This window comes from Tenrec ecaudatus, chromosome 16, assembly GCF_050624435.1.
Source record: "Tenrec ecaudatus isolate mTenEca1 chromosome 16, mTenEca1.hap1, whole genome shotgun sequence".
Lineage (NCBI taxonomy): Eukaryota > Metazoa > Chordata > Mammalia > Afrosoricida > Tenrecidae > Tenrec > Tenrec ecaudatus.
The window spans coordinates 78,441,546-78,727,001 of NC_134545.1; the positions used below are offsets into that span (position 1 = coordinate 78,441,546).

At 47.3% G+C, this 285,456-nt stretch overlaps 5 protein-coding genes and 2 pseudogenes across 13 annotated transcripts; 4 read left to right on the forward strand and 3 right to left on the reverse strand.

Moving 5' to 3' along the window:
• Positions 1 to 4,763: 4,763 nt before the first annotated feature.
• MYOF (myoferlin) lies at positions 4,764 to 172,335 on the reverse strand. Of its 2 annotated transcripts, XM_075534852.1 has the most exons (55): positions 171,844 to 172,335; positions 146,234 to 146,289; positions 139,766 to 139,857; positions 125,136 to 125,244; positions 123,505 to 123,592; positions 111,882 to 112,048; positions 110,873 to 111,001; positions 102,836 to 102,898; positions 102,700 to 102,750; positions 101,445 to 101,475; positions 100,851 to 100,966; positions 100,063 to 100,189; positions 98,086 to 98,189; positions 95,780 to 95,848; positions 95,632 to 95,675; positions 94,401 to 94,483; positions 93,153 to 93,191; positions 92,279 to 92,403; positions 89,031 to 89,147; positions 81,579 to 81,756; positions 80,151 to 80,275; positions 74,289 to 74,395; positions 70,267 to 70,453; positions 68,690 to 68,845; positions 65,475 to 65,606; positions 61,813 to 61,976; positions 59,244 to 59,358; positions 57,387 to 57,492; positions 54,946 to 55,091; positions 53,376 to 53,549; positions 52,243 to 52,351; positions 50,380 to 50,457; positions 47,305 to 47,486; positions 46,891 to 47,049; positions 46,665 to 46,763; positions 45,217 to 45,378; positions 44,131 to 44,296; positions 39,484 to 39,560; positions 37,320 to 37,376; positions 35,995 to 36,006; positions 34,064 to 34,162; positions 32,435 to 32,560; positions 27,608 to 27,763; positions 27,077 to 27,168; positions 23,598 to 23,768; positions 22,725 to 22,873; positions 20,900 to 21,039; positions 17,776 to 17,864; positions 17,589 to 17,684; positions 13,644 to 13,785; positions 12,177 to 12,276; positions 10,249 to 10,439; positions 8,884 to 8,993; positions 8,393 to 8,540; positions 4,764 to 5,353 (listed from the first exon to the last, which is right to left on the reverse strand). In XM_075534852.1, the coding sequence occupies exons 1-55, from the start codon at positions 171,929 to 171,931 to the stop codon at positions 5,315 to 5,317; spliced, it is 6,237 nt and encodes a 2,078-aa protein (XP_075390967.1). In that variant the 5' UTR covers positions 171,932 to 172,335; the 3' UTR covers positions 4,764 to 5,314. The 2 variants fall into 2 exon arrangements, with proteins under 2 accessions (XP_075390967.1, XP_075390968.1); XM_075534853.1 differs by lacking the exon at positions 37,320 to 37,376 and having other exon boundaries at positions 171,844 to 172,334.
• Positions 105,084 to 105,496, forward strand: LOC142429549 (thymosin beta-4-like; annotated as a pseudogene).
• LOC142429086 (translationally-controlled tumor protein-like) lies at positions 127,360 to 128,205 on the forward strand. The gene has a single exon (XM_075534069.1). The coding sequence runs from the start codon at positions 127,469 to 127,471 to the stop codon at positions 127,985 to 127,987; it is 519 nt and encodes a 172-aa protein (XP_075390184.1). The 5' UTR covers positions 127,360 to 127,468; the 3' UTR covers positions 127,988 to 128,205.
• Positions 172,336 to 191,404: 19,069 nt separating the features above from the next.
• CEP55 (centrosomal protein 55) lies at positions 191,405 to 215,995 on the forward strand. 8 transcript variants are annotated; one of them, XM_075533954.1, is made up of 12 exons: positions 191,405 to 191,669; positions 195,542 to 195,741; positions 196,540 to 196,574; positions 197,127 to 197,256; positions 198,077 to 198,271; positions 201,515 to 201,790; positions 202,275 to 202,343; positions 207,756 to 207,906; positions 209,300 to 209,613; positions 211,493 to 211,564; positions 212,229 to 212,354; positions 214,904 to 215,995. In XM_075533954.1, the coding sequence occupies exons 4-12, from the start codon at positions 197,254 to 197,256 to the stop codon at positions 215,099 to 215,101; spliced, it is 1,404 nt and encodes a 467-aa protein (XP_075390069.1). In that variant the 5' UTR covers positions 191,405 to 191,669; positions 195,542 to 195,741; positions 196,540 to 196,574; positions 197,127 to 197,253; the 3' UTR covers positions 215,102 to 215,995. The 8 variants fall into 8 exon arrangements, with proteins under 8 accessions (XP_075390069.1, XP_075390073.1, XP_075390072.1 ...); XM_075533958.1 differs by lacking the exon at positions 197,127 to 197,256 and having other exon boundaries at positions 195,542 to 195,778; XM_075533957.1 differs by lacking the exon at positions 197,127 to 197,256.
• Positions 215,996 to 224,535: 8,540 nt separating this feature from the next.
• LOC142428992 (ubiquitin-ribosomal protein eL40 fusion protein pseudogene) lies at positions 224,536 to 225,072 on the reverse strand (annotated as a pseudogene).
• Positions 225,073 to 241,091: 16,019 nt separating this feature from the next.
• Positions 241,092 to 263,659, forward strand: FFAR4 (free fatty acid receptor 4). The gene is made up of 3 exons (XM_075534805.1): positions 241,092 to 241,670; positions 251,412 to 251,540; positions 263,270 to 263,659. The coding sequence occupies exons 1-3, from the start codon at positions 241,092 to 241,094 to the stop codon at positions 263,657 to 263,659; spliced, it is 1,098 nt and encodes a 365-aa protein (XP_075390920.1).
• A 7,485-nt stretch (positions 263,660 to 271,144) lies between these two features.
• Positions 271,145 to 284,981, reverse strand: RBP4 (retinol binding protein 4). Its single transcript, XM_075534088.1, has 6 exons — positions 284,896 to 284,981; positions 284,679 to 284,795; positions 284,428 to 284,564; positions 284,142 to 284,248; positions 273,248 to 273,460; positions 271,145 to 271,458 (listed from the first exon to the last, which is right to left on the reverse strand). The coding sequence occupies exons 2-6, from the start codon at positions 284,787 to 284,789 to the stop codon at positions 271,421 to 271,423; spliced, it is 606 nt and encodes a 201-aa protein (XP_075390203.1). The 5' UTR covers positions 284,790 to 284,795; positions 284,896 to 284,981; the 3' UTR covers positions 271,145 to 271,420.
• Positions 284,982 to 285,456: the final 475 nt, after the last annotated feature.

Below are 285,456 nucleotides of genomic sequence, written 5' to 3' on the forward strand. Positions count from 1 at the left end.
TAGACAATTCTCACCCCATCTAGATGACAATGATGACGTTAGCTAACATAGCATTCCTGCTCATTCGGTCCCAAACACTGTCCTAAGCATGTGTGCATACTTTAAAGCAATTTATCCTCACAAGACTCCCCATCTTAGCCAAAAATGCATCTTCCTGGGTCCATGCGTGGATGAAGCCTCTGGTGAATCCCCTTGCCTCCTGGTTGAGGGACTTGAATAGCCCTGTTGTCAGACAGATAGCTTTGTAAGTCAATCATAGCAGACGTCTCAAATTTACTGCCATTGAATTCATGCTGACGCCTAGTGACCCTGCAGGACAGGGTAGAACTGTCCCTGCGAGTTTCTGAGACTGTAACTCTTTTTTATTTTAATCATTTTATTGGGGGCTCCTACAATTCTTATCACAATCCATCCATCCACTGTGTCAAGAACATATGTACATTTGTTGCCATCATCATTTTCAAAACATTTGCCTTCTACTTGAGCTCTTAATATCTGCTGCTCATTTTCCCCCTCCCTCCCCATTCCCCCCCTCCATGAACCCTTCATCATTCGTATATTATTATTTTGTCATATGTTAGACGGTGACTCTATACAGGAGTAGAAAGCAATTTTTCCCCATAGGAGTGGCTGGTGGTGTTTTCCCACTGCTGCCCTTGTGCGAACAGAACACGGGGAAAATGTATGCTTTGAAGATCAGGACAGGTGTGTCAGGGTTGTGTCTTCTCACCATACTTATTTCGTCTATAAGCTGGTCTATTTGAAGAAGAACTCTGAGTCGGGATCAGAGGAAGGCTTATGAACAACCCGTGATATGCAAGTGACACAACCTTGCTTTTTGAAATCAAGGAAGCCTTGAAGCATTCGCTGACGATCCAAGGTTTTCCGTCTTCGGTATTGATCGCAACTCAGTGTAAAGAAAAGAAAATTCCTCTACACGGGACCCATCGACAACATCATGATAAACAGAGAGAGGATGAAAGTTGTCAATGATTTTGCCCTGCTTGAATCTGGTAGAAGCTGGCAGAAAGAGGTCTATATTAGTGCCCATTTCAAAGAAAGGTGACCCAACAGAAATCAGTCACGAAATCAAAGGGCACATTGCCAGGGCAAATGTGCTGCCCAAGACTCCATTAGATGCTGAAGGGTCAGGGGCCCTGTCACTGTGAGGACTAAGGTGTGCCTGACCCAAGCCACGGTATCTTCCATCGCTTCACATGCTTGTGGAAACGGAACATTGAACAAGGAAGGCTGAAGAACAATCAATGCGCTGGATGACGGTGCTGGCGAAGAATACCGGAAACACCGCGGACGGCCAGAGAGCAAACAAATCTGTCCTTGGAATTCAGGATGACAGACATGTTGTCAAGAGAGCCCAGTCCCTGGAGAAAGACCTCCTGCTTGGTAAAGTGGCAGGGCAGGGACAAAGAGGACAACCAGGCACGAGCTGGAGTGGCACAGTGGCGGCCGCAAGGGGTTGAAACATAACAACTGCAAGGATTGCACAGGACTGGGCAGTGATTCTTTCCGCGGTACCATGGGTCACTATGAGCTGGAACCATTACCATGGTACCGAAGCACAACCGGGAGTCAGAATAGACTTGACAGCCAGGAGAATCTTCATGGACAGGTCTTTCCCCCGGAGCTGTTGGTGGTACCTTTGGATTGGCAGCCAAGCACTTACCCATTGAACCACCAGGACTCTGGGCAGAGACTAAGGCTGGGACAGACTAGCTCGTTTGATCGATTGCTGAATTTTATATACCAGGAAACCGAGGCCCAGAGGGGAGCTGCCCAAAGTCACAGCATTGTGTTCTGACAGAGCTGGGGTGAGCGCACAGGCTTCCCGACGCATGACATCCCTTGGCCGGCGCTCTTACCTCTAAAGTAGCATTCCATCCATTCATCTCATTTATCCTATTAACCCCAAGCAAAACCTCATCTGAGAGGCTGCTGGGCTGCAGCGGGATCCAGCTGGATTCTCCCGGTCTATCTCAGGATAATTGCTGCACCAGGGCCTTGCTGAAATATGACGGGGAAGGATTATGGGTTTGGCTCTAGGATTTTGTGAAAGCACATGGAAGAAGCACATTAATATTGGTCAAGGATTGAAAGGACTCTTTGAGAAGCTGAGATAAATTTTGCTGAAATGAAGTTGTCCTGAGAAGCATTCAATTTACTGTGAGGGAGTTGCTAAAAAAGGAAAAAAAGTGATTTGTTAAAAAGTGTTTTTAGAGAATAAAAGCCTGAAGACTGAATTTCCTACAAGCGTGTCCTGCTGACTAATGAGTTACTGTCTGTGCATACTGCGGGCCTGTGTTTCTCATTAGGTTCTCCTATTTGTTAGGTTTCCCAGTTAGTCCTAATTACACGTTTTTCCTGTGTCTTTTTTTTTTTTAACTTCATGAACTCTGGTATTTCGTTTTGCGGATGTATATCCAGGGAAGCGTAGGCCCCCTTCGATCTTCTTTCAGCCCCATTATATTGAACCTGAGAAAGACCGGAGTTTCCATCCCAGCTGAGCAGACACAGGAGCGGGTGCTCGCTCCGCTGGTCGACAACACTGACTGTGTTCGGAACGAATTCCCATCCAGCCGACTACCAGCGAAAACAACAGAAGCCATATTCTTCTGAATGGCATTCCCATCTGCCTTCAGCTGCGAGAGACAGAAGGTCCAGGGGACTGAATGTATTGCTCTCATCAAGAAATCCATTAAGCATGAGCGATTTAAACTGGAGCAGGGTTTCAAACTTTCAAATCACGGTCAATTCTGGTTGTCCGTATGGTAGTCAAGTTGCATCTGTGAAAGTTCTCTCTGTCTGTCTCCCGGAGTGGAACAGACAGTCTCTCAAAAGCGCCTCCATCTCCCACTTTTGCTTGTAACAGCATCTGCAAGATGGCAGTGAACCTCAACAACCCCAGTCTTCGGACCCAAAATTCTCGAATGTGGGGGAGTGGGCGTGCTTCGCAGGCAAAGAGCTGCCACGCAGGCAGCACCAGGAAAACCACACTGAGCCACTTTCTTCTGCTCCTTCTCCAAAATAGTTTTCAGAAATCTGTCCATCCTTTAACTAGCTCTTGAAAGCAACCGAGCTACAGGTTTACTGTAACATCTACAGTAGCCTTAAAACGAGAAGGGAAGGGCGATCAATGAAATCCAATGTTAGCCCGTCAGGGTTTTCAGTTCTCTGTCACACCCACGGTGTGGAGGAAGGTTTATTTTTCTCATAGAAACTAGCACCTGCTAGGATCGGTAAGGCAGACGAGTTACTTAATTCCCAGCGAGGCGACCACCTGACTGGACTGTGATCAGTTCCAGCTTTGCGCTATCATTTATAGGTGACCAGGAGGCGGACCACCTCAAATAAGGGGCCATTCTCTTGTGACAAGATGGTGTTTTCCTGGGGGGGGGATGGAAGGGAGCATCCCACCCAGAAAACCCAGCTCAGTACGCTGTAGGGGATTGTTAGATTCCTAATAGTCATGTGCTGTCCTTTACTCAGACGACAAGTGTGGGTTCCACTTTGAGATGCTGGAGGCAAATAAAGCCAATACATCCCCGCCCCCAGCATTCATTGATCCTCTCCGTACTATCTCTTGAGTGAGGCACTATTGGAGAGCGCACGATAGGAGAGTGGAGTTCACTGAAAACAAGGCTAATACTCAGCCTATACAGACTGACATGACTGTTGCAGTCCTTGTGGTCTTTAAAAAATAATTAATAGCCTTTCTGATAGGTTGCCATATCTTTTCTGATTGGTTGGTGTCAATACTCAAGAGTAGAAGGACGGGGCCAAAGGGCACAACCATTTTACAGGTTCTTAAGGTGTCCTTCTTCAGAAAGGCTGGAAGGATCACTTTGGGGCTCAAGATGCATCAAGGAAATAGTGACCTTTGAACCCAAGACTTGAGCGATGGGTGGAGTCCTGCCACAGCAGGGCGGGTGGAGGTATATGAACAGAGTCCTAGGGAGGTGTGTTACAAGGGGTATGAGGGGCATTTCCATTTAGTCCGAACAGGGTGATTCACTCTTTTTGTGTATCGAGATAGTTTGAACGCTAGGACTTGGGGAAGAACATTTAAGGGAATCAGAATATTCTAAAAATGGATTCAAAACATGAAATGAGTCCACAGTAATGCCAAGACAATCGCCATTGCAATATAATTTCTTGTTCCCTCCCTTTTCATGTTTGATTTATGAAATGTCACCATTGTCTCTTATCCATGAATAGACATTGTTCTCACATATTCTAGGAAGTACACATACTGACGGTTCAGCATGAAGCCATCCGATGCTGCCCGTCACTAGGTCCCTTGACCGCCTCAGTTCTGTGTTCCTCTTGACAGAGGCCCCAATGGCGATGCAGCATCATAGTACAGTGAGTGGAGGCCTTTGGGTGTGGGAGCCAGACTGCTGGTCAAATTCCAGTTCTGCACCAATGGTATTGGCTGTGCCACTTTAGGCCAGTTACCTCTTTATACCTCATCCACCTCAAGTGTAAACTGGGGGCAATAATGTTTATGTTTATAGACTTATGTAGAACATTAACGGAGCTAGCTCTGTGCACACCCTCAGTACTTTTGTATGTATTAGCTTTATGATTGTACCAACAGCAGGTAGACCCACAGGTAAAATTTAGCAGCAACCACACAAGGCATTTATAGCCAAGCGATACACAGTGACATCCATCCACGCAGACTCAGGGAATTAGCAACTGCCTCCTTCCCAACTATTTCCACAACTACAACAAATGCCCAGGTATCAAAGTTGAAGCATTTTTTATTGTGGTTCACTCCAGAGGTTAAACCCTCTCATGAAGTTTATCCTTATAAAATACAATGATGGGTGTAGGCATAAATAATAATGACCCTCAGTCTTCTGCTTTTATACCGCACTGTCCTTTGGGTTGGCTACAAAGAAGCAAAGTAGGAAGTCAACATGCGGAGCGCTTCAAGTCCATATCAGCGGTTCCAGAAATGATTGAATTATATGCTAACAACACACACACAGATGTTCCACACGTGGGACCAGCCACCTTGAAAAGGTTCTGAAAAATAGGGTTGAAACTTTAGAAAATACAGAGCTTTTAATATTCCAAAATAAACCCCCCAAAGCAATAATAAAAGGAAAATGCGGCTTGTCAGCCCAGCTTGGCAGGACTGGGCTCTATGAGAGCTGACGGGCCCGGCTGAAGGAGTGTCATGTGCCACGTGTCCGCGTCTCAGACGCAAACAACATCACACTGGATTGGGGCCCATGGATGAGGGCGTCCGTCACTGCGGGGTGACTCTGGAGAGGAGCCTTTGCTTTTCTTACGCATTCGGTCTCACAATCTTCATCGACAAGTAATTCTGAAGAGAAAACAGAAACAGGGATGAAATGATGTGCTTTAGTTGGAGTTCCTCCACCTGGGCACTACTGACTTTTGGCATCAGATCATTGTTTGTTGGCCTGGGCACTGCAGGATGTCCAATCACCTCCCCTTGCAGTGTGACAATAAAAGATGTCTGCAATAAGAGCTGTAAGAGCCCCCAATAAAATGATCTTAAAACAAAACAATGCAAAATGTCGGCAGACATCCCCAAATGCCCCCTGGGGCTCAGAATCAACCCCAGTTGAGAACTGTAATCAACAGACTCTAAACGGTGAAAAAAACAATATGAAGAGTTTTTAAATGTTCGAGGCAAATTGCACTGCCTTTAGCTAGAAAGGATCAAGTCTGGCATGCTTTTAAAAATGGACGTGATGGACAGTCAGATGGACGTGATGGACAGTCTGGAGGAGAAAACAATGAGACCGACAGAGGAGAGGGGCGGGGGGGAGGCGGGAAAGGAAGTGGTGTTCACAAGCCCAGGGACAAGGGAACAACAAGTGATCCAAATCGGTGGTGAGGAGGGTGTAGGAGGGTGTAGGAGGCGTGATCAAGGGTAATGTAGCCAAGAGGAATTCCTGAAACCCAAATGAAGACTGAACATGATAGTGGGAGAGGAGGAAAGTCAAAGGAAATACAGGGAAAGAGCTAGGAGACAAAGGGCATTTATAGAGGTCTAAATAAAGACATGTACATATGTAAACATAATTATATATGAGGATGGGGATATAGACCTATGTGCATATATTTATAGGCTTAATATTAGGGTAGCAGATGGTCATTGGCCTTCCACACAAGTACTCACTCAATGAATGAATACTTTGTTCTATGAAACTGGCTTTCTATGATGCTCACCTTCCCAATGCAATCGCTGAAGACAAAGCAGGTACATAAGCAAATGTGGTGAAGAAAACTGATGGTGTCTGGCTATCAAAAGAAATAGCATCTTGGGTCTTAAAGGCTTGAAGGTAAACAAGCGACCATCTAGTACAGAAGCAACAAAGCCCACATGGAAGAAGCACACCTGCCTGTGCAATCATGAGGTGTCAAAGGGATGAGATATCAGGCATCATCAGAACAAAAAAATCATATTGTGAATGAAGGGGGGAGTGCAGAATGGAGACCCAAAGCCCATTTGTAGACCACTGGACATCCTCTTACAGAAGGGTCACGGGGAGGAGATGAGTCAGTCAGGATGCGATGTAGCAACGATGAAACATACAACTTTCCTCTAGTTCCTAAATACTTCCTCCCCAGCCACTATCACGATCCCAATTCTACCTCACAAATCAGGCTAGACCAGAGGATGTACACTGGTGCAGACAGGAACTGGAAACACAGGGAATCCCCAAGACAGATGATCCCTTCAGGACCAGTGGTGAAAGTGGCAGTACTGAAAGGGTAGAGGGAGGGTGGGTTGGAAAGGGGGAACCAATTACAAGGATCTACATATAACCTCCTCCCTGGGGGATGGACAACAGAAAAATGGGTGAAGGGAGATGTCAGACAGTGTAAGATATGACAAAATAATTTACAAATTATCAAGGGTTCATGAGGGAGGGGGGAGCAGGCAGGGAGGGGATAAAATGATAAGCTGATGCCAGGGGCTTAAGTGGTGAGTAAATGTTTTGAGAATGATGAGGGCAATGAATATACCAATGTGCTCTACACAATTGATGTATATATGGATTGTGATAAGAGTTGTATGAGCCCCTAATAAAATGATTTAAAACAAAACAAAAAGATGGAAGCATCCTGGGCGAGAAGTAAGCTCTTCGGCGGCTCTCTGTGGGTCAGCAGGAGACAGCCTGCACTGTTCGGAACGTGAACTGGAGTAAGAGTCACTGCGCGTCTACTGAGCTGGCGGTGCCATCACCTTGCTTCTGCCCAGGGCTTCCTCGGCCTGGATGATCCCGTCTCCCCTGGCAAACCGAGCTGGAACGTCCCCTCCTGGGTACTACCCTCATCAGCAATGGCCTCACTTGATCGTCTCTGTAATAGCCTGCCTCTCATACTACTGTCCTTGTCATCTATCTCTTTGTCCCCGGCCTCTGAGCTCCTGGGGACCGAAGTCATGCTTTGGTCCCTGCTATCTAACCTTCCACCCATGGCCACCCCCATGCCCCCTTCTGTTTTCTGCCATTGAGTCTTCTGGTTCATGGTGACCCCATGTCTGTCAGAGCAGAACTATGGGATTTTCAATGGCTGATTGTTCAGAAGAAGCTCTCCAGTTCTCTCTTCTGAGGTCCCTTTGCGTGGACTCAAACCTCCAACCTCTCAGTACCTAGCGGAGTGTGCTCACTGAACCACCTCAGGGCTCCTCTGAGTCACTAGCTCCTAGCCATCGAGTGAAGACTCAATCAATGTACTCCTTGAAGGGAGGGATTCCAATGCTACTTCTGGGCAGACAGGCAAATCTCCCACTTGGATTCCCATTAATGTTGGGGATGAATAAGAGCAATTGAAGGAGCAGGTGGGTGTCACTTAGACCTTAAGAAGTGGGTACAATTTTGATAGCAAAAACACAGGGAAGAGAATGGCATTGGCAAAGGCATCCTGGTGAGAACGGCAACAGGTGTTTGAGGGAGCAACAGGCTAGTTTGGGTGGAGTACGTCGTCTGCATAGACCTCTAAATGGGTGCCGATTTGGTGCGGAGGCCTGAACACCAGGGCATGGCGTTAGCATGCAGGATGGTTTGGGACAAGGTCTGAGGACGGCAAGATCGATGGGAAAGGTAGCCTAAAATGTGGACAAAGGTTGATAAAAGTCTGGGTCGTTTCTCTTCCAATCCATGGAACCAAAGTTCCTTCCAGATCATCAAATCCACATGCAACTCGTGAAACACCTGGGACGCAGTTTAGCTGGGCAGGTGTATTACTTTTAATGTTCCAAAGGCCTAAGCATCTCGACCCCTCAACACGACAAGAGCATTCTGCTGGAGGGCACTAAAGATAAATGACAAGCTGGACAACCGACCACAAGGCGCAAGCGAGCCGAGCCATGAGACTGAGAGCCTACCGGTAAGGAGTACAGGAGCACGGCCAGGAAGAGCAGCAGGATCAGCAGGACCAGCAGGCCGATGATGACCCACTTGAATCGCCGCCACACGATGAACTTCATGGTCTTACACGGGTTGGTGAACCAAAGGAAGGAGGTCTCTGGCCGACTGCATTGTAAAGAAAGAATAGTACTTTTCTATCTCGGAGGGGAGCACATAATTTATCTCAGAGCATACCACAGTTCAAAGAATAATTCATAGCATTCGTAAGGTCAAGAAAAACATGATTCTCTGTAGCTGGCTGAGAAAGGCACCATGGAAAAGAAGAGTCGTTAAAGGGAGTCCATTCACCCACCTCTCCACCTCCTGCCTCCCGCTATTACGAACAAAATTAAAAGGCCAACAGCTAATCCACTCCATTAAACCAATTGGAGGTGGGGGTGTGGAGGTGGCTTGCAGACTGCAGGTGTCTGGGGAGCAGGCAAGGTGGAGAACAAAGAAGGTCTCTCACTTTGGTAGGTCTAGCTTGGGGTTCATGTTGGGTTCATCCCGTCCCTTCCCGGCTGGCCTCTCGTCGGCCTCCTTCTCATTGAGGATTTCCAACGTCATCTCCACTTTCCCCTTCAGTAAAGCAGAACAGGTTAAACACATGACATCACGTTTCACAAATATTTTTATTTCAACCCAAGGAGTATTCCCTGAGCAATGATTTTTACTCTTGTAAAACAATCCTTAGATTGCCTAAAATTGTCCCCAGGAGATTTGATCACATTTCCTCTTCCATGTGTTTCTGAACAGGCTCCGGGTGGGAAACGGGGAGGACAAATTGCTTTCCCCTCCTCCCTGCTCTGGCTCTTCGCCTCCTGCGTCCCTTCCATTCCGCCCTTCTCACATCAATCTCCTGGCCTTCTCACACACCTTCCTTTGTGACTGTACGTCCTGGCGTCCCGGTTCACCAGAATCGCGCTACAAACGCCACCTAGTATTTACTGATTGTGAACATCAGGTCTAAGAGCAGGGGGGCTTATCTCTTCACGCTAAACATTGTACCCCATACGGTGTGCTGCTAATCCTGGTACATTCGCCAAAATGAATGAGTGAATGCTGCTGCCATGTCTCCTGGTTCATGAGTGACATGCTAGGCACTCCTGTGAGGCTGCTGTACAGGTAATCTCATGGAAACCCTATAAGAACACTGAGGCCGTAAGAGGTGTGCATTGGTTACAACCAACCCACTGAAGTGCACACTTCAAATGGGCTCAACGTACTGGTTGTCCAACGTACCTCAACATTGCTTTGAAAAATGAGATTACGTGTGGAAGGCACTTTGTGTCTTACCTGGCTCATAACTAGTGATTAAAATTTTTCACAATTTTTAGCAATACATAATGACTTAGATCGTCTTTTGTGACACGCTATGATAACTCATACTATTGCTTCTACATGAAAATAGCTCCTAAGTCAGCCAAACTTGCTTGTGAATTATGACCTTTTTGTTTACAGATGTGAATGCTCACTGCCTTGTTGCCACTTCTTTCTTTTTTTTTAAATAAGCGAGTACACCTCCAATTGGAAGGTCCTTTGTTTCTGTACTGAATTGTATTGGAAACTCGTCCTAAGTCAAACCAGGGTGAGGAAGGGTCCTAAATAAATACAGTGCAATCACTTCACGTCCTAGTTTTTGAACGAGTCTAACCTTCTTAAGCACTTTCCCCAGCTTGAGACATACACTAGCGCCTAACATCTCTGGTGATCCCAGGTACAAACCATCCCCACCGAATCGACACGTCTTTCATTGATCTGGTTTAGTCTACTGATCAAGGGCAGCACCTAAATGATCAAAGGAATGAATGATCCCCAACCAACAAGCACTCACAGCCATCACTCGATAGCCATCTTTATCTGCGTAACATGGCCACCATCCTCGCATGGACTTCTGCTCAAAGAGCGAGGCGGTCTTAACTTTGAGGGGGTCCATGGCTTTGAGATCCGGAATCATGTCCAAATGGCATTTCTCGGATGATTTTGCGGGAATGATGGTGCGATGCAAATCAAGCTCCAGGAAACCTAGTCAAGAGAACAACAGAAACCTTCAGTAAGCTTCAAAGGGATCAGTCATCCGTCATTCGTGACCAGATTGTTCCTGTTGAAGGACAAGCAGACAGTGATTTTGACCAGGTGACAGGTGAGGTGGTGGACGTGTAAAGTCCTTTCCAGATAGGATGGACCATAGCAGAGGAAACATCTGTCCACTGCTCAGCATCTGCCAGAGAAGTATATGTTCTCTTTCTCAAAGACAGGAGCATAAACACAGTTGTTCTATAAGCTCAAAGTACTTAAACCTCTATAGACAGAGTCTCCACTCAACTGAAGGCCCTTGGGTTTGAAATCTGCTCAGGTTGGTGAGCAACGACGCAGAAAAGAGAGGTCGCTTGGCTTTGGACAAAGACAGCTGGTTCTTGGAACACTGGGAAGCTCCAAATGCCTCCAAGTAGCACTTAGAGTAAACTTGGGGAAGAGGGGCTTGCAAAGGAACCAAAAACCAAACTCGCCGCCATCAAGCCAATGCTGACTCCTAGAAGCGCCCCTGTGGGTTTCCGAGACTGCAAGACTGTTTAGGGGAGTAGAAAGTTCAGTCTTTCTCCCAAGGAGCTGCTGGTGGTTTCAAAGGGCTGATCATGCAGATCCCAGCCCACCACATGACCCCTATGTCACTAGGGCTCCTTTACAAAGGAATATAACTGGCCAGATGGCAAGGTCTCACCAGGAACCGGGAAGTCCAGCTTAGGGTTCCTGCAGAGGCATGTCTTGTCTGTCTTGTTAGGGGCCATAAACTCTTTAGGACCCCTTTTTAAATTCATTTTATTGGGGCCCTTGCAGTTATTACCACAATCCATACGTCCATCCATTGTGACAAACATATCTGTATGTATGCCATCATCATTTTCAAAATATTTTCTTTCTACCTAGCCCTTGGTATGAGCTCATTTCCCCCCTCTCCCACCCTATCTCACAAACCCTTGATAATTTATAAATTATTTTTTCATGTCTTACACTGACCAATGTCTACCTTCATCTATTTTTATTTTGCGTCCAACCCCATGGGAGAGGTTATATGTAGATCATTGTGATTGGTTCCTCCTTTCTTCCCCCACCTTCCTCTTCCCCTCCTGGTATCACTACTTTCACTACTCATCCTGAGGGGTTTATCTGTCTTGGATTCCCTGTGTTGTGAGCTCTTTAAAAAAAAATCATTTTATTGGGGGGCTCTTACAGCTCTTACCACACACACATATATATATTCATTATGTTGAGCACATTTGTACATATGCTGCCATCATCATTTTCAAAACATTTTCCTTCTACTTTCTACTTGAGCTCTTGGTATCCTCATTTATTATTTTTTTCAGACCTCTTTTTGTCAGGACTGTCTTTTGGGTGTGAGGCATCACAGGAGCCTTGTCTTAAGAAGATGCTCATTGTGATATGGGATCGAGACTATGGACCACTGGGAGGAGAATTTGGTCTTTGACCACGACAGCAAAGAAGAAGGGTGAGGCTGGTGGTAAACTCCCTTTGTCGGGCTCAGAAAATGGCCAAGGCCCAGGGACAGGGTGCTATTCACTGTGCCTGCTTCTCAGATGGCTAGAGGCAGGAGGGGGGGGCACACTGTCAGGCCCTCCTGGCAGTAGGTGTGATCGCCAGAAATGAACAACAAGCTTATGAGATTCAAATAACTGAATCCAAGTTTCCATTGCTTTCGTGAATTCTCACTGCAAGTCCTTAGAGAACTGTAAGTCTTACCCAAGTAGTCATCCAGAGAAAACTTGTCGTTGTCCCATATCTGAATGATCAGGCGGGGTGGCATCCGAAATTCAGTTTGGTCAAGATTCCAGAAATGCTCCTAAATCAACAAGAGGACACAGACAGGTCAAATGGTCCCGGTTCCTGCACCCGGAGACCCTCCCCTTCAGTCCCCTGACACCCAACACCAACGCATACGGACTTTTCTCTAATTTCCAGCCCCTGGGTGTCCCCTCCCTTTGTTCCCAGCCTAGCAACCCAGGTGTATCTAGGGCAAGCGGGCTGCCCAGGAAATCTCCCGGCCACCAGCTGAGTGACAAAAAGGATGTCCCAGGCAATTTCAAACACAAGGTTTCCTGCCATGTTCCTATCAGTGTGAATTCCTGCTGCCTCAGCCCCTGGTTGGGGAGTGATTTAATTTGCCCCCTGAGGGCTACTAGCACAGGATTTGATTATCTTGCCAAAGCCAGGTTGTTCTGTGCTCACCCACAACATCACCTGCTGGGTGTCACCTCTGCTCCGGAGACTGCTCACCCCACACAGATGCCCGCATGGAAGGAGCCTCCCGGGGTCCTCGCCCAGCACACTGTCCCTTTGCACGGGGGCAGAGGAGACGGGGCCCAGGTTCCTCTCTTTTCGCCATGCAGATTCTAAATGGCCTGGCAATTGGAACTTGAAAAACAGCACTGCCTTTTATCTGCTTGTGGTCCACTAAGACCCCCCTCCCCAATCAGCTCCCTTCCCATAAAGATTCATGGAGGAAGGACTGGGTCAAGTGTCTTCCAAGTTCTCATTTGGGTTCCTGCCTCTGCTCAGACAGTAGTAGCCAAGAATAACACCTCCTCCCTGGCCCAATTACATCTCTGGACCCAGCAGAAAGAGAATTCCCCCAGTGCACCATGAATTTGGAGAACTGTTAGATCAGCGGTTCTCAGCCTGTGGGGCGCGACCCCTATGGGGGTCGAGTGACCCTTTCACAGGGGTGAGCCTGAGTCATCACAGTAGCAAAATGACAGTGATGAAGCAGCAACGAAAATCATTTTATGGTGGGGGGGGCGGTGTCACCGCCACACGAGGAACTGTATGAAAGGGTTACGGCACGAGGAAGGTTCAGAACCTCTGGGCTAATTCGTCCAACGGTTCTGCCTGTTCGTGGGAAGAAATTGGTTTCTCCACCGCAGAACAAGCATCCTCCTATTGATACCAGACCCCACTTCTCTTGACCAGATCCTCCTCTGCTACCAAGGAGACTAGCATTCCATAGACGTGCTAAGTACCCAGAGAGCTGTCAGAGCAGCCGGACCCTGGGGGAGTATCTGCACCTCTGTGGGTCTCGGGTTCCCCATCTGCACCAAGAGGGAGCTGCAGCCCATGACCTCTGAGGTCTTGAGAGCCGCTGACATTCTGAGTTTCTGAGGCCCCGGAGACTCGGGACATCCATTCCGACGGGCGTATTCCGAAGCTCACTTTTTTCGCAACAAGGCAGAGTTGTTCGGCTGGGAGGTAGTCAAAGGGGAAAACGAATCTCCAGTTAAAATTCCCTTCACCATCCAAGGACCTGTAGTGGACATCTGTTTTCTGTTTGTTTTCTTCATTGCCAGGAATCCAGCTGAAAAGCAGAAGAAAACAGATCGAGCCTCCTGTGATTGACAAGTCCTCTAGCTGCACAATTGTGCCATGATTAGAGGGGAGGGCGGGAGGATATGAATGCTCTGTTCTTGGGCAGGGTCCAGTTATCTACAGAGCTGAGGGTGATTTATGATTGGGGGTGGGGAGGGGGACTCCGCTGCATCCAACACAGGTTTTAGCCAAATCAAATATAATTCCTCTAAAACCGAAGCAGGAAATCCTTTAGACTCCCGTTAGCAGGGATAAAGATGAAATTTTCTGGGAAACATCAACAAGGTCACTTCTATTTTGGGTACAGTGAAGTTTGCTGGCTATGAGGTTAGGCTCCATAACCATAACTCATTAGCTCCTGTCACCACCAGAGATAGGCTCAAGGAACGTGCATTCGCTCCAAACGTCAGCGTCTCCTTCCTCCGAGTTTTCTTAAACAAACAAGAAAGGAATGAATCAACTAAGCTGACAGCTTCCTCTTCTTTATTATTCTTAACCCCACTGTGATTGGATTAATGAGACTAGCCAGGGAGAGTTCATTTCAGCCAACAGTTTACAAGTTAAGATCCAAAAAGTTAACCTTCCAAAAACAGTTTTTAAAAAAATGCTCCCTTTTACTTGAGCCTGGCACAGAGGAGACACTAAAATAAATACCAGTTGAGGGAAAGAATCAATGAACACGCTGGGAAGGAAGTGACTGTCATATCTGTCTGCTACTAGGAACACTGCTTCAGAACATTGGATTCCAAATGGGAGGCTGGCAGAGTGGCAGAGTGCGTGGATCTCTGCCTTGCCTGCACATCAGGAGCGCCTGGAGAGCTTTGAAGAACATTGATGCCTGGGCCCCCCAGATGGTGAGTCTTGGTAGGAGGCAGACTGACTGGGAACTTGCCCGTGAGGCCAAATCGATCAAGTGAGAAGAATGCTAGATGCCCCCTCACGCGGGCAACGTGAGGACAGGATCAGAGATCATGGCTTAGAAGTGAGGAAACTTAGCAGGCATCATTTAAATCTCCCCTGCGATTTTCATTTTATAGAAGAGCAAACTGCCGAGGCTCAGAAAGGATGTGTAACATTCACGAGGTCACACAGTCAAGACCCCACAGACTCACGCATTGATCCCAGGACAGGCTTGACTCTGAAGTCCATTCTGTTACTCTGCCTCAGCAGATCATGGAGATCAGAGCTAATAAGGGTCCTGGTGGCATAGTGGTTACTCATTGGCTTGTTAACTGCAAAGTCAGCAGTTTGAAACCACCAGCTACTCTGCTGGAGAAAGATGAGGCTTTCTGTTCCCATCAAGAGTTACAGCTCACAGGGGAGTTCTACCCTGTCCTACAGGGTCTCTTCAGGTTGGGACTGACTTGATGACACAGAGACCATTAGACTTGTATTTGGGGTTAGTCAATGAACTAACGAAATTAGTCACATGTCTTTTGACTATGAAGTCTTTGAGCGAACTCCATGGAGACAGCTCACACTCCCTTGGCTATAACCTCTTGGCCTTCCTTCCCTGAGCCAGCCTCAGAAGGTAACACTGTCTGTCACCAGGAGAAATAGTTCATGCTTTAATTTTACAACAAGTTTAAAAACTACTCGGTTCTCAGTTGGACTCATGGTAGCCCTGTAAATAACAGAACAAAGCATCGCTAAGCACGGCGCCATTTTTATGATCATGGCTGTGTGTGCGTGTATTACCAAGGCTATCGTGTCCAACCAAAGTAACTGAATTTTGATGCAAATAATTCACACAGTATATGAATTTTGCAAGCCACATGCCCCCTCACGTGTAAGCTTCCTGCGGATACTATGCATGTTGTTATATGTGTGTGTATACAAGATTTATGTGGGTGCACAGTTCCCCCCAAATCTGGTACTCTAGGTAAAAGATGCATTTTGTACATGTCTTCATAGCTTTCTATGAACACACACATGTGAGGTACTAGGCATGCCATGTATACATTATGCATCTTGCCACACATGGTATTCAGATGTCAATTTCAAATATTACATGGACTTTGAACTGTGCTTTATTTATTTGTATCTATTTTGATCAGAGGAGTTTTTACAGTCCAGTATTTACTTGAGTTTGTTTCCTTGATTAAAAAAAAAAAGCTTATGATCGTCAAATCAATTTGCATATATATAATTAGCTGGGATTAGTTTTCCTCAGGGAACGATAATAAGATGCTAAAGTGAGAAAGGATAATGAAGAACTTGATGAAACATTCCCTGTTTCTAGCGAACCTACATGAGGGTAATTATATTTTTCGCAAAAGTTTTGATTGAGGGTCACGTGGGCGCATGAGTGACACTTCGTTCTCCCTTTAGGAGCGCATGTTGGTTCTCAACAAGTCTCCACTCGGACTTCTCAAGGAACCACACTCAGCCCGGCCCTTGGGAATCGTCCGAAGACGAGCTAATCCTCAAATGGGGTTATTGTGCGCCAGGCACTGTCCTAAATCCTCTGAGTCCCCGAATCCTCCGGGCACCCTAGGACACGCAGCGTATCTAGCCTTCTCTGTCCCGTGGAGGAAGGCGCGCAGGGAATGTAAGAGCGCTGACAGCAGCAGATTTCAACCCAGGCCGTTTGGCTCCACAGTCGGGACTCTTTATCAAGACGGGGCATTGATTAAGGCATGGCATCATCTACACAGTCTGGGTTATTTGGAACTGAATTATGCAAAGAGCAGAGTATTGAATGAATATAACATTTGCATGTCGACTGCAAACACTCGGTATTTGTTGGTGGAATGAGTGATTTTTTAAAAAAAATCTGCTAACACTGTCTCTTTTCCATGGACTTTAGCCCCTGGTAATAAGGGGGTATCGATAAAAAGAAATTCTGAAGAAAGTGTTCTAAAACTGATGGTGGCAATGATGTACAACTTCTTGATAGGATTGAATTATTGCATTGTGTGATATGTGGATTAATGCCAATAATACTGTTGAGAAAAGAAATTCCGAAAGCTGTCCTTGTGTTCCTAAGACTACTTACTCAAGGTATCAAAAAAAAAGAATAACAATAAGCGGCATGACCCCAAAGTCTCAGAGATAACAAATCTGATGAATAAAAAGTAGAAATCTCATTTTGTTAAAAGAGAAAGACATCCTTGTGTGTTTCCATTCTTATGGTTCTTAGAAACGTCCACTAATAAATAAGATCCAGACAGACTTTTCTTCCTCCTCCTTCCCTCTTTGTCTCCCAGGAGTTTCCTAAACGACTGCACTAACAACAAGGGGAAAAATAAAAAATAAAAGGGGGTGGGGAGGAAGGGCACCAAATGATCAAGAATCTTACCATTTTGATACTGAAAATTCAACTCAATGAAGGTATTAGGGATTGAATTGTGTCTCCCCAAAAGAGATGTTGAAATCCTCACCCCAAACTGTGGAGGTGACCTTATAGGGAAATCGGGTCTTGGAAACTGCTAGCGGTTAACATGAGAGCCTCCTGGGGTAAGGTAGCTCCGAATCCAAAATGACTGGTGTTCTTATAAGATCTGAATCCAAAATGCTTGACTCAGAGGGAAGGCGGTAGAGACCGGAGTGATGCCCTACAAGCCAATGAGCACCCAGTTTTGCCAACAACCACCAGGAGCCAGGACAGGTTTATTCTCTGAGAACCTTCAAAGAGTGCCCTGCCCTGCCAGTCTTCCCAGCTATGAAACAATGGAGAGTTGGAAGCGACTCTGTTTCCGCTCCTTTGTTCCTGCAGCTCAAGGAAACAAACACACAGCCAGGGATTCTGTTTCCTCTGGGTTGTCAAGAGCTCGTGCACGATCACCTTACCCTTTGACGTAGATGTCACTCATTTCCTCTCCCGTGATGCTTTTCTCATCCAAGACAACGTCCTTGGTGTTCCAGATGATCACGCGCAGGTAGTATCTAAAAGAAACACACGTTGAAGTTACCTTTTCCTCTAGTTCTGTACCAAGTGGGCAGCTTAACCGAGCAGGTGTCCAAATGAAGTACTCACTTCTTGGCTTTTCGGGGTGTGATGTTGAAAGGCGGTCCCGGCGGCCCCAGACTCTTGGGGAAAACATCCACCCACATCTGAAGTTTTCCCTACATGAGTCAGAAATGAAGCTCTATTAGGGGCGGTAGAGATGACAGTTTTCTTTTGCATTTCTTGGATGCGACCATTTCTTTGGACTGCTTGATTTCTTAGTCCACGTGGAGGACGAGCTAATGGAGGAGAAGAGCAGACCGAGATTCATCTGGGGCCTCCTGGGCCCTTGAGTCTGCCCATTGCCTGCTCTCCCTTGGGGAGTTCTGAGGGCTGCCTGTGTCCCACCTGAATCCGGTTCGTAAAATGAAGGGTTTCCATCACGAACAGTCCCTCACACTTGCCTGGGCAGGCTCACGCATTCCTCTGGCAACAACTCCCAGTTGAGCCTTTCACGTTTCACGACAGTCCTCACGCTGTCATTCTATCCATCATCATGTTGCCTCCTTGTCGGCTGTATCCCTTTAGGGACACCCAAGGGTGTCTCTACCTGCCCCAAGATGGGACGTCAAAATCCTGTAAAATGCTATTTAAGTGTTCAAAATAAAAATGGAGACTACAGCACTTTCACAGGAGTCCCCAAAGAGGAGCCCAAGCACCGTCAAGAATGTCACTGTCCCCCAAAGGCCAGGCTTCCCTGTCACTGGCTCACCGGGGCCTGCACTCAGGTAGGAGGTCTGCACACTGTGGGGCGATGGGTCCAATGGCGCTCCCCTAGGAGATGCCGGGGTTGGGTTGTATGCGAGGGCCAGGACACTGCTCAGTGATGCCAAAATGACTGTCTAGGACATTTTTGTGCCATGTTTCACCAGAAATGTATCATTTTAAAATAAAAATATTATTCTAGGTAGTTATGACAAAAACATTTTTTCATAACCCCTGCTTCTATGTTTCCATTTAACTACAAGGCTAAAGCCAAGTGGCTTCTTGGACTCTCGAGTCTGAGCTGGCGCTATCACCCAAACACAATGGGGTTTCGACTCACATGGTCTTGTCTTCCTGCGACTACTTCGGTGGCTGCCAGTGGTTTTGTTCGTGTTTTGTTTTTTCTAACAATTTGATTAGCACTCGATCCACATGTCATTCAACAGTTCAACCATATCAAGAAGGTTGTACAATTATCACCACATTCAGTTCTAGAACATTTTCTTCTTCCTTGTACTCATTGTTATTCAGGTGAATTATTTTTCCTAATTGTGACAAAAATATACCCCACACGACGCAGTGTTTGCACTGTCGTTGACTTCAAATGAGCTGGTGGTGTAGCTGCTGTACTGTGTGGGGGATATCGGTGGACCGATGGCAATGGCCTTTCTGTGAAGGAAATCTTCATGACAGGAAAAGAAAGCGGCACGGAGGAAATTTCTTCTGCTCAGTGATGACTAATGTCGCTCAATGTGAGAAGGTTTTACAAAAACAATTGTGTTGGTATTTGTGAAATGAAGAAACATTACAGCTGAGTATTTGACCCCTCTGGTTACTCGGTGCTTCTTATTCTATGATTCAGACATGACTGGCAACAGACATGACTAAGGACTGTGTCTGGTCTAGGAGGGGAGGAGGCCCACGTATGGGGGTGACGCCATCAGCTCCTGCATAGGGAGACACCCACCGTAGTGACGCTCTGGATGGAAGCTTGGACGGAGACTTGTGGGGCCCCCCCAGCTCTCTCACTGCCACAGACCAGCCCCATCCATCTGACTGGAATGTTCCTTAGGACAGCGTAGGAATGCCTTTAAAAAGCTAAATCAACCATGTGGACCAATTTATGTTCCCCAAACTGGTGCTGGATGTTCTTTAGCCTCTGTCTTTATGACAGAAACAGACTAGCTTCGAGAAGGTTGCCAAAGAAACCCCTAGACTGGCATCCTAGAGCATCCGCATCTAAGGGAGTGAATGGGGAGCTCCTGGAAAGAAATCCATTCGACTGTGAGCTGACTTTCTTCCAATGAATCTCTTGGGTTTATGGCTCTACAATACATCGAGCATACTGAAGAACCATAGGCGCCTAGTGTCATCTGAGACCGAGCCACAGTCTGTGTCCAATGCTGTGACGGGGCCGGTGGAGCCCTAAGGAGAAATCATTCTTACTTAACTATTTCTGGAGACCTATTCCACAGAGGTGTGGGAGGGGAGCGAGAAGGAGAAACGGGCTCTTTGGAAGAAGGAAGAAGGCCACGAAATGGAATGGATGAAACATATGGAACAGGGACAAAAAAAGCAAGTGACAAAATAATCCAGAAAACGCAGGCTCCTCATGGTCATTTTGGGCAGATGTATCTGTCCACGGTTTGGCAAATGTATCATGTCCATATGGTCAGTGGCTGCAATCTGTCCATGTACTAATTGTTCTTAAAAGTGTAATCTCCTAGTGCCTTGCATCAGGACCACTCAACATTCTTGTTCAAATCCCTATTCCTGGCTCCACCTCAGCGGTATTGCATGTGAATCGCTGAGGGTCAGGCCTGGGAATCCTCATGATAACCGGCATCCATGTTGGAGATTTTGAGGGTTCTGACCCGTGCTCACTGTTGCCCTGCTTCCCTCGCTCTGTAGGGTCAGATGACATCTTCGCACCCAAGGGAGGCTAGACCCTGTCCTCTCGACTACAGCAGAGTGGTCCAGTGGAGGGCAATGGAGCCTTGTTAGGCCAACCAGACCCACCCATGTTTGGAGGTCAAGGGCGTATATTATAATTTAACCGTGATCAGGAGCTGTCCGGCCTCTTCTGATGCACGGGAAGGTGACCTTAGCACAAGGGCAGACTGAAATATGAAGGGGCTTCAGAAAAGTTCATGTAAAAAATGAAGTGAAAGAGAATGGTATTTTTTGCAGGGACTTTTGTGAATATACTCATATATTCACAGAGGCCTTGGTTCAAGTTTGTTCTATGACCCAGACATGAGTTAACTTTACCTATATATATGGAGAGAGAGAGGGAGGGAGATTTACAATCCATCCTCCTTTGTGCTGAAGCTCATTTGAGCTGTGTTTCTCCACTGAGCAGTCAGAGTACCCAAATAACAGGAAAGAGGCAAACTGTGCCAACGGCTGCTGCAGCCCCAGGGGGATCAGAGCTGGGTCTCCACTTTACCTGAGCAATGCTGGGCTGGAAGGTGCTGTGTAAAGTCCTTGTTTCCACGTGTTCGGGGACCAGCCCCTGAGTCCGGAGGACGTGGAGGGCAAGGCGCTCCTCAGGGGCCCCCAGGTGGCGGTGCAGAATTTTATTGGCCTCTGGAACGGAAGTGGAATGGAAAGGTGTTAACATGGGTGGACGTCCGGGGGCTGGCCAGCTGGGTTGCTCTGAGCTGGGGAGAGGAACGGCCTGCCTGTGGTATCATCAACACCAGCTAACATGGCAGGCCTCACCAAGGAGATGCAGTGCCAGCCGCCACGTTAGGGGTGAGTTAATGCGAGGCTAACCGTTTTTAAGTTGAGAATTTTGTACAGCTGCCAAATGATATCATAAAGATCCAAATGGCTCTGGGCAGAAAAACAGTTTGCCACCCCCATGGTAGCACTTCCTCCCAGACTTTGCAAAGAGAATAGGCAAGGTCAATGTGCAAACTCCTGACTCAGGAAGGAGCTGATAGCAACGGTCCCTGATGAGCGGCCCTTGCCCCATTCAGGGTCACCCCAACTTCTAAGTCAGATCTGCCTGTACAGACCTCGAGGTGGTAGTTGGATTGGCCCTGTGGCCAAGTTCATCTGGAGGGTAATGTGCGAGGGAGCGATGTGTGTCATTTCCACGCCAGGCCCACACAGCCTTGCAGATAGACTCCCCTCTGCACCTATATCTCCTGCCCCCTCCCTGTGGAAGAGCTCAGTAACCTGGAAAGTCTGGGCTGCAGAATGTCAGAACTGAAGATAGACGCACTGCCTGGAGGAGGGCCGCTGGCTGGGGGCTGACTTGCTTTGAATGTGTGGGGATAAAGGTATAGTGTTAAGTCATTGAAACTTGGAAGTTGGATTGCTTCTGTGGCATTTTCAGGCCACAGCTTCCACATGCTCAGACACCCCTCCCCTGGAGACGTGGGGTCCGCACCCTCTCCCTTTGACTCTGGGGACAAACTGATCAGTAAAATACCGAGAAAGCCCTGTCATTGTGGAGCTAGCTGTCTGTGTGTTGAGATGGCTTATTTTATCAATTACTGCTTGAGAGAGGATGGGACCCAGACTCTGACATGCACCCGATGTGAGCCCAGGAGGCTCTCTGAGCCACCCCCGGCATTTGGAAGTCTTTGCAGAGAAGGCTTAATGTGGAAGGGAAAGTCTTGCCTCCTCTATGAACAGTTCTGAGTTAATTATACACTACCCAGGTATTACAATGACCTCCTAGTTAGTGCATTAGGAGTATTTTGTGTTCAAAGCTTACATGCCTCTGACCCAAAAAGGTCAAGCAAAATAGAAGAAAGACAAGAAAATGTGTTCACGTTGACACTTGACAAGATAGCTGACCTCTACTATATTGTGGCTTTTGTTAGATAGGGTTATGAGTATAGAGTCTCATCAAATATAATTAGGGTAGTGGGCCTGTCCACCCCGCTCCCGAAAACAATCTCAGTATTAGAAACGGGCGACAAGGCTCTGTCTTGGAAGAAACACAGCCCGAATACTCATTGGGAACATGGATCGTGAGACTTTACCTCACCTATTTTGTATGTAGTGTTAGGACAGACCAGTCCCTGGAGAAGGATATCAGTGCTTGGTAAAGAGGAGGGTTTGCGATAAGGAGGAAGACCCTGCATGAGAGGGATTGACTCAGTGTCCACAAGAAGCTCAAACATGGTTGAGACTGCAAGGCTGTACAGGACCTGGCAGGATTTTGTTCTGTCACTGAGAGCCAGAATGGCCTGGATGGCGCCCAACACCAACAACATGCTGTGTAGCCACCTTGTAAACCATAGCAAGATACTCACCAAATTCATCTAAACTGTAATCTCGTCCTCCATATCTGATTCTACTTCCATCTTCAGAAAGGATGGGTGGTGGGAAGGCTTTGAATTTGGCTACATTTTGAAGTAACTGTGTTGGTTTCAACTGATCTCGCCAGGTGTTAATTCCAGAACTGCGAATAGCATCACATATCCCAGAGTTACTGCTGAATACATAAGGTTGGCCTACACACACACACACACACACACACACACACACACACACACGTTCCTTTATAACAAGGGGACAGGGAATGCGATCTACATTTTGACGTTTGCCTAGAAATCCATTTCTGAATCCTAAGATCTACACCTTACGTGGTCTCAGTCAAGTTTTCAAATGTTGGGTCCTCAGTCTCCTCCTCTGTACAAATAAAGAACTCCCCTGGGATCACTGTATTCCTAAGAGGTGAACTCATAAACTTGGACTGCACGCTGATTAATTATAAATCATAAACTCGGATGACGTCAGGAGAGACACCTTGTAGCTCTCATGGAAGGAGGGACATCATGACATGTCATTTTGGGCTTGGGGAAAGGTAGATCCCTGCTTTCCTAAGTCCCTCAGTTCCTGATATCACAAACCAAGGTCTCCCAGAGCTGCTGCCTCCCCTGCTGGCTGGGCACCACACTGCTGCGAGGGCCACCATTCCCACAGACGACGACAGGAGTGTGTCCCTAGAGATGGGCAACTCAAGGGACTTGATTCTCCCTAAGGTGGTCTTTCTACTAGAATCAGTCCGGTCCTACTAAAAGGATCAGCCATCCAGTGCAGACAGGCTCTGAGGTAGAGAGCCAAAACTTTCCCAGTGTTAATTCAACTGAACCTCAGTCCGACTCATGGCCAGAGCAACTTACACACAATACTGCTCCGGTAAACCGCAGTGGGACCCAAAGCGGGAAAGGAATCGATTTTCCAGATCAATAGTTGTCTCTCCCACTTTTTCGTCCCGGGTAAAGGTGTCATAGTCATAGACCGAAATTTTCAAGTCTTTTTCTTGCGGTAAATAGCAGTTCAGTTCGTACATTCTAAAGAAACAAACGGGAGGTTAGACTCTCCAGGCTGTAGCCAGGCGCCTGGAAAAACCAGCACTCTGTACCAAGAAGCCCAAGCGATAGCTCTGGCCATTGAAGGCGAACTCCTGACTAAGATAACCAGGGCGGGTGATGGCAGGGAGGGTACTTTATAAAAAGTGAATACTATCAAGAGTGAATAAATAATGAATTATAGTGATAAGAACAATATAAGTGCATGAGCTAGAGGGTTCGGGGGGAAAACATGGGCTTAATACCTGGGTTCAATTCCCAGCTCCTGTTGCTTATTAGCTGTGGGACCCTAGACCTGTGGTTTCATCTCTCTGTTCTCAGTCTTCTCATCTGTAAAATGGTGATGCTAATACCTACCAAACAGCTCTATAGGTCAAATGTCCAAGTGTACGGAGCCCTGGTAGTGCAGTGGTTAGAACACTCCGCTGTGATCTGAAAGGCCATGGGCTCAAACCCACCAGCTGCTCCAACAGAGAACGAAGTGGCAGTCTGCTTTAAGCCTTGGCAGCCTTATGTGGAAGTTCCACTCTGACCTACCAGGTCAGTATAACTTGATGCCAATGAGTGATGAAGAAAAGCAACGAGAGCATCTGGCACCAGATGCCAGAGGCCAAGAAGCCAGAAGGCACTGGCCCAGGGGAGGGGTGCCAGGCAGGGATTGGCCCAGGCCAGCCTGACAGCATCGCTTCCTCCCACGTTGGCTGGATCAAGCCTTTTCCTGCCACTGAAGTAGGCTTGGGCTTGGCTCCCCCAACGATTCAGACAGGGGCGCCTTTCTCCTTTCAAAGCTGGCTTTCTTGCTCCCCCGTGCCCCGCACATGAGCCCTCCTGCCTGCCCTGCGTGCTATTTCCTGTCTAGACCTCAGGGCTGCAGCAGCGGACAGACCGGAATTGAGAAAAAAAAAAAGCAAAAACAAAAAACCAATCCCATTGCTGGCCGAGGGATTCTCACGCTGGCCTCGGCACGTGGCTCGGCGGTGGGGTCCAAGGCAGACACACGCATGCACGCACACACACACGCATGCACGCAGGTGTGGACTCAGGTATGCATGCGTCTGCTTGTCCGTGGGGCCTGAGCATGTGTGAGGTCTGTGTGCAGCGCGCTTCCTGGGGTGAGGAGATGGAGGCGAGACTAGGGGGTGGATCCGTCTGCCCAGGCTTTACCGCTGTGTGCGCACGTGAGAGACAGAAGGCATGAGATCAAAACAAGTAAAACGAAAACAGACTAGCTGGATGAGACCGGAGGAGAACAGGCAAGATGTTAGGTGAGATGCAAAAATATAGTCACCACAGCAGACGAGCACACAGTGTACCCCCCCACTAAGGGGGGAATCCCAGAAAGAAGAGACTCCTCAAGTGGGTTGTGCAGGGAGCCTTTTTTCTACGGATGATGGCCTGGCCACGAGTCTGCAGCACTCCCGATGGTGCTGGAAAAGTATGGGCTTAGAGCTGGGACTTTCCACCCAAATCTCCCCTCTGCCACATCTGAGCTGGGGGGGGGGGGCAGAGCTTGCAGCCCCATCGCCCTCACCTGTAAAGGGGGCAGCCGCTCCCTGCGCTGTGGGTCATGGATCTGACTGCTAGAGAAGAGAAACACTGACAAGGCCTTGAACCTCAAAGTCACTGGAGATAAATGACCCGAGTCTGAGTCCTGACTGACTCTCCCCTCTTGATACCTTACCCTCCCGATGCCTCAGTTTCCTCAGTAATAAACTGAGGACCTTAAGACCACCTAAGAAATGCAGATACTTTAGGGCTTAGCACAGTGCCAGGCACACGGTAAACTCACTTCCATGTCACTGATTCTGACTCATGGCCATCCTGTAGAGCAGGGCAGACCTGCCTCGGTGGGTTTCTGAGACTGTAACTCTTTGTGGAGTAGACAGCCTCTTTTGTCTACCATGGTTTTGAACGGCTGGCCTTGGGGTGAGAAGCCCAACAGATGGCACCATGCCGCCAGGGCTCCCGAGTCCATGGTGGCTACTCAGCACAGGTCAGTTATTGTGAAGCGAGGAAGCCGTTTTCAGCTGATAAACTGCTGGTTACACAGATGCATTTGCTACTCTTGGGAAAGGCTGCGATAAAATATAAACAACGGACCAGAAGCAAGTCGAACGTTCTAATGATGAACAACCATGCTATTCCTCCAATCTCAGGGACACGTGGTGAAGGCTTGAATCAATATCTAAACTTAGAAAGAAAGAGATGGCAGATGACAGATGAAAAAGGACATTTTGACCCCATCATCTTCGGTCCCCCTCTCAATTCTGACAAGGTCAATACATCCGCTGGGTCACAGTGTCCCAGAAAAGTTTTTTGAGAAAACAAGAGCGCTGGCTGGGGTCAGGATGTGAAGAGGCAGCATTTCACTACCGTTGAGTCATTTAACCTTTCCTGCTTGTCTAGATCCCCTCCAGCTCCTCTCACTGACTCCTAGGCCTATACTGGAGGCCTGGGCTGGTGCCATTAACACATGCAGCTGCTGATCAAAAGGTTGGAGTTTCAAGTCCAGCCAAAGGCCTCTTGGAAGACAATCTTGACCATCTACCTCCAAAACCAACAGCCACTGAAAACTACCGAGCACAGTTCAACTCTGACTCATGGAGTTTATGGAAAGTCAAAATTCCTCTGCCACAGAGTCAATTCTGACTCACAGCGGCCCCTGTAGGACAGAGTAGAGCTGCCGCTGTGGGTTTCCATGACTAACTCTTTATAGGAGTAGACAGCCTTGTCTTTCTCCTGTGGAGCAGCTGGTGGTTTTGAATGCTAACTTTGTGGTCAGCAGGACAATGTGCAGCCCACGAAGCCACCTCAATTCAATGGCACTGGTTAGACGTGTCCTACCCTGCCTCTGCCCACCTCGGTGGCTGGCTCTGGACAAATCTCCCCTCCGTAAAGTGTCTACTGTGACTTGGATTTCTTTTCTTCGTGGCTCTTTCGCCTCCCGGGAATCTTTGTGCATTTACACGCTACTGCCCTGACGAGAAGATCTCTCCTCCGTGGCCCAGCAGATTTGGGACATAGAACAGAGCCTGGCCCATAGCACATCCATAATACACATTCAGCAGATAAAGTGAGTGAGAGGTTAAAAAAACCAAACCTTTCCAAGGGGTGGTGGGGAGGCAAAAAGAGAAGCTGATACCAAGGGCCCAAAAGAAAGTAATTATTTAGAAAATAATGAGGGCAACATAGGTTCAAATAGGATTGATACATTTGATGGGTGAATTGTTATAAGAGCCCAAATAAAATGATATTTTAATAATAATAACCTTTTAAGAAATCGTCATTACCTTCCGAAAACTGGGTTGAGAGTGTTGGGGACGTAGTGGTCCCGATCTTCAATGACTTTTCTGCCCACTGTTATTTTTATGTAGGGATCACACTGTGGAAGGGGAAAAGAGATGGGGTGTTATGCCATCTTGGGGTGCAAGCTGTGTGTCTCCACACCCACTCCCAGGAGGCTGCTGTGTGTGGGGCACACTGAGGGCCTTCAGAGGTGGGGTGAAGGGCGGTGGTAGGGAGGTGGCCTGGCTTCACCGTGACTGGCTGGGTGACTTGGACAAATTTCCTCTGGGGTCACTTTGGCAACGTGAGAAGGATGAAGGCGAGGCCCCTCTAGCTCTTGGTGAAATCCCCACAGGGACAATCATCCTGAAGACAGACTTGTGCTCAAATATCGTCCCGCCTGTGCTCCCCAGCCACCCCGCCCCTACCCCCTAAGTGAGATAACAGACGCCCAGAAAGAAAGAAGATGACAATGCTGGTCGCTGATGACTGTAATTATCTTGCTACGGGACAAGGCCCCACACCCAAACTCTTACCAGGCCATTGTTGTCCTGGGGTTGGAGCTCTAAGCCTCGAACAATGTAAATCCTAACTGTGCATTCCTGCGGGACGCTGTCAGGTAATTCCCGAAACTGCCGGGGCGGAGCAGGCACGCTGGGGTCATCTGGCAGCGGGTAGACACGGAAGGAGCCCTAAGACAGAGACACATGGTGAACTTGCAGGCTCCCGGGACACTCAGGGACAGCCAGCGGGGTCGTGGGATGGGGTGAGGGCGGGCTGCCTTCGTGAAGGGGACAATCGATGTCCGACGTGGTGTCATCCCAGCAGGGCAAGTCAAGTGCCCGGAAGGAAATGATGAAGGGCACACGGGAGAGAAAGGGTGGGGTGGAAGCAGGGAAGTCAGCGGTGGAGGTGGCCCGGACCGGTCATGTGGTAGAGCTGGTGTGCTCCTGCATCTCTCTTTCTCTCCTGCATATCTTTTGAAAGGAGGAACAAAGGAATTTTCAAAAGCCATCAAAGTACCAAAGGTGATTGTGCTGCTTGCGGCACCCCTCCTTAAAGCCCCAGGCCCACTCCTGTTCATCTCTCTGCCCTCAATGGAAAGGAATCACTCCCCACCCCCCACCCCCAAAACCCCTTGACTGCCTGGTGTGGGTGTGTCTCCCTGGCTCTGACCTAGCCCTGAACTCCCGTCTGTTGTAGTAATGTGCTCTGTGCCATCCTGCCTAGTCACGTCTCCTTCACTAGACTGTGAGCTGTGTTCATCACTCAGGGACGGGCATCGAGGAGTCGGGGCATAATGAACATTTCCGGCCTGGGTGAGGGGCCATGCATGTGACCTCCAAACCTGCTTCAGCTCCGGGACAGCTTCCCTGTTACTGTGGATGGGTGATAGCAACCCTGTGGGACGCTGTAACCTCTGTGGGAAAGGAGCCCTGGTGGTCAATGGTTTTGAGCTGGGCTGCCAACTTCAGGGTCAGCAGTTTGAAACCACCGGCTGCTCCTCTGGAGAAAAACGAGGCTTTCAACTCTTGCTCAGAAAGAGACACAATCTTGTGAAACCACAAGGGCAGTTCTACCCTGTACTACAAGGTCTTGTGTTGGAATCGTCTCGATGGCAGTGAGTGGATCGCTAAGTCTTTCTCCTGCGGAGTGGCTGGGTGGGCTGGAACTGCCAACCTTTTAAGTTAGCTGGGGAGTGCTTAACAATGGTGCCATCAGGACTCCTTACACGTGGGACTTCGGTCCAGTTATATTCATTCAGTCAACCAGCATGAGTTAAGCTGTGGCGTGGTGCTGTCAGGTAACACTGGACTGCTAATCGTAAGGTCTGCAGTTCAAACTCACCAGCCACTCTTAAGGGGAAAGATGAGGCCATCTGATGCCCCTAAAGATTTACTGGCTTGGAAACCCTATAAAGGGTGGATATGAATCCGCCTGCTGAGAGGACAGTCAAGCCTGTCTTGATGAAAAGTCCAGCAAACATGTTCCTTAGAGGCAAGGATGTCTTCTGTACTTGGGACGTGCTATCAGAAGAGACCAGTGAAAAAGAGAAAGTCCCTGGAATGGTGGACGGCCACCGTAGCTGCAACAAGGGACTCAAATCTAAAAAGCAGTGTGAGGCTGGCGCAGGACCAGGCAGGGCTCCGTTCCCTTGTGCAGGGCCGCTGTGAGTCAGAAGGGGCTCCACGGCACCTAGCAACAGCAGCACATCGGCATCCGCTCCGTGGGGCTGGGTTTGATTCCGATCGGGTGTGTGCCAGCTCTTGGGGACACCGACGTGAACTAAGGCACCCAGTGTAGCACAGGGCTGTTAACTCATATGACTGTCTGGCCATCTTTGGTTATTTGGTGAGAGGCACAGGACCCCAGAAGATGTGGAGCTGGGCTGCGAACCCCAGAGTCGGCAGTGAAAACCCATCAGCTTCTCGGAGGGGGAGAAAGACAAAGCAGCAGATACGTGCAGGCTCAGAAACCCCCGGGAGCAGCGCTTCTCTGTCCTCGTGGGTCACCATGAGTTGGGATTGACTTGACAGCAGGGGGTGGTGATGAGGAGGCTTCTGAGGCCACTCATAACTAACTCTCTGCTGGTTAGCAAGGTCTGCTGCAGGTGAAATCTCAGGACACGTAGCTATTGTCATCTCAGCATGTGCCCAGACCTGTGGGAGCCTAGAGAGAGAGTGAGTCAATCTGCCTGAAGCCACCGGGGGACACTTCACAAAGGCGGAGACATTTGAGCTGGCCCTTACAGAATGGAAAGGGTTCTAAAGGGGGAAGGAGGGGCACCCAGGGCCAAAGAAGAACCTGTCCCAAGGCTCTGACTTGTGAGAGCACAGGGCGTGTTTGGGACTTGGCAGCAGGGCAGGGTGTGTGAGGGCAGGGCAGCCAGGGAGGCAGGGAGCCTGTGAAAGGCCGGCTCTGCTTTTGGAAGGAGTTGAGGCTTGACCCTGTGGGAACTCCAGTGGTGTCCTGATCCAGTCAGGAAACATGGCCGGTTTGCGTGCTGCGTGAAGGATGGACTGCAGTGAGGAGAGGAGGAGGACAGGGACAATTCATTGGGAAGCCGTTGCAATGACCTTGCGGAAAGCCCGTGAGGGGAGAGTGGGCCAAGCGAGGAGGGACGGGATCACGGAGGTGGACTCTCTAGGATGCAGGGCTGGCTGGCCTGAGCAAGGGAGAAGGAAATCGGGAGAATGGCTTTGAGTGTGTGGGTTGCCCTGGCCCTTTCTCCATGTTTGCCCCTCTGAGCATCTGTCCAATGTCGAAGGACATCGGCTCCCCAGAGAAACCCCGTCTGGTCCCCTAGAGGAGATCACAACTCTCACCACACCTTGTACTTTTCTGTCATCGCATGTACTAGTTTGCTATCTTATATTGCTGTGATTCTGGCTGGCTACTGCCACCGAGTCGCTGCTGACTCATTGCAACCTTATAGAACGGAGTCTAACTAGCTCCGTGAGTTTCCAAGACTGTCCCTCTTTATGGGAGTAGAAAGCCCGAAGGAGAGGCTGCTGGTGTCGAACTGCCGGCCTTGAATTCGTGAGCATGGTACTATGGGGGCTTCTATTACTAGAGACGGCTTCCACACTTCATCTGTCGGGTGTTCTGGGGGTAGCTTGCATGTTGCTGGGACACTGGAAATGACAGCCCTTGCATTTCCCATACTAACTGTCCCTGGTGGGCAGCTTTCAGTGTGGCATCGCCAGACTAAGACAGGCAGGAAGCAACGCTAACGACCTCCTTCTTGCACCCCACGAACAATGTTATGGATCCTAACAGAATACTGTCGGACACAAGGCTGGGAGATGAGTCCAAGCTTAACAATAGTCTGAGGCCGGGGCAGGACTGGGCAAGGCTTGCTTCTGCTCCACATGACGTCACCATGAGTTGGCAACTAACAAGTGACTAATTCATGACCACAAGCTCTCAGAGGGAGGGCAGAAACAGGGTCTATTTTTTTTTCTAATCACATCTTTAGATTTAATGCAGGTCCTGGCCCAGGGGCATTGAGGGAAAAACTGCTTAGTGAAGAAATGAACGCATACAGAAGCGAGTCTATGGCTGAGTGGGTAAGGCGCCCAGGGAGAATAGAAACAAAGGATGTGGGAAGGCGCGCCGGTGCCAGTGCAGGGGGTCTCCGTCTGGGACCCGCGGAGTCTGACGGGCTCAAGAGGCATTCAAAAGCTGAGGTGCAAAAGGCTGATTCTCTCTGTGGCTTTGGCAAATGACTTGTCCTCTCTAGGCTGTTTGTTTCATTGGTAAACTAAGGAAAAGCGGCTAGACAATCGGTGATCCATGCTCAGCTGGGCAATTCTATATCCTTATTTCCGCCGCTTTGAAGTCTCCTATTGAAGGCTTCCATGTTTGGACATTTTTGCTGTTGTGTGCTATCGGGCTGAGTCAGATGTACAGTGACCCTATCGGATAGGGTAGACGTTTCCCCTCGGGGTTTCGGGCTTGGAATATTTCCAGAAACAGGTGGACAGGTCAGATCTCTCCTCCCAGAGGACTGCTGGTGAAGTTGGAACCAGCGGCCTTGGTTACAGCCAAATCCTTAACTACTGGCCACCACGGCTCCTTGTTTGGAAACTGCCGGTGAGCACGCATCATCATGAAGGGCTTGGCGTTGCTCAAGGCTGCTGTCTCATTCCTGATCACTGAAGGGAAAGCGGAGTGAAGGGGGCTCTGCCGGTGTCCCAGGCAAGGGTTCTTACTGGGACCGCTGACCACCTAAAAGAAGGCATTCTTGTCACTCTGGAGATTGCTGGCAGAGAGTCTCGGTGGAGAAGATTAAGTACCACTCTCCAAGGACTCATCCAGGAGCCCTGGTGGCATCGTGGGTTACAAGTTGGGCTGCTAACCTCAAGTTCAGCAGTTCGAACTCACCAGCCTCTCTGCAGGAGAAAGATGAAGCTTTCTACTCTCTTAAAGACGGACAGCCGTGGAACCTACGGGAGCTCTTCTACTCCATCGCACATGGTCTCTGGGAGTCAAATAGATGCAATGGCAGGAGTGCAGTTGGAGTGGACAGCCCATCCAAGGAGCCTTGGTGGTGCACTGGGTTAAGTGATGGGCTGCGACCCACAAGGTCCTTGGGAGAAAGACGAAGAGGCTGCCTGCGCCTGTAAGTATGTACAGTCTCAGAACCCCAAGGAAGAGCTCTACGCTGCCCTATCCAGTCCCTATGAGTTGGGGTCAACTCAATCGTTTCAGGGTTACAGACTCATCAGTTTTACATATTTCTGAGCCAAGAGCTAAAACCGCTTGGTCCTCTACCTAAAAGACATGGATGCTTGTGATCCTAGGTACATCCAGAAAATAAATATGAACCATCAATGGGAAAACCAGCATCTTTTACTCACCTTAAACTCTCCAACCACAGAAGGATCATCGCTCTCGTCTGATTTGCCGCGGTACAGCTTGAACGTATCGGAGAAGTCCGTCAGGCCCTCAAATTCCATGACCTTCTCTAGTTCACAGGCGTAGATCTGAAAACAAGCACCAGAACATGACTCTCTCGTCCACACAAAGGCACACAGTCTACCGTCAAAAATGTAGAGGCTGACAACAACCAACGTTCCCAAGGATGTGGGTGGCGCAGCGGAGACTCTCATGCTGCCCACCTGTAAAATGAGACATACAACCCACTTTGGGGGGAAAGTTACATGTCTTCATCATTAAATATTTCTCTATTCTGTCATCTAGAGATTCCATGCCTAGCTATTTCCCCAAGGGAAATGAGGACATGCCTGCTTGGTACAAAAAGGTCCATAGACTCTTCATCAAGAAGATGAGTAAGAGAGCATCACATTGTGGGCCAGCACACAAGGGACAAGCACTCAACATTAAAAGGTTTTGATGTCGTTTGGACTGGTGCACACAGTAACACACTGACTCCCAGGATTCCTGTGCTCTGCTAAGGATTCCAGGCACCACAAGATGCATACTGCATGGTTCCATTTCTATGAAGTACGAAAAGAGGCAACGTCACTCAACAAGGGGAGAACTCAGCTACGTGGTTGCACTGGAGAGGAAAGAAGCATGGTGCGGGATTGCCTCGAAAGGAGCACCAGGGGTCTCTGTGGTGAGGGATCTGCATCTTGTTTTGAGGGATGCTGTGTACAATACGCGAAACTCATTGACGCTATCACTTCACTGTTTGTAAAGCATACCTTGAAAAAGAACTGGAGGAAGAAGAAAGGGAGAGGAGGGGGAAGACAATGAGAGGAAGGGTGGGAGAGAGGAAGACAAGTTGCAGTGACCCACGATCCCAGTGTGATCATTTTTCTGTTAGTGGCGGCTGTGCATGCTGACGTTCCTGAAGATGTATTGAGATAATACGACAATAAGATGAAAGGGTGTCATCCTGCCCTCCCATTGTGGCGGGGAAAATGAATTTAAGGGCTAGGTGTTTTTCATTTTAAAGCATTTTCTCTATAGATTGTTCTCATGAGTCGGCACCTCCTGGACCATTAGAACACTAATCGCACCAACAGGAAGCTAACCGCCAGCCTGCTTAGGTCTGTGTCTCATAGTCTCCTGACACATATGGTCCAAGGTTGGAATGCGGCATCCACGTAACAGCGTCCACTTTTCAGCGAGTGAAACCGATCCCAATGTACAAGGCAGCAGGAGGACCTTTGAGGAATGGAGCGTGCTGTCCCACAGAGTCCCATGACTTGTTGGTCTCCTCGAGTCCAACTGGGCAGTTTGGGAGATATTTTTTGTGGGCCAACCTGTGACCAGCCCTCTGCCAGATGTCCCAAGCCCCAAGTGGCAGACAAGTAGTCAAAATTTGGGAGGGGGTCTCAGGCTCCTGGACTCATGGCACAACCACAACCCACTACAAGAGGGCTCTTCAGGAGCCGGGGATCTTGTGGCTCCCTCCACATCAGTCACCGCTCTGGGACCTTTCATCTTCTCCTTGGCTCTGCCGTAGCCAGGATTAATGAGTGGTGATCCCCCGCCCACAGCAACAGAGCCCCCAGTACCTTGAGTTTGGAATAGCCTTTTTGAAGATATTGTCCACATTTTTCATGTTCCCCTGTGGAAGCATAAAATTTACTCCACCAGTCCACGATTTCTTCCTCCTAAGCACATGCCAAAATGGGGGGAGGGGAGACAAAAACCATTTTAACGATGACCTGGAATCTCAATCTATGAAGAAAAGCCATGCAGAATAGGTAGCAGAAACAGGTACTTCTAAGCCTGTAACAGAAACAGGTGTGATTAGAAGATGTTTATTTCCAAAAACAGAAGACAGAATATTTGAGATTCTTCTGCCCATAAGCTGGAGGTGAATGATCATCTTTAACCTTAACCAATGAATTGTAACCAATGAAACATCCCTATGGTTACACTAGAGCAACAGTTCTCAACCTGTGGGTGGAGACCCCTTTGGGAGTCGAATGACCCTTTCACAGGGGTTGCCCGATTCATAACAGTAGCAACATTACAGTTATGAAGTAGCAACGAAAATCATTTTATGGTTGGGGGCCAGCAGAACATGAGGAACTGTATGAAAGGGTGGCGGCCTGAGGAAGGTGGAGGAACACTGCACTCAATGACTTTCTAACAACCTACTGTCACCATCATGGAAGCACTGGTTATTTAGTGGGTTCCACATTGGGCTGCTACCCAAAAGGTCAGCAGTTCAAACCTATCAGCTGTCCTTTGGGGGAAAGATGAGGTTTTCTGCGCCAGTGAAGTTTTATAACTTTGGAAACCCAAAGGGGCAGTTTTAGTTTTACTCTGTCCTATAGTGTTGCATTGAGTCAGAATTGAATTGGTGGCAGTGAGTTCAATTTGGCTTTTGAGGTTGACACAGTCTGTTAATTTGTCTGTTCAATCTCAGAAATCTACAAGGGCAGTTCTAATCTCTCCTTTAAGTTACCATGAATCAGAATCGACTTGATGTCAGTAAGATGGTTTTAGTTTTTTGGTCATACCAACATCACTAAGCTAAGGATTGGAGAGAATTGGTCAAGTTCAAATTCCATCCCTTACATGAGAAGCCTTAATTGCTCGAGCAAGTTGTTTGACATTTCTGAGCATGGACTGGAGTATAAATAGCACTTGCTTCCATCCTTCTCTGAAGATTGATTTGAAGGCCAAATACATCATCCGGAGAAGGAGTTTTGAAAACTGTAAAATGTGATGCAAAAGCAGGAAAGCATTGCTGCCAGAGATTCTGATTCGGTCAACTCGGGGGAGAGCGACCATTTGATACATTTTCAAAGCTGCTCGGCTGATTCCCAAGGGGCCAACCTCCACGGAAAACCTACGGTTTGGACAAGTGGTTCTTAGTTGGCAGAAGGACCAGCAAGCCAGTCACTTGAGGTTTCTATAACTACAAAGGATCTCCTCTTAGATTTCTCATAGGAGCAAGATCTTCATCAGACCCACTATGGGTTATAGTAATCTATCTGGGCAACGAGACCCAAAATACAGACCTATACTATAACTTCCAACTGGGTTGGGAGATGGAGAGACCCTCTTTTTTATTTACACACACATACACTGACAGTCCCTGCCACTGAGTCAATTCTGACTCATAATGACCCTCTAGGACAGGGTAGACTGCTACTGTGGGTTTCTGAAACTCTTAACTCTTTATGGGAGTAGAAAGCCTCATTTTTCTTCCAAGGAGTGGCTGCTGATTTAGAACTGCTGACCTTGTGGTGAGCAGCCCAACTTGTAATCATTATGCCACTAGGGCTCCTTTAAGTTATGAGAATGGCACAGGACCAGTCAATGTTTCATGGAACCAGCTCACTGGCACCTAACAACAACATGCACACAGTCACTTCCTTCCCCCTTAAGACAATACCCCACAGCTGAATCTATATTTTTCTTGATGTATAGGCATGAATTAATGAATGAACATGGAATTTAAACCCAGAAGAATATAGACAATAGTTACCTTTTCTGTCAGCTGCTCATGCATTTGAATGGGAAGGATGAGAAGAAACCATGTAACAGGCCACGTGGATATGGGAATCCCACAAGCATCGGGTTTAAAGAAAGAGAGAGAATAAATTAGATTTCATGTAGGCATTTATAGTATGGCTATTTTATGGATTGTCTAAATTATTCAATTCATGATAATCTCTTCATTAAATACAACTTATTGGTTGCATCCCTGAAAATATACAAAAGAATTACACACAGTACTAGAGGGAAAAGCTTGGAGGCAGCCACCTCTATCCCATCATTTCAGTAGCATTAAACAGTCTTACTATTGGCCAATGCCATTGTCGCACAAGGGGGGAGGAGCTAGCTCCTAAAGAATACCCCAACTTGACCTTCTTTATATGGAGCACCATATAAATAAATGCCCAGCTGTCCGAAATGCTCTAGCATGAAGTTTTTCACTCGCTAAATCCTGATGCTTGATTTTTTTTTTTCCGTGAAGAATTCATTCCGGATATCAGGGACATCTGGGCGAGTGAAGAACTGGCATTGCAGGGTTTCCTCTTTGCACCTGCTAGGACACCACCTAAGGCTGTCTTCGGTAACAGTTTCAAGAAATGCTACCGAGAGCCTCCTTCTGAGCTCCTCATTCAAGTTTCTGTAGAACGTGGGGCGAGAACACCTCAGCTATGAACTAATTCTGCATTTACTGTGTTGAATGCCCAAGTTTCTCCTGCCAGGATTTTCTGGATCTGGGCTTTTGTTTCTCCCGCCCACCAGGAACTGCCAAGAGAGGCAGAGAGACAGAGAGATTTACCAGTTCTTTCTATTAGACTCATACCAAAGCGAGATTAAGGGTTAAATCATCGCAGCTGAATCAAGATTTTGGAGAGAAGGCTTGTACATGGAAAGCATGCTCCCGCTCTGAATTCAGATAGCATCTAGCCTATTCACATTTATTCTCAATCACTCACAATCATTTTAAAGAAAGAAAACGTTCATGATTTCCAAAGCATTATTCAAAACAAGTGTCTGAGTTTTAAGTTTAGGGCTAATTTGGGAGAAGTTATTCATGTGTGTCTGTCTGCTCCTTAGTTCAAAACGGAAGCGTTTTGCTCCGAGTTTATCCCCGGTGAACTTGCAGTGGCTATAAAACCAGTAATCGGTACCGAAGATTCTTCCCCGTGGGCTTAGCAATCATATTTGTTTAAAGATCACCCGTCACTCCAAAATCTGCTAATAGAAAGAATCCGAAAGGAGGACTGAAAGGCTCCCCCACGGCCCCCAGAGTCCCAGGCAGCAGCCTCATGCATTTTTCTTTTCACACATACATACATGCACTGTTGTTGGAGAAGCCATTTTGCTGAGTGCCGTAGACATGCTGCTTAAGCACTGGAAGTGGAAGGTAATTGTTGAAACGGCCACGTCATCATGTCCAGGTTATCCGGCTAGCACTTACCAATTTGCCCCAAACCTTTATTTCTCATTGTTCTTGTAGTGTGCCAAGTCCGTTGGTTAAACACCCCCAAGCACATCACAGGGGCATGTTGCAGGTTTCACCCAAAGCCACAGCCACCAGTCCCAGCCCCTAGCAGGACCACGGTTAGTTTCGACTGCTCCTTGATGTCATCAAGGTACGATGCAGGAGTTGAGTTAGTGATCAACCTGTACATGTCAATGACTCGGCCTTGGCCAGCTGTGATTGACCCCCTCAAAGCTCAACGTCGCCCATTGGGGTTTGCAGAGTTGCCCACCCAGACAATAAAATGGAATTGCTATTTTTTTTTAAGAGGCGGTTTCAATGAACCTCTCTTATCAACCCAGCCTACCTCAACTCAGTACCATTGATGGGACACGGGGAGTGGCTCATGACTCATCACGGTGGGTTGCGATGTGAAATTCTAGTGGCGCCTTCTGAACCTGAACCAGGTGCTGCCACCATAGCCTGGTCATCTTAACAGGCATTTGAGAAAAGAAGGGAAATCCTGGCAGATCGGTTTTCTTCTTCTTCTGAATGCCCCATGTATGCAGCAGGCAAAGAGTAAGAATGGAGTGACAGCGAGAGGTGGTAAAATTGGAGGCCGGTGATAAAGCAGAGTGTCCAACTCCCTTTTCCTAGAGCAGTTGTGAAACGTTGTAACCAGGGCCCCAAGTATAATGTACTCCATTTCTCCATAGCTGCATCTTTCCTGCTGGGAACACTGAGGGGAGTTTACAAAGGGGTAGCATCGTTGGGCCGTGCGAGACTGCAGTTTGTGACTGGAGGATCCCGGGGTGGGCTCAAGTGCCGTGCTGGCAGTGGAGGGCACATTTAACCCGGTCCGATGGCCAGCGAGTTTAATGCGGTGAGAACGAAGTGGGTTCTTTTTGCGCAAGGCTCTGTTTATCGACATAATGTAATAAAGTGCAATCCTGTGCATTTGGGGACTCGTTGACACAAGAAACTGTGCTGTGAAATCCCATCACAGATGCCAACGGCAACACCAAGATATTTGCTGTTCTCTCTTTTCCTGGGATGAGACCCCCCCTCCCCTTTTTCTTCCTGTAGAGTTGGCTTGGATGGTTCCAACATAGGAACGCCAGTGAGCACTTCTATCCATTGATTCACTTCAAAACCACAGTGAGTTCTAATGTGGGCCGTCCCCCAATACTGATAGGGGAGAACTGCCCCCGTGGGTTCTGTGACTGAAATCATTGTGGGAGTGGGCAGCCTCTGCTTTCTCCCTGAGAGCAGTTAGTGGATTGGAACTGCTTGGAACCCACTATGCCACCAGGCTCCACAGACATCAACACTTCACGTAAGGAAAACCATCAGTGGGCTGCACGCAACCCTGTTGTCCTGTTCTGAATGGGGCAGTGGCATAAATGTGCTCCCTGAATTTCTCTTTCTAGCAAATCATATAGCATCTGGACCAGTGGTTCTCAACCTTCCTCATGCCACGACCCTTTCATAGAGTTCCTCATGTGGTGGTATCCCCCCCCCCCCAAAAAAAACATAAAATTATTTTCGTTGCTACTTCATCACTGTCACTTTGCAACTGTTATGAATCAGGCAACCACTGTGAAAGGGTCGTTCAACCCCCAACGGGGTTGTGACCCACAGGTTGAGAACCTCCGCCCTAGACTGCCCAGAGGAGTGGTTCCCAGACCAGCTTGCACATGAGAATTCCCGTGTGTGTGTGTGTGTGTGTGTGTGTGCGCACGCGTGCGTAGGTGTAAATATATTGGTGCCTAGGTCTCCCTCCGTCTTTGGGGGTGGCAGGGTGGGTAGGGGTGGCCTTGGCCTGAGTATTGTTTTAGTGTCCTCCCATGATTCTGATTCCCAGTGGGGAATGAGGACTCAGTCAGCCCTGTCACCATGACTACCAATGAGCGAAAGATCTCCATTCTTTACCATGTCCTTGACAAACGGGTTGGGTTACTACCATTGTCTAATGCAGTGACTGGTGGTTTGCCTCCATCACCAAGTGCTTAGGCATTATGAGCCAATGAGGCCTACCTTAGAAGCCAGCAGGGGCTTAGTGTCCTCCATTTCAATGACGACTTCCCGGCAAGGTGGGGCGGACATAAGGGAGGCTGCGGGAAAAACAATTCCATCATCTAAATCCAGGGTGGCACATTTGACTCCGCGTTCAAGCGTAAGAGCCACTGCATGAATGGTGGGGCTTTCTGAATGCAGAGGATCCCAAATTGCAGAAAAGGACCCAGTCATTGATCGCATTTCCCCAAACATAATAGGAGTTTAGATATGGTCTGGAGCAGTGGTTCTCAACCTGTGGGCCAAGTCGAACAACTGTTTCACAGAGGCCGCCTGATTCCTAACAGTAGTAAAATGACAGTTATGAAGTAGTAACGAAACTGATGTCATGGTTGGTGGGTCTCCACAACATGAGGAACTGTGTGCAAGGGCCGCGGCATGAGGAAGGTTGAGAACCCCTGCTCTAGAGTATTATGTGACCCATTGTTCTTAGCTTTGGCAGACCTTCATGGGCCACTGCTCTTTGGTTTGGGGGGTGTGGCATCCAGTAAACAACAAAGTCAGACAAAGCCCTCTGCCACCAGCCCCACTCGGACAGAGCTGATAGCACCCCGGGGTTCCCGAGGCTGTAAGTCTTCTCACAGAAGCAGATGGCTTCATCCTTCTCCAAGGAACAGCTGAGGGTTTCGAACTGTCCACCTTAACTCACTGGGCCACCAGGGCACCATGCCTGTCCCTTGGAAGTGCTCACCAAGTGTGGTTCGTCAATTGTAACATTACCTACCAGGGGGCATCAAAACGTTTGTGGAAATGGGATGAAAAGATAATAGAATTTTGTGTGTGAATGTTCTGAAGATCCCTTGTAGGTTTAAAAAAGGGGGGAGAAATGGGGAGAGGGAGAGGAAGAGAGAGACTATAGCTAAAGGAGCCTTCTTTTCTAGGCATCTGTTCCCAAGACACACATACACCCCCCCTCCCCACACACACACACAGAACCAAAAAGGTGTGCAGGGGGAATAGTTGCCTAGTTCCGGTCCAAAGTTGCATGAACTCACTCAGTGTCTGTTCTCTCATGTGTGCCAAGGAAGGAGGCCCGGGCTTGGGCTGCAGGTATAGAATCCCTAGACCTTTTTATGGCTCAAGATTTGGAGGTAAGAGCAATGGCTCAGGAGCTGTCCTAGACTCAACTGGAGGGGGTGGGATGGCGGTTGAGACAGGGGTGAGGATGACAGGAGGGGTCTTCCCTATATTGAAGGGGACCGCAGGCAGTCAGATATTCTGGAGACCAGAACTCAGGCAGGACCAAGTTTGCCAAGCCAAGAGGATTTCCTGCCCCACCCACCAAGCAACAGACATATAAGACTACGAGAGTGGAGGGAAGAAATATTATAAAACACCTACCTAGTAGTGCCTATTGGGCCCTTACACCGTGCAAGTCTCCAGCAATCTCCTGATTTAAAGTGTTTTGTTTTTGGTTTGTTTTGTTTTGCTTTCAAGTGTTTTTAAAATGAGGAAAGATATCACTTGGAGGGCTAGAGGGCTGACCCAAGTCCTAACATTTTTGACTGACTCTCATGTACGGCTAAAGAAGACTGAAAAAGAATTGATGAATTTGAATTTAGATATCAGCAAATGATATTAGAAACACCGTGGAGCACCCAAAGCACGAGCAGTCTGTCTTGGAAGTACAGTCTGAATGTGTCTTACGAGTGAGGATGGTGGGACTTCATCTCCCTACCGAGGTCATGCTATTCGGAGGGGCCGTCCTGAGAAGGACCTCATACTCCGTAAAGTAGAGGGTCCGTGAGAGGAGAGAGGCTCTTACAAAGACACATAACAATGACAATGCTGGCTTTGTGGCTGGTGCAGGACTGAACAGTGCTCCGTTCTGACATTCCTAGGGCTTGCTGCGAATTGTGACGGGTACCTCACCCGGGAAAACCATGTGCTAAGCATCTTATTTGCAGCATCTCATTGGTCCAATAAAACTCCATTGCTGCCAACCCGATTCAGACTCACAGTCATCCAGTAGGACAGAGTGGAGCTGCCCCACGGGGTTTCCAAGGCTGTAAATCTTTACAGAAGCAGACAGTCACCATTTTCTCCCAAAGAGCAGCCTGTGGGTTCGAATCCCCAACCTCTGGGTCAGCAGCACGAGCTTCACCTCGGTGCCATTGGGGCTTCTCACTGCTTGGCCTCCCCCCACCCTGCCACCCGGTGACCCCATAAAGGATGCATCTTCTGCTCATTTGACACATGGATCAGCAGACCAACTGAGGCTCAGAGAAAGCAAGGCACTTTCCCAGGTGAAAACATTGTGCTGGAAGTGGAAGTGAGTTGCCTGGGTCTGTCTGAACCCCAAGCTTGGGTTTTAGGCATCACCTCTGAGCCCGGGGCAGAGAAGATGCTCAAAACCTGTGAAGCGAACCAATCAGGGGACACTGGGGAGGCAGACTTTTAAGGTGCGTCGAAGCTATGCAGTTGTTGTGAGAAGTAGTTTTAGATCCCACTGGGCACCCCAGATCTACCAGCCATCCCCAGATAAGCTCCCCTCTAGCTCGTGACAACTGCAGGAACCCAGAACCCCATGTCAGAGCAGCAGGGGTGTGTCCACACGGCGCCAGGCAAGCTCACGCTTAGCTCAGCCCTTTTCCACCTCGTCATCTGCATGTCAGCAGTCTCGGGAACAGGAGGGAAAAGTGACTCTGGGTCCTTTCAGGATCAGGCTAACCCCGGTCTGTGCCCCAGCTCTTCCCCTAGCACCAGCTTTAAGACAGTGCCAGACTGATCTATAATAACCTGGGGAACAAGACGTCCTGGGCACATTGGCGATGTGCTTGGTTGCTAACCGAAAGGCTGATGGACAACTCAACCCTAACAATCGTGAGGATGGCGCGGGAGCGGGCACTGCTTCTTTCGGTGGCTCACGGGACTGTTACGGGTCCGAATGGATTTGAGGACACCTAGCAGCAACAACAAGGTAAGGACAGGCCCTGTTCTATAGCTTGCTTATGAGTTGGTCTGCTAACCACAAGGTCAGCAGTTCAAAACTCCAAGTCACTCTAAAGGAGCGAGATGAGGTTTTCTATTCCCCTAAAGAGTCACCACCATGGAAACCCTCGGGGGGCAGTTCTACCCTGGCCCCTAGGCTTGCCATGAGGCAGAATCAATTCCAGGGCAGTGAGTTTGGATTTTTAGGCAAGTCATTTAAATTCATGAGGTAGTCTTTTTGTCTTCTAGGGAAACTCTTTCAAACCACACCCCCACAGTGTTGTGAAGAACGAGTGAGGGAGGACAACAGACAGAAGTAACTCTTCCCCCACAGAACTTGTGAATGCCGTCGTCTGTCCTCTTGCCTTTTCTACTGGACGACTGCCTGCCTGGTAGCCGTGAGACCACCTTGTTCGGTACTCGCACCTCAATGTCTGGTGCAGAATCGGCACCTAAGTGCTCGAGTACCCCTGAGCTACTGGCTGCATTGTGACCCAGTGACTTCATCCCCATCAATCATGTGGGAAGAGCGCCCTCTGTCTTTCCAGGCTGTTAGTTGACAGGCAAATGGGGGAAATTCACATGTTCAGAAGAGAAGTCTTACCCTAACTTAGGAGAAGGAGAGGCCCGGAGGTTAATATGACAAACAAACAACAAATAAGCAAATTCACTGCCCTATCAAGCCGATTCCAACTCATGGAAGGCCTATAGGAAGAGGTAGAACTTTCCCTGTGGGTTGCCAAGTCTCTTGATAGTAGAAAGCCTCATCTATCCCCTGAGGAGCTGCTGGTGGTTTCGAACTACTGACCTCGACGTTAGCAGCCCAACGCACAACCACTACACCACTGCTGCTCCTTTCAGAGGTTAGTAGCTCTCTTCAAAACAAGACTGGTATTCAAATCTAGTTTGGCCGCTAACTATATTACCTTAAAAACCAGCTGCTACCCGGAAAGGGCCCCTTTAGAAGGTCCTGAACAGACACAGGGGAACATGTAGAGCAAAACACAAAATCACTACAAAGAAAGTAAAGCAAGAAGACCAGGCTTATTTCCAAGACAAGAGACCCCTCGGGCCTGGAAATGAGCTTACCCCCATGGCTCCATCTTTAGCCAAACAAGAGACAGTTCTAGAAGGAGAGCAGTCACGCTAGGGGCGTCCACACTCCTTCGAATCGTTCACCGTTGAGATGGAAAGGGAGGGGCCTACTCAAGGTCAAAGTTCAGAAGGGTTAGGAAGAAAGGAGGAATGGAAACCAGCAACACAGGGAGGAAGTGGGCCAAGGGATGTAATATTGTGGGGACTGCACCCGATGACCCAGGGTTACACGGTGCTGCATGGAGAATGGATCTGTTTCCGGTTCACAGTCAAACGTCCAGCAGGATCCCGACTCAGGGTCACACGCCTGTGTGGCTCAGAGTAGGGTTCTCAGGGTGTGTGTTGCCACGTCCTTCTCCCCAGGGCCTTTTGGGTGGTCTCGAACCCCCCTACCTTTGGTCAGAAGCCCAGTGCCTTCCCCATTTTCACCACCCGGGGACTGCAGGGAGGTAGCTACAGTATCTACCACAAAGCAAACTCTTTCCTGAGTAAGGCATCTTGACTCTGAAAAGACTTGTCAGGGTGAAGTCAGATCATGCACGACCCTCTCCCCCATGTCGTTCTCTGGGCTTTGCGGTTTACCTTTGAGCCTGGGGACAATGTCCTCCTTGGTTGCGTAGGGGTCACAGCGAAAGCGGTCCAGGTGGTCAATAGTGCACTGGCCAACGACAGGCTTCCGCCCAAACTGCCTGTGGTCGATGACCTTGATCACCAGGGGTGGCATGTACAACTCCTCCTTGGGCAGGAACTGCGGACCACAGAGGCAGCTGTCATTTCTCTTTCCGACACCCGCCGAGGGTAGCTCGGCCAATAAATGCCCCAAAGGGACCCACTCAGACCCTTCTGCAGAGCCGAGGGACTCCGGTAGGCTCAGTAACACAAGCAGCGTGGTGGCTGAGAGTGTGAGCTATGAAGCTAGACCCCTGGGCTCCCGTCCCGGCTCTGCCATCTGGGCTACACGGCTTAGGGACCCCTTTGACCCTCCTGTGCCTCCGTACCTCGGGCTAGCTTTTGTGGTTTTGTGGCATCCTGACCTGAATGTGTCATTTCCCCTCTCTAGGCCTCAGTTTTCCCCTCTGTCACACGACAGGTTAAAGGAGATGGCCCTGGTGCTCAAGGCCTGCTGGAGGCACCACGTGCAGGAAAATGACAGGGGGGCTCAGGCAGGGAGGGGGCGGGGAGAGCAAAAGGTTCTGGACCTTCCGTCCCTTCCTGGGGAAGAGATGCCCTCTGTGGGTCCCTGGGCAGATATTTCTCCCCAGTCAGCAGTTTCTCCCTGGAGGGAGGAGCCAGGGATCTGGGCTGTGTCCACAGGGTCTCCTGATTGGGAGTTCATATTCTGTCCTCAAGGGGCTGGCCACGAAAAAGTCTGGAACGGATCACAGAGTCGATGGAAAGTTTGCTGGGGGCAACAATGATTGCTCTGTCATGGGGCCTGGTTGAGGTTTTAAGAAGCCATGACGACGGCGTGAGAGTCGAAAGGGGAGATGTCATTGACACACTGAATGCAAGGACGTAGTCATTCTAATTGCTATTGGATGTGGGAAATGTATGCACTGTACCTCTGTCCGTGCACACGTGTGTGTGTGCGTGTGCGTGCATGTGGTACACCTAAATCCATGTTTCGACTAAAATGCACATGGACATCAGGGAGTCTGGATACTGTACCACTTTCATGAAGAGGACAGAACTGGGAAAGTTGGGCGTCTTCTTCAGGTTTTTGATCACCACGGATTCCACCCTTTCTCCTCCACACTCCACCACCAGACTGGGGGACGTGATGGAAGCCATCTGGAAGTTCTTCATGTTTCTCAAGCCCCAAGCTAGAATCTAAGAAAGCAATGTATAGAGAAGGGGAAGAACTCCAGCATGTTCTACAGGAAAACTATGTCTTCAAACCCGGTCACTGCTTTAAGGTGGGCTTGGGCGGATTTGCCTCGCAGCCCGTGGACCGTTGTCCTGGAAAGGCCGTGGGTCATCCTTTCCGTCTCCTGCCTGAGCTGCTCTAAGCCAGAGTTGCTCAAAGTGTAGAATGCAAATCCCGGCCGGGCCATGGAATCGTGGTCTGAGCTCTGGCAAATTATTTCCCTCCCTCCCACCTAGGTCTCTTCTAACCCGTTGCCCTCCAGGACTCTGGACAACCTCCAGCCTCTCTCAGCAGTTGAGTGCATTCACAATTTTCCTTCCCCAGGATCCTAACTGAAGGTTGTCGGTTCCCGTGCACCCAGAGGCACCTCCAAAGAAAGGTCTGGCTGTGAAAACCGTATAGAGCACATTCCAACTCCGACACACACAACCCCAAAGCCCTCTGCTATCAAGTCAGTTCCGCCTCATAACGCACTATAGGACAGGGTAGAACTGCCCCCCTGGGTTTCCATAAGCCTTTACAGGAGCAGAACACATCCTTCCCTCTGGGAGCAGCTGGCGGGTTTGAACTGCTGACTTTGTGGTTAACAGCCCAACTCGTCACCCGCTTTGCCACCAGGGCTCCTATAGCACAGAGAGAGAGGGTAACCATAAGTAGGAATTGACTTCACGGCCAACCAATGGGCAAGTCTCCTCTCGAAGCAGGGCTGATGGGCTGATCTACCACAGGATTCAGTGTAAGCTTCCTCACATGTGGTCTGGCAGTGCCCTCACTTCAGAATGATCGCCGCTGACCTCCGGGCATCGTGAGAATGGAAATCTTGAACAATCAATCACAGACCTGATGGGGTCCACCTACCCATCTGGTTAGCTCCATCAGCCAGACTCTGCTCAGGTACTTTCTTCCCACCCTCCACCTCTCTCAAGTCCCTCTCCTCTCTGCTCAGACAGACGCTGTTCTGTGAACCCATCCTCCCTCCCTCAGCTCTCTGAGCAGTCCCCCAAACTCAGGAATCTGCAGGTTCCCAGCCAACGAACACTCTAGATTCTCCCTAATGCTGAACCGGACCTCTCCTGGCTGCTGCCCCATGCCTTCGACTTTGAGGAATAGCTCAAATTTGGGACCAATTTACAGGAAGTTGTAAGTAGCAAGAAACTATGCGGCAGTGTCCCATTTCTGATGCCAACAATCCCACCGCTTGGTAGCCACCTCCCTCTGATTCCACAAAGGCAGGTCAAAGGCAGCATACCTCGATCGCAGTGAGCTGAACCACGGGTCGGATCCCCTGGGGGACCATGTACAGATTCGGGGCCCTCTGGGAGGGAAGAATGGGAAGGTTGGAGCCATCCTAGGAAACAAACATGGGGAGACGCCAGTGACTCCCTTTTATCCAGGCAGACTGGGCCTGGAATTATAAACCAGTGCTTCCAGCAGATGAGCTGCAGGAATGGACGAGGGAGACGTCTGCAGTTTACCTTGTCTCTCAGAATCAACTCTGCAGTTACAAGGACGTCCCCACAGGCCTTGTCACCGTTCATCACGGGGTGCCAGAGCAGTTTGGGCGTGATGTCCATTTCTGAGTTTAATTTCACCAGAGGAGAGAAAATACTCCTTCCCAAAAATTCATCTTTACCCTGGAAAAAACAACCAGTCCTTCCCATTCACCAACCAACATCCCTTGGCCTACCCAGCCCCCGTGTGTCTCGGGAAAGGGTAGTGACAGTGATGCTACCACAGGACAAAATATTGTCAGTGTCATTAAATGGCACACGTGGAGACGGCTCTATTGGCAAATGTTTGGGCGCATATGTTTTGACAATAATAATGATCATAATAAATCGCCATGGTCCTCCCTGCCCCCAAGCCATCTAAAAATATAAATTACTTACCACTTGGTCATTGTCGAACAGTTCCATGGTCACCTTGGGGGGGTTCTGCAGGATGGTGTGGGGCTCCCCGTAGATTTCAATCCCATCAAAGATAACCGTCTGGTCCCACGTGGGATTCAAGGTGGAGTGGATGATCTCAGTTGTTTTGCTTCGATGGAGGAAGGAGATGTGAGCGTAAGGATCTAAAATAGGAATGGAGAAAGGAGAGTTAATAGGGAGCCCGAGTGCATCTCCCGTGGACCACGCATTCAACCACGTGGCCAAGGACCCTCACCATCCACCTGTGAAATAAAGGTCCAGTAAGGCCCCAAGGTGTACCAAGCACCCCCCCCCCCTCTGCAGAAGAGGTCCCATGCAGCCTTCTGAGCCCAGAGCGGCACTTGTGGTAGGAGAGCAGGCTCTTTGGACAGACAAGCTTGGATTCCAATCCCACCCACCACATGACCTTGGAAAATACCTAACCCTTCTAAGCAGTGGCTTCCTTCTCCACACAAAGATAGTAATATTACCTGCATCACAGAGTTAGGAGAATCACCTTTCCTCTAGTTCCTAAATGCTTCCTCCACCCACACTATCATGATCCCAATTCTCCCTTACAAATCTGGATAGACCAGAGGATGTACACTGGTACAAATAGGAACTGGAAACACAGCGAATTCAGAGCGGATGATCCCTTGGGTGGGGTAGAAAGGGGGAACCGATTACAAGGATCTACATATAACCTCTTCCCTGGGGGATGGACAACAGAAAAATGGGTGAAGGGAGACGTCGGACAGTACAAGATATGACAAAATAATAATTTCTAAATTATCAAGGGCTCATGAGGGAGTGGGTAGCGGGGATGGAGGGGGGAAAATGAGGAGCTGATGCCAGGGGCTTAGGTGGAGAGAGCAAAATGTTTTGAGAATGATGAGGGCAATGAATGTACAAATGTGCTTTACACAATTGATGTATGTATGGATTGTGATAAGAGTTGTATGAGCCCCTAATAAAATGATTTTAAAAATGGAAAGGAGAGAGCCCATCGTACAGGGAATATTTGATACATGCTAATGATCAGTATGGTTGCTAATGTCGATGGTAATCCATGTAGTCAAGGAATAGTCCTCAAAGGCCAGGTCTCCAGGGCATATATGCCCATGGGTTGACAGTCCATGGTAGCAGAAGGTTTTGTTCCACTCCACTTGAGAATACAGTGACTATAGTCATGTGTTCTAGAAAACAATTTGTGTTCTAAATCATCACAAAACACCTTTGCAGTTTACCAATGCGGGGGACTGAGTTAACTGGGCAGGACTCCAAAGTCTAACCTGAATCGTTGCACAAGTCAAAGGGGTGTTTGGTTTTATCACTGTGACTGACATACAAATGCAACCCTTTGCTTTTCCTCCACTGATACCTCTGTTTCCATCTAGGGGCTCTGACGGTGTAGTGGTTATGCCCGGAACTGCTAACCTCAAGGTCAGCAGTTTGAAATCACCAGTCATCCCTTGGGGGACAGACTGGGCTTTCTACTCCAGTGAAGAGTTATAGTCTGGGAAACCCACAGGGGGCTGTTCTACGCTGTCCTAGTGGGTTGCTATTAGGAGGTGGAACCAATTCGATGACAGTGAGCTTTGAGTTAAGGTTTCAAACTGTAAGGAATGTGCTTCGAGTTTGATGAAACTTTAAATCACTGGTGCTGGTGGAATCTAGCTTTGACTTTCAGTGATGGAGTGCCCTCTGGTGGAAAATACTTGAAGCTGTCCTTTTTAAAAACAACATTCTAAGGACGGGGGAACCTTGGTGGGGTAGAGGCTTATATGCTTCGGGTTGCAATGGCAAGGCCAACGTTTGAAACCATCAGCCAGTCCGCAGGCGAAAGATGGGGCTTGCTACTCCAGTAAAGAGTTACAGTCTCAGGAACCAGGGGCTGTTCAACTGTCTTGCAGGCTCTCCAGGAGTTGGCATCAACAGGATGGTCATGAGTTTGAGGGGTTTTGAGTCATATGATAGGGGCAGAATCCCTGAGTGGTATTAAATGGTTACTAGGATCAGCTGCTAACCCCAACGTTTGGAGGTTCAAGTCCCCCAGAGGCAATGCAAAAGAAAGCCCTCCCCCCTACGGAGCTCTGTTCCACTCAGGCATACATGGATCTCCGTGAGTCGGACTCAAGGCCACAGCAAATGGCTTCCCTTCTATGATAGGGTTACCCGTGAACCCACTCTAATTTATAAAGCAAACAACCACAATAAAACCAACCCCAAACTCCCAACCATTCACAAATGTTGACTGGTTGATGTTCATATTAGAACCCACTTCACCCTTGCCGCAAACACACTCGGGTAGACGGCCATGGCTTTAAGAGCGGCTTCTCTAAGGGCTGAGGAAGCTCTCATGAGCCTCAGGTCCTGGCGTGTAAGGCTCCCCCCACACAGCCCAGGAAGCCCCTGTGCCATCTATGGTCTCAGAAACAAGAGCTGAAATCTCCTGACAGGTGGATGCCCCCACACTTACTCCACCCCTGCTACAACCTGCTTTGAGGCAGCCCAAGGGCAGGAAAAGACAGACAGGGAGGGCTGATGAAGCCACATGGTCTTAGGGTGCTGGGGATTAGGGGAGCAACCTCCAGAGGAAGTCCAATGAACTCCCAATAGTTCATAGCCTGGTGTTATAGACCCGTGCTACTTTTGTCACCTTGAGATAGGGACAAGACAGTGGAAAGGCTCTTCGTTTATCAACCACCCAGGGCTCCGAGGCCATAACAAAAGATGCTGTGTATGTGCAGGGGGAGCAGAGCCTGCTCCTTCCTCTGGGCACGTTTCATTATTTAATCACATAATGGCTATCGGTATACAAAGGCCGTGCACCTCCGGGCTTCTCCGGCACCCAGCGACAGCGCCTGATGCCTCTGGTTGGCAGCCGATAACCAGGTGATTTATGGCACACACACCAAGGAATCGCAGCACCAAGATGCTCCCTGCTTCCACTGGAGACAGCAGGAAGCTCTCACCTGATGAAAAGCAGGACCACACCGTGCAGCCATGTGTGAACCTGGGAGATGAACCCCCCTCACCCCCCGCCTTCCCATTCACCTGAAAAGCTGTCCTTGTCCAAAGCCATGAGGTTTCTGGCTTGGTAGACATAGCAGCGCAGGTGGTAAAGGTAGACTCCTGGAGGAAACAGGATGGGGATGACTGACAGGAAACACAACAAGGCCACCCGCTGTTTGCTCTATAATAGCTGCTGATTATTTCAGATAAACGCGCCATCCAAATCTAGTTCCCCACGGGGTGGGGTGGGGGGAACTCATAGAATAGTGGTGAGATAGAGTCCTATTTCCTGTAAAATAAAACTTAATTAAAAGAAAAACTGACATTCCTTCTGTAAACTACATGATTTGGGGGCACTGTTTGTCGTCATAGACTTAAAATGAAACTGGGTCACCCAGCAGTTACAGAACCTGTGCTTTCTAGAAGGGGCTGGGGGCGGTGCAGCTGCTCTGGGAAGGAAGAGTGGGCATTTCCAGCCTACCAGCTCATCCCAGGCAATTACACCCAGGGAATCCCTTCAGGGCCGTTCTGCCTTGTCCTAGAGGGTCACTAGGAATCGAAAAGACTCAACGCAGTGGTTCTTCACCTTCCTCATGCGGCGACCCTTTCACACAGTTCCTCATGTGGTGGTGACCCCAACCAGAAAATTATTCTCATTGCTACTTCATCACTGTCATTTTTCTACTGTTATGAATCGTCATGTCAATATCTGATAGAAAGGATATATTTTCATTGTTACAAATTGAACCTAATTAAAGCATAGTGATGAATCTCAAAAACAATGTCTATATATTGTGAACTATTTATTTCTAATGACAAATAAATGAAATTTTCTCTTGAAGCACGGTGCAGCATGGCTGACAGTCTTCACGCCGGGTACTCGTGTGTGGGCGTATCTGCATGTGGGCGGACCCGCCCAGAGAGGGATAGAGGAGCAGCGTCTCTCTCGGCTCCTAAGAGCATCGGAAACACAGTATGTGCTTTCCGATGGTCTCAGGCGACCCCTCTGAAAGGGTCGTTCGACCCCCAAAGGGGCCAAGACACACAGGTTGAGAACCGCTGCATCATGGGATTTGGTACACTTTCTGGTACATCATGGGATTTGGTACACTTTCCAGCATCAGGTGTGGGGATTTCTTTTGTTGTTGTTGACGTTTTCAAACTCATACTCCTTGCAGTTAGCAGCCTAATGCTAAATCCACAGCCCTCCCAGGGTTGCTTAAGCCTCTGAGAAGTAAGAGCAAATAAACTCCTGTTATAAAGCATGTGCCACGTGTTGAGTAGATATTAATGTGTTCGACTCCCAAAACTGTTATTCCTAGAGCCCTGGTGGTGCGGTGGATTAAGCAATGGGCTGCCAACCTCAACGCTGGCTATCTAAAACCAGCTGTTCTTCAGAAGAAAGATGCAGCTGTCTGCTCCTGTAGAGACTTACAGCCTCAGGCACCCCTGCCGCTAGGAGTCCGGATCAACTCAATAGCAGTGAGCTGGGGCTTGGGTTTTCTTTTTGCACGAGTGGGAATCAACCCATGGCGGTAGGTTTAGTTTTTGGGTTTTTCATTTTTTCCCCCCTGCGGTTTTCCTAGCTCCAAAATTCCTAAAGGTTATCACTGAAGCCAACCTTTATTAAACTTTTTGAGCCTTTAAAAGAATAACTTGGGGAAGTTCAACAAAATAGAGTTCGGTGTGTATTTTTTAAAAAGCTGACATCAGTATTGGTGCTTGAATTGCCCTGCAGGCCAGCCATGAGTTTTTAAATGTGTTTTTTAAAATTCTTCCCACCAATTCTGAAAACAAAAGTCATATACACACAGAGAGATTTTTAAAGACTTTTTGTGGCGAGTCAAAGAGTTCTCTTGAAATACGTCCTAGGAATAAAATTCGCCAGAACGAGGTCACACTCACGGTCAAAGTTACAGGAGATGATGGGCGTGTTCGCGCCAAACACAGTGGTGGCGCTGTGCTTCTGCTTCTCCCCGCTCTTCTCCTCTCCATCCTCCGTCGTGTCTGTGCCCTAGTCAGAAGAGTCAGTCAGCGGCACCCCAAAACAGAAGCAAGGTTGGCTGTTCGGAGACTTTTTCCATCCCTCGCCCCATTGGAAGAGAGGAGTCAACAGCAGGATTAACTGACTCCCCTAAGGTCACATAGCTGGGCTGTGGTGAACATCAAGGGCAGCCCCAAGGCAGGTTTCCCAAGCCCTGCTACTGAAAGAGAAAGAAAGGGAAACATGGACAGGCTAAAAGCCAAAGCCTGACTCACTGCCAGTGAGTCGATTCCAACTCACAGCAACTCAACTGGATAGAGGAGGGAAGGTCCCTTCGGGGTTTTAGACACTTTAAATCTTGCCTGGGAGCAGACAGCCTCATCTTTCTCCCACAGTGTGACTGGTGAGTTTGAACCGCTCACTGGTCAGCTCACTGGGTAGCCCGCTAGGCCACCAGAGCTCCTTCAAGGATAAACAGGATGGTTGAACGGACAAGTATGAGAAACAGCAGCAGAAAAGGACACAGGGGGTCAGTGCCTAGAAATGCAAAACTCAGTTGGAATTGTTTCCCGCCCGTCTCTTTGTTTTCCGTCTACCTGGGCCATTTTCATGTTTATTTTTTCCTGCTTCTTTCTCCCTGCCTTCTGGACCATGCCTCCATCTGAAGTGCCCTCTAATTTCGAGAACCATCCTTCTGTGTTCCCCTTGTGCCTGTACCCGGAACTTTCTTGGCTGGGACACAGTGGCTGTTTCCCAGGAATCATGCAAGGAAGTCAGGCTGGGGCCATTGCTAGCCGTTACTGAGACCAGCGTTCAGGTACGCGCATCCCTGGAGAATGCTGGGTGAAGCCATGTGAAATGGGCCTTCCTGCTGTAGCGCTTAGAAATTTCCATACGTCCCTGGCTTATGAGTGCTCCACAAATGACTGAGCACCCGTCAGACTGGCTTCAGGTGCGGGGTTGTAGAAAACACTCTGGAGTGGATCGTGTTAAAGCTCATGTGGTTTTTTGTCCTTCAGCAATATCATTTGAGCTTTGCATACTTGGGACTTACAAGAGCACCTTCAAGTTTAAAGATGGCAGCTGCCCCATGTGTCTCGGAAGGAGCCATTTTTCTCCTCCAACGTCTGCGGCGAAAGGTATCTGAACTACGTTGTTTCCAGTGAAATTTCCAGCCTATTAAAGAAGCATATTCCCAGCCTTCCCGGTCTTCCAATTCTTCCATGGCCTGAAACGGAAGGAGTGAAACGTTCGATGGTAATGATGATAATATTCCTGATATTGATAAAGCAGATGATCAAGGGGCCACGCAACACATATGCATGCTGAAAATCTCCTGCGACTGGAACTATGCTGGGAATCTTGCCACCAAGAACACACAGGCAGGACTCTGCCCTGGCGGGGCTGCCGGTGTGTGGCGAATTCAGGGAGATAATCAGGCAGAGACCATGCAAGGAGATGTGCGCCGGGGAGGTGACCTGGTCCCCACTCTCTCTCATACCCCCCCCCAGTCAATGCTGACTTAGAGCCACCGCCAAGGGGTTTTCGGAGAATGTACGGGGGAAAAACTGAAAGCCCACTCTTTCTCCCTAAAGAGCTGCGGATGGGTCTCAGCCCAACACGCATAACCACTGTTCCACTGTGGCTCACCGCCAGGGCTCCGGATTCAGACTGCTGGGGAGGAGAAGAGGGTTTTTCAAACCCTGGTGGTGGGATGGGGTAGCCTCCCTACGATAACAGAGGCTGGTGGTTTGAGCCCACCCAGCAGCTCCGTGCAAGAACAGCCCAGCAATGTGCTTCCGTCCAAGCACAGGAAACTCTCTGAGTCCATTCCTTACACGGATCAGATCATGACGTTGAGATCAGCATAACAATGATTTAATTGTATATGAATAGGGGAAAAGCCTCATTGTCATCCAGTCAATGTTGACTCACAGACGACCTTAATGTTCAACATTGCATTCAACTCAATTTCTTGAACCAAGACGGGTGCTGATGACTTGGTGGGGACTGCCTTACGGGCGGAGGGTGCACGCACGGAAGACGCGCGGGGTCTTTCCCTTCGTGAAGCAGCCATTGGAGAGACTGACAATGTATTTAACGTTGGGGTGACCAGATTTCAGAAATGAAAACTACCACAGAATAAGCTCTGTGATCTGCCAGTCACCAGGAGGACTTGTGGGAACAGATTTCTGGGCTGCAGCTCCCAACCCCAAGCAAACCTCTGCTGCCAAGTCTGTGCTGACCCACAGCGACCCGGTAGGGTGGAGTAGCTCTGTTCCCTAGGTTGGGAATCATTGTGGGGAGCAGGCAGCTGCAGCTTCATCGGTCGCCCTCGGAGTGGTTGGTGGATTCCAACTGCCAACCTTGTGGTTAGTAGCCCAACATGTACCCCACTATGCCACCAGGGCTGCCCCCACCCCCGAGTTTCTAAGTCAGTGGGCTGGGAGGAAGCAGTTCTAACAAGTTCCCAGGTGATGCAGATGCTGTTGAAGGGCTTTTTTGAGGACCTTTGAGCAGAGGATGAAGCGCTTGGTGTGCATATGGTTTCTGTGTCGAGAGTCCAGTTAGCAGCAGGATCTGGAGGGTAGAGCTCCCCGCACGCCCTGCCCTGCTGCTCTTACCCTGGCAGTACTTGAAGCATTTTGGGTCAAATCTTTCTTGCGTTTTCGGATCAGCCTTCGCCGTCGGTGAGTGTGGTACATTTTCTCTGCTGCCACCCAGGATTTGGGCTTGTTATCAGGAGGGATGGTGATTCCATACTCCCACCCTGGAACAGAGTTTGTGAGGAGAAATCATAAGACATGCCTTTGCCGATCATGAAGTTAATACTCCCTCAATCTCGCAGCCCCCAAACATTGTCTATGGTCCTGGTAGAGGGCCACTGCTCTTTGCATTTTGCCTTGCAAACCTAGCCAAACTGGATTTAGACCCTTTCCTTGGCTCTTTTGTGGCCCGGGGGTTATCTCTAATTTGATTGTAGCCCTTGTAATTGAGTGCTGCGATGAATAAAGTAAGGAGCCCAGATGCCTGAATGGTTAACCACCCAGCTGCTGACTCAAAGATACCCAGTCGCTCCTCTGGAAAACCCAGCCACTGCCATCAAGTCAACCCCAAGTCATCGGGACTGGCCTCTTTGGGTTTCCGAGGCTGTAAATCTCTACAGAGGCAAAAACCTCATCTTTCTCTCTTGCAGTGTCTGGTGGGTTTGAACTGCTGACCTTGGGGCTAGCAGCCCAATATGTAACCCCTAGACTACTGGGGCTCCATCTGGAGAAAGAGATGGGAGGTTTGCTTCCATAAAGCTGACTGCCTAGAAACGCTGAGATGGTTCTACTCTGTCACACAGGGTGAGCACGAGTCCAGTTTAGCCTGGCTGGCTCCAAGCACAACATGACGGATAAAGAACAGGGAGGTGAAGTGGCACAGGAGATTGTGGTTAAGGACGAAAGTGGACTGATTGAGCAGTTGACCTGTGCTTGAATTTCAACTCCAGCCAGTGTTGTTTGCTAAATATGTCACCTGCAAGTCAACAGAACTGCCAATGAGCCAATTTCCTCATTGCCAAGGTAAATATATCTTATTGTCAGATTGTATGAAGTATTTATCAAACAGAGGCAAAGAAGCACCAAGCTTGCTGAGGATACAGTAAATGCTCAATGTCAAAATCTTCTGTATCAATGTCCAATCTTTTTATGCGTTATTCCCTCTTGTGAGGAAAAGAGGCACCCGTCAAGAACTCTTTTGATAACTCAAAATGTTGAAGTTGACTTAACTTTAAATTACTGCTCATAAACAAAGGCAAATGCCATTCACAAAGCCACTTCGTAGCCCTGGTGGCGTGGTGGTGGATCTGTGTTGGGCTGCTAACTGCAAGGTCAGCAGTTTGAAACCACCACCCGCTCCGAGCCAGAAAGATGAGGCTTTCTACTCCTGGAAAGAGTTACCGTCTCGTCTCAGAATCCCAAGGGGCCGTTCTCCCCTGCCCTGTAAGGGCGCCATGAGTCAGAATTGACTCGATGGCAAGGAGCTGATTGGTTGATTTGTTTTTTATGCTTACTGAATCGGATGGCTTTTAATACATCTTAGAATTCTCCTGTCTGATGGAGGGGAACCACACCACAGTGCTCCCAGGGAAGTTATGAGATGTGGTCAGAGTGGAGAAAATTCAAACTCCACCTTCCCCATGTTCTCCTTCTCAATCGGCAGCACCGTGAAGCCCAGCCACATGGACACCTGTTGTTGTATGCTGTGCAGTAGACTTCAACCCAGGGCGATCCTATGATAGCGGTTCTCAAACTGTGGGTCACGACCCCCTTGGGGTTCAAATGACCCTTTCACAGGGGTTGCCCAATTCATAGCAGTAGCAAAATTACAGTGATGAAGTAGCAACGAAAATAATTTTATGGTTGGAGGTCACCACAACCCAAAGAACTGTATTAAGGGGTCACGGCATGAGGAAGGTTGAGAACCAGTGCTATATGACAAAGTAGAAGTGCCCCTGGATTTCCCAGGCTGTAATCTCCATAGAAGATTCCCTGGTGGCACAGGGTGACTTTTGGGCTGCTGACCAAAAGACTGGCATATGGAACTCTCTAGCTGCACCGCAGGAGAAAGGGGTGGCAGTCTACTCTGCAAAGACTACAGAACCAAAGATTGTAGACGACAGGTAGTTGTGCTCTGTCCTACAAGGACCTTACAGGAGTCAGATTCCATAGCAGCAGACGATTTTATGGGAGCAGATCAATAAGTCTTTTCCCCCATGGACACATTGGTGGAGTCTAATCATTGACCTTTGCTGACCTTTCAGTAATCAGCCAAGCACTGACCCACATCACTACCAGTGCTCCACGTAGTCCCATCAACTCATACTTCACACTCCTTCATAGCCTTCTCTCTCCATCACCTGTCCAAGCATTTGCTTGTCCCTCAGAATTTACATCAGAATAGCCCCCAGCATCTCCACATGACCTGATTGCCACAGACCCAGAAGGAGTAGGGCCCCCTCTATTGCAAGGAATCCTCATCTGGTTAACCAAGCCAGACAACAGATAAGCAAGATTACCATTCTCATCCACCGCGCGATTTATGTCATAAGTCCATGCATCGTCTTCCCATTCCCAACCTGGAGGGCAAGTCAACTCGTTGGGTGACACTGCTTTATCACCGTTCTTTAAGAAAAAGGAGAAACAAATGCAAAAGTGAGATAGGGCTCTTTCTACTGCGGTATCTGACTGCTTACGCAGGTGTCATCTAAGAGATCAACTTACTCAGCAAGAGCCCTGACCTCTACTTATACATAACTGCTATGTAGAAATTAGGGTGTGTACTATCCCGTGTTTCTGCTATGAAGAGTAGTATGGGGTGAACCATTGTCGAGAATGGACCGATGTCAGCAATTTCATATGGTTCCAGTTACGATTATGAAACAGTACAGTGGGGCTTATGAGAGGGTGCGGAGGGAAGAAACCATCAAAGAACGGATACAATTTGAAACCACATGTTTTCAAGTACATGGGGAGAGCTGCTGGAGGATCGTGACGCTCCTCAGGAACAGCCCGAGGACACACGGACGAGGACATGACCGGAAAGGTCATAATAAAGGAAGTAAGGAATTGCAGCATGTTGTCCTAAAAGACGTTCCTGGTCTGAACTCCTTTACCGGTGAATGGGGCCCTGCTTGGGAATAGAGTCTCTCAGCTTCTCTTGCATTATGTCAGTGAGGCACGAGTGGTGGGCGTGGGGGGGCGTGTCTAAACCTCATCCCTTCTGAGTGATCTTTGACACAATACACACACTCAGGGGAGACAGGTGCCAGTTGAAGATAGAGCTACCAGCAACCAAGGAACCCCAAGTCACACGTGGAGCTACAGAAGCTACAAGAGATAAGGATCTTCCTCTAGACTTTGGACCAGGGGTGGGGAATTTTTTTCTTCTATCAAGGGCCATATGGATATTTATTACCTGTTTCTTGGGCCATATAAAATTAGCAACTTAAAAACTAGCCTGCTGTATTTGTTCAATTAGCTCGGTCCTGATGCGCTGGCTGGAACTGCTTCTCTTGGGCGAGGCGTGCCGTGCTCTCTGGTAGAGATGATGCCACAGGCCTCCTTTGGGCTGGGCCGGATGCCCCCCACCCCTGCCTGCTCTAGACTCAAGTGTTTCCCAAAGTCAGTGGTTCCCAAAGCGGGTAATACATCCCCCCGGGATGATCCCAGAGGTTCCAAAGGCAGATACCCACACTTTATCCTGGATCACGGGCTACCGTATAAAGTTTGTTAATTGCCAGAGGCGCTTTTTCTGGAAAGGCCAAATAAATCTGGGAGCCGATGCCCTGGAGCCCATGGAGAAGACACGCCTAGCCCTGCCGGGGTCCCCAAAGCATCCTTCTCACAGCTGGACCTGTGAGAAAGACATCCTCGATGCTGGAAGTACCGAGGTTGTCCTTGACAGCAGCACTAGGTAACTAAGGCAGGGCCCACAGGCACAGAGAAGAATTACTTTAAATTAAGAAATCGAAAATGGAAACAAAACACATTGGGGTGGTGAACCGTTAGGGCCTGAACTTCAGACCAATGGCCTTCTCAGAAACAGTTGCTAGGCTGTTTGCATTTTTCCTTTAATGAACATTTCATTGGTTCTGCTTAAAAACAAAAACAAACTAGTTAAATAAGAAATGTGTGTTGCTTCTAATATGACTTCTAAAAAAAGAGAGTGCACATCCCAAACGCTGCCATCCATCAATATCCAGTCACAGAAGTCTGACTTCTTTTCTGCAGCAGCGAAGGGGAGTTGCACTTGTTGGCTTCAGTTGTCAATGTGAGACTACGCAGAACATAGGGTTACACAGAAGAGAAGGGAAAGCCAGGCTCTCGTTCCCCAGGGATACCAGGGACCCCTTTTCCCAGAGCAGGCCACTCACCGCATCGGTGTAGGTGACCTCGGCCGGCTTCCACTCGCCCCCAGGGTAGCGGCTCTCATTCTGATACACTTCGTCAGTGAACTCCGTGTGACCGGCATCTGCCTCGGTCAGCAGGCTGTGGGCGAGGGCTCGTGTTACCCAAGGCCAAGGGGAAATGGTAACTGACCAGACCAGCTAATTTCAATGGCTGGGAAACGTCGACACCCTGGCAGGGGTACCAGCTCCCCCTCCTCACTCTGCCCCAGTTGCTTCCCAACGCCAAACTTCTCTTTGGACTAATAGGCTCTGACAGGCCTGCTGGACCAATGAGACCCAATTACAGAGCTCTCCTCAAATGAGCACGCTTGCTCTCCTCCATGATTCGGGTGGGACTGGGGAAGCAGGGCTGTGGGCAGCTTCTTAGGGGACCACAGAGATCGGGTTCCAGGGTGGCTGTTCCAACTCAGAGCTGCTCCGTTCACTTCCCGGCAAAACTCTTGGCAAACGGTTCAAAAGAACAGGGAGTCGTTCCCCTTCAGCACCCCCCGCTTCCCCCCTCCCCTCATCTCTTTCCTTTTTCGCACGCGGAATGGAGACGGTCTCAGGTGGCTAAGTGTGGAAACGTTTACCCTCAGTTTGCTTGGTCTACGTAACACAAACCGAAGGGCGGAGTTTCTGATTTCTGGACCGTCTCTAGGGAGATGGCCAAACCAGCTCGTTTCAGACTCCTAACTCCTTTGGGGCACTGGAGAAATCCTTACTGACTCTCAGCCATGCCAACTTTCCTCTTGGATTTGTAGCTCTTCTGACAACCCATAGGGAAGAGCTTTAGGGCCTCCAAGCTGGACTTGAGGCTTCTGCCAGGGAGCCTCTCAAACGAGGTTCCTTTTCCCGTTGCCGTCTCTACCTCTTTTCCCACCATCTCCTCTCCTAGACTCAAGCACTGGAAAGGAAACAGAGTCCCAACTGCTGGTAGCAATGGGGCTCATCCACCGCAGTTCTGGGCTCCGGTGAAGGAGACTCGAAGCTCTGGCAGACACATCTAGCCTTGGGTCCCCTCTAGCCTTGATGGTCTGACCTGCTGCTTTTCAATCACTCTCCCCCTGCCCTGTCCCTACCCTGCCTCACTTAATCTCTGTCCAGTGTAAATCCCTGCTCACCACACCCCTGCCCTCAACTCAGGCAAAGCCAGCTCTTTGGAGTTATGCAAACTTGTGCTTCAGCACACCCGGTGACCCCACTCCTCTCCTTAGCTAGTGGGGTCAAGAAACATCTTTGACAGGGGAATCAAACTCGAAGCTTGTGACCTTAAGATGCAACTTGCTACACTCATTTCCTTCACACTCCAGTTTTCGGAGTTGAAGAAACGAAGGGGTTCAAAGTTTCTGCAACCCTTGGGAACCAAGACACCCCAAGCTCTGGTTTCCCCAGTCTGCAGGGAAACATGCTGGTCTCCTCTACTGTTGGTTGAAGGGTTAACCATTTGTACGTCATGCTTTATTGAGCTATACTTCAAGTACTATAAACTTTGTCCACTTAGAATGCACCCTCTACTATTTCTTACAAGCATTCCAACGTAATAGTTAAAAAGTTCTGGTTTTAGAGTCCAACCCAGACCAGAGCTTTAGTTCTAGCTCTGGTGGCAAAGTGGATTACACTCTGGACTGTTAATCGCAAGGTGAGTAGTTCGAAGCCACCAGCCACACTGCAGGAGAAAGATGAGGTGTTCTGCTCCTGTAAAGATTTACAGCCTCAGAAACCCAAAGTGATACATCTCTGCCCTCTGGGATCACTTTAAGTCCGGGTTGAGTCGGTGGCAGTGGGTGTGGGTTTGACACCATCTACAAGTGAAGTGTCATTGGAGAAGTTATTTAGTGTCTTGAGGTATCCTTTTCTTTATTAATACAGTAGAGCTAAATTGACTATCTGAGGGAAGGAATGCTCTACAATTCTCTTACATTTCTGTGTATCCTGTAACAGAGACATTGACTGCTTTTGCTACAGACTATCTTTCCAAGGACGTTTGTATGAGCGCTTTGGAAGAGAGAGCAAAGGGCAGGCATGCCCACAGCAAAATATCTGGGTTACCCGAAGTTTTTCTCCTGCACTGAAACCCACCGCATAGGCAGGCTCACCTGGTTGTCCCCTAGTCACTGGAAATTGTCTTCTTGTCCCTGAAAATGGAGGTCCAAGGAAGTGGAGCATCTTGGTGTGGGCACAAGAGTCCTTTGTCTTCTGCTAGCACCCACGAAACTATGGCGGGCTACTTTGTTAGCTTGCAAATCGGGTGATGTCGTAGACCCTTCCTAATTCTCGGCATCATCTTTATTGGGGTATTATCAGATTAAATAAGATGATGCTGGGGTGCAGCTCACATCTGGTCCATTAGCACCTAATACCTTCTTGATACCTGTCAGCTATAAGGTATTTTTTAAATACATTTGTCTCATTCATTACTGGGCCTTGAGGACAGCTCTCAATTTTCGATAGCATGTATAGTGAGTGTTCTGTAAATGTGACTTTAAAATGAGCATTTTCTAGGGGGGAGTTTCATTGTTTTTTTTCCCCCCTTAGAAAATGGAGCACTTACCTTCTTTCGGGATCAACTATCCAGTCTCCTTCCCATTCCCAGCCTTTGGGAGGCAGGAAGAATTCCCTCTTGAGCTTTATTTTTCCTGTGACATCAGAAAACTTGTGACGACCCACCAGTCCAGAAGTGCCCCATTTTCCAAACATGAGAGCTTGATTTTCGTACTATCAAAAATCAACAAAATGGGAGAAACACCATCAGGGAGCAAGAAATGAAAGCCAGTTCGTGGATTTTCAAGTCCGTCAAAGACCTGGGCTTGGCAATGATCGAAAGGAAGCGTCCTACTCGGAAGTACGGGTCTCACTTGGGCTGCATACTGACGAGGCGGGTTCCATACCGCATTCACCTTCCGCCAAGCTCAGTGTCCCTATCTGCGAACGGCAGATGGTATCATTCAGTGTTGTTCTGGAACTCAAGGACACAGATGATTTGTGACAAGGGCTTTGTAAACAAGGATCTATCATGCTAGTGATTTCTATGATTATTTTTAAAGCTCCAAATAGTTCTCCAAAACCCGATCTTCAAAGAGTCTCTAAAAGTCTTTGTGAACATACGGACTTCTAAAAGTCCATTTGTAAGTCTACTGCTTGAAACCTGGGGTGCATGTCCCTACATCATTAATACTATAATTGATGGGATATGTCCCCAGTCGATCAATAACCCTTCTGAAACCTGAATGTCCCTGAGAGCTGAGTGTAATGAGCCCTCATCCTTTCTGGGGGATGACAAATAGACCAAGGCCTTTCTGGAAGCTGGCTCGGGGGCAATGGAAAGCTCCGGTTGAGGAGGCACTCATTTCTAAGTTAAAATGTTTAAATCTACAGTGGTTCACCAGTGAACCATCAGACAGCTTGCGATTTACCAGGATGGTGTGTGTCCCTGTTGTGGCCAAGCTGATATTTGCCCTTATCTGTGATGAAGCACTTCTCTGAAGGGGAGTCGCATAAGCTGCAGCAGAGTTTTCTGTGAAGGAACAGGGAGGAGGTCTGAGCAGATTGATGGGAAACCGGGATCACAATGGCAGGGTGGTAACTGTCCCTGATATCAGCTCTGGGTCATGAGGACAAGAAGCAAAAGGAGATGCTGTGATGGGCTTTGAGACACAGGGGTATATGTACAGCTGCTTTGTTTCCAAGGGATACGGACATAGAATAGAGGAACAGACATTCCAACCACCTCTGCTTGAAAGACAGCATCATTCCAGTAAAGTTTGGGCAAGAACCTTGGGATGGAGAACGGCATCAGCAGCTGCACAAGTATGAGCCTCGGGTGACATCATAGCTATGACTTTTAACCAGTAGAGGCAGGACAAGAAAAGAGCATTCAGGAGCAAGCACACAGAGGCTGCCAGACATTTGTGGAGGGGGGATTTGTGCAGAGAACTGAGGCCTTGAATCAGCAGATGAAGTCAAGGGACATGAAGGTGCTTTAGCTCCAAGTCTCTATTGAATCCCAAACTGGAAGAGAGTTTAGTGGGCATAGCAGACTGCTTTATAAGGCATTTACTTCTAAGTTCAAACTGATCAGTCTAGAAAGTCTGCTCTACCCTCTGAGCCATCAGGAGGACTGAGCTTGGTAAAATTTCGATTCCTGTTATTGTGTCTGTTGTTATTGTACAATCTCTCTGACTGTGCTTCATGTGCCCCTACTGATACTTACAGCCTCAGAAACTACACGGGGTCACTGTGAGTCAGAATGGACTCGGTGGCAGTGAGGGCATTCTTTTTTGTTTTGTTTTGTTTACAGATGCTTGCAGGTTGCTAGAACCTGGTGGGGGTGGGGACACACACACAAGAACGGAAATGGCTGGGGAATCTCTGTACCAGAGCTGTAGCTCCAGCTCTGCTCTGTGCAGGGCCATCAGGAAAGAGGGCAAATAGAAGCGAGCCCTGGATGGGCCGCTCTGCCCCCGGGGCAAGCATCTCTGGATTTAGCCCCACGACCAAGCTCAGAGGCCAGGGGACATCAAGAAATTCTTCGGACATAAGCCTCCCATAAGTGTGCCCTGATGTGCCCATGCCACACTGTTCAGCTGGCTGGATACCCAGCACACCCTCTACTTCTTTCCATTGGCACCCCCAGCCTTCGCTATATGGACAGCCCTTCTTGTGTCTGCCTCCCCCGTGTTCTATTGGTTCTAAGACCGTGGCTCACGCTGCCCCTACATCCCTTAACTGACTCTCGAAAATCAGAGTTCCTGGGGAGATCTCAGGAGCCTACATATTTAACAAGAGACCCGTTTTATATTCATTGTATAGACCGGGAATCTATAAAGGCCAGGCTATCGCTTCTTCATTTTCTTCAGCACCCAACTCAGCCCCTGGCATGAAGCCACAATTTGACACATGCTGAATGGGTAGATGACCGACTGGTTAGGTAGGTAGACGAATGCATAAATCCTGCCATGTTTTTAATTTATCCATTCAATACATATTTATTGGGGCCTACTATGTGCTGGGTACCACTGAATTAATGCAAACGAAACAGTGGCCATGTGTCTTCCTGCCAAGCAAGCAGATGGGAAGCACAGTTCCAAAGGAGCCAGCTGACAGCCACCGGGGTGGGTCCCAGGAGCACAGGCTAGATTAAACACACGGACATTGGCCTCTCTCTCCTGCTCTGCACACAAAGACCCAGCTGCGGAATATAACTCATCTGAGAATGGTCAGGAGCCATCCACTGGCACTCATCTAGTACATCTCACCCAAGAAGTGCTGTGAGCTCAAACAATGCATTAAAAGCACAAATCAAAAATATCTCTGCTTTTAACTTTACAAGTTAAAAACAGTTTTTTCCCCCAATCGGTTTGATTGCCAGGAATCCTGTGGGTTGTTGTTGTTTTTTTTTCTTTCAATAAAGTGGGTTTTCCAATCAATGAATTTACAATAAGTAATCTCTATTGATCTAAAAGTAGTCAGGTAGACTTTTCTTTGCTGTGCAGACAGCCCATCTGAGGCTTCACCTGACTGGCTTCAAGGTCAGACACTCTCGCCAGCCCCTGTTCCTGGGTCACTGGAGGCATGCGTCCATACCTATGCCATACACATACAAGCAGTCCCGACACATACAAGCAACAAGTCCATACACATACAAGCAGTCCCGACACATACAAGCAACAAGTCCATACACATACAAGCAGTCCCTACACATACAAGCATACAAGTCCAGACACATACAAATCCATACACATACAAGTCCATACATATACCAGCAGTCCTGACACATACAAGTTCCGACACATACAAGCATACAAGTCCCTACACATACAAGCAGTCCCTACACATACAAGTCCCTACACATACAAGTCCCTACACATATAAGCAGTCCCTGGTAGATCTCTACTTGGTGTCCCAGTGCTGAGAGCTGGAAGAGAAACCCTTTTACGACTGCTGGTGAGGTCAGGGTGACTGTCCTCTCTGAGATTATTGACATAAAGTCATTAATCACTCGTGGATGAATCCCAACATTGACAGCAAAATCCCAAGGCAAGCTTTTCCAGTCTCTCTAATGCAAGACTCCTCCAGTGAGATCTCCAGGGTTGGTGAGGAGGAAGGTTGCTGATGGAAATGAATACTTTCCCCAAGAATGAAAAGTTAAAAAGTAGTCCCCCCAAAGGAAAAGAGGGGGATCCCAATAAAAACAAGCAAACCAAAGCACCGTACCATTTCAGCAAAGACGGTGAAGGTTCCTTCGGCGAAGCTATTGAACTTCTTCTCCACAGTACTTAAGCCCAGCCAGATGTTCACACGCAGCTCCGCAGGCACCCGGGGCCCGTTGCTTTTCTCCTGTGGGTACTGTCAGATGCCAAATCACACGTTACCCTGGGCACCACACCGACTGGGCCGTGATGTGAAAGCAAATGGAAAATCTAAGCACTGCTCTCACCAGTCAAATGCTACGTTTGCTGGCTCAAAACATTTGCAAACGAGCTTACAGTATAGATGAAAGGAGCAACGGAAGCAGTGGGTCTCAAAGCACAGGCCACAGAGAGACCCCCAGGAGCCTCAAAGACTTTCCAGGAGGTCCCCGGGGCTCCAAGGAGTTTCATTCCTAATGGGAAGATGCTACACGTCTGTTTACAGTCATGCCATTTGCGCTACTGCCACAAAGCCATAGTGGGTACAATTCCTGATGGCTCAGGACAGGGGTTCTCCACCTTCCTCAACTCATGCCGCCACCCTTTCACACAGTTCCTCATGTGGTGGTGACCCTCCGACCATAAAATGATTTTCATTGCTACTTCATCACTGTCATTTTGCTACTGTTATGAACTGGGTGACCCCTGTGAAAGGGTCGTTTGACCCCAAAGTTGTCGCGACCCAGTTTGAGAACCGCTGGCTTAATAGGTCAATCAAGGCAGTGGCAGTAAATTGTACCAATAGCAACTAGGTTCTTTGCAACTATATTCATTCTCAGTGTAAAAAATAAAAAGAAATCCAGACTGTCAGTTTTACCTAAGGATGTTCTTGATGAAGCAGTAAAAACAATCTATCATTACCTTTTGACCGTGAGTACTTTGACTGTGTAGTGTGAGCAAATGGTACAAAAGCTTTGACGAGATTTCAGAGGCTGAGTCTGAGGTGGTCTTGCAGAGACACCCTTGTGCCATGGTCTGAGCTGCAAGCTGAATTAATGAGTTGTTTTGCTCATTGTAATGAAATATTATTTTTACTTGAAACACTGACTGGGAGAAACTGTTCAAACTTGGGTGGAGGGCAGAATGGACTTGAACATAAAATGAGCTTGTCACTTCATGAAGAAGAACGGACTTTATTTGTCGCTGCTGACAACGACGACATTGAAGCTTTGGAGAAAACATTAGCATTTTAGAAAACTTGCCCCAGTGAGACCGATAGCTGCCACTATATCATTTCTGAGAAGCAGGGTGGTGATTTTAACCAGTGGGCTCTTAATGTGTGTCTTGTATGGTCAAGGTCAACCTTAAGAAGAGCGCCATGCTTCAGTGAGCCCAGTTTCCAATCGCTCAAGGCTGGATGCTCCAAAATAATGAATGGATGAGAGAGCCACTCCAAGTGCCAGAGAGACCACCGGACCTGGCTTTGGTTGGGTTTCAGTTGAGATGGATTTGAATGCAGCTGCTTAATGATGGGGTTCAGAGTCACCAGGTTGAACCCTTTAAAAACTACTACCTCTTTAGTTTGGTGTGGTAGCAAAACTGACCACCCACCATGACCTGAAAGGGTTATTAAATTACTCTCCCATTTCCAGCCACAAACCCACAGGCAGCCTCTTCATATACTTCAACTGAAAAAAAAGCATATTAAATGCAGATGCATATATGAAATGCAGAGTAAATGCAGAAGGAGAAATGAACATCTGGTTTCTTTCTGTTAAAACAATGATTTTTTTTAAAGTTACATTGGACGACAATATGTAACTTGTGAACGCACATGTTGAACTTGTTATTGTTATTTTAAAACTAATTAATCCAAGATTTAAAATGTGTCTATTTTGATTTCCATGAAAATGAAGATTAAGTGACATAAGCAAAAGCTCTCTGAGGTCCTGGGTGATCTTTAAGCAGCCACTGAATTAAAGCACTGGCAGTCCAGACTGGGTAACGCAAGCACGGACAGGGTTCCCAATACAGAGAGCCTTCGGCTGCCGGTCCCCTAATCTAAGTTGCCAAAGCTCACAGAGAATCCACGCTAATCTTCTCTCCCATCCACTCTGAAGTCTTAGGAATGAATGAGTCCATTTCCACCCACAGTTGAAGTCCATTTTAACCGAAGTGCTGTCTTAAGTAAGATCTATTCCACTGAGAGGCACGTGAATCAGAGCCCTGGTAGAGGAGTGGGTTCCTCATTGGAGGGGTAAGTACGAGGTAGGTGGTTCAAATGCGCCAGCTGCTTCTCAGGAGAAAGTGGAAGTTCTCTGTTCCTGTAAAGACTTATAGCCTTTGGATCACTATGAGTCAGAACCCCTGTGGATCACCGTGGGTCAACTCGATGGCCATGGGTGTTCGGGAGGCTTGGAGACACTTGAGAGAAGACCATCATGGCACTTCTATTTCCCCTCTCCTGAGTGAGAAGCAAAGTGTCTATTAAATGCCTTCAAAACCTTTGTGGACACGCCCAATGGTCTAGGGCGCTGAAAGCTGTCAGAGCGCTCCTTGTGTTGAGAGAACATGCGGCCCTGGTTCCACTTGTTCTCAAGCCTTTCTCTCCGGACTCTGAAGAATAGAAGACCGCAGTGGGGGTGGCCCGGGGGAAGATGTCAAATGTGCAGATGGAATCCTTCCCATGTCTTTGTCTGCAGCCCCAGGCCCCCGTGGGTTCTCCATATGCACGCTTAAAGCCGACTTCTGAATGCAGGGGAGGGATGGCCTGTGGTGGACTTAGGATTTTTAAAGCTCCTGAAACATTTTCAGAAACTTGAATAAATGTCTCACGGGCATTCTTCTGGAGGCGATGGCCTGTAGCTTTCACCAGGCGTTCACAACAGAGACCATGACTAAACATATTCAGAACTTTCCAAGGCGAGTACCTCTTTGATTAAGGTAATAGACACCATGGGCTAAAAGAGTCCCGCAAACTAGCTTCTCTTGTTTCCTCCTTCCCCAAAATTCACTAGAATGAAGGAAAGAAAGGTATTTGCTTTGGAGAAGACGTTACAAGTAAGGGAAAATTCTCATCAGAGAAAGAAAACATTCGCAATGCCAATTAATATTAATGTCACACAGATGTCTACCGAGGTGTCCTCGGTGACCTTCCTGGCCCAGCAGGTGGAACCAGAAGGCGCTAGGATTGATCAGGATCGTCTTAATCCAATGATCAGTCAGTTACAGAGCAGCCCCTTCTCGGAGACACGGGTTTGCCCCTAAGCGTTTCAGGCGCACAGGCAGGAAGAGGCCTACCTTCAGGAAGACGGTTTGGGTTTTCCCACAGTATTTGCCAGACGCACTCTCACCGCTGGTAGAGTAGAGAACCTGGTGGGCCGGAATGCGCGCGTAGGCCAGTCTTTTCTCTCCCCGGATCATCCAGATGATGATGTCAGGCATGCTGTTTTGCGGCTGCTCCCGCCGAGGGGCAGAGAAGGATGGAAAGCTAGGATTAGTCTACATGTTGCCGGACTAAAGGGGCTGCAGATCAAACTGGCAGAGAAACACGACAGTTAGCGCTGTGTCCCAAATTCTTGAGACTCACCTATTCTAGTGGCGCTTCTGGGGAGGCAGCAGGGCCCGGAGGCAGGCTGCAGCCAGCTGGCCAAAGGGATGGGGGAAGCAGAGGGCCAGGTTCATCTGCTCCGAGCCCCACCTACTGAGCTCTGAGGGTCTTTGATGAAATGCCGCTTCTCTTCCCTCCCCTATTACGGAGCCCTGGATTAAGCCCTGGGCAAGGGCCAACTGCTAACTTGAAGGTTGGCAGGTTGAGCACACCCAGTGCTTCTTGGGAGAACCAAAAAAAACCTCACTGCCATCGATTCGATGCTGACTGTGGAGGACAAGGTAGAACTGCCCGTGTGAGTTTCTGAGAAGGTAACTCTTTATAGGATCAGAAAGCCCATCTCTCGCCCCACAGAGTGGCCCGTGGTTTCAAGCTTCGGACCTCGCTGATGGCAGCCCAGGCTGTAACCACTACGCCACCAGGCCTCCTCCCTGTGGGAGAAAGACCGGGCCCTCTCCTCCCTTGGAGAATCCGCGAGAGCTGGAAAACCCTGTCCGGCAGTGCCACTCTGCCAGGTAGGTCACGGAGTTGAGCACTGAGTCCCAGGGAGCTAACCACCACGTCATTCCAGCATCGTTGGAAGCACCGGCAGCCATCCGGCTGAGCAGACCCAGCTAGAGCAGCTCGGACGGCCATCCAGCTCCTGCCCACTCCGACCAAAGCGGGCGTTTTCACGTTCTATGGGTCTGCCACTCCAGCTCTTGACCTGGAATATTTTCTGACTGGACCATGATAAGGATTATTTACCATCCCAGAGCAGTTGTGGTAGTTGGTAGGTGCCAGGGCATCAGCTATGACCCTTAGCGACCCCATGCACCACAGAACGAAACACTGCCCGGTGCTGTGCCATCTGACAATGGTTCCTCTGCCCGAGCCCATGGTTGCAGCCACTGGGTCAATCCATCGCATCGAGGGCCTTCCTCTTTTTTGCCGCCTTTCCACTGTCCCAAACATGATGTCCTTCTCCAGCGAATGGCCTCTCCTCCTAACGTGTCCAGGGTATGGAAGACAAAGTCTTGCCATCCTTGTCTCTAAGGAACACGTTGGCCTTACTTCTTCCAAGAGAGATCAGTTACCAACGCAGAATTCCTCTCTCCTGACGTCAGTGACTTCCAGCCCCATGACACACTCCCGATCCTGTAATCCCTTCATTTCATCATCCCTCAGATTGGCTTAATAGCCAAAATAATGCTCTAGACTCCTCAATCGCACCCCTCCTTGACGCCAGTCCCTAACAGGCCATGTTCAAGGAGACTCCAAGGCCCACCTCTTCAGACAGTTGCATCAACTTATGAAGCCAGTCCTCCACTTCACTCAATTTCATGTCTGCGTCTCCAGACCTCATCCTCACGGCTGCCTCGTGTATCTGAGAGAGAGACCTGCATCGTAGCTTCTGGATCTGAGTATCGAGGACTGTGATGTTAGGTTTTCCTTCTGCAAGTGGCAAAGTGTATCTAGAGAGAAAGACACAGGTGTGTTAGTCTGGGTACTTTAGAGAAACAAATCCACAGAAACTCATTTATAAAAGAGAGTTTTAGATAAAGGTTACATGCACATCAAGAAAACATCCCAACCCAGTGCTGACCAAGCCCACAAGTCCAACATGAACCCATATGTCCGACGCCAATCCACAAAGTCCTCCTCCATCTCACAAAACACACGCAATGACGTTGACTGCAGGAGGAAAGCCGAGTCAGTAAATGTGTAAGCATCTCAGCGCTGGCAGGGGTCTCCACATGGCTGCTCCAGCACCCAGGGCTGCATTGGGGTAGGTCCATGTGGCTTCTCCTCAGAGATGTTTTGCAGGAAGTGAGCCTTGCCAGCTGAAGCAGGGAACTGGCTAAAGCAGCTGCACCCTGGTCCAACCATCAGAAAGCGAGAGATCCAAGAACTACAAAGGCAAGGCTCACCGAGCCATTTATCCCTCCACCCTTCAATTAACCCCACATGTGTTTATCGACCAGGTTGGTACACTAACTACCTCAACAGGAAAGTTAGGGCTTCAGAACTGTCCAATTCACTTATGTTCACTTTCCAGCTTGCACACCTAAGGGGCTCTTTCCTAAATGGCCATGGCCTTAGCAGAGCAGGCCTTCCACCTGGAATTTCCTCTCACTTTGGGTTAGGCAGTTTAGACAAGTTATCAGCAGGGACCAGTCCCTGGGGAAGGACATCATGCGACCTTGAAATGGATCTACACCAAGCTACAACAATGGGATCACACCTAGCAACTGTGAGGAAGGCCCAAGACGAGGCCTCCCTGGGTTCTGTTTTCCACACGGTGACCACGAGTGGAATCAACTCGAGGGCTACCCCCCCCCACTCAAATCAGCAAGGGCTCTAGGAGCCCTGCTGGGCACAGGGGTTCGGCCCCCTGCTGCAAACCAAAAGATTGCCGGCTCAGACCCACCGTCCCTGTCCCTGCATCGGGGAGAGGGGGTCCGTTTGATGAATAGCAGCGGTGAGGGACTTTTTTTTCCCCTGCCAAGGGCCATTTGGACAGTTTGAACATTCACGAGCCCTCCAACAGGACCCCTTTTAAAAGCCGGCCCGCTGTGCTTGGCAAACATGTAATGAACTCATCCTCAAGTGATGGCTGGAGCGGGCGGCTTCGCTGCAGTGAGGCACGTGATGTCAGCCGGCTCTGATGATTTTGCAAGCCTTACGGGGCCCGTAGGTTCCATGTTCCTTCCCTACCCCTGATTGGCAGCCCTGGAAACTCTCCGGGGGCAGTTCTACTTTGTCCTGCAGAGTCACTGTGAGTTAGAATCAATAGCACTGGGTCGGGGGAACTCTTAAGAGGAAGGCAAGAGGATTAAAATCCCAAAGCAATTCCTTGCCTTTGGCCTAAGGTCGCTGGAGTGACCGGAAAGACTGTGGAAACATAGCAGTGGCGGAGAGTACTAGAGCTTCCCTTCCCTGGAGTCTTTGAATCACCGTAGAGACCCACGAAGTGACTGAGCGGCTGGGAGATTAGCTATCACTCATTGAAGGGGATTAGCTTGGGGACCTAGGGCGGTTCATGGGTAGGAAGTCTGTGCGTCCTTAGACCTTCTGAAGAAGAGTGTGTGCCTGGACCAGCATGCAGTGGGACTGAGGAAGAACTCAGGCTCTGGGCCAATGCCCTGAGAACCAATCCTGCCTCCCTCCTTTATTAATTGTGCGAGCCTGACAAAATTAGCTGCTTCATCTCTTGTGTCTCTGTTTTCAAATTTGGGGTAGTAATATCTACCTTTGGGGGCTGCTGTGGGGAGTAAAGGAATGAGCAGCCAGAGAGGATGTAGACTCCAGCCTGCTGCACAGTCCTCTTTAAGGAGCGCTGTCACTGTGATCACTTCATTCTCATTGTGACCCTCCTTGCCACAGACTCTCGAAGGGGCCCGTGAGTTTAAAAACGGTGAAGAACCGCTTCTGTGGGCCACACCCCAATTCCCAAGAAGAACTGGCAAGTGTAGTGGAGACACCACAAAGATCATGGGCAATAGCAGACCTGGGGCCAGAATCAACCCTCTGCTGCCTGGGCTGCCCTCCATCATGACAGGTGATGGGCGTCCAGGGTGTCGAGGTCACCAAGATCAGAAGGTTCTCCTCATATTCTCCCTACCTACAATTTCCAGGTATTCTTCAGTGATAGGAATCCTGGAGGGATTTCCCATAAGGATCAAATTCCCTGCTACAGAAAGCTCAAACATTCCACTTTGATTCTCCAAAAGCAACTTACATCACAAGTGCAAACAGGCATGTTTGTGGCTTTGCTTGGTAAATTTTACATTTGGCAGACATTTCCCATATGAAAGTCATGAGAAAATATTTTTATTTGGTGACATTAATAATTTAGATGACACTTGAAGGATTAAGTCCCTGCACTGATCCTTTAAGGCAAAAAATATACATACAGACTATCTATACAAGTCACAAGTGAGCCCCTCAATCCACAGAGGTGACTGTGAGAAATGAGTCACAGGAAGAGGGACTACATGGGTAAATCTGACTCTGCATATCCAACGGGGCAGTTCCGCTTTGGGGGACTCTGTTTTCCCATCTATAAAATGAGGAGACGGCAAAAGATGATCCCCAGGACCCACTTCTAACACACTCAAACAGGATCCCAAGGTATTTCCTATGCCAGCTACGTGTCAGTTACCAACTTCAGCCACTAGAAGGCACAAGAAGATAGGAAGACGGAGGGCACTGGACCAACAGCAAAACAGCCGCGGTGCTTACAGTGAGGACTCGAGATTCTTTACCTTTGGAGCTTACCCGTCTACCACTCTCTTGGTCAATATTTAAAATGACTTTGAAATGAATCATTTCCCCTTTGCTTTCCAAAGGCCAGAAGAGCTGAGCTGCTCTCCCAAGTCAGCGTCGTGGAAAGCCCTCTGGTTCCTGCCCAACCAGACTCCTATTTTCACTTAGTGGAGGCTGGGACAGACTAGCCATTAGGCATGATACAGTAAGAGAACAAGTGGAAATATTATTTCTAAAAATAAATTTATGAATTAGGAGCATTGTGGAGAATGCTCCGCCTCTGGGTCTCATTGTTGGTGGGAGCCAGCCGTCGACTTTCTACAGGGCTGGTGGGCACACACGGACGGACGGACAGACGGGAAGCAGAAGAGACCTGGGCTACACTTCCCTTGGACTCCTTGCCCTCAAGGCTGCCAGAAGAGGCGCTTTCTGGAGGGAGGCCAGGCTTAGCCTCCTCCTCTTCTGCTTTAGAATTGCTACCCCATCAAAAAGTGGAGTTTTTCCTGGGGGTGCCCAGGGGACCCCCAGGAAAGACTGCTCACCAAGCTTGACTAAGGAACCGTGGTGGTGTCGTGGGTGACCCGTTCGTGGGATTGCTAACTGCCTGGTCAGCATTTCGAATCCACTGGCTGCTTGGCTGGAGAAAGAAGAAGCGCTCTACTCCCATCACGAGTTATGCTGTGGGAGTTGAGCTGTCACCAGTCATGATCTGGCGGCAGTTTCCTGTGTTTTCCATGACCTATTTAAGTAGCCAACATTGGAGGTCCCGTGAGGATGGCCTCCCTGCTCTGGGCGACATGTCTTTTGTCTTTGTCCTGTTTAAGACTTAATAAATGTATCTCTAGATTTTTTTTAAAAAGAGTTATAGTCTTGGAAACCTAGAAGGGGCAGTTCTACCCTTTCACGTTGAGGTTTGAGAAGAAGCTTGAAGAGTTTGAATTCTCTTTTCAGGCCAACACTACATACCATTCTAGGGCCACAGGTAGTTTACGGGAGGAGAGCAGAACTAGGAATTCTGCATCACAAACAAGAGCATAATACCTTGTGTCTTCTATAACTTCATCTATCAGCTTCCACCATACTTCGTCCAGCTGGTTTGTAGGAATTTTACTTTGCAGTCCTGATTTTAGAGCCTCGATGTTTGATTGCTGAAGAAGTTGGAGGAAGAAGAAAGAATCGATCATTGAGCTTGGTGACCTTATATTGCATTACTCCTGGGCTTACTCTTGTTTGTGAGGAAAATATACTAAAAAGCTTACTAGCAAAGATATCAGAAGTTCTTCCCCCTTGAGAGCACTCCCCAAGCATCGTGCCATTTATTTTTCTTCAGATTGTCATCCACATTGATTATCTTTAAGCAGCAAATAAGTTTTCCCCATTTGGAACTTTGAACACCACGTACATATTTACATATGAAAAAATAAGTTAAGTATAATCAGTGAGGCTCAGAGAAAAAGAAGCCTGAAGTTGACTATCTCCGAAAGCAAATGACTCAAACTACACTTTACATAAATCTTATAACTACCGAGAACCTATGCAAATTTTACACACAACATCTACACATCCTCAGGTTAAAGACCAAAAAGCCCGTCATAAACATATCAAGTTCCAACAGTGCCGTCGCTTCTCTGAGCGGTGGAGTTCAGGATTGGATAATGAGTCAGCATGCCAAGGATACCAGGAGTGGAGTTTCTCCGTGTTGGAGACGAGTCAGAAATACAGAAAGTGGACAGAGTGGAATAAACGTTACAGTTACTGGGCTGGCATTTGGAGAGGTTCTTACAAACCCCGACCGTCAGTAAGTCAGTAGCTATCGACATCCGTCCATCCACACGTGTGGAGCTGTACAAGGTTGGCTGCGGGGAAGGCCTAGAAGCAGGGAGCCTCTCGGAGTAGTAAGCATGTCTAGTGCCCCGATTTGGGCTTTTGAATGTCATTTCCCACGAAAAGGAAACACAACTCCTTGGAGACATGGGAATTCCAGGGCTGACACAGAAGTATCAGATGAAGCAATGGAAAATATTTCGTTGTATTCATAATAATAATAATTACAGTAATTATTATTATTATGAATACAACGAAATATTTTCCATTGCTTCATCTGATACTTGTGTACATGAAAGCCCATCATAAAGAAGGAGTAGGGGGGCAGGGAGAGGGAGAACCTGGAGGGGGAGAATCCGAATGGATGGTAGCGGGGGGCAGGGTACTAACCCACCCGGGGGAGAGTATCGGTTGTGTCCCCACAGATCTGGAACATGCATACGGACCCCACCATGACACACCAAACAAGGAGGGCAACGCAGAGTACAGAGGTCTACACAAAGAGGCTGGACGACACGCTGGCCCAAACCAGAATTAGGCCGACCCCCACACTCGAAGGGAATACCAGAAAACAAAAATAGATCGTCTGGAGTGGGAAAGGAACTGACCCACCACACCACATCCAGAAGGAAGCTGAAACAAAAGAAGGAGAAAGGACATAGTGGAGTATACCTGGGTCCACCAAGCCCAAGGTCGATAGACCAGCTAGAAGGGCCCATCATACAGAGAGGACCATTCAGCTGGCCACACTACGAGATGCGACATCCTGCACCAACACATGGCCCTACACGGGACAGCACCTGAGACACAATGGGGGATGTGCGACTGAGCTGACCCCGCCACACTGAGGCAAACACTGGGGGCGTGCAATGGAGCAGCGGAGAAAGCAGAGCAAAGGGATCCCGAGGGAGTATAAAGGATGGTCTTCCGGGCCAGGACGTGGCGCCTCACAAGCTACACCTAGAAAACACCCCTAAAGGCCAACGAACTGACCTTGAACTACTAGCAATTTTCCTTTTAATATTTGCTATCTTTTTGTTTAGTCTTTTTTTAATTTGTTTTGTTTTTTACCTTGTAAATTTTGTATGTTAGTGGCTTTTCTGCTTATCAGCGTGTCGATGTTGCTTCTGTCAAAACCATGTTCTTATGCGCCACTTGGCGCAGTCAAAGTCATATGCATTTGTATGCACATATTACTATGTCAGCAGGTCCACCTAGACGAGATAGGCTGGACAAATAATGAGAGAAGAAAACAACAGGACCAACGGTCCTGGAGGGACATGAGAGTGTGGGAGGTAGGGGAAGGGAGGAGGTGTCACCCAACACAGGGACAAGGGAACAGTGAGTGGTTCAAAACCAGAGGAGGGAGGGGAGGGGAGGACTGGTAGGGAGTGACCAAGAGCAAGGTAACTGAGAGGAATTACTGAAACCAGAATGAAGGCTAAACATGGTAATGGATCGGGAGGAAAGCGAAAGGAAATAGAGGAAAGAAGTAGGAGGCAAAGTGCATACAGAGAAGCCTAAATGCAGACATGTACATATGTAATTTATGATTATGGGGGCAATAGATTTATATGCATATATTTATAGGTTCAGTAGTAGGGTAGCAGATGGACATTGGGCCTCCTCATGCATAATCCCCCAATACAATAGCACCTCGCCCTGCTAAACAGTCATTGCAGGATACCCATCTTCCCGACATGATCACTGAAGACAGACGTGTGTGTAAGCAAATGTGGTGAAGAAAGCTGATGGTGCCCGGCTATCAAAAAGATATAGCGTCTGGGGTCTTAAAGGCTTGAAGGAAAACAAGCAGCCATCTAGCTCAGAAGCAACAAAGCCCACAGAGAAGAAGCACATGGCCTAAGCGAATACAAGGTGTTGAATGGACCATGTAGCAGATACAAAGGAACAAAAACAATCATTGTGTGATCACCTTGCTCACATAATCGCTGAAGACAAAAGTGTGCATAAGCAAGTGTGGTGAAGAAGGCTGATGGTGCCCGGCTACTGAGAGATATAGCATCTGGGGACTTAAAGGCTTGAAAGCAAACAAGCGGCCATCTAGCACAGAAACAACCGAGCCCACACGGAAGCAGCACACCAACATAGGTGACCGTGAAGGACAGAGGAGACCAGGTCTCCAACAACAAAGGTGGGGTGGTGGTGAGAATCACATCACCGTGAAAGAGCGGGAGTGCGTGATGGGGACCCAATGCCCATCTGTAGACAGCTGGACACCCCTTCCAGAGGGGTAGTGTGGAGGAGATGGGCTATTCAGGGTTCAGTGTAGCAACAATGAAACTCAAAACCTTCCTCTAGTTCCTGAACGCTTCCTCCCCTCCCAATCATCATGACCCCAATTCTACCTTGCCTTGCGGATTTGGTTATATCAGAGGATATACGGCGGTGCAGTGAGGATCTGGAGGCACAGGGAATCTAGGACAGACGAAGCCCTCAACACCAGTGGTGGGAGTGGCGACACCAGGAGGGAAAGGGGTGTAGAAAGGGAGAACCAATCTTGGAGATCTATGTGTAACCTCCTCTCTGGGAGATGGGCAATGGGGAGGCGGGTGAGGGGAGACGCCAGGGAGTGTAAGATAAGATATAATAATTATTTATAAACTATCAAGGGATCAGGGGTGGGATCGGGGAGGGAGGGGGATGGGGGGAAAAAAGGGAAACCGAGCTGATTCCAGGAACCCAAGTGGAAGGTGAATTATGAGAATGATGAGTGCAACGAATGTATAAGGGTGCTTTGCTCAATTGATGTATGTACAGACTGTGATAAGAGCCTTATGAGCCCCAATAAAGATAAAAAAATAATTACTGTAAGAGGAGAGAGGTACAGAAGTCAGACATAAAAATATTCCATGAAAGGACTCTGCATTTTGAGTTAAAAAAATGAACAATCAAGGAAGTACTAAAAAAATATTTTTAGTATACGAACAAAAAATTTGTGTCCAAAAATAGAGAGTCAGTTTGAAAGAACCCTTCTCTCTGAACCAAATCTGGGGCAATTTGAACATCAAAACTGAATAATGAAATTATTTCTAGCAATCTTATTTTCTTTGAATATTTATCTTCTTGAGTAAAATAAAAATTCACGAGTCCTTTCTAATATATAAAGTGCTAAATAAAAACAAAGAAGTGGAAAGAAAAAGTGGAGCAGTTATTGACGAGTAGAGGAGCCAATGAGCAAACAAACTGAAGAAGGATGGACACCACCTTACCCGAGAAGTTACAATTGTCACACTCAGGGGATGAAGCCAGCCCGGGTGACACATGGTTGAGTGCTTCTCGGATCACCAAAGGGTCAGGGATTCCGACTCACCAGGGACTCCAGAGAAGACACGTGGTGATGTGTTCCCACAAAGATCACAGACCAGGAAACCCTGGAGGGCGGCTCTACTGGGCCCGATCAAGTTGCTATGTGCTGAAATAGATTCAACAGCACAAACAGCAACAAAGCGCGACAAAAAAGAGGCAAAAGGACGTCACATGCCTCCTGCTCTGCAGTTGTTGGGTGCCAGGGAGTCGGCTCTGACTCACAGTGACCCCACGTGACAGAGCAGAACTGCCTCGCTGTCCTCTTCACAGGCAGGCATCTCAGTAGTGTCGTAGGTTATACGTTGGGTCGCTAACCCTAAGGTCAGCAGTTTGAACTCACCATCCTCTTTGGGGGAGAGAGATGAGGCTTGCGCTCACATCAAATCTACCCTTCAGCCTCAGAAAACCTAGGAATTCATTCTACTCCACCCTGAGTTAGAAGTGATTCTACAGCATTGGCTTCCACAGGGACAGAGGCCCCTCAGCCTTTTCGAAAGTCAGCCTCATCTTTCACCCATGGCGCAGCGTTGGGGTTTGAACTGATGCCTGAGGCAAGCCACCCAACATGTAACCAACTTGTGGCACCGAGTTTGGAGTTTGGGGTTAGTGGGCTTGGTTTGACGTTTGGTACGCCTAATGGGACCAGATGTCTTCTTTTCATTAACATTTTATTGGGAGCTCTTACGGGTATTATAACAATCCATAGATGCATTCTTGATGAAGAAGCTTGCCAGCTCCTTCTTCTGTGCTGGGTGGGTTCAAGCCACCATTCTTTCAGTTAGCACCCAAGCCCTTAACCATTGTGGCCCCCGGGGCTCCTTCTGTCAGTTATCCTGACGTCATGCACACACAGGACCCAGAAATGGTCACACCATCACTTCCGTGTTACTCGTGACAAAAATGTCCAGAGTATACCAGCGGGAACACCGCACACAGATCGAGGCCTGTACTTTTCCAGACTATCCAAGACACAAAGCAAAGGACGACTGAAGAGCCGTCCTCAATGGGAGGGGAATCAGGAAACACGGCAGCTGACTACAATGGGCGGCTCTGGGGTGTTTTCTGATCTGGAGACAAACATAATCGTGAAGGACCCTATGGGGGGAAATTGACACCATGTGCGTAGGAACCAGGGTTGTCACGATTGCCCTCCCCAGTGGGATCTACAGCACTAAGTGCAAAGCACGGCGGGTTTCAGCTTGTTGTTGGAGTGGATCACTCTGCTCGACACGAGGCACACACAAGCAGTATCAGAAAGTAGATTTAACCTATTCGCCTCCTGGACCTACTAATAGACATCTTATCTAGGCAAGTGCCTATCCAGGGTCTACAGCTGCATCCCCCACTTCCCTGTAGTCAGACATGGCTGTATGACTGGATGCTGGCCCAAGAAAAAAGAGGAGGAATCATGTGTGACTTTGGGAGTTTTCCCTTCGAGGGAAATGCCTGCTACATTGTCTTCCCTCCCCTCACTCTTCCTCTTCCTTCGGCTGGAGGGTAGATTTGATGTGAGCCGTCTTCTGCACACAGATAACAATGATGCACTCTGTCCGGCAGAGCAACCAGGGTGGGAGGGTCTGGGTCCCTAACTGGACACAGCCTCCAAACCAGCCTCTTACAAAATACATCACCTTGATCTCATTGCCCTTTGATGGTGAGGCCTTGTCTTCCAGGGCCCTTCCCTGCATCCTAACTCATGTCGCCCTTGCTCCGCCCGGTGCTAAGGGGATGTAGACAGGATGAGCTTACCAGCCGGTCCACCATAAGCAGGAGCATGTTGACTGCATCCAGGCGGTGGCTAATATCCTCCCAGTAGGAAGTCAGGGTGACAACTGGCTTCGTGTGGGCCCACGACAAGTAGTAGTAGAAGTTCCCTGGTGAAAAACACGAGCGCCAGTGAAAACCAGACATTTCGCACAAGCGACGCATTGATTCAAGAGCTGTACAGTCGGGGCTGCGAATTAATCCCAGTACGCGGGGGATTTTGTTTTGCTTTCGTTTTACCAAACAAGCAATTGGGGGAGAGCGCAAAGTTCTTTTTCATTGGGCCTGCTTTGAAAATGTCTCTCAAATCCCCTCGTAAGCTGAGGGCAATCTTGAGCTCGCTAATGATTCCGGGCTCTGCGCCTGAACATCAGCGATGGTTGCACAACAGGGAAACCGAAAGGAGAGGCCATGAGAGATCAGGAACATTTAGACTCTGCGATTGTACATAAATATTTTTGTTGGAAGTGGAGTGAGAGAAAATGACTTAAGGTTCTTGAAGAGCTTTAGTGGGGTTCATGGTATGACTAGGGGACCATTGTGATTAAGAACGAGCTGTTTTCTAGGGTATGGTGTACTTTAAAACTGCTTATATAAAAAGTCTGTAAGACATGAGACACCTGGACCAGAAAGTCTCCTTTTCCCTATCTCGTCAAACCATCTGACAAGACCTTCAGTAGGGTCCTCTCATACGCTGAAGTCTACGGTGACTCATTTCATGGGCTATAAAGCAGGAATGTTCTGTTCATGTTTGTTCAAGGCAGTTATGATGTCCTCAAGGCAACGCTGGTCGGAGTGCTGGTGAGTAAGAATGACCAGAAGTTCAATTTTCCAGTGCCTAAGCCCGCATCCCATCCATTCCAACTACTCGCCCTAAGATTCGGGGCCCGGTAAGGCAGAGGTGGGCAGAGAGGGGCTCTTTCGGGAAGCTTGGTGTTCACCAGATTCACCATCAGATGAATTCCCGAGGCAGAACTGGGCAGAGGGTTCAGCTCCGGGCAAGGGAGCCTACATCTTCGACAGGCTTGGCCAGCAGCACAGGCGACTGAACGCCGACCGGGCTCGCTTCCTCATTCAGCCTTTTCCTTTCCACTAATCATATTCCGGAGTTCCTGGAACCTACAAAAGGTCCATGTTCTTGGCTGCTAACTAAAATGTGGAGGTCAACCTTGGAGGAAAGACCTGGTGATCTACTTCCAAAAGATCAGCTCTTGAAAACCTTATGAGGTACAGTTACACTCCGACACACTTGGAGTGGCCCCGAGTCAAGGTTGACTCAACTTCAACTGGCTTCTTGATTAACCATATACTGGGGATCATATGCGTCCCCGGGAGAAGGTGGTGCGTGCTTCTTGGCCGGCAGCACATTCTCTGTAAAAGTGCACAAGACAGAAGGGCTAGAGTCACTCTTACCATCGAATATGGCGCGGCTGTATTGAGTCGTTGATGCCAAAGGCTTACAAGTCGTGTCGAACTTGTTACCGTAGTTCCCAATGCTGACTTCAAACTGAATGGCCTCGCCAACATCTTGCAACATAGTGGCAGAATGGAACACGGCAGAGAGGCAATATTTCCGCCTTCGCTGATATTTCTACAAAGTCAGACAAACATAAGGCTCAGTTTGAACCCCCTTTGCCCATATTTACATGTGGATTTCCAGTAAATGGAGGAGTGCTAGAAGTCCAGTGGTGAAGAGCCCAGCTGCTAACCGAGAGGTTGGTAGTTTGAACCCAGCAACTGCTCTGTGGGAGCAAGCTGTGGTAATCTGCTTCTACAAAGATTGACAACCTTGGGGAAACTATGGGGCAGTTCTACTTGGTCCTACAGGGTTGCTACAAGTTTGAATGGACTCAATGGCGGGAAGTATGGGGTTGGCTGTCTAGCCGATGTAACTCTAAACCTAAAAATGTATCCTGAATTCAATACCAACAGAGAATGGTCTTGAACCTCACAGTTTCCCTTGTACTCATGCAAGGGGGCTTCGAAAAGTTTCTGAAAAAATGCCACTGTCCTGCCACTCAAAGTCCCCATGAACTTTTGAAGCCTCTCCTACAAGTAGGCAAATCTATTAGTGCCGGTATTTTCTTTTTCTTTTTTGAGCATTTTATTGGGGGCTCGTACAACTCTTATCCCAATCCATCCATCCATCCATTGTGTCCAGCACATTTGTACATTTGTTGCCATCATCATTCTCAAAACATTTGCTTTCTACTTGAGCCCTTGTTATCAGCTCCTCATTTTTCCCTTCCCTCTCCACTCTCCCCTAGTGCCAGTATTTTCTTAATGATTAAAAAAAAAATAAGTCCCAAAATAGGCAACTGGTTAAATAAATTGTGCAGGGCTTTGCAAGTTCATGTCCATTATTACGTGCACTTAAGAATCTCCCGGCAATCCTGTTAACATGGAGAATCAGAGTAAGTCGATCAGAGGCAGAAACGCAAATTCTCAGCAGGAGACAAATTGGAGTCACTTCAAAGCTCAGAAAGTACGCTCTGTCCACATCATGGACAGCGAGTTCATAGAAAGGATGTGGTAGATCTATGGAAGCCTACATGAAAAAAGTTGATTTTTAATTGATCAACTTTTTAATATTATCTACGTGTGGAAAACCTGGAAGACAATGAACCAACTTGTTAAGAGTTCTTATGTTGGGGCAAGTAGAAGGAGTATGGTAAACTTTACTTTTTAACTCACATGTTTCTGTATGATTTCAAGTCTTTAAGCACAATTTTCTAATTAGGAGCAACACTGAAGATCTTAAATGTGATATTTTAAAATACGTGAAAACAGGTGGAGGTTTCTTTGCAATAGGAATCGAACATCTTTTCAAATTTTCTCTTCTTCATTACTAGTCACTGTATCGGTGGTTCTCAGCCTGTGGGTCATGGCCCCTTTGGGGGTCAAATGACCCTTTACAGGGGTCACCCGATTCATAACAGTAGCAAAATAACAGTTATGAAGTATCAATGAAAATCATTTTATGGCTGGGGGAGGGTCACTAAACATGAGGAACTGTATTAAAGGGGTCGCGGCATTAGGAAGGTTGAGAACCCCTGTACTACAGGGATGTGTGTGGGGGAGGGAGTTGAAGACGGGGCCAATGACAACCATACCCGTAAGGATCCAGCAAACAGGCCTGACCGTGAGCCCCTCAGCCCTTCCCTCTGGGCGCATCAGATCTCCTGAATTCACCTCCGGCCCAGAAGCCCTTGCTCGCCATCATGTCGCCTTTCTGAGCCACGTCTCTGCTGGCCTTTGGTAACTCTGCCTTCCTCCATCCGTGAGGACTACGCTATGGCTCTAGGAACTGCACTTCATATGTATCTTCATGCCTACCGTTTAACGGTTTCCTATTCTCCGCATCCAGCGTTAGTTCTGGGACCCAGTGGGGTCAGGCATCAGCGGTGCATCACAGGTGAACTTGTGAGAGCCACACATGATCACTCTCAAATGGCTCGAGAAATTTCTCGCCACAGTAACTTGAGTTGGAAAGCCCCGGGAGAAGCAGCGCTCAGCTTTGTAGTCTCACGTTTTTGAGCTTCAGAGGCCCCGTTGGGGGGAAATTCCGGCACGTGACTTGTTGTTGTTGTTGTTGTTGTACCCATGGCTACCTCGTGACCAGTTTGTGTCACACAATCTAAGTAATAAAGTTGGACACGACTAGGAAACTAATAAAAATTACCTCGAGGACACTAATAAAAATTCGTATTTTCGGATACTGATAAAAATTACTTGGATGCTAATAAAAATTAGTATCTCCAGGATAGTAACAAAAATTACTTGGTCCCTAGAGGATATCTGACAGGAGCCCTGCATAGTGGTGATGCATTGGGGCGCTAACCACAAGGTCGGCGGTTTGGTCCATCCGGCCACTCTGCAGGAGAAAGACGAGGCTTTCTACTCCCGTAGAAACGAGTCACACTCTCAGGAAACCCCAGGGACAGTTAGAGCCTGTCCTCTAGGGTCGCATTGAGTCAGCATCGACTCCATAGCAGGGAGTGTGGTGTTTTATGACACTTGCTGGTTGAGTCTCCTTTCCTCCGTATCCTGCCAAACAGTGGCCTTTAGTCCGTAAAATGAATCAGAGTATCATGAGGAGGCCTTCGAGCTAGGATGAGGCAAGAATGTGGTCATTCACCTCCACAAGTGGTCAGGCGACGGTTTCGAGAACTGCGGACAAGGACTGCAGCGTAGGGCCCGGCATCTCAGGATTATAAACTGTCCATCTTGGCGAAGGGGTTGTTCCTTGGCATACTCTAGTAGAAGTTTCAGGGAGTTTCATCAGAAACTCCCCCCCCCCCCCGAGTCTCAACGCTTTTCTACAAGTGTTCTAAAACATTGGCTTCCCACTTCAGCTGTGCACTGACAGTTTACATATATGTATTCCCTGGGTCCAGCCGCCACGATTCTACCAGGGCACTGTGAGTTTCCACATGTCCTGCTGAGGCTCAGGTGGAAGGGGAAAGCACTGTTGTACTGGCACTTGTGATGGAGATGAGCTTGGGGGCCTTTTTGCCCCTTCACTCGTTCGAAACTGCCACAACTAAGCCCCTCCTACTATCGGTCCTTCAGGATTGCTGTGGAAATTCAGGGTTGGAATGGGAATTGTGTAAAAGTGACAAAGTAGGAAGGGGTTGGGATTAGTCCGAATTGTCATCGCTAACAAAACTTCTTCTTTGCAAATGACCTTGGGTGATGGCCGAAATGGACATGAGCTGAAAAACTGGGAGCATCCTCCGGAGCCTGAGTCAGGGCCCAGAAGGAAACTGTTGCTGTTAGTTGCCACCATTGAGTTGGTTCTGACTCATGGTGGTAGAGCCACCTGGCAAGGTAGGGGTGGGTAGGAGGGATGGGGGAGGCACCTTAGGGTGGGGGGGGATGCTGCCTCTGGTTGTGTGGACTGTGTCCTGAGCATCTCCACATGGGCAGTGGTACCCACCCCCTGGATCTTGGCAGGCAAAACTGGCATCATCGCCAGCACAAGTCCTGAAGAACTAAGAACAATAATTCAGGCTTCTCACCAGCCCAAGAAGGAGTCGCAACGTGGACCATTTTGTATCTCAGCCGTCCGTCCGTGAGGAGAGCCCCTGGCGTCTCTCTATTTGCTCACCTGCCTCAGAGCCCGGTGGCCAAAGACTAGAGCAGATGAGAATCCTGTCTTGACCCCACCCCTTCCTACTGCCCTTCAGAAAGAGGCTGAGAGAATAACCAAGAAAAAGTACTGTTTGTGAGGTTTAAACTTTAGCTTTTTCCATGTGCTCCCTTGACAGTCTTGGGGAAAAACTGCCTACCACATGGGAAAGTTAAAGAATGTAAATTACAGGGTATAGTAGAGGTGGATGCTTCTTTGATCATGCAGGGCCCTGGGCTGCTGATGCTGGCTCTATTTCTCTTTCTCTCTCTCTCTCTCTCTCTCTCTCTCTCTCTCTCTCTCTCTCATCAATGGTTGCCAGTGCACACACTAAACAGAAGTGGTCTGAAGCAGCTTCAGAGAAAAGTCTGGCCAAGGAGATGATTTTTGTCAAGCAGAATATTGACAAAGAGAAGCAGATGGCTGTGGGCCCACAGGCATAAAGTGTTAGAGATCAGAGACAAGGAAACTATGTGCCAAAGCAAACCACCCTGCTGGTTAACAAAGGTGGCTGATGAGTCGGGAGCTGGAGGAAGAATGTGAATGTGGACCTGACCATGGGGGGGATCTCAAAGGTTCTGGTTGAGCAAGGTAGAGGATGCAAGTTGATAAAACGCTCCCAGCTATGTTAGATCACATACAAGATTGGACAGGAAGAGGTGATCCAGGAACAGAGCTCTGAGCCCAGGGACAAAGAAGAGGGCCCACCGATGGTCTAGCAAAGTGTGTGAGGGGCTGGATTTGCATCTCCTGGTCACCTTCTTCTCCTTGTCTGATGCCTATCATTCAAGTGCCCACGCTGGATGGTGCTGCATTTCTTGTCCTGTGGTCTTGACCAGGCCCGTTTGGGAGCTCCGGGGTGAGCACTTGGCTCTTTGGCAACTAAGTTGCCCTTTGGTTACAGCCTCATCACTAAACCAGAAATTGTGGTTTGACTCAGAACACAGGGCTTTTGAAAGTTGGGTGAGGATCGGACCATAGGACCTTGGTAAATTGGACCAAGGTCATGATCGCATTCCATGGTGCCCTTTGCCATGAACTCTGCCTGGCAGGTGATGTGGGTGCTCAAGACCTCATATCTCACTCTCTGTCTCCAGGGTCCTTGGAGGATGAGGATCTTAGCTCCTCTCTTGTTCTTGTCTTTGAATGCAGCTCGCTTTTGGTGTTTTGCTTTTATAATCCACTTTTGTTTTTATTAAATTGATAACATGAACGAATTTGCTGTCTGTATTTAATTATTTTGGAGTAAAGGGAAAAAAAGGATTCTGAGTTGTATTCCATTTGGTAAAAATCTTTTCCTTTATATGATTGGCATAATAAATGAGTCAGCATAAATAGATTGCTGACGCATTTGAATATTTTAACATATTTTTAGTGAAATCCATAACATACGCATCATTGCCTGTATAGGTTTCATTATTCTGAGTGCAGAAAACAGATTTGTTTTGCATTCCAGTTATACTCTGTTGGGTCTCTTTCTGTGGCTCCGTAATGGCTGGGGGCTGATGAAGGGCTGAGAACTGCCTTGGGAAGCAGATGGAGTCCAATGGAAGGTCAACGTGAGAACCCCAGAGAGCTGGCCTGGGCCGCTCTAAGATGCCCAGCACAGTGCGTTTCCCTAGTATTGTTCCAGAACTGCGAACGTAGAAGCTATTTAAAAGTCACAATTTGGTCTCTGCTGTGATATGGGAAAAGAAGGGTTTGTCCACGTTTGCAACTGTGGGGTAAAGAAGAGCCTAGCAACAGCCTGAGGAAGCTTGTGGGGCCAGGGATGATTTGAACAGCCCTGGGAAAAGCAGGAGCCCTAGTGGGGTAGTGGTTATGCATTGGGCTACTAACCACAAGGTCACCAGTTCAAAACCACTAGCTGCTCTGTGGGAGAAAGACAAAGCATTCTACTCCAGTCAGAAGTTACAGTCTCCAAAACCCACAGTGGCAGTTCTTCTCTGTTCTATAGGGTTGCTGTGGGTCAGGACCAACTCGAGGGCTGTGAGTTAGAGAGTGGGTGAGTGAGTGAGTGGGTGGGTGAGTGAGTGAGTGGGTGAGTTAGAGAGTGAGTGGGTGAGTGAGTGGGTGAGTGAGTGGGTGAGTGAAAGAGTGAGTGAGTGAGTGAGTGGGTGGGTGGGTGAGTGGGTGAGTGAGTGGGTGAGTGGGTGGATGAGTGAGTGGGTGAGTGGGTGGATGAGTGAGTGAATGGGTGGGTGAGTGAATGAGTGAGTGAATGGGTGGGTGAGTGAATGGGTGAGTGAGTGGGTGAGTGGGTGGGTGAGTGAGTGGGTGACTGAGTGGGTGACTGAGTGAGACAGTGAGTGAGTGACTGAGTGAGAGAGTGAGTGAATGAGTGAGTGAGTGACTGAGTGAGAGAGTGAGTGAGTGAGTGAGTGAATGCATGAGTGAATGCGTGAGTGAGTGAGTGGGTGAGTGAGTGGGTGGGTGAGTGAGTGAGAGAGTGGGTGAGTGAGTGAGTGAGTGGGTGGGTGAGTGAGAGAGTGGGTGAGTGAGTGAGTGGGTGGGTGTGAGTGAGAGAGTGGGTGAGTGAGTGAGTGGGTGAGTGAGTGAGTGGGTGGGTGAGTGAGAGAGTGAGTGAGTGAGTGGGTGAGTGAAAGAGTGAGTGAGTGAGTGGGTGGGTAGGTGAGTGGGTGGGTGAGTGGGTGGATGAGTGAGTGGGTGAGTGGGTGGATGAGTGAGTGAATGGGTGGGTGAGTGAATGAGTGAGTGAGTGGGTGAGTGGGTGGGTGAGTGGGTGGGTGACTGAGTGGGTGAGTGAGTGAGAGAGTGAGTGAGTGAGTGAGTGAGAGAGTGGGTGAGTGAGTGAGAGAGTGAGTGGGTGAGTGCGTGAGTGAATGCGTGAGTGAGTGGGTGAGTGAGTGGGTGGGTGAGTGGGTGGGTGAGTGAGTGGGTAAGTGAGTGAGTGGGTGGGTGAGTGGGTGGGTGGGTGGGTGAGAGAGTAGGTGAGAGAGTGGGTGAGTGAGTGGGTGAGTGAGTGAGTAAAAAGGGGACATCAGTGAATGGGCTGTTCCCGAAAGCAATTCAGACATGTGGAACTTGTCAGCAGCATCCCTCTGGGACTACCAGAAATAGTGGAGGAGCTGGACTTGGAATTGTTCTGCACTTCCTGCCTTCAAGGAGGTATGGAAGTTCGCAGCTGTTGTAATGGGGACCTTCACATAAGAACTCCCTCCCTTGCCAGGAAGCTACGTCTGAATATAGAGATGACTAGTCATGGCACCTATACCCTCTGGGGTCACCCTGGTGGGCACCTCCCCATGACTACGCCACCGCAGTTAGCTAGTAAGCTGTTCTCTCTGGGGGTATGGTTGTTCTTGGCAGTTTTCAGCAGGTATTTCTATTAAAACAAGGTCCCTGGGTGGCAAAAATGACTTGTGCTTGAGATTGGAGAGTTGGACCCATCCAGAGATGCTGCTGAAGAAAGGCCTGGCAATCTGCTTCGGTAGAGATCATAGGTGAGACTATACCCTGTGGAGCAGTTGTGCTCAGTAATGCCTGGGGCAGCTTGAGTTGGAATAGACCTCAGGCCGGGGGCAGGGGGGAAGTTATTCATTTCAAAGAGTGAAGCAAGTCTCATCACCCCAAGGGGCTGATCTAGATCAAAAGGGTGCTCAAGGGTCCCTCTCCAATTCTGCTACACCTGACCCTTTGGTCCCTGCCAGGCCTCCTTGAGCCAGCCAACCAGCCACCCCACCACCGTGCCTGATTTCTCTGCCCACATTTACCTCCACGACCAGCAGGTCATCATTGGAAATGGGCACGAGCTTCTTATCTGGCGGCGTCTTTTCAAGAAGAGTGCTTAGTTCAATCAAGATCCTGCCTCTGTAGGCAACTCCTTCCCCCTGAAAAGCAACAAGAGGATGAGTCCTCTAAGCATGAGCAATGGCAGGAAGACCTCTGCCCCTCGGACAAGGAACCTGTCCAGCTACAAAACGCTCCTCCTTTCTATGGCCTCACCCTCCAAAAGCGAGTCCTCCACGTGGAGGAGTTAACCATTTGGCTGCTAACCAAAAGGCTGTCTATTTAAACCCTACAATCCCTCCATGGGGGAAGGTATGGTGATTGTTTCTGGAAGGATTACAGCCTTGGGATCCCTTCGGGGCAGTGCTTTCTTCTTAAAATCATTTTATTGGGGGCTCATACAGCACTTATCACTACCCACACATCCATCCACTGTGTCGAGCACATTCATACATTTGTTGCCATCATCATTCTCAAAACTTGAGCTCTTGGTATCAGCTCCTCATTTTTCCCTCCCCTCCCTCATGAACCCTCGATAATTTAGAATTATTATTACTTTTTCATATCTTACCCTGACCGATATCTCCCTTCACCCACTTTTCTATTGTCTGTCCCCCTGGGAGGAGGTTGTATGTAGATCATTGTGATTGGTTCTCCCTTTTCCCCCCAACCTTCCCCTTCCCCTTCTGGTATCCATACTTTCATTATTAGTCCTGAGGGGTTTATCTGCCCTGCATTCCCTGGGTTTCCAGCTCTTATCTGTACCCATGTAAATGTTCTGCTCTAGTCGGATTTGAAAGGTAGAATTGGAGTCCTGATAGTGGGGTTGGGGGGAGCATTAAGGAACTAAAGGAAAGGTGCATGTTTCATCATGCTATATTGCACCCTGACTGGCTCGTCTCCTCCCCCTGACCCCTCTGTAAGGGGATGTTCAATTGTCTACAGATAGGCTTTGGGTCTCAACTCCACTCTCCCCCTCATTCACATTGGTATGATTTTTTTGTTCTGGGTCTTTGATGCCTGATATCTGATCCCGTTAACACCCCATGATCACACAGGCTAGTGTGCTTCTTCCGTGTGGATTTTGTTACTTAGCTAGATAGCTGCTTGTTTATCTTCAAGCCTGTAAGACCCCAGATGCTATACGTTTTGATAGTCAGGCACCATCAGCATTCTGCACCACATTTGCTTATGCACCCATTTTGTCTTCACAGAATGTCAGGTTATTAGAACAAAGTGTTCTTGCATTGAGGGAGTACTTGAGTAGAGGCCCAATGTCCAACTGCTACCTTAATACTAAACCTATAAATATATATACATAGATCTATTTCCCCATTGTCGTCACATATAAATATATTTGCATATATACATGCCTGTATTCAGACCTCTATAAATGCCTTTTGCCTCCTAGTTCTTTCCTTCACTTCCTTTGGCTTTCCTCTTGTCCCACTATCATGTTCGACCTTCATTCGGGTTTCAGTAATTCCTCTTGGTTACATTGCTCTTGATCAAGTCCTACCAGGCATCCTATGCTCTCCTTGCCATCAATTTTCGGTCACTTTTTGTTCCCTTGTCCCTGGGCTTGTTAACACTCACTTCTTTCCCCCCTGCCTCCCCCTCTCCCATGGACCCCACCACCCCGCAAACCATCGGTTCCGTTGTTTTATTCTCCACCTTGTTTATCCCACCTATTTTATGTAGATAGATGTGCCGAGACAATAATAAACACAAAAACAAGACAGAGCAAAACAAAACAACAAAAGAAAACAAATACAACAATCAATGATCAAAAAAAGATAAGACTATAAATAGTTCGAGGTCTGTTTGTTGACCTTTACAAGCGTTTTTCCAGTCAAGTCTAATGGGTGCCACTCCATGGCCCCCAAATCTATTTTTGGTGTTCCCTGGGGACTTCATTGCTTTGCTTCCTTTGCTACTCTGTTGCAAGCCCTTAGCGTTTCACCCCGATTTGGTGGGGTCAGATTGGCCACAATTCCCACACAGTACCTCCAGTGTTGGCGCTCGTAGCACTGTGGGTCAGTGAGGGACATTGTGTCTTGTTTGGGGCTGGCTCTATGGTCCTCTCTGTGTACTGGCTGCTCTGTGCAGGAATATCGTCTTCGGGGCTTGGTGGGCAAGGAAGTGTTCCACTCTCTCTTCCTTCCCTCTTTGTTTGCTCCTGTGTGCTCTCATCGGACTCCCCCCTGTCCCTGATCTGTAGCTTCAGTGCTGTCCTCTGAAGTATGGGGCAGTTCTACTCTGTCTTACAGGGTTGCTATGAGTTGGAATTAACTTGACAGCAATAGGTAGCCTCCCAGATGAGCAAGCAACTTTCCCAGCTAGATTCAGGTATTTAGTATCTAAAAGAAGAATCACTGATTCAGGAAGGATTTGTGGGATTCCAGGGCTAAAAAAGGGACCTTAGCTCTGACTAAGGTTCTATATATTCAAGTTATTCTGTGACTCAGAGGGTGAGGTGGAGCTGGGAAGAACTCCAGGCTTCCCTTGGCCACCTTCAGTTCTCTTTTTATCTGTGTCAACTTGGCTACTTTGCTCCTCTTTTCAGGCGGAAAAAACTGCCATGCTGGCAACAAGGGAAACGCTCGGGAAAGCTGGGAATTAAAAGGGGGGGGGGTTGATCTGGCTAGTTGTCGGATACATAGTGGCTATTCCCCTTACCACCATCTGCTCCTCCCCGTTGTACTGCCAAGAGAATCTTTCAGAGAGGGAGGACGGTGGTTTCCCACCTCCACTGTTACATCCCAGGACTTTTTCAGTCTTGGGAGACAGCTAAAGCATATTATGTTGGCTTCGAATGTGGACAAAAGAGCACTTCCCATCTCTAAAATGAAGAGGGAATCAGTTCAAAGATAGTTTAAAGGTTTATCCAGGCACATCACATCCAATCATTTGCTAAATCCTTAGAACACGATGTTGAAAAGATATCCAGAGAGAACAGTGGTTTATTGGGACAGAACAGCTGCACTGATTACTGATGTCTACCATCAGTGTAGGAGGGGACAGAAAGGCCACCCTATACATTCCCATCACCAAATTGGATAATCATAAGGATCCTTTCCTATGCTTACATTCCAAGGCTTCTACCCTTTCACACTATTGTCAGTAACATGGTGGGGCCAAGTCCCTGAGATAGGAACCTGAGTTGTAACAATTATAAGAAGACTTACATTAGTTGGTGTTCCGTAATAACAATCTTAATTGAGAAACTGACCTTTCCAGTATTTAGTTCATCATAAGGGTCTGGAAATCCTGTGTACTCTCTGGGGCTTCCATAAAGGTTCAGATAACAAGGTCCGAATGTTGGAACAAACCCCACCTCTGTTTCACCTGTATTTGCTGAAATATAGACACTATTGTTAGACTTGGCATCTTCAACACTCAATCTACTGAAATAGATGTTAGCTCTTAGTTAGCCGGATAAGACTACTTGAGTTAGCTGTGTTAGTGAAAATTATAAGAACTTGTGATATTTGCTATTTATCTCTTCTCTTAATGTTATAAAATAGTAAGTTAAAAAAGTGTTAGAGGTAATTCAGGTAAGTTTATATTAATCCTACAAAAAGTTAATACTATTCAAATGAAAAAAATAATGACTTTCAAATAGGTTTTCACATTGTTATATTTATCACTGGCATTGTATTAAATGTGCCATTGGCAATTGAGGAGCCAATTAGGAGATGCTGATCTTAGGATGCAAAGTGAGAAACATCAGTAGCTTCGAATCTAGAGATCCATGTTGAAAGTTACTCATTTCAGAGCAATTGGCCCAGTGTCCCATATCCCTAGCTACTCAACGTAAACAACAACAACAAAGCACACTATTGCTCACAAATAATTATTTACAATGAAGCTGAACTTAGGAGAAAACATGAGACATGTAGCAAAGCCTAATTAGTATGTTTCTTTTAAGCTAAGCCATGCAGCAACCATACAGCACTCATATAAAAGGCATTACTCAAATAAAATGATTTTTGAGAAGTAAAACAAAATAAATAAAGGTTCTAAGAGCAACCGATTGATATGTTCTTAACAGGACAAGAGCAGATAATACGATCTAGTAGACAGCAAAATTACAAAGCATAAACCTGTGTATGATGCAGCCCCAGTTCCCGAAGATGAGAAATCTATATAGTAAAAATATGATTGGTTAAACAAGAGAAACACCAGCATTATATAAAAGAGACATCAACAAGTTAACCATATCCAATGCCAGGTAATTGGTTTAGCAACACCAGAGAAACCCCAAATTCAGATCCAAATCAAATGACCTTTTTATCATTTATACAAATCTCATGGGTATTAAATGCAAAACGGCTCAAAGCATTGCAACAATTGACAGAACCCCCACACATTTGAACATAATTCAGACAATTTCTTTGCCACCGCACAAAAAGCATTGTCCTTCCTGCATTATCCAAGCTCACTTGTCATTTTCGTTGAAAAGTTCACCAGAAGTATATTTGACATCCATGTTTCTGACAACAGTCAGTTGCTGACACCACATATATTCTGTAAGAGGACAGAAACTTTCCCTATAACTTTCCTCACTTCCTTCTGGTCCTTCACCAGAACTGCCTTTGACATGCATAATTCTACCAAACCTCTTCCAAATAATCTAGGTTTTGTTTTGTTTTTTAATTAGGTGCCTTAAAACACTTCTAGCCTCTATCCAGTTGCCAATTCCGAAATTACTTCTGCATTAGGTATCTGGTAGAGCAGCACCCCACTCCTGGTACCAAATCCTGTCTTAGTTACCAAATGCTGCTATAACAGAAATATTGCAAATGGATAGTACAAGGGTTTGTTTGTTTTTTTAACAAACAAAAATTTAGTTTCTCATAGTTTTGGAGGCCAGAAGTCCAAATGCAGAGTGCAGACTCTAAGAGAAAGCTTGCGCTCTCTCTATCTATATATAGTTCTGGAAGAAGGCTCTGTCTCCTTTGAGCTTATTCTGTGCACTTTTCATGTGGCTTTGACATCATTGATTCTTAGTTTGCTTGTTTTCATCTTTTTTTTATATATCAAAAGAAATGAATTCAAAATATACCCCACATTATTCCTGCCTCCTTAACATAAGAAAGACCACTCATTCTAAAGTGGTGTTATAACTGCCAGCATGAGTGTTAGGAAATACAACACACTTCACAGGGACACAATTCAGTTCAATCCATAAAAGGATCATAGCCAGAACATTATTGAAAAGATTCACTAGGTTCTCACATCTGAGTCTTTTATTAAAAAAAACAAAACCCATCACTAAGTGGTTATTCCCATTCCTTCTATCTCCTGAAGTCCTGTGCCTTGTCTTACTCCATTGCTGCTCAGGAACTTACCTTCTACTTCCCCACCAGAGGCAGCAATTTTAGAGAGGTGCAAATACGTGGTTCCAATGACATCATTTTTGGTCAGACGGTCCCTGTGTAAAAGAACACGTAAAGGCCTGTGCCTACAAAAATATCTGTTCATTTTAACAAAACATCGATGTAGGAAATCCTCCTACCCTGGACCTCAAAACCCATCCTGTCCAATTGGCATCAAGTTTCAGTATGCTTAAGAGTCACCTAGAAGCCCTCACGCACATCTTCTGCCCAAGCTTTTGATTCAACAAGCCTGGGATGAGTTGCATTTCAGCAACTTTTTCCTAGGTGATTCTGATGCAGGGGGTCCTCCAACCACACTTTGAGACACACCTGGTCTACTCAGGTGAAACTACTGAGACAGAGAAACTTTGTTTTGTCTCTGGTCATATTCACTCCCATTGTCATAAAATGAGTAAGTCAACTACAGGCACATGATGCAATAGAATCACATGTAAAATACCATCTAGTTTTATTTGGATTTATGTGATACATAGCATTTGTCTAATTTTTCATGTTAATACTAATTATTATGATCGCTAAACAATTAGAGTAGACTTTATCTGAGGGTCCACCATAGGGATGTTGGCAGCCCAATGCTTATAGTAAGTATAAAATAGCAAGTGACTATTATTCAACATCCTCTCCTCTGCTTCTCGACTCTATGTATCAGCATGTCTACTGTGACGCCTCGGACGTCACGGGAAGGAGAGGCTCAACATTTGGAGGAAGTATCATACAGTCGTATATTGGGTACAGAGAATAACTAAACACAGTTTAAATGAGGAAAATTTATTATCTGTGTGTATTACACCACAGGCATGAGTTTGAATCATCTATATCCATCCAGAAGGATCTAGAATACATTTAAAGAATCCATAGTTTTCATTCAGTTAGACAAATACCCAACAGGCTGCTTAATCTAACATCTGTGTATAACCTCATATATATTACTGCTCCAGAGCAGCGGAACCAAGGTATTCAAAATGCTTCTAAACCGACACTATTGTTTTAAAATTCCTTAAGAAAACAGCCAATGCCAGAGCTGTTTTACCCCTCCCACTGGAAGAAAAATAAATATGCTGAATAGTAAGAGATTACCTAGAGTGCTGTTTTTCTTGTAAGAAAGAGTTTACTTTCATTATTCAAATGATTAATTCTTTAATTTAAAAATGTATAATTCAAAAATTACATTTTTAAAACTCACCAGTCATATATAGTTAATTTTATTTTTTCACACACTGAAGGAAACTGTTAAAAACAAAACAGAGAATTTAGCATGTTTTTTATTTATTCAGTAACTATGAAAGTAATTACTCATGTTTTGTTTTTTCCTGAAGGAAAAAAAGTCTGACCTTGATCTGAAGATTAACAACTTGATTCCATTCTGGATTTGCATTTTTCTCAATGATATTTGTGCAGACCTGCAAAATCACCAAAGGAAACAGTAGGTATTCACGTTTTCTAATTTCTTTACAATGTATGCATACTGGATTATGACTCCACCAGTTTTTACTTTACTAGTTACATATTTCTCACGGTTACAGTGAGGCAAAGCTGACACAGCAACACTATAGGACCGGGTAGAACTATCCTTGTGGGTTTCTCTATGGGATTAGAAAGCCTCACCTGGTGATTCTGAACAGCTGACCTTGTGGTTAGTGGCTCCATATGTAACCCACTATGCCACCATTCGCCTTCATTTTCCCTGGGAGTCTCTGTCCCCATATCCCACATCATCCAAACTCCTGCTCAAGTGTCACTTTCTTAAGGACATCCCATGTGATTATCTAGCAAACCATCCATACTTTGGCACCAATATAACTTCCTATCTTCTGTCTTATTTTCTAAAATGATTCAATTACTTGCTTGCTTGCCCCATGTCTTCTATTAGAATATAAGTTCCACGAAGAAGGATATTGAGTGTGTGGCTAAATGCCTCAATGAACAACTGCCACCTTTGCCGTGAGATTAGAAAAACTGGATGGTGACTTTTAAAAACAACAACAACAACACATTTTTTAGCTACTTATATACTCGAGTATAAGCCGAGTTTTTTCAGCACATTTTTAATGCAGTTTTTGTGGTAAAATTAGGTGCCTCGGCTGATATTTGGATTGGCTTATACTCAAGTATATACGGTAATTGAGTTATAAGTCACAGATCCTACAATCCAATAGCTGCACAATCATCAGGTGGCATTCTTTAGAAGAATCCTGATCCAAGAAAGAAAATGAAGAACAGACTTTCAAAGTAATTTACCCTTTCAACAACCTTAAGTGATTGCTATTCTACCTATTCGCAGTTCAGGAAACTGAGGCTCGAGGCTGAAGAAATTGCCAGCATGTGGAGTGGGGTGAATCCGGCCTCGTCTTGCTCCAGAGCTGAAGACCTTCCCACCACCTCCCCTTGTCTCTCCTAGGTCATGATGCGAGTCACATCCGTGGTTTGCCAAGTCTTGCTCTCATAAATATGGATGGTTTAAACACAAAGGAGTTGCTCCTTCTTACTGTAACTCTCCGTGGTGCATTGTTATTTTACTGGGGAGTCCAGTCTTTGTTAGTGAGAAATAAAAGAGTTGGTTACAGGTGACCCTACACCAAGACTCTTCCTGAGTACTTGCGAGAGGCTTCCCTGCTTGACTCACCAGTGTGAGTGGGGTGGTGGGAGCTAAGAAACTTGACTGGGGAGTTATCTTATTGCTATTGTCACTTGCCATCCAGTCAGCTCTGACTCACAGATGCCTTGACTCAACACGTGGAAAAAAATGCTGCTCAGTCCTGCACCATCCCCATAATCTATTTCCATCAAGACCATTGGGATTGATAGAATTTTCATTGGTCAATTTTTGGGAGTAGATTGCCAGGCTATCTTCCCAGCTTATCTCAGTCTCAGCTAGAAGCTTGGCTGTTCCACGTTGACAGTAACACGCAGGTAGTTAGCTGCACATGAGACGCTCTTGGCTAGGAATTTCTCTTGGAAGGTGAGAATTCTAGCTTACAAGATTTAGCAGAGGTTATTAGGGCTGATAGGGGATTTGCTTGTCATGAAAATAATTCAATAGACTGCCAGAGAACGAATGCATCAGTCTTAGAAATACTGCCAGAAGCCTCCTCGCAGCAAGACTGGGGAATCTTCATTTCCGTTCCTTTGGACTTGTGATCAGGAGAAGCCAGTTCCCAGAGAAGGATATCCTGCTTGGCAAGGGAGGGTCAGGGGAAAGAGCAAGACCCTCGATAGATGGGCACAATGGCTGCAATGATGGACTCAAGAACAGCCACCCTCGTGGGAGGGCATGATGGGGCTTCGTTCTGCTGTACGCAGGGTTGCTACGAGCCGGAACCAATTCGAAAGTCCCAACAACAACTAGTGACTGAGAATCATGGTGGCACCTAAAAACAATTGCATTTATTTCTGGTACCTTTCAACAGAGTGAATGTTCTAAGGGGCCCTGCATACTTCCCCCTCCACTAGGACCCTGTGGGGAAGTGATGTAGGTTCAGCCTCAGAGGATCTGTCTTCCTGCTTGGAAAGGGCTTAGCTCATGGGGGTGGGGGGAGGGAGGGGGGCTCTTTCAACAATGAATAAGCTGGAGGAATTCACCCAACCAAGACTTAACTCTAGTCCTCAGGGCATCTGCAGTGAGATCACACGTACAAACCTTTTTCCCAGCAAAGGAAACTTCAACAAAGGGGTCCACTAGATTTTTCTTATCAGCATTGCCTCCAAAGATCTCCTTTACTGTCTGTGAGAAGGCATCGTCCACTGAAAGGAGAGAGAAGGTGTACTAAACGCTCTTTACAGAAGAGAAACCATGCCGGCGGTTGCAACAAGAATCATTCTGAGTCGGTAAGAACTGTGCCATCGTTTTTTGCCAAAATCCGTCTTGTATTGGTTGAGGAAGGGAAAGCTTTCCCCCCCTTTTTTTTTTTTTACCAAGTTTGAGGATCAGCAAAAGTGCTTTGGAAAATAAATGAACAACTAGTCTGTCAAGAGTCAGTCATTTATTGAATTTTTTTCAAAGTAGATTAAACAAAGTCCACCCAGTCAGAAAAGAAGCATTTCTCAAGCTGAGGTCTGGATTTAATTTAGAAAAGGCACTTTAGGTGAAACGACACAAGCCCAACCTGAGTTTTTCAGAGCCAGTCAAGTAAAGTTGACAGAATCATAAATTTTGTAATCAGCTACAACCAGCGAACTGCTTTTAGCATCGTCTGATGTCAACGTGGCTCGATTAAAGAGGCCAGTGTAAGAGCTATAATACATGGTTTCATTTACTTACTTTAATTCTGAGAGCAAGATGGTATAGGGAGGAGTTATAAGGTCTTAAAAGGGAGAGGAAGATTCCCAGGAAATGCAGCAAATCTTGAAGAGAGGGTGCCTACATGGGGGTGCCTCCTCCCAAGGACTTGGAGAAAGGTCCTTTGTCCCAGAGCCCAGCAGAAAGCCCACAGGCCAGGCAAGGCAAGGCAGATAGGGTGCTGGGTTATCAGCAAGGACGGAGGAGCAGCTGGACTAGTCCCTATAAATGGAAACAATAATGCCTTGAAATATATCCAATCTATTGATAAACATACTTCACAGTATAAAAGTAGAAGACTTAGACTTATTAATAGACATAGTTTTATTAGTCTCTTGGTCAGGCTATTTTTAGCAATCTGTGATAGGTAGGTTCATTGTGCCAACCTGGCCAATAAGAACATATGGGATTAATAAGGTCACAGTTTGATTGGAGGGCAGAGATAAATGGCTCAGCAAGCCCCACCTCTCTCTCTCTCTTGTTCTCTGGTGATCAGACCAGCATGTGGCTGCCTTAGCTGGTTCTCTGTCTCAACTTGTGAGCTACACTACCTGTGGGACACCCAACCCATGGATCATGTCACTAGAGCTTGGGGTTCCTTTGACACCTGCTTCGCCATGCTGCTGGTGTATACATCACTTGAACTTGGGACTGTCAGATCCTGTCGTCTGGCTCACTGTTGGTGATCCACCCTGCTGTTTGCTGCCCGTGGCCGGACTGCCTGCATAGCTTTAAGGAAGACTCAGCAATCTGCTTCTTTGCCCTTGGACCCAGAAGCCCTAGTTAGTTGAAGGACTTCCAGTATATTAACTGTTCCACAGAAGTGAGTTGGACTGAGCCCTCTATACTGTTGTGTGGGCTAATTAGCTGTTATATTCCTTCATGCTCTATCTATCTATAATCATAAGTATCCTGATTTTGTTTCTTTAGAGAACCCTGTCTAACAGATAATCTGATAACACATATTTATTGGCTTATAAAATTTCACATTTTCACTTGGGGTGAAAGATGTTGAACTTGAGGGACTTTTCTTTAGTATGCTCTGGAGTGAAAAGAAGATGAGGAACCCAGAAGGAGGACGGGATGGAGCAGAATGGGCCAAAGGCAGGTACCCAAGAAAGAACAGAAATCAGTGATCCATTGGTTTCTCCATGAGCCTACTCAGGTAGCTTTCAGTTGGGATTAGAAGGCATGAAAATAAGACCATGAAGGTCAAGAAAACAAAAAAAAAACATGATAGAGAGTTCCAATCACTATGCAGAGTATGGCTTAAAGCAACCGATCATAAAGAATCACAACAAACTCATCATTCCAGGGCAGGATTCGATCAATACGTACTCTGGGGAATGTCCTCAGCTCGGTAGATTTTCAGCAAGAAGGTCACCCACCGGAGGGCGATGCCCGCGGGGAGTAACAAATTACTCTCCACATCGTCACTGTCTGTATCGCGATCCCGTTTCTCCGGCTTTGGGGTACACAAGGTCACGAATCACACACATCGAACAATCATTCTTATAAGAAGCCAAACTGATGCTTGGAACATGGAACGCATCCAACCTGTTTCCATTAGGATTTCCTGTTTCTGGCTGAACGAGCTCAGTCACCAACTTTCTTCCCACCTCCAGATCACACTCGAGAATCTATGCTCAAATGTGTCCTCCACACACCACAAGCAAATGAATGTGCTTTTAAAAAGAATTCTGTAAACACCAAATGACGAAGAGGGGGTGTGTGCATGTTCCTAGAACCCTCTCCGTTTCTCTCTGACCACTGAGTCTGCTACCCAATTTCTCTAAAGAACAACAGTCCCTCTGGTTCTTCAAGAGAGATAAAAAAAAAAATCATTCTTTTCAAATGGCAAGCAAGGAAATCTTAAAAGACACAGATCTTTTCTACATTGAAAGACCAAAAGACCAGGAAGGTCACTAGGGGGCTAATAAGCATCATAATTCTATGATGATTTAAAAAACAAACAAACAGGTTCTAAAAGAGAAACAGAAGTGGGGGTGGGAGGCATGCTATTGAGTGGAAGCTAGGCACTATGTCAAAATCACTTGCTTTGTGTTTCCTTCTGGGGCCCTTTTTAGTAAAGAATGACGTGGAAGGTGGAGCGTCTAGACACTCACGGGAGGTTCATCTCCGGTTCCCAGGACGAACATGCTGACTTTCATGTAACCTTTAGCACCTGAGCTGGTATCTTCTGGATCGTTGAGAAGCAACCATTTTCTCATGACGGCGTGACCTAGAGTCAAGAGGGAGTAAACAGAGACACTCTGCAGAGACAGGCCGGTGATTTTATTTACTGCAACATAAACAAGTATTTCCGTACAAGTCTAACTTGTGACACATCAGACTCTCCCAGTGGCTCCCTATTTATGTTTCCTGCTCTGCCCCCACCCTCCTGCCCTGATGTGATCCACACAAGACCAGCTAAGCTCTATGAACGGGCTCTTTTTATTTAGTTAGTTATTTAGTATTTGATATGATCAAACTAGCCTTATAACGCGGCTGACTATTTATGAATGCTATGAACATTACCGTTAGATTGAAAAGATTAGAGCCCAACCCTTAGGACTGTTTACTCATTCCAGCTAAGTGTCCTCTTCAATCACATTAGCAACCATTTTCCTTTCTGTTTAAAAGACATTGACCTAGAATTCTCTTACCAGGGAGAAGGGATGGACTTCAGGTTCCAAGTTAATGGGGACAACATTACTTACCAGGTTCATCATAAATGAATCCAATATCAATCTGGGGGGCGGGGGGAGAGAATTTAAAGTAGTTCATAGAGATTCTGCAATCAGTCCAGTCACGTCACAGAAATCATCATCATTGTATTTAAATATATGCCCTTGTTGTTGTAGGTGCCAGCCCTGGGCCACCTCACACCGATCTTCTAGTTGCACCTACTGCAGGAGCCACAGTGTTCATCCATCCTGTCAAGGGGTGTCCTCTTTTTCACTGCCCTTCAGTAGACTTAAATTTCCTGGAAACCTAGTATTTGCCTTTCCCCTCTTTCCCCAGGGCCTTCACTGGCTGGGGGCACATGAAAGATCCTTGATCAATCACCGCAGAAAGGAGGCGTTAGAAGAGACTAGGGAAATAAAGTGACCGATTCATTTGGGGTTCTCCCGGACTTTGCTGGCCTTAGCACTGAAGATGCCCAGTCCCTGCCCAGCTGGAGCGACTGAGTCACCCTAAGGGAAGTCATCTGGCCCAACTTCCTATCCAACCCTCTCCTCTTCTAACAATTAATGCTAATATGAATTTAACCACTGGTTGGGTACTTCAATGTGCCAGACACTGTAGGAGGTGCTTCCATGATCTTACCTAATCTGCACCATGATGGGGTTCAACAGATGGAGAAACAAAGGGACACTGAGGTTAAGTGAATTCCCCAGGCATGTGGCTAATCAGTGGCAGACTAGGTGTGAACCCAGGTCTGCCGGACAATGCAGATCACTCTTTAGGATTTCCCCTGCCTGGGGGTTCCTTCCTTCGAGAGGCATTCCATTCTACAAGCCAAGGAGGTGTCTCTCATTTCAATGAAGGTCACTAAGAAAAACACTCTGACTCCCTTCCCCGGTTTGGCTTCCTGTTTTAACTCAAGATTTACAGTAATTGACTTCAGAGATGGACCTTTGAGGCCATCGGTGATGTCACCATGGTCAAGCACCTCTTGCTTTTGTAGTAGGTAACGGGCTTTCAATCCAGGATCAGTGGGAAGAGCCCCGATATGGCATCTTGGAAGCATACTGCTTTGGGCACTGTGAAGTATTATGTAAGACCCAGGTCAGAGGACCCTCAGCTGGCTTCTGGACTGTGGGCATTCATGTCTAGCCCTCAGCAGGGATCATAGTGTTGACCCCTTGCACAGAAACTGTCATCAAAATGGGCATCCTGAGACCTGGTCAGGAGTCAGATCGCCAGTTAGAAAGGTGGCCATCATTAATGTAGCTGACTGCTGACACCTACCTTAAATTCCCCCATCAGACAATCTGCCCGCAAGGAATGGGAATTATAAACCTGGAAGAAAGAAGAGAGGTGAAAACGTTACCACTTACACCTGGCAGTTAGTGGGCAGGCCTATCCTAGGCTATTGTCCTCTTACCCGAATGCTGATGATTTCATCCATCAATTCAGAAGGCAGCATGTGGATGTTGTAGAAAAATAACTGTCAAAATGAAAGAGAGGACTGTTTAAATATCACACAGATATTAAGGTAGCAGAGGGACATTGGGTCTCTACTCAGGTACTCCCTCAACCCCAAAACACTTTGTTCTATTAACCTGGCATTCCGAGGTACTCACCTTTCCAACACCAACACTGAAGACAAAGTGGGTGCATAAGCAAATGTAGTGAAGAAAGCTGATGGTACCTGCCTATCAAAAGATATAGCATCTGGGGTCTTAAAGGCTTGGAGATAAACCAGCAGCCATCTAGCTGAGAAGCAACAAAGTCCACATGGAAGAGGCACACCAGCCTGCGTGATCATGAGGTGTCTGTAGGATCAGGTATCAGGCATCAAAGACCCAGAACTAAAAAAATCATGTCAATGTGAATGGGGTGGGGGATGGGGATTAATGCAGAGTGGAGTCCCAAAGCCAACCTGTAGGCAATTGGACATCCCCTTACAGAAAGGTTGCGGGGAGAAGACAGACCAGTCTGGGTGCAGTATAACACTGATGAAACATACAGCTTTCCCCTGGTTCTTTAATGCTTCCTCCCCCCCCCACCCCCACCCCACTATCATGACCTTGATTCTACCTTACAAATCTGGCTAGACCAGAGTATGTACATGGGTACATATAAGAGCTGGAAACACAGAGAATACAGGGCAGATAAACTCCTTGGGACCAATATTGAGAGTAGCCATACCAGGAGGGTAAGGGGAAGGTGAGGGGAGAAAGGGGGAATTGATCACAATGATCTACCTATAATGATCCCCCCTCCCAGGGGGGTGGACAACAGAAAAGTAGGTGAAGGAAGACATGAGTCAGTTTAAGACATGAAAAAAAAATTATAAAGGGTTCATGAGGGGAGGGAAGGAGGGAGGGTGGGGGAGGGAGGGGAAAAATGAGAAACTGATACCAAGGGCTCAAGTAGAAAGAAAATGTTTTGAAAATGATGATGGCAACAAATGTACAAATGCACTTGACACAATGGATGTATGTATGGATTGTGATAAGAATTGTATGAGCCCTCAATAAAATTATTTTTAAAACTCAAACAAATATTTGCGCAGGTGGGTTTAGAGTTGAGGAGTCTGAAGCTATAATTTGGGGGATCTTCTTGAAAAAGAGCAAATGCAAAGTCAAAATTAGATTTGATTATGTGGAGACCGTTCAGGGCACAGGAAGGGGTCCTGAAGCTTCATGCGCTTCAATGTCACACCCACTTCTGCATGTTGGATAAAGGGGGGGGGGAAATTATTTCATATTATGACTCTTTACTAAAATGGGTACAGGGATTTACGTGACCTGGAGATTTAAGCTTAATTGTCAACCACTTTGGGCTCTGTCGCTTGTGTCTAGTGGTTCCAATTTTATTCTTTCCAACAGAACAGTTTCAAAGTCACTTTGCTCACTAGACAGATTAGGCTAGTGGTTCAGCAGAGCCAATATTGACCTTGTTACTCAATTGTAACAGCGAAGTTTTCAGAAGTGTGCTTCTTGGAAAGGTTATGTTAGGTATATAGAGGTTGAAGCATGTCAGCCCAATAAACCTGAGTCCTAAGAGGAAAAACAATGATGGAATTTTTATTTAAATGGAAATTTTGCTTATCTAATTTTTCATAGAGAAATATTTCAAATCTACAGAAAATTCGGAAGAATGGTCAAATGAACAGCCACATACCTTTCACCTGGGATTATCATGAACCCTTTAGGACATTGGCCTTCTCTCTCCTGCTCTTTCTCTCCTTTGAACTGAACTACTTGAAATAGAATCATAGGTCTCATGAAACTTGCCCCCTAAATACATTCACATTTATATCCAAAGAGAAAATAATATGTTCCTAGCCACAACAATATTACACCCAGAAAATTAATCGTTGAGAATGACGCTCATTAATACACAGTTTTAGAATTTCTCCAGCTGTGCCTGCCAAGTTCTTGATACCCTTTCTTTCATTCGCTCTTCCTCCTCCTCTTTTTCCTCTTCCTTTCTCGGTCTTCCCCTTTCTCTTTTACATGCAGGACCCACTCAAGGATCATACTTCACATTATTGGTTGGCAGAGATTGAATGACAGTAAGACCCAGGCCGGCGGGTGCTCAGCTGGCTTCTGGACTGTGGGCATTCGTGTCTAGCCCTCAGCAGGGATCATAGTGTTGATCCCTGTACAGAAACCACCATCAAAATGGGCATCCTGACTCGGCAGCAGCCCCAGAGCACACGGACTTCACTCTTCTCGGACCTCTCTCGCTTCCTCCTCAACCAGTTCTGACAAACCCAATATGGCCGAGATTGAGAAATTCTGTAAGTCGAAACTGAAGAAGACGGACACGCAAGAGTAAACCCCACTGCCTTCAAAAGAAACGATCCAACAGGAGAAGCAAGCAGGCGAATCGTAATGAGGCGGCGCCACCAATTTGCACGGTACATTCCACAAGCATTGCCTTCTTATTTTCCTTCGTATAGCTGTTTAACTTTGTAAGATGCAAAGAGGTCGGATCAAGTTTAAATGACCCTGCTGCCTCTCTTCACATCAAAGAACTACTGACAACGAAGGCGGAGCGCCAGCTGCTCCTGTGGGCCTGGCTGGCTGGCAGGGAAGGAGAAGAGCTTGCATGTTGGTGAAGGAAGGAGCTGGGTGGGGCGACAGTGAACAAATATCTAGAATAAAAGCAAAGCAGGTCCAAGGTGTTCTGCAGGCGTAAAAATGCCGTTTAATTGGAGTGCCATTTTTTTGTTCAAATGATTTTAATTATTGGAATGCACAATTTTTTAAATATGCAAATAAAGTTTTAAAACCTAAAAAAAAGGCATCCCGAGACCTGGTCAGGAATCAGATTGGCAGTTATAACAGTGCCCATCATTCATGTAGCTGACTGCTGACACCTACCTTAAATTCCCCCATCAGACAATCTGCCCCCAAAGGAATGGAAATGACACAAACTAGGTGTCCCCTTGCCTGGGCCATGATTCTCAGCGGCTAGTAGTTACGTCATGATGCAATGTGGTGGTGATGTGATCATCTCCCAGGAAACAATCGGATGTGATAAATGAGTAAGGGCATGAAGGGTGGGATGCCACCCCATCCCAACCCAGCCCCTGGTCTAATGCAAGGAGATTGCCCCTGGAGTGTGGACTTTACCTTTTATTTTACAAGTGAGAAAGGGAGAGGAAATGTGGTTGAGGTCAGAAGGACTTACCGTATATACTCGAGTATAAGCCAACCCGAATATCAGCCGAGGCACTTAATTTTACCACGAACACTGCATTTAAACTGTGCTGGAAAACTCGGCTCATGCAGGAGTATATATAGTACTACCACCAAGAACGAAGAGCCTGTCATCGAGCATGCCCTCTGAACCTGTGGTCCCTACACAGTGACACTCCTAGATCCAAGGACACTGATGGGGAGGTATAAGGAGGTTTCCGAGGAATGCTGGGCCTACAGGTGCTGGAAGGAGACAACGGCCTCTTCCGGAGCCCACACAGAGGAAAGCCTTCCCTTGGAGTGGCACTCTGCATTTAGACTGCTGGCCTCCTAAAACGTCACCAGATCAATTTCTGTTACGCGGCACTAGCTAACTAAGACACTTGCTAAATCTCTTCAGCTTGCTTTTATCTAGAACGGTATGCCTGATCTTGATTTATTTTGTCTTTTTTTCTCCAGATGAGTTGTAGGATATCCTGTAACCCAGATTTCAGTGGACATTTTTGACAATAAAACGACACGGGGGATACTGACTATGTCAGCACGTGACAACATGTCATTATCATGGTTAGAGATGTGCATTGTGTAGGGATTTTTTAAGGTAAAATTCCTATTATTTACTTATTTATGAATTAGTCTTTTTATTTGGAATCCAGTTGTTTTATTCTTTCCTTTTGCAAAGAGTCCACATCTTAAATTTAAAATTAATTAAAATGGACCAAACACACAACTTTCCACTAGTTCTTCAATGCTTCCTCCCCCTACTATCATGGCCCCAAGTTAACCTTACAAATCCAGCTAGACCAGAGCATGTACACTGGTACAGATAAGAGCTGGAAACACAGGGAATCCAGGACAGATAAACCCCTCAGGACCAAAAATGAGAGTAGTGATAGCAGGAGAGTAGGGGAAAGGTGGGGGAGAAAAGGGGAACTGATCACAATGATCCACATATACCCCACCACCACATGCCCCCCAGGGGGACAAACAACTAAAAAGTGGCTAAAGGGAGACAGTGGTTGGTGTAAGACATGAAAACAGAATTATAAATTATCAAGGGTTCATGAGGAAAGGAGAGTTGGGGGGGGAGGGAGGGAGGGAGAGAGGGGGGAAAAATAAGGAGCTGATACCAAGGCTCAAATAGGAAAAAAATGTTTCAAAAGTTATGATGGCAACATATGTACAAATGTGCTTGACACAATGAATGGATGGGTGGATGGATAGATGGATGGATTGTGATACAAGCTGTAAGACACCCCCTCCCCACCAATAAAATGATTTTTTTTCAATTAATTGAATTGAGAAAATTCTAACAGTGAAGATGCTTGCTGAAATCCTCAAGACTTAATTGAGGAAATATGAAGCTGGCATCACACACAAATGCAGATAGACCTTAGGTCTTCTGCTCTGTGTCATCCAAGGTCTTATCTTCCCTCCTGGCCCTCCTTCACCCTGAGGTTTCAAGGGCCTGGCTTCACTAAGAAAAGACAGAACCAAAGAGCCAGCGCTTGGATTGGAAGCTGGATAACTAAGAGATGTGGAGACATGAAAGAGTGGTGGGAGGTCTGGCCTCAGCGAAAAGGGCAGGCAATGGGGGAATCTCAGAAATGTGCAAGGCTGCACATTGAGAATTCTCTAAGCTTATCTTCTCTCGTAAAGCCCCGGGAGGAGAGGTTTGTGTTACATGAGGTGACTGCCAAGGTATGTTGTACTTCTGAAGGGTTTTGCTTTGTTTCGCTTTGATTTCTGAAGAGGTCAACAGAACCATGCTATACTTTCTAAAAACAAAAGCAAACCATTAACGACAACAATAAAATGTAATTGTTAGGTAGCTAGCTTAGGGATGGGAGTTGTCCCTCCCATGCCTGCAAAGGCCCCGTAGAGGAGGTTGGAAAGACTTTGGACACCTATGGGAAGATCCCAAGCTGAGCATGCAGACTAGGTAGGATCCCTAGCACAGGTAAAACTTAAAACCTAGCCTCGACCTTAGGTACGTCACACAGGGGGGCCTAACTCAGCCAATAAGGTCACCAATCTCTTCAACCACTCCTCTTCAGCCAGAGGTGTTAAAAGCTGGCTACTGCAAAGCCTCTTTCTCTCTTATCCTGCTCCTGGTCAGTGGCAGGTGGAGGGTGAGGGTCTTCCTCTGCCCCCCGCGTGGATGCTCATGCCCCTGCTCTGGGTCTACTAGGGGCCCACAGCCTCTTGGCCCACACGCTCCTTAGCCTCTAGGGTTCATGGGCTCCTGGCCTCCTGCCCCCCACCAAGTTCTGCACATGTGGGTGTTCTTTTACACCTGGTTGTTCGTGCCCAGTTGTGAACTCCAGTGCAGGTTCCATGAGTCTTGGCATATTTTCCAGCAGTAGCGTGTACCCTTTTGAGACTGTAACACCTGAAACTTGTCGTGTCCTTCATAAAAACTCACGTGGATTACTAAACATGCTTCGGTGCGAATTTTTCTTCAGTGTGTAAAGCAAAGAACCGAGGTATAACCCACTCCAGAAACCTAACATGATTGCTTTAACATGTATTACCATATATACTCGAGTATAAGCCACCCTGAATATCAGCCGAGGTACCTAATTTTAACACAAAAACAGCATTAAAAATGTGCTGGAAAAACTCGACTTACAACTAAAAAGGAGGGGAAAACAACAACAAATGGGTAGCCAGGGGCACAGGGCACTAACCCACCCAAGAGGAGGGTGTTGTTTTATCTCCACAGGGAAAGAGGACCAGACTTCAACCCGGTGCTCCAAGACTAGAATGCAACACATTGACATGAAATAGGGAACCGATAGAGAGGCCTGAAGGGCCGACCCCATTACCAACTAAGTGGACAGCTGCCCCTCCCCCAAAAAGAATTCACTTCAGAGGACAGCACTGAAGCTACAGTTCAGAGAGAGGGATGTGTCTGATCAGAGCACACGGGAGCAAATGAAGGGGAAAGAAAAATAGGGAAGCACATCCTGGCCCACCAAGCCCTGAGGATGATATTCCTGCTCAGAGCAGCCAATGCACAGAGAGGATCATATGGCTGGCCCCCAACGAGACACAGCATCCCTCACTGACCCATAGCACTACGGGGGACAACACTAGAGACACATGGTGGGAATTGCGCCCTATCTGACCCCACCACACTGAGGCAAAACACTAAGGGTGTGCAACAGAACAGCAAGGGCGGCAGAGCAATGAAGTCCCCAAGGAACACCAAAAATAGACTGTGGGGCCAGAGCATGATGTCCCATCAGACTCAACTGGAAAACACTCATAAAGGTCAACAAGTAGACCTTGAACTATTTATAGGCTTTTCTTTTTTGTTGTTGTTGTTGGCTTTTTTTGTTTTGGTGTTGTTGTTGGAGTTATTGTTTTATTTTCTATTGTTGCTTTGTTTTGCTCAGTCTTGTGTTTGTACATATTATTATCTCTGCGTCTCTATCTAGATAAGATAGGCAGGATAAACAAGCCAGAGGAGAAAACAACAGGATGACAATTCCACATGGGAGAAGGGGAGGAGGGGATGAGGGGCAGGGGGTGGGGTGGGATGGGAAGGAAGTGGGTGTTAACAAACCCAGGGACAAGGGAACAACAAGTGACCAAGGTGTTGACGGGATCAGGTATCAGGCATTAAAGACCCTCACACACACACACACACACACACACACAAATCATGTCAATGTGAATGGGGGTAGGGGGTGCAGTGCGGAGTGGATGCCCAAAGCCAATCTGTAAGCAATTGGACATCCATTACACAAGGGTTGCGGGGAGAAGACAGGCAAGTCCAGGTGCAGTATAGCACAGATGCAACATAGAGTTTTCCTCTGGTTCTTTAATGCTTCCTCACCTCCACTATCATGACCTTGATTCTACCTTACAAATCTGGCTAAACCAGAGCATGTACATGAGTACAGATAAGAGCTAGAAAGCCAGGGAATATAGGACAGATAAACTCCTCAGGGCCAATATTGAGAGTAGCCATACCGGGAGAGGAAGGGGAAGATGGGGGGAGATAGGGGGAACTGATCACAATGACCTATCTATAAGCCCCTCCCAGGGGGATAGAAAACAGATAAGGGGGTCAAGGTAGACATCGGACAGTGCAAGACATGGGAAAATATTAATAATTTATAAATTATCAAGAGTTCGTGAAGGAGGGAGGGAGAGGAAAAAATGAGGAGCTGATATCAAGGGTTCAAGTATTAAGAAAATGTTTTAAATATGATGATGGCAACAAATGTACACATGTGCTTGACACAATGAATGTATGTATGGATTGTGAAAAAAGTTGTATGAGCCCCCAATAAAATTATTTTTTAATCGGCTTATACACGAGTATATACAGTATGTTTGTAGGCAAGTACTTTTTAACAGCTTTTGAAAGACAGCTTCCTGGTGATGTGGTTACAATGTGATGGATAAAATTGGTGTTCCTGAATTGTACATGAGAAAATGGCGAATGATCAAAAAGTTGGATTACCAAGCTCACACTGTTCATTAGAAAGAGCAAAGGCGGATTTACGCGACACCAGGTGGTCTACCCTACGAGGTGCTCACGTTTCGCCCACTGGGTTGTTGCTATAGAGAGCAGGAGGACGCAGGCCACTCGGAGAAGCAATGGTGCAGCAGTGCACGGGCATGGCCCACTTCACTGAACGGCGTCTTTCCCAGGGAATGGGCACGTCTGTTCCCCACCCTCTGGTGCCCCAGATGGAGCCTGGAAGAAGGGCAGACTCGCTGATGAGGGGCATGCATTTCCGTCCACTTACCTCATCAAAAAATGGGTTGTTCCCTCTCTTGATTCTTGTTCGGTGTGTCTGGCCGCAGACGTGGACTTTGACGACAGGCTTGATGTTGTTGCCACTTAACTGTCGGCCCTCAATCACTCTGACTCGGATCTGCAAGCAGGGAAGAGTGTGGTTACTTCTCCTGACCCCACGGGTCACACAGGGTTCAGGAATCCTCGTGTCATCTTCCGCTTTTCCACCTTTAAGGATTGCTAAGACCAAGCCCGGGCAACTGGTGCCCGGGGGTGTGGTGTGTGTGTGTGTGTGTGTGTGTGTGTGTGTGTGTGTGTGTAGTGGGGTGCCTGTATGGATTCATCAGGCTTGTAGAAACCAAGAGCTGTAAAACCACACGCCCTGCCATCAAGTTGATTCCCACTCCTAGTGAGCCTGTAGGACTGGGTGGAGTGGTCCCTTGGGGTTTCGGAGATGTCAAATCTCTACAGAAGCAGGCAGTTTCCTCTTCCTCCCATGGTGCAACTTGAAGGGTGGCGATCACCTTGGGGTGAGGAGCACCACACGTAGCCTACCACACAGGCCACCATGTCTCTTTCTAAGAACAGCATGGCCTTGAAATCGTTCTTGGCTAGTCCAGGGCACAGCAAGGCAGGAAGCCACGACTCAGGTTCCAGCCTGATACCTGGGCTTCCTGGTTTACAAATTCAACCTCACTGTGGTCTCACATCCAAAGCCCTGCCCAGAGCTATGAAAACTGGAAAATCCACATTTCTTCCCTTTGAAGTAATTCTTTCCTACCACAAAGGGAAGGATAAAGTTATCATTTTATTTCTCACAAGAGCCTATCTAGCTTGACTGCATCCACTTCTTCAGGCAGAAGAAAGATGGATAGTAATTCTTATTGGACATACATCCTGGGGCCTCTTTTTGCCTACTTGAGTCCTTGCTGATGAAAACAGACCCATCACTGGAACTGTTGAGACTGTTGCTAACGCAGCGGTTAAACAAGGTTGTAAGGCATTGGGCCTATTTCTACCTGGAAGTCCTGTGGCTTGTTAGACAGCATCCGCCGGCTAGTCCTTCCTTTGGTGAGTCTCCGAGAGAGCTGAGCTTCGGATCCTGTCCCGGTGGGCATCCTAGGCCCAGGCCCTCTGATGGTGCCATCCAACCTTTCCTCGCCCCCTTCATCTTCTTCCTCCTCTCCTAAAATTTAAAAACACAATGGTTACAGATGACCTTTACACTGTCAATGTCTGGACACTGATTTTCCTGTCATGCTGAGTGCTCTTGTCATTAGGTTTTCGGCATTCCTAAGGTAGCAGAAGAAGGAGCTGCTCTTGGTTATACTGGGTTGGGACTTGGTGGGACGTCAATACATAGTGTCTTTTGACACCTGTGCTCATGTTGCATCAGGGCCTCATTCAGGCTGCCTTCAACGAGAATGGAAGGTTCTTCAGGGAGAATATTTAGAAATAAAGCGAACCAGAGAAATGAAAAACATGTCCAAAGAAAACCACAATCACACACACACGCACAGTCGTTGTTGAGATTGCTTAGGTACAATTAAATACCTCATGGGATCTGGTTCCTTGGTTTGGAGGTTTAGGTTCATGCTTCTAAGGGACAGACCAGTCAATGGACCTGAAACTATGATCGATGTTTCTTAAAACCAGCAGCAACTACGCAGGGCACAACAACTGGAGCACCAGAGAGTGGGGAGCAGGAACAAAGTATGGACTGCCTGGCTGGCTGCCTCCATGAACAACGGGGAATCAGAAGAACGGAACGGTGCCCAGCTTCCATTACTAAATACTCTGATCAAAGACTTCATCGAGAAATCCCGATCAAATGCAGGTCTAAATTTCATGGAATCCAGACTTTCTGGATCTATAGAGACCAAATAAACCCCATACTTATTGCTTTCAGGTGACCTTTAAAACTGGAATCTAAAGTATTACTAAGTGTTCTTAAAACCAAACAAGAATTTGGTTTAACTAATGAAAAATGGGTCTTAACCATCATGCTTTTTAAAGAATTCTCTATATGGAACCAAAGCGACAACAGCAAAGAGTAGATATGAATTCGGGGGGTGTTCGAATTCAGGGGAAGTGAGTTTGTGCTCATGGGAAAACAACTCGCAAAAGGAGGGCGAGGACGTCTTTACAACTGCAATAGCGCGATGCCAGCACACGGTCCATGGGGACACACTTGAATTGGCCTTGCTGCGCTCTGTATATTAACAGTGCGGCAAAGTAAAACGAAAGAGAGAGACAGAGAAAATGCTGTGGATTTCTGGAGTCTTATAGGGAGAAGTTTCAACCCTACCCTTCCTGCCATCGTGCTTCTTTCGAGAGATGCTGCTTGTGGCAGTTACACACTTCCATGTCAACTTGATAAAAGAATGAAGGTGGAAGAACCTGGCCTGTCAGTAGAGTCACAGCCTGATGATCCCTCCTTGTGGGCATGGCATTCTCATGAGGATTCTGGGAATTCTTTCTCTCTGCTACATCTTCCTGTTGACAAGCTACATGGAGTCACGCTGATGGCAGCCAGAGTTCTAGAGATGCCTGCACCGTCATTGGATCCACAGGACTTTCCGCCCACCAACCTGTGATCTTCCTGCATTCGGCACCATTGCATGTGCTGTGTGATTCTGAAGAGGAATTTGTGGGCTAATATTGGACTTATGGGCCAATATCGAACGTATGGACTTGGTTGGGGTGTTTTATTGATGAATAATTACTTCTTGATATAAAGTTCTCTCTTACACATATGTGTCAATGAATTTGTTTCTCTAGTCGACCTGATCTAACACACTGTTCTGTCATCCTCCAGCTAGTAGTGAGCACGTAACTACTTGCACTAACCAGGGGCTCTTTTTCTTCACAATAAACAATAATCGGTTCTTTTGACTCAACACTCTCTGGATCCATATGTCACACTTTCTTCAGGAATCATAGACTAAGAGTATGGGGAACTAGAGATCTTAGAGATCCTTGGTCTAACCTGCCTTCTTGCTCCATTTCAGATAGAAAAAACGGAGGGCCAGAGGACTGGCAGGGTTTGCCTGTGTTAACTTGTTAAGAGCGAAGTTAAAACCAGGACCAAGGTTTCAGGATACTGGGAGGACCTCGGAGAAACTAAAGGTAAGAACTAGCTCTCCATCCTGCTAGGCCAGCTGGACCGCGTTGTCCTTCTTGAAATCAGTGAGGTGAGTGATAGCCAACTGGAGGCACCTACATCTAAGCTCTTAAAATATCTTCCTCCTCTTCTTGACCAGATGAGGTCTTCCCAAGTTTCACGTGAACTATCTTATCTTCAGCGAGGCCTGCCCCACATCTCCCACAGGGAGCTTCTGGCATCTTCTTCGGGGCGCTCACTACCCGCATGACATAGTGCTGTGCACAAGTGGTAACCAGTAGGCCTCCCCCACTACAACACACTCTTCAGAAGCAAAGGCTTGCCCTTGCTTCTTTGTACCCCAATCCTGGTACATACAAGGGAGTCGCAGAGGTAGAATGAGCAGAGAAATGAGGGGTGTGCCGGGAACAAGGGCCTCTGCATGTACCTTACGATGCTCTCTGGCTGCTTGGCAAATCTCCCCCACTGTCCTCAAGAAAGAACATCCAAGCAGCTAACTGGGTGCTCCTCTGAGCCTCAGCACCGGCCTCAGGGGAGCACAGGGAGTCAGGCCTCCTCTATAAATGCATTCCAGATTTGGCAAAGGTTGGACCAGATGGCTTTTAAGGTCCTGCAAGCAACTAGGACTGACTGACGTCAATCATCCTGGGCCCACATAGACCTTCCTCCTGAATGAGGATGCTCCGTGTTGGGTTTGTGGTGGTGGACAGCAGCAATCAGCAAAAAGAGCAGACTGGGCAGTACAAACGGTCTAATCCTGCCACTCCCCTAAGGGTTGGTCCTTCGAATCTACTCAGTGGCACCTCCGAAGAAAGGCTGCAAATTAACAAGCAAGAAACCCTATGGAGCAGTTCTGGGGCTCCATGGGGTCGCCATGAGTCAGAATCAACTCCTTGGCAGTGGGTTTTTGGTGGGTGTTTTCCAACAGATCCTTTTCTGTGCTGGGCTCAGAAGTGCTGTCATTCGGTGCCATCGAGTCTATGCCAGCTCACAGCGACCCCATGTCTTAGACAGAACGAAGCAGCGCCCAGTCCCGAGCCATCCTGGTGTGCGTTTGAGCTCCTTGGTTGCAGCCACTGTGTCAGTCTTTCTCGTGGAGAGCCTTCCCCCCTTTTTTTTCCGGACCCTCTACTTCCCCACGCATGCTGTCCTTCTCCAGGGACAGGTCTCTCATCCATTAAACTCGTGGTACATGCTCTAGAAACAGGCTGCAAGTTATTAAAAAGCCAGTTACTCCTAAAAAGAAACCCCTTTGCTGTTGGATTTTTTTGGCTGAAAAGGTTGGTCTGAAGAGCCCAGGCTGAGCGCTCTGTGCTGCCAGCACGTAGTCTTTGAGCAGGAAATCTCCCCTCTGTGTGGCAGGAAGCTGCACAGGATTAAACAATGTGAGGTGAAGAGTCTCACAGAGGATGAGGGAGCCCTTAAGGCATTGCTGAACACGCCCTGGGAACAAGCTGTGTCATTACCCAAATGTTAGCCAACTGTCCTGACATGCCGTTAAAGAGGCCCAGGACCAGGTTGATTTTCAGCCAAGTTGATCTACAAAGAATGACTCTTTCCTAGCCATGGAGGTCAACCTTCAATTGGGAACTGCTGATTGAAAAGGAAGTCCCTGGTGAATGGGAATGGGTCAGTCCCAACCCAGGGTGACTTGGGCAGGAAATACCAAGCACCACCCTAGCCAGTGGAATCGTGGTCCTCCAACGGCTCCTTCATACCATCTGCAATTGTCAACCCCAGACCACACGGGCCATTATGGAGTCTGAGGCGAGGCTAGTAGACAGAGAAGGTGGGAAACTGAGGAAGACCATCCCCCAAATAATAATAACTGGAAGATCTTTGCGATGGACTTAGAATCACGAGTTCAATTACTTGGTGCCAGGCAGAAACACTTCCTAACCTTGTCGTTTGCTAGGGCATTGAATTCAGAAATATATATATTTTACTAGGACAACGGTAATTTTTTTTCTCACTTGAAAGAGGGTTCATCGAGAACCTTAAATTGGGACATTCTCATCTGCGATCTCGCTGATTGGAAAATAGCTCAGTGAAGCCCACTGTTTTGTATCTGACCAGTTAGCATCCTCGGGTCTGCAGCCACTTACCAGCTGCTCGTAGCACCCGATAGGACTGCTCTGCCGGGTTTTAATACTGTCATCTACGGAAGCAGACGTCCCCAGTTTCCCTCCCTAGGAGCTGCTGGTGGGTTCAAACTGCCAGCCTTCCAGTTAGCTATTGAGCAGTTAACCAGAGCACCAGCAGGGCACTCACTCATAAACAAAGGCTTAACTGGCACCACCCCACTTCCCTCGTATCTGATTATTGGAAGTTCTGGCATGCCTTTCTCAGCCTGCAACACTAGTTCTGCTTCTCACCACGAAGTTTTGTAAAGTGGTGGTACTGGGCAAGGAAGAATTGTATTATCTTGGGCTAAAGGTCATTGGAAAATCGCCAGAACAAAGGGCTGGTGTATTGCCATCTTCAGAGCAGGTTTTAAAAGGGCACAGTAGAAAAAGAAACACTTGGCTTCCAAGCATGAAAATATGTACCATTTGGGAGATAAACAGGCTGATTTAGCTGAATAAAAGATTTTCTGAGTGCCTAACATGCCAGAAGTTATCAAAGAAATGCCTGTGGCCAACGATGAGCAATGCTTCACCCTCCACCCCAATGCTTGGGTAAACAGCAGTAGACTTGACTGAGAACCTTATGACAAGGTTCCAAAACACGGGCCAGAGAAAAGGGGATAAGGAAAAACTTCCAACAAAGGTGCAATGCACACATAGGCTTGCTGGGGAATCGTGGTGGGCCTCTACCTTTGAAGGATTCTGGGAAACATTGCCCAAAGGGTTCTTTCTGAATCTGGACAAGATCATGTCAACCAGGGAAAACGCTTAACTCCAGAGTTTCTCAAAGAGTCTCAAAACTGCCGACATTCACCATCTCCTGGAAGCTCCTGTCACCACACATGGGCCGTTCCCTTCCAGCCATGAATTAAACTCTCTGAAGGTAGGTTCGGGGAATTTGTACATTTAAAGACTTCCCTGATTTTAATGTAGCTACAGTTCAAAAAGCATTGGCCTATTTTGATCACTTTGATTGTTCTTTATATCTTTTGGGGGAAAATACATCTGTTGACTGGCCAAAGCTACTTGATTAGAGACTCGATCCTGGAGCCTATACCAATCTCCTCACCTATTAATTCAACACATTAATTAAATTCATTCTGCACATTGATCCATTTCCAATAAGGCTCTACCCAGGTCAGTCTCTTGTTCAGAAACCATACCAGGTATCCCCCTGGTCTGTCCTTTAAGGACAGATGCCGCCATCTGGCCCCGGGGGCCCTCAGGACATGCTCCTTCTGATCACAGCTCTGGGATGAACTAGTCACTAATCAAAAACCAAAGAAACAAATTCAGACACACTGCCATCCACCTGAGTCTGACTACACCTCGGTGCCACCCTGCAGCACAGAGCGGAACTGCCTGCGTGGGCTTCGGAGACTGGACGCTGTTGATGGGGATGGAAAACCTCGTCTTTCTCCTGCGGATATGCTGGTGGTTTCGAACTGCTGACCTTTTGGTTAGTGGCCCCACACTGCACAACTGCAACTCCTCCAAAATGCCGTTTCTCGGGGGGCGGGGGGATGTTTAAACCATACCTATTGCCCATCTGAATTAATTTCATTCATTCACTTAACAAATCAAGTATTTATTGGGTAATTATGATATTCCAAAAGTTGGCACTCGGGATAAATAAATAAAATACATTACTCAAATGACAGATGCTCTGGGAAACTGTTTCTTATCTGGCAGCCAGTTAGTTATCCTTTGATTCTCCCAGAAATAACTTGCTTTGTCCCCTCATGGGGAATGTGTTATTCCTGACTCTGGGCTGTAGCCACTCATGTTTGTGTCTTATACTTCTGATGAACTGCAAGCTCCATGGGGACAAAACAGTGCCTCCCCATCTCGGATGTCCCACAGGCTCAGTGAACATTTCCTAAACTGGATTGAAATTGAATTTCAGGTAAAGTGACTTTGTTGTTTGTGAAACGAAATCAGTCTCAGGCAGCAAAGATCTGGCTATGAATGAGCTTTTGCATTTCGATAGTTGGTGCAAGCACATATTAAACAGATGGTTCTTCAGAAAATAGATGTGAGATTTTAAGAATAGTTTATTCAGTCCACGGGGGTGCAGGCTTCCGTCAAGCTGACTGTCATCTGGTGAATCGAGTTGCTATGGCAACAGGTTTCCAGGCAGCCCATAATCTCAGTCAGCCCACTCTTCCATCACCGCACAGTGCTAGAGGCAAGTCCACTGAAGGGACACCTCTGACACCACAGGTATTCTGTGGCACCACATCCCAGCGTTTTTACTTTTTTTTAAAATCATTTTATTAGGGACTCGTAAAACTCTCATCACAATCCATACGTACATCAACTGTGTAAAGCACATTTGTACATTCTTTGCCCTCATCATTTTCAAAACATTTGTTCTCCACTTAAGCCCCTGGCATCAGGTCCTCATTTTCTCCCCTCCCTCCCCAGCCCCCCCCCAATAACCCTTGATAATTTATAAATTATTATTTTGTCATATCTTGCCCTGTCCGACATCTTCCTTCACCCACTTTTCTGTTGTCCATCCCCCAGGGAGGACGTCACATGAAGCTCTTTGTAATCGGTTCCCCCTTTCCAACCCACCTTCCCTTCACCTTCCCAGCATTGCCACTCACACCACCTGAAGGGATCATCTGTCCTAGATTCCCTGTGTTTCCAGTTCCTATCTCTACCAGTGTGCATCCTCTGGTCTAGCCAGAGTTGTAAGGTAGAATTGGGATCATGATAGTGGGGGAGGGGGAAGCATTTAGGAACTAGAGGAAAGTTGTATGCTTCATCGTTGCTATGTCGTACCCTGACTGGCTAGTCTCCTCCCGAGACCCTTCTGTGAGGGGATGTCCAATGGCTTACAAATGGGCTTTGGGTCTCCACTCCGCACTCCCCCCTCATTCACTACATGATTTTTATTCTAATGATGCCTGATACCTGATCCCTTCAACACCCCGTGCTCACACAGGCTGGTGTGCTTCTTCCATGTGGGCTTTGTTGCTTCTGAGCTAGATGGCCGCTTGTTTACCTGGGTTTGTCCTTTTGTATTCCTGAAAGCTGCAGGGAGGCATTCTTCTAAGACAAACCCCTGCGAGTTCAATTCCCTTGCTCTGGGACTGAGTGGCCTGAGCTGGCTTCGTCAATGTTCAGAGATTAATTGTACCAAACATCTTCAGCTTTGTTTTCTATCACTAATATTTCAGATCTCTTCATTGTGGACCCACTCTGTCAGTGGCAACTCCAGAAGTCACAAACAGTGCTTATCTCAGGAGGATGGCATGATGCAAGAGCTTCCCTTCTGCATCTTTAGTTCAATGACGTTCACCGTTTTTATAAACAGGCATTGCTTTTACTAGAAAGTGCCAATAAACTCAACTTTTTAATAAGTTGAAATGAGCTAGATAAGTCAAAAGATTAGATTTAGACCACCTTCACATTGAATGAGTAAGAAAAAAACTGTGTGTGTGAGTCAATTGAAAGGAAAGAAGAAAACAAAATTCTGAGCCAAATGTCTTGGTGGCGTGGTGACTTAAGCAATGGACTGCCAACTGCCCAGTCAACAGTTCTAACCCCTTGCCACTCAGAGGGAGAAAGAGGAGCCTGTGGAACTGTTCTGCTCTGTCGTCTAGGCTCCCTGGGAGTCAGAGGGGACTTCATGCAGTGGGTTTTTGATGGCAGCTAGTGCGACTGTCTTGCTTCTATTCTTTAAGCTCCCCAAAGGTTCTTGCTGTTTGCCTGTTTGTTTATTCAGTGCCTGCAGTGGAGTTACCCAGTTGTCATGGAGTTGACTATGATTCGTGGCGACATCATGGTGTCTAGAGTGGAACCATGCTCCACCGAGTGCTCATGGCTGGCGCTTTAGAAGTAACTCATCAAGCCTTTACTTCGGAGGCTTCTCTGCATGGACACAGCTCTCCAACCTTTCAGTCAGCTCCAAGCATTGACACCACCAGGGATTATGGGAATTGTAGTCGGTACTCAAAAAGGGGGCGGGGAGCAGAGAAAACAGAGTTGAATTGATTGATCATGTTAGGAGGAAAAAATGTTTTGTTTTGTTTTTCTGGAACTAGCCAAAGGATACTGAACAATTGACTTTACAGTTAGCAGCCTGACACGTAACCCACTAGGCCACTGAGGCTTCTTGAACAATCAAAAAAATAAAAGTTTCTTCTAGCCCACGTCTGAAGGAATACTCTGAATGACCCAGCCTTGGCAAATATTCACTTGATCAAAGGAAGGCAGAATTTTTAGATTTTTTTTTAAAAAATCCATATAGTTTTTCAAATCAGAAAATGTGTTGTCATCTCATTTGAAGTGACCTGTTCTTTGGACCCAGTTCATTTGCAGACCAGCACTTGGTACCCTTCTTTGCTTGAAATCCAGATGAAAAGAACCATATTCTGAATCCCTTCCTCTCTCAGCCCAGCAGCGCGGGATTCTACCGAACTTCCGAGGAAGGAGAAATTGGCAGCATGAGCCCACTGACTGCATCGTCCCTGAGGGAGTCATTTTCTAAGAAACCTGGGGGGAATCCTTTGAGCCTGTGCACAATGCTTGGAGCTTTAGCGCTCAGAGGCTTAGTCCAAAAGAAGAGCTGGAATCTCCGCTGAAGGGGGACTTTGGGTGGCAAGGATTTTCTCCCAACTGCTTGAGAAGTTGTTCAAGCCCCAGCCGCAGTTGCAGTCATGTAACTCCGACTCGAGGAGGCCCATGTCCGAGGAGAACTGTGCTGCACACGGGGGTTTGTCAGAACGTCTTTTTTCTGATGTGCCGGTAGGGGGACTCGAACTTTCCACCTTTTGCTTAGCAGCTGAGTTAATCATTATATCACCTGGGATTCCAAATTTCAAGAGTTGGTTGTTTTTCTCATTTTCTAAGGAAGAAACTCTTTGTTCCAGGGAAATACAACATTTTCTATCTTTAGCTTTCTGGATCCATCTCCACATAGCTTCATAAATTGCTTGTTCTCAAAGACATTATGGTCTCCTGGACTTTATATATATATATATATATATATTTAAGCAAAGCACCTGTTCATCTCAACATGACTCTGAGCTAAACCAGTGCATTCTTTCTTAATCGCTTTGCTCTTTAAAAGAACCAAATTAAATGTCCACACGGTGTGTGCTCGTGGTTACAAGTCATCTAGACTTTTACTTTTGTAATAAATATAATGCCTAGTCCAAAACCACTACCACAGAGGCAATTCCAACACATTGCTACCCTATGGAACGGAGGAGAACTGCTTTCTAGGGTTTCTGATGCTAGACATCTTTACAGGATCAGCCAGTCTCACCTTTCTCCCACAGAACGGCTCATGGATTTGAACCACTGACACTGTGGCTAGCAGCACACTGCATCGCTAGATTGCAATAAGAATAAACTCTCACTGCCATGGAGTCGCTTCTAACTCTTTAGAACAGAGTGCCCTGTGGGTTTCTGAGACTAAATCTTTTTTTTTTAATCACTTTATTGGGGGCTCGTACAGCTCTTATCAGTAGACTAAATTATTTTTACATTTTATTAGGGGCTCATACAACTCTTATCACAATCCATATAGACTAAATCTTTACAGGAGTAGCAAAGCCTCATCTTTTTCATGTGATCTTTTCAAATTGCTGACCTTGCAGTTAGCAGCCCAGTGTCTGACCTACTGCAGCACCAGGACTCTTCACACCACAATCATAATAGCTACCACAAATGCAGCACTTACTGTGTGCCGCGTGTGCTGCGCAGAAAGATGGGGTTCCGAAGGTTAAGTGACTCACCCAAGGTCACAGAGCTAGCAATAGACAGAGTACAACCTAACCCAGGCAGAACCCAAACGTGTTGCTCTGCCCCCGTAGTGTTATACGTCCGGATAAAAAAGCCATGTCCACACCGAGAGGGGAAGGCCCTGGGAGCCTGGAGCTATACCTTAAGGCTTGGCACCCAGCCTTGCAGCATCCAGCAATGGGACTCAAGACATTCAGCAACCCGAGGATGCTGCCCTGAGCCGCCAGGGAACAGAGGGAAGCTTGGGGAAATGGCAGTGAGCGTGAAGGCGCCCTGCCCAATTCAGAGGCCACTCCAGATAGCCCATCCGGTGCAGCTGCCTTCCCCAGGGCCAGAGACTGCCTGCTGTCTTTCACAGACCAATACCAAGCTGTCGCCAGAGGAGGAAGGAATCGGGCTGGACCACACCACGCAGCCCCTGATGGTGTGCTGGCCAGGACTGCACCGTGTCTTCTATTGGCCATCACTACGGTAGCAGCAACAGGAGCCATGGATGCATGCTCTGAAGCCACTGCAGGGACACTGCGGGGCTGAGAGGGGCTGAGGCCCAAGTAGCATGCCTGGAGTGCGCTGGGCAGAGTTGTTCATAAGCTGGGGCTGTTGTCACTCTTAACCCTCACCAGGTAAGATGGAGCCAGTGAACTCATGCTGGAAGTCCAGCCACCTGGTCTGGAACTGGGTTGAAGCATGAATATTGTGCCAACCTCTGTGTGTGGGTAAGTGGGCTCCTTGGTCACGACCTGGCTGAAGCACAATAACAGGTCAGGCAAGACCAGAGGCAGGGAGTCCATAAAGCAGGAAGAGGAGGTAGGTACTGCAGTAGGTGTGGAGCAGACCACTCAGGTGGCCAAAGAACTGAGTTCAGAACCAAGAGAAAGAAAAGAGAAGATGGGACACCAAGAGCTGAGTCAAAGAGGAGCCAGTCCTAGGGCGTCCTCCTGGGAAGGAGAGCTTTGAAGCCACACGTGAGCGTGGCAACACGCGAGCCCCTCCTCCTTCCTGGGGCACCATGCCAAGGCTGGGCATTTAGTAAAGCTTCCCAGGGCAGAGCAGAGACAAAGGTGCTTTCATAGCACATCACTCTCGAAAAATGCTAAGAGGAGGTCAAAGTTAGGTGTGTGAAAGGCCTGTCTTGGAGACCCTGATAGACCTGAGGCCCAGAGTCCATCCTAGACCACCCCCCATTTAGAGCAGAGCCTGCTTGTCCTCAATGACTGATAACTCATGTCAGAGACCAAGGAGAATATGAGGGGGTTGTGCAGAAAGGAAGCATTGGTTAGAGAACCAAGCTTACATTTAGGCATGTGGAAGGGGCTGGGGTAAGGGAGAGAGAGAAAGAGGCTCCAAACCAAGGACTCTGACATAAGACGAAACTCCGGAGCGCACAGCCTGGTGGTCCACATCCTTGGGAGGTGAGGAGAACCCCAAGGGAGCAGGAAGACCCCTCTCTGAGCCTCACAAACCTGAAGCAAAGCCATGCTTGACAACCTCTTCTGTAGTCTATAAGTGGTTGACAGGCCCACAACCAACAGCAAGGGTTACCAACAGTGTCACCACCTGGAAGGCTTTTCCTTGTGAGCCGTTAGCGCTTTTCCCTGGAGAGGGACTAGCTCTTCAGAAGGGTCAGCTTACCTCCCACGCCTGGCAAGCTGGTCCCGCTTGGGTCACTGGGATGTGGAGCTGAAGGTGGATCATAGCCGATCACTAAGTCAATGGTGGCCTGGGTAGAAAGATCCATAATAGAATCAGTGCATGGTATCCAAACATTAAAGTCAGCCCAAATCACCTCCACTGGAGTGAAAGTCTTGGAAAGAGTGAGCAGGGGGCTCTCGAAGGAAGAATAGGAAGGAAGAAGAATGATAGGTGCGCATCCTCAATTGTTTATATCTTCCCACGTGTGAGTTAAGGTGGAGTGCAAAAAAGGAGAAGCCTGGGAATGGAGTTGCCTGGAACAAGTTGCCAAGTAGATCATGGCCAAGGGCAAACTCACAGACTTGAATAAAGCTATGACTAGCAAGTATGAACTTGTCATTAGGCTCCCACTTAGACGGGGGATGGCCAGGTGCCCAGTTCCAGAGACTCACTTTAAATTGTGGGTTTAGTTGTTTGCTTAAAATGTATATGCACTGTGATTCATTCCATAGAAATCTAACTGGAATCAAGACTGACGAAAGAGGAAATAGCATGTAAATCATCAAGTTTAACATAATTGCCACCCATTTTTGCACAGAATGCGGCCCCAAAGATACCAAAGAACGAAGGCAAACAAATAAAACAGAAAATGTTACATAAATGTCATTATCAGAAAGGAGGAAATGTACTCGTTCCTTATAATAAAGTTGTCCTGCTGGTAGAATCTGAGATACATTTCTCATCTCGGGCGTTACTGCAGGGCCGAGGCTTTTAGGCTTTTATATTTCACCAACCTGCACATTTTCGACAACGACGACATTGCTAAGGGGATCAGCATGAGGTTGCTAGCTTTTACTTTGTCAAGCACAGCCACCATCTACTACGGTAATTATTTCAAAAAAGAAAAGGTATTTTGACGCCCCCAACGAGGAAGAGCCGATCTCGGAACAAGGAAGCCATTTGCAAAGAGATCTGCTCTTCAAAACCAGTATAAATCTGTGTTCCTTTCTTTTTTTGGGGGGGGAGGGTAGGAATTTTATTTTTTTAAAAATCATTTTATCAGGGCTCATACAGCTCTTATCACAATGCATACACAAATCCATTTTGTCAAACACATCTGTGCATCTGTTGTCAGCGTCTTTTTCAAAGCATTTTCTTTCTACTTGAGCCCCTGGCAACAGCTCCTCATATTTCCTCCTCCCTCCCCCACGCCCCCTGGATAATTTATAAATTACCGGTATTCTTTTTTTTTTTTTCATGTCTTGCACTGACCGCTGTCTCATTTCACCCACTTTTCTGCTATTTGTCCCCCTGGCATGGGGGCCATACGCTGATCATTGTGATCACTCCCCCCTATTCCTCCCCCCCGCCCCCTTACCTTCCTAGTATCACTGCTCCCCTTATTGGTCCTGAGGGGTTTATCTGGTCTGGATCCCCTGCGTTGTGAGCTCTTATCTGTACTAGGGTACATGTTCTGGTCTATGGTGGGGGAGGTGGGGGGAGGAAGCATTAAAGGACCAGAGGAAGGTTGTGTGTCTCATCGGGGCTATTCTACACCCTGTCTAGCTCCTTTCGAAACTTTGCTGAAGAACGGCACTTCAAAACCACTCAACAACATGGACACTACTCACCCCCGTCTCGTGCCCCCTTTCGTTGAGCAAGGGGGTGAGTTTGTAGGGCAGCGATCTGCTCTGGTCGCCAATCAAGTCCTTCAGGGATACAGTCGCTGTGCCAATTAACCTGCAGGAGAAACGACAAGGCACACAGTAAGAAGTGCCCTTCCAGGCCCTCACCAGGCCCCCCAATTCCATTCTGTTTCAGCCTCATCTGGGACAACTGAAGTCAACTCGTAAGGGAAAGCGGGTCATGTTCAGGATATTTTGGTAGTGAGCCCTTGCCATCACTTCTCCAAACAAGGAGTCATCTCGAGAGTCAAGCTATGCTGGCTGTGAAACTTCAACCAGTCACAAGTGAGGGAGATGGGCACGAGGTGGTGATTCACTAGAAACCAAACCAAGACCATTGCCACCAAGTCCCTTCCAAGCAGAGGGCTCCTCCATTGGGTTTCCAGACTGTAAATCATTACGGGAGCAGGCAGACTCACCGCTCTCCTCAGAGGGGTTTAAAGGCTCCTTACTAGTAGATATTTCATAGATATTTATTGGATGGAGGAAAGAATAAGTCTAGAGATATTGTAAATGGATATCTAGAACATTTTTATAATTAGTGATCATCATAAAAAATTCCAATATCTCAGGCAAGTTAATCAATGTAAAAAAATAGCTAGTGGCAAATAGTCTGAAAATTGGGGATTGTCCATAAAACATGATATAAGAATGAGTGAATTGAAGAAGATCCCTTTGTTAATGCCATCAAGTTGGTAAAGAGATCCCAGGCTATATTCTCAGGCTGAATACTGAAATAGGAAAAGATAAATAGTAAGATCTCAAAAATGGGATTTCTTAAACCTTGCCTACAATCGATGCTCATGGAAGCAGAAGTGAAGAGCTCAAACAACCCATTGCTTTGGGCAAAAATGCTGCACAAAGCCTCTTTAAAGTGCTGAAAAGAAAACGAATGTTACTTTGAGGACGAAAGTGGGCCCGACTCATCCCCTGGTATTTTCAGTTGTCTCATGTGCTTGTGAAAGTTGGACACTGAATGAGGAAGACTGGAGTAGAATCAATGCAGGTGGATGCTGGTGCTGCTAAAGGATAGGGGAAATTCCGTGGATCGCCAGAAGAAAAAACAAATCTGTCTTGGAGGATGTGGGGGTCACCTCATCTGGTGTCAATGTAAGGATGAAGAGTGTAGGGGTGGAGGCTAGGCTGTCAATCTGGAGATAGCCAATGAGATTCTGTGGGCATAGCCTTCTCCTGAGAATTCTGGGAAATCTGGGACTTCCTCCTTGCAGGCAGAAGATACCTCCCTTTCTCTGCTACTCCCAGGGAGACATTGCAGAAGACAAGCCACATGGATGCAACCAGACCTCAGAAGCTGGAGAAGTCAAAGAGAGACCCCTGCCAGCACTGAGATGTTTCCAATGACACTATATCCAAAGGCTTTCTATCCACTAGCCTGTGATCTTCTGCATTCGGCATCATTACATGTGTTTTGTGAGTCTGAAGAGGACTTTATAGATTGATATCAGAAATATGGGCTAATATCGGACTTATGGACTTGATCTGAACTGGGCTGGGATGTTTTCTCGATGTTCAGTTGCTCTTGTATATAAATCTCTTTCTTATACACTTATGTGTGTCCATGGAATTGTTTCTCCAGTCTATCCAGCACAGAGGGCGTACAGCCAGAATGCTCCTTAGAAGCAAGGATGAGAAGACTCCACCTCACATAGCTTCAACATGCTGCCAGGAGAGACCCGCCCCTGGAAAAGGGCAGCATGCTTGGGAAAGTAGAGGGGCAGTGAACAAGAGGAAGGCCCGGGACACGGTGGATAGGCACTGTGGCTGCCACAATGCGGCTCAGACGTAAGAACCGTTGTGTGGATGACGCAAGACCGGGCAGTGTTTGGTTCTGTTGCACACAGGGTCGCTCTGAGTCAGAACCGAAGACGGCAACTAACAGCTGAAGTGGCTCTCGCCCAACCACTAGACGAAAGGCTAGAGCCCCAGATCTTCAGCTTAGAAGTAGGATCCTCAGCATCAAACCCTGAAAGTGGCAGAAAAGATTGCTTCCACGAGAAAATCTAGAGTAAGGAAACTAGAGAGGTGCATGAAATAAAACTCTGGGCTTTCTGGCAACAAAAGAAGAAGAAGAAGGTTCATCTTGTTGAGAAATATCCATTTCATTTTAAAATTAGTATAGGTCCTTTAAAAATCAGGATGTGTCCCTTTTCCGCCCGCTCCCCCCTCCCCCCGAGCGCCGCTCCGGCCGCACCGCGCTCGCTCAGAGCTCCGGGCTCCTGCTAAGCTAGCGCCGCCGCTGTCTCCCTTCAGCCGCCATCATGATCATCTACCGGGACCTCATCAGCCATGATGAGATGTTCTCCAACATCTACAAGATCCGGGAGATCGCAGACGGGCTGTGTCTGGAAGTGGAGGGGAAGATGGTCAGTAGGACCGAAGGTGCCATCGATGACGCCCTCATTGGGGGTAACGCCTCAGCTGAAGGCCCCGATGGTGATGCAGCAGAAAGCACCGTGGTCACTGGTGTTGATATTGTCATGAACCATCACTTGCAGGAAACCAGCTTCACAAAAGAAGCCTACAAGAAGTACATCAAAGACTACATGAAATCAATCAAAGGCAAACTTGAAGAACAGAAACCAGAAAGAGTAAAGCCTTTTATGACAGGTGCTGCAGAACAAATCAAGAACATCCTTGCAAATTTCAAAAACTACCAGTTCTTTATTGGTGAGAACATGAATCCAGATGGCATGGTTGCTCTGCTGGACTACCGTGAAGATGGTGTCACCCCATATATGATCTTCTTTAAGGATGGCTTAGAGATGGAGAAATGTTAACACAGTGGGCAACTCACGACCGATGCCTCATCCCGACTGGCTGCTGTTCATCCACACGACACCAGGACTTAGACAAACGGAACTGATATCATCGTGAGCTCTTCATTTACTTTTGACCCTGATTTATTTGGAGCGGAGGCTTTTTTTTTTTTTTTTAAGGAAAAAAAAATGTCGTGTAGGTTGTCTAAAATAAAATGCATTTAAACTCAAAAAAAAAATCAGGATGTGAAAGTTAGTGTTTCCTTGAGCCTATCATTTTTAATTGACACCCACATATAATACCACACAGTTCTCCCCTCCCCGGGCCCCAGCCCAGTCGGGAACGTAACCGCACACATGCGGTGACCCGGTAGTATGAAAACATGGCTTTGCTCTCTGCGAAAGGACATATTACCGTGCACAAGACTAGGGAGTTGCTATGACTCACTGTGTCACCCGATCATATCTTAGGAATTGTTTATACGTGGCATGTTGGAAAATATGCCGCCTTCATGTGCAGGCAGCCACACAAGACACTCAACCACACCGATGAACTCTCCGTTCTTCCAGTGTCTCCAGCACGGTCCACTGTGGACAGTGGAACAGAGACGCACTCTCTTCCTCCTGAGAGACTAGAGCGAACTGCCCCCTCCCCTGATAGGTTGACAGAGAAGCCTGGTTTCCCAGAGTGAATGGGACCTTACAGAGGATGGGGGTATTTGGAAGTGGTAGCACATCGGAAGGCCTCCTTCATTTCCTGGGCCTGAAAGAGCGACTGGGAAAGCAGGGGTACTTTTCTTCCTAAGGAATATTCTGCTCTCTGCATTCACCCGGCAAACGCATCAGCATTGTGCTTGGCCTGTGGCCGGTTCTGTAGGTTCCTGCTGAGGGATCTAAGTAAGGGCTGCCTCTTGGCAGCCTGCACAGGCTCCAGAGGTCATGGGGCACCTAGGAATGGCTAGGAGATAGGGGGTCAGGCAGGTCTTGTCATCACTTTGGCAGTGGCGAGCTGCCCTCCTATACCAGGAGATTCTCCCCCGACTCATTCCCATCTCCCTGGCATGCTGCCGTGTTCACAGAGGATTCAAGAGCAACGTCTGCAGGCCAGCCCATGCCCACTGCACAATGTGTAGACAACCACGCTGGATCAAGGGTCCTCAGAACACTCTCATCCCAACCAGCCAGGAATTTTTTAATATCCCGTCTATGCCTATGAGGAAGATTTTAAAACTGAAAAGCAATGAACCTAAACCAAACATAACCCAAAGCCCTGCCATCCTTTTACGATTTCAAGCGCATCCCGTACAATGACCATCGTGATTAACTGGGAACGCCAATTCCTTGGATTACGACGAACCGAGTTTGGACAATTGCCAAGCTGTTGTCTTGTGCTATTCTTGGGCTGTTTACATGTGTGTGTTTTCTCAATTGGACTTTCATTCCTCTTTTTGAGGACAAGGGCGACACAGGACTATCTATCAGAGGCCACAGCCCAACTCCCACATGACGTACGCGTCCCTGGTGAAATCCCTGTCAGCTCCCCCTCAGCAGAGTACAAACAGCCCTGGTTTTAGAGCGGGCAGCGGGCCACGCGGGGCCTGGGTGGCAGCTGGGATTGAATCCGAACAAAATGTGAACCAACCAGGTTTCAAAGTCCTCCGACGGTAGCAAAGGCCCACGTGAAGCACTCTCCTTGAGACATGTGGCCGCATACATGGGATTGTTTCCTCATAGTTTCCAGGATTCACAGTCTACCTACATGAGGGAGAGAGTCACATTGCACACTCGAACGTGTACTGATGCGTTCTCGCTGAAGCCGAACAAACGGTTCAGCATGTTGGAACGGCGCGAGCCTGGGGTTGGTGAGCATTTCTCAACCTCTGCAAGATTGGCATCTTGGACCGGCTCCTTCCTTCTGGTGGAAGGCGGCCCTGCGCCGAGGCAGATGCTTAGCTGCATGCTGGCTTCTCCCCACTAGGGGACAGCAGGCTCCCAGGTAGGCCAACCCCAAACATCCCACCCTTGCCATTTGCTCCAGTTGAGGCCCAGTGGCCTGGACAGGGCCTCACTCAGGGTTGATGATTCTTAAGCACTTTATTCCAGTTTCTTCTGAGGCTCTGGCAACATCTTCCAACTCTCCCGGCCTGTTTTCTCATCAGCGGTCGAGTCGATGGAAGAAAATGGGTTCTCATTCTTTCACACTGAGGCTTGTATGTGTGATGCCTTGATGGCTGTCTACTGAGGAAAGCCCTCATGTGGGCACTCCCTTCTCTTCAAGTCCGAACTCTCTCTGCATCAGAGGGAAAGGCCCTGTAGACGCTTTCCAGGCTGGACACTCCAGAAGGCGAAGCGGGGTTAGCTGATCATGCTGAGGACCATCTTAAATCCGTCCAGGGATGAAGGGAGAAAGGTGAGGTGCACATCAGAAACGAAGAATGTAGTGAGGGTCAGGTAACAGGGGTGGGGGGACCGCGGGCTACCAAGCAAGAGCGAGCCTTTTTCAATGGTGAAGCCCATCTGCTGGCCCTTTATAGCCCTGCGCGGTTTACAGCCTCCATTCTGACTCAGACAGGATCTGCTTGCCCTCCTCTCCGAGAAGGTAGTGGCAGATAACCAGCCAGGGGCGGGGTCAGAATAAAAGCAGCCAGCTGGAAAATCTGCCCACAGTTTCCTCCTGTTGGAGAAACTCAGTCTCAGTTCTCAAATGTTGTTTTTATGTCATAAAATAGGGGGCTGGGAATAGACAGGTGTACAGGTGTGGGTGTACTTGTTATCTTTACTTCAGGAAAAATATATATATACATGTACACATAAAAAGTATATATATATATATATATATATCCACCTCTATTTTTTTCTGAAGTAAAGATAGTGAATCTGAAGAAAGAAAGATAGTGAATCTGAAGAAAGATAGTGAATCTAGAAAGATTTAAATTCCAAAAATATTTTTGCAGCCCGGCCGTGTGAAGAAAATCGCCAGCAGATACAGCTTCTTAGAGCTCTATCTTGGAACTGAAGAAAGCACTGCCTACGAGCATGTCTGCTTCGACTCAGAGGGGCACGCCTGGCCTGGCCTGTTTTCTTGCGTTGCCTGGAGACAAAACACTGAGGGAGACTGGGAAGTGAAGGCTTGGCCTCCTACACTGGGGGATCAGAACAGTTCAGTGGGACCAAAAGCCAATTTCCTTTAAAGGAGGTGACACCAAAACCAAACATCTTTTCTGCATTACTAATGTTCTAAATATGCTAGAATGTTACAGGGCCACTGAAAGAGGGAAGCTTCACTCTGCATTTCATGGGAAAATAAGAGTCTCCCATGGACTCGCCCAACACTCAGACACATTGACCATGGTCTCCAATGAAACTTCATACGTGAAAGGATTTCGAGGCCCTCTGGCTCGTCAGCGTTCCTTGGGGCACTCACTAATAAAGTGCAGATGTAGTATTGCAAAACGAAGGAAAAGCCAGCCAGACCCCCGCTTCTCTCTCACTCAGAGAATTTTCATACAGTTTCTAGTTGGAGCTCAATGGGACACTGAACTAATTCTAAGCAATGAATTGGAGCAACTGTTAGATATTATGATTGGGGGGGGGAGAGTTCACTTATAAACTAGTCTGCTTAAGCATGGGTTAGTTAAGAATTTCTTTAACTGTTTATACACCCTTCTCTGCCTTCTTCTTAAAATAGACAGGGTGCAGTGTCTGTACCAGAAAAACAGAAAGGGTCTCCCCACCGTCAGCACAGCTCTGTGTTGCTGAACCTGGGAAGGAATCTGCCGGCCGGCTCTCACTCAGGGAGTCCACGGCTATCAAATGGTTCTCCTGTGAGCACAGGCCGCAGAGGGTGGACTGGAGGATGGTTTACTGGAAGTGCCTTCACACGGAAACAGGAAAATACGCTGGAGGCTGGACAATAAATCGCGTGCTGGACTTACTGCCTTTGCGATGGCAGCACCGTTTTAATATTCCATCTTCTGAGGGGGGAATAATAATCTCCAACTGAGCCCGGTGGGGGATAAAACACTACCAGGTCTCTGTTGAAAAGCTGAGAGGACAGAGCACAGAGGTCTCGGCTGAGTCTTGTCATTTCAGCCAGGCCTGTGAGGTCTGGGAAGTCCCTGAGAGGTTATAAATGGCTAAGGGATTGAGCCTAAAGGTTGGCAGTTCGAGACTACTCAGGGGTACCTGGGTACAACAATCTGATGATTTGCTTCCAAAATGCCAGCCATTGAACACTCTGACACCCGTGGGATAGCCATTGGAATTAAATGGTCAATCATTGCTTCTGTTCGGGGATGAGGCCTGTCTCTTTTCCCCACCCATGCCCTTTCCAGGGCCAGTGTTCTGTGCACTTCCTACCCAGCACACAGCTCGGCTTCCAGCAGAGTAGGAGGAAGAGAGGCAGCAGGAGCCTCTCTGCTCCTTGTCAGAGAGCAGAGCCTCCGGGGTCTCCCAACGGTCTCATCCTGGCCCTCCATCTTAGTGCCAAAACTCAGACCATGGGTCCCAGACCACCTGTGCCAGGATCGCCAGGACATTTGGTAAACCGCAGATTCCCAAGACTCTGCCTTAGACTCTCCCCTTAGGTAGTTCTCAAACACGTGGAAGTGTGTGAGAAAGAAAGGTCTAGAACACAGGACAGGGGCAGGAGGTGGGGGAAACAGCACTGTAGGATTGGAGAGAGGAGGGCATGTGGAGTTTCAAAAGAACACAAGCACATTCGGCATGACAACTGTCGTCACAAGCTGTTGAGATGATGTTCACTCATAGCGAACCCAGGCGATAATATAGTCCTTAAAGGGGGGGGGGGGGCATAGTAATCCAATGATTTAGCAGAGCAAACTGACTATATTCAAACCTAACCAAACTCACTGCCTTTGCGTTGATTCCAACTCACGGTGACTTATAGGACCGGGTGGAACTGCCCCTGTAGATTCCCGAGAGTGTATCTCTTTACGGGAGTAGAAAGTCTGAAGTCTCCTGGGCAGCCCTTGAGTGCCAGGTCCCTCCTGTGGCTCCTTCTCCTGCCCCAGCCTGGATTGTCAGCAAGCCTTGAGGGCTGTTTTGTTTCTCAGCTCATCCGAAGAGGGCATGGAATTTTAACAAATTGAGGAACTTTGGTGCATGGCAATGTTTCCCGAACCCAAATATGTATAGCCTTTCCCAGGTCAGACCTGCACCCAGACATTTTTTTCTTTAACTAGGTAGCATTTAATACATATATCATCCCCTATTTCAATCATGTCCAATAGAATGGTACAACTGCTACACAGTCCGTTTCCAAACATTCTTTTTCTACATGGACTCCTTGACATCAGCTCCCTTTAACTAACTCCATACCTGGCTTTGGAATCAGTACCCAAGCCTGGCCTTGTGGTGAGATTTCCATGATTCAAGGTCAGCCACACCTCCCTCTCCCAGCAGTTAGCCTCTACCCCCTCCACGGCCACACAGTCACTACTGCAAATAGTCTCACTCTACCAAAGGGAGGGGAGGGCCGGAATAAAAGCTAACTGCAAGGTTGGTGGTTCAAACCAACCAGCCACCCCAGGGGAGAAAGAGGAGGTTGTGTGCTGAAACGAACCATCTCAAAAGCCCTAAGGAGAATTGTACACTGTCCTTCAGAGCTGCTAGGAATTGGAATCAACGTAACAGCAGTTGGATCGGGTTTTGGTCAGTGAAATGGTCCCTGGACATTGCCAACTTGGCTATTGATCAAAGGGTTAACCACAGAAGAAAGATCTGGCAATCTACCTTCCTAAAGAGTACAGTCAAGAAAAGCCCAGGGGCTAGTGTCTGTTTGATCAAACGTGAGTTGAAATCTACTCAGTAGCAGGGGATTTGGGGGGTGGAGGGTTGTTTTTGGTGGTGGTGGTATTTTCTGGTCAGTGAGTCTTTGAGGCCAAAGAGTTAACTTGTTGATTCTTAACTAGACAGATGTCTGGCATGTAGTAGATGACCCATAACTATGTCTTGAATAAATGACTGTCCCCCGTGATTTTGCTATTCTAATGGACTGAGTCGCCTATGGATTCTGTCCTCAAGGGGGTGTGTGTCCTTGGGCTTTGTCTCTAATCCTCTAGTCTGTTAGAATCAAGGAGGTAGTTCCCATTCAGTCACGTATCAAGTACCTGGGAATGATAAAGTAAGGGGGTGGGGGCAACACAGCATAGTAATTAGGAATGTGAGCCTTGAAGCTACGTGCAAATTCAGAACCAAACTCACTGCCTTTGGGCTCATTCTGATTCAAAGCAACCCCCTAGGACAGACTAGAACAGTCCCTGTGACTCTCCAAGATAGCAAATCTTTACAGGAGCAGAAAACCTCATCTTTCTCCAGTGGAACGGCTAGTGGTTTCTAACTGCTGATCTTGTAGTTAGCAGCCCAATGTGTAATCCACTAATCCACCAGGGCTCCTTGGAGCCAAGTAGACCTGACTAATTCAGATTCCACAGGTTGTATAAGACTGTTTAATTTCTTGGAGCCTCACTTTTTCCATCTGTAAAATGGTAGTAATGATGGCTATAAGGACTAAAAGAGATGATGTAGTAAGTGCTCCCGAGTTACTCTTTTGTATAATGATAGACAGTGTTCTAGAAAAAGTAGACATCTAAGTCATGACTCTGAGACAGGACTTACAGGGAAGGCTGGTATGAGTCCATAAACCATCACTGCCTGATCTAGAACTCTGATTAAGCCTCTACAGGGTTCTAAGGCTGTAAGTCTTGACAAGAGCATCTAGCCTCATCTTCTTCCATGGAGTGGAGAGTGGGTTTGAATTGCTGACGTGTGCTTACCAATCTAAAGCTTACCTGGCGGCAGCACCAGACACTGGAAGGCAGGTCTGGGCAGGCAGGAAGGAACACACAGGTGAGAATGCTTTGTAACTACTCAGAACTGTTTCCATACAACCATTGGGTACCGTTCCTGAAACCAGACTTTTCTCTTAAGTACCTTCAATAGAATGCTGCAGGTACCACCAATCTGTTTGGGAAGTAACTCTCGCTTTCAGTTAGATAGAGGTAAGCTAACTTTTCATAAAAGTCACACACAGTTCTCAGAAGATGCTTCCTTATAAAATAACTCCTGGGTGGTGCTATGAGTTAGGGACTGAATTCATAACTGCAAAATCAGTGGTTCAAACCCACCAGCTACTCTGCAAAAGCAAATGAGACTGTCTGCTCCTGTAAAGATGTCCAGTCTTGGGAACCCTGCAAATAGAGGGCTCAGAGGCGTTAATGTGGTGTGATCCTGTAAGCATGGTCAGCGGTTCAAACACACACGGGGCTGGGTGGGGGAAAGCTGAGGCTGTGTGCGGCCACCAAGATTTACAACCTTGGAAACCTCGTATAGCAATATTCGGAGTCAGAATCAGCTTGTTGGCAGTGGGGTATAAGTTGATATCGGTGAGGTTTTATGGTATAAGGATTAATCTTATAACCTACTTATAACCCTCTGCCATCAAGGGTTCCTGACTGGGAGCGTTCCTGAAGGAGAGAGCGGAGCTGCCCTTTGGGGCTTCCCAGACTTGAAATCTTCACAAGAGCAGACAGTCCAAGTCATAACTCACTCCTCAGGCCTATCTAGAACAGGACAGGTGTGCACGCACATGAGTGCGGGGGCGCGCGTTCACGCGCGCACGCACACACACACGCACACGCACACGCACACGCACACACACACACACACACACTCTCCCTGTTGTTTTTCTCCTCTTACCCTGTTCATTTCTTTTTTTAGCACTAGTCACCGTGTGACATACTCTATATGTGATGAGTTATTGTGTAGCTCTAGTGCTTGGTGTGGGCACAGCAGGCGCCAGAAAGGCTAGGCTGCAGGGATAAATGGATTATGAAGTATTTTGTTGACCCTGAAAATTCAGTGACAACTGAAAATGATTCCGGTGACCCTGAAAATTATTTACGACTCATAGAAGGTTCCTCTCCCTGAGAGATCAGCCTCCGATGAGCTCCAACAAGAACATCGTGCGGAGGGCTGTACACGGGCTCGCTCCATCTCAGCGGAGCCAACGCGACGGCGCGTGACAACGAAGCCCCACGGAGAAAACAGAATCACCAAGCGTCACCGGCCAGTAAGTGACCAGTGAAACTTCAAGCGAACCCTTTGTTCTTAACCACAGCTGACCTCCTGCCCCCACTTTTTCTTACGCGCAAGAACGTGGGAAAGTGCCTCCGAGGCATGTTGCTCGGTGATCGCCTTCTTCCTCGTAAGATGACAAAACCGTGATTTCTTTTCAGATGAGGTTGCCAGTTTGGCCGCATCTACGGGTGAGAGTGCGTGTGTGAATGCTCGTGCCGCGCGCGTTTAGCCAGCGCGAATACACCTAGATGGAGGTGGGGGGGGGCACTAGAAATGCACACGCTTGGAAGATTCTGGGCATTTTATGTCATTTTCATCTCTTCAAGTTCGATTTGGATCTCTTTAAAAAAAAATCTTCCATGTAGTTCCATGACAAGTTTCCTCTCGCGACTGTCACACACCCAAGGATTCTGCTCCTGTCCTGGGTCCACGGGGCGTGGCTATAACGATTGCTTTACTAGAACTGTCATTTGTGCCATTTCCAGACCAGTTTCCACTGATGGCTTTTTTCTTTCGTTTTTTCTTTCTGAGGACTCTTTCTCCATGAATTATTAGGGGTTCCACGTGGCTGATGGGAACATAAACTATTTCCAGTTGGGAGAGCTGCAAGGAGTCTTCTGTGACCTTTCCCTGCTGCAGGTAATTTCCTCATCCTGGTCATCTCCATAAGCTGGGGTCACAGAGAATCCTCTGCACAGCTCTTGGATGCCCTCTGTGAGACTCTCTCCACAATTTTAGATACCTTGGCCTCTGAAGACTCGCACCTGCATCTCCCCAACTTTGAGAGAGGCCAAGATCCACTCAGGTTCTTTTTCTCTCCACTGCAGCTTAGAAACTCTCTCTGGGAGGTAGGGCGAACTATAAGGCTTTCTGCCTTCAGGGATCACCATCCTGTGTTGTGTTGTTGATGTCCAAAATCAGAAAACTACTGCCACGTGCATTTTGCCTGGTTTTTCCATTGTATTGGGTAAGCCTGATTACTGTTCATTCCTGCTGGCATAAGCAGGACATCCAAATGATGCGACCATTTCGAGCCTGCAGAGGCGAAGTACTCTGCCCAAAGTCATCATGATTAATCATTAGAGCTGGGAATTCTTTTGTAAGTCATTTTATTGGGGGTTCGTACAACTCTTGTCATAATCCATACATCCGCCCATCATGTCAAGCACATTGGCACATGTGTTGCCATCATTCTCAAGAGCTGGGAAGTCTAATGCACAGCTTTTTTCCTCTAGAATCTCAGGTTTCAGCCACAACGTTCTTCTGCTTCCTCATGAGCTCAGCCACAAGTCCAGGTCTCTCTACAAAAGGATTCCCCTCTGTAGCATTAACCCCAGGTTGGGACCTACACCTGAGGTAAACAAGTCCCATACCAGCAGGCTGACAAGACAGGTGCAGTATATAATTCCTGGCTCCTGAACTTCTTTAGGAACTCAAGTAGTTAATTAATGCCAAGGCCAGATGCCAAAGGACCAGGGTCCCAGCCTCAACCTTTCTGAGCCTCGAGTCTAGTGTCTACTTCTCAAGGTCATTTTGCAGTAGAAGAGAATAACAGATGCAAAAAACTATTAGCCTTTGTTTCATGGTCAGTGCTCAGTACATGATAGCACCTGTCTGTCTGCAAAGGGAATTCTCATTCTACAGCCCTCGAGAGAATCCTTTCATTTCTGACAGGTCAGTGAAAATATTATGTTTCTCACGTGACCAAAAGGGCCTCATTCAGTCTAGACGGTTGGTTGGATGACTACAAAGTAAGGAAGAACAACCCACTCACTCCCAGCACTCCAGGGAGGACTTGGCTGACGTGCCCTGAACTGGACCTGTGGGAAAGGCCCCCAACCATTCAGCTGGGGGACACTCAGGCATTGCTGACAGTCCTGGGCCATCAGAGCAGAGGGAAAGTGCCTATTTATACAACGTCCATGACAAACAGAAAGTCAACAGGCAGGGTCCTGATGCTGGTAGAAAAATCCTTCACCACCACCCCCTCCTTACACCTCCAGGATGGGCTTACTATTGTTTTTCTCTGACCCAGTTTGGCGCAGTCTATGGGCTCTGTAGAAAGCTCTGGTGGTGCAGTCGTGAAGGGTTCAGCTGCGCGCTCTCTCTCTAATTAAGAGCCAGGTGGTTTGACCCACCAGCGAGGAAAGAAGACCTGGTGAAAAGTTGTAATCTGTCCCACAGGGTTGCTGTGAGTCAAATCCACTGAACTGCAATCGGTCTGGCTTGGGCTCTGCGTTGTCTAGTTGGTGGAAAGTAGGGCCAGGGTGATGTTGAGTCCCAGCTACTGAAGAGGAAGCACAATGCTGAACATCGGGGGCATTAGCAGGGGCAATAAACAAGGTGAACATGGGCTGACTTGTGTTTACTTCCTAATCGGCAGTGAACTATTGCACATGAGTCTCAAAGATGTGCTGGAACATATGTGAAATTTTATATATTTAATTATAGAGCTTAAGGAAGAAACACACCAGTTACAAGGGACATTGGTCAGCAATGGAACCTTGGGAAAAATATGGCATCAGAAGCAAATGTGGGCAGAGCAAACAAAACATGATGTACACTCTCTGAATCTGACCCTGGTGAGCAGAAAAACCCACCGACAAGCATGACTTTCCCAACAGACTGTCCAGACCAAGGACAAGGAACTTGGCGAATCATCGTGCTGTAACAGAAAGCCAGGACCGGCCCAGCCCAATCTTCAATAATTCATTCTAATTGATTGCCTTCACACCAAATGTGCCTGATGCTAAAATTCAGATTTTAAAATGTATGAGCATTACTAAACACGGAGGTTCGTACTACAGTTGATGTGGGTCTTTAATAGTGGGATCTCCCAGAACCTGTTATTAATTGAATGGGGGCAGTACATGATCAATGGCATCTTACAGACAAGGATATAGAGTAACTTGGCCTCCTAAGTTAGATTGGCTTGATGCATTGATCAGAGCCTGGGAAAGACCTTCCACTAGACAATGATTTCCACTGGAAAATCACAAGTAGGAATTCAGATTTTAAATAGTCCTTTATGTGTATCATTGGTCTAGATCAGGAGTCAAAGACTAGCCTGTGAGTCCCGAGGCTGAAGTCCAGAGCCCGCACTAGGATGAATACACAAAAGTCCCTCTAGAGCATGGGGACCCGTCTGGGAAATCCCCAATCTTCTCCCCCTTGGTTTCACCATTGTCACCACTATGTCCCTTCCCCGTTTGAAACTCCTTGAGGCAGTAAGACGAGCCTTCTGATTTCGATCTGTTGGGTTTGTAAGGCCAGTAAGACACAAATGTGTGGACAGAGGCTGGAAATGGAGCGTGACAGAGATGCATATGGGCCATGCACAATCAGAAGAAGAAACGATTTGGGTTGTGTCCAAAATTACCACAGTTCAGATAAGCCAAAAAGAGGTAGGAAGTGACTGTGTAAATCTACTAAAGAAATGTTAGGAGTATAAGTAGTTTTTACCACTGCGGCTAATTGGGCAGACTAGTATTGGCTGGAAGTTTGTAGCCTGTCTTGAATGAAGTACTGTCACTGAATAGCCACGCCCAGTATTGACTCGGTAGGTAGATGGAGTACATGGAATTATAGCACAATTACATTGGCAGTGTCGTTATCTGTTATTTAAAATGTATTTATTCCACAAAATACACAACAGTAAGGTCACAGAGAAAACGAGAAAAGCAGTTGAAAGCGACTTACTTATTTTGTCCAATTGTCTCAAAATCTTTCACGATAATCCCCAGGGAAGATGAAATGTCCAGCGGCACACCCCTCAAGTCAAACTCCAAAATCTGTTTGAAAACAAGTTAGGAAACCAAAAAGGCTGTTAAAAAAGACGGGGGACTAAAAAGGTGCGTTAACTCGGCGAGTCAGATCAGCATCTTTACCCATAACAGTCTTGGCAATTACTCACTTCAACAGTCAGCCCTGGGCTCACGTGGGGTAGGAGGTGGGCTGTGAGCCACGAGAGGTCGGCGGTTCTCGGGAGGAGAAAAAGCCCATAAACATTTACAGTCTTAGATACCCTATAGAAGGTTGCTAGAAATAGGCTCAACAGCAATGGATTTGGTTTGGGGTCAGACTATAAAACTCAATGTTATCAACTAGATTCCATATAGTGAGTCCTTAGTGCCCCTATAGAGCAGTGGTTCTCAACCTTCCTAATGGCACGACCCTTTAATATAGTTCCTCATATTGTGGTGACCCGCCAGCCATAAAATTATTTTTGTTGCTACTTCATAACTGTCATTTTGGTACTGTTATGAATCAGGCAACCCCTGTGAAAGGGTCATTAGACCCCCAAAGGGGTCTCGACCCACAGGTTGAGAACCGCTGCTCTAGAGGGTCCTCCAGACTGTCCACCTTTACATTAGCAGGCAGTCTCGCTTTTCTCGTGTGGAGCAGGTGGTGGGTTTGAGCCACCAACATTGAGCTAAATCAGAAACCTGGAGGCCCGTGGAGAGCGTAGATAAACACACCGGACTTAAACCGAGGCTCTGCAAGACACCTGCCGTCACAGTCGTGGCAGGTATGCAGTCCAGCGCTCTGTCAGCCCAGGTTTCAGTGACTCCTCAACACCTGTGGGTGTTGTTTTCAGGCTGGGAAATGCTTTTTCTACGATAGTACTTAGAAGTTATTTGCTCTTCCCAACTGTCTTCTTATATATATTTAATTAGTGAGCCAAAATAACGTTTTCTAAAATGTATCAGTAACTTCTCTTAAGTCTCATTATGGTCAGTGCTGAAGGCACCTGACCTTTCTCAGTCTCCCATTCTAATATGATAAATTCCTTTCTACTGTCAAGATGAAAAAAAATCAACAGCACCACTGGTACTATTTGGATTGATTATGTAACAAATGAGTTAAGTGAAACAGCAGGTCATAATGATTTTTGTCCTCCTGAAAAATCTATGGAATTGGAAAAAATTAATTTCTGGTTGATATTAGAACATCAGTCTCCATGAACTTAGGTGTTGGCATTATATTTGAGTTTGGTGTAGATTCTAAAATAGCAATTGGGAGGTTTACTTTAAAAATGGATGGGTAAATTTTTTTAAAAGCATAGCCATAAAGTCATAAAAACCTTTATTCAAGATGCAAAGCTATTGTTTCTAAATATAGTTTTCACCTAGGTGGACACACTTCTGAAGAGGGGTGGGGTTCCAATCTCTATGACCCTTTCCCAAAGAATTCTACATTCTTTGATCTACACAAAGTCAAAGAGTGATTTGGCAACCAGAAGGGACTCAAATTGTGTTCCTTTTCAGTGTGCTCTGAGTTTGCGGAGCAAAAAGACGTGTGAAGGTGTAGCGAGCAGGGCTGTAGGTGGATGGGGTAAGTTTTCCAGTGACATTCTCAAAGGATAGCTCTTGATAACCTAGGAAAATCTGGTGCATTGTCCTGACGGGAAAAACTTCCCAGCACAATTTCTTGCCCTTTCTCTAACCAGTGCAGTTTTACATTTTCTTAGCACTTTCTAATAACCACCTGGACCGTCCTGTGTCCTTTGAGAAAATCTACCAAGATTTTCTCCCAACAGAGTTGCCGTAATTTTTTTTTCCTCACAAAAAAGTCTGCCTTAACTTAAAGTCTGCCTTGACTTTAACTGACCCAGCAGATCTGGAAGCCCTGTTTTGATCAGGTCTGGCTCTGTGGATCATTCTTGAAAACCCACAAATCATCACTAGCTTCCACCTCTTTGAGCTCGTTGATCTACAAACAATGCTCTCAGTGCCTGTGGCAGTTACAGAATCTCCTGTCCTCTTGCAAAAGGGTGGCGTCTAGCCTGTCAATCAGGTCACAGCTTGATGACCTCATTTGGAAGTGTGAAGGAGATAAATAGCTCACTGGAGGCCAGATAAGAGTACTCTCAGCTTCATATCCCTGATGACAAGACACATGGAGCTACACTAGAGCCCTGAAGCTGGAGAAGCCACATGTAGACCCACGCCAGCGTTGACATGCTTCCACTGCCACTGGATCCACAAGACTTTCTACCCACTAGCCTGTGATCTTCCTGCATTCGGGATCATTGCATGTGTTTTGTGAGTATAAAGAGGAATTTATAGATTGGTATTGGACATATGGACTAATATCGGACTTATGGACTTGATCTGGACTGGGCTGGGGTGTTTTCTCAATAGTCAATTGCTCTTATATATAAAGCTCTTTCTTATACACATATGAGTGTCTATGAATTGGTTTCTCTAGTCAACCCAGACTAACACACCACCCATCCAGACTAGCACAGCACCCAACCAAAAGCTTGCTAAACCACGAAGTTCACTTAAAATTGAAAATGCCAAACCATGTGAGATCCTAACTTTCGGAGCTCTCACGTCTACGGTAGTTCTACAGTCTTCTTTGACCTTTGTTATCCGGGTTCTTCCTTCATTGAAGTCGATGGTCTTCCCTCTCTTGGTTCATCTTTGAGGTCTTCCCAACCTTCCCTAAAACACGATCCAACTGAAAACTATTATTTTATGTGGAACTGCATTCCCGTGAACCTGCTGCAAAGTTTCAATGATTTGGGAAGATGGCCACTGTGTTTTGTTCAATATTTGATTTAAGTCCTGACCCCCCAAAGTATTATAAGGCACAAAAAGTGCTCTTTTAGCTAGAAGGCTCTGTAAGGAGACTATTGTTGTTGTTGTTGTTGTTGTTAGGTGACATCAAGTCGGCTCTGACCCTGTGCACAACAGAATAAAACACTGCAAGGCTATCCTCACAATTGTTCCTGTGCCTGAGTCACCATTGCAACCACTATGTCCGCCCATCTTGTTCACCGTCCTTCCACTTCACCAAACATGATGCCTTTCTCTAGGGACCAGTCTCTCCTGACAGTATGTCTGAAGTAGGTCAGACAAGCTCTTGACATCTTTGCCTTTAAGGAGCACCTGGTCTTAATTCTTCCAACACAGATCGGTTTGTCCTTTTAGTAGTCCATGGGACTTTCAATATTCTTCTCCAGCACCACAATTCAAATTCATCGATTCTTTGGTCTTTTGTATTCAATGTCCAACTTTCACATGCATATGATGCCACAGAGAATACTCTGGCTTGGGTGAGGCACACTTTAGTCCTTAAAGAAACATCCTTCCTCTTCAATACTCTAAAGAAGTCATGTGCAGCAGATTTATCTAATGCATTATGTCTTTTGATCTCGACTGCTGCTTCCAAGAACATTGATGGTGGATCCAAGTAACACAAAATCCTTAACAACTTCAACTTTGTCTCCATTTATCATGATGTTACCTGTTGGTCCGGCTGTGAGGATTTTCCTTATGTTGAGTTGTAATCACTAGGGAAGGCTACAAAATTGCAATTCCAGTCAGGAGACTAAGGCAAGTGCATTACATAGAGAACTGTCTGCAGCCATCCACTGTTCACAGAGACGTGTTTACATGTGTTTGAGGCAGACTAGCCGTGTAACTGCCATATGACCTGCTTCTTTCCCCTTCCCACCTCCAAATTCCCCGCTAGTGCTTGATTTTAGAATGTACTCTTATGTACCTAAAATCAGGTCATTGTAATTAATCTTGTCATTCTGTAATATTGTTCCCTTGGATGTTGTAACCAGGATATTATAATTAATCTTACTGTTTAACCAGGATGTTATCATCAATCCTGCTATTATGGCTTTTGTAACAGTTGGATCCCCCTTTGATTTAAAGAATGTTAGCATTAATTCTTCTAATCTGGCTTCTGTCACCACTGCTAGCTTCATAGCAAAGCCCCTGACACATTATCCTTGTGCTCTTTGCTTACACAAGTTTGTTAGTATTTTGACTCAGGCTGCATGCAACCCAAAGAAACAGTTTCTGTTTCAATGCAACCCAGCTAGCTGAATAAAAGACTCTTCTACATTTCACGACATGATAGTGGCTGTCATCTATTTGACCCTGCAACATGTTTGTTTGTTTTTAGAATGAACCCATACAAGTATGAACGAGAACCTCAGTGACATTTTTGAACTTGTACACTTGCGATAGGAGGGTGAAAATAAAACGCATCAGAAACAAAACTGTCTAAGATGGGCAAGGCCTGAAGAGCACAGATCTGCCCCCTGACGATCTACCTCCGTTCACGTGGATTGGGCTCAAACATAAAGAGAAATTTGGGGCTTATTTAAAACCTGAAGCTCTGTTTTAGATGCTAAGAATCCACAGGAAACCAACCAGACAGGAAGAGCTGAGAGTTCAGCTGACTGTCAGGGGTTTCTATGAAATTACAGAGAAATGGAATTCCTTCATAAGCTACCTGTGGCCAATGGGGCTTTCCAGAAAGGCATTAAGACCAAAGTCTCTGCCAGCAAGTCAATGCTGACTCATTATAACCCTATAAGGGGATTCTAAGGCTGGAAATCTTTATGAAAAAAGATGGCCTCCTCTTTATCCCTTGGAGTGGCTAGTGGAATTGAATCACCAATCTTGAGGTTAACAGTCCAGTGCTTACCCAACAGTACCATGAGGCTCCTTATTAAATGTAAATCACAGACCTCAATGTGTAGAGTTATTGAAACGAGCTGGAAGGGGAGGGGATTTTCTATCTGTGCGGGGAAATCATCCGAGCTAGGGGATTAGGTGAAATAGCAAAGACGTTTATCACTCTTCTGATTCAGTCACCAGGCTTTTGAAAGACACAGAACAATGGGGCCAGTCATCAATTTTTAGATAATTAGTCAGACTTGTAAAATTCTAGTTAGTGGAGAAAACTAAAATTCTCACCTATCTGTGACTAGATAACCCACTGTACTACTTATAAAAATGCAATAGTGAGGGGAAATAAATAAGCAATATTAATTTTCTTAAGGTAATAATTAGAGTTACTAAAACATTTGGGTTGAGTGATACAAAAATATGCTCAGGATATCCTACTAAAGAAAAGCAGGACATAAAACTATATTTCCTATAAGATTATAATTTTTATTTAAAATGCCATAGTGCCTTAACATTCATTTCATAAACATTTATGATATCATATTCATTAATATTCATTCAATAAATGTTTACTGATACATCCCAGATATTAACATAGTTACTTGGATAGTGAGCCCATAAATAATTGCTTATATGAAGTTCTCAAAATTTCTATGTTAAGTATATGTTACTGTTATCAACATATAAAACAATAAATTGTCAGAATATTCAACAAGACACACCAAGTATGTATATAAGGGGAGAGCTTTAAAAACTCGGTGAACTGGAAGGGGGAACAGGTAGCTATGATGACTATATAATCCCACTCGAAGGGAATGACCATCAAATTTAAGGAGAATGTATACATAGGATGGTGTAGTTTAAGGAAATAATAATATTAATATATAATGTACTGAGGGTTCAGGGAGGTGGGAGGATGTGGGAGGGGAAAACAGGGAGCTGATATCAAAGAGTTCAAGAAGAAAATGTATTGAAAATTATGTGGGCAGCAATTGTACAATTATGCTTAATCTAATTGAACTATAAATTGTAATGTATCTGTAAGAGCTCCTAATAAAATGTTTCCCCAAAAAAGTCTGTGGGAAAAGTTCATGATTTATAATTCCACTTTTCCCCAATATTTAAGCTCTCCTATAATTATCTAAATTAATCACTTGTAAATGTGATTACATTACACATTTTTTCTTTCTTCTGGGACTCCAGATATGATCTGAATCTTACCTCTAGCTCTACAAGTATGCCCAGAGACGCAAAGTAACTGGACGAAGGTGACAGAGCAAGTTCACAGCTGCATCAGGAAGAGACCTCAACCCTTCTGACTCCCGGGGCCAGACTCCACTCATGACAGCCCAACTGCACAGCAGATGGCCAGCCGCTAGTTACATTGACTTGGATTTCCCTGCTCCCTTCGAGCTGGAGAGCTTGGGGCCAAAATGCAGAGATTCGTCATCCAAAGTGGAGGTTCATCTCTGACCTGAAGATGGGACAATCCAAACACACTGCCATCCCATCCCTTCCAGTTCATAGGGACCTTAGCGAACAGGCGAGTTGCCACTTTGGTTTCTGAGACCTTTCATCTTTACAGGAGCAGACAGCTCCATGTTCCTTCCCGGGTTCGAACTGCTGACTTTGTGGTTAGCAGCCCATGCTGCCACCAGGACATCTTAAAGACAGGACAACCAGTTGTGGCCTATCTATTGAAAGAAAGTTGAAAGAACAATGAAGTTACCTCATTCCAGACAGGGTTGAGCTCATTATCAATTTTCTTGGTTTTCTTTTTCTCATCTGCAGATTAAAAAGAGAAAGAGAAATCTCAATTAAAAATATTGATAGAGCAAATATTATACATTTAGTCATTGCAAGAGCGTTTACTAAGAGTCTAAGTGTGCTTTGGGAGTCCTTGAGAGAGGTCAACAATCAACATGCTGCACTGCTAGCCCAAAGGCTGGACCCTGGGGTCCACCGGGTGGCCTTGGAAAGACAGACGTGGCAATGTACTTGTGAAAAGTCAGCCGTGAAAGCCCTGTGGAACACAGCTCTGCCCTGACAGGTTCGGGGTCCCCATGAGTCAGGTCATCTTGACAGCACTTGGTCTGGTTTCACTCTGCACCCACGTTCCCCCATTCATCTGCCAGGGATGAGGGCTCCCTGAAGGGATGCTTTCCAAACTGAGCAACATTACCTTGAATTAAAACGGATTCATCACTCTAGGTCTATAAGGAACTAAGGAAGGGCATTGGGATACTGAGGGCCCTTGCACACCCAGGGTCCCCACGGCCTCTGTGTCTCCAGTTCACCGTAGAAAAACACCAATCAAGTTAACCTTGGAGTTGCAGGTATCTACCCCTTCCGTGAGAACCCTGCTGGCAAACGGGATTATGTGTTGGACTGCAAGCCAGCAAGTCAATAGTTCGAACCCACTGTTCTCCCTGTGGGAAAAAGATGAGACTTTCTACTGCCATAAAGACTTACAGCCTCAGAAACCCACAGGGGCAATTCCACCCTCTCAGTTCTGCTGTGAGTCAGCATTGACTCAATGGCAGCAAGTTGAATGATGACTACAAAGGAGTTAGTAAATGTCTCAGCTCCCATGTGACAATGGCGCTCTGATTCATAAGCTCATGCTGCCTCTGAGTGTGGGAAGAGATGAGCTCAGACAGGAGGAGCCAGACTCCCTCCTCCAGGCCTTGGTGCAAGGCAACCAGGAGAATACTTTCTAAGGCTGATGGAGAATTTAGGATTGTCTTTCATTCTGGCCCACCAGGGCCTCGTTCTCTGTCAATTGGAATGGATAGCACGCCTACCTTGCTGAGTAATTGTTAGCCCCTGTCCTGTCCTTCAATATTCCTAGGAGTGAAGTCCAAGGAGCAGTCTTCCTTTGGCTCCCCCATGTTCCCAGGTACAAAGTAAAAGCTAATTTTGAATAGCAAAAACTTGGCCATTATACAGGCCTGAAAAACACTACCTAACCTCCTTAAAGGTCCCTGGGTAGTACGGTAGGCATACTACTGCTCATCTAAAAAGGGGCCCTGGTGACCCTAGTGGATTACACATCAAGCTGATAACCACAAGATCAGCTGTTCAAACCAATCAGCCACTCCAGGAAAGAAAGATGAGGTTAATTGCTTCATAAAGATTTACAGCCTCAGAGAAAAATCAGAGAGGGGTGGTGGTGTAAAATACAGTGTGTGTGTGTGTGTGTGTGTGTGTGTGTGTGTGGTCTGAACCATAGAATACAGAGTTGATGGTCTGAAATGTAAACTTCCCACTCAATTCACAATAAGTAAATAAATGATAGACAGACAGATAGATAAAATACATACAGCCTTGGAAACCCAAAAGGTCAGTTCTACTCTGTCTTATAGGGTCACTCTGCTCAGAATAGACTTCGTGCCAGTGGGGTTTGGGTACAAACCCACAAGTTGCCGATTCAGACCCATCCAGAGGTACCAGCAAAGGAGGACCTGGTGATCGGCTTCCATAAACTATTACAGCCAAAAATAATAATAAGGCACCGTTCTATTTTGCAACACATGAACCCACCATGAGTTGAAGCTAATCTGATGACAGCAGGCTTGGTTCTGTTGTGATGTTTTAATGGCCATTCTCCTTTAAAGACCCTGTTGGTGTTGTTAGCTGCTGTGAAAATTGTCCCTGACTCAGGGCCCTCCCGTGCCCAATGAAGCTGGACTGGGGAACACATGGTGCAGGAGTTCATGGGCTACTTTGAGGCAGTAGATTGCCAGGCTGTTCTTCCTACTCTGTTGCCGTCTGAAGACTCTGCTGAAGTTCCAGAAGCCCCCACCGCTGGTCGTGCTGGGGGCTCGCTGGCTGGGACTCAAACCCAGGTATCCGGCCCACATGGAAGGCAAGAACCCTTCCACAGAACCTCCGACGAGCGAAACCCAACCCAACCCACTGCTTGGTTTCGAATCGCTGTCCTTGAGGTTAGCAGCCCACCTCGTAACTCGCTCTGCCGCCAGGGCTCCTCACCAAGCCACCGGTGCCCCCTTAACCAGCCTGGGAAAGGGCTGCTATTTCAGCCGCCCGTCCCCCCACCCCACCCCCCACACACACCCGTCAGTGTTTAAGAAAACTAAGAAGTATTTCAAAGCCACTGAATTAGTAAAGGTCAAGGCTAGCTTTTGAGCCCAGGCAGCCTTCCCCCTCCCCACACCCCCCACTTCAGCCATATTCTGAACCACTCCCAGCCCATGCCTCCCCTCTCCTGCTGGGGGCCAGTAGGAGGTGGCGGGATTGGGATTGATCCGGTTTAATGACACAGTGCGTCAGCTCCAGGGTCCTCCGCCCGCGCCTCTCCTCCCCAGCTGTGAGACTAACCAGCTCCGTCTTCCCAGCCCTCCGCATAGCGGAGCCATGACTCACCGCCCGCCCTCGGCTAAGCATTAACTTTTCCATGTGAGTGGGCACCCCACCCCCTGCCCAGCTCCCTTGTAAGTCTCTGCAAACCCCGTTTGTTCATTGGCTTCTGCCCCAAGTCCAGGCCCCTTCTGACAGGGGTGGGAGTCGGGGTGGGGGGTTCGCAGAGAAGTTCTCCTAAAACTCCTCTCCCCAGCCCTCCTTCCCGCGCCTAACAAAACCTCTCTGGCAGCTCTCGGGTTAGGGTAGGAGAAAGCGCTCGGGAGAGGAACCGGAGCCAGGCAAAGGAACCTGAACTGGGCGGTACTGATCCGATGGCTTTTATTTGTAGGTTAAGACGACAACAACAACAACGCCACAGTTGTAGTCAGGGTGAATCCTGCACCCGGGGACCCCTGGAGAATGGAAGCCCTTCACTGACCTTTCTTCCCAGGGAGGCCTGGGGGGGGTTCATCGGCCAACCTTCCACTTAGCAGTCAATCACTGAAATGCAAGCTCCTTCCATTTATAAGCCAGACCACCTGTGACCATCAAGCCCATTCTGACACCTGGCTGCCCTCTATGGGGTCTCTGCCCATCTCTAGCTGCACCGACAGCCTAGTCTTTATCCCGGGGAGTTGGTGGTGGGCTTCTATTGCAGGCCTCTAGATTAGCAGTCATTCCATGCCCACAATAAATGGGGTGTGCCTGTAATGTGTGCCGTGGGCTTGACACCTTAAGGCGGCAGTTCTCAACCTGTGGGTCGTGACCCTTTTGTGGGCCAAACGACCCTTTCACAGGTGCCTCCCAATTCATCACAGAAGCAAAATGACAGTGGTGAAGTAGCAACGAAAATAATTTTATGGTTGGGGGGGGGGGAGGTCACCACGACATGAGGAACTGCAAGAAAGGGTCGTGGGATTAAGAAAGTTTAAAAACCACTGCCTTAAGGAATCCATTGGCAGGCTTCAAGCTATTCAGAAACTCCAAATCCAATACATTCCAACACACATTTTCTTGCGTTTGTGAGTTTTGGTTTGGTTTGGTTTGGGGTTTCTTTCTGGGAAGAGAGTTTATTGCTCTTGTCTGAGTCTCAAACGAGTTAACCTTGAAAAAGGTTACCAATCTCGGCATTTGACAAGCAGGAAATGGCGCCGCTACTTACCCTCCCCCACGCTCCTCACTGTCCTAACCAGGACTGAAAGGGTCAGGGAAGCGGTCCTGGCCCCAGACCACAGCTGGCCTTCACAGGGAGAAGGTGGGAATGCAAGCATCCCAGCAGATAGGTGGAGCCAGGCGAAGGCAGCCAGTCATTTGCAGAAATGCCACATGGCGTTCGGGCAGGGCTTGGGTCCTTGCAGGATCGTAATGAAGCCAAATCTCTAGTCTCCAAATCCCCCAGACCCTAGACAGGGAACCAAGGCAGGAACAGCAGCTTCCGGGAAGCTATAGAAAACTGCAGGCTTAAAAGGAACCTCAATGCTGATGCCTGGTCTGAGAAACAAAGTGCACAGGAAGGCTGTCTGTGTGGCTATCTCATGCTGACCCACGCACCACTGACCCTCGTTGTCCCCAGTACAAGGATTATTCCCAGGCCAGCAGCTGGGCAGGGTGAAAACGCTCATTGCTCATTCATCAAACACTTATGAAGAGCCTACTGTGTACAAACCTTGAACACCCTTGGCTGCTACTGAAAGATTGCAGGTTCAAGTCCAGCTCAAGGTATCTCAAAAGAAAGACTTGGTGATCTACTTGTGAAAGAAATCAGCCATGGGAAACTCAGTGGCACACATTTCTAATCGGATACACGCCGGGAACCAGGAGTTGGGAATAGACCGTAGCTGTGTTGGGTTTGTCTGTCTATGTGACTGTAACTAGGGAAACAGAAGGTGCTAGGATTGGGCCCTAGTCTTAAACTCACTGTAGTTGATGGGGTGTTGAACCCAGGAACCAAACCGCTACTTAGACACATTTCCAGCAAATAGCAAAAATTTATCCCATGTTCTTAGAGTCCCCCCTGTACAAAAGGACCTCACAGTCCATCCATGGACTCCCAGGAGTTCTTCCACGGCTTCCCCATTCTTCCATCCCACAAATATCTTTGAAGTGCTGTTTTCCAGGCCTGCACTGGACACTGACGAAAACACAGAGATCCCAAAGACATGGTTCCTGCCCTCGGGAGGTGGGAGGCGTAGGATGTGACACACCAGCACCAGCTACCAGCTGCCGCTGACTCAACCCCAAATCCTGAGGACCCCCAAGTGGGACACAGAAGCGTGCCCAATGACGCTGCCAGTAGCTGATTTTGGGGGAGGGAGATCACCGGGGCTTCTTGCAGGAACCTCTAACTTTTTGGTAAACAGCCGAGTGCATTAACCGTTTGCACCCCCTCCAGGAGATTCCAGGCCAGGGCCAGAGGTGACTGACACAGCCATCCGAGGGGTGCCGATCAAGGGTGCTGTGAATTCAGAGAAAAGAGAGGTGGCTCTAGGTGTGAGCTTCAGGGGAGGCCGTACAGAGGAAGCAGAAGCTGAGCTGGAGCTGGAAGGACAAGAAATGACAGGAAACCACAGAGCTGGGAAGAAAAAGTCACTCTGGATAGAGGCAAGAGGGCGGGTCCATCAGCCAAAGAGGAAGGAGAGTACAGGCCGGGGTGGAGACGCTGAGCTCCCACTGGCTGCAGCCAAGGGACATGGAGGGAGTCCAGACAACCCGGCTGCATGAGAAGGTTGCACCGGGATGCCTGCAAGGCCAGGCTTCCTTTGATCAGTACAAACCTCCTCTCAGGGGAGGAGGGCGTAAAGAACAGGGCTTAATCACTGTTAGAAGCGATAATCTGACAAGAAAAACAAAGTAACAAAGGGCCCAACAAGTCTTTCGATACACATTGCTATTTGAGAAGAACAAAGGGAGTGGTGGAGGCTGAGTGGTTCTCCTCTACTGTGAGCTACGGAGCAGAGGGACCATCCAAGTGGGACTTGCTGCCACTTGTGTTATGCTCCTGATGTGGCTGGCACTCACTGCCTCTACTGGGAGGCCTCACTCTGGAGCAGGCATGTGCTGAGCCCTGCTTTCACTTAACCTGCTGAGCAAGCCTATACGGCAGACACTGCTATGATCCCCAATTTGCCCACAATGCTTAGGTAACCTGGCCAAGAGCACTGAGCTAGGAAGAGGTCCTCTAATCCATGTGTAGTCTGACTCCAGAGCCCACACATTTACCTGCTGCGCCTTCCTAGCTCCTCCGCTAATAAGGAGCGTTTAAGCACTGGTTCCTAGTCTCCTGGAGACCCTCAGGCTAACAGCCCTTCCAAGAAGGTGGCTCTGATTTGCATCAAAATGTGTACTCATTACAACATATTAAAAGCCTATTCCCACACATAAACACACCAGCAAAAAAAATAGGTAAATTATTTTCTTTTTTTGGTAAATTATTTTCTTATCAGCAGACACAGAGTCACATGTTTATATTGTTCAGCCTTTCAACTCCACATCTTACAAAAAGAAAAAAAATCAAAGTTGCTGGCACTATCCATCAGATGAAAAGACTGGAAGCTCCCCCTTCTCCACATCACCCACTTCCCCAGGATCCCATCCCCAATTTTATTGAGATGACTGTTGCTTCCAATGGGAAGGAAGGAATTCTTTGCCACCCAGAACACAACCGTTGACTCATAGGCAGTGCACACCCTGGGGCAGGACTCGAGCATTCTTTGGGACATTTCCTGTTTTTTTGATTAGCTGGACTTGCTTCTCTTTTGGTTCTGTGAAGGTCAGTCACCATTGCAACAATCAGCCCCGTGCCAACCTCGGAACAAGATTTCCATGAGAACAGGACACGTGTTCCTGGCCAAGCCGCCGCCGCGCCCGCCCTCTTGCACGGAACCATTTCCTTAGCAATTCACCTACGAGCCAGTGTGGCAAAGGCATCGAGCGATACGGGGACTCCTAACACTGAAGTGCTCCTTCTGAGCAGGTGGACATGGTCCCCATGGAAGTAATGATACCTGACATGGTAATATGTTTGAAACGCTTCCAAATAGACATCCTCTCGCCGAGCCTAGTAGTTCTGCTGGAAAAGGACAGGTGTTGGTCCAGATGTCTATGTAGTCACTGTCTAGACAGTTACGGTCTCCACTACTCTGAGCTGAAAACATAGGCTCCACCCCTGGGTCCAGCATCCCTCCTTCATCGGGAAACTGATGAATTGAGGCTCGGTGATCACAAAGCTGGCCCTCAGCTCCAGAGCTACATGAGTATTATGAAGTCCCCTTCAAGTCCCGAATGGTTAGATGGTGTGTCTTACTGAGATGACCCAACAGACGGGGTTGGGCCCTGTTTGCAAGGCCTCCTTCTGAAACTCAGTTCCTCTGGCAGGTAGTACAGCAGATCAACAGGATCCCAAGGTTCCGTTTCACATCTCTCTCGTTTCCCAGAGGCACGCCTTCATCATCTCCGAGTCCAAAGTCCAGGGTCATGGCTCCGCTTTATCCTAAGCAACAAGCATTCACACACACACACACACGCACACACGCACATTCACTCTCTATTTAAACTCCATGGACTCCCTGAAGCCCACCCATGCACGACCATAAGGAGCATTTATTTATTTATTTATTTATTTATTTAGTGATCTGGTAAAATCTTAGTGTTCAAACTATGCAGTTGGTTGGACCTGCTCGTGCATCTTCGCCGGCTGCTGGGGCATCTCCACCCTTGATGCTCCTGGTGTCAATGCATAACTAGCATTTATTAAGTGTTCGGAACTTAAGGAACCACTTCACAGCAACCCTTGTTGTTAGGTGCCATCGAGTCACTTCCAACTCGGAGCGACGCTGTGTACGAGAAAATGAAACACTGCCCGGCCCCGCGCCATCATTTCCGTTGGCTCGGCCCCATGCCAGCCTCTCCGTTGGTCTTGTGTCTGAGCCCACTGCAAGAGCCCTGAGTTCTAGGCGAATCCTACGACTGCCACTTCCCTTTCCAGATGAGGAAACCAAGAAGTTGAGCGGCAAAGAAACTGATCAAAGGTCACACAGCTAGCCCGGGTTGGAGCTGGGGCGCAAACCGTGGCCCATGAAGATGTGCAGCAGTGTCCGATGCCCGAGAATGAAGGAGGCAGTGAGGTCTCCAGCGTCGGACCCGGGCTTCATTCATACTGTTCTCATCTCCGGGCTCCGACAGAAGCGGGATCCAGACGCTCCCATAAGCGTGATAACGAGGGCCGCTGCTGAGTTGCAGTGGATTTGCTTTCATGAATGGCTAAACAAGAGACTGAACCAAAGAGAGTGCTCCCGCAGGCCCAGCCACGTTAGCACCACAGAAACAGCCGTTGTTACATGATTTGCTATTACTACACTAGGGCAGCGCCCCATGCCAGCCCCAGAGAGTTCCCCGGGCCACCAGGGCCAGGAGGGCAGGGCTGCAGCCAGCAGAGGAAGTGGCTCGTGAAGACCGCAGGGTGTACCAGTTCTCCCACTTGGCCCCCACTTGGCTCTGTTTCTGTCCTCTGAGACCTGCCTGGGGCAGCTGGCCTATGGGAAGTGACTGCTTCTCCTTGGCAGACAGCCTGGCAGCCTCTCCAGCATCTGGGCATTTTCCATTACAACCAAGGGGCAGAGAGGGCTCTGGAAAGGGCAGGAGCCGGCTGTGCCTCCACTCTTGGAAGACACGTGGCCCACCCAAGTCTACCTCGCTGAAGGAAAGTCTCTGACTTTCACTTTCCAGCCCTGGCTGCCCCTTGGCTCCAGGCTGATGCTCACAATGGGTGCCAGGGAAAGGCGTTTCGGCCAAGTGGCAACAGCGACACAAAGCGAGTCTGTTTTGTCCCGTTTCGAAGCAGTCACCGGTTCTACTATACAGAAGACCGCCTCGCTCAGAAGGCAGGCTGGGTCACTGTTCCCTTTTCCCCACCCAGTGCCCCACTGGCCTCCGGAGATGCCCTGGCAGGAATACAAGCTCTCGAGTCAAAACCAAATCCTCCACGGGAACCGCAATGCTGTTTCAGTGACTAGATAGACTCACCCAGAAGCTAGTGCTGCTTGCTGACCCCAAGGTTCTGAGAAGGGCCCAGCTCCCGCCCAGGGCAGGGAGCCAGGGGGGCCAGGCAGCTGGACGGGCTCTCTGGGTGGAAACCAAACCGCAGGACTCTGGTTTCTTTGTCTGTGTTCTGTGTGGGTATTTACTCTGTGCTGGGCACTTGAACTACATGCATGTCTAATCCTTACAAAAGCTAAAGCCAAGCCATTGAGCCAACTCCCACTGCTGACAAGCCCACAGGTATCAGAGTAGAACAGCACTGCGCGGAGTTGCCGATTGTTGGGAAATCTTCCGGGGGTCGCACGGGGTCTCCATGAGACTGGATGGACAGGATGGTAACTGGCCCTTCATGACCAGAAAGAATCATGGCTGCACGATGCTGTGAAGGAACGCCCCCCCCTTGTCCACACCACCCTTGAGTAGGAAACAAAGTGGGAACTGAACGCAGTCTGACATCGGAGCCTCTCTGCTCTCTGCCTCGGGCTGGCGGGTTTGAAACCAGCTCCAGGACACAGAAAGTGACTAGCATTTCAAAAGGCCCTCTCCAGGCCTGTGGGAAAGTAACACAGAGGGAAATACACCAGCACTATATTCCCTAACGCCTGACAGGGAATCTGCAAAGCTAAGTGAGAGATAAAGTCCAAGCACATTATGCTGCTTTAAATGTCATTCCCACAGATTCTCCCCTAACAGCTACGCTGCCTTACCATGAGCAAGTGGTTGATTCTGTCTCCCTGTAGCAGCAGACCTTCTTTGATTATCTCCTCCCCCTGAGGACCCATCCCCCTCATTGCCTTCCCCCAATGCAGGTATTGGGTTTCCTCACCTGTGAGCCCAGGGACTTTACTATGATGACCACCCACCTTGGGACATATGTAATTCCTGAACATGCATGCCTAATGACTACCTATAAAAACCCCAAACAATAAAGACGCTCTCCTCCTCTGGTCCCTGGTCCCGTCCCTCCTTCCCAGCTCCCTCTCCCTTGTGCTTCTCTCAAGTCTCCTGCATCCCCACGTGGACCACCAAGAAGGGCTGAGGTGAGCAGGCTAGCATGAAATGTTTTTGAGTCCTGTAATCTACTCTCTCTCTCCTATCTCTCTTATTCACTATGATTTTACTGTCATCTTTATATATTATAGCTGTACAATTGCACCTACCAGACCCACGATAGTGTGAGGGGCTGGTTTCCCCACAAAGGCCTGTGGTCATTGTTGTTGTTACGGATGTTGTTATTGATGTCGTTGTCATTGTGGTGGTGGTGGATGTTGATGTTAGGTGGCATCAAGTGTGTTCCAACTCAAAGCAACCACACTCATGCAACAGAATGAGACCCTGTGCAGCCCTGCGCCCCCTCACAATTGTGGTTCGCTTTGAGCCCGTTGTTGCAGTCAGGTGTCAACCAGCTCGTTGCGGGTGTCCTGTAGAGGGGGGTGGAAAAGCCCCTCGCCAGTTGCTGGGAGTATACCCGAGGTGAAGGACCCGAGGTGAAGGGTGATCCACCTAAAGGGTTTGGCAGGGAGAGGTGGCATCTGGTTATCAAGATGGTGATCCAGTGCTTCGTGTTTGCTTTCAAATGTCTTTTATGGGACAATGGTCATTTCTCACGATACTCTCTGTTGGCCACAGGGAGAGTGGAGGAACTGGATCCTTGTCATACTTGTCTCATGGCAGTGATCGGTGATTCTGGCTCTAACCCCATCCACAGGCCTGTCCGGTGGGTCCTGGGTGCATTCTTGGGGTCTTTTTAAATGGTATTTTTACCAGCCACTTCAGTTCCTTGTCCTCAACCTTCCTTCCATGCTTCCAATGACTTTGGTCTCTGGGCCCTTTGGGAATGGGGCTGCTTGCTTAGTGCACGTGGGAAGGGGAGCAGAGAATTCCATGTGTTTGTCAGTGGTGCCGGGAGAGCACAGAGGTAAAGCAAAAAGAGCTGGCAATCAGGAAGAAACCCAGCGACAGGCAGGAAACAGCAGGGAAGCACGTGAACTAAGAGTCTGGAAACTGTCCTTTCCTGCCTAGATAGGAGACCCCTTGACCTCTCTGAGTCTCAATATCCTCGTCTGTAAAATGGGTATAATAACATCCCCATAAACTTCATCGGCTAACAGGTTCTGACAAAGGGTGTTTTACAGCAGCCTTCGTGCCATGTCACAGGTGGGAAGCTATCAGGATGTGACTGGACCACGGTGGCAGCCAGTGCATGAGCTCTAGCCCTGCCTGTGACCCCTGTGATGTCCAGTCCGAAGACACCAATGCTCTCAGACCTTGGGCAGTTCTCCCGTAGTTGAATGCACCCATGGAAGTGAAGTGGGTAGGAGACAGAGCCTCGAGGATCCGAATCCAGAGTCCAGGTGCAGGGCCACAGAGTGGGCCATCGCAGGTGTAGCCAAGACCGAGCACTCCATTCTGCACCAGATGCTAGAGCCTGAGTGGCAGGCAGCTGTGACCCAGCTCTCCCTGGTACCTGTTCTACAACCTTAAACAAGATATTTAGCCCATCATCCCCCAGACTTGGTTTGTTCAACTGCCATGGAGTCAGTGTTGAGTCGTAGGGACCCGATAGGACAGGGTAGAACTGCCCCCGTGGGTTTCCAAGACTGGAACTCTTTACTTGAGAAGCAGCTTCATTTTTCCCTTGAGGAGCTGCTCGGGGTTTCTAACTGCAGTCCATGTACAACCCACTACTTCACCAGGACTCCAACTGTAAAATAGGGAGCTTCATTTTTTTGGGGGGGGTGGGTGACAATTAAATGAATACACATATGAGAAGCACTTACCACGGTGTTAAATAGCAAGCCAGTTCTCATCATCAATAAAATGACACTGTCTCCCCTAAGTCGTTGAGACGGAGGCCTGGTGGGTAGTGGGTTGGCCTTGGGCTGCTGAGTACACTGTTGGAAACCTCCAGTCACTCAGAGGAAGATGCGACTTCCGCCTCCTCTAAAGAGGTGGAGTCTCAGAAACCCACAGAGGTAGTGCTGCTCTGTCCTACAGGGTCACGATGAGTTAAAAAATCTCAACTGAATGGCAGTGGGTTTTGCCTAAGTCATTGGCCTCTAGCCGATTCCCAGGCAGGGACCCTCTCTGGCTTGTCTCCCAACATACACACACGGTGCATCCCCCGCAGGGGCATGTGCCACATTCCTTCCGTAGAGCCCTGTCTGCAAGCAGTGTGAAGCAGCAACAGAGAAGAAAGAGGTCAAGAGACAGTGAATCGAAAGAAGTAAATACTTTTTCAAATGTTTTTAAGAAGAAACAGATGAAAGTGTTTTTAGGTGGCTTTTTTTCTTTTCATTTCATAACAAAGGAAGAAAAAGGCAAAGAACATAAGGCAGTGAAATGCTTCCCACCCTGCCGATCGATGTTCGATGCTGCACACTCGACACATAACAAGTGGAATCTGAGTCCCCGGGAACGGGCGGATGACATAGACGGACTCACTACAAGACAATGTCAGCTCTCAGGAGCTGAGTCATGATGTGTCATAAAGGGCTCCTTCCCGTGGGGCACACTCACTCCCAGGAAGACGGGTTGGTTTGGTTTTGTGTTTTCTTCCTTTCTTTTCTAAAGCTCTTTTGTTCTGGGTACATGTTCTTCCCCTTTCAGACGGGATCCAAGAGACCTCAACCCACTGCACCACTGGGTCCTTTTTTCCACGTGAGGAGGAAGCAGGCTTCCGACTTTAGACACTGTCCCTGTGCCGTCTGCATCCGGGCTGAGCTCAGCAACTCAGTTCTGAGTGACTCTTGACCTGTCTCTGCCTCAGTTTCCTCACAGAGAAAATGATGAGGCTAATCCTCACTTCCTAAGAAGGAACTGAGGAGAAGACAAGAAAGCATGCAGGGAGGGGACGCAGGGGAAGCATTTCTTAGACGGCGTGTGGTTACCGGTTAGGGGACAGGGAAGCTGCTATTGCTATTCAAGGGTCTCCAACCAGTCCACCATTTCCAGAAGAATGAACACTTAGTGTGTTTTCTACATGCTGTAGATTTACGGATGCTATTCCTCACAACATCCCTGTCCTCGACATTGACCGATGAGCCAACTGAGGTATGGAGCTGCTGAATGGCTTGTCCATGCTCACACAATCAGCGAGTGGAAGCCTGGGCTGGGAACTGCTGGGTCGGTTCTGCCGCTCTCTGGCCGTCCGATCCCACAGTCTGTAACCACATGTACTGTGGCTTGTAAGCTGAGTTACGATTGAACTGAAGTAGAAGCTCAATTCTGCAGTCACATGTGACTAGCGGCTAGCTTATTGAACGGGACAGATCTTGACCGCTGCCATCACTGTAGAATATTCTACTGGGCAACGCCCAATGTAAATGAAGCAAGAACAAAACAATCCTAGAACGGTCTGGTTTATTTTCATAAAACAGACTAGTTGTTTGAACAAAAATATGAACCCAACCCAGACCTCTATTTCAGGTTGGCAGCTTCATCTTCTAAAAAACAAAGTTAAAAGTTTTACATCAACGAACCTCACTGGATCCACACGCTTTTTATCCCCCTTAGTCCTAACACCGTTCAAGGGCATTTCTAGTCATCACGTTCAAAGAGAGCTACATTTTATGGAGTGGGCTAGGAATCAACCTTTGTTCTCGACCTCCTAGGGCCCCGAAACCCAAGCCACTTCCAGCAAGTTGATTGTGACGCAGATGGACCCTACAGGGCAGAGTAGACTTGCCCCAGACAGTTCCCAAGGCAGTCAATCTTTACGAATGCAGAAGGCACATCCTTCTCCTATGGAGTGGCTTGTAGGTTCTCATCCAGGCTTCATGTGAGCAGCTGGGCGCTTAAGCCACCAGGGCTCCTTCACTCCGATCTCTTCTTCGAGTTTGACAACTTTCAACTGTAGGTCTTATTATCCCGACATCACAACGTGGGAAACTGCAATTTGGAGAGATAGCTCGCCAGGAAGGAATACAACCCAAATGCCCCTGTGGTAGTAGTAGTTACATAATCTCTGGTCAGTTTGAGGATTAAGAGTGAAGGGGTGGAACTTAGCCTATCAATCAGGTGGCAGCTTGATGACCTCATTGGGAGGCCCTAAGGAGAGAAATAACTCACTTGAGGTGGGACACATGCTGACGCCCTGGGAGGCATGGCAGCTGACAAGACACAGTGGACTAAGCCAAAGCCTCAGAGCTGGAGAAGCCACGTGGAGACCCCTGCCAGCGCTGAGATGCTTACAACACCACTGGATCCATAAGACTTCCTACCCACTGGCCCTTGATTTTCCTGCATACAGCATAAATGCATGTATTACATGAATCTGAAGAGGAATTTACAGATTGGTTTCAGACATGTGGGCTAATATCGGACTTATAGACTTGAGCTGGGCTAGGCTTGGATGTTTTCTCCATAGTCAATTGTTCTTGTATATAAAGCTTTTTGTTATACACCTATGCATGTATATGGATTTGTTTCTTTAGTCTACCCAGACTAACACACCCTTATGGGAAAATTAGAGGTAGCGTCTACCTTGGACTTTCTGCTTCCTTTGAGAAGTAGCCAATGAACTCCAGCAAACTGTGCAAACCCTGAAGTCCTGGATCCTGGGGATCACTTTTGTAGTTTGTGGGTATGGAGTTCAGGTCCCTCTGGCCTAGATAGCCCTGACCTCCATGATTGAAGAGAGCAAGCAACCAAAAGCACACATTCACTAATTCCTTACTGACTATCCACTGGAAGCCAGACACAAGCTGGGTGTTGGGGATGCAGATAAGGTTCCTGACCTCATGTAGATGAGGAAGAGGCTGATAGAGGAGGCAGACAGAAACCAAATAAGCCAGCAAATACATCACCGCACATTCTGAAAGGTACCCTGAGGAAGGACTCACTCATGGCCCTGGAGTTGATGCCGACTCATAGCGATCCTATTGGACAGGATAGAACTGGCCTCGTGAGTTTCTGAGATTGTAACCAGGAGTAGAAAGCCCCAAGCTGAAGAAGTACTGGAGGCACTTACTCGTCTATGCCAGGACATTTGGAGGACAGCTACTTGGCCAACTGACTAGAACAGATTCATATTTGTACCCATTCCAAAGAAAGGTGACCCAGCAGAATGCTCAAATGAAAGAACAATAGCATTGCTATCCCATACAAGTGAAATTTTGCTGAAGATCATGCCACAACAGGTGCAGCAGGACATTGGCAGGGGGCTATCAGAGATTCGGGTGAGATTCGGAAGAGGACATAGAACAAGGGATATGGATGCTGATGCTCAATGGATCTTGGCTCAAAACAGAGCATAGAAGAAAGATGTCTACTGGTGCTTTGTTGACTGTGCCAAGGCATTCCACTGTGTGGATTATAATAAACTATGGATAGCCTTCAGAGGAAAGGGAATTCCAGAGCACTTCATTATACTCATGTGGAAGTTAGACGTGCCCCAAGAAGTAGTTGTGCTAACAGAACATGGGAGTACTGTGTGGTTTCAAACCAGGAAAGGTGTGCAGTTGAGTTGCATCTTCTTGCCATAGTTATTCAATCTGTATGCTGAGCAACTCATCAGAGAAGTTGGCTTACATGAGGAAGAATGTGGCATCAAGATGAGAGGAAGGTTTATTAACAACCTTCAATATGCAGATGATACAACCTTGCTTGCTGAAAGCAAGGAGGACTCGATGCGCTTCCTGATGAAGACCAAGGACTGCAGCCATCAGCCTGGATTACAACTCAATGTCAAGACGACCAATATCCTCACAATCGGACCAATCGGTAACATCGTGATAAGTGGAGAAAAGGTTGAAATTGTCAAGAATTTTGTCTTGCTTGGAGCCACAACCGATGCTCATGGAAGCAGAAGTCAAGAGATCAGAGATGAGTTGCATTAGGTAACTCTGCTGCACGAGATCTCTTCAGAGGATTGAAGAGCGAGCATGTTACTTTGAGGACTGAGGTGTTCGTGACCCATGCCATGGTCTTTTCAATGGCCTCAACTGCAGGTGAAAGATGGATACAGTATAAAGAAGACTGCAGAAGGATCAATTATCTGAATTGTGGGGCTGAAGAATATTGAAAGTACCATGGACTGCTCAAAGGACAAACAGATCTGCCTTGGAAGATGTACGGCCAGAGTGCCCCTTAAAGGCAAGGATGGCAAAACTTTGTCTTACATACATTGGACATGCTGTCAGGAGAGACCAGTCCCTGGAAGACATCATGCTTGCCAAACAAAGAGGATGGCCCGCAAGGAGGCAGATTGACCTGGTAGCTACAAGGATGGGCTCGAGCACAGGAACATTGGTGAGGATGGCATCGGACTGGGCAGTGTCTCGTTCTGTTGGGCACAAAGTTGCTGTAGGTTGGAACTGACTTGATGGCACCTAACAACAACAGCAACAGAAAGCCTTTTCTTTCTCCCTCGGAGTGACTGGTGTTTTCGAACTGAGACCTTGCAGATAGCAACTTGTAACTACGATGCCACCAGGGCTCCTCTGAGGGAGGACAGGGTGTTAGAATTACAAGAGGGATGTGATCTAGGGCTATGCTCATTACCAGATCCCCTGCAGGGAGGAGTAGGGTGATGATCAGTCCCAGCCCTGTACTGGAGAGGCCAACTAGAATATCTAGTGCTGAATGGGGGCCAGCAGATATCCCCCACAGCCCTTCAGCTTGACCAGGGCTGCCAGCACAACCCTAGCCATCCATGGCCAGGGCGACACTGACCTCGATGCCCTCGGGTTCTTCTGGGCCCCTTGCCAGGCAGAATTCTTACCATCAGGGCTGTGAGAGCACACCTCAGCAGTGGTCCCTCTGAGCTCGTAAGGCAAGTGTGAACTGCAACTCAAGTCAACCGGAGTGGTCACGAAGCTGTTACTCGCCTCGTCTTGAACCACTGATGGCTCTCACAGGGACGGGTGAGCGGACTCTGTCTCCAGGATGCTTCTGTGCGGCTACAGCTGATGGGCATCCGTTTGTACAGGACAACTACACTGGGTCACCCTTAGAAATGCCCTTATGGTTCTGGATGCTCCCCACAAAAGGAGGAGAAAGCGAGTCGTTGCCGTAAAACGATTATGTGCCGGGCACTATGCTAAATGGGTCAGTTAAGTTACTACTAGTGATCCTTACCGGCGATCTGGTGGGGGAGTGGTTACATGTTGGTCTGCGATCTGCATGGTCGACAGTTCAAAACCAGTAGCAGCTCTGAGGGAGAAAGACGGGGCTTTCTACTCCCCAAACAGTTATAGTCTCGGAAGCCCACCGAAGGTTGCTATGAGTCAGCATTGACTCGATGGCAGTGAGTTTATGGATCCGTGAAGTATCGCTGGGAGGACATAGCATGCTCCCCGTTTTATAGATGAGGAGTCCAAAGCCCAGAAATAGAGCTGCCCAGAGGTATTTAGCAGCCAGCAATAGAGCCAGAAATAATGCTTAAGCTTCCTGACGGAAGCTCACCCTTTCCACTCATTGTGGGAAAAGAGGGAGCTGTTGGCAGGGAGCGAGGTTTCAGCTGGAAGGAACAGTCTACTCCCTAGGTTGGAAGGAGCTGGGGGGGGGGGGGAGGAAGGGGCAGGGGGCCTAGGTGTTCATGCTGCCTTGAGTAGGAGAGCATCTCAGATACCCGCCCTGCCTGAAATGGCCTCTCACAACTTCTGCTGGGACTCTGTCCTGGACTCCCACAGCCCTTGGCCAGGGCTGAATGGACCAGGGAGGAACACCTGGCCCAAACTGAGCTGACTGGAGTCCGAGGTAGAGTCAGGACTAAGTCAGCTCAGTGGTGACCCGAAGCTTCATGCAAGTAGGACCTGACCAAGGCGCAGGTTTGAGAGACTGCTTCACGGTAGGCAGGAGAGAGAACCAGGAAGGGAGGTGCAGGAAGAGGCAGGGGCATGAGGCTGCACAGGAGACAGGGAAGATGAGAAAACACAGGGAGAGGGGAGGGAAAAGAGGGGAAGATGCCTCTCTACCTGGCAAATTTGGGGTATGTTCCTATGATGTTAAGAGCCCAGCTGCCAACTGAAAGGCTGCCAGTCCAAAGCCGCCCACTGCTCTGTGGGAGAAAGAGCAGACAACTTGTTCCCATGGAGATCACAGCCCCAACACTCGATGGGGCAGGTCTATGCCATCACATGAGATCCTTGAGAATGGAAATCAACCCAACAGCACCTGACAACATCATCAACAACCATGGTCAGGATTTTTGTTCTCGGTCATTTCGCTGTGGGTTTAAGAGAGAAAAGAAAACCTCCACATGTTACTTGAGCACGTTTGAGTGGCGATCTGTCCCTTGCACTGAAGCCATCGCTGACTCGGACACCTCGCCCTTCCAGGTAGGACAGCTGGGAGAGAAGGCTTGACAAAAATGATACCGCAGGGTAGTGTGGGTGAAGAAATGCTCCCCACTTGCTCCCTGAGATGAGAGAAAACAGCTTTCACTGAACTTTTGATTTCTATGCCTTGCTTCTTTCCATCCCCCTACGGCCCTGTATGTCTCTTCTCTTGGGTGCCCAGTGTCTCTGAATACATCCCGACAAAGACACCCCACCCAGCCCTGCGATCACCCCACAGCAAACATTCTGGGTAGAAAGTAGTTGATGTTTCATCTCATGGTAGAGCGTGAGAAACAATACTCAAATTTGCCTGGGTTTTGCATAAATTCAATCAGGCTGCTTCTTTAATAACTTTCATGTTAGTCCCTTCATTCCATGCCAGCCCTGGAACATTCTTGCCACAACATGCAAACCCTCCAGCCGCTCCCCCTGCCGAGCACGGATCTGCCCTTCACCTGGCTGCCTGGTGGCTCCTCGCTGGTGGTGAGTAAAGTGCTCCCTGGTCACTGCGATCAGGCTCTGTCTGCCTCAAGGCTCCGGGGTCTCTCTGTGCCGTTCCTAAGCCTCGACTTTTCACTCTCGCTTTTTTCTGCCCAATTTCTTCTCATTCTTTAAAAATCAAGTCAAAGGAAGTTTTTTGCTTCTACATGAAGTTTGTCACACCAGCTCCTGCTCTTTCCATGATCGTCTCTTGCATCTTGATTCTGGTTTATGCCGCATTCTGCCTTGCTGCTAGCTAGCTAGTCTCCTGGGCTTTGCAGACCAAATATGGGAGGCGTATGTTGGTGCCCTGGTTCCTGGCATACTGCCTGGTACCTTGCAGTGCTCCATAAAATAACTCTTAAAAGTGAAGGGACATTCTGGCATTCACATGGGCATTTTGTATATTCATTTAATCCTCAAATAACCCTGCAAGGTAGGAGGTGTTATGGAAGACATTCAGGTGAAGTGATTGTCTCATTTGTTCATGGGTTCCTAGGAAGTAAAAAACAAGTTTCCATCAAGTCAATGCCAACTCCTGACAGCCCCACGTGTGTCCAAGCAGAAGTGTGTGCCTGCTTGTCGTCAATCACAAGCCTTTCTTACACACCACCTCTGCATGGACTAGAACCTCCAACCTCTCAGCTAGCCACTGAGCACATTCACTGTGTCACCCAGGGACTCCCACATAGCAAGTAGAGCTTCACAATATTGTCAGATCTTCCTACCTAAAACCCAATTAGACGTTAGCTGGTAAGTCTTAAGATGCTTACCACTTATCCACCATCTCATCATTCCACCTATCACATGAGCTACAACAGTTGGAAAATCTGCTCAGCTAGTTTACACATTAATGATGTTCACCTAGTAGCAACAAACTCTGGGAGTAAGTGCCACGGTGTCTGTGATGGCTTTATGTCAACTTCTCTGGACCATGATTCTCAGTGGTTTGGCAGTTACAAGGGGGCTTCAAAGGGTTCATGGAACAATGTGATTACTTTTTCATTCCATTTCCCCTGAACTTTTTAAAGCTCCCAGATATGCAATGACGTCATGGGGCAGCTGTGGAATGATGTAGTCATCTTCCGTGTTGTGACCTGATGTGCTCATCCTTCATTTTTGCACAGTGCCAAGTTTTCAAACAATCACCTGATCTTTGTAACTTAACCACGTCGATAAATTGAGGAGTAGGCACAGAAAGGGGCTCCTGTAAAAGTTTAGGGGGAAATTCCATTACCTTTTAATTTCATTTTCCCACGGACTTTTCGAAGCCCCTTGTATTTTTCAGACACCCTGTTCACAATGGTTAGTGTCATGTGTCAACTTGGCCACACTATGATTCTCAAAGGTTTGGCAGACATTGCACTGCTTGCTATTCTGCATGAAGGCAATGAGATCATCCTCCATTCCATGATCTAATATGAACAATCAGTTGAAAAGTCTATTGGGGGAAATTTCAGCAATTTGAAAGCCAATCCATTTTCTTGTTGGCGCATCCTATATCCAACTACTCGATAGAAAATGACGCAGCAGGTAGATGAACATTGGTATATCGTGGCATTCTGGCATTTTATGCATGAGAAAACACTCTTTCACATTTGCATTCTGCAACATGATAAGTAGCAGCTTCACATTTGCCTTGCCAGAATCAGGAATGCAAAAAAGTGTGAAGATCTGATTTACCTCTGGATAGCAGATCCTAGGAATTGTTTATGCTGCACATTCAGGAACATGTGAAGTTGCCCTTTGCCAAGTCTCACCCACAAAGCACCTGAGAGAGTAAGACTACTTCTACCTAAAAGAGAGAGATTGGCCGATGTCCCCTGGTTCCTTCTAGGACCAAGAGTGAATGCCTTTTTTGCACCAAGGTGTCACAAATCTCCTGACACCTCATTATCTCCAGAGTCAGCATTTCAATCACGCTATTCACCCTCAGTGAGGGACTGCCAGGTGTTGTGAAATATTCAGGCTTATAAGTCCTGTGCCTTCTTGTTTAAATCCCAGTGGGGATGAAGAAACTCACCCAACAGAAAGGACACCCAAAGCAGACAACCCCAGCAGCCTGAGCTGGGACGTGAAGAGCCAGGTGGTGCGGAGAAAGGAGGAACTCGGCCTATAAAAAGCTATTGTGGCTTTGTCAATGCCTGCCAGCCTGCAGACTGTGCCTCTGGGCAGTGTTCCTTAGAGTTCCCCTTGTTTCAACAGGGCTGGGCCACTTTCCTTAGGTGGTGAGTGTCCAACCCTGTTCTCCAGGAAGTGAAGCGAATGACTCAGTAGATTAAACACTTCTGCCTTCCTGAGTGTTTTGTAAATACACCACCCCACTGTGGTGCTAGGAGAGCAGGTAGCCTGGCTTGGTGATGAGTTTGAGCCCATTGGAATCTTTTTTTTTTTTAAACATTTTATTAGGGGCTCATACAACTCTTATCACAATCCATACATATACATACATCAATTGTATAAAGCACATCTGCACATTCCCTGCCCCAATCATTCTCAAAGCATTTGCTCTCCACTTAAGCCCTTTGCATCAGGTCCTCTTTTTTTTTTCCCTTCCCTCATGTGCCCTTGGTAATTTATACATTGTTATTTTGTCATGTCACCCAAAGACCCCGAGTGGCACTGAGGGTTGTTTGTTTGTTTTGACTGCTAACTACAAGGTTGGTAGTTCAAACCCACCAGCCACGCAGAGTGAGAAAGATGAGGCTGACAATAAAAATTGTCAAAAAAAAAACCCTAGAAAGAATCACCATGAGTTGGCATCAACTCAGTGGCAATGAACTGTTGGGGGGGCGGGGGGGTTCAGAAAAGCTGCACTCAGTTGCTCACCAAAAGGCGGGTGGCTGGAACCCAGTCTGCTATGCAGATGAAGAAAGGCCTGGTACTCTGCTGCCACAAGGAGGACGGCTAGGAAAGTCCTATGAAGTTCAGTTCAACTCTTGTCCACAAGGATCAGAGCAAACTCAAAGGCCACAGGCTTAATATGGCCCCCACCCCCACCTGAGGGATCTAACCCGGGTTACTCACCAGGTACCTGCACAAACAGCAGGGAGTGAGACCCACTAGAATTTTCTCTCAACTTACTGCTCACCTTTCTTAATGGGACAGCACCGTTTTCTCCCTACATGTGGCAGTTCTTGATGTTAATGTCTCTGTTTAAATAAAAATAGATTGTAAAATGTCCAGTGGTAATATCAGGTTTTGCTAAAAGGAACCAGGCAAGTGTCTATTGCATGAATCACAACCCCCAGGGACTTCTGGAGAGTGGCTTGTCTCTGACAACCCCCTACAGCCTCCTTTATCAGCAGAAGACAGCACTCTAAGAGAGGCCAAATGGCCTGCTTGAGACTAAAAGCCAAGCCATGAAATAACTGGAGGAAGGTTCGAGGGTACCTAGGATTGCCCCCCAAAGACATGCTCAGGTCCGAGAGCAGACAGCTGGGGCAACAGTGAGTCATGGAGGGCAATCGTTTGGTGGCCATTTGGGCAGCGGCAGCGGCCATTCTGAATCCAGGAACAGATGTGCACGTGGTAGGAGGGTGAGAGAGAAACCTGGCTCGTGGAAGGGGCGCTATCACAGGGACAGGGGAGAAACTGCCGTCCTGGGATTCCTAGGAACTGGATGTTCCAAACGTGATAGCGGTGAAACAATATAAAAATACACGTGACATTTCCTCTCCATCATCCTTTCCTGAGATTTGATACAGAGGCAAGGAATGAGTCAGAGAGAAAATGTAAGTTCAAGGCAAAGTCTTGCAAAACCACCTATAGAAAACTATACACACACACACACGAATCCATCCTTCAGAAATACACACATTCACCATCCTTCACAGCACTGTTGTCAACAGAGAGAGGCTGGATCAACTTCCATGCCTATAGCAAACATTCTGGAAGGATTCAAATCAAAGTATTACCAGTGCTTGCCCATAGGTAAGATGAGTGGTGAGAGAGGCAAAGCAGGTGTGTGTGTGTGTGTGTGTGTGTGTGTGTGTGTGCGCTGTGAGAATGTTTGCTTGCTAGTTGTGTAGTCCTTTCTGGATTGTCAGTTTGTTTTTTTACATGTATTACTTCCATAATTTTTTAAAAAGTAATTAATATTTTTCAAAATTTTAAAATGAAACTTCCATTCAAGGGCAGCACCAAGCCTTTGGGTTTGGAGAGGCCAAAGAGGCACATCTAGTTCACTGTCAGAATGAGCGAGTGTCACAGGCCGGTCATCCATGAGGAATCCCGAAAGAATGACCAACTCTAACTCAGGCATTACAGGGACCCAGCGAACCTAGAATCCCCAACCCACCACTGTCAAGTCCATTCTGACCCTTAGTGACCTATCGGGAAGAGTAGAACTGCTGCCTAGGGTTTCTCAATCTCTACGGAGCAGAAAACCTCACCTTTCTCCTGCAGAGTGGCTGGTAGATTCGAACTGTCCTCCACCTGTGGTTAACAGCCTGATGGCTAACCCTCTACTACACCAATGCTCGTGATGTACCCCCAAACTCAAAATTCACTACCATTGAGTCAATTCCAAATCATAGCAGCCCTGTAGGACAGGATAGAACTGCCCCCGATGGGTTTCCAAGACTGTAACTCTTTACGGGAGTAGAAAGACCCACCCCTCTCCCTCAGTGTGGCTGGTGGTTACATGGCTTTCAAAACCAACCCCTGCATTGCTAGATATCAGTGACAGTCATTCCAAAACACTCCATGGCTCATACGAGACCCTGAGTGGTTCAGCCTGAGAATTGTGACCGCAAAGGCCCACATTTAGTTGTCTCACTGCGGCTGTGCCAGCATCACCATGAACACGCTCTTCACCTGGCAATTCTTCTCACCACCTTGCAGTCTCAGCAGACCGTCGGGTTGCCCTGACCCTGCTGTCTGATGTACACGTGTCAGTAAGCACAGGGCACTGCCTTGATCTCACGCCCGGGCTCTTTCTATCTTACTCCCCACACTATCCACGCCACTTCAGACGGGAGAGGCCCTACATGGCTCCAGCTTGCTCTGATTGACAGTCAAACCAGATGCCAAGGAGGCAACTCGGATTCAGAAGAGCATGTGTCCGGTAGGGTCTTCATTGGCTGATTTTCCACAAAACCCCAAAGCTTTCTTCTCAGCCGCCTCTGGGCGGACTTGGATCAGTTAACCATTTGCATCTCCCAGGGCCTCCTAACGGGCATCGTCATAGTATAGGTGTCCCTAGTCCTGCCAGGCTAGCACCAGTACTAGAAATCAATGGGACAGATTAACCCACTGCGATAGATTGAACTGGAGAAAGAAAGAAAGAAAAAGCCTTTGGGTGGTGTATTTCTTCCTGCGACCTAAGGCAATGTTTTCCAAGTCTTCTAGAGAACAGATCATCCAAATTATAGAACCTCAAGACCAAAGGGGACCCTCAGGGAGATCAGTTTTCAACGTTTCACTGCTGAGACATCTGAGGGGGTTAAAGCTAGGATAATTCTCAAGGATCCAGTTCTTTCTATGGTGAGTTCAGTGCGTTTTCTTCTGTCATGTTGCTTGTTAGATGGATGCACAAATGAATGACTCTACCACTCAATTAGTAATCTCAAAAATCCGATCGCATATACAGACTCTTTTTCTCATGGACCTAAAGTTTTCTCCTTCTGGTTTAGTGCTCACGTTCATTTGAGTCTTTCACAGTTTGGGCCCAAAGCATACACATCTAGACAAGTCTGATCGCAATATGTAGAATTTGCTTCAGTGATAACACCAATGGGTTGAATCCAATATTTTTAAATATCTTTTCCCAGGTCAATGATGAATGATAGAAACTTTCCATGCTAGGTTAAAAAATAAAAGATTGGGAAAAAGTCAAAAACCTAACACTTATAAAGGAATACCAGCCTAACACGAAAACTTTTAACACTAACTCATCCAATTCTCAAACCACAGCGTTCTTGAAGAATCCAACTTTTGCCTTCCGAGTCTGATTTAAAAACACAAAACCAAAAAAACTAGGCAACTATTTGGAGGTTGTGGACCTCATTTCCTTCATTTCCTTGCTTTTTCTTCTTGGAAGAGGTTTGAGAAGTGAAACAAGGAGACAAGCAGGCAAGAGATAAGAGAAGGGAGTAGACTGCCCAGAAATGGAGAGGCAGAACTCAGAGCGGTTTCAGAGGAACAGAGGCTGCTTGGGTGTGGTCCACACCCTGGGGTCCATCTCCCTGCCAACCCCTCCCTCTGTCACATTTCCAAACAAAAAGGGATCCTGCGGTCATAGCAATGACCACGAACAAAGAGAAAAGGAGAAAGCCCCCAAAAGTAGTTCATCTACACTACTGGAGCCAAAGTAAAATACCTTTCAGTGGCTGGAAGCAAGCCATCTCTCACACCAATCACTGGGTGCTTAATGAAACGTGATAGGGGGAAATCACCTTTTTGTAATTAAGAAGAGCCACTTGAAGAGGATCTAGTTTAAACCCTCCACATTCATTTTACAGATTGGAAACTGAACTCGAGGGAAATTAGGCCACCAGTCCAAGGACATTCTGTGAGACAGAACTAAATCCTGTCATCGGCCCTTTTCCTCATGAGCCATGTAACAGCTACAACATTTACAACCAGTACCTCAATTCCCTATGGATACAGAGCAATTACAAAGAGGCATGAAACAAATGAATCTGCAGTGATAATGTGGCCACCCCGTCGGGTGCCTGCCAGCCAGGGACAGTAGAAAGCACTGTTTGTTGGGGCAAAACCTGGACATGGAATTCCTCTTTCCTTCCTCCTCTCAACTAACTTACCACAAGCAGAAAAGGCCCAAATGCACGGAAAACCGCCTCAACTTTAACGTTGAACTAACACCGCCCTTTTTTAGAAATACCTTTAGGTTATTTGGTTTGGGTTTTTATTTATTTTATTTTTTTGGTGGGAGTAGGGAGGACGTTAACAGATAACACCACCACCCCACCACCCCCAAAGATTTCAGAAATCACGTTATTTCAACTTTAAAAAAAAAAAAGGTCAGGCCATTCAAAGAGTTTCAACACCTGGAGGAAATACAATGCTCTCCTCCGAAATCTGAAATCGGTCCTCTGCCCTCACCTGTACAGGTAACAGACTCGAACCAGAGACTGCTTCAGCAGCAGCAGCCTGCTGGCAGACGTTTAAGGACTTGCTGTCACCTCCCCCAAGCAAAAGTAAAACGTTTCCTTACCCTTAAAAATAACAGAAACAATGGGATCCGGTTTCCCAAATTTCGTTTTGGGGACATTAGTGGCCGATTCTACAATCACCCGGAGCATGGCTGTTCATCCGCAGGCAGCACGGTGCAAACTCCGGAGACTGGGGCGCCGAGCTGCGCCGCGAGCGGAGAGGCGTCCGGGAGTGGGGCGGGAGGAGGGGAGCCACGGGGTGGGCGGCTCGCGACAGACTGTTTACCGAGGGCCGGGTGTAAACCGATCGCCCAGCTCCCGCGGGCTGAGCTGCCTACGCCACCGGCACGGCTCCGGCATGCGGGAAATGTGGAAGTGAAATGGAGAGGGGGAGGGCAAAAAGGGAAAATAAATAAATAATTCTATGCAGCCAATTGCCACTCGCGGGATTGGGGAAGTCTTGACCTAGGTGTGCAGGTGAGGAGACGAAGGACGCTGCTGCCACGATGCTGGCGATCGGATTGTTTTCTGACTCCTCCGCCCTCGTTCTTTTCGGTGGATCTTGGAGTTTTAAAACTTGACTTAGTCCCCTTTTTTGTTTTCAATTCCCCAATGTTTTACTTTTGCCATGACTTCTTGGGCACACCCACTCCCCTCGGCGACCGCTCCAACCCTGCCGGCTTGCAAAAGATGCAAACATACATAACATCAGTACTAGGGCGTCCCCTACTGTGCGGCCAAGAAATAGCAAGTCTACACTACCACCCCTCAAAAAAACTAAGTCCACTATCGCCGACCCAGAGCACCCCTCCAGGACAGGTGAGAACCGCTCCCGCGAGTTTCCGAGACCGAAACTGAACGCGAGTAGAAAGCCCGGTCTTTCTCCCGCGGGCAAACTGCTAGTTTCAAAGGACTTATCTTGCGAATCGCAGCAGCGCAATGCTTAACCACTGCGCCACCAGGGCTCCTTGGTCTACGCTGCGGGAGGCAGCCAACGCACCAGCCGCTGGACGGGAGAGTTGAGCGTGTCTGGTGCTGTAAAGATGCATAGCTTCAGAACTCTAGAGAGTCGCTATGAATCCGAAGCGACTCAAAGGCGTTGGCCTTCTGTGTTGTTACGGTTTGTTGTTTGTTTGTTTGTTTGTTTGTTAATCCAGGGTTACTAGTCCAACTATGGGTTGACAGAATTGGTGCACTGGGGGGCTATCCTATGCTTAACAAGAGGAATCGCCAGAGGATTTCTTCCCCAAATCCTTCAGATGTGAGAGCTGGCACCTAACTGGCACCTGGTTCAAATGCTCTTTGATTTACAGCATGTATGTGAAAGGGGTTGGGGGTTCGGCAAGATTTCCCAATGAAATTCTCACAGGAAAGCCTTTGAAGGACAAGACAAGCAGGTACTTTGTCTTGATGGGGAGGAAAAATACCTCTTGTAGCAAAGTTCCTGGCCTTTTTCTCACCAGTGCAAGTTCTGTTTTCCTAAAACGTCACTGTGATTGTGTCTTGTGTCCCCCACAAAAAGTCTCTCAAAATTACCCTTTTGAGTCCCCGAAAACAGTCAACAGACCTTTCTGAGCTGCACTTGAATTTAATTGGCCCAGCAAGTATCTCTGGTAATCACTGTTTTTAATGGGTATATATATATATTTTTGCAGACCCCCTAACGAGTCTAAGACTAGTGCATTCCTGAGAGAACGTGTCTGCAGCCATCCACTGATGACAGAGACAGGTGGCCATGTATGAAATGGAATCCCTAAAAACCCCACTTTTTTATTTAGCCCTACTTCATGTTAGGATCTCTTTATCACAATACAAATATTTTTAAAAGTCTGTTGGATTACATAATTTACTAATAAATAGCAGTGCTGGGATTCAAATCTAGGCTAACGTTTTGTTGTGACACCCGACTGGAATTTATCGCTTACAGTATGGTTTGCATCATTGACGCTCCCTAGAAACCAGGGCCCATCCTGGCTGCTGCTGGGGCCCTTTAGTAGCATCTGCTCTCAAGTTATCCTCTGAACTCTCCAGCTCCCTAACTACAAGGCAAGGACAACAGTGAGCATCTCTGGGGTTCACTGAACCGTCTATATTTTGTGAGATGGAGAAGATGCTACCACCGCATTTCCTCTGACCTGTGGCTTTTCTTATTGGAGTCTTGGTTGCATAGTAGTTACACCCTGGGCTTCAATCCACAAGGTCAACAGTTTGAAACCACCAGCCACTCCCTGGGAGGATGGGGCTTTCTAAACCCATAAAGAGTGACAATCTCTGTTGACAATCCACATGGAGCCACACTGATGGCAGCCAGAGCCCTGGAGCTGGAGAAGACTCACACTAGCATTGAGATGCTTCCACCAGACTTTTCACGCCCTGGCCTGTGGTCTTCCTGCATTTGACATCAATGCATGTGCTGCGTGAGTCTGAAGAGAAATTCACGGGCTAGTATCAGACTTATGGACTTGATCTGGGCTTGGCCGGGATGTCTTCTCAATATACAATTACTCTTGGATATAAAGCTCTTTCTTATACATATATGAGTGTCTCTGGTTTTGTTTCTCTAGTCAATCCAGACTAGCACATTCATTGATAATATCTTCATTTATTCAACAAATATTTAAGCCTGACTATGAGATTTGACCAGAGAATAAGCCAGACAAAGTTCTGACCCATTGGAGCTTCCTAGCTAATGGAGACACGCTACTGGAAGCTTTCTAGTAGTTTATTAGTCAATGTTTCGACCACACTGGGAAGCCCTCATGGCATACTGGTTATACATTAGGCTGCTAACTGCAAGGTCAGCAGTTTGAAACCACCAGCTGCTCCATGGGAGAAAGATGAGGCTTTCTACTCCCATAAAGTCTCTGAAGCAGTCTCTGAAACCCCCAGAGGCAGTTCTACCCTGCCCCATAGGGTCACTCTGAGTCAACACCAACTCGATGGCAGTGAGTTTGGTTTGGTTTCAGCCAGTCCGTGAGATCAGCCTCCTATTCTGATCTGTAAGCCAGTTGTTGAGTCAATGTATCCTTCAAGAGTGTCAGAGTAGAACTGTGCTCTATAAGCGTTCCAATAGCTGTTTGTTTGTTTTTCTGAGATTACCAGACCTTGCTTCTGAGCCTCCAACCTTGTGGTTAGCAGCTAACATGTTCACTGTTCACACTACCTGGAAATGCTAGTTTCAGATTTACAGTTGAAGAAATGGAGGCTCAGAAGAATGAAGAACTTGAGGCAGGATTCAGTCCCATGTCTTCTGAGTCCAACTCCCTTTCCTGCTTCAGCTCAGCAGAGATGTCTGCCTTTTGGGAGTCATGAAGCCTCCCTTCACTTGTCAAACAAACTCACTCATTGGTGAATGCCTTCCTCCTGCCCTGGGGCATTGGCACAAAAGTGATGGGGGCAGAGAAATACAGTTGACCCTTGAACAGCCCAGGTTTAAATTGCACCGATACACTTATTCTGGGATATTTCAAGAAATGCGCTGTGATCGCAGTCATCACTGTGTGAGCAGTTGATCTCTTCAGGAAGCTGTGCCTCACAGCAAAGTCATCTCTGACAGTTCTTGTGTATTTTTCATCACATTTAATGCAGTACCATCAACCTTGAATAACACCAGGACATGCATAGGGATTGCTACCAGAAATCCCAGACGTGCTCTGAAGAAGCAGAGAAGAGGTTGTCCTGCAAGAAAAAACTGGGCTGCTCAGTGTGTGTCTTCAGATGAAGTGCAGTGGCCTGTCATTGCAGCATAAACGAATCCATCCTAAAGACCATTGGGGAAAAAAGAAGAAGTAGAAGAAATGTGTGAAGTAATCACAGCAGCTGCCTGTGGTAGTTACATAATTGGTGTCAATGTGCAGAGGGGTGGAGTCTAGCCTGTAATCAGGTCACAGCTTGATGACCTCATTTGGAGGGGCCACAGAGGTAACTAGCTCACTGGAGTCCAGATACAGACAGACTCTCTCTGCTTCATATTTCTGATGACAAGACACATAGAGCTACACTAGATCCCTGGAACTAGAGGAGTCACATGGAAACCAAGACCAGCGCTGAGATGCTTGCACCACCACTGGATCCACAAGACTTCCCACCCACTGGCCTGTTATCTTGCTGCATTCGGCATCATTGCATGTGTTGCATACGTCTGAAGAGAAATTTACAGACTGGTATTGGACATATGGGCTAATATAAGACTTATGGACTTGATCTGGACTGGGATTGAATGTTTTTCAATACACAACTGTTCTTTGATATAAAGCACTCTCCTACCCCCCCCCTCTTTTTTTCTTATTCTTTTCTTAAATCATCTTATTGGGGGCTTGTACAGTTTTATCACAATCCATACATACATCCATTGTGTCAAACACATTTGTACATTTGTTGCCATCATCATTCTCAAAACATTTGCTTTCTACTAGAGCCCTTGATATCAACTCATTTCCCCTCCCTCCCCAACCCGCTTCCTCACAAACCCTTGATAATTTATAAATTATTATTATTTTGTCATGTCTTACACTGTCTGATGTCTCCCTTCACCCACTTTCTGTTGTCCGTTCCCCAGGGAGGGGGTTATATGTAGATCATTGTAATTGGTTCCCCCTTTCTACCCCCACCTTCCCTCCACCCTCCCAGTATCGCCACTCTCACCACCGGTCCTGAAGAGGTTTATCAGTCCTGCATTCCCTGTGTTTCCAGTTCCTATCTGTACCAGTGTGTATCCTCTGGTATAGCCGGATTTGTAAGGTAGAATTGGGATCATGATAGTGTGTGTGTGTGGGAGGGAGAAGAAGCATTTAAGAACTAGAGGAAAGTTGTATGTCTCATCGTTGCTGCACTGCACCCTGACTGGCTCATCTCCTCCCCATGACCCTTCTGTAAGGGGATTTCCAGTTGCCTACAGATGGGCTTTGGGTCTCCACTCCATACACACCCTCATTCACAATGATATGATATTTTGTTCTTTGCCTGATACCTGATCCCATTGACACCTTGTGATCACACAGACTGGTGTGCTTCTTCTATATGGGCTTTGTTGCTTCTGAGCTAGATGACCGCTTGTTTATCTTCAAGCCTTTAAGACCCCAGACGCTATATATTTTGGTAGCCAGGCACCATCAAAAGCTCCTCTTACACACATGAGTGTCTATGAATTTGTTTCTCTAGTCAACACAGGCTAACACACTGCCACGTAGATGAGTGTGAAATTCTTTTTAATCTTGGTTGGCAAAGAAGCTTCTTGATGAGTCAGTCTATAATATAATACACAGAACAGATAACATTTGGGCTAATCGACCGTTTATGCTTTCACTAAGGCTATTGGTGTTTAGGTTTTTGAGCAAATAAGAGCTGCACTGGGATGTTGCACTCAGGGGGGTGGGGGCAATGGTGGGCACTCCCAGCCCCTATGGCATTCAAAGGGAACTGTAGTTGGAGGAGGAGAGAAGGGGCTTAGCAAACATCTAGATGTGAGGAGCAAAGCAACAAGGGTAGCAAAGAGGACTTAGTAGAGGAGAAATTGAGGTAGAGTCATAACATGTTATTCCAATTCCAACTTCACCGACTCTCAGGCTTTACTGTCGCTCACAAAGGGCTCACTGGAACGACATGTGTGCGGAGATACTTCCAAGAATTGTTCCGGGTGATATCTGAAGTGCTTTGAGGGAGTAAAATACTATTTTTGTGTGATGCTTAATTATACGATTTTGCACAGCGATAAATGCTATTTTTAAGCATCTTAAGATAGAAAAAGTTTAAATTTCATTCCTTTAAAAAAAGAGAAAAGAATTTGGCAGCAGAGGACAGGTGGGGATGAAGTAGCTCGTCATATTTGGCACCAACATATTGTCACGATCGAAGGCAGCTGGAGTTGCTAACTAGAGGACAGGAATGAATCTGACCCTTTTTGAGGCAGAATTAATACATTCTTTGACACAAACCTGGAGAAAAACAGAACAGGAAAATGGGGAATCATTTTAAGACTTGCACTCACTTTTATTGAAAGAGTCATTCCTCATCAAAATGTTTTCTAGAGAAGCCCCCCGCCCAGCCATGGTTCTATGCCCATCTTCATCCATTCACGTATTAAGCACGCATTCGTTCAGCAACACTTACCGAAGGCCGGCTTGGCGTGTGCCAAGCGCAATGCTAGCTACGGAGATGAATAAGGCACAGTTCAGCTCCACAGGAAGTTCAAGGTGGTGAGAATAATAATAGAAAGCAATAAATGGAGGCAAAACATAGTTAATAGGACAAGAGTGGGAGGAAGTGATAGCTGGACTGTGTGTGTGTGTGTGTGTGTGTGTGACTTCATGATCTGAAACAGAGGAACTCAAGCCAGTTGATGTTGTTGGAACACCAAGTGTGAGGTAAAACCATGGAGTGGTGAGTCTAGGCAGGCAGACAGGTATCAGCCCAGAAAGCCTTGTTTCCTCTGTTAATGATACTTAATATCTACCTGAAGTGGAAGCTGAAGAAAATTGAAACAAGTCCACAAGAGTCAAAATACAATGTTGAGTACATCACACCTGAATTTAGAGACCATCTCAGAAACTGCCAAGGGCACGCCACGTGTCAAATCACTGAATCCATAAGCACGGAAGGGAAGGGGTGGCATTTCTCAAGCTGAAGGGAAAATTCAAGTCCTGAGTTGTAATATTGAGGGACTCTATGGTCAACTTACTGAATGACACAGGAAGCACCAGAAGAAGATGGAACGAAGTTCTTCTACAAAAAGATTTTGATAGATATCGAGCCATTTCAGGAGGTAGCATATGACCAAGATCCAAGGTATTGAAGAAAGAAGGTCAACCTACTACACTGAAGGCACTGGGGGTGGGGGGCGGGGGGAAGACTAGGAACTGATGGAACACCAATTGAAATGTCTCCGTTATGCAGCACTGGAAACACTCATTCGGCTCTGCCTAGAAATGTGGAAGCAGCTGCTTGGTCAGCTGAAGAGATCCATACCTGTGCCCATTCCAAAGAAATGTAATCAGCAGAAATTGGAAACAATATAATTAATGTCACTTGAAAGTGAAATTTTACTGAGATAATTTAAAAACAGTTGAAGCAATACATTGACTGAGAACCGAGAGAAATGCAAGCAGGATTCAGAAGAGGCCATGGAACACGGGATATCGTTGATGATGTCAAATGGATCTTGGCTAAAAACAGAGAACACTAAAGAGATGCTTCCTTGTGCTTCACTGACTGTGCAAAGGCATTTGACCTTGGACTTCAGCAAACTATGGCTAACGCTGTCGGTGGGAGTTTCAGAACTCTTCATTGGGCTCATGTGGGGCCTGCACACAGACCAAGAGGCGGTCATTCAAGCAGAGCAAGAGGGGACTCCGGTTTAAAATCACAAAAGGTGTTTATGGGTTTACCACACTTACTCGATCTGTATGCTGAACCAGTGATCCATGAAGGTGGCCTGTGTAAAGAAGAACCCAAAAGTAGGACTGAGGAAGGTTCGTGAACAAACCCTGACGTGCAGAAGGGACAACCTTGCTTGCTGAACTTGAAGAGGAATTGAAGCATTTAATGATGAAGATCAAAGACCATCAAGCCGTATTAAACTTCCCCAAAAAGGACACCTAAGGGTCACCACTGAATCCATAAGCAACATTATGCTAAATGCAGAAAAGATTGAAGTTGTCAGGGATTTCTTGTTTGGATTGTGGATTGCATTGGGGAAATCTGCTGCAGAGGATTTTTTTTTAAGTGTTAAAAAGCAAAGATATCACTTTGAAGACCAAGATTTCCCCCATCATGGTATTTTCAGTTGTCTCGTACGCATGCCGGAGCAGCAGTGAGGGAGACTGGAGGCGAGCGGATGCCTTTGAATTCAGGTGCCATGGGTTGCCAGAGAACAAACACACAGTCTTCAAAGAAATACAGCCAGAATGCGTGCTAGAAGCACGGATGGCAGGACTGGGTCCCATGTCCTCTGGATATGTCACCAGAACAGACTAGTCCCTTGAAAAGGAAAGCCTGATCGGTCAAGCAGAGGGTCAGTGAAAAGGAAGCTGGAGGAGAGCGTTTGCCACAGTGGCGTCAGCAATGGCTCCAACATAGTCATGACGGAAAGAATGTCATGCGAGAGGGTAGCCCCCCCCAAAAAAACAAAGAAACTGGATTTTTTCAAAGTTATATATTTAATTTTTTTTAACAAAACAACCTTATTACCTTCAAAGTACTGTCCATTACACTTAATACATTTGTCAAAACTGTGAGTCCATTCTTGGAAACATGTATCAGACTCATCTGTTTGGGTGGCTGACAGCAGCTCCCTCGGTTTTTTCCTCACCTCTTCTCCGTCATCAAGTCGCTGTGCTTTCATGTCCCTCTGCAGTCACAGAAACAAAGAGAAATTGCACAGAGCAAGGCCAGGTGAGTCAGGTGCCCCACGTAGGGCAAGAGAGGCATACTGCTTGTTTTTTGCCAAAAACTGGTGCACTGAGATGGCTGCGTAAGCAGGTGCATTGACAAAACCAGGGTCCTCTCTGCCACAAATTGGGTCTTTTTTGCTGCGCACTGTTATGCAATCTTTTCAGAACCTCTAAATAGAACGCTTGATGGACAGTCTGACCTGGTCTCATGAACTCCAAATACACTACGAGTCGGCACTTTCACTGGTGAGGGTAGTTGATGGTTACATATTGGGCTGTGACTTGGAAGGTCTGCAGTTCGAAACCACCAGCTGTCCCACGGGAGAAAGAGGGGGCTTTCCTCTCCCCTCATCAGCTACAGTCTAGGAAACTCACAGGAGCAGATGTCTCCTGTCCTGCAGGGCGGCTATGGGTCAGCAAGGCTTAGATGGCAGTGACTTTTGTTGCCCACAGGGTCCCTCAGAGTCAGACTGACTGATGGCCCCTAGCGACACCACCAGCACCTGCTGATGGGCTCACACTGGGCCCGCATTTTAACAGTTTTATCGGCACTTCATCCACAGATCATGCAACTCAATAGTTCGATCACATCAAAAAGCATCGTACAACCTTTACCACAATCAGTTTTAGAACGTTTTCCTCTGCCTTGCACGCACTGTCATTTGTGTAATTTTTTTTCAATTTTGGACAAAATATGCATGAAATATTCTCCAATTCAACAACTTCCACACATCTAATTCATGTCGTTGACTATACATTTTATAGTACAACCATTCTTGATATCTCTCTCCCAATTGTTCCACCACCATTAAAATAAACTCAAGGCCTCCTAAGCAAAGCCTCTTATCCGTCGCCCATGGTAACCATCGATCAAGTTTGGTTTCTTTTTCAGTCATTTCCTTTATATAACATTCACATATCATCTGCTTCCATAGTTTTAAAGAGTTGCATATAAATCCTCACAATCAGGTCTAGTGCTCCCTCCTCCCACATTCACTGATTGCTCCCCACTCCCCCTCCCCTCTCCTTCCCCACCCCATCCCATTGCATCAGTTATTGTCCTATGCATCCACTCCTCCTGTGCTTCTTGAACTAGGAGACCTAACAATAAAAAAACAAAATAAAACAGGAAGAACAAAATAATAATCTAAATATAAAAATTAAAATGTCAAGAGTAAGAAAGGAAAGATCACCAATAATATTTTAAAACACAGCAAAGTAATTTCTGTGGTGGAATAATTGAGAAATATTTGAGAATAAAGAAAATTCAGGTTGGGTCAAGAGGAAAGTCAACTGACCAAGTATCATATGATACCATGGTTGGATACACCATCATCAAGTTTATAATACTCGCTGTTTGTTAGTAAAGCTGTGGCTAGAGGGGATCGGCCAGAGACTTATTCTGACTAGATGCTCTGCAGATGGGTTTTGGGCTCTCACAGAGTCTTTTACAAACTGGGTATTGACAATTTATTTATCCCTTCATCGTGTTTGGATTATGTTACCATCTTCTTTGGCTCACACAGGACGGTGTACTTCTTCCATGTGAACTTAGTTGATGCTTCGATTAGACATTTGCTTGTTTGAAATCAAGCCTTTAAGACCCCAGACCCTATTCTGAGAGACATCCTGGCACCATCTGCTTTCTTCACCACACTTTACTGTAGCCCCCTTATCTTCAGTGATCTCTTCATGAATGTGAGTATCGAGCAGGGCCAGGTTGTAAGAACTACCTCTTCTTGGATTGGGACTAGAGGTAAGTGGGAGTCTGGAATCCTTCTGCTTGTCCCCAGGTTATGAATGACTTGGATTACTTTGACTGTCATATTATGACTATGTTAGTCTGGATAGACTAGAGAAACAAATTCATAGATACTCATATGTGTATTAGAAAGAGTGTTATATACAAGAACAATTAATAATGAGAAAACATCCCAACACAGTCCAGATCAAGTCCATAAGTCTGGTATTAGCCCATATATACGATACCAATCTATAAAGTCCTCTTCAGACTCACAAAACACATGCAATGATGATTAATTCAGGAAGATCACAGGCCAGTGGGTGGAAAATCTTATGGATCCAGTGGTGGTGTAAGCATCTCAGTGGTGGCTGGGGTCTCCACATGGCTTCTCCAGCTCCGAAGCTCTGGCTGCCATCAGCCTGTCTCCATGTGTCTTGTCAGCTGCAATGTCTCCCAGGTCAGCTTGCATCCTGCCTCCAGGGAGCTATGTATCTCCAGCGCCTCCGAATGAGGTCATCAAGCTACCCGATTGATAGGCTAGACTCCACCTCTTCACTCTTAATCCTCTCAAATTGACAACAGATTATGTCACTACCACAACGACAAAACCAAGACCAGAACCAACAAGAACAACAACAAAAACAAATAAACAAAATAAATAACCCAAAGAAACAAAAAGTAAAACCATTGTCAATCATCCCCTTAGGGTACAAGGTGATTACATTGATGGCCTCAATAATTTATTCAATGACATAGAATGTAAGGTACTATTGCTATGAGGAGTTTCTGTGAGTATACTGCGATCTGCAATCTATGAGTGGTTGCTTTGTACAGATTGTTTCTCAATTGGTTGAGCGCTGTTTACATTGAGCATTCCCCTAGTTACAGATGAGGGATCCAGGGCCCAGTTTGCTTCAACCGCTCCCCCAAGTTCTTACACTCAGTGGAGTGAGGATCCGAAATCAGATAGCCTTTCTTTCCAGAGACCATGTGCTTAACCACGCCTTGTTGGCAGTGGCAACCTTTCTTTTTTTAATTCCAGTTGCTGTCAAGTTGATTCTGACTTATATCAGCCAGCAGCATGTGCTGAATAGAACAGCACTCCAGGGTGCTCAGGTGGGCTTTCAGACGCAGATGGTCAAGTGTTCCTTCTGAAGTGCATCTGGGTGGATTTGAATCATCAACCTATTGGCTAGTAGATGAGTGGTTAACTAGTTGTGCCACCTAACACTTCCTGGAGGCCTAGTCAACTCAACTCACTGTCATCGAGTCGATCCAGAATCATCTCGACAATACAGACAATAGAACTGCCCCGTGAGATCCAGAGACTGCACATGTTTACAGGAGTAGAAAACCCTGTCTTTCTCCTGCAGAGCTGGGGGTTGCAAACCGCTGACCTTGAGGATCAAAGCCCAGTGCATAACCACTGTCGCCAGGGCTATTCACAGAGATCCAGGAAAGACACATTTTTCAGCTGAGGAGTGTAATTATCAAACTGCACCCCATTACCCTGGATACAAATGAAATTGTGTGTAGGAGCCCCTGGTGGTACAGTGGTTAGGAGTTGGGCTGTGAACTGCATGGTGGGCAGTTCAAAGCCACCAGCAGTTCTGATGGAGAAAGACTGGGTTTTCTACTCCCGTCAACTGTTAACAGTCTCAGAAACCCACAGGGGGTCACTATGAGTCAGCATTGACTAGATGGCAGCGAGGATTCTTTATTTGTTTGTTCCAGTTAATGGTGGTTGAGAAGTCTTGCCTCACATGCAGAAGATTCAACTCTGAGTCCTGCCCTGTGCACCTCAGGCAGAACCATTGCACTCACCTGCCTTTGGAGTCTTCCCTGTTGCTAAGATGCTGATGAGGCTTTAGCATAGATTCTAGGCTGAGATTTACAGCTTTGGAAACCCACGAGGGCAGTTTTACTCTGTTTTAAAGGGTCCCTGTGAGTCATAATTGACTCCATGGTAGTGAGTTTTCTAGATAAGACGGGCTAGGAATAAAGAAAATCTACATCTGAGAATCAACCAATGGCAATCCTATGAAAGACAGTAGTCCATTTGCAGCTGATTGTGGGGACAGCATGGACTGGGGCAGCAGTTTCTTTCCATTGGGTGGGAGCCAGCTGCAGCAACAACTACAACCAACAAGCAAATCTGTGCCTGCACTGCAGTGCTAGCTGCTGAAGATACCAGCAAAATCGGATCTGGTTACCACGCTCAAAAAGTTACCAAAGAATCACCTACAAATAAATAAATAAATAAATAAATACACAAAAGTGACAGATGCTTGGAAGGAGAAGTAATTAGGGGAAATCCCTTTCTCTGGAATGCAGGAAACCCTTCCCTGAGACTGTGAGGAGAGAGGTGAGATCTGAAAGGGAATTAGAAAACGAAATTATAGCCATAACATGCCAGACAGAGAAAAGTGCTGTGCAAAGGTCCTGGGGCAGTAAGGACCCTGTCAGTTGAAGGAATGAAAGGTGTCTAGTGTGGTTGGTTCAATACCAAGTTGGGGAAGTAAGTGGGACTGGTCTCTGTTAGGCCCTAGATGAAAAGTTGAAGATCCTGTTTTTTTATCCTCAGAACAATGGGATATGTGGCCTTATTTCCAAAGGATCGCTGATTGGAAGGAGGTAAGAGTTTGCTTGTTACTTTTTTCCCTACACATAAATGGAACTTATTGTGTGCATCCCAGTACTGCCCAACAGAAATGTAACCAAAGTCATATTTATGCATTTAAATTTTCTAGTCTCTCTCTCACACTGCCACTGAGTCAATTCCGACTCAAAGTGATCCTATAGGACAGAGTAGAACTGCCCCTGTGGGTTTCTGAGACTGGAACTCTTGAAGAGAGTAGAAAGTTTCATCCTTCTCCCTTGAAGCAAGTGGTGTTTTCAAACTGCTGACCTTGTGGTTAGCAGTCCGTAGTCAAAAATTAAAATTTTAATTGGGTGAAATTACTAGTAATTTTATTTTACTCATATCAGAAATATCATTTCAATATGAAATACCTACAAATTGCCATTGCGTCTACTATGACTCATAGCATGCTTACATAGGGTTTTCAAGGTTGTACATTTTTATGGGAGCAGACAGCCTCATCTTTCTCCCACAGAGCAGCTGGTGAGTTTGAACCGCCAACTTGTGGTTAGCCAACAGCAGCACCAGGGCTCCTTTTAACATATAATAGTATTAAAAATTAGTGAAACATTTCACCATCTGTTTTTCATATTAAGTCTGAAAATCTGCTATGTATTTTTCATATCTCTATTTGGACACTAAGTTTTCATTAAAAATACTTGATCTTATCTACCTGCAGAAAAATGAGCAAGACCCTGACCTCACTCCATGCACAAGAATAAACTCAAGATGGACCACAGACCTTGAGGTAAAACTCCAAACTATTTGGGCCATTAATGAGGGAATTGGGACAAACCTGAGAACCTTGGCACAGGGAATACAGAGACTATCAGAAATAGGGAAGGATACAAATACAGAGGAGTCACAAATAGACAAGTGGGATATACAGACGATACGACACCTGTGTACATCGAAAGAATTCACCAACAGAGTAATAAGAGAGTCCACTGACTGGGTAAAGCAATGACACATCAGACAAAGGCCTTATTACTAAAATCTATAATACTTTGCAAGTTTACAATAAGAGAAAAATGAACTGCCCACTGAGGAGGTGGGCAAAGGACTTGAACAGAAGTTTCACAGGGGCAGAAATCTGAATGGCCAATAAACATATGAGAAAATGTTCCTTCATTAGGCATAAGAGAAATGCAAATTAAAACAACTATGAGATACCACCTAACATGCTCAAAGGTAGCCCAATTCAAAAAATCATAAAAGGAACAAGTGTTGGAGGGGCTGTGGTGAGAGAGGAACTCTCATCCACTGCTGGTGGACCTGTAGGTATGTACAGCCACTACGGAAATAGATTTGGCAATTTCTAAAACAGATGGAAATCAAGTTACCATATGACCCAGCAATCCCCCTACTGGGCATATACCCAGAAGAGGCAAGAAACAAACCACGGCCAGACATCATTGCTCCAAAATTCATCAAGGCACAGTTCACAATTGCAAGGAGTTGAAAACAACCCAAATTTCCATCAACAGACGACTGGATTTTTAAAATGTGGTACGTACATACAATGGAGTTCTATGCATCCCTAAAAAGCATGAAGATATCGCCACATGGAAAGAACCAGAGGAAATTATGCTCAGTGAATTTAGCAAACACAAAAGGACAAGTACAACATGAGTCCACTGAAGCAAGGTTAAAAAAAATGCAAAGGGGGCCTAGGGAAAAACTACTATATACAAACATTCCTGGGGTGAAGTCCAGGTAGTATGGCAGGGGCCAGACCAAATCCAGGGATACATATGGTAGCCAACTAACAAAAGGGGGGAGTTAATGTGTAGCTGGGGAAGAGGACACTACCCCACCCAAGGGGAGGGTATTGTTTGTGTCTCCACAGGGAAAGAGGGACCAGACTTCAACCCGGTGTTTCAGGATGCCAATGTAGCATGCTGGCATGGAACTGGGAGCCAGTGGAGAGGACTGAGGGCTCGGCCCCACTCCCAGCTACGTGGACAGCCTCCCCTCCCTCCAGAAGAATTGACTTTAGAGGACAGCACTGAAGCTGGAGCTCGGGGAGAGGGACATATCTGATCAGAGCACACGGGAGCAGATGAATGGGGAAGAAGCGAGAGTGGAGCACATCCTGGCCCAGCAGGCCTGGAGGACGATATTCCCACTCAGAACAGTCAATGCACAGAGTGGACCATATGACTGGCCCCAGTATGAGACACTACATTCCTCGCTGACCCATGGCTCTATGGGGGACAACACTGGAGACACAGTGTCGGGATTGGCCCGGTCTTTCCCCTCCACAACGAGGCAAAACAGTAAAGTCATTCGGCAGAGCAGCCCGGGGCACAGAGCAGGGAGCTCCCGAGGGAGTGCCAAGGATAGACTTTGGGGCCAGGGCATGGCACCCCATCAGACTCGACTGGAGGAAACTCCTAGAGGTCAACAAACAGACCTTGAACTATATACAGGTTTTTCTCTTTTTTTACTTAAATTTTTAAAATAAATTAATTTAAAAAATTTTGGTCATTTTTTATGTTATTGTCATTATTTTGTTTTCTTTTATCCCTTTGTTTTGCTATGTCTTGTTTTTCTGTGTGTGCATATTATTATCTCTGCAGGTCTATCTAGATAAGATATGCTGGATGAACAGTCTGGAGGAGAAAACAATGGGATGATGGCCCTGGGGGGACATGGGAGAGGGGGAGGGAGGGAAAGAAGGTGTTGTTGACCAACCCAGGGACAAGGGAACAATAAATGATCCAAAATCAGTGGCATGGAGGGTGTGAGAGGCCTTGTAGGATTGATCAAAGGCAATGTAACAGAAAGGAATTACTGAAACCCAAATGAAAGCTGAGCAAGATAGTGGAACAAGAGGAAAATAAAAGGAAATAGAGCAAATAACTAGGAGGCAAAGGGCATTTATAGAGGTCTAAATACAGTCATGTACATATATTATATATGATGATGGGGAAATAGATCTACATGCATATATTTAGAGGTTTAGTATAAAGATAGCAGGTGGACATTGGGCCTCCACTCAAGTACTCCCTCCATGCAAGAACACTTTCTTCTATTAAATTGGCATTCCATGATGCTCACTTTCCCGATACGATTGCTGAAGACAAATGGGTGCATAAGTAAATGTGGTGAAGAAAGCAAATGGTGTCCAGCTATCAAAAGATACAGCATCTGGGGTCTTAAAGGCTTGAAGGTAAACATGTGGCCATCTAGCAGGGAAGCAACAAAGCCCACGTGGAATAAGCACACCAGCCTGTGTGATCACGAGGTGTCGAAGGGATCAGACAATAAAGAACAAAAAATCATATCATTGTGACTGAGGGAGAGTGTAGATTGGGGTCCCAAAGCCCATCTGTAGGCAACTGGACATCCCCTTATGGAAGGGTCTCGGGGAGGAGATGAGCCAGTCAGGGTGCAATGTAGTAATGATGAAACATACAACTTTCCTCTAGTTCTTAAATGCTTCCTCCCCTCCTCACCCCCCACTATCATAATTTGAATCCTACCTTATAAATCTGGCTGGACCTGAGGATGTACACTGGTACAGATAGGAACTGGAAACACAGGGAATCCAGGACAGATGATCCCTTCAGGACCAGTGGTGTGAGTGGTGATCCTGGAGGGTGGAGGGAAGGTGGAGTAGAAAGGGGGGAACCAATTATAAGGATCTACATATAACCTCCTCCCTTGGAGACGGACAACAAAAATGTGGATGAAGGGAGATGTTGAACAGTGTAAGACATGACAAAATAATAACAATTTATAAATTATCAAGGGTTCATGAGGGAGGGGGTAGTTAGGAGGGAAGGGGAAGATGAGTTGATACCAAGGGCTTAAGTGGAAAGCAAATGTTTTGAGAATGATGATGGCAACAAATGTACATATGTGCTTGACATACAATGTATGTATGGATGGATTTTGATGAGAGTTGTATGAGCCCCTAATAAAATGTTTATGAAAAAATACTTGATCTTGTTAGAATAATCAACCATTTGAGATCAAAAGGGCAGGATTTACCCAAAGGCAAAGTTCAGAGGGTTAGGAAAGAGAAGAAATGGAAACAGGAAATGAAGGAGAAGTAGGATAAGTTACAGAACATTGAGGGGGTTCATGGATGAGTTATAGGAAAATGTGTGTGAATTGTTGAATATAAAACTCATGATCTGTTCTATAAGCCTTCACCCAATTCACAATAAAGAGCTTTTAAGAATGCTTGATGTGTACTTAGACATTATAAAATTTAAGCATACCTAAAAGCTTTGCAATTAGCCGAATCAACCATCACTTAGAAAATTAGAATTAAGTACAATGAAAACTTGGGTTCTTCTGAGCACTGAAGATATGGGTGCTATAGCAAAGTGTGGTGAAGAGACTAGATGGTGCCCGCTAGCTGAAAGAATAGTGTCTGGGATCTTAAATGCTTGTCTTCAAGCAAGCATCCTCTAAGTGATGTGTCATCTAAGCCCACATGGAAGAAGCACACCAGTCTGTGTGATCCAAGGATTGTAAATTATATAACATAAATCTGAAGGAGAATTATATCAAAATGTAAATTGTGAACATCTGGTTTGTAGAAGACTATGGATGGCAGCAAAAGCCCAAAATCCATTTGCAGATCCACACACAGATTAAGCCTCTGATCATATTTGAGGATGGTGAATAGCTTCACTATCAGAAAGACAGGATTGTAAAGTGGATTATGGTAGATATAATTAAGTTAAAATGTAATATCTTATCATTTGATCTCTCTTTCGACCCATTTCAAATTTGTTCTAGTTGTTAATATTTTCTACCCTCTTTTCCATTGGGTTTTTCTGTTTCACATTGTTATTGCTGGTCATTTTTGTTTTGTTATCTTTAAAATGTTTCTCTGTACATGGAATCCAGAATCGGTGAATCTATAGAGAAACAACAGGATTAATGATTTCTTGGAGGTATGGCAGGGGAGGTTGGGTGGAGGGGCATGGGTAGGAGGTGGTGACCTAATAATGATGAGCACAAGAATGAAGAAAATGTTCTAAAATTGATTGTGGTGGTGATTGTACACCTCGTGTTGATATGATTGAGCCACTGAATTGTATGATAGCTGGCTTATATAACACTAGAACTGGTTTGTTTGTTTTTTTAACTTCTGTTCTTCAATTATACAAACCATATTTTAAGCAATCAGAGGAACATTTCCACCTCTGCAGAAAGTTCTGCTGGACCACGGCAGGTCTACCTGCTGGCGAGTCCCTGTGCTTCTGCTAACAAGCTTTTGGAAGACTTAACCTGAGCTGGGCAGGGAACCCTGACCTATCTTTCACCCCAATTTCTTCTCCCACCCCAACCCTATCTGATGATTTCACACAACAAATTTATTTGTCCTTTTGCCAGTCCATGGGTCTTTCGGCATTCTTCTCCAGCACCACAATTCAAACACATCACTTCTTCTTTGGTCTACCTTATTCAATGTATACCTTTCACATGCATATGAGTTGACTGAAAAACTATATCAGGTAGTTAAAAGAATCTTTTTTTAGAAAAGGCAATTTTTCTTCTCTCAGTAAACAAGTGCAATTTAAATCAAACACTCTTTGGGAAGCTCTTGTGTGTCAGAAATTTTGCTGGATATTGGGGGCACAAAGGATGATCGCTTTGCTTTCTGCTTCCAAGGAGCTCGGATTTTGGTGGGAAAGTGAAGAGACTTGGTTTCACATCTGTTGTGTTAAAATCACATAAGCACTACACCACCAGGCCTCTTTCCAGACTAGGACTAGGCTGGTGACCTGCTTCTGGAAATAAGCCCATGAAAGCCCTCTCTCTTGTAACTGGTCTTGGGGAAGGCACAGGACTGAGCCCAGGACCATGGCCAGGAGTCTAGGTGACCGAAACACACTGTTTCTCATCAGTCTTTTTTAGTAGCAAAAGAGTCTGTTGCCTTTAGTGTAAGAATTGCCCAAATCTACTGAGCATTTACAAAAGGTTAAGAACTTAACTGAGTTCTTTTGTTTAATCTATGCAACTACCCTGTGAGGTAGATATTATTTGCATCGTTTTACACGAGGGAAAACCTGGGGACCAGAGAGGTTAAATAACACAAGCTACTTCTAATCTAGTTTAAACTTTGGTGCAACATTGCCTTCTCTGGATATTTAGCTGCATTATCTGCCGCAATTTGGGGCTGCCAATCCCAGGTCAGCGATTGAACTCATTAGCAGCTTTATACTCCCGTAAAAATTTATAGCCTCAGAAACCATGGAGTAATTTTATGGTCTACCATATGGTCGCATACTTCAGAATTGGCTGGATGGCCGTGTTTGTTTTTCCTATCTAAAGCCATTCTTGGGAAGTAACCCTATCGGACAGAGAACTGCTTATTAGGGTTCTATAGGCTGAAGACTTTACTGGAGCCGCTAGCACCAGGTCTTTACTACCACGGAGACGCTATTTGGTTCGAACTGCCAACCTTTCAGTTAACCTAGCGCTTAACCATCGCGTCACCCGGGCCCCTTTTAGAGCTAGAGGGGAGAAAGGTGTGACTTATGCTAAAGGGCACACAAAAATTAGTTCCAACGGAGCGTCACCGTCTCAATGATCACATGGAGAATAGTAATTTGCTCAAAGAAACACAGAACCTGCGAAATCTGAGTCCTCAAAGCATCCAATAAAAAGATCCAAACTCGGCGCCAGATTCGGAAGGAGGCGTTCCCGCCCCGCCCCACCCCACCCCGGGCCTGGCTCCGCCTCCGTTCCCAATCCCCGTCCGGACTCAGGCTTTAGGCCCCGCCCTCTGAGGGCCTCGACCAATCGTGGGCCCGCGTCCTGGACGCTCTTCTTCCTGCCAGGCGCGCCCCCGCCGGCAGTGACGCGCCCCGCCCCGCCCCGCCGCCGCGCGATTCAAACTCCCGGAAGCGGCGCCGGCGCCGGAGGGTGTAGCGGGGCCGACCGAAGCGCCGCGCTTCTCCTCAGGCGCCCGCGGGCCCCCGGGGTCGCAGCCGCGGGTGAGGTGTGGTCGGTAGGCAGATCGGGAAGGCGTCGACTCCATCTCGGCCCGCCCTGATAGCTGCACCCCTCCCGAGCGCCCGCTTCCCGCCGGAGGCCGGCCTGGGGAGCCACGCCTCGGACGGTTCTCCGCCTCCGCCCGGCTTTGTGGTAGGATTTCTCACCTTCTTACAGACGGTCGGGTGGCTGGTACTGCTTTCTGCTGATTCGGGTGCGCTCTCGTGCTTATCCGACGTCTATCTTCACAGAAGTACGCTCGTCTGTGCTGAAAGGCCAAGGGGGCTTTAGCTTGCCTCCAGGGTAGCGTTTGGTTTACCACCGCCGCCCCCAAATAGGAGTGGGCGGCGCCTGCCCAGTCGGAATCGTCGGTCTGGCAGTGGCCTTGACCTGTAATCGATGCCGTGTGTGTCTGCTGGGTTGAAACGCTTTTCGGTCACGCCCAGCCAGCAGGGCCCCTTCAACCCATCCACAGCACCTGGGGTTATCCCTTGTGGGGTTGCAACAGTGCCGCGGGCAGCCCCCGGAACAATTGTTGGCACCCCTAAACGGCAGTGCGATCGAATACAGGAGCCCTCGTATTACGTATTCTCCTTCATCGATGGGCTGCTAATGGCAAGTTCGGCAGTTCGAGACCGCTAGCGGCTCAGAGGGGAATAGGCGAGGCTCTCTCCCCGCCTGAAGAGGTACAACCTCCAAACCACCCTAAGCTATGACTGGGCATTGACTGGATGGCAGGGAGCTGGGTTTGGGTTTATAATTCAACACCAGGTTGTGTTGCAGGAAGCCGTAACGGGTACTCTGAGTATTCGGGTGAGACTAGGCCAGGAAGGGTTTGAAAAGCATGCCCCCTTTGTCCAGTGTAGGGATGGCCTCACCGGAATAGAAAATACACACCGGGGCGCCTGGCGGAGTTGGACTAGAACCCACTTTTGAAGTTTCTGTCCAGAAGTCCGGGGCTTCCTTCCAGGCTTACTGATCTGTCTTATCGCCGGATTGGGTCTTGATGACTTAAAAAAAAAAAAGTCTTTTATCAACCCAGTATGCTAAGTCAGTGCTGTGCTATCTACAGAGGCATACAGGCAAAAGCTTCCTATGACAGCAGATTCCTTACACCCCATAACCTTGCATCTGCCTCACCGACTCTCAGCCTCTGCATTGATTTACTCGCTGCCTCAGTCTTTTGGGAGAAAGGCAGGGCTTTCTACTCCCATGAAGAATAAGTCTTGGAAACACACCGGGTCAGTTCTACCCTGTCCTATAGGGTAGTCTTGAGCCAGAATTGAGCGAATTTGGGGTGTTGTTTTTTTTTTGGTCCAGTCATAATCAGCAAAAGCCCAGGACTAAACTTTTGCACTTGAGTCTGTTCAACTCCATCTGCCCAGTTCTAATAAAATTTTTCAGGCTTTCTGATTTCATATAGGATAATTTTAGAAGTCATTTTCCCAGAGTTTTCCCCTCATCCTATTAAGTAGGTCTCCCCGCTTTTTACTATCATTTATTGCCATACTCTGTTCATTTCCTGAATATCATTTTTTGCCACTTGAAAAACCATGTTTGCTTCCTTGTTATTGCCAACCTCCTTTACTAGCTTGAAAGTTTTATGAAATCAGGAGACATCTTTTTCTTAAAAAAAACCAAAAAACAGTTTATATCCAGTACCCATTATGGTACCTAGAACAGAATTGCTTCTAATATGCGTTGGTTAGTCTCACACTCGTGAATGATCTCCTGCTCCTCTAGAGTCCTTATTCACACCTCCAATTTTTCTAGAAAGCGATCGGGAAAGTTTGTTTTAAAAACTTTATCTAGAGTTTATATATTAGCCTGCTAAAGTTGTTTGGAGGGTTTTTTTTGTTTTTTTTTTAACTGACTTTCATCAGTTTTGAGATCAGCACAGAGACGTTATGAACAATTTGTACACAGTTCTTTATGCACGTACCAAAATCCTAAAATGGTATGTAAATATAATTATTCTCTAAATTCCAGTGACTTTCCAGCCTTAAATTTGGAGCCACTGTTTTTAAAGAAGTTATCAAGTACCATGATCTTCAAATGTTGATAAGCTGCTATATCTTAAGTCCTACTATTTCACAATTCTTTTTACATTTTATTAGGGGCTCATACAACTCTTATCATAATCCATACATATACATACATCAATTATATAAAGCACATCTATACATTCTTTGCCCTAATCATTTTCAAAGCATTTGCTCTCCACTTAAGCCCTTTGCACCAGGTCCTCTTTTTTTTCCCCCTCCCTCCTCTCACCCCCCTCCCTCATGAACCCTTGGTAATTTATACATTGTTATTTTGTCATATCTTTCCCTATCCAGAGTCTCCCTTGCCCCCCTTCTCTGTCGTCTGTCTCCCAGGGAGGAGGTTATATGTAGATTGTTGTAATCGGTTCCCCCTTTCCAACCCACTCACCCTCTACTCTCAGCATCGCCCCTCACACCCCTGGTCCTGAAGGTATCATCCACCCTGGATTCCCTGTGCCTCCAGCTCTCATATGCAGCAGTGTACAACCTCTGCCCTATCCAGTCCTGCAAGGTAGAATTCGGATCATGGTAGTTGCGGGGAGGAAGCATCCAGGATCTGGGGGAAAACTGTATTCTTCATTGGTGCTACCTCGCACCCTGACTGACCCATCTCCTCTCCTAAACCCCTCTGTGAGGGGATGGGATCTCCAGTGGCCGACGAATGGGCTTTGGGTCTTCACTCTGCACTTCCCACTTCATTCACTATGGAATATATATATATTTGCATGATGCCTTATATTCACTCCAATGTTAAATCCTTCATAGCACATAACAAAGTTATCGGGAAATCTGGACTACCATGACCAAAAGGTGTTACAGAATACACACCATTCTGATAAGACAGCCATGATGACAGAATGTTTTTCAGGCACAATTCTACTAAGAAAACAATAACATGGAAACAAAATTTTAAATGTTCAAGTCATACATGACATTCTCCAAATTGCCTTTAAGTATATTCTGTATTAGGGATACAAAAATTCCCCTCACTCATCCACCCACCCCATGGGATGTTACATTGACACCCAAGATAGTCAAATCTTTCCACACTTCTGCATCCTACACTATTTTCTGGTTGTATATATTAAAAAAAAAAAACAGTAAATGAGTTCGTCTTTTAAAAAAAAACATTTACATTTAAAAATGTAGGATGAAGTAGGATTTCCTACTTCTTAAAAAATGTTTCTAGAGCTACTAAAAACTTGCATTTACAAAATATTTGATAAAAATATACCTCTGGGCAGAACAACCATGGGAGCAAAGCAGGGAGCCCCCGAGGGAGTACAAAGGACAGACTCTGGGGCCAAAGCATTGGACTTGACTAAAGGACACGCCTAGAGATCAAAAATCAGACCTTTCTTTTTAAATTTTTTTCTCTTAGTTAATTTGTTCTTCTATGGGTATTTGGTTTCCTTTTTTGTCGTCATCGCTGTGTTTTCACTCATCGCCTATCTTGCTATAGTTTGATTTTTGGTGCATATTATTATCTCTATAGATCTATCTAGATAAGATAGACTGGATGAACAGTCTGGAGGAGAAAACAACGGGACCATTGGTTCCGGGGGGACATGGGATAGGGGGAGGCTGGGGTAAGGAGGTGGTGCTGACCAACTCAGAGACAGGGTTAGCAACAAGTGATCCAAAATCAATGACAAGGAGGGTGTGAGAGGCCTGGTAGGGATTCAGCAAGGGCAAGGTAACCAAGAGAAATTATTGAAACCCAAATGAAGGCTGAGCATGATAGTGGGACAAGAGGAAAGTAAAAGGAAATAGACGAAAGAACTAGGTAAAAAAGGGTATTTATAGAGGTCTAAAGACTGGCATGTACATATGTAAGTATATTTATATAAGTGTGTGGGGAAACAGAACTATGTACATATATTTATAGGTTTAGTGTTAAGGCAGAAGGTGGACATTGGGCCTCCACTCAAGCACTTACTCAATGCAAGAACACATTGTTCTATTAAATTGGCATTCCAGGATGCACATCTTCCCGACACAATTGCTGAAGAAAAAATGTGTGCATAAGTAAATGTGAAGAAAGCGGACGGTGCCCGGCTATCAAAAGATATAGCGTCTGAGGTCTTAGAGGCTTGAAGATAAACAATTGGCCATCTAGTTCAGAAGCAACAAGCCCACATGGAAGAACCTGTGTGACCACGAGCTGTCGAAGGGATCAGGTATCAAGCATCAAGGAACAAAAATCAAATTGTAAATGTGAGTGAGTGCAGAGTAGAGACTCAAAGCCCATCGGTAGCCAACTGGAAACCCCCTTACTGAAGGGTTGTGGGGAGGAGATGAGCCAGTCAGGGTACAGGGTAGCAACAATGAAACATATAACTTTCCTCAAGTTCTTAAAAGCTCCCCCCCCCCATCATGATCCCAATTCTGCCTTACAAATCTGGCTAGACCAGAGGATGTACATTGTTAAGGATAGCGACTGGAAACACAGGGAATCCAGGACAGATGACTCCTCCAGGACCAGTGGTGAGAGTGGCAATGCCTGGAGGGTGGAGGGAACGTGGAATAGAAAGGGGGAACTGATTACAAGAATCTACGTATAGCCTCCTCTCTGGCGTATGGATAGCAGAGAAGAGGGCGGGGAAGACGTCAGATAGTGTAGCATGACAAAATAATAATAATTTATGAAGTATGAAGGGTTCATGAAGTAGAGGGGAGTAGGGAGGGAGGCAAAAAATGAGCAGCCGATATTAAGGGCTCAAGTAGAAGGGAAATGTTTTGAAAATGATGATGGCCACAAATGTACATATGTGCTTGATACTATGTATGTATGTATGTATGTATGGATTGTGATAAGGATTGTATGAGCCCCCAATAAGATTATTTAAATATACATACATACATACATATATAAATACATACATACCTCTGGATTGTACAAGAAGACAGATAACAGGGCCCACTGGTAGATAAATATTAATCAGACTTGACTTCTTTTTCTCTTGCTTTTGTCATAGACTGGACTCTCCTCGTTTTTGTTTCTCCATTTTTGGTAGGTAAATCTTTAGTTTCTTGGTTAGCTACTTCAGCCTGTTTTCCCTTTTGCTTGCACTTTTTTCTCTAAAGATTCATCCTTTCGTGCTTCCTCTTTTGGCTTTGTCTCCACTTTTGCAGGCACGGGCTTCACTGACAACCTCACAAATCTCCTCTTGGCCTCCTCCTTCACCACCTCTTCTGCAGAAGTCACCTTTTGGTCAGTGGCTGTGAGGAGGGTGCATGCTGTGAGGAGGGTGCATGCTGGATGGCACCAAAAGTTTTCTTGAAGCTGGGCTTGCCTGGTTGTTGCTACTCTGCCCTCCACCATAGCTGCTACAGCCTCCAAAGGGGCGATGGGAGACCAGTATGAACCCGGTGTGGGAACCTGCGCCTGCATGCTAGTTTTTATTACACACTTGATTCTAAACTATATTTAATGCTATTGTGTCGAGAAACACCCCAGCAAAAGATCACTCTATAAAGTGTTACAGAGCAAAGATGGCATTCTGAGGACTAAGGGGCACCTGCCCTGAGCCTTGTTATTTTCCGTCACCTTGAATGCATGCAGAAGCTAACCAGTGAATCAAGAATACTGGAGAAGAATGGAAGCGTTTGAGTCATGGTGCCCTGGATTGTCAGAAGAATAAACATCTGTCTTGGAAGAAGTACAGCCAGAATGCTTCTCGGAATAGAGGATGGTGAGACTTCTTGTCATGTCCTATGAATATGTCACCAGGAGATACCAGCCCTTGGAGAAGGACCGCATGTTTGGTAGAGGTCTACAGAAAAGAAGAAGACCCTCATCAACATAGATGGACACAGTTGCTGCACCAACAGGCTCAACCAGGAGCAATTGTGAGAGTGGCACAGGACTGGGCAGTGTTCTGACAGAGCTGCACCTAACAATAACAAGCTTCTCTTTAAATGGGTCCTTATTCTTGGTTCCTCTTATTCCTGAATTCCTTCAGTATTGTGGCTCTTTTTTCATAAGGACCTCATCTGGATTCACTTCACCTTTTTTTTTTTTTTTTTGCCATTATGGTTCTTAATCTCATTAGGATAGATCTGAACTAAGCATTATTTCTTCAACATTATGCTAAGAATTGGCAATTCAGTGCCTTATAGAATTCGCACTAACTTTTAATTCCTGTATAAACTGTGTCTGACCGTGAGCTACTTCTGCTAAGTTTCATTATTGGCTTAAACTTCCCCAGTTTTTTCTTTATTAAGAAAACATTTTATCGAGGTACAACATATACAGATCACAATACAGAATGTGTATAGGCTAACATGTCTTTAAAAAATAAATACTCTCTGTGTACCTCACAGTTTAAAAAAAGAAAATTGTTACCAGCCATCCAGAAACCTTCCTGAATCCCTCTCCATCAACCCCCTTGGTTTGGACATATCGCTTCTGTTTAGAGCAGATAGCTTACTAGGCCAGGTTTAAACCTGCGATTTGAACTTTTATGCTCAGGCTTATAAAATGTAATCCTGTGTTTTTGTTTTTTTTTCCAGACAATCTCAGAGATGTCTTCCCGAAATCCCAGAGATTTAATTAAAAGCAAATGGGGCCCAAAGCCCAGTAACTCCAAATCGGACACCACATTGGAGAAATTTAAGGGAGAAATTGCGGCCTTGAAAACATCAGTGGATGAAATCGCAAGTGGAAAAGGAAAGCTGGCTGATAAAGACAGACACAGACTCATAGAGGTACATGGTCTCCTGACCCTTTCAGTTATAGAATGCTGGTTTAGAAACTAATTTATTACAATTGTCTTTTGCTCCCACCCAGTTCATTTGTTTTCGAAAACTGACTTTGGCTTAGAATCCTAATATTTCTACTTTGATTTTACAGCTTTTCTTAGATTTTTTTCTTGCCCTTATTAGCTTCTCTCACTTCTTAAAATAGACTTGAATGTATGTTTTGAAACGATCAGGTACTAAGTTTGTTTCAGAAATAAAGACATTGAGCAGTTCTTCCCCTTCAACACTGCACTGTTGGGGCTGCTGGGTGCCCTTGAGTTGATCATGTCTATGATGGAGTGTGTTAGTCTGGATACTTTAGAGAAACAAATCCACAGAAACTCATCTATAAGAGGGAATTTTATATAAAGGTGAAGTGCACATCAAGAAAATAGCCCAATCCAGTGCTGCCCAAGCCCACAAGTCCAACATTAACCATGTGTCTGACACTAATCCACAACGTCCTCCATCTCACAAAACACACACTATGACACCGACTGCAGGAGGAAAGCCAAATCAGTGAACATCTCGGCGCTGGCAGGGGTCTCCACAGGGGTGCTCCAGCACCCAGGGCTGCATTGGGGTAGGTCCATGTGGCTTCCCCTTGGGGCTGTCTTGCAAAAAGTGAGCCTTGCCAGCTGAAGCAGGAAACTGGCTAAGGCAGCTGTACCCTGGTCTGGCCATCAGAAAGCAAGAGACCTAAGAACTCAAAAGGCGAGGCTCACTGAGCCATTTATCTCTCTGCCTTTCAATTACCAGCCAGGTTGGCACAATAAACTTTAACTATATCATGGAGTAAGATGGCAATTTCAGTTTTTGCTGTAACCTCCATAGAGCAGATTGACAGGTCTTGCTGCCTCTGGATGGGTCCAAAACACTAACACTGAAGTTAGCAGTCAAGTGCTTAACTATGTGTACCACTAAGACCTCTTTTCAACTCAGCACGAAGATCTATTTTCAGCTCTTTTAGAACACAATAATAACCCAATCGGTTATCCTTCTATAGCATCCTGGTGACTACATGAGTTTTCTTGATCATCTTTGTTAAGCTGCATTTAAAACTGAACATACTGGTTTACTTTCTTCATTGTTTGTGATTGACAGTGCAATGTAGACATGTTTTATTTCTGTAAGGACACTTTTTCATATTATATCTGTTTTTAAGCCTGTTATTGTGAATTGGGTGAAGGTTTTCTGAGCAGATCATCAGTTTTCTGTTCAACAATTCATACACAGTTTGTGGTACCACCACCCCTGCAATCCCTTCCATGGATCGCTCATCCCACTTCCTCCCTGTTTGCCGTTTCCATTTCTCCTTTCCTCACCTTCAAGCTTTGTCCTTGGCTGAATACTGTCTCTTAAATTCCCACCCCCTTTTTTTGCTTTTCTAACTACAGGAGATGAGTAAGTATTTAACCAATAATTATAGTCTGGTTTTCTTTTTTAGTTTGTTTTAAATCTCTAAATAGAAAAGTCAAAACTGTTTATTTCAGTGTGTCAAATAACATTCCAGTTTTCAATGTGAATGTTTAAAAAACCATTTTATCATGCATATTTGGCTGGGTTTTTTTACCAGAAACTTTTGTTTTGAGATAAATTCATACCTGTATTGGCATTTTGTGTTCTTGCAGAGTCTCTCATTTACAGTTTGGTATGGTGTAGTCAGGAAATTTGGACTTACTAGAACTGTTTTAAGTGCTGCTTTTGCAAGCCGAAATGCTTTCTAGTCAGTTCCGACTTACAGCGACCCTCTGTACAACAGAATAAAGCATTAGAGGAATTTTTTTAATGAATCATAATTTGTTTTGAATTTATTTTTCCAAGTACCTTTCTTGATCATATTTAGAAAACAAATGCCCTGTGTCAAAGAGATCATTTAATTTCTTTATATTCTATTTTATAGGCATATCATTAAACTGGATGATTTTTAAAATTGTATCCATTAAGGGTAATACATATGCAGGCATTTAGAAATGAATTGTCACCAGTTCTTAGGCACTAAGGTTATTTTGCAGTCTGAAATAGGACTCCCTGAAGGATGCCTTTCTGGCTCATTCCACTTTTGATGAACATTGGTTATCAAAATTTGATTCCTTTATAGTCAATTTAAGTGACACTTCCCACAACTTCTACCTATTTGCTTGAATTGTTACACAAACTAGATCTAGTTCTTGTCCACATTGACAAATTTTTCAGATTTTTTTTAAGGATATTCTGTTTCCTCTTACTTGTCTGCAGATCAGCCCCATATTCTGCAGTTTTTCTGACGGGAAAGTTTCCAGGTCACTCTCTTGAAAACTTTGTGATGTGTCCCTCTCCCTCCTGAATTATGCACCCAAAATTGAACACCATATCCCAAATGTGTTTTGGCAAACAGATTGCACCGGTACCATTGTTTCCACTTGTCTGAACATTGTAGCCTCTTCACAATTAAAATATTTTGGCTGTTTTAGTATCCTATCACTCACTTAGCTTAAGCATGTAGCAAAAAAAAAAATCTCCTCTTAATTTCCACATGAGCATCCATTCACCTAAATTTCTCCTGTCCACCTGAACAACTGTTCCTTCTTCTACTCTAAGTGTAAATGTTCGGCTGCATTTGTTTTCTGCCTGGCAGCCTGCACTGTCCTTCTGTCTAAACGGACTCTTTCTTCCCTCACAACAGTAGCAGGGCAGTTGACAAGAGGTACCTTCTTTGTCTTGCACATCTCTGTAAACATTGGGCACTCACAATTGACTTCTAGACCAAATCATTAATCAACAGTAAGCAGATTAGTCGATGCATCTTTATCTCACTGTAATGCTCTATGATTCTTCATTCCCGCCGGCTCTTATCACCTGGGCATGTGCCCCTGAGTCACTGCAACTTTCGAGCCGCAGTGTGATGAAGGGGTGATTATCAGTCATTCCTGTGAAAGCCTGCTTTTCTTTAGCATTCTCTCACTATCCTAGACAACATTGGCTGCTCCCTTCTCTGTGCCTTGGCCCTAGTCATTTTATATCTTAAGAACAGCACTGATTGGTTTACCTCTGTACTATTCTGGCTTCATCTTCTTTTGACACACACACACATACACACACACACACCCGATACCTAGTGCATACTGGCTTGATACGCTATAAAGCCTTCGTAAATGCTTGTTGAAGAATGTTGTTTAGCTGGATGCTTGGCCAGGTTTTGTTCTAAGGTGCCTCTTAGTTTATGTCTAGAAAATTCGACTCCTAGAAGCTGAGAGGCAGAAGAATGTATATTACCTCACAGAGAAGGACAAAGAAATACAGCAGCTCAGGGAGCAGCTGAAGGCGAGATACAGCTCAACGGCATTGCTCGAGCAGCTGGAAGAGAAAACAAAGGAAGGCGAGCGGAGGGAGCAACTGCTGAAATCTCTGTCTGAAGAGACAGACATGTTGAAGAAGCAGTTGTCCGCTACGACCGCGAGGCTGGCGGAACTTGAAAGCAAAGCCAGTACACTTCATTTATCACAGGTACGTAGCAGTTGCCTTTCTCAAAACTTCCTAGGGTTTTCATATTTAACACTAAATGTATATGAAATATTAACCATGTAAATATTAATAACTGGATGTTTTTAATGTAATATTTTCCCAGTGTCTCGTTTTGCCTCTTGTAAGTGGAAATCACTGAAACTCTCCTTTGATCAACAATTCATTTGCTCATAGGGCTACCCTGGTGGTCTGGAAGATCGGAGACCTTGGGTCTCCAGTGAGATCTTCATTCCGACGCTGGCCCCGTGGTAGCCTTGATGGTTTACCAGCAGAAAGCAAGGGGCTAGAAAAAGTTTGTGGGAAAATGTCATTGTCGTTGGAACTCTCTTTTCCCATGAACCGTTGGAAACCCTCTCGTGATAGCTCTGGGTGCTTCTGTGAAGCATGCAAACATATGCTGAGACTAAGTAGAATGAGAACATTACCTGTTATGAAATTGGTGGTGCTAACGTTGGCTTGTTTACAGACTGCGGCTGCAGGTTGCTTCATCTCTTCAGTAAGCAATATTCATGAAATGGAAACACAGCTGAAAGATGTAAGTTCATTTTCCCTTTGATATGTGATGGGCTAAGAGGGCCAGCTCGGGTAGTTCGTCTTAGAGTTCGTGGGAATGGGCAGCCTGGGTGCTGTGACTTGAAAAGCAGACCTGCAGCTGAGGCAGGAGAACTGAGGGCTTTGTCGTCATCCCTCTGGTTACGGGCCTGGCTCGTTTTTCACGAGGATGGCTGTGTCCAACGTTTTTGTTGGTTGTTGTTTTTCCAAATTCTACTAGGGGACCTAGAAAGTATAAAGTTGTTGATTTCGTTATTGGACCGCTAGAAGTCAGCATTGACTCGCTGGCTGTGAGTTGCGAGGTACGTATTTTGGTCCCCGAAATGGTGCTGGCTTTCCTCTTCTAAGTATGTGCTTAAGTTCCCTGTTTCATTGTATCTGACAAGTGTAGCTCAGGTCTGTTTGATCTTTAAAAGGAGAATTTAAATCTGTAGAGACTACTATAGTACCTTATCAAGATGATGTGTTTCAAGGTAACTTAAATGAAGAAGCCTAATATATAAGCAGAAAACTAGGAAGATAATTTCTTGTGTTACACTGCGCTGGCATAAATAGTGTCCACAATTTCCCACTGTTTCACCTTTCTAGTTTCTACTATCGGTGACAATGGTACACAAACTCACAGATAAAATTCATGATTACAGGGTTTGTTACTGAAGTTAACAAGTTCGAATGCCATTGAGAACTGCTCAGGCTTGTTGTTTATCAGGACATGTTACAAAGTTTCAGACCTGTTAATAAATGCCCACAAGACAAACCACTTTGCTCTAAGCCTCAGCCCAAAGGTGTTCCGCTTAAGCTCTGTGGGTCAGTAAGCCCAGCTTCCTGAATTAAGTGCCTGAGGCACCCCAGCAGGCAAGCCAGCCCCCTGCACAAAAGTACCCATCTTAACTTGCTCCACAGCTTGGAAGGCCATCACAGTGTTCCAGATGCCACGGCTCCTGGTTTTGTGCTGCGTCTCTGATGGTCGAGATGTCATCTAGATCCAGGAGATTCACTGTACAGCAATCTTGGTCCAGAGGATAGGCTCCACTCCCAGCTCTTGCCGATACTGAGATCTCGCCTCCTGCTTCTCAGAGGGTGCCTTGGTTTATATCTATCTATCTATCTATCTATCTATCTATCTATCTATCTAATCTGCAGCAGGATGCCACTCCAGGGAATTTTATCAGGATTCCCCACTCCTTACCAGACCCACCATGCAGGGAAAGGCTCTTTGGTAGGAATTAGACACTTTGGCTGAAAGAGCCACAGTAAATAATTCACTGCCCTTGAACTGCCACAGTAAAAAACTCTAACAGTTTATCATTCTGTGTATATCAGCACCTACCCACTAGCTCTGCCTCTAAAAGTTTAACGTTCCGTGTATCTCAGTACTTATCCACTAGCCCTACCACCCACCTATTGGTCTGTCACACTATGCATGCTACATGCAGGGTGCTGCACCCTAGCAATTTCAAATGGCAGCAGGGTCATTCTTGGAGGGCAGGTTTCCGGCGAGCTTCCCGATAAAGACAGACTAGGGAAAAAGACGTGACAATTGATAGAAATTATAGACTGGAACGGAAAGTGAATATTGATTCACAGGCTTTATTGGGAAGCACAACCCGCAGGGTTGTTTTAGACTAAAGGGAGAGCGAGCAAGGAAGCAGAGTGGAGGGGAGTTCAGAGGAGAGGGCAGGAGTGTAGCGGAAACCCAGAGCAAGCAAGAGAACGGGGACAGTGGCAAGAGAGAGGAGCAGGGGCAAGAGAGTGAAACAAAACCACACGCTAATGTACGGGGGCGCTGTGGTTAATAATTAGGTTTGAGAAAGCCCCGTGCATCTTCTTGTTTGGGAAGTTTGAATGAGGCGGGTGATGTAAAATCTGACACACTCGCGAGTGTCTGGCGGCGCGGGAAGATGTGGTAGTGGAGAGAATCATGAGAAGGAAATGCTTGTAATGGCTCCAGGCTCAGCTGGACCCAGTAGCAATCCACTCATCCACTTCTGAAAATCAGCTAGTGAGGACCCTTATGATCACAGCAGAATTTTGTCTGATCCAGTGCCGAAGATAAAACCCCATCGTTTGAAGGCACTCAAATACACAGTAGTCATAACGATGGACCGAGTCTGCCAGCACTCATGAAGCTGACCCAGGACCAGGCAGTGTTTTATTCCTTTGTATAGGGATGGAGTCACTCGCTGTGAGTGGGAGCCGGCTTGGTGGCCACTAACCACCACCACCATCCCATGCGCATATCTTCCGCGCCTCTTTCCCCCTATTCCTTTCTCTTTCGAGCTCTTCTTCGACAACGTCATGTTTTCTTTCTATTTCCTCAGCCAGCACACTCTTCTCCCAGATAGCTTCGTAACTCCGTCCCTCTCTTCCAGTCTTTGCTAAATGTCACTGTCTTGTGGGGCTGAGGTTGAGTGTCCTTAACCACCCAGGTAATTCCTGTTCCCTTCTCCGGCTACTCCTGGTTTGCTCCTTCCTTTCATATTACTGTGAAAATTAGTTTGCTTTTCTTATTTATCGTCTGACTCTTCCACTAGAATAAAAGTTTCACAAAGGAGGGATTTTTGTGTGTTTTGTTCACTGTCTAGAGCATTTAAAGAATGGCTGCCTGGTCTTGGGTGGCGTGTGAATCTCTTCTAGCAAAGTATCTGAAAATACATGCTCTCTTAAACTTGTATGCAACTTTAGCCTTCACTGGACTAACCACTTCAAAGATCAGCTGATTTTACATAATGACAATTCTTCTTTTTTTAAATCATTTTATTGGGGGCTTATATAGCTCTTGTGTAATGACAATTCTTTTGACAAAATGAACTTTGAAATGTTCCATATTTAGGCCTCTGTCTTTTTGGTCTATTTCATCTTTTTAGCAGATTTAAAGATACTGTGCTCCTCTGCTCTGTCCACCTTAGAAAAGAGTTTTAGGTAAAAGGAGTCAGTCATTCTTATGCCAGCTCACTTTCGAATGGTGGTTTAGACTGAACGGTGACTCAGCAGTGCATCAGAATCTACAAGAGCTTCATAAGCTGCACATCTTAATGTCATAGGTCTGGGTGTGCCAGGGATTCTGTGTTTTCACTGATGCTGCTGGGCTTCAAGCCAGACTTTGAGAGCCAGTCATTTGTTGGCAGAACAGGAGGTAGCTTGACTCTGACTATCTCTTTAGAAGCTCAGATTTTTAAGACTTAGAATTGTCTTTGGAGAACTTGAGGAGTCTTACAGTTTTTATACCCTATCATAGTTGACCTTTAAGATCTCAGTAGTTCTGGTCCCACAAGCTGCTTCCAAGTCCCCCCCCCCAAAAAAAAAACAACTTCCGGCAGACATTTGTCCATTTGTTTTAAGAGTCAGCATTTGGATGTCAGAATAAGCCCCAAACCCCTTTCTTCAGGCTTAGCTGTGTCATTCCTCAGCTGCCATTAAGTCTGGCTGACATTTTGAAAGGATGCGAAGGGAGTGCCGTAAATAGTCACGAATTGTCAGCGACTCGGGTGAAACCAAACCAAATAGCTGAAAAAGGATTTGAATGGCCATTTCTGATTCATTCTAAAATCCCAATTTTTAAAACTTAGAACTTAAGGGAAAAGAAAGAATATTTCTCTTGAAGGGAGGGGATCAGATGTATAGGAGAGTTACAAGAATGAGACTAGAACACAAAGCCAGCTCTGGGCCCTTTACCTAGATGTACCTCTTGCTAGCATTTTGTCTGTTGATGGTCATTCACTTTTGCATTTTCTCCTACATGAAGGCATGTTCTCTCTCTCTCTCCCCCCCACACACACTTTGAGAGTAAGTTGCATGTTTCCATGACCCTTTACATGACTGTACATTACTATAGTCTAGATAGTAACTTAAATTTTTTTTAAGATTGACACAATGCTTTCATATACCTTCCATATCCCGACGTTGTGATGAACCACGTATTGGGTTTTTGCCCCTTATGTACAGATGAGCATTTTAATCAACATTGGAATTTTTACCCCAGAATATTGAATGGCCTCTGAATCAAACTGGGAGGGGGAGTCCTAGTAGCATTTTCCCTTGCCCATGCTTTTTCTATATATGTATTGAGGTAACTTGTATTAAAATATGAATATACATCTAACAAATGTATAGATGACGTAAAACTGGAAGTAGGCTAGACATTGCAATGATGCTGCTGAATATTTAAACTAATAATATAGCATTTGTTGATAGCTTAGAAGTTCATTTGGTACTATTGTAACAGATGCGTTGGATAACAGCAGGCAAAAAATGTACTATCTTACTGATGTAACATCGCCACCATGTGGTCTCGTAGGATATTGCTTCTCAACTCTTAAGTATCAAGTGTTTTTGCTTCCCATACTTGGTCAAGTAGTGTGTGGTCAGGTTCCTTTAAAATTAAAAACCGCTCTCATGACCATACAACACTGGCTTAAATTGTTTCTATTGGAATATCCCCTAATGATAAATATAATTTTGTATAAAGATAAGTATCTTTAAGGCTTGCTGTGATTTATATAAAAACCACAACAGTTGCCATAGAGTTGACTCCAATTCCTGGTGACTCCGGGTGTGTTAGAGGAGGGGTGTGCTTCTGTTTTTCTGGAAGTAGGTCACCTGACCTTTCTTACAAGGTGCCTCTGGAGAGGCTTGAACCTCCACCCTTTCAGTTAGCAGCTGAGTGCTTAACCTTTTGCTCCGTCCCGGCTCTCCAGGATTTATGTAAATGCAGGCATGCCTCCAAGATATTTTGGGTGATAGCACAGTAAAGCGAGCCAGGCACATTTGAGGGTGTTCCGATACATAACAGTTATGTTTACACTGCGCTGGAGTCCCGTCTTTAAAGCATGAGGTTCTTATCTGAAAGAACATGCCCTGGTACACAACCAAGAACGTCAGGCTCTTCATCGATAACTACAGGCCTGGGAAGAGGGGCTCTGATAAAGGCCAGCATACTCTGTTGTAGGTTCAGATTGAAATTAAAATGAAAGATGATACATTCCTTTTAAGGTTGAAAGGGCTCTCTGTGCTGCCTCCCAAAATGAGTCAAGTGAAATCCAGACCTACTCTTAAAAATACAGTGTTTGCTGACATGGTTAAGGATTCGTGAAAGTCCAGTTACTATGAACCCTGGATTTGTAGCGGGTTCTGTGGGACATAAAATGAATGGGATTGAGTGTACAATGCCAATGTTCTTTCTACAGAAAACCTGTTAAAGATGTATGGAAAGAACAGTTGAAGACTAGGTCTGTTGTGTACCACTTGCCTACCCATGTCAGCAGAGTGATTCAGTTATGAACCCCTGAGTCTTTGTGTGTTAACAAAGACGACCTTACTTGGTGGCCTTTGTACATTTTCAGGTTGCTTCATTTTAATTTTTAATCTTATTGCTCTTTTCCATCTTCACATGGAGGCTCTGGAGAAAAACCAGCAGTGGCTTGTGTACGATCAGCAGCGTGAGGTCTACGTCAAAGGGCTGTTAGCAAAGATCTTTGAGTTGGAACAGCAGTCGGAAATGGCTGCGCAATCACTCCCACAGCAGACAAAGAAGACTGAGTCGGAAGGTACTGGGATACCATGGCCCTTGGGGATACTACGTCTGACATTCTCCAAAAGGAGTGATTCGGCAAAGTTAGGTTTTTATCGTGCAGGTCTTACCACAACCCATACATCCATGCATGTGTCAAGCACATGTGTACATGTGTTAAGAGCAACTCTTCTAACTCTGCGATTAGAAATGTTTTACCACGTCTTCTTTATTTTTTAATAAAACTTAAAATTTCCTGTTTTCTGTGAAAACATGTTCAAGGGCAATTTGTGAAGCTTTAAAGCCACATTAAAATTTCCCCAACTGCCCAATAAAATGACCTTTTAATTAAAAAAAAAATTCCCCAACTGTGCATGTTCTTCCCCTTATTCTGAGTTCTTCTTCAACTTCATTTCACCCAAAACTGGCCTTGTCACCAATCCTCTTTTACTCTGCAACCCTTAGCCCCTTAGCGTGTATTGCCATCAACCTTGGGAGAAAGATGGCGTACAAACCATTCTCCAATTATTTGAATCTCACTGTGGAATCCTCCTTACTCGTGATACTGACTTTTCATCATGCCACCTTGCAGTTGTCCTGGCGTTGATCTCACGTGAATTTCAGGACACCCCCTGAATACAGGATCAGGCAGGGCCTTTCCCCTTATTTCATAGATTGGGAGGCAGGGTCAGCAAAGGACGCCCCATGCAGAGAGAGCTCCCATGAAAAAAGTTGACAGCCCTCACAGACTGAAGCCTTGAAAGAGCGGGCTAAAGAAAAGCTAGCGAGGCTCAGAAGCTGGGAGAAGCCTCACACAGGAATATTTAAAACAGAACTAATGCTAAAAAGAAAATGTGAAAGAAAAGCCTCACGAGGGAGTTCAAAGCTGCTTCAGCCCTACGGGGACAGCATTGCTACAACAAGGACTTTCCGAGTACACTGCAGGATTTAGTTAGGGGCTGTTTGTCCCTTCGATTCAGCTAGCTGTGTGTGTGTGTGTATGTTTTGACCAAAGAAATACTGTAAGTACTTGTTGAAATACATCATAAGGACCATACCTTATTCCCAGTGAAACAGCATGAAACATTTCTGCTTTTAACTTTTGTCATGGTCTCTCTATAAAGAATAAGCTTTTTTTTCTTGATTTATCTTTTCTAGACATTCATGACTCTCCCCACAAAACAGTTCCTTTTATTATGTTTAGTATTATTTTTAGGTCCTTTATTTGGTAATCCCTTACATTCAAGCATTTATACCCAAATGTCTTTTCTTATTCCATTAAATATATAATTCATAGCTTCTGACTCTTCATTTTGCAAGCTGAGGAAATAATGTGATCTTGTTTAGAGAGGCATTGTAGGGTGTTTAACTTTTTAGGAATATTATCAGTCTCTCAGAACAGAGCTCACTGTGATTTTTTTTTGTGATAGGTTGTCTACAGGATGAAAAGCAAAAATATTACAATCACCTCTTGGCCAATGCTAAAAAGGATCTTGAGGTTGAACGTCAAACAATAGCTCAGTTAAGTTTTGAACTTAGTGAGTTTCGGAGAAAATACGAAGAAACCCAAAAAGAAGTCCAAGACTTAAATCAACTGTTGTATTCACAAAAAAAGGCAGATGTACAACATCTGGAAGATGACAGGCACAAAACAGAGAAAATCCAAAAGCTCAAGGAGGAGAATGATATTGCTAGGGGAAAGCTTGGGGAAGAGAAGAAGAGATCTGAAGAACTCTTGGCCCAGGTAAGCCTCGCCATCACCCCTGACATCACGATTCAGGGTTTTCTATGAGGACCTACTGTGTGTTAGGACTATTTTAGTGTCTTGGGATACAGCAAAGAAAAAAAAAGACAAAAAGTTCTTGCCCTCATGGGAATTTATATTCTAGAATAGAAACATAATAAACTAATAGAAATAAAACTGTATAATAACAAAGAAAATTAGCGATCAGTGAGGCCTTGCTAAAGAGATGACGTTTGGGCTAACACCTGGTGATAAGAAAGAGCCAGCGGGGTGAAGCACTCTAGATGAGAGCCCCTTCTGGGCAGAGATGCCCTCACACAGGCTCTGAGGAAAGAGATTACACAGAAACCAAAAGGAGATGTGAGCTAGCAGAGGGATCAAGGCAAGGCTGAGTCCCCAAATGATACCCTGATTATAGTAATAATTTGCTCAAGTTAATTCACGTACTACTTCCCGGATTCTCATGACCCACACAGCTTGATGCCAAGATGTTTTAGTGATGATGGAGTTGCTAAGTTAGGATTATTAGACTTGAGAACAACTTTGACAGGGACTCATTTTTTTCCTTTTTGTTATGAAATTGGTTGAAAGTTTTCTGAGCAGATCAGTTTTGCATTCAACAATACATACACATTTTGTTCCATCAACTCCACTACAATGCCCATGAGGAACTAATCTCTTCGCCCTATGTTTCCGGTTGCTATTCCTCCTCCTCTGTTGACCCTTCTGAACTTTGTCCCTGGGCAAATACTGCTCCTTTGATCTCAAATGGTTGGTTATTCTCGAGTAGTGGTCCTCAAATTTCCTAATGCCTTGACCCTTTAAAACTTCCTAATGCCTTGACCCTTTTATGGTTGGGGGTCACCCTCATGTGTGGTGACCCCCAACCATAAAGGACCATTGTCTCAGGGTCCCTCCAGTCTCTATCTGACAAGTAAGCCTGATCTTTGTTATGATTTTGAATTTGGTTCCACGTTTTTCTCCTACTCTGTCCAAGAATTTCTATGAGATCCCTTTTGGACCAATTGGTAGTGGTAACCGGGCACTGTCTAGTTCTTTGTGTCTCAGGGTAGTGGTGGCTGATGTCCCTGGAGTCCATTAGTTATTGAACTAAGTGAGAGATTCATTAAGTTTGCTTGACAGAATAAATCATGGAAAGAGCGTTATCTGGGCAATACTTCATCTCTAGTCCAGCATGTGTGGCCTGTGGCCAGTCACTTAAGCTGACTCCCCTGCAGGTTCCTCGTCTGTCAGATAAATAGCATCCCCAAGCCTCCTTCTCCTTAGCTGGCCTGCAGCACTCACTCATATCAGCCTCTAAACCATTTTCTCAGTGGTTCATTGGCCATTAGAATCTCACCTTTTCTGGCCTCGTAGAGCTTTGTGAGAGCTTTGTAAGCTGAAGAGCCAGAAATTACTGCTATTAGGATAGTCACTTTGAAATGCCCCCAAAAGGTGGCACAAGGGACTGTGCCTTTCCCACCCCCACTTCGACTGCAGGCGGAAGCGGTGATCTGTGGGAACGGTCACGCAGAAATGATGGAGGGCTTTGCTCCAATTCTGTAGCCAAGGAGCCAAGACACTGGCAACTCTGAGATCCCCTCAAACGTACTAGTCGGTGTCAGATCTTCCAGGGAAGTGGGGGTGGCCGCTGCAGGGCTCTGTACTCTTTACCTCCTTCCCCAGGGACCTCAGCCCAGGTGGCACTGCCCAGCTGCATCGCTAGTTGACAAGCACATATCCAGCTGGAATGACTCACTCCAACCAGCAGGTGTTGTCCTTGTTAGAAAAGTGAGACTTGTGATGTGAGCTCCTCATGAATGCCAGGTCAAGTGATCAAGGCAGATGTGACAACACCAGTTCTCTTTACCCTCCGCAGGTCCAGTTTCTTTACAAGTCTCTGTTAAAGCAGCAGGAGGAACACACGAGAGTGGCTCTGTTGGAACAAAAGGTACTCTCTAGGGCTGCTTCTAAACCCAGTGCAGCCAATCTAAAATGCACACTGTCCTAGGAAGAGTCATTTTGGAAGATGTGAGAGTGTTTTTAAAACAATTTAAGAAAGTTATTCAGAGACTTCTCTGTTTCAGCTTGTCCATGGACTAATTCGATTCCTGGAGAGGCTACTTTTCTTGACAGATACTCATTGGCTTGGGGGAATTTGTTCTTTCCCTTTGGCTTCACTAGTCCCTCTTCTGGTCTAACAGCAGCTCTCCACCAGTGCTGCGTTGTCACTTCCAGCAGCACTTACAGAGACACCATCTGGTCTCGGGATTTGGAGCAGAGACCCTCAGTTATATTCCCATCCATCAATAGCCATCCCTTCCTCGTCTCCACTGTCCCGAAGGTGGGCGGAGGAAAAACCCTAACATGCCATCGGTAAAAGCTGCGCTCACTCACCTCTGCATGAAACATTGGCTTTGCTCCTTGACCTTGGATGAAGACACCATCTACCAAAAGCCTCATTTGTCATATCGCACTCAAATGAATTCTTCCTAGGAAGGCATAGCAAATGCTTGCTTGGGCTAATTAAGGAACAGAAATAAAACGCAAGCATCCAGTCAAGGGAACTGGACAGGGTGTGCAGCTGTGACCATTTTGTCCTGGGCCTTTTCCAGATGCAGGCATGCACTGTGGACTTCGAAAATGAAAAGCTTGACCGTCAGAACATGCAGCACCAGTTGCACGTCATTCTTAAGGAGCTCCGTAAAGCGAGGAACCAGATAACACAGCTGGAATCATTGGTGAGTCTGAACTGGTTAAAAACAGATCTTGTCTTCCCTCTCTTATATGTCCAATTAACTACCAAGTTATGAAAATGCCTTGATGAACGGCCACCTCTGAAATTGGTAGGGACAGCCCCTGTGAGCATCAAGTATGAGCACCAGGAAGAGACACATTAGGTACCTCTTATTAATTAATGACTGTGGTAGGAGGCGTTCTAGTGCTGAGATTCTAGAGGCATTAGCAGCACAGTGGGTTTTAAGTTGGGCTACTAACCACAAGATCAGCTGTTCAAATCCACCAGCCTTTCTGAGGGAGAATGATGAGGCTATCAGTTCCTATAAAGAATGACATTCTCTGAAACCAGTTCTGCTTTGTCCGACAGGGTCATTATGAGTCAGAATTGACTCCGTGGCAGTAGGTTTGGGTTGGTCCAGAAAGAATGTAAGAAACAGCAGTCATGGAATTCCAACCTGAATTTTTTTTTCTCTTAACAAGAGCAATGCACTTTTAGATATAATGAGTTTTTAATGCTAATACAAGCTTGAAGCGTATGAGTGAAGCACACTCTTTGGGTTCCCCTGACAACAAATCTAAACCAACCAAACTTGCCATCAAGTCAATTTTGACTCATAGTGACTATTTTCGAGAGCATAAATCTTCAGAGAAAGCAGACAACCTCATATTTCTCCCACAGAGCGGCTGATGGATTTGAGCCAACAACTTTTAGGTTAGAAGCCCCACTCTTATCCCTCAGTGCCACGAAGACATAATCGCCTTTTATTTATTCATTTTTACTTCTATGCAAAGGTGCCCTAGCAAGGTAGTAGATTATGTGTTGTGCTGCTAACCCTGAGGTCAGCATTTCAAAACCACCAGGCATTCCATGGGAGAAAGACGAGGCTTTCTACTGCCATAAAGTTTCAGAAACCCACAAGGGTAGGTCTATCCTGTCCTATAGGGTCAATATGAGTCAGAATCAACTCTGTGGCTATGAGTTTTGAGTGAGGGAGTTATTTTCTTTATTTCCTTTTTTTTAGGGAGTTATTTTTGACTTGGTTATTTTCATCTTAGTAGTAACCTTTTGGCCCAACCTTATTGGAGGTCTGTGTTTGTGTGTCCCCCATTGCGGTTAGATGTGGTTAAGACCATTTTCAATTTGTAGTATTTTCGTGTGATAGGTGAACTACCCTATGGGTTTTCTAAGCTGTAGGCAGGTAGTGAGTTAGGCTAACATCTTCCAGCCATAGTCCTAGTGCTCTAGGGTATTTGCAGATGGGGAAATGTTACAAATATAATTCTCCTGTTTTCAAAGGGGGTAGGGAAAAACAAGTGTTTAAAAAACATTTGTCACTTCCGTGTGAATAAAAAACAGCAAATATACTTTTAGGTCTATTTTTAGTATGTTGTTGATTTTAACCACCTAAAACTTGAAATAAAAATTTGTAATTTTCTGCTAATGACTTCTTTCAAAGTATAGGACGCCAAAGGATGTGTAAAGGAATTTGTAATTTTCCCTGTATTTTTTGTGTGGGTGTTCCTACTATCCGTCATCATCACAGTGTGCTATAAAGTATTCATTTGTAAACTTCACTGACTATGCTAAGTTCTTCAGAGAAAACCATGAGAAAAGAAATCCTCAAAGGTATTAAATAATTTCTCAGTCAGTTCTGTGTATAACGTGTTTGCTGGGCTGAAATTCTTGGGTTCTCATAATTCTAGGGAGTCCTCTTGCTAAAAGTACACTTTTACAACCAAATACAGTCAGCCTTTCACACAGGTCTGCTCCAAACATCGTATTCTGAAAGCGCCCCGGTGATGCATGGGTTAAGCACTCAGCCTCTAACCCAGCAGTTTTCTACCTGTGGGTCACGATTGTGGGTTGAACGGCCCTTTCACAGGGGTTGCCTGATTCATAACAGTAGCAAGATTACAGTTATTGAAGGAGCCACGACAATCATGTTCTGGTTGGGGGTCAGCACCACATGAGGAACTGTATGGAAGGGTGGCGACCTGAGGAAGGCTGAACCACCGCTCTAACCGAAGGCAAGGTTAGCAGCTGGAGCCTGCCAGCTTCCCCCTGACAGAATGGCAGCCTTGGGACCTCGGGGCGGTTCTCCTCTCCCTCTAGGGTCACTGTGACTTAGAGTCAGCTGGATGGAGTGGGTTTTGGATAGACTAGTAATCCTGGAAAAAGCATCCCCAGTGGTGCAGAGACCAAGCATTCCTCTGCTAACTGAAAGGTCAGCAGTGTGAACCCCCAGCCTCCACAGGAAAAGAGGGGGCACAGTCAGCTTCCACCACCTTGGAAACCTCGCGGGCAGTTATACTGTGTTGTGTTGGGTCGGAATCCACTCTACAGCCACAAACTTACTCAGATAAACCCCCTCACCCCAGTGCTTTCTGGGTAACTTACATTCTAAACCACCTCACACGCGGCCACCATAGTAGTGGTGGCAGAGATTCAAAGAAAACCTATCTGCAGGGCTGAAGCACCCCGAATACTTGTTGCGTGAAAACTAATGGTGGGCTTTCTATACAAACCGCATGTGCTGACTTTGTTTTTCAGAAACAGCTTCACGAGCTTGCCTTCAGTGAGCCCTTGGTCCCCTGCCAAGGAGAGACAGAAAACAGGCTCAAAGTCGCCTCACCGAAAAGCCCCGCGGCCCTCAATGACAGCCTGGTGGAGTGCCCCAAGTGCAATCTCCAGTACCCCGCCACGGAGCACCGCGACCTGCTGGCTCACGTTGAATACTGTTCAAACTAACAGTGGCTGCCAGGTTTTGTGGCAGAATGCTCAGTGCTGTGTCTGACGGGGACTCTGGGCATTTCGAGTGGCACGCCTCTAAGACTACCCCTCGACCTTTGAGACCCTGGCACGTGAAGGAATCATTGTACTTTAGTTCAGGGCTGCTTTGCGTTTTCTTTCGTGGTGATACCTCCTCGAGATGCTTGATCGTTGGCCTTCCAGCCGGCAGAAAGGGGCGATCGCTGTACTTGTGACTACTCACGTTTTGCACTGTTCCATACTTGGAGTAAAGCTCATTCAGGTTATTGCTTATGCGTTAAATCATTAGCACCCACAAGCAAGTATTTTGTTCTCTGGCCTCTTTAATATGCGTATTTCTTTAGATCAAAGATAATTATCCAAAAGTCTTACTGTGTTAGTATTGCTCTCTTTGCAAGTATTTTGTAAACCTAGAACTTAGATTTTGATCTAAATCAAAATCATTTGAAGTCTATTGTTTTAAAAGGCGATACTTCTTTTTCTCTTTTACTACTGTAGAGCAGTTATTAGACAAGTTGGGAATTTTCTCGACTCTACTGCTACTTCCTGTTGGAACTGTTAAACCAACCAAGGTGTAAGGTGCCACACACAATGTTGACTCTCCTGTCCACAGGCTGTGGCTTCACTTCTAATTCCATCACCACATGTTGGTCAGCTAAACTGTTCAAATGAATTTTAACAAAACCATCTGTCCTCTCATTTGACTTCAGGTATTTTATTTATTTTTGGCACTTTTAAGACTTGATGACATAATGATCAGATATTATTTATCTGAATATTTTTATACATGCTTTGTGTAAACAAATTTAAGAATTTTTCTTTCAATTTTCCAAAAATGTTTAATTCTAAGGCACTGTTAGTAATATAAGAGAAAAGAATAAAATTATTTAATATGTTTTAATATGTCCAGTGTATAATGTATCAATGTATTTGAAGACTTCTGCCTTAAATGGAGTGTCGGGCTTACTGGTCAACACACTGTAAGATCATAAGATACATAAGGATATGTAGGAACTAGAAACCTCCTGAGGGTGGGTAGGTGCTTCCAGGCTTTTTGTTGGACAGCCAGCTCTTAGTCAGTTTGAGTCTGGGTTATTTGAAATAAAAAGGATGCCACATTTCCCCCTTTTGATCGGGATTCTGAGATAGGCTGATAAAATTGTCCAAATATTCTCCCTACAACTTTAGCCAAATGTTATCACTGGTTCACAGATGTGGCAGATGCGTTGGTTACTCCTAGAGGAAGAATCAGAACCAGACCCCACCTCGGGTCCATGTGGCGTCATGGAAAACTGGCTAGGGCACACAATCTTAGAAATGCTTCAGCTTAATGGGTGACTGCTGCAAGTTGATCCTGAAGATACAGGATGAGCTGGAGTTTCTCTCTCAATATCCTTACTTTATCATCTGTTTTGCTGGAATATTTGAAGCTTCCAAAATTTGGATACCATTAGGAAAAAAATATCTTGGAAATTTGTTGAGAAAACAGTATTTCTCCTTGTGAGCATTTCCACTGTGGGGGTGTTTATATTCCCGATGAATATAAAATTTGGAGCAGAGAGAATTATTTTCGATATCGTGTTACTGAACTGTAAAGGGTTCAAGGTCCTAGTACACTCTTTGCTTCTCTGGGGATCTTTGAAGCAGAAAGCATCTAGCCTGAGGGTATTTTTGTTGTTGTTCTGGGTGAAGATAAACTAGGTACCAGGGAACTATATTAGCCTTCCTTGTACTTCTGAAGTAAGTACTAGTACCAGAACCATTTATCAGATAAGGAAGCTAAAGATAAAATGGTTTGTCCATGGCCATACCACTGATGGGAAAGAAATGGGAAATATCAGCAAGACATCCAACAAGCCTCTCCTGTCTCCAAATTAAGTGGTGGCACCAAACAGGAGTAACCGCCTGGGCGCCGCTGAGGGTTTGCCCAAGCTGGATGTTCAACCCCAGCACCTGGAGGGCTTTCTACTCCCACAAACAGCCGCAGTCTCAGAAACCCGCAGGGTGTGCATTAGGAGTCAGCGTTGACTTGATGGCAGTGAGTGGTTTGGTTTTCGTATCATGTAGAGCAGCAGCTCTCAACCTGTGGGTCACAACCCCTTTGGGGGTCAAATGACCCTTTCCCAGGGGTTGCCTGATTCATCACAGTAGCAAAGTGACAGGGATGAAGCAGCAACATAAAATGATTTTATGGTTGGGGCGTTACCACAACACGAGGAACTGAATTAAAGGGTGGCAGCATTAGGAAGGTGGAGAACACTGATGTAGAGAGATGCTGCAGAAAGGACGGCACCCTTGGGAGTGTCCACAGGGTCGGAAGTAGGAGCACTGAAAGAAGAAGCCCTTGGAGAAAGACGGTGCAGCATTGAACCAAAAGGGTGACTTGGCATCTGGGAATAACCTCCATGGAAAGAGCCCTGGTGACACACGGGTTAGGCACTGGGTTGCCAAAGGCAGGTGGGCCAAACTAATGGCTCCCTGGGAGAAAAGGCCTGACAATCTGTCCCTGTATAGATTTCTGGCTCAGGAGCCCTTGGGCATTTCAACTGCAACAGCACTAACACCAGCTCTCCTGGGAGCAGCGGTGGCTCTGGAGGCCCAGGTTGTGGTCCTGGCCAGTGCACCCCAAGAGCAGCCACTGCCTGTCCTTGGAGGCTACCCATGCCCACACATACTAGGAAGAAGGGGCTGGTGAGCTTTCATAATAGCAGCCAAAGAAAAGCTTGTGGTTCGAACCTCTGTGCATGGGCTCTCCATGAGCTGGGGCCAACTTGACAACTAACAGCCACTGCCTTCACCGCGGGACCAGCACATCTTCTACTAATACGTTAGAACAGGTGATTCCTGACAGAATCGCACCCATTTCAGAGGACGGACCAAGCACTAGTCTCATCACTTGATTCAGCAAACATTTAGTCCATCTGCAATAGACAAAAGGAGCCCTGCTGGTGTAGTGGTTCCGCATTGGGCCACGATTCACAAGGGCCGAAGTTCGAAACCATCAGCCACTAAGATAACGATGTTTCTATTTCTGGATGGTCTTGGAAACCCACAGAGGCAGTTCGACCCTGTCCCCTAGTATCGCTGAGTTGACAGCAACTCAATGGCAGTGTGGTTTGGTTTGGTTTGGTAGTGGGCAAGGCGTCATGCAAAGCTCTGCTGATGTAGAGAGAAGAATCAATGGGGCTCTCTGTGAGCAGAGCCAAAGCGAGGTAGCCAAGAGTGCAGAGATGGAACAATGAGGAAGTACCCCTTCGAAGTCATCCTGAGGTTGAGGGAGGAGAGGCTTCCCTGAGGAGATGATGACTGAGCTAAGCTTAAGAAAACAAATACTCAAGTTTTTAATAGTGTTTGTTCCTGGACTTGGGTTAAACATGAATCATTAAGCAGACCTTACAGGAAGAATCGGGTTGCTCTCAAACTGAGTTTCAAAGTTAATCATTAGATGCCAAGTTATCACCACTGAAAGTTCTGTACTAAGAGTCTAGAAGGAAGAATCCTGATCAAAACTGCAGCAGAATTTCAAGTTCTCATGGGACACAGCCTTTCTGGATCCATTGAAGTTGGAAGACTACACACACACATGCCATGGCTATCTGAGCCTACCTGGTAAAAAATGCCTGCCAAGATCATGTGCTCTCTCAATGTCCTGTCTTTGCGGGATCAAACAGACAACAGCAACTTGAAAGACTAGCTGGGAACCTTCGGGCAATGAGTGTTTATTCATGAAGGAGGAGCAATTTGCAAAAGGAAGGGGACACTGGGTACACAATTGAATGCAATCAATATCCTATAGAAAATAGTACATGTAGAAACTTTTCATGGGCTTGTTCTCTGTGTCTGTTGTCAAGGACAACAAAAGTAGAATCATTTTTTAAAAAGGCAATCATGCACAACTGCAGGAAAAAACATGGGCTGTGTTTTATTAGTCACTGTGAAGACCAAGGTTGAGGTCATCGAGGAAGGGCAGTAGCAGCGATCCAGATGTTGCTACAGTGAATCTGTCCCTTCAAAGCTTCACTCCAGGACACTGAAAGTCATGTAGACTCCCGGATACTGGAAGCAAATCGTGCTGAATGCTGATGTGTAAGAAGAGGCGATAACGGTTTCGTTCACACAATAACACCATTTGGCCATTTAAAAAAAATCATTTTATTGGGGGCTCGTACAATTCTTGTCACCATCCATCCATCCATCCATCCATCTATCCATCCATCCATCGTGTCAAGCACATTTGAAGCTTATTTGTTGCCATCATCATTCTCAAAACATTTACTTTCTACTTGAGCCCTTATTCAGCTCATTTTTCCCCTTCCCTCCCCGCTCCCCCCTCCCTCTAGATAATTTATAAATTATTATTTTGTCATAGCTTACACCATCCGACGTTCCCCTTCACCCACTTTTCTGTTGTCCATCCCCCAGGGAGGGATTTATATGTAGATCCTTGTAATGGGTTCCCCCTTTATCCCACCTTCCCTCCACCCTCTAGGTATCGCCACTTTCACCACTGGTCCTGAAGGGGTCATCTGTCCTGGATTCCCTGTGTTTACAGTTGCTGTCTGTACCAATGTACAACCTCTGGTCTAGCCAGATTTGTAAGGTAGAATTGGGATCATGATAGTGGGGGGAGGTAGTATTTAAGAATTAAAGGAAAGTTATGTTTCATTGATGCTACCCTGCACCCTGACTGGCTCGTCTCTTCCCTGGGACCCTTTATTAAGGTGGTGTCCAGTTGCCTACAGATTTACAATGATACGGTTTTTTTGTTCTTTGATTTCTGATACCTGATCCCTTTGACACCTCATGGTCACACAGGCTGGTGTGCTTCTTCGATGTGGGCTTTGTTGCTTCTGAGCTAAATGGCCTCTTGTTTATCTTCAAGTCTTTAAGATCCCAGATGTTATATCTTTTGATAACTGGGTATCATCAGCTTTCTTCACCATATTTGCTTATGCACACATTTGTCTTCAGCGATCATATTGGGAAGGTGGACACCACTAATATGATTTTTTGTTCTTTGATGTCTGATACCTGGTCCCTTCTACACCTCATGATCACACAGGCTGGTGTGCTTCTTCCATGTGGGCTTTGATATTTTTGAGCTAGATGGCTACTTGTTTACCTGCAAGCCTTTAAGACCCCAGATGCTATATCTTTTGATAACCGGGCACCATCAACTTTCTTTGCTACATTTGCTTATGCACATATTTGTCTTCAGCGATTGTGTCAGGAAGGTGTGCATCATTGAATGCCAAATTAATAGAACAAAGTATTCTTGCATTGAGTAAGTACTAGTACTAATCTTTCCATTATAGGAATGAAGAAGGTCAGATCTGAAGAGCTGACAGCATGTGTCAAAGGCCACACAGCAAAGTGAGGGGCAGACTTGGTGTTTGAACCAGAGCGTGTCTGACTCCAGAGACAGAGCTCTCCATCCTATCCTCACCTGCTACCCTGCCAGCCACACTAAAGCTACCAACGGAGGCAAACACTGAAGACAGGGAAATAAATGCTGTCCAGGACTGTTTTTATTGTTCAGCAGTGACTATACTGTGGCTGGGGGAGGAGAAAGCGTGAGAGAAGAGAGTTACATGATTGCCCCCCAAGAACCTTCACTCCAACAAAACCCATTGCTGACGAGTCCCTTCTAGCTCATAGAAACCCTCTGTCATACAGGGCAGCTCTGAGCTCCCAAGAGTCTTCTCAGATGTCATCTTTCTAGAAACAAGCCTTTCTTCTGTAGCATCCCTGGGGGGGGTGGGGGTTAACCCACCAGCCATTAGCTTAGTCACCGAGCGCCAGCTGTTTGTGCCACAGAAGGTCCTTCACTCACTTTAGTCGTTCATTGGAGCCGTGTTCCTCACCCCTGCTGGCAACTAGCATCACTGTAAGTGCCTTCAATTAACTGGAAATAACCCCAAATATGCAAGCCACCAGGACATGTGTTGCTTTTAAATCAGAATCAGATAACAGTTTTAAATGAACGGCTTCTCAATGTCAGGACGCGGGCCGTCATCCTGAATTCTCTCGATCGCCTCCTAAAGCTCACACGATGGCCGCGGCAGTTCCAAACATCACTATCTAATGAGACTTTTTGCCGCCCCCCCCCCCCCAAATCCAGAAGCAGGCCACCAGTGAAATGAAAGGATGTTCCCTGTAGACCTCATCTTTCGCTTACACAGTGGCTGATGGTTTCAAACTGCCGATCTTGTGGTTAGCAGCCAGTGCATAACCACTGCGCCACCAGGGCTCCCCATAAAAGCCCCCTGTTGCCATGAGGCAAAAGTCAGACATGGCTCCAGCCTCCACCCTTCATCACCCTTCTCTGACACCAACTGTTCCCTCCCCCCCTCCAACCCTCTGCTTCTGTGCTGGGTTCGGTAGTTGGTGGCAATGGCCACACAGAACTCACAAACAATACTCATAATTGGAGCTTATTAAGGACGTTCACAGGTTATCACAAGTCAGCACCGGTAAGCAGTAAGGATCCAGTTATTGGTGCACAGCAGTACCTCTCCTCAGTCTGTAGCCAAGACTCTCTAGGCCTCAGCCTCTCAGCCACATGGTCCCTTGGTCTCTGCCTCCCATGGGCCAGGAAGCCAGTCAGCCAGCTGTTCTGCTTCCCAGTCTCATCATAGCAGTCCTGCCTCTGTTCTGTCTGCTTTGGTCTTGGCTTGGCTCCTTGCTCTGTCCCATGGTCTCCATACCATCGTCCCTGGCCACTCTGGCCTCAGCCTCTGCCCCTGCAGACAGAGATCTCAAATGTGCCCCCCCTCACCAGGGGCTCTTCTTCCAATGGCCCTGGGCTTTTTCCTGTCGGTTGGAGATGCCTTTAATACACCAAGGGACGGCTTGGGTGGAGGTGTGGGGTTTGTCTTTCAGCAGACCGTACCCCCAACGAAAGAAAGGATGGTGACTTCGTTCACACCCTCTACTCAAGTGGAGACTTAGTCCCACCATCATCCTGTCCATCAGCCCAGCAGAGGACTCCCTGCAAGGCGGGATTACATCCCAGGCAGAGGGGCTGGAATTTTCTCTCTCATGGGAGTATGCCAATGCCATTGCAGGAAAAGAGAGATGAAGGGGCCACCAGCTCCTGACGTCTCTGCTCATATCCCTGTTGTTCAGAACGTGGTTCTAGGGCCCCCGTTACAGCAAAGGACAAAAGAGCCAGGAAAGAAACCAGCGGTGGGCATATGGCCACACTCCTCCATGTGTGGGAAGAAGGACATTGGAATTGGCTGCCACTCCGTCGCCACCTGGTCCTCCCAGGCCATGCGGCCCACCGAGAGATGCAGCCAGTGAGGCTCGTCACAGCTTCCATGGCCCCTCTGCCTCCCTCTTTCGCAGCCCCTGCCCTCGCAGTAGTACAGCCCTCTCTCTCCCTCTCTCCTCCCACTCGTCCCTGCAACAGACTCCGTTTCTTAAGATCAGAGGGTCCCTTTCCTTCCCATCTCTTATGTCTAAACTAGCACATAGCAGGTGCTCAATAAACATTTTTCAAGGAAGTGAATAAGGACTTTTTTGAAACAATGATTGCAACCATTTAATTGTGTCTGGTTCTTATCTTTAGAATTTCCAGTAGATTCGTTGAGGAACAAGAAGACGCATGATTCAACCTTTAAACAAACATGGGTGCCAAGGGGACCACGAGGTCAACCTGAAGACTAGGACTATAATTAAAGTCAATATTTGATCTGTGACATCAATGTATGTAAAGCATTTCATAAGGGTCTGACTTACAGCAAATCACTCACAATACTTTAAATCTGTCGTTGGGACTTTAACCAAAACTTACATCTCTGAGACTGAAAGGGTTGAGAGTCTTGGGTGTCTACAGAGGCAGCGCAGTGATTTCAGCTGACACGGTGAAGGATCATGGCATCGTTGGATATGCACAGCCTCTTGAAGATGTTTACTTCAAGGAGCTAAATAATGTCAGGGCTTGTCACCACCACTGAAATTTAAATACACGGAGGAGTCTACCAGCCGTTGGGCTAAGGCCCTCAACCTGCTTTCTCTCATTTGATCGCAGCAGCAGTGCCACCAGGCACTGGTACCGGGCCATGTTGCCCTCGGATGAGTTACCCACTGAGCTGCTAAGTGCAAGGTCAGGCATTCAAGTCCACAAGTCACTCGTCAGGAGAAGGATGTATCTGTCAACTCGCATAAGAAATTTACAGCCTCAGAGACCCTAGGGAGTAGTTCTACTCTATCCTATAGGGTGAGTCAGATCAATTCAGTGGCTGCACATAGATCCTGTGTGCGTGCGTGCGTGCACGTGTGTGTGTGTGTGTGTGTGTGTAAAGACCCCGAGAGTTCAATAACTTTCCACGGCCATACAGCTGCCAAGGGGATGGTGGCAAAAATTCAAAAGCAGGCAATCTTGTGCCAAAGACAACTCTTCATTATTTTGCTTTAGACTTGCTCTTGATTTGGGAACCCAGGCACATTTGGTGGGTGTTCAGCCAGTGTACAGCAACATACCCCACAACTTAGTGGCTAAAACAAATGTATAGTACTGCTGTTCGTAGTTCTGTGGATTGACTGGGCTCAGCTGGGTGATTCTTTGAGCCTCGCATGCAGTTTCGGTCAAGCAGTCTTTGTTTTAATATATAAACATTTTCCACGTCGTTTTCACTCCGCATTGTTTTTTGTTGTTCTGCTTTTCATTGTGCATTAGGTGACGCGTTACATAGCCCATCATAGTTTTACCTTCATACACATTCTGATTAAACGCGTCCATTGCAATCCCTTCAATGTCCCTTTGCTTATTTCGCTTTATCCCATGTTTCCCGTTTCCGTCCTTCGTCTTTCCCAGCCTCTGAACTCTGCCTCTGACCGAATGCTGCCCTTTGGATCCTCAATGGTTCTAACAAGGCGAGTTCAGTTCCTGGCCTGAAGGGTAAAGAAAATAATCTAGAGCCGGGTGTCAAGCTGGCGGCCCGTGGGCCACATGCGGCCCCTGAGGTAATTTTCTTTGGCCCACGATGCTCTGAAATAAAATGTAACAAGGGAATTGTGTGTACAGTATTGCCTCGATCTCACCTAAGTGCTATTTTCTTCATAACACTTTTTTTTAATTTTTCATTTTATTTCAGAGCATCGTGGGCCACAACATATTACCTCCGGGGCTGTATGCTTGACACCCCTGGTCTTGAGGATCACCTATTCAACTAGTAAACCTGGTTTCTTTATCCTTTTGAATTTTGTTTCACATATTTTTCTCACTCCATCTAGGACCTTCTAACGTGATCCTTCTCAGGGCAGCTGGTCATGGAGACAGATGTTCATGTGGTCCCTCAGACCATTTGACTGTTTCCGTGTGTCTTCTGAGCAGTGGTTCTCAACCGTCCTAATACTGAGACCCTTCAATACAGTTCCTCATGTTGTGGTCATCTGCAACCATAAAATTTTTTTTTTTTTTTTTGCTTCAGGTCAGTGAAAGTGAGACTTCATTGAGGGCCCAGGGCCACTGGGCTCAGGAGAACCCCAGCAGCAGGAGGCAGGAGAGCCGGCAGACAGGGGCCTTATTTGACCTTCTTCTTGGGACGCAGGTTGTTGGTGTGACCACACTTCTTCTTGCGGCAGTTAACTGCACGGGGGTGAAGGCGAGCATAACATTTGTGGCAGATCATCTTGTCGCAGTTGTACTTCTGGGCCAGCTGGCGCAGGGACGGCTCGATGATACCACCACGCAGACACAGCACCAAGTGCAGGGTAGACTCTTTCTGGATGTTGTCGTCCGAGAGAGTGCGGCCATCCTCCAGCTGTTTACCAGCAAAAATCAGACGCTGCTGGTCCGGGGGAATGCCCTCCTTGTCTTAGATCTTAGCTTTGACATTCTCAATGGTGTCGCTGGGCTCAACCTCAAGGATGATGGTCTTGCCTGTCAGGGTCTTCACAAAGATCTGCATCTTTGCGTTACCTGCTCCGGCCGCCTTGCTGAAGAGAAAGAGCCATCAAATTATTTTTGTTTCAACTTCATCACTGTCATTTTGCTCCTGTTATGAATCAGGTGACCCCTGTGAAAGGGTCGCTCGACCCCCAAAGGGGTCGCGACCCACAGGTGGAGAACTGCTCCTTTTGATGGCCATCACTCTTATTTCCTCTGGATGGGGAGAGACTTCAAGAACTTCACTTCGGATGGCTGCCCAGGAGCTTGTAAGACCCAGTCATGACTCACTAAATTAAGGTCTAAAACACTGTCCTTGCGAATGAGGCTAGCCCAATAGCCCTTGCTGCCCCCAAAGACTGTGATCCTGACGCCCTAGCTCCAGCTACTCATTCCGTCAAGATGTTTGGTTTTGTCTAACAGTTTCCACAACTTTGCCCCCTGTGTGCTGCATCGTATTCATGGATATAGTTGCAGCAAAAGAAAATATCTTATGTCAAATCTATCTACATTCCTGGCTATCCCCCCACTCTCCCGTTCCCATCTGTTCAGTCCGTGGGCCTATCCAAGCATTTACTCGTGGATCCCCGTTGCTTCAGGAGTGTGTGTATAACAGTGCTGGCCTCCGCTGGCTTTAACGCTTGCAAATCTCCCAGAATTTTCCCCTTAACTTCTCTCTTATTTGAATTGCCTTCCCCTCGACCCAAGTTATCACTTATCTACCCCCTATCCTAAAAACATTCTCCTTCCCTCTTCTCCCATCCCTACCTGGTCACCATCAAAGAACATTTCTTCTTGGGGGAACACCTTTCCCGGACCTTTGAACACTAGTGGGTGCACCCAGTCTTGGTCCTCTTGTGTTTCACTCCCCATCATGTCCTACAGGCTAATCCATGTGGGAGGCATTTGGTAGAGTCACGTCTACTATTTAACATGGTGTGTCTGTTTCATCTTGTTACTGCGACTAGAAGGCTGAGCTGAACACGGATGCACCGTCAGTCAGAGTCTAACTTCAGACACCACAGCATCGCTTCTGCTACCATCTGTCACAGTGGGATCCGGAGCAGCCTAGACTCCAGGGGGGACGACAACACTGATGGCATTCTCCACCAGGAAGCGTCCTTCACGGAGAGATGTCTTGGAGGGGTGACCACAGGGAGGAGAGCTGCAGGAGCGCAGTGCCAGCGCTCCTCATGGGTAGGCAGCACGACACCTGAGGGACTTTCAGACTCACTTTCCTGTGGATCTTCAGTAGGCAGATATGGATTCTGTAGTTCCATATCCGTGAAATGAAGCAATTTATCCAAAGTCACACAGCTTCTCACTGTTGCTGTGGGTGTGAACTTTGGTCTCCTCCAACCTAGCACTACCACCTCTGTGACTGAGAAGACTTCTCAACCTGCTGAGACTCAGGACTCTTGTCCGACACTTCCAAGCAGGGGGAAGAGGCCGAGGCTCCATCAGCAGCATAGTATCAAGGGGGTCTAAATTAAAGAAGTAAAAAAGATACCAAACATGTAAGAGATTTTAAACACGACAATACCTCCTATTATCAGAGATGATTCTGTCGTACACTCAGTGCAATCCCTCTGGATGGTCTATCAATATCGACTGCTTGAGATTTCTGCCAAGTCTTTGATCCGGAAACTCCATATCTAGAGAATTTTTGGAGGGAATCCTCATGAATATGGATAAATAGTGAGTCCATAAGATGTGTTCCATGGGGACTAAGTTCTGTTTTTGTTTTGCTAATTTCTAATAGGGGAAATAAACAACGATTCAGTGTCTCACAGGAGGAATTTTAACAATGAAAATGGGAACTCCTGGTGTTGTCGTTGTCGTTAATTGCGGTGGAGTTGCTCCGACTCATGGGCATCTCTGAGCTGAGACATAATGGATGGCACAGAAAACATTTGCCACCTCATGGGGGGTGGGCAGGGAACGCAGGTCTTAAATGTCCTAACATTAAACTGCATTTTTTAAAAAAGTTGAAAGCCCAACTGTGCATGTGTTCATACACAGAAAAAGAGACAAAAGAGAAATAATGGAAAAATGTTAGTTTTGTAATGGCAAAAGAGTAGGTATGTAAAGATGGTGAGATTATGAATTATTTTTTCCAGTTTCTTCTCTTCACTTTCAAATTGTATATCCTATATTGCTTCTGTAATGGATTTTTAAAAATAGAATTAGGAAAAATAGAGGATTTTAAGTTGGCTGAGTTCAACAAATAGAATGGAAATTAGACATAGGACTAATACAGCATCTACATTTGACTCTTCCAGGTGCTCTTTAATTTAAGGTCTCAGTTGATTTCTACAACTCAATGAAGGAGATTCCCAACCCCAAGCAAAACTCCTGGCCATCGAGTCGATTCTAACTCACAGGAGCCCAGAGGGCCAGAGTAGAAGTGATAAGCAGGGAGTCACTGCTTTAGAATTTCTGGGGACCCCTCATCTCATGCCCACCACACACCCAGTCTCCCTCAGAGTCCCGCGTAGGCGCCCAGGTGATGATGGGAAAACCACTCTGTTGACATCATGAGAGAGAAAAAAACAGAAAAAAACAAGCAGGATTGCAAGAGAGGAGGAAAGAGGGGTGGTGGTGGGGGAGGGTTCCCGGCAAAGCAGATGGGGCGCTTTTGCAATGCAGTTTTGAGAGAGGGGAAGTAACTAGGGGAAAGTTAACCAGGCGCTCCAGCCTCATTCCTGCAGCCCTGATGCGAGGAAGGACACGGTGCCAGGCGCACAGACTTTGCTGAGGGAGGCTTGTTTCTCCAGTGCGTCGGGAGTCTGGTGAAGCCAGGCTGAAGGGCACTGGTGGAGTAACACATGGGCACCGGGATGAGCAAATGGAAACACACACACACACACACACACACACCACCCCCCCACTGCAGTGCGATGAAACAGCTTCCATATAGCTCAAAGGGAGCGCTGGTGGCGTAATGGTTGCCCTTTGGACGGCTAACGGCAAGGTCAGCAGTTTGAAACCACTAGCAAGGCAGGGATTTCTACTCCCCTAAAGAATTAGTCTTGGAAACTCACAGGGCCAGTTTCCTCTTGTCTGGTAGCGTTACTATGAGTTGGCATCGACTGGATGGCAGGGAGGGTTTTTTGCCTGTTTGTTTTGAATGTAGTTCAAGGAATTGTCCCAACCGGGAGCAATGTCCACACAGTGAGGGCTGGTCCAGGGTGTGCCAGCTGCCACCACGCAGGGTACAGACATCTTGTGTGAGTCCCCATCTGTGCTAGGTAGTGGATGCCCAGGGCCCCAAGATGAGCCTCTGCCCAGTCCCACAGTAGCACATCTGTCTCAGGTGTGACGGATAGACTAAGCCTAAGTCACCTGCCTGCATCTTTCCTGCAAAGGGAGTTGGGAAAGCCAGTGTAACTTTACTGTGAAAAGAGACTCCGGAGAAGGGGGATTTCCCCATCACAGGGAGGGGTACTGAAGGGCAGCCATCAGGTGTGACACACCTCCCCAGAGTCACATTCACGTTCTCGCTGTGTGGGTGTATGTTTGTGTGTGAAACAGGCAGAGGACCCATGACTCAGGTGACCCTTCCCGGGCTACCCTTAGCCTTGAAACTCTGAAGAACGTCCATTTAACTCCCCCCGAACCCTACGCTGGACCTGCCCCTTCAGATTGAGTTGGCCCTTCAAAGTCCAGAAGCAGCTCCAGGTACCTTCTGGCCCACTTGTCTACTTGACTCTGCTCCTTCCAGTTGGCTCTGTCCTGGCCCTTCTCTACAAGGGAGCGCTGACCCGCTCCTTCCTCAGAAGCCACTCTGTGCTTTGGCTCTGACTTGTCACATCCTCCCCTCTGAGAACTCGACCCTGGTCTTCCCATTACGATGCCCTCAGAGATGAATTCCCCACCACATCCAGGATGTGAGGACACACGTGATTTCAGGGAGGGCATTGGGTTTTGATTTGCCCAAATGAAATCTTCTTGGGGAGGAAAGAGTTCAGAAATTGCCCTGGGGGCTTCCACCCTTACAACAGGCAGAGGCTTGTGGTGATGTCCCACTTCCCCACCTGCCGGAGCCCATCAAGGGCCCCGTAGTCTGGAAGAGGGCAGTGAAATGTCAGGTAAGGGTTTTTCTCGTCTTTCTCACCTTTCTCAGGTCAGACACCCCCCCTTCTAGCACTTTACACCCACTGTGTGTTTGGATTTGCCAGCCCCCTCTCCTGGCCCTGAAGCCAGGACTCTCCCTCCCGCTGCATCTCACTCATTGCTTGCTTGTTGAATGACCGGCCCTTCGTACTGCATCTACTGTCCCTGCTCCCCTGGCACTTTGTCCCAAACAAAGTTGAACTCCGTGATTTCCATATGCATCTCTTTTTTGTTGGCTTTTCTTTATATTCAAAACAGTATGATTCACATACTAAGCAACTCAATGCTTAGATATATTTGAAATGGTAGTATAATCGTCACCACAATCCATATTAGAACATAGTTTTCATTCTTGTCCCCATTATTATCAGTTCCTCACTCCCTCCCATGGGACAAAGATGGGACTTTCTGTTCGGGCTAAGAGCTACCCACAGGGTAGTTCTAGTCCTGCCCTATCGGGTCACTATGAGTTGGCACTGCCTGATGGATGGCAGTGAGTTTGGTTTTTCTACCTCCCATTTCCCTGTATCGATCATTCCTTGGATCACACAGGTGTTGAGCTCCCTCTGTGTGGGTTTAGCTGACTCCTCATTTAGGTGGCTGCTTGTTTTAACACACGCCTTTAAGACCCCGGATGCTATTCTTTCTGATAGCCACACACCATCAGATTTCCTCGCCACACTTTCCTATAGCACGCATATCTTCACTGATCACTTCTTGCGGGCAAGAACTGAGTAGGGCGATGTCATAAGAACCAATTGTTCACTGATTGGGGCTTTTGCGAGCTCAAAATCTGTTCGGATATCTAGAGTTGATCTATATCCTCAGTCCACTTTAGGGACACCATTATCAGCTTGCTGAGAAATAATATAAATAATCTCCCCAATACATTTGACCATTCTAATAATAATATTGTGCATCTAGCCAATGGTATAGAATTTAAAGAACTACTGAGACAAGAAAATAGGAATAAGAGGCTAGCTTTTTAAAGACAGCAGGGAGGGGTAGATACAGGCAACATTTCATTAACCCACATTCACTAAGGCAGAACTGTCTGCCGGATTAAAGCATGTCACAAAAAGCAAAGACAATCCGAAAATAGCATGCACACGACAATCTTCAATTACCAATTGTTGGGCAAGCTCAGAATCAAGAGAGGTGAACCAGAGTCCACTGACTTCTACATCCTCTGCTTCTTCGCACACTGGCTTTCAGCTTCAAGTCAAAGGAGTGTTTCCGCTCCTTTCAGCTGCAGCAGGTGCGACTCATGTAAAGTCTAGGTCCCTTAGCAGGGTTTCCAAGTCACATAATACTAAAGTGCTTTATGAAGAAAGCTGGACACCTTGAAAAGACAAGATCTAAAACCCACGTGGTCGATAGCACACAGCCAAGGTCATGGAGGGCCGAAAGGAAGCTTAGTCAAGCATGAGTAATTAGCGATGGAATACTGGGCAGACTCTCCCACTGGGAGTCTATAGAAGGAATGTTAAGTGTTTTCCCCAGGGCAGACCGTCCCTTCTTGGTTTACCCACCAATTGACCTGAAATCACCTTCTCAGAGACGGACATATTCCTCAACCCCCCTCTGGTCATGAGTTCCATTGAAATTCATAATCACCACCATAGGAGTGTCTATTACTTTGGGGGGTCAGGACAACTGTGAAGTTTCTCTTTAGGACAAAGAAGATATTGCACTTGCTGCGCTGTCCTCAGCACCTGGGAGAGTGTCTTAGCAGTGTGTTTGAGTGGAAAGCAGGCCAAATGGAGGCAGGGAGGGCAGGAAAGATGGATGAACGGATGGATGGATGGGTGGATGGATGGATGGATGGATTGGATGGGCAACAGACAAATTAAAGACAACTACCACTAGGGGGCAGTACAGAGCAGCTTTTCAAGGCCCCCTCAAATTCTTCCACCAGAGCCTACCTGGCAGGGGTTCTAGAGCCCATTTGGACCATTGTTAATTGGAGGTCCTGCTCTCTCCACACACTACAACATGCTCAGGGGCCTGCCTCTCTAGACGCAGATAGCCCTGCTGCTGCCAATTCTCCAGCAGCTTTCAACCCCCTTGAAGCTCTTCCTCCAGGAAGCTGCCCGTCCGTCAGCCCCTGGGTAGTGGGCACAGAAAATGCCAGGGCTCTACTGAGACATCCTGTTCCCTGACACTTCTCTCTCCTCTCGGGACCTACAACATAGGCTTTTACTTGCAAGGAAAGAAGTCCACACTTATATTCTATATAAATCATGCTTCTTTCAAAACATATTTCTCCTGAATACCATTCCCTCTAGTTCTGCTTTTTAATTTCCACTGTCATTTGTTTTTTGAGAGGAGTGACTGGTGTTAGTATGATGATAGCTCTCTTGCCGTTTCCCGGGTGTTCTTTCTACCCAGCCTCCCAAGGACCATGCCTGAGCTCACAAAGGGAGACATGAGGGGAGAGGGAGGTGGGGATGGGGGCACACAAAACCCCACAATTCCCTTCTCCTTCACTCCGGTTAATTATTAAATTACTAAAAGTATTTACAAGGGGCTTGCAAAATGGAATTGCTCATGAATTTTCTCAAGCCTCCTCATATTAAACACTAGTGTTACTTGCACAGACAAACGAACAAATTTCTCACAGAATTATGGTTATCTTGCCCTTCCTACATTCTGGATCCAAATGATGTATTCAAGCTGGGTAGCTTCTGAAAAGAACTGCCCACAGAACAAAGACATAAAACCAGACTTTTCCCGGGAAGGACTTGTCAGCTGGCTTCCTTTGGACACATCCCCAGGAGAGGCCAGTCACTAGAAAAAGAGAAGGCGAGGGGAGTGAGGCTGAACTGACACCTCAGCTGCCAGAACAGATTCAAACACACCGGCAATGGCGAGGCTGTCGCTGGGCCCCGTGCATTCTTCTCCAGAAGGTCACAGTGAGTCACAACGCGCTCAATGGCAGCTACCAACACCGAACGAGCCGGACATTCATTATCTAAGGGCATTTTTACACACACCTGTGAGCAAGGTGTTCTTATTCCCATTTTCCATTGACACCACGTCCTATGTCCGATGGAGGGTGACCAATAAGCCAGGAGTGGAACCTCAGAAAAGGCCGCTCAACGGCCAGGCATTCTCTGCAAATGCTCTTTGCTAGGCTAGTCCTCAAAGCGGCATCTGTACTTTTCAACGCTTTGTTTTATTTTATTTTTTAAAATCATTTTATTGGGGGCTCTTACAGCTCCTAGAACAATCCATAAATCCATTGTGTCAAGCACATTGGTACATATGCTGCCACCATCCTTTTCAGCTTTTCAGCACTTTAAAGAGGTCTTGTGCAGCAGATTTGCCCAATGCAATGTGCCCTTTGACCCTCGACTGCTGCTTCCAGCACTGATTGTTGATGCAAGCAAGAGGAAAGCCACGATAACTTTGATCTTGGCCCCCTTTGCCATGATACTCTACTGGTCCAGTTGTGAGGACTGGGCTTTCTTTCCATTGAGTTGGAATGCGCACTGAAGACTGCGACCCTTGATCTTCAAGTCCTCCTGCCACGTGCCTTTCCTGATTTGAAGTCATGTTGCCTTGTTCCGTTCACACACCTGCCTCTTGACCCATGTGCAGTTTCCACGTGAGCACAATGAAGCGCTCTGGGATGAAGCTACCCGTAGTTTGTTGGCCAATGTGGCTGCCAGTTATTTGTCACTGCTCCCTGCGCAGGAGGCAGGGCTGAGGGACCTCAATGTGACTCCTCTTGGACCTTGCTCTCGGTCTCAGCTGTCATCAAGGGCAGATCAAAAGCATGGAAGATCTTGAGAACCCTGGTGCCTTTTCTAGTACACATACACATGTCCTCACCCCCACTTGCCAGCCGGATGGTGCTTGGCCGAGTTCTCCCTGAGATGTGTAAACAGTAATTCCAGCCTGCAGGATGGACACAGCAAGATATTTTTTTTACTAGGATCAGTCTCAAGGACTCACCTAAGGTTTTTTAATTTTCCCAAGCAAGATTATTTACTTTATTTTTAATTGCCATAAGCACGAGTTCCTCAAAACAAGAAGAAGAAAAAGAAAGGGAGGAGGAGGAGGAAGAAGAAGAGATTTTTAATATTCTTCAAATTAAAAGTGGGCACTTTTAGTCTTGGGGGAAAACTAGGTGGTCTGTACGTTCGTGTTGTTGGGTTGCCAGCCAGTAGATATGAATTCACAGCCCCCTCGGGCTGGCGCAGAACTGCCCACGGGGCTTTCTGGGCTGTGATCTCCAGGGAAGAGATTGCCAGCAGCTGGTGAATTGGAACTGCCAACCTTTCCATCAGCGCTGAGCAGCTCACTGCTGTGCCCCTGGGGCTCCTTAGCCTGGGTGGGGAGCCGTTGTGGGTTTACAGCCATGTCTGCCGACCTTGCAGCCTCGCTCTGTGCAGGAAGAGGCGCAGCAGACTTAACCCAACAAAGTCACGGGCGTGAAGGGAACAAAGGATAGAGTAGGAGAATACTGTGTGGGGAACATTTTTTAAAAGAAGAAGGAAGGAAGGAAGGAAGGAAGGAAGGGAGGGAGGGAGGGAGGGAGGGAGGGAGGGAGGGAGGGAGGAGAAAGAAAGAAAGAAAGAAAGAAAGAAAGAAAGAAAGAAAGAAAGAAAGAAAGAAAGAAAGAAAGAAAGAAAGAAAGATAAAAGCTATTGCAGAAGAGCTGTGCTTTGTCCTCACACACACAGAATGCCCAGAGGCTCGGAAACAGCCAAAGCGCACAGGGTGGGCGCTGCATCCCGGGAGGCTGCGTTTGTTACCTTCTCCCAGTTCTTTGGCGCTCGGTCCACTTTCTCCTCTTGTGTAATCAGCACCATGGAGCCAACGAGAAGTCAAAGCAAACGGAGCCCCACAAGTGATGCAAGAGGAGGCCTCCGTCACACTGCGCAACTTGGCCAATGGTCGCCTTGGGACCCGCCGAGTTTGGGCGAGGCCACCCTTTGCCTGCAGAGGCGCTTCTGGACCGGAGCTGGCCTGGCGTCACTGGCCTCCCGGAGGCCAGGCCATTTCCCCGATCTGTGCTCCAGGCTGGTTTGGGGGGGCAGGGGGGAGAGGGGAGGGGGGGCGGAGGGGCGAAGAGGGTTTTGAAGGGAAAGCTTCCCTTACTAAGCTGGCCAGTGTGGCGCCTGGCAAAGACGCGGTCACCTGGAAAAGCTGCCATTTACGTAATGGGCCATCCCTGCGCTGCTTTCTCTATGGAGAGGCAAACGCCCCATTTCCAAACGTGGTCTGTTTTGCTCCTTGTTAGAAGGTCACGTGGAGGTTGCTGCCATCTCTTTTAGAAGGACCGAGCACGCACCTGTGTTGGGGACAGGAGCCCCGGTGGTGTAGTGGTTAGCTTTGGGCTGCTAACCACAAGGTCCCCAGTTCAAAACTATCTGCTGCTGCTCCCTCCGCAGGAGAAAGATGGGGCTTTGCACTCCCATAAAAAGTTACAGCCACCGAAACCCTGCCAGGCAGGTGTACCCTGCTCTATAGATTTGCTGTGAGTCACCATCGACTCGATGGCAGTGAGTTTGTTTGGGGAGGTTGTTGTTAGGGACAGCCTGACCCTACCCGAACCCTTTGGTGACAACCCACCCCAAAGCACAGACAAAGGAGAACTGCGCAGCACAGGTTTTCTTTCAACGACTGGTTTTTCAGAACAAGGTCACCAGGTATTTCTTCCAGACACCGTCCTGTGGGCTCAAACGTCCAGCCTTTTGGTGAGCAGCTAACTGTACCACTTAGGGACCTCATCCCCATACCCCGACTCGTTGAAATAGTCTTTAAAACAATGCAGAGAGCAGTTTTAGGGCGTCTCCTGATTTGGTTTCTTGGTGACAAGGGACAGGAATTCACTTAAGTGAGAAAGAAATGTATTGGAAGCGCTTCTCCTGGTAAGTCCCAGATAGGGCAGGAGACTGTGGGCCCCGCTGCTAAAGGGCCAGGGCCCATGAGCCCTACCTCCTGTACAGGGAGGAGAGGCCAGTAATTGGCAGCCCTATGCAGTCTCCGCCACCCTACCTCCCACCCACACCAAACTCACTGCCATGAAGTCGATTCTGATGCAGAGCTGCACATGTTCACAGGAGCAGAAAGCCTCATCTCTCTCACGAGGAGCAGCGGGGGTGGTTTGAACTGCTAACCTTGCAGTTAGCAGCCCAAGGTGTAACCCACTAGGTCACCAGCCCTCTGACCCTACCTCAGGGGGCTGTGATTAAGACTAAATGATTTCCTGCACGTCAGTGGTTAAAAACACTGTTTAAGTAACAAGGACTGGATTACATGAACCCACTAAAATTCAGTAAATAAGACAATAGAAAGTACAATGATATCAATAATAAATGTTCGAGAAGTTATTTGTGTGCTGTTATCGCTGTTATTATTGCAACAGTGTTGGCTATAATTATTACAATCATTGTTTTATCCTTCCCCACCCCTCCTGCCAGCCTATGAGTTCCCCACTGTTCCTTCTGCCCCTCAAGCACCTCAGAAATGGGGAGTAATTTGTCCTGGACGGGCTAACTTCTAAATCTCCTTCCTGGGGCCAGAGGCCTCTTTAAGGAATGGCCCCACTGTCCTCATGGGCCTTGGGGAAATGAGACTTAGTATCCATGAGTGGCCACCAGGCCCGGCTGTCCAGCGTGAGGTAGGCAGTCGCTCTTGGTACGTCTCAGTGCTCACAGGGGCTACAAGGCTGACCCTTGCTCTCCTTTCCTCATCTTCTCGGGCCAGAGAGCCACAACAGCGAGGCTGAGGAAATGCCCCCGGAGACGGAGTGTGGCTTGGTGGGACACACAGGGGGCTCTTTCCCAGTGGGTGTCCTGATGTGATGGGGTGTGGGGGTGGGCTTTGGGGCTTGAGGAGAACCCACTAAAAAGTGGACAGGAAGAACCAGTAAGAAGAGCCCCTGCTCCTCACCCCTCCCATCACTAGGCAGGCCCTCAGTGGCTCTGTGTACAGCTGCGTCTGGCAAGGGATGGCCCTCTGAGGGGCGGCATGTGGGGCTGAAGAAAGGGTGTCATTTTCTAACTGATTTTTTCAGAGGCCACTTAAAACATTTTTAAAGTATCTGTAACACCTGTGTGCGTCACTGTGCGCGGCCACCAGATATCATTTAATGTCAGTGATGTGTTTCCTCTACGCTGGCTCCTAATCAGTTGCCAGCAAGTCGATTCCAACTCGTAGTGATGCCTGTATGTCCCAGCAGAATCGTGCTCCACAAGATTTTCAGCTTGCGAGGCACCTCTGGCTGGACTCAAACCTCCAATCTTTAGGTTAGTCGCTGAGCTCGTTCACCAGGTGCAACACCCATAGACTCCACTGTGGCCCCTCAGTATGTGACTGACTCAGAACCAAGTTTCTGATCGCTGTCCTGTGGGCTTCACACTTTTCATTTTCCAGCTTCTCCATGAACTTCCTTCTTTTTGCTGGAAGATGTGGTGAGGATACAAACAAACAAGCAAACATCCAGTTGTTTCCAATTCATAGGGAACCCTAAAGGACAGGGTAGAACTGCCTCTTGGGCTTCCGAGACAATAAATCTTCACAGAGAGGATGGTGGTTTCGAACTGCTGCTCTTAGAGTTAGCAGTCCAGCACGTAACCCACTATTCCACCAGGGCTATGGGCAGCAGCGATCTTCATAGGCATGCACAAAAGCATTGGCCTTTTCCCAGGCAGCTCATACCCCTTCCTGCTTCTCTGCTCCAGCATGGGCTGTTCCCTCAGGCTGGAATACCTTCTCCTACCTGTGTGTCTGTGAGCAGTTTGCCTCCTTGAAGAAGGGTCATGGCGAGTCCTTCTCAGAGACCAAGCTGACCCTCCGCTTTCCCCTGCCCTGGTCTGCTTGAGGTGGTTACTCGCCTGGGGACAGTCAGGGCAACTGGGACTGGCGAGGACCACCCTAGACAAGAAGGGGAGAGGCAGGGAGGCAGAAGCACTGGGGGATTGAAAATCTTTACTCCCTGAGAAGTGCCCTAGACATTCTGCTCTATAAAATCCTGAACGTTCCAGGAGAGGTGCTGATCCCTGCCAAGACTTCTTGCTCAAAACTGACAGACAGACAGAGGAACTTCTTATAGAACTTACAGAAGGAACTTTCACAGAAAGGAGAAGCAATAGGTGAGTATGCATTTTAATACATGCTTTGTCAAGTCTCCATCCCACCCCCAGAGGACAAAATAAGAAAACTTATACCCCCAAAACATCCCCTGTACAACCACTCCACCCTCTCTTCAATGGGAAAAATAGAAAATAAACAGCAACTAAGAGCCATCCCCTTCAGCAGACCTTCCCTTTAGCTCAGAAATTAGTCCATATTTACACTTGGCGGGTCCTTGTCCCCGTTTCATTTGATCTATGAGTGAACGAGGCAACGAAGCACGGTAATAATCGCCATTAATGACCAAGAGCAATAAATAGGACACACATAGGCGGCCTCAGCCCAAACTCTCCTGCCACCTTGTCTCCACAGCACACGTGCTGTCGGTCCACCCTGATGACTCCACAGCTGTCGCATCTGGGGCCAGGGCACAGGCTGGACCTTGTCAAGGGGTTTATTGAGGATGTGGTAAAAACAAAACCAAAAACCAACCCTATAAAGAAACGGCTCATGACTCTAGCTTTTATCAGTAGGTGTAACTCCACCCAGGGGTCAACCAAAACCTCAATCTCACTGCCATGGAGCTGATTCCAACTCACAGCGACCTGCTAGGACCGAGTAGAACTGCCCCTGTGGGTTTCTACCCTGCAACTTTTTATAGGACCAGAAAGTCTCATCTTTCTCCCTCGGAGCCCCTGGTGGCTTCAAACTGCTGACCTCGTGGTTATCAGCTCCAAAGGCTGGCCCTGTGCTTAACAGCCCAATGAGTAACCACTGTGCCACCAAGGCTCCCACAGTAAGACGTAAAGGTCTCAGGAGGTCATCTACTCGAGTGCCTGGCTTCTCAAGCTCTGCACTACTGACATTTCGTGCCGATAAGTCTTTGTTTTAGGGAGATTGTCCTGTGCATTCTAGGACGTTTAGCTGCCCCCCTGGTCTCTACTCATTAGAGGCAGTAGCCATCTCTTCTCCTGGGGGTGACAACCAAAACATCTCCAGACATTGCCTAGTGCCCCTAGTGTGGTGGACCATGCCTCCCCTGGCTGAGAACCACTCATCGATCTAGTGGCTAAAGGGCAGGACTCTGGAATCGGGCTGCCCGAATGTGAAGGTTGGCTGATCACGTACTTTCTCCGCCAAACCAGGGCAAGCTGGAGCATGAGAGGGGCTGTCCTCGTCATCTGATGGACGGTGTCAGCAACCAGGAGCTGTGGTCAGTGCACTCGCAGACTGGTCCAGTGTCTGCTTACCGCTATTGTTCTAAGTGCTTCACCTACATGAACTTCAATGAATCCACACACACCCCCCCCCAGCTTTACAGGGTCATCACCCCCTCGTCCTTTACAGGGAGAAGCTACACCAACTTGCCTGGGGTCACACAGCAAATTGAGGAGCCAGGCCCACATTCGCAACCACTGGGTGTGCCTCCAGAGCCCCAGAGAAGCGCAGAGGTCAGCCTCCGTGGTGAGAACCGTTGGCTCATGGTCATTCACTGCTTCAACGTTAGGCCATGACATCACATCTTCCCCCAGCTGGCTTTCCACGGGTTGCCTTGAGGAAAAGCAGTAACTACAGACAGAGCAGCTGAGAACAGGAAGCGAGGCTAGCGGGGGTCCAATGGAATTCCTGGTTTTTAAAAAGCCTGGAGAGCGAGCTCAACAGGAGCCTGCATCCCGCTAGGAAGTAATTGTGGCCGTTTCTGAGAGAAATGGGGGGAAAGTCTCCCTTTTCAACGTGTTTATATTGCTTTGCCAGATGACCTCTAAGTTGTCAGGACACAGAGCCTCACTAATCTGGTTGCTACTTCGTCACTGCAGAGGGCAGGGATCCCTTTGGGCTGTGAAGGGGTGAGCCTGAGTGTTTGAGAAGCACTGCATGCCTGGCTTTGTCCCTGGGGGACCCTGGAGGATCCTGATGGAGAAAACCTGCCAGCCCAGAACCCCCACCCTGGCCCCCTCTGGGGAAACCTCTTCCTGTGCCCTCGATCAGCCTGCCAGCATGGAATCGCAGTCATAATCTCTCTCTCTCTCTCTCTCTCTCTCTCAGCTCACCTTTTCCTCACATAAAAATGAATGCCCTCTGATCTCAATCAGACAGTTGCTAAAATTCTCCATGTCTGAGTTCCTGTTATTCAATCTCTTTCCCTTTTCTTCTCTGTCACGAAAGTTCTGGTTATGGTTTTGGTTTTTTTTGTTTTGTTTTTTCAGTTTGAACCCACCCAACCTCCCTGCGTGTCTTCTGCTGGCGCATAATCTGCCACCTCTCCCCCCACAGGCCAGAAGCCAGTCTGTCAACTCACCTTCACAGGACACACACCTACCTCTCTCCCCAGACAGTACCTCTCTCCCCACTCACCTTCACCTGACACACACGTACCTCTCTCCCCAGACAGCACCTCTCTCCCCACTCACCTTCTCAGGACACACACGCACCTGTCTCCCCAGACAGCACCTCTCTCCCCACTCACCTTCACAGGACACACACGCACCTGTCTCCCCAGACAGCACCCTGACTGGAGCACCCAGCCCTTAATAAATGCGCAGAGACAGTTCAAGACGGAGTGGACGATGGGAGAGGCCCTGCAATGTAGTCAAGGGAAGGGCGGGGGGCGGGGGCAGGGTGGCTGGTCAAGAAAATGGTCAGTGGGGCTCGGCCACAAGCATACTTCCCAGTCTCTGACTTCCTAATTCGCAGTTGCAGAAAACTAGAAGTGATCGTGTGGTGGAAAAGTGTGAGGCAGAGGCAGGGGCAGGGGACCTGGTTTCTATTACTAACTGGGAACCACATTGCTGGGTCCAAGTTCCTCATGCGTAACAGGGTCCAAACTAGCCCTATGACTGACACACACCCAGAGCCTTATGTTAGCCCCTGAGAACCCAGGCATAGCTGTCTTTCTGGGGTGTCAGGTTTATTGAAGATTTTGGGGATAACTCTACTGGGAGAAAGCATTTAATATTATTGCTCAGAATGCAAATTTTGCATGTATTTTAATTAGTGTAGCCAGTAACTGGTAACAGTTAATGAGACATCCCTGTGTGCCGAGTCTTGGACTAAATTTTTATATGATTCTCACAATAACCCTCATGAAAGTAGTAGTACTGTTGGGCCGCGATCCTCAAGATCCGCAGTTCGAAACCATCAGCGGTCCTGTGGAAGAAAGGCAGGGCTTTCTACTCTGGTAGGCAATTACAGTCTGGAAAATTCACAGGGGTCAGTTCTACCCTGTCCTATAGTCACTATGAGTCCGTATTGACTGCATTTTTTTGGTTTGTTTGTTTTAAAAATGAAAACACAAACACTGGCACACATGGGGAATAGATAATATATCTAACATCATATTGTAATTAATGCTATATTGTAATTAATGCTAAAACAAAAGATTAGAACAACAATTGAGCCCCTTGCAGATCGCTTTGGGATCAACTATCCTCTGACCCCTGGGCGCTCTTTGGGGACTTCTGATTAGCACAGATTACATCTTCTTCCAAGTCCAGCGCTCACACTGCTAAATCCATTTTGGCTGAATTGGTGTCTTATAGATTTTAAACATCCCATCCGATGTCCCCAGATGACTGAGGAGGGTGGGCTCTCAGTGAGTTTTCTGAGCCCCTCCAGGGCTCCCAAGGCTCAAGGCCAGAGGCCTCCGCCTCCGCCACCCCCTCCGCGTCCCCGCCCAGCCAGGGTGTTTCCAGCTGGAGTCGTCCGGCACTTCCTCGTTCCCGCGCGCCATGGTGCTCCCAAGGCCACGGCCGGGATGTGGCTAGCGGGGAGATGTCAAAACCGCCTCCCTCCCTCTGTCCCCGCCTTGGCACGCAGTCGCTCCACACAGTCGCTGGCAGACAGACGGCTGCGGGTGGACGGGCGCCCGGCATGTCCCCCGAGTGCACGCAGGCCCCGGGCCCCGGCCTCCCGCGCCACCGGGAGCGGGTCAACTGGACCCGCTTCCCCTTCTTCTCCGATGTCAAGGGCGACCACCGGCTGGTGCTGAGCACCGTGGAGACGGTCGTGCTGGCGCTCATCTTTGTGGTGTCGCTGCTGGGCAACGTGGGCGCCCTGGTGCTGCTGGCGCGGCGCCGGCGCCGGGGCACCGCCACCTGCTTCGTGTTCAACCTCTTCTGCGCCGACCTGCTCTTCACCAGCGCCATCCCGCCGGTGCTGGCCGTGCGCTGGACCGAGGCCTGGCTGCTGGGGCCCGTCGCCTGCCACCTGCTCTTCTACGTGATGAGCCTGAGCGGCAGCGTCACCATGCTCTCGCTGGCCGCCGTCAGCCTGGAGCGTGTGGTCTGCATCGTGCGGCTGAGGCGCGGCCGCCGGGGCCCCGGGGCGCGCGCGCGAGCCGCCCTGCTTGCGGGCCTCTGGGGCTACGCGGCGCTCGCGGCGCTGCCGCTCTGCATCTTCTTCCACGTCGTCCCGCAGCGGCTCCCGGGCACCGGGGCCGGCGCCGAGCGGGTGAGTGCGGGGGCCCTGAGCGGTGGAGGGGGGCGTCGAGGAGGGCCCCACCGACGGGGAGCTGAGCGGCGGGGAGGGGACGCGGATAATGATCATACACGCGCGTGTGCGCGCACACACACACACACCCCACACTTGTTACCCTGTGTTCTGCATTTAGATTTACTGTTTAAATCACAGGGCAACTCTGCCCCGTAGGTCCTGTAAATGTCCCCCAAAGGGCTGTCTGGGGACTCCCCCAAACTGATTAAAAAAGACAAGCACCCTTTACTGAGAGTTGAATGAAATAGGGGGCCAGCCAACCCGACGGAGCTCCGGGGCCCTGGGTCCAGGGACCCATCGCGCCCTATGGATTTCTGCACAACCACCCTCCTTACACGGAAGGGGAAACCGAGGCACAGAGGAAGGAACCTGCCCAGGGTCCCTCAGCCTTAGCGAGGGAGGTGTGTGAGGAAAAGACAGGAGGAAGGGCAGGGGGACCCAGGAAACTCAGGGCCAACACTGCCTTTTGGGGACTTGTGACTTCCTGGGAGCCTTGGGTGGATGTTTGGTGGGTACGGGTTCCCGTCTTGCATTGTCCTACCTTGCGTAAGGCTGGAGCGGCGAACTTTAGTCTGGGCAATGGTCCCACAGCTGTCACTCGGATCATAAAGGGATAAGGGCTCCGCGATCTTAAAGGGGTGCTGTCAACAGTGAAGGGCACTTGATACAGCATCTCTGGGGCGGTCTGACCCTGGAAAGGTCTCCAAGAGCCTCCATCTCTTTGGCGCCAAGGTTCTCACCCCTCCAACCCCCCCAGGTTGCCGCCAGGGTGAAGAACCGGGTCGATGTCCCTGCTGTCTGTCCAGCGTGCTAGCCACACAGGCTAGTGGGGAGAGGTGGCAAGGGACCAGGCTCTCTGTGCGCGCTGGGCACCAACAGTGAATCTGCGCTCCAGGTTGAGCCGCTGACGGGTCCTATTCCCTATGGAGGCCTCGGGTTTCAGAGTCTTGACCCCAGGAGGGAATGCCGGGTTCCCAGAGAAAGCGGGTGCAAACAGTAGCTCCAAAGAGAGGCTCATGCAAGGCTGGCCGCGGATGTAGTTTTGCTGTGTCGTTGTCGGATCTGGGTGAAAGGCTTCAAGCAAAGCAACAGCGAAGGACACAGTCGGACCAGAAGGCAGCGCACGTCCCGCCGCCCCTCCCCCTGGTGTGTGTCTCCAAGCAGGACTTCTCTGGGGGTTTCCTAATCAATGCATCCTCTGGGCTTTGTGAGAGTCGTGGGGGGAGTCTGCATTCTCGGCCAGCCGTATTTAAACACAAGCTGAAAGTCTCTTTCCTGATCATTTATATCTTGCGTTAAATGCATTCTGTTTAAACGACCTTGAAGGCTGCACGGGTCTGTGGCACTTAATCAAGGAGCACGAGGCCATGGCTTTGCCCCATCAGGACCAGCTGAGCTGGCTCCGGAGATTTGCTTACAGCAGGCACCCTGGTTGAGTGGTCTGCCTTATCCATAGGCCAGGTACACCTGGGTGCTTTTGGAATGAGTAGAAGCCCAAGCCTTCAGCTGATTGGATGAGAAGGTTGGGGAGGTGAGGGGCGTGGGTTTCTTCCATCTGGTGTTTGTTTGGTTTTGTTGAATTCTTTTCACGTTGAATTATAATATTTCCATATTTTTAAATTAGGGGATTACACCCCTATTTTTTCTTTTTATTTTTTGGAGAGGGAGAGTGTGTGTGTGTGTGTGTGAGTGTGTGTGTGTGTGTGTGAGGGAGAGTGTGTGTGTGTGAGAGAGAGAGGGAGAGTGTGTCCCCTATTTTTTCTTACATAAAAATAAAAGAGAGAGAGAAAGATGGAGAGAGGGAGGGAGAGGGAGGGAAAGTGAGAGAGAGAGAGAGAGAGAGAGAGAGAGAGAGAGAGAGCCCTCCTGGGACTAGGAGCTCCCATGGAAGGGCTCAGGAGGACAGCTTGTTTCCAAGCCTGTCCTGTGCCTTTCCCTTCCTAAATTATTTGAGGCCCATTGCGACTTGAGTGTTGACCCATAGCAACGCAGGCGACTGCGCAGGGTTTCTTGGCTATAACCTTGCAGGATCAGGTCTCCAGGTCTTTCCGCCACCCAGCTCTGGGGGGCTCACAGGAGGGAGCATGTATGTAGAACCACCAACCTAACCTTTTGTTTATGAACCAATTGCCATCAAAGCTCTTTCCATCCTACTTAACTGGCAAATAATTCGAAGACATTCAATTCCTGCCATCTCTTGGCTAAAAGCCCAGCTTAAAAGTGTTTGTTGACAGGGACACAGGTGAATGTTTGCACAAGAAGGTCTTCATTTGCACCGGTGGGGGACCTTCTGGATCTCAGCCGGGGCCGTGCTTAGCATCGGGGAGGACATCTGTGGTGGTCCCTCTGCCGCACAGTGGAAGAGCCCCTGCTTCCTGAGGGTGCCTTACCCTAGTGCCCCCTCAGTACACAAAACTCAAACCAAACTCGCTGCCATTGAGTTGAAGCTGCCTCACAGTGATCCTACAGGAAGGACAAGGTAGAACTGCCCCTTTGGGTTTCTGAAGTGGGACTAGAAAGTCTTATGGAAATTTCTCCTGGAGATCAGTTGATGGTTTTGAACTGCTAACCTTCAGGGCAACAGTCCAAGGTGTAACCACTATACCACCAGGGCTCTTGTAGTCATGAAGAAGTACCTCCTTGGTTTTAAGGGCTTTTGGAGAAGGAAGGTGGGCAGAACCAGTGAGAGAGGGTGGGCCTGCCCATGGCTTCAGACGACTGGGAGCCAGGTAGGTTAGCACAGGAAGGCCATCTACAGAAATGCTGAGCCGTGGGGGCAAGGGGAGAGTGTCATGCATAATGAGACCATCCTTTCTGGCTTTCATCTCCTCCCCCGTGCCAATAAGTCAATCAACAGGACCAATCTCTAACCCTCTGCGGGTGGTGCCTGAGCGTGCAGGAAACACCCCACTCTACTCGAACTCCTGCCATCCAGTCAATTTCTGCTCATGGCGCTCCTCTTAGACAAAGACAGAACTGCCCCCGTGGGTTTCCGAGACAGAAACTCTTCCTGGGAGCAGAAAGCCTCCGCTTTCTCCCACGGAGGGGCTGCTGGTTTCAAACTGCTAGTTTGAAAGGAGTCTCAAAATACAAAGGAGAGACCCCAAAACAAAGGCGTTTGGCAATTTGTAAAGGGGGTGGTGCGGAGAAGGGCTGGTCTAGACGGAACAGAGTGTCATGTTTAAAATTGGCAACGGCTTGTTTTCTCAGTCTGTGTACTTCTGCCTTCCTGACGGTGGGTGCTACGCCCCCCGACACCGCCCCCCACGCTTTTGGACACAAAATATAGAGCTCTTGGGCTGTGGACATTTTCCTCCCCAAACCACATGCAGAGAGAACCAATGTCCCCCATCCCCACCCCATGCACACACTGGCTCCCTGCGCCTGAGGAGTCCTGGCCAGGGTGACAGTGTGTGTTCTAGCTTTCTGCTCATTTAAGACCCACTTCCCTGGCCATGTGATTTCCTGTGTTCATTTGGGCTCTGGGTGCCCAGCCGTTGAGGCTGACTTGTTTCTCAGACTTAGTGGAAAATGATTTCACTGGACAATGTGGGATATGGGTTTGGGAGTCAAATGTTCTGAGTATGAACTGGGTGACTGAGGGCAAGTTGTCCCCACCGCACCCCCCCCCACCCTCATGCCTCAGTTTCCTTGTTTGCAAAGTGGGTGTGATAACAGTATCCCCCCACAGCAGTATCAGGAGGCCGAGGGTATTGGATAAATGGGCCCATGCCGGGCGCACACAGCTAAGGTCTCCAGAATGGAGACTATTATTAGTCTCCTTATCATTGGTTCTAACAATTTAAACATTCTGCAAGCAGCGTCATTCCTCTGACCACGGTGAAATCACAGACTGCCATTTTAAGGGCGTGACCGCACCCTAACAACGCTGACATCTCGGCCAGGCCAGCGGCAGTCTAGTCCGCTGGGATTCCTGCCGTGTGTGCCGTGGCCCTGGTGGGCAGCAGCCGTCTTCTGCGGGTGGGGGAGATATATAAAGCAGTTCCCAAGCACTTGTCTCTCCCCCCAACACCCAGGCACCCAGGGGCCGGGCACTGGGCTGGAGACAAGCACGCGACACAGTTCCTGGTCAAGTGCAGTTGGTGAGCCCTGGAAGGTCTCCGAGCCAGGCACAATCCAGTCCCCGCAGGAGCCCAGGAGGAAGGAGCCCAGGAGGAGGTGTCCTCGAAGGAGGAAATGTTTACAGTCACACCTTGGACAAAGGGTGGAACTGGAATTTGGTGCCTGGGGTTGTCTGATTCCTTCCACTGTCGGCACCATGGGGTCACACTTCCTTAGGCGCACCTGTTCCCCATCCCCGCGGTACCCTGCCTGATTTATCCCTGCCTCTAACATTTTCCTGTCTCTGTTGAGGGTGGCTCATCTGAGGAGATAAACAGTGTGACTGCATTAGTCGATACTAGAAGAGGCTGTCAAATGAAAGAAACCAAGTTTCTCTGGCATATACACACACACAGGGGAGTTATAGAATTATCTATAGTGTCATATATGGGGAAGTTATCTATAGTGGTGTATATGGGGAGTTATCTATAGTGTTATACATGGGGAAATTATCTATAGTGTTATATATGGGGAAATATCTATAGTGTGATATATGGGGGAATTATCTATAGTGTTATACACGGGGAAGTTATATATAGTGTTATATACGGGGAGTTATCTATAGTGTTATGTATAGGGAAGTTATCTATAGTGTAATATTATGGGGAAGTTATCTATAGTGTCATATACGGGGAAGTTATCTATAGTGGTGTATATATAGTGTTATGTGTAAGAGAATTATCTATAGTGCCATATGTGGGGAGTTATCTATAGTGTTATACATGGGGAAGTTATCTATAGTGTTATGTATGGGGAAATTATCTATAGTGTGATATATGGGGGATTATCTATAGTGTGATATATGGGGGAGTTATATATAGTGTTATATATGGGGAGTTATCTATAGTGTTATGTATGGGGAAATTATCTATAGTGTTATGTAGGGAAGTTATCTATAGTGTAATATTATGGGGAAGTTATCTATAGTGTTATTAGGGAAGATAGCTAGCTAGAGAGTTGGGAAGTGGATCCCAGTTGCCATGAAGTATATCCTGCCTCATGGTGACCCCATGGGTGTCTGGAGGAGAACTGTGCTCTTTAAGACTTCGAATGACTGGTGCTTTGTTGTTGTTTGTTTGGAAGTAGTTCACTAGGTTTTTCTTCCAGGTCCAAAATGTTAATCTCTTGTACCATTCAGGAACCGTGGGAGACTGCCAGGGCAGGAGATAAGAGGTTAGCCTTCTTGAGTCTTTCAAGTGACCTTGAAGTTCTCCAAGTTGCTGGAGGAGGCGGGGCCGGGAGGATGATTTACAGAGGGGTGTCTGGAGGGACTCCAGGCAGACCCACTAGAGAAGCTGACGGACGAAGAGCTGGAGGAAGGCGGCTGTCCTAGATAAGCCCGCCGTCATGGGAGTGCTCAGTACTTATTCTGTCCCTGGAGACGCGTGTCTCCATCACAAGTGGGGTCTTTTCAGAAAATCCTTTTGTTTGACCATTTCATTTCCCATCTGAGCACCTCATGCACGCCCCGCATGGTTTCAGGCAGGTGGCGGGCAGGTGCCTTGAGTCCCTCACAATTTGGTGGGTGGGGGCTGGGGGGCAGTCCAGACAGGTGGCTGCACAGAGCACAGACCTGGGGAAGGGGGAGTCATGGGCTCTGGGAGGCAGAGGAAGGCTGTCTGAAGGCAGTGCTGACTCACCTGAGCTGAGAGAAGGGGAAGTTCACCAGATCATGTGGAGGGACAGGGGCATGGACACTGCACTGTGTGCTCAGTGTCAGCCCATCTTGGACAGGTTTGTGTAAAGCATGAGGGACAGAGGTGGGAAAAGATGGTGCTGGGAAGGTCAGCAGAGGTGAGATGGGAAAGGGCCAGGGAAGCTCCTTCAGGGAGTTTAGACTTATACTGTCAAAAATGGTGTCTTCATCTGGGTTGACTAGAGAAACAAATTCATAGACATTCATATGTGTAAATGAAAGAGCTTTATATACAAGAGCAATTGAATATTGAGAAAACAGTCCAGATCAAGTCCTTAAGTCCCATATTAGCCCATGTGTCCAATACCAATCTATAAATTCCTCTTCAGACTCACAAAACACATGCAATGACGCTAAATGCAGGAAGATCACAGGCCAGTGGGTGAAAAGTCTTGTGGATCCAGTGGTGGTGGAAGCATCTTAGCTCTGGCAGGGGTTTCCATGTGGCTCCTCCAGCTCCAAGGCTCTAGCATAGCTCTATGTGTCTTGCCAACAGGAATGTCTTGCAGGGAGTAAGTGTGTATCCCACCTCCAGGGAGCTATTTATCTCCTTAGCAACTAAACTGCGACCTGATTGACAAGCTAAACTCCACCCCTTCACACTTCAGTCTCAAGTTGACACCAGATTATGTAACTACCACAAATGGTCTGCCTGGGAACAGGTGGGCCAGTGACAGTGAAGGTATGGAGCCACTTAGAGTTCCTTCTGAGTGGGGACAAAGGCCAGGACTAAGGGTTCTGGCAGTGCTCAGGCACTGGTGGCACTGTCAAGGAGGAGTTGGGTTCCTAGCTGAAAGGTCAGCAGTTCAAACCCACCAGCCACTCCTAGAGGGAAAGCTGAGGCTGTCTGCTCTGGCCTTTTATGGGTCACTATGAGTGGGAAGGTGCAAGTCAGATGAACTCACACATGACCTCCAGCTGTTAAGCCTTACGGTCCTAATACCTGAGCACTGGTCTCCCCATTGCCCTGGCTGAAGACCCTCCCAGATTCCCACTCTCTTGCCCCTTCAGACCAACTGCCCTGTATTTGGGAGTCCTGATGGCTCAGCTGCTGATCTAAAACCTGACAGTTCAAAGCCACCAGCTGCTCTTTTCTGAGGTCGACAAGACCTTGTAATCAGCTTTCATACAAGAGTAACCAAACCCAACCCAAGGATTTCTGAGACTGTAAATCTTCACGGAACAGACAGCCTCGTCTTTCTCCTGAAGAACACTTGGTGGGTTTGAACCACTGACCCAGTGGTTTTAGCCCAGCACTTAACCTATTGCACCACCAGGGCCCTCTGGGCACAGCTAGCTGTATTCTGTCCTCCAGGGTTGCTATGAGTCAGGGTCAACGTGAAGGCCCACCACAGCCCCCAGGCTGTACTGAGGTTTCTGTTCCCTCCCGACAGGCTCTGTAGTGGCAGACAGCCTTCATCCTCACTGTGGTTCAGCTGCTGCTTCTCAAACGAATGGGCAATTGAGCAAATGAATTAAAAGAAGACAGCTGCTGACACTTCCAACCCCCTTTTGGAAGCTCAGAGGACAAGACAGGCCTGGCCCCTTTTGCTCTTCAAAGTAAAACATGCAGAAAAAGCGCAGAGGATACTATAAACACGCCCTGTTTCCCCTGTTGACACACAGCGAGATGCCTTCTGGAGTTAACCTTGGGTGGGGGCATAGGAGTGAGTCATAATATCTAGAGTCTGAATGACTTAAGTCAAACGGATTTTCCCACGGAAACAAACTTATAACACCAACTCACATCCCTGACTGTGGGCATGGTGCCTGTATTTTTTTTCTACTAGCACTATTTTTTTGTAATGAGAGCAGATACTCCATTAAATCAGCAATACCATATAAAGCATGCTAAAGAGCATATCAATCAGTCACTTACGCCGCACAGCCAAGTCGCACTGCCTCTGAGTCCGTGGTTGGGGCGCTGCTGCTCGGAGGCCTTACCTGATTTCCTTTTCCCACTTGGTGCCTGGAGTGAATGCTGCCAATTACCAAGAGAGGCGGGGTCCTGGTTCCGCTCCCAGGGAGATTTTTATTTTGTGTTAGAACGGCGTCGTTTCCTTTACAAGTTAACTTGGATTGCCTTTGTAAATTCTAAAAAATATCATGGGCCCATCTTGGGCGATTTAGAAAATCCGGAGAAGTTGAAAGAATAGAAACAACAGAAGAGAAACTGCGGCCTTCCTGGTGTGTATCCTCCCAGTCCTGTATCTGTGCTCGTGTGCATGTGCATATGCGCACGTGTACACGCACATTCTTTCCCATGCTAGGATCCCACAGGCGTGTTGTTGAGAGGCCGCTTTGGGGCCCCAGGGTAGGGAGAAGACCTATCATGCCACATTCCTCCAGGGGTCCTCAAACTATGGCCCGCGGGCCACATGAGGCCCGCCGAGGACATTTATCCGGCCTACTGGGTGTTTTTGCCCCGTTTGTTTTTTTACTTCAAAATAAGATAGGTGCGGTGTGCATAGGAATTTGTTCATGGTTTTTTAAAACTATAATCCAGCTCTCCAACGGGTCTGAAAGACAGTGAACTGGCCCCCTGTTTAAAAAGTTTGAGGAGCCCTGTCACAATCTTGAGAAGCAGCTACCTGGCTGACACTCGGGCAAAGGCATTTGGAAAGCATGGGGGTGGGGGTGGGGTGAGCGGTTGTTTGAGAACTAGCTCGGGGGTCATCTGTTTTAGGACTCTTCGAGTACACAGTATAGGAATTAGAGACCGGGTCGTGTTCAGCATTTTTTCAATGACGCTGGCAGCCCGTGTGTCAATACGTGTTGTCCGCTAATCTTCAGGCATGAGGAAGGGGTACGCAGATATACGTAGTCATTTATGCACACGGGGGTTTGCGTAGACAGGCGAGCTGGAAGAGTCTCTAAAGGGCAGTGGGCACTTCACTGTCAGTATTCACAAGAGCCTTGAGAGTCCTAAGCTTCTTTTGACTTAAAAAAAAAAAAAGCACTCATTTGTATGACGAGTCCATAAACATGTTCCTGTCAGGTGCAGCAGTCAGGGTGGGGAAAAGGGTAGAGTGGCCGGTCCATTTTGGGGCCATCTAACAAAATAGGAAAAGGCAACGACATTTCTACCCCCCCCCCCCCAACCAGGTGTAAATGCGATACAGGCATTCCTCCTCGTTTGCTTGGCTCTGAGCAAGTCTTCTCAGTAGATTCTGCTATCATTGGGCACCTTCGAGCGGTTTCACAGCGACTCAGAGCCTCAAGTCAACGCTTTGCGGCCCTGTGTACCCAGGGCGAAACACTGCCCTGTTCGGAGCCAGTCTCACGATTGTTGGTACATTTGGGCCCATTGTTGCAGCCACTGTGTCCGTCCATCTCATTGACGGGCTTCCTCTTTTATGCCGCCCTCCACTTGTCCAAGCAGGATGTCCTTCTCCGGGGACTGGTCTCTCCTGACAATATGTCCGACGTATGGGAGACGACATCTCACCATCCTCGCTTCTCTTTACAACCACTTGGCAATTTGGAAGGAGATACTGTGTGGTTGAAAAGAACCCCACATTTAGCGTTTGGGACTCTGGTTTTAGGAAGATGCTCCGAAGCTTTCATTTTCCTACTCTGTAAAACGGAGGCTTGGGAAGCAAAGGCTCAGAGGGTGTTTGCAGCTGAGGCCAGGAAGCGGCAAGAATACTCCTCACTTGCCTCCCCTGGAGATGGACTTGCTACCCCACGCCCCATCTGCCTTCCACACGTGTTCTGAGGGTCAGAGCAAGTGCTTTCTAAAGGAGACTGCAGCAGGCTGTGAAAGATTCTGGGATGTACGGTTCGTTACACATTTGTGTGATATTGTGATGCTCAAGTAGGGCTGAGGCCAAATGAGAAGCAAGCATTTAAATGATGTCCTCTTCCCTTTTTGTAACTAGGTAATTCCAGTGTGTACACTGATTTGGCCCAACGTTGCAGGAGAAATCTCTTGGGATGTGGCTTTTGTCACCTTGAACTTCTTGGTACCTGGACTAATCATTGTCATCAGTTACTCCAAAATCTTACAGGTATGTATGCTTCCCCCACCGGTGCTGGGCTGCACATAGGCTCTGGGTGGGTCAGGGAGACACAGGATTTCAAAGTCACATAAGTTCCAGCTGGTCCAATCTCCTTCACTGACCAGATCCACCTCCTCTGTAACCCTGAGCAAAATGAGTTTGGGCCTAAAAGGAAAAAATAAAAGCAAAAACATTCTAGCTTTGTGATAATGTTGTTATTTTCCTTGATCACTAAAAGAACATAACTGAAAAACTCCCTGCTGTCCAATCAATTCTGAGTCATCGTGACCCTGTGGGACAGGGTAGAGGTGTTTCTTGTGGGTTTCTGAGACTCTTTTTTTTAAAAAATCATTTTATTGGGGGCTCTTACAGTTCTTATCACAATCCATACATACATCCATTATGTCAAGAACATATGTATATTTGTTGCTATCGTCATTCTCAAAACATTTGCCTTCTACTTGAGCCCTTAATCTCTGCTGCTCATTTTCCCCTCCCTCCCCACTCCCCCCACCCCATGAACCCTTCATCATTCACAAACCATCATTATTTTGTCATATGTTACACTGTCTGACATCTCCCCCTACCTTCTTCTCTGCTATCCGTCCCCCAGGGAGGAGGCTATACATAGATTCTTGTAATCAGTTCCCCCTTTCTATCCCACATTCTCTCCACCCTCCAGGCATCACCACTCTCACCACTCGCCCCGAAGGAGTCATCTGTCCTGGATTCCTTGTGTTTCCAGTTCCAATCTGTACCAATGTACATCCTCTGGTCTAGCCAGATTTGTAAGGTAGAATTGGGGTCATGATAGTGTGAGAGTGGTGGTGGAGGAAGCATTTAAGAACTAGAGGAAAGTTATATGTTTCATCGTTGCTACCTTGCACCCTGACTGGCTCATCTCCTCCCCACAACCCTTCAGTAAGGGGTGTCTGGTTGGCTAACGATGGGCTTTGAGTCTCCACTCTGCACTCACCCACATTTACAATGACATGATTTTTTTGTTCCTTGATGCTTGATACCTGATCCTTTCGACAGCTCATGGTCACACAGGCTGGTGAGTTTCTTCCATGTGGGTTTGTTGCTTCTGAACTAGATGGCCACTTGTTTATCGAGCCTTTAAGACCCCAGATGCTATATCTTTTGATAACCGGCACTATCAGCTTTCTTCATCACATTTGCTTATGCACACATTTGTCTTCATTCAATGAAGGTGGGCACCCATTGATATGATTTTTAGTTCTTTGATGTCTGATAACTGGTCCCTTCTACACCTTGTGGTCAGACAGGCTGGTGTGCTTCTTCCATGTGGGCTTTGATGCTCTGAGACTAACTCTTTATGGTAGTAGAAAGTCTCATATTTCTGCCACAGGGAAGCTAGTGATTTTGAACTGCTGACCTTGCAGTTGGTTGACAGCCCAATGTATAACCACTACACCAGGGTTCCTTAAAAGAGCATAGGATCATTAAAAAAAAATTAAGGCCATAACAGACATACAAAAACTGCATGTCTACTTTACCCCTGTTGTTAACAATCCAAAGGATATTTTTCAGGTTTAAAAAATACATATGTATAAATAAATATATTCAAAAGAACTTAAGTCAAATGGATTTTCCTATGGAAACAAAAGTATAACACTATGTTAGATCCTTGACTGTGGACACAGGTACCTATTTATTCATATAAATGCACAAACATATTGAGGGCGGGCCTCCAAAAAGTTCATGAGGAGATGGAATGAAAAGATAATAGAATTTTCTCATGAACCTTTGAAGCCCCCTTGTACCTACTATATGTTTTTGTATCCATATATAAAAAACAGAACAATAAAACCCACCAAACTCACTGCCATCTAGTCAATGCTGACGACTCATAGCAACTGCTTTCGAGAGTAGAAAGCCCATCTGATTCTCCCACGGACCTGCTGGTGGTTTTGAACTGCCAACCATGAGGATTGCATCTCAACCTATAACTGCTATGCCAAGACCCCAGATGGGATAAGTCACATGAAATTTCAGGTTAAATGGTCACATGTCAGCTATTTTTCACCGTTCAGCCAAGTTTATTTCCCAGGTAGGTGGCAATACTGTCTGCTCTGTAACGTCCTTTTATGACTCAACACTATATCTGCATACCTTTCCAGGTTAAATCAGTTCTTAGATGTGCCAGGATTTCGTGTATGGACCTTTGGGTTATATCCATTGTTTTCCCATCACAAACAACACCACAGGGATGAATAATGTTAAATGTACAGTTTAAAAAATTATTATGGAAGTCGAATTTATATATAGCGAAAACATACCTGACAGTCCAGAGACTTCTCTCGTGCCTTCTACCTATAAGGAACGGACATTTAAAATGTCTACCGAAACAGGAACTGATCTCCATCTTCAAAACAAAAGTATACACAGACCTAAAAGGAGAAGGGGAAAAAATCTTAGCTTGCTTCCCACCTCTTGAGGGAGGCCATTTACCTTATAAGGTGCTGGCCCCTCAGATCAAACACGCTCCCAGATGGAAGCCCATTCTAGACAGCTTCATGCACAACCTTGCAGTGATGGAAGTTTACCCTTGTGGAAGCTTGGTTTACCAGCATCTTCTGGGTCATCTGGCAAACTGAGGCAGTGCCTCGATGGTTCTGCTGGCCGGCTGGACCATGTATGGCCCTTTCTTGATAACTCAGGATCAGCTGCCTCTTTCCATGCTCAGAAACCCAGGACAGGTCAAACCCCCTCCAGGTCTGCTAATGCCTGTGGTGAGACAACACCTATGTTATTCCCTAAACTCTTTCCCACTGGCTGACTCACTCCTTGCTAAGGAGTCCATTCTGACTCACAGTAACCCTATAGGAAAGAGTCGAGTTGACCCGGTATCTTTCTAAGGCTGTGAATTTTCACAGAGCCTAAAGCCTTATCTTTCTCCCAAGGAACAAGCGGTGGTGTTGAACCTTCAATCTTGGGGTTACCAACTCCCTGCAACAGCAGATGGATAGTGAGCCTCAGCCTGGGGCTTGCTGGATGCGGAGCCAGGCCTGGAGTTAAGATCTGTATAGAGTGCTTGCAACCAGGCTTCGCATTTGACAATGCCAGGCAAGTGTTCACAACTGAAAGCCCCGTTGGGCTTGTAGTAGTTTTATTGCTGAAGTGTACAAAGTACATGCGGTCCCATTTAACAGTCACTACGCCCATTGCTCAGTGACGCAGGGTTACGGTGTTCAGAAGGTACCAACATTCTCATTAATTCCATTCCGCATGCTTCCTTTCCAGCATCTGCCCTCCCTGTGCCCTCAGCCGCTCCGCTTCGCTTGAGCGTGACTGCGGGCCTTCTGATCTCAGAGCACAGCACTCAGGGGTGATGTCCGTTAGTGTATAAGTCATTCTGTTATTTCACTAAAGGGGACTTCAGCGGGCAGTTTTCGGGGCTTTATAAAGAGATAGCCTCAGGGGGTTCTCGAGCCTCCATGGGCCCAGTGGATTGGGAGTCTTTAAGGTTTTGAGCTCTATTTTACACTCGTCTCCCCTTCTTCCAGGATCCATCTATGGTGGCCCTGACCAGATGGGGCTAGTGGTAGGCGGGTAGCACGGAGTTCTGCTCTCAGAATAGACAAGGCCAGAGTTGGTAAAGACGGTTCATCCTGTAGACCAGTTTCCTCCCCTGACTCTCTGGTTCTCTTCTTTCCGTTTTGTAACCCATTTGCTCTTGATAAAAATTGTTGATGAGAACACCCACCCATAGGACTCTGAGCCCATTTGCAAGATCACGCAGCTCAGAAGCGGCTGGGGTCGAGAGCTACATGTAGATTCTGGCCCCGGACTTCCATCGTGAATGGCTCGGACCTTTGTTAAGGGTCTGCCCTGTGCGTAGTGCTGGCGAGGGCTGGGAGGGAGGCAGGAGCGAGAAAATCAGGGCACAGCCTCGCAGGAACTTTGACCGATGGATGAAGGAGAGGGCCGGGGACACAGACTAGGGCAATGTTATTCAATCGAGTGATAACCCTGGCCTGAGAAGGGGTGGTGCCAAGACTTTGCATGAAAACACTTTGCAAATGGTTAATCGCTTACCCAAATGTTAGGGATTGTTGAGGACCAGAAGAAGAGAGGGCCTGCCCAGGGCGTGAAGGGCAAAGCAAAGATCTGAAAGGACTGTGTCAGTAACCGGGATCTGCCACTTACTTCCTGTGTGGTCTTGGACAAGGGACTTTACCTCTCTGAACCTCAGTGTTCTCATCTGTGAAATGGCCAACAGGATCCGGGTTGTTTGGGGGGGCACGTGAGAGCTCGCACTGGTGGGGCGATCGTGTGCTGCCTGCCACCAGCAGGTGCTCAATCCATGAAGCTTGTTGGCATTTGTTAGGCAAAGCTGTCCCGGCTCTGAGAGCCTGCGGTACTGGGAACAGGACTCTGAGATTTGTCAGAGCATAGAGGAGGGGCCCAGATTTGGAGCACAGCAAGAACTAGGAACCAATCTTGGAGCCGCACAGGCTGCAAGGGATGGGTAGCATTTGGTACCTCCTGCTCAGTGGTCCCACCCTTGTGCCCCCCCCCCCCAAAGGCAAGAAGGTTCTAGTCTACCCTCTTCATTCCTGCCCCATGCCTATCCATGGCCTGGTGATGGCAGACTGAAATATTCTACAGAACAATTTCCACTCATCCCCCCTCCCCATTCACCCCCCCCCCCACCACCTCAGTCCAGGTCCTACCTGGAAAAAGCTCTAGAAAAGAAACAACCAGAGCCCTGAGGAGTTTGGGAGGTATTTGCTTATCCACCTGACAGCAGTTAATCGCTCCCCAAACACTTTGCATCTAAATCCACAGCCAGCTGCCCCAGGCCCGTATTCATAGACAAATTGCAATTAGAGAACTTTTGAAGCCACTCAGCTGCCACAACTAAAAGTGCCACTCCTTCCCCGCCAGCCTTCAAGGCACAATTGTTTCTACTGCCTCCAACCCAGGTCCCTCTGCGGGGGAGGGGGGGGGGACCGGTCCCTTCCAAATCTCTCTGACCTTCTGTTTCTGGAGCACAGCCTTCCCTGGACTCTTCACGCCAGGCCTCCAGTGATGGCCGACCGCGCCTTGGAGATCTGGGGAGCAGGAATCGAGGGGGCCAGATGGCCTGATCTGACCATTTATGACACTTCACAGTTGTCCTAGAGCAAACGTGGTGTCAGGAGTGGAATTGCCCACAGTAAAGCTTTCCACAACCAACCAAACAAAAACACACGGCCTTGGAGCCAGTGCTGACCCAGAGCGAGCCCCTGCGGGTTTCCGAGACTGACGGCCCACGGGAGTAGAAAGCCCACACTTTCTCCCCAGAAAGGTTTCCAGCGGCTAATTTTCCCGAGTAGACTTAGCGGGCCAGCCGTGTTACCCCTAAGACCCCGCCCCTGGGCTGGTGCCCCACCCACGGAGCTCTCTTTGGGAAACCCTAATGCTCACAAGCCCCTTCCCAGGTTTCTGGTTCTGACTTGGGCAAGGGCTCAGTGGGGTTTCCAAAGCTCTTGGTGTGTGTGGGGGGTGCTTCACCTGAATGGTCCCCTCAACCCCCTCTGGGGGTGCTCTGGGCTGCAACCTCATTTACCCTCCTGCCTTCCCTGCTTCCTCTTTCCCCGTGACTCAGCCATACCTTACAGCTGCGTGGACTTTTCCCAGTCAACAGTTTCCCAGGGAAATTGCCTCCCAGCCACTCCCCTGGTGCCCTCGCTCCGGCTGCCAATGCCGCCTGTTTGGGCTCCGTTTGCACAATTGCCCGGCAACCAGTGCCAGTGCAAGATGTGATGCTTCTCCCCTTTGTAACTGTGTGTGTGTGTGTGTGTGTGTGTGTGTGTGTGTCTGCTTCCCCTCCCATACCCACTTATCCAGCTTGTCTCTGAGTGCGGAGAACACAGTAGGTTATCGAGAAACATTTGCTGCATGAATGAGTCCATCGCTTGAAGGAGGATGACAATCAGCCTGCTGCAGGGCTTGGCAGATAAACAGTGAATGGGTTAAAAAGCCCAGGTGCAGTCCTTTCTCCCTGCCTCCTGGCCTGGTCCTTCCCTCACCTCCCACCCCACCCCACCCCACCTCACCCCAGTTCTGGGGCCTGCTGGTCAGTGATGAGAAGGGATGTGGGCTCTCTAGAAAGATAGAGGTCTATTACCTGATGTTTCTAATTGGGGAGCAGCTGACTCATGAAGGCAACCCCCAGAGAAGACCCAGCCCTAGGAGCTGCCTCATGTGGTCCCCAGAGAGACACCCAAGGGCAAACTTACTGCCAAGGTGTCAATTCTGATTCCTGTAGACCCTATAGGACAAGGTAGAACCCCTGTGGGTCCTCGAGGTTGTGACTCTTTATGAAAGTAGAGCGCCTCATTTTTCTCTCTTGGAGCAGCTGGTGGTTTCAAACTGCGGACCTTCAGTTAGCAGCCCAGTGTGAGAGTAACCACTAGAACAGCATGGCTCCTGGAGAGAAACTAGGGGAGAGCTCTGTGGGGTGAGTGAGGACATCCTCCACCTGCGTCTACCTGTCAGGAGTAGAGGCTCTCTCACCTCTGCAGTTGGTGAGAGCAACTGAGCCAGGGCAGAAGGATGTGACGCCTTCACATTCGGGCTTCAGAAACGCACATGGCAGCCCGTTTCAACAAGGCAGTTTCAAAAGACTCTCCTTCAAAGGATGGCCGTGGAGTGGGGAGAGGAGGGCAGAGGACGCCAAGCCTACCGTCTTAGAATGGTAGTCGCCATGCCTAAGTGAGCCCGAGTCAGCTGGACTGGGCGGTTTACTGAAAACACGGGCGCTCCTGGGTCCCACTGAGGCATCAGGGATCTGAAGGTGCTCCCAAGCGTTTGCATCCTAGGAGGGGTGCAGCGACCCTGCGGCGGTGGTCATGGGCCATATTCCAAGGAGCACACTCCTCTGCTGGCTCTTTCCAGTGGGGCAGATGCGGATGCCCAGAGCTCCCCTCTCGAGCCAGCCCTGGGCTGCCCCTTATTCTAAACACAGGGTGGGGGTGGGGGGGGGCGTGCCAAAACCTGTTCTGTAACCTTGTTTTGAGAATTAAAGCTAAGGCTCACAAGTAACCTGAGCATTTAAGGTAAAAAGCACATCCAATGGAAAGTCGGATGGGTTTAAAACCCTGCATAAACATCTACAGGGGTTCTGGGGTTGGGGAGTGGGGGGCGGTGTACAAATCGTTAATGCTTCTCACTGCTCACCAGAAGGCTGGAGGTTGGTAGCCACAAGGAGGTTCCTCCAAAAAAAGACCTGGCAATCTCCTCCTCAAAGCATCAACCCATTAAGTACCACATGGAGGACAGCTCTGCGCGCGCGCGCACACACACACACACACAGACACACACACACACGGCCATGTGTTTTTAATTTTTTATTACTGTTACCTCGTCTTGCCACCCAGGTCACAGAAACAAGGGAGGAGTCAGTTACTTTTAAATGACATCGTCTCTCTCACCCCCCACAAGTTGTGGGACCTGTGGAGAGACGAAGTCACCGGGACTGAGTCGGTCAGTGCTAAAAAAAGGTCCCAACATGAATGCACTTGGCCCATGAGTCACCCCTGTCGTCGGCCTGTCTGCTCATAGTCACTGTCAGGCACCGGCAGGGTCCCATGGGTGGTCCCAGCTCCCCAGGAGCCTGCAGTCTCCCGGGGCCAGGGGTCTATGTGGCTAGTGCGGCAGGCTGCCAAGAGGGGGTGAGCCAGAAAGACTTTGAGCTGCATGGCATTAGACTTGAAGTTCACGGCTAGGGAGAGGATACTCATTAGACTGAGAGCAGAGGGTGGGGAGAGCCCCGGCTGGAGTCGGATGAGCCAGCGTGTGAAGCCCAGCTCGGCCATTTCTTATCTGGGTAATGTGGGCGAGTTCCTCCACCTCTTTGTGCCTCAGTTTCCTTCTCTGTAAGACGGGGATCGTTAAAGTGGCTGCATGGTAGGAGTGTTGGTAGGCTCTGAAGAGATAGCAGTGGGTGTCATTTAACAGATCTCTAAGAAGCACTCCACCAGGAAGTCTGGCCCCATCGCTGTCCATCTTGGCAGGGCAGCCGGAGGGCTGAGACTACTGCCAGAATAAGCCCAGACATGCCCACCAGGCTGCACCCTGTCTTAGGGTGACACCCCCTAGGGGGCGGTGTACCTGCCACCCAGATCTCTGGCCAAGGTTGCGTCCTCAGAGTAAGCAGCTCTTTTTTTTAAAATTATTTTATTTTATTGGGGATTCTTTTTTTGTCTTTATATCCCTTTATTATTGTGTTGATGCTTACAATCTCTGTATGCAGACTTCTTGTATGATTCTTTTTTTTAAAACAATTGAATAGGGACTCATACAACTCTTATCACAGTCCATACATATACATACATCAATTGTATAAAGCACATCCATACATTCCCCGCCCCAATCATTCTCAAAGCATTTGCTCTCCACTTAAGCCCTTTGCATCAGGTCCTCTTTTTTTTCCCCTCCCTCCCCACTCCCCCCTCCCTCATGTGCCCTTGGTAATTTATACATCGTTATTTTGTCATATCTTGCTCTATCCGGAGTCTCCCTTCCCCCCCTTCTCTGCCGTCCCTCTCCCAGGGAGGAGGTCACATGTGGATCCTTGTAATCAGTTCCCCCTTTCCAACCCACTCACCCTCCACTCTCCCAGCATCGCCCCTCACACCCTTGGTCCTGAAGGTATCATCCACCCTGGATTCCCTGTGCCTCCAGCCCTCATATGTACCAGTGTACAGCCTCTGTCCTATCCAGCCCTGCAAGGTAGAATTCGGATCATGGTAGTTGGGGGGAGGAAGCATCCAGGATCTGGGGGAAAGCTGTGCTCTTCGTCGGTACTACCTTGCACCCTGACTGACCCATCTCCTCTCCTAAACCCCTCTATGAGGGGATCTCCATTGGCCGACACTTGGGCCTTGGGTCTCCACTCTGCATTTCCCCCTTCATTCAATGTGGTATATATATATATATATATATATATATATATATATATATATATATATATATATATATACACACACACACACACACACTCACATATTCTTTTTTATTTTTTCATGATGCCTTATACCTGGTCCCTTTGGCACCTCGTGATCGCACTGGCTGGTGTGCTTCTTCCATGTGGGCTTTGTTGCTTCTGAGCTAGATGTAAGCAGCTCTTTTAATGCCCCAGGGCTACCTCAAAGTAGGTGGCTGACAACAGCCAACACTGTCTTCCTCTTCCGGAGACTGGAGGTCCTGACTCCCAGTTTTGGCCGGCCCAGGTTGTGCCTAATAGTTCTAGAGGAAGATCTTCGCCTGTCTCTCCTGGCTTCTGCAGCTCCAGACATTTCTGGGCTTCTAGCTGCATCATAACCCCATGTCAGCCTCTGTGCTCCCGCGACCTTCTCCCCTGCAGGGAAGAGTCTGTGTCTCTTAGATAAGAGCACAGCTCCCATGGGTCTGAGACCCACCCTCCTCCAGGAGGACCTCAGGTTAGCCGAGTCATTTTCACAGCTCCTTTCTCCACCAGGTCGTGCTCACAGATGCCAGGGCTCAGGGCTTCAGCACAACTTCTCTGGGGGCACAATTCAGTCCATAGCACCAGTTTTCCTCCAAGGGTAAGGTCTGAATTTCATGCTACACAGCGACGTCCAGGCTTGGACGCGTGAGCACTCGGCCTGCCGAGCCGGTGTTGGGGGGGGAGAGGGACCGACAGGGCTGGCAACCTCTTGTGAGCCTTTTTGCCACAGCTCAGCTGAGCTCTATGTTTACGGATGGGAGCTTTGACCATTTCTTATTCGTGCAGGGACCTTGAACTGATTCCTTAGGAGACTCGATTTCCTCCTTTGTGGAATGAACAAGGGTTGAGACTCAGGTGCAGATGAAATGCGACACTTGATAAGAGACCGATGTCGCCTGGTGCGGGGGGCGTGCTCCCTGAAACGGAGCTGTGCCCGGGAGTGGTTTTGAACTTGTTGTTGGCAGTAGGGAGGAAGGGCATGTTCACTCGGCCCTGTGTTCTTAGACCTAAACCCAAGCTACTGCTGTTGAGTCTGCTGATTCTAACTCGACCTCGTTCGACGGAATGGGAGTGCTCCGAGGGACTTGGAGACTATAAATGTCTATAGGAGCAGGTAGCCTCGTCTTTCTCCTGTGGGGCTGCCTGGTGGGTGTGCACTGCTAACCTGCAGTTAGCAGCCCCGCACCTCACCCGCAGTGCCACCAGACTGCCTATCCGTCCCAAAGAGGTGATGCTGACTCACTGCACACATGTAATCAGACAAGCCTATTTAGGCATAAGACCATTCAAGAGCTCTCTTTCAATGCAGCTGGCTAGTTATTGTTGAATCACTTCTAACTCCTGGTGGTCCCATGGGGGTCAGGGTAGACTGTGGTTCAGAGGGGTTTCCAGGACTGGTTGTTTTAAAAATTGGCTCCTCAGACCTTGCCTCTTGGTCTTCCATCCTGTCAGTATGGAACTGAGTGTCCTAACCACTTGCACTACCTAGGGAATCCTGTCCGACAATTAGCTAGTCTGAAATATTCCAAGGAGAGTATTCTGAGCCCGCCTGATCTTGGAGCTACATTGGCACAGCTTGTGAATGATGCTAATTAGCTCCTAATTGCTGGCCCTGTTGAGATTTGAGACTCTTACAGGAATGGGCTCAGGAAGGCTATCACAGAGCTCAGGATGAGGTTCCTCTGCAGCTGAGTCTCTGAAGCATGTAAACACCCCATTCTGTGGTCAGGAGAAGCAGAGGAGCAGATGGTCAGACTAGGGGAGTGGGGGTTCACAGGGACCACTAATGTGGTCCAGACCATCTGGACTGGGTCTTTTCCCTGGGGGAGGGGTAACAGGCTAATTGGTTTCATTCCCTATCACGTGCCAGGCTAGCTGAACACCAGACAGGCCTAAATTGCCTCATGGTGCAGGTTACCCCCCTCCCTGACACTAGCTCTCCCACCCTCACCCAGCCATTGCCCTTCCCACTACCACGCCCACCTTGGCACCAGAGAAACTCAAGGAATGGAGGGTGACAGCCAAATCTTCTGCCCTCTGTCTGTGGCTTATAGACAATTACAATTAAGCAAAAGGGCAGGACTAGGATGCCAAGAGCTACTGTTAAGTGGAAAAGAAGCAAGCTGCAAAGTGGGGGTGCATGAATGAGCTTATTTGTGTACAAAGCAAAATAGCAGATGCCTGTGGTCCCATAGGGAGGTGTGTGTGAGGCCGGGGCATCTCCAGGTGGGCATAAAGAAACCATGTCCGTGGGTCACTTCTCGGGTGTGGAGATGGTACAAAAGGTCGGATCTTCCATGTTGCCATTCGGTTCCCTTCAGCATCATATTGTCTGAGTTTGCATTGGGAGCACAGCCTGCTTTTCTTTTTAAATTTTATGTACATACCGTTTTTAAACAATTGTTTGCTTTTCATCTTCTAAGGACGCTAGCAGCACTGTGCACCTGTTCACACACCTTTCTTTCTGGACCACTCAATTCAAGCCTTTTCACCTGCACCTCATCAGCAAACTTTGCAATGTCAACTGTTTTCTGCCTTACCTCTCAGAAGGCCAGCCAGGCGCTACATTTTCCCCAGCAGCCTCTGAGTGGGACGGTGTACCAGAATGAGTTCACTCTCCACAAAATTCTAAAACCTGGCAGCCCCCAACTCAGGCAGGATTGCAGATGCCGCCTGGGGCCCCTCTGCTCCTCTGTATGAGAAACCCTTCGCGTCCCCCACTAAGCGACGACCCTGTTCTCTTGTTCTCCTGCAGATCACGAAAGCGTCCAGGAAGAGGCTCACCGTGAGCCTGGCGTACTCAGAGAGCCACCAGATCCGAGTGTCCCAGCAGGACTTCCGGCTCTTCCGCACGCTCTTCCTGCTCATGGTCTCCTTCTTCATCATGTGGAGCCCCATCATCATCACCATCCTCCTCATCTTGATCCAGAACTTTAAGCAGAACTTGGTCATCTGGCCGTCATTCTTCTTCTGGGTGGTGGCCTTCACGTTTGCCAATTCTGCCCTAAACCCCATTCTCTACAACATGTCACTGTTCAGGAACGAATGGAAGAATGCCATCCGCTGCTTCTTGTTCCCAGAGAAGGGAGACATTTTCACAGACACGTCTGTACGGAGAAATGATTTATCTGTTATTTCCAACTAATTCGCTTGCTTCTTCCTTAGTCCACGCTTCTCACAATGTGGTGAGCCCCAGGATGTTTTCCAATGGAGTTGATTTCCAGGACTACCATGCAAGCGTATTCTGCTTTAAGAAAACATCACTTAGGCAAATACCCGGGTACAGCCTGCAGAATGATGGATGATCGTTCATTCAACATTACCTTTCCTCTAAAAAGGATTTGCTCTGGGTTCCTTTTTTGCAAGATGAACTTTTTTTTCAGGGTGTTTGTAATAATAATTAACTTAAATAAATTTCTGTTTCATAACTGCCTGGCTGTCACATCTCCTATGTATAAAGCCTTCTTGATTTCTAGTGCTTGGAGCGGTCTCCACCCTAAATTTCTCACCTGAAGGGCTAGCAGCCATGCTGTACGGCTTCCTCTTTTATTTACGGATGTCCAGAGTGCTTGAGGAATTTCTTAGGAAAAATTAAAGGTGATGACTTTCTTTAATTTAAAAAAATCAATTAATTTTTTCATCAGACACTTGGGAGAACAGACAAAATTATCAGGAAATGTCTAAAATTCTGAGGAAATTGATCATCAACAAATATTTTCATATCCAGCAAAGCATATCTTTCAGGAATGAATTTATGGTGAACAAATCTTTCCTAAACACACAAACAAAAGGCTAGAGAAAGTTTGAAGAACAGAAAAAGAGTGCTAAAGGATGAAATAGTGTAATGTAGAGTGGAAGCAAGAACAAAGCAAGAGGCAGAATTATGAAAAATGCAGCACACGACTTTTTCCTTGAATTTTTAAAATTATGGTTGATGGTTGAAGTAAAACGTATAACATCTATGGTTTTCTTCTTTTTAATCATTTTAATGGGGGCTCGTACAATTCTTATCACAATCCATACATACATCCATTGTGTCAAGCACATATGTACATTTGTTGCCATCATCATTCTCAAAACATTTGCCTTCTATTTGAGCCCTTAATATCGGCTGCTCATTTTCCCTCTCCCTCCCCACTGCCCCCGCCCTCATGAACCCTTCATCATTCATAAATTGTTATCATTTTGTCATATATTACACTGTCCGACGTCTCCCCCCGCCCTCTTCTCTGCTGTCCCTCTCCCAGGGAGGAGGCTATACGCAGATTCTTGTAATCAGTTCCAGGTGATGGTTTTTATTTAATATAAAAGGGAGCCCTGAACCCTTTTAGGGGAAAATGGTTCAAAAAATGAGAGCAGTTGAATGCCTTCAAAACCTGGGAGAGAGAAAGCAGGGTGGGCCTTCTTCATTGATCCATCCCCCAGAAAGCGGAGTAATCCCTGCGGAGGCCAGGCACTGTCCGTGGTGCTGGAAGCACAGCACCAGCCAGCCACGGATGGTGACCTCAGGGAATTTACCTTCTAGTAGGGAGAGAAGCGCTGAGTGTAAGCCCACAGATAAGCTGGCGTCATAGAATGGATACGTACCATGAAGAACACAGGAGGGAGTGCTATGGTGGTGACGACTGTTCAGATGGGGAGATGGGGTCTGAAGTGACCTTTCTGAGACATCATTAGATTTGAGATGTGAACAAGAGAGCCCGTTAACCATCTGAATCGGAGGGAGCTTTGTAGGCAGAAGAGACACTGGTGCAGAAGTTGGTGTGCTTGGGGAGCAGGAAGAAGAACAGTGCCGCCAGAGCACAGCAAACTCTTGACTGAGCAAGCTCGCCATGAGGCACTGCCCTCCTTGCTGGAGCCTATCAACTGAGACCCTCGAAGTTGGAGGGCGGCAGCAGTTCCAGAGAGTTACGCAGAGGGGCCTGGAGAGCACTGTAGGGAGTTTATCCTATAGAAGAGGCCATCGCTACATGTTTGCTATTGGAGTCTGGTGCGATCAGATAGATGTCTTTACATATGACTCGGCTGCCATGCCGAGAATGAGCTGCAAGGAGCAAGGAGTGAAAATGGAGACCAGCAAGGCAGTTGCAGAGGCAGCTAACAGATGATGGAGCACTTGGAGGTGGGTGGTATCAGTGAGGGATTGCGATTGGCTGAGATAGACTTTGAGAAAGTGGAACAGACATGGTTTGCAATGTGAGGGAAAGAGAGGATTCGAGGACGGGTCCCCCTGTTAGCCAGACATTTGCTGCATGGTGTGGGGGTGCAGTGGGGTAAAGTGGGAGAGGAGCAAGGGTAGGAAGGCCAAGCAGCTCATGTGGGACCCAGGAGTAGGCTCTCACCTTGAGATGGCCAAATCAATAGTAAGAAGTTGAGTGCAGGCATGTGGAGCTTTTGCCTAGAGAGACAGTGGTGGGAGTCAGATGGTATTTACAGACTTATGACTTTATTGAATATTCATGAAGGAGGGGAGAGAAAAGAGAAACCACACCCTGAAAAAAAATCTCAGTGTACCAAGGCTGTGACCAGATGAAGGATGTCTAAGGGGCCCTGGAAGAGCTCTGGTGGTATAGTGGTTACACACGAGGCTGCTAGCCACAAGGTCCACAGTTTGAATCCACTGACTGCTCCTTGGGAAAAGGGCCTTTGTACTCCCATCAAGAAATACAGTCTCTCCCCCCACACCCCAAAAATGTACTTCAGAGGACAGCACTGAAGCTGCAGCTCAGGGAGAGGGGCGATTTTGATCAGGAGCAAACAAAGAGAGAAAGAGAGCGAGTGGAACACATCCTGGCCCACCAAGCCCCGAGGATGATATTCCAGCTCGGAGCAGCCAATGCACAGAGAAGACCATAGGGCCTGCCCCACCACGAGACATGAATGATGTCCCTCACTGACCCACAGTGCTACGAGAGACAACACTGGAGACACAGTGTGGGAATTATGTCCAACATACTGGGACAAAACACTACGGGCGTGCAACAGAGAAGCAAGGGGAGCAGAGCAATGAAGTCCCCAAGGAATCCCAAAAATAGACTTCGGGGCCAAGGCGTGGCACCCCATCAGACTCAACTGGAAAGTACTAAAAACTGGTCAACAGACAGACCTGGAACTATTTATAGACTTTTCTTTTTGTTGTTGTTTTTTTTTTGTTTTGTTTTTGATTTGCTTTCTTTTGTTGTTCTGTTGTGCTTTGTCTTGTTTCTGTGCTTACTATTGTCTCTGCATGTCTATCTAGATAAGATAAGTGAGTTAAACAATCTGGAGGATAAAACAACAGACGGACAGTTCCAGGGTGACACTGGAGAGGGGGAGGCGGGAGAAAGGAAGAATGGTGCCAAAAGCTCAGAGACAGGGGAACAAAAAGTGATCTAAAATTGATGGCAAGGATGTCTGGTGGGGCTTGATCAAGGGCAAGCCGAGAGGAATTACCAAAGCCTGAATTAAAGTCAACATGATAGTGGGATGAGAGGAAAGTAAGAGGAACTAGAGGAAAGAACTAGGAGGCAAAGGACATTTCTAGAGGTATAAATACAGGCATATAATATGTAAATATACTTATATATAGCGATAAATAGATATATATTTATATGTTAAGTATTAAGGTAGCAGATGGACATTGGGCCTCCACTCAAGTACTCCCTCAATGCAAGAACACTTTGTTCTATTAACCCGACATTCTGTGATGCTCACCTTCCCTGACACGATTGCTGAAGACAAAATGGGTGCATAACAAAATGATGGTGCCCGGCTATGAAAAGATACAGCGCCTGGGGTCTTAAAGGTTTGAAGATAAATAAGCGGCCATTTAACTGAGAAGCAACAAAGCCCACATGGAAGAAGAACAGCAGCCTGTGTGATCATGTGGTGTCGATGGGATCAGGTATCAGGCATCAAAGACCCAGAACAAAAAATCATATCAATGTGAATGAGGGGGAGGGCACAGTGGAGACCCAAAACCCATCTGTACACAATTGGACATCCCCTTACAGAAGGGTCACAAGGAAGAGACGAACCCCTAAAGGTACAGTATAGCACCTACGAAACACACAACTTTCCTCTAGTTCTTTAATGCTTCTCCCCCCACCCCACCATCATGACCCCAATTCTACCTTACAAATTCGGCTAGATCAGAGCATGTACACTGGTACAGATAAGAGCTCACAACACAGGGAATCCAGGACAGATAAATCCCTCAGGACCAATAATGATAGTAGCAATACCATAACAGAAGGGTAAGTGTAAGGTAGGGGAGGAAGAGGGAACCGATCACAATGATCGGCATATAACCACCTCTCAGGGGAACAGGTAACAGAAAAGTGGGTGAAGGGAGACAGCAGTTGATGTAAGACATGAAAAAAATAATAATTTATAAATTATCAAGGGTTCATGAGGGAGGGAGGATGGGGGAGGAGGGAAAAATGAGCTTATACCAAGGGCTCAAGTAGAAAGAAAATATTGTGAAAATGCTGATGGCAACAAATGTACAAATGTGCTTGACACAGTGGATGTATGTATGGATTGTAATAAGAGCTGAAAGAGCCCCCAATAAGTTGATTTTTTTTTTAAAAAAAAAACTGTCTCAGAAACTTACAAGATCAGTTCTACACAGTTCTGTGGGATCTCTATGAGTTGACATCAACTTGATGGTTGTGAGTTTAGTATTTGGAAGGAACCCTGGTGACACAGTGGCTTACACATCGGACTGATAACCACAAAGTCAGCAGTTCAAAACCACCAGCCACTCTGTAGGAGAAACATGACACTTTCTACTCCCTCAAAGAGTTACAGTCATGGAAACCCACAGGGGCAGTGCCACCCTGCCACAGAAGGTCACCATCAATCAGAAACGACTTGATAGCCATGAGTTTTGGGATTTTTATTCTGCTGCACAAGACCTCTTTAAAAATTTTAAAAGCCAGATGTTACTTTGAGGACTAAGGTGTGCCTGACACAAGCCCCGGTATTTTCAATCACCTCTTATCCATCTGAAAGTTGGACAATGATTAAGGAAGACTGAAGAAGAATTGATACAGTTGAATTATGGTGCTGGAAAAGAATATTGAAAGTACTATGGACTGCCAAAAGAACAAATGAATCTGTCTTGGAAGAAGTACAGCCAGAATGCTCCTTAAAGGCAAGACTGGCGTGACTTAATCTCACTAATTTTGGACAAGTTGTCAGGCGAGACCAGTCCCTGGAGAAGGACATCATGCTTGGCCAAGTGGAGGCGCAGCGAAAGGGAGGAAGACCCTCCATGAGATGAATGGACCCAGTGGCTTCAACAATGGGCTCAAGCATAAGCGCCATTGTGAGACTGGCACCGGACATGGCGGTGTTTTGTTCCGTTGTACACAGGGTCTCTGAGTCAGCACTGACTTAATGACACCTAACAACAACATTCTCTTCACAGCTGTTTGGCTGCTTCACAGAATTCCCCATCATGAAACTGAGCGCACTATGTTAGATCACATCATGGGAGAATCCTGGCCCATTCTAGTTGACATAAAAGCTAACTATCCCAGCCTCCATGATGGTCCTGGGTCCCTGGAGCGAAGCCACTAAGGTCAGTCTTTTGCAATCCCAGCAACAGCCATCATAGCCTTAGGGCTGACCTCTTTGACTTGAATTTAACTGACTCCACTGACCCATGATCCCCTTGGGAGCCACTTTTTGATAAGATCTTTTTTCTTTTTGGAAGGTACCCTCATGAGATGAAGACAAGTATATTATGAGAAGAACTTGTCTGTGGCCATCCGTTGATTGTAGAGGTCTATTTAGACATGTTCTGTGTGAAACAAACCCTTGTATGAATAGTTGCTCTCATAACAATTCTTCTTGACTCCCTCATGCATATATGAGTTTATCCAGAAAGGTATTTCGAAGAAATGGGTCACACAATTTGGGGGGCGGGCTGGAAACTCCAAAATCTGTGTGTGGGATAAGTGGCAGGCTGAAGGCTTCTGCCAGCTCATGTGTTTTTAGGGGCCGATGGCTTCTTTTTTTTCTATTATTGGATAGTTTCAAGGTCAGTAGGGTTGGGCGGCACACTGGAGGCCTCTGCTGGTTCAGGTTGCCAACTCCACAATCAGCAGGTCCAAGAGACAAGGCCGATAGGCTTACGGCCCAACCCAAGAATGAGCGGTCAGGTGATCAGAGAGTGGAGGGTTTCAAAAGAGGGAGCAATCTTTGCCACGACCCCTGTTATATACGGGAGGTGGGCCACATCCCCATCCCCTGCGTGGTTGCCTACTCCTCTTTGATCACAAAATGGAGGTGACTATATGGAAAAGCATGTGCCACAAACCACTGAGAACCAAAGTCTAGCCAAGTTGGCACAGAGTATTAACCATCACAGGGATTCAGCTCCCTAGGCAGTTTTGCTGCCAACACACCTCATAAGATGCCAGCATTTGCAAAGTTCCTGTGTTGCAATAGACCCCACTAATGGAATCCTCCCTGCATGCCCCGGGCAGGTACAGTTCCTCCCACTTCAGAAATGAGGCTCAGAGAAGCCATGTAACCAAACCCAAATTTCACAGCTTATATATATCTTTGCTGTAGATACACACATGCACATCTCAAATAATAGTTTAGCTGTGGTGAAAGTTAACACGGTAAATTAAGCTCTCCTTTAACAATTTCTACATAAAGTGTTTCGTGGCCCCGCGTACATTTTTCACAATGTGTCAACACTTTCACGGTAGATGTTTGACTCGCTGGTGCCAAAGGTTGCTTCCTTCTCATGATGAGAAACTGAGGCTCCTGGGGACTTCTGGGAAACTGAGGCCAGTAGCTTTGCATGTAGTTATAGCTTAGAGCTCACAAAAGAGCAGCAGCAGACCAGCTGCTTTGGAGTAACAGAATCAGATTCTCTTGGCTGTAATGCTTAGGAAAGCAAATGGCAGGGGCTGTCAGGTGGCTCAAAGCCTTTAGGTTCGTAGTCAGCACAAGCTGTTTGTACCACGGAGGGACCTTCTAGCATTCACTCACAGTCACTTGCTGCCAACGAGTCAATTCTGACTCACAGATGGCATGGATCAGTAATGTCCTGGCTCAGTCCAGGATGCTTTCACCCCTACCTGTGCCTTTCCCTGCTCACTCTTGGAGAGGGGGCACAGGTGATCTTCCCTGCATACCTGGCTCCCAGGGCCCAGCCCTTATTTCCCCTAGGGAAGCTGGAGGCCTCTCTTCCTTCAACTTTTCACCACTAGAAAAACGATGTGAACGAGGTGCTAGAAACCACGAGGTGCTAGGACACTAGAACTCGACTGTCATGTATCTTGTCTTCATCTTTCTCCCTAAAAACCCAGTGGGGGGGTGGACGCAACAAAGTCCAGACCCCCTCATCCACAGCATGACCTGCATCCACTTCCGCTTTGGGTCTCCATGCCTTGTCCAAGCTGGTGGTTGGGGCCTTCCTAGTCAGGGGGGGAAAACCCTCTTTGAGGAAGTTGGGAGAAGCCATAGTCCTTAATAATGTGGATTAGATGCGAGACTAAGCCAAAGGCCAGGAAGAACGTCCTTTTATATATAAAGGGGAGCCTTCCTTTGATCATCATAAGATTTTTCCCCTTGAAGGACTTCTTAGCTTGATGCAGATGGAGGACACAAATAAACACACAAGTCATAGGAAATGTGTGACTCTATTTTAATAAATCAAAGTCTAGAATCCTAGGCCTTCGATTCCTTTAAAAAAAAACCAGTAAAGATACTCATTGGACTGCAAACAGGTTCACTTATCTCTATGCATATTCTGCTGTGTCCTGAAGGGTTGTTATTTCCTGAGGGAAAGTGAGGGGAGAGAGGGGCAAACTAAGCTCCTAAGATAAATAGAGGTAACTGAAGATCAGATGAGAGTTGACGGCGGGACGTTTTCAAATGGAGCTTTCTCTCCGAGATGTAGCTACAAAGCGTTTCTTTCTAACTTGCCGTCACAGTAACCTGGAATAGAGGAGAGAAGATCGTTAATGCCGCTCATGTCAGAGCTTAGTGAAGACCATGAAGACCACATGGCCTTGGAGCTCCGCTTCATTCAAATCCTTCCCATGAAGCCACAGGGAGCCCGTCTCCAGAGATGGGGCCTTACTGCTGACTGCAATCTTTGGAATTTCTCGTGGTGGTTATATGACATAGTGTCTGAGGGAAATAGTTGTCTTGATTTTGCCTCATGGTCCTTCAAGGGAGGGCATCTTCTCCTGTTTCTGGAAGTGAGGGGCTGTGTTGGCCTGACCTCAGCCACATCGCTGCTGGTTTGACAGGGTGTCACCAGGCAGAGCCACTGTAAGGTAGAGAATTGGGTCTGCATCCAACTCAGCTACCTTCTGAAGATCTTGGCCAACTCTAGCTTTCTTAGTTTGTTTTCTCCCCGGAGGATGTGGGCAACAATAATGCGTATCACACACGCACTTCAGGGAGGTTTCCGAGAACAGCACAGGGAAAGCTGCAGCAACCTGCCCCTCGCCGCCAATCTGTGCCAGACATGAAGCATCAGCATCTTATTTCTATTAAAAATTCAGTGCGGTTCATTTTACTGTTAGGTTTCCCATAGCGTGCATCAGCTGGTTAGATGGCCGACTGGACAGTTCAGGTTAGTGATCTTTTCTTCTCTCTCTCTCTGTCCACATTTAGCATTTCCTGAGATGGAATTTTGAAATCCAGTTTCCCATAGGAGTGAGTGTTAAATCAAAGTAGGCTGTGTAGCTGTCTCCATAGTTTTTTTCCCCTGATTTTTTTAAAATCAAGAGAAGACCAGCCTCATATCTATTTAAAAGATCCTGTTACTACATAACAACAACATACAACAACAACAAAAAGTGTGGGTGGAAGGAGGAGAGACTTGTGACTCATAGCAACCTCAGAAAAAGGTAAGTGAGGAGAGCCAGCGAGTCCATTGACCGAGAAGAGAAAGTGGTGACTTGGGTTTGCAGAGAAAAGGGGAAGTTTTCTGAACTCGCTTTGTGGCGATGTCTATTTAAAAGTTCTTTGCGGTTGTTGTTTTTCAGTTTTAGGTTTTAGCTCAGCAGCCCTTTGCCTTGCTGCTGACCAAGTACCAGCACATCCATTTCCATGGACGCCGTCGGGCTGTCCAGGGCTGGTTGCTCAGAAGTGGCCCGCCAGCCCTTTCTTCCAAGGGATCTCTTGGTAAACTCAAACCTTCAGCCTTTCCGGAACTGGCTGCGGTATCAGTTCCGTCTCGATGGTGAGCTCCTGCGGCCACTGGCCGACTTTGATCATCGCGGGGTTGGGTGTGTTGGGGGGGGGGTTGATAAAACATAGACTAGAATAAAAAGCAGAGTGGCCCCCCTGCACTATCCATCAATCAAAATGCCAGTGTTGTCAAAATCAGAGAAAGCAGCGGGCAGCTGGCGGGCCCTCCCAGGCAGGGGGCCGCGGGCACCCAGCAGGCCCACCCCCGCCCACCGCGCGCCTCCCACCTACCACGTCTGAGCCTGGGGGAGCGGTGGGGGGGAGGGGGGTCCGACAGGGCCAGTTCCCAGGGTTCTGAAAGGCGGCCGCGCGGACACCGCGGGCCCTGGCAGGACGTGGCACAGCGATGCCCCACCGAGGGCACCGTGGCGCCAGCGTGGAAGCCACTAACGCGTGGCCGTCCATCTGTCCATCGGGCGGCCTCCACCGTCCGGTCCGACGGCACCCCGTCCACACACGAGGCGTCTGACAAGGCCTTTGTCTCCCTCCCGCCGGGGCGCCCCAGGCGCCCGCCCGGCCTCACCGTTGTGCACGATCAGCCGGTACTTGCGGCCCAGGCACAGCTCCTCCTGCCGCTGCCGCACGGTGCGCTGCACTTCCGGGGGCAGCCCGTGGGGGTCGCGCGCGAACACGAAGGAGTAGCTGTCCGCGCAGGTGCCGTCGAGGTTGAGGAGGCGGCAGGAGTACTGCACGGCGTACGTGTCGTAGTCCGTGTCCACGATCCAGTGGTCATCGTCTGCAAGCCAGAGAGCACCGCGCTCGAGACCCGGCCCGCGACGCTTCCCTGGGAAGCGGGAAGCTCCATGGGGACAGCGGTCGGGTAGCTGGGGACATGGGCTAGACCTGGTTTCCCTCTCTCCAAAATGCCCTGGGGAGGAGTGGGAAAGCTGCCTTCCCATCCCCGCCACGCCTGTCATCGCAGCTTCCCCAAGAACAGGAGCGTGCGGGCCCATCGGAGCCACGGAATGGACCTTTCTCCCGCCGCCTTGGCGGTTTTACCTTCCAATCAGATAAAGTCAGCTGGGCGCCCATCTACTTAAGATAGCCTCACCATCAGGCTCCCATCTGTGTACCGGCCAGTATCCATCCTCTCTGTCATCCGCCCCCCTCTCACCCCACTGGGAGCCACATAACCAATTCCTGCTCAGCATCTGCGGGTTGGCAAAAGGGAGTCGACTCTGCTCTTTGGGCACAATGATACCCATTATCTGACGTCAGATGCTCCTATCTAGTGCCGGTTCATTCCTCTCCTGAGCCTTGGAAGAATCTAGACTCTTCTTCCTCAAGGATGAGCTGTCCGCCTTGCGGAAAAATATAAGTGAAAATAATGCCAAGGCAAAGTGGAAAATAGCATTCATAAAAATGTATGTGAGAGGTCTACCCTAGAGGGGAAAATGAGGGAGCTTCCAATTTTTTTCCTGTAAAAATAGAATAAAAACATTTTTCGTGGGGTGGGGTGGGGTGGGCGGAGTGCCTTGGTGGCATAGTGATTGTGTGTTGTTAAACTGCTGACCCAAAGATTTTGGAAAGTCACCAGGGCCGTTCTACCCTGTCCTACAGGGTCACAATGCATTGGAATTGACTTAATGGCCGTGAATCTGGTTTTGCATGGAACAGAATGTTCTAGTTGATACGTAACCTTGGGTAGGGCTTTGAGCACTTAATCATGTCACTGTGGAGACACTTGCTGTGTTTTCTCACAACTGTGTTTAATAGATTAGAAAAGGAAGGCAGAGGGCAATGAGATCCACGGAGGATGGCAAAGGGCAGGGTATACATGGCTCCCAACGACTCCAGAGCCCACAGACTTAACCTCTGCATCTCACTGTCTCTGGACAGAAAGTACATGGAGAGTGGGGCAAGGACATGACAGCCATTGTCCCCTCTCCTGTCCATGGAGCGATGCTGTCTGCCTGACGCCATGGCTCCAGGCTGGGGGAAGGCAGCGATGCCTGGATCCCCACGCCTGTGTGTAAGGGTGACCTCTAATGACTGCTCTAAGATGCTGCTGGCAGGTTGCTCTGAGGAGCCCTAGAGAGAGTCCAGCTCAAGTCCAGACCTGGCGGGAGGGGTTGTCACTGCAGAACCGAGCAGTGCCTTCGTGGGAGGGATGACGGAGCCCCCTCAACTCACTCCAGGCTGGCAGGAGGAAGACTGAGCCAACCCCACGCCCCAGGTGTTCCCAGGATGAGGGTGTTGGGGATGAGGGTGGACATCTGACTGCTCAGTGGTGACCACAGTTACTCAGCAGACCTGCCAGGAATAGAAGCCTTGGGACCTCCTGCCGGGCCTGGCCCTCACATCAACCCCCTTGGAGGCTCCAGAACATCCCAGAATGAAGTCATTCCTTCCCTGGTTTGAGGGGATCATTGTGTCAGGCACAGGCGCCCCAGAAACCTATGCTTCAGACCCAAGAAGCTCTCCTACGAAATGTTATTCCTATTCATGATCCAGGCCACTATAAGCTTGGCAAATCTGCAATTTAATTTTCTCCCCCTAGATTTTCCAAAATTGCTGCCAGAATGTAAATTCTGATGCAGGAAGTAAGTAGCTTTCAATGCTTGGCTTTAGTAAAATTGACTTCTGTTCTTGACTTTACAAGAAGGCTGGAGTTGGTTTGGTATATCGCCAGACTTTTTTTTGGCTAAATAGTTTAAAACTGAGTAATTTAAACAGTAACAACTTTTACCAGACTCTCTTCCTCCCAAGAGTATTTGCAACACATGCATTGCCTGAGCAGCTAGAAAGAATAAGCTAGGATCTCCAACCTCCTCTCTCCTAGTTAGGTGACTAGGTTTTAACATTGGTAAAGCAGGACACTAGCGGGACACCATTGATAAAACTCATATCCTGGCGGAATAGCCACATGGCAGCCGAAAACCGTATACCCTAGCTTGTCAGGCATCTTTCCGAAAATCAGGATTTTTTTAAAAACACTACGGGACGCAGGAAAAATTGTTAAAAATTGGAATTGTCCCACCAAAAGCGGGACGTCTGGTCACCTTACATAGCTAGGCAGGATCCTTCTGTAGAACCACCAACCCCAAACCAAACCCAAAGCCACTGGATCGAGTCCAACTCATAGTGACTCTAGAGAACAAACCAGAACTGCCCCCCATGGTTTTTAAGGCTGTGCATCTTTATGGGAGCAGACTGCCTCGGTTTTCTTCCATGAATAGCTGGTTTCATTATTCAGTTAGTTGCCCTCCACAACAGCAGCTAAATGTAGAGCGCTCACTCAAGGCTGGGCCACATGGCTGACAGCCCTGCCTCTCTGTTATCCCAGGAAGTGAGGTTACAATGTATATGTGTCTACAGTGCACCCACAGACTGGCAGAGGGGCTTTGTTTGATAGCCCCCAAACCAAAGAAAACACGTAGCGAGATGATGCTGTCTCTAGTGAGTTGGTATGATTGAAGATTTGTGGTTCAACTGAAGATCTCATTGCTGTGGGGCTGGAATAGACCTGTGTCCCCAGCCATCTGCAGGAAGAGACCAGGTGAGAAGCTCCTTGTGGTTCCCAGGCCAAATGGTCCTGGCTGAGCCAGTCATCCTGTGGACTAGAGTCTATTTCTAACTCAAGTCTCCCAAAATAATCCAACCAGTACTGAGCCCTTGAAATGAAAGTTACCCCCTATCACTTCCCTCTCCTCAACAAGAAAATGGCCTTTGGATTGAATTCTGTAGATGAGTGAGTGTCAAACGTCATTACATAAAAGCCTCAAGCTAAAGACTCATACTAAAGAGGCAGGTTCCAGGGCCCCACCTCCAGAGGTTTCTGATCCAACAAGCCTGAGTTTGAGTCCAGAAGTCTGCATTCTTGAAATGCTCTGCTTGGGGCCTAGTTGTAAGTGGTTCGCGGACCCTGACTGAGAAATGCTGATTTAGATAATTAGGCCAAGTTGCTACTCAGCCTGACCAGGCTCACTTTCTCAGGAGAGTCACACACTGGAACTAAGAGATGGACAAAGGGAAGGTCTTTGCGTGTATCTGTCTGAGAGGGTCCCACACGATGATGATCACATAATAATATTTATTAAGTGCACCTCATACATCAAACTAAGCATGCCAGGTAAGCATTGGACTGCTAACCACAGGACAGCTGTTCAAACCCACTAGCTGCTCTATAAGAAAAAGATGAGGTTATTTACTCCCACAAAGATTTATAGCCTCAGAAACACTAAAAAGGGTGCTATGAGTCTGAATTGACTTGATGGTGGAATTTTTTTTTGTAGCAATCTTACAGAATAGGAATTATTCTTTATCCCCAGTCTACACCTTAAAGCTCAGAGAGACTGGTCTGTATTGAATCCTGGTCACTGGGTGCCAGAGTTCTTAATCTCTGATGGCCTGCTTGCTGATGGCAGAGCAAAGTGGCAAAGTGAAGGGATGCCCCATCCTCCCTCAGTAACCCACTCACCGAACGACAAAGAAAAACAGGCACAGACTTGAAATCCTGGACCTTAGGACAGAAGCTTAGATGTGAGAATCAGGGTGAGTCCAGAAGCAGGGGAGGAATCTGGATGCACAGGAGCTGGGAGAACTGTGGCAGTTACATAATCTGGTATCAATTTGAGAACTGGGAGTGAAGGGGTGCAGTCTAGCCTGTCAATCATTGTATGGCCAACGAGGGCTCTGTGTGCGCATGGCCTTCTCAGAATTCTGGGAAACCCGGTATTTCCTCCTTGGAAGTGGGAGGCACTTTCTCACACTAATTCACTTCCTTGGAGAATCTCTGCTGATAAGGTGGACTCCCTGGGGAGACATCCCTGAGGAGAAGCCACATGGGCTACATGGGCCTACTCTGATGCAGCCAGAACCCTGGAACTGGAGAAGCCACGTGGAGACCCCTGCCAGCGCCAGGAGGCTTACGCCAAGGGACTTTACCCAGTGGCCTGTGATCATCCTGCATTCAGCGTCATTGTATGTGTTTCATGAGTCTGAAGAAGACTTTATAGAACGGTACCGGACATGTGGGCCAATATCGGACTTATGGGCTTGAACTGGACTGGGTTGGGATACTTTCTTAATGTACAAATTACCCTTTATATAAAACTCTCTCTTATACACATACGAGTTTCTATGGATTTGTTTCTCTAGTCTACCTGCGCTAACACAAGAACCTACCCATAAACATCTGGAGGACTTGTTCCATGTAGCCATTTTGGGATGGGAATGGGCAGCATCCAAATGGGGCACAGAGAAGGGGAAATAGTGGGCAAGTTTGTAGCACACTTCTTTCAAGTGGCGTGGATTTGCCACGGGAATGTGCAGGTTGTGCAACTGGGAGGGAATACAGGGAGACCCTAAGAGAGTTCTATTGAGTCTTGAAAAGGCCCCAAAAAGATGGGCACTAGGACTGGGAGGTGCTGCAGTGACAGAGGACAAAGGCAATACAGATAAGCAAACAGGGAGGAAACGGCTGGTTCTTTGCCCACGGTGGGACACCATGGGAGAGTTTGTGCAGGGGCACCTACGAGAAACAGACATAAAGACCTTCCATTTTCACCTCAGGAAAGTTGAGCCACATAATTTACATCAGTATCTGTGACCAGCTAACCACCCTACTCCACCGCTACCACACACATGCAAACTGACTTCCAGAAATCAAGCATCCAGAGCTCCGAATTACCCCTGGGACCAAAAAAAAAAAAAAAGAAGAAGAAGAAGAAAAGTGACTAGTGATCCTTAAAAGCAGACTCACTGCTACTTGGCAGATTCTCATTCATAATGACCCTGTTGGGCAGGGAAGTCCCTAATGTTTGGTTAGCAACTGGACATTTGGCCACTTAATCACCAGGATGTTCAATCAGAAAACTTCTCAAAAAATGGAATACAAAACTTCAAGTAATAAATAAATAAGCCCACGTTCAGCCAAAAATAGTAAACCATGAAAAATCATGAGAAGCAGGACAAATCAAAAGCAAAATGTGAAGCATAAATTTCTGTTACAGAGGCTATGCTCATGAAAAGAACTAACCGTTTTCAGACTGTGCTGCTGAATATGTTTAAAGAAAGCAAAAGGCACACAGAACACAATGGAGATCAGCAAACAAATTAAGGGACGAAATGAGAGACTCCACACACAAAAAAACCGAAAGCATTTTAAAAAAACAGAGCAAAGAACTACTGCAATTAGAAAAAGCAAAAGAAGCAAGCAATAATGAAGTTGAACAGAGAGATGATAAAGTAAATTAATTAGAAGACAAAATAACAACTTATCAAGACCTAGAGAAACAAGAAAAAAATGGATCAATTACATTAGAATGATAGAATCCCAGAGTCCCGGCAACAATTAAAACATGGGGTTGATGTTCAGACATAATCAGAGAGAATTTCTCAGATTAAAACAAAGAACCAAGTCTTCCAATACAGGAAGTTACATGATGAACTCCAATGAGAAGAAACACAAAAGGACCAATTTGCCGCTATCCTAATGAATTCTTGAAAACAAATACAAGGAGAGAATTCCACAGCAGCAAGAGACAAACAATATAACACACCCAGGGGTCATTCATAAAATTCCACATAGATTTAGCACCAGAAACTCAAAAGGCCAGGAAACAATATGGGAACATGTATAAAATACTGAATGAAAACAATTGCCATCCAAGAATTCACAGCACAGTTGTCATTCGCTGCACAACAAAAAATCTGTTACAAGAGATAAACAAGGGCACTGAATAATAAAAGGATCAACCAGCAAGAAGACATACAACTATAAATATATATGCACCTAACAAAGAAGATCTAGTGGCACAATGAATTAGGCATTGAGCAGTTAACTATAGGTCAGCAGTTCAAACCCACCAGCTGCACGTCAAGAGAATCATGAAGACTGCCAGCTCCTAAATGGATTTATAGTCAGAACTGACTCCATGGCCCTGTGTTTTGATGTAGGCACCTAGCAACAATGTTTCAAAATGCAATAAACAAATACTAACAAATATGAAAGGAGAAATAGACAACACTACTTTGCATAGACATATACAAAACACTCCATCCGGTATCAGAACAATACACATTCTGCTCGAGAGTGCATGGGTCATGTTCCAGAGTAGAACACATACTACAATCTCAACAAATTAAAAATTATTGCAATCATAAAGTGTCTTCTCTGACCATAACAGTATGAAGCTAGAAACCAACAACAGAAAAAAAAATACACGAGTACTAAATAAAATACTACCAAAAACAGAAGAAAGAAAAGATTTTAAAACTCCTAGAGTCAAATGAAAATAAAGCATTATATCAAAGTCTGGGACACAGCAAAAACAGTATTCAGAGGGAAATTCATAGCAGTGGATGACTACATTAAAAAAAAGAAGATCCAGAACGATTAACTTAAATCAATAACTTGAACAAATAGCAAAGCAAGAGGACTAATGCTCCCAGAAAAGGGAAAGATTAAAGACCAAGGCATAAATAAATCAAACAAAAAATCAGAAGAATGAATCGATAAAAGCAGATATTGGTTCCTTGAAAGGACCAATACTATAGACAAACTGTGGACTAGATTGACCAAAACAGAAAGAAAAGGGAAAACCAACCAACCAACCAACAAACAAACAAACAGGTTATTTGGTAAATGACCAAATTAAGAAAGGAAATTGGTTACATTACAGTGGATCCAACAGGGAAATAAAGATCATAAATGATTACCTTTAAAAACTATACTCCAACCAAAGTGAAAACCTGGATGAAATGCACACACATCCAACCCAAAGAAACACAGAAAGAAAGAAAATCTAAATACAGCATTACAAAACAAGAGATCAATGAAATCACCAAAAAAGTGCCAATAACAACAACAAAAAGCTCAAGACCAGATGGCTACACCGGATAATCCTACCACACATTCAGGGGAGAATTGATATGAATCGTACTCAAGCTCTTCCAAACACGTATGTGTCTCTGTAAACGTTCACTCATTCACAATAAAAAGTTAAACAAAACAAAAAATACATATGAGGAAGGAGTACTATTGAATTCTTTCAAGGGAGCCAGTATAATTCTTGATACCTACAACAGACATCCCAAGAAAGATTCTATAAGAAAACTGCTGAAATAAAAGCACACAGACATGTATAAGCCAGCACATAAAAATCAGTTGGATTCACCTACACTAACAAAGACCACTCTGAACAAGAAACCAAGAAAATTATATTATTTACAATAACCCTCAAATTGGTAAAATGCCTAAATGGTAAAATACCCAAATTGGTGAAATATGTAGGAACTAACCCAACTAGGGTTTTATCAAAGACCAGTACAATGAACATTTTAAAACATTATTACAAGATTCTAAAAGAGACCTATAAACATTGAGCCATCCCATCTTCATAGATTAGAAGAATTAACTGTGAAATGCCAACCCTCCTAAAGTGATCTACAGACACAATGCAATCTTAACACCAATATGCGTTACTAAAATGGAAAAATGAAGGACCAACTTTATATTAAGAATATTGTCAAAGCAAAGTGAAGGAAATGGATAAAGCAGAGGACCTCATATTTCCCAATATCAAGGAATACTAAATAGCCACTGTAACTCAAACAGCCTGGTAATGGTTCAGTGATCAACTTGCAGACCAGTGGAAAAGAACTGAGAACCTGGAATTAAACTCAGCCATCTATGGACAACTGATATTTGACAAGGGGTCGAAGTCCATGCAGCGGAGCAAGCACCGAGGTGTTGGCAAAACTAGATATCCACTTGCGGAAAAGTGAAAACAGGATCCAAACCTCACACCATACACAAAAACTAATACAAAATGGGTCAACGAGCTAAATGTTAAACCTAAAACCATAAAATTTCCGAAAGAAAACTATGGGGCCTAACCTTTGGTAAAAATAAAGCAACAAACATAACAAAAAATGTATGAATAGAAGACTAAATAAATAAATAGGGCATCATAAAAATTTTAAACTTATGTTTATCAGAAGGCTTTATTTTGAAAGTCCATAGACAACTTACAGAGGGGAAAGACTCTGGAAATGACTTATCCAATAAAGGTCTAATCTCTATAATCGATAGACAATGGCAGCTCAACCACAAAAACCAAGAATCAATCACAAAATGGGCAAAGGGCATGAACACAGGGACAGCCCAGTAGTCAACAAACTATGACCTGATGCTCACAATCATTAGCCAGTAGAGAGAGGAAGATCAACGCGACAATGTGAAGCCACCACACCCAGGAGAAAGGGACTGATTTTTTTTTAAAAGGCAATCAATGTTGGTGTGGCTAAGGGGAGACTGGAACCCTTATCCACTGCTAATGAGACTGCAAAATGGTACGCCACCACAGAAAACAGTATGCAATTTCTTTTACCACCTAGAAACAGCACTACCAGATGATGCAGCAGTCCCACTCCTAAGCACCAACCCTAAATCTACTGCCATCGAGTTGATTCCAACTTATCGTGACCCTACAGGACCCAGTAAAACTGCCCCGCAGGGTCACCAAGGCTGTAATCTTTAGGGAAGCCGACTACCTCATTTTTCTCCTGTGGTGCCTTCTCTATCTTAGCTCTCTCACTTAACCTGAGTAACAATGAGTTTCAGCAGTTCTTTTCCCCTCAAATGAAATCGTAGCTAGAATCTCGGTACCCAAGCGGTAAAAGCAAAGCTAATCTTGCTTGGGGTTAGGGGAGAGGTCAGGGGAGAAAGAGGTAAGACTGTACCTCCTCACTGGATCCTACCCCAAAAGCCTGCCCTTTTAGGAGCACATCTCAAAACAGACCCGAGTCCAATGCGTTTGCTCTTTCTGAAAACGCTGGGCATCTTGCACCCTGGATCAGGAAAATACCTCTTTTACTCTAGATAAAGCACTTGCCCCCTTGTACTTCAGGAACATCTGGGGTTCCTCCCTTCATCAGGACATATAAAATAAAAGTGATGCTTACACTAGATGTAGGGATGCCTCAAACCTGCCATTTGTTTAAAAACAAGTAAACAAAAACAACAAACACAAAGGGCATTATCTATAATAAATCAGGAATAAATAAATCTGTAAGCGAAATAAAGCGAACCACACAAATGGAGGTATGCCTGTGCAGCAACTGGACCCGGACTGTGGAAATCAATGCTGACAATGCAGTTCAATATACAAGGGAACATCAGAAAGTTCCTGGGGAAACTCCCTTATTTTCAATGCCGTTTTTCTAATGAGCTTTTTGAGGTGCCCTCATACACAATTTCACCTCCCAGGCAAGTGAGGAAGAAGTGGCTGAGCGGTGGCACGTGCACTGCGAAGGCTTGGCTAAAAGACACATTGCTTTAGCTCCCGGTGCTAAGAGTCACCCTGAGCGGTCCCACGTGTCTTATTTCACAAGAGAGTTCACGCAATACTTCACAGGAGGTGAGTTTGCATCAGGAATCCCTTCTCTGTTGTTCAGGGTCACCTAATCCTGGCCTGGAAGTTGGGTTCCCTGACCTTTGTCATTGGCTTTCCTAAATTTGTGGCATGGCCTTGGGCAAATCTGTCTTCTCTTGGCCTGAGTATAGCACCTCCTTCACTAGGAGCCCTGATGGCATATTGGGTTATGAGTTGGACTGCTGGCCACAAGGTCAGCGGTTCAACACCACCAGCAGCTCGACTGGAGAAAGATGAGGTTTTTTGTTCCCACAAAAGTTGTAGTCTCAGAAATCCCTGGGGGGCAATTCCCCTGTCCTATTTGGTCGCTATGAGCCAGCATCGACTCAATGGCAGTGAGTTTTAGAATCTCTAAGACTGCAGAAATGGGGGAACGATTGAGAAAGGCATGGGGAAGTTGTATTCGCTTCTTTGCATTCCCACAACCTCCTTTAAGTCCAAGTTTGGGAGAAGGGGAAGAGGAAGGGCACTGTCCTGAGGGACACTGCCTAGATGGGAATCGCAGCACCAGCTAGGGAGGAAGCCAACGTTAAGCTCCCTACATCCGTGAATGCCACTGTCCGGCCTTCGGCCCACAGAGAAGAGCAAACTGCAAGGCCCGGTTGAGTGCTGGTACGAGCTGGTCTTGGGGAAGTTGGGGAGCACTCTGGCGCAGTGGTGGGAGCGGGGCATGGAATCTTTGAGAAGGCCTGCTAAGAAACCTAAACCTAAAGGTCCTTTCAAACTTGAACCAAACTCTTTGCTATCAAGTCGTTTCCAACTCATGGTTAACCCTATAGAACAGAGTAGAACTGCCCTTGTGAAGTTCTAGCTGCGTTTGTTTGTTTGTTTTGTGGTTTAAACAGGAGCAGAAAGCTTCACCTTTTCCCCCTACCGAACCCCAGTCCCATCCCCCATAACCAGCTACGCTAACGGTTCCTACAGTTCACATACCTTCACGTACCTTCTGGCTGGCTCTTCCTCTGGAGAAGAAACCCAGGGATCACACCTGGCCAGCTCCCCATCCCCCAAGACGGTGGTACTGAGCTAGCTACTCACGTCCTCTCTGGAGGAAGGATGCTACGCCCCAGTACTTCATCTTGAACTTGGCAGGGTCCTCGGTGTCTGTAAATGTGCCCACCATGTCTGCGCACACGTCCCAGTTGCTGCAAAAGCCAAAGCGGCGCTGAGCCAGGCGCTCAGTCTTCCTCTCCCCTTCCTCGCCTCCCCTTCCCATTCCGACCCCCCCCCCCCCCTCTGCCCTCCCTCGGCAGCCAGGGCTGGGCGCCCAGCCACTGAAGGATGGGGACTGGAAGAGCAGAGCGGCCTCCGCCGGGCCACTGACTTCAAAAGGCGGACTCGGCCCTTGGCGGTGGCGCTCATCTGACCATTCTCGTCCACGGAGAACTCGGCTATGATGTTGTCCTGCAGAAAGAGGCCCTCGGGGTCCTTCTTCGCCATGGCATACCAGGTGCCCGCGAACTGCACGGAAGACGAGAGCACGCGGTTGGCGTCCAGGGGGGCACAGCCGAGGGGGGACAGGGGGGCAGGGGCAGGGCTGGGGGCCACCGGGGGCATCCCGGGCCCGATACCTACGCGCGCCTTGTCGAAGTTCTCTTTCACTCGGAAGCTGCTCACGCGGCAGTCGCGCTCCGCCTGCCCGCTGCCCAGCGCCGCCAGCAGCACGAGCGCCCACATCCACTCCATCACGCCCTGCGGGCATCGCGGCCGTGAGCGCCCGCCCCGCGGACCCCCGCGACCCCCGCGGACGCCCCCCGCCCCCGCCCCCCAGGGCTGCCGGGCCGGGGCTCACCACCGGGAGACGCGCGGTAACGGGGCTGCCGCGTCGGGGCGCGAGGAGCGAGGAGAGGCGAGCACGCCGCACGCCGCCGGGCCGCTTTATAGCGCCGGGGAGGGAGGGGGGGCTCTTTCGTAACCCGCGGGGTGAAAGACCGGCGGCGGCGGCGCGGGGAGGGGGCCCGAGCGCGCGCCTGCCAGCACTTGCATAACGAGCCCTGACTCACGGCCGCCCCGGGCGCAGGGTGGGTCTCTGGGGCCCGCCTGGCCCCCGGTGCTGGGGGGAGCGCCCGCGCGGGGTGGCCTTGGCGGGGCCGTGCAGGTCGCCCTCGGCGGCGGGTCGCAGGGCCCGGTGGTGGCTGGAGACCCAGCCGAGGCGCTAACCTGCAGCATGGCAGGGCCTCTGGGGCCCGTCCGTCCCGCGGGAGGCGCCCGCTGGTCTGGCCGGAGCCCCTGGGCGCGTAGCCGGAGGGGACACGGAACTGCCTGGGACGTTGTCAGCACCCCAACTGTGCCCTCCGCTCTGAGGGCGAATTATGCCGCGTGGGGCATCTTCGCGCCACGTGGCTTTTTCATT

What these genes read in the sequence shown, in the direction of transcription:
- RBP4 (XM_075534088.1), bottom strand. Translation starts at nt 284,789, where the DNA reads ATGGAGTGGATGTGGGCGCTCGTGCTGCTGGCGGCGCTGGGCAGCGGG. An exon ending in ATCCTTCCTCCAGAGAGGAC is followed by an intron (nt 273,461 to 284,141) that starts GTGAGTAGCTAG and finishes TCTGGCTTGCAG; the next exon opens with ACGATGACCACTGGATCGTG. An exon ending in CCGGCTGATCGTGCACAACG is followed by an intron (nt 271,459 to 273,247) that starts GTGAGGCCGGGC and finishes CCTCTATTCCAG; the next exon opens with GTTACTGTGACGGCAAGTTA.
- CEP55 (XM_075533954.1), top strand. An exon ending in ACAGACACAGACTCATAGAG is followed by an intron (nt 198,272 to 201,514) that starts GTACATGGTCTC and finishes GTTTATGTCTAG; the next exon opens with AAAATTCGACTCCTAGAAGC. An exon ending in TGGAAACACAGCTGAAAGAT is followed by an intron (nt 202,344 to 207,755) that starts GTAAGTTCATTT and finishes CTTCACATGGAG; the next exon opens with GCTCTGGAGAAAAACCAGCA.
- LOC142429086 (XM_075534069.1), top strand. Translation starts at nt 127,469, where the DNA reads ATGATCATCTACCGGGACCTCATCAGCCATGATGAGATGTTCTCCAAC.
- FFAR4 (XM_075534805.1), top strand. Translation starts at nt 241,092, where the DNA reads ATGTCCCCCGAGTGCACGCAGGCCCCGGGCCCCGGCCTCCCGCGCCAC. An exon ending in CCGGGGCCGGCGCCGAGCGG is followed by an intron (nt 241,671 to 251,411) that starts GTGAGTGCGGGG and finishes TTTTGTAACTAG; the next exon opens with GTAATTCCAGTGTGTACACT. An exon ending in GTTACTCCAAAATCTTACAG is followed by an intron (nt 251,541 to 263,269) that starts GTATGTATGCTT and finishes GTTCTCCTGCAG; the next exon opens with ATCACGAAAGCGTCCAGGAA.
- MYOF (XM_075534852.1), bottom strand. Translation starts at nt 171,931, where the DNA reads ATGCTCCGGGTGATTGTAGAATCGGCCACTAATGTCCCCAAAACGAAA. An exon ending in ATGACCTGCTGGTCGTGGAG is followed by an intron (nt 81,757 to 89,030) that starts GTAAATGTGGGC and finishes CTGACTTTGTAG; the next exon opens with AAATATCAGCGAAGGCGGAA. An exon ending in TGCTTATGGTGGACCGGCTG is followed by an intron (nt 74,396 to 80,150) that starts GTAAGCTCATCC and finishes CAACTTCTTCAG; the next exon opens with CAATCAAACATCGAGGCTCT.